This window comes from Papio anubis, chromosome 1 (assembly GCF_008728515.1).
Source record: "Papio anubis isolate 15944 chromosome 1, Panubis1.0, whole genome shotgun sequence".
NCBI classification, from domain to species: domain Eukaryota; kingdom Metazoa; phylum Chordata; class Mammalia; order Primates; family Cercopithecidae; genus Papio; species Papio anubis.
In genome coordinates this window covers 36,947,608-37,234,555 of record NC_044976.1, presented here as the reverse complement: position 1 = coordinate 37,234,555, position 286,948 = coordinate 36,947,608, and the positions used below count along the sequence as shown (strand labels likewise).

Genomic DNA, 286,948 nt, shown 5'->3' with positions numbered 1-286,948 from the left:
CTCAACTTTAGTTTTTCAGTCAGAATCATGTAAGCCAAACCAAGTGAGATGCCTATTGTGTTGGTTATTATTCTGCTGGTGTCAACCCACTTCAGTTAGGACACATATTTTTCTCATAAATTGATGTGGATGGTCTGCCACTGTGGTTTTCATCTTCAACATCATTTCATCCCTTCTTTATTTTGTTTCTTTTTTGAGATGGAATCTTGCTTCGTTGCCCAGGCTGGAGTGCAATGGCATGGTCTTGGCTCACTGCAACCTCTGCCTCTCGGGTTCAAACAATTCTCCTGCCTCAGCCTTCCTGGGTAGCTGGGATTATAGGCGCCCACCACCATGCCCAGCTAATTTTTGTATTTTTAGTAGAGATGGGGTTTCGCCATGTTGGCCAGGCTGGTCTTGAACTCCTGACCTCCGGTGATTCACCTGCCTCGGTATCTCAAAGTGCTGAGATTACAGGCATGAGCCACCACACCTGGCCAAGTATTCTTAAAGAAAATAAATACTATGAGTCTGTAGTAGAGCGACAGTCCAGCCTAATCTCATCCCTTCTTAAAAAAAATTATCTGGCCGGGTGCGGTGGCTCATGCTTGTAATCCCAGCACTTTGGGAGGCCGAGCAGGTGTATCACCTGAGGTCAGGAGTTCAAAATCAGCCTGTCCAACATGGCAAAACCCCGTCTCTACTAAAAATACAAAAATTAGCCAGGCGTAGCTGGGTGCAGTGGCTCATGACTGTAATCCTAGCACTTTGGGAGGCCGAGGCGGGTGGATCACCTGAGACCTCAAGTTATCTATTTGTAAACTGCTGATTTCTTTGAGGCATTGTCCCCATAAGCTTTTCATAAAGCATCAATGATCTCACCATTCTTCCACCCAAGCTTAACCATAAACTTGATATTTATTCTTGCTTCAATTTTAGCAGAATTCATGTTGCTCTTACAGGGGCTTGTTTCAAACTAATGTCTTATCCTTCATAGTGCCTCAAAGTAGATCCTGCTCAGACATGTTATAACAAGTTAGTACAAATTTATTGTGGTGCAAAAAGTTTTTGAAATCTATGCATAGTTTTTTCATAATACACATTTTTCATAAACTTTGTGAAGACCTCTTGTATGTCCAGCTGAATACTGCAGGACTATATAACTGGTAGCTCATGGCCTTTGCTCACGAAGTGCTAGTGGCAAGTTATCACTACATTTTCCAGTCCCCTGTCCCCTTTCTTGTTTGTTGATGGTGACATCTTCCCAGCCACTTAGGCAGCAAACCCTGGAGTTGTATTCTGCCTTTTCCTTTTCTTTCATTCAGTATTTAATTACAGCACAATTTCTGTCAAATATTCCTTCAACAAATTGCTAATTTATCTCTTCCTTCTTGTCTCCCAACTCCTCACTTCAATCTGTTCTGCATGACTGATCATCCTAAAACACAGATCTCATCATATCATTCCTCAGAAATACCATGCAGGGTTGGACATGATGGCTCATGTCTGTAATCCCAGCACTTTAGGAGGCCAAAGTGGATTGCTTGAGCCCAGGAGTTCAAGACCAGCCTGAGCAACATAGTGAGACCTCGTCTATATAAAAATAAAAATAAAAAAAAAAATTAGCTGGGCATGGTGATGTGTTGCTTGTAGTGCCAGCTACTCAGGAGGCTGAGGCAGGAGGATCACTTGAGCCCAAAAGGTTGAGGCTGCAGTGAGCTATGATTGAGTTACTGAACTCCAGTCTGGGTGACAGAGCAAGACCCTGTCAAAAAGAGAGAGAGAGATGGGCGCAGTGGCTCACGCCTGTAATCCCAGCACTTTGGGAGGCCAAGGTGGGCGGATCATGAGGTCAGGAGATCGAGACCATCCTGACTAACATGGTGAAACCCCGTCTCTACTAAAAATACAAAAAATTAGCCGGGTGTGGTGGCGGGCGCCTGTAGTCCCAGCTACTCCGTAGGCTGAGGCAGGAGAATGGCATGAACCCGGGAGGCGGAGCTTGCAGTGAGCCGAGATGGTGCCACTGCACTCCAGTCTCGGCGACAGAGTGAGACTCCGTCTCAAAAAAAAAAAAAGAGAGAGAGAGAGAGAGAGACAGAGACAGAGAGAGGGAGAGAAGGAGAGAAAGGGAGAGAGGGAGAGAGAGAGGGAGAGAAGAGAAAGGAAGGAAAAAGGAAAGGGAAGGAAGGAGAGAGGGAAGAAGGGAGGGGGAGGGGGAGGGGGAGGGAGGGAGGGAGGAAAGTAGGGAGGGAGGGAAGAAGACCATGCAGGATTAGTATGAAGATGGGCAACTCCAATGCCTCCAAGGGCTCACTATCAGGAAATGACAACTACATCAGGATAAATGGCAACAGATAGCCTCAGTTTGAGGGCTGGGAGTGGTGGGAAATGTGACAAACTGGAGAGTGTATGTTCTGCCTAAAGGCAGCAGCATCTACTCAGGTCCATCTTATTGTTATTATAAGAGAATTGGGGCCCCAAACTGTCAAATCTGAAGATTTTTCAAGAGAAGCTAGAAATCTGTTGTTATTGTTTAAATGTGAACCCTCCCACTTTAAAATGTGAGGTGACTAATTTTTTTTTTTGTGTGTGTGTGTGTGCTGGCCAAACAGAACCCCGATTAGAAGTGGCCTTTGAGCTGCCAGATGCCAACCCTTAGATTCCGGTAAAATGGAGGCAGGCAAAGGAATTGAAACTCTGATGGCTTTTTGTACACAGTCTTGCTCCTTTCTTACTCACTCCCCTATTGTTGCTGGCTACTTTTCTAAAACTCAAATCTGATCATTCAAAAACACTTCTAACAACAATAATGACACAACCTACCAAAATCTCTGGGATACAGCAAAAGTGCTACTAAGAGGAAAGTTCATAGCCCTAAATGCCTACATCGAAAAGATGGAAAGAGCACAAATTGATATTCTAAGGTCACACCTCAAGGAACTAGAGAAACAAGAACAGACCAAACCCAAACCCAGCAGGAGAAAGGAAATAACAAAGGTCAGAGCAGAACTAAATGAAACTAAAACAAACAAAATACAAAAGATAAATGAAACAAAAAGCTGGTTCTTTGAAAGATAAATAAAATTGATAGACCATTAGCAAGATTAACCAAGAAAAGAAGAGAGAAAATCCAAACAACCTCATTAAGAAACAAAACAGTCCAAGCACGGTGGCTAGCACCTGTAATCCCAGCACTTTGGGAGGTCAAGGTGGGCAGATCACCTGAGGTTGGGAGTTCGAGACCAGCATGACCAACATGGAGAAACTCTGTCTCTACTAAAAATACAAAATTGGCCAGGTGTGGTGGCTCATGCCTGTAATCCTAGCTACTTGGGAGGCTGAGGCAGGAGAATCGCTTGAACCCAGGAGGCAGAGATTGCACACCATGCCATTGCATTCCAGCCTGGGCAACAAGAGTGAAATTCCATCTCAAAAATAAATAAAAAGAAATGAAATAGGAGACACTACAACTGACATCACTGAAATATAAAAGATCATTCAAGGCTACTATGAACACCTTTACGCACATAAACTAGAAAACCTAAAAGAGACGGATAAATTCCTGGAAAAATACAACCCTCCTAACTTAAATTGGATATCCTGAACAGAACAATAACAAGCAGTGAGATTGAAACGGTAATTTAAAAATTACCAACAAAAAAAGTCCAGGACCAGATGGATTCACAGCAGAATTCTACCAGACATTCAAAGAAGAATTGGTACCAATCCTTTTGACACTATTCCACAAGATAAAGAAGGAACCCTCCCTAATTCATTATATGAAGCCAGCATCACCCTAATGCCAAAACCAGGGAAGGACATAACCAAAAAAGAAAACTACAGACCAATATCCTCGATGAACACAGATTCTAAAATCCTTAACAAAATACTAACTGACTGAATCCAATTACATATCAAAAAGATAATCCACCATAATCAAGTGGGTTTCACGCCAAAGATCCAAAGATGCAGGGATGGTTTAACATACGCAAGTCAATAAATGTGACATACCACATAAACAAGAATTAAAAACAAAAATCGCATGATCATCTCAATAGATGCAGAAAAAGCATTCAATAAAATCCAGCATCACTTTATGATTAAAACTCTCAGCAAAATTGGGTCGGGCACGGTGGCTCATGCCTGTAATCCCAGCACTTTGGGAGGCTGAGGTGGGCGGATCCCGAGATCAGGAGTTTGAGACCAGCCTGACCAACATGATGAAACCCCGTCTCTACTAAAAATACAAAAATTAGCCAGGTGTGGTGACATGCGCCTGTAATCCCAGCTACTCAGGAGGCTGGGGCAGGAGAATCACTTGAACCAGGGAGGCAGAGGTTGCAGTGAGCCAAGATTGCACTACTGCACTCCAGCCCAGGTGACAGAGTGAGACTCTGTCTCAGAAGAAGAAAAAAAAAAAACCTGTCAGCAAAATTGGCATACAAGGGACAGGGACATACCTCAATGTAATAAAAGCCATCTATGGCAAACCCACAGCCAACATAATACTGAATGGGGAAAAGTTGAAAGCATTCCCTCTGAGAATGGGAACAAGACAGATTGCCCACTCTCACCACTCCTTCTCAACATAGTACTGGAAGTCCTAGCCAGAGCAATCAGACAAGATAAAGAAATAAAGGGCACCCAAACTGGTAAAGAGGAAGTCAAACTGTCACTGTTTGCTGACGATATGATTGCTTACTTTGAAAACCCTAAAGACTCCTCCAGAAAGCTCCTCGAACTGATAAAAGAATTCAACAAAGTTTCTGGATACAAGATTAATGTACACAGATCAGTAGCTCTTCTATACACCAACAGCGACCAAGCGGAGAATCAAATGAAGAACTCAACCCTGCTGGGCATGGTGCCTCACACCTGTAATCCCAGCACTTTGGGAAGCCAAGGCCGGTGGATCACCTAAGGTCAAGAGTTTGAGACCAACCTGGCCAACTTGGTGAAGCCCTGTCTCTGCTAAAAATATAAAAATTTGACTGGGCGCAGCAGCTCATACCTGTAATCCCTGCACTTTGGGAGGCTGAGAAGGGCAGATCACAAGGTCAGGAGTTTGAGACCAGCCTGACCAACATGGTGAAACCCTGTCTCTACTAAAAAAAAAAATAAAAATCAGGTGGGCATGGTAGCGGGTGCCTGTAATCCTAGCTACTCTGGAGGTTGAGGCAGGAGAATCACTTGAACCTGGGAGGCGGAAGTTGCAGTGAGCCAAGATCGCACCACTGCACTCCAGTCTGGGTAATGGAGTGGGACTCTGTCTCAAAACAAACAAACAAACAAACACAAAAAAATTCAGCCCCTTTTACAATAGCTGCAAAAAATAATAATAAAATATTTAGGAATATACCTAACCAAGGAGGCAAAAGACCTCTACAAGGAAAACTACAAAACACTGCTGAAAGAAATGATAGATGACACAAACAAATGGAAACACATCCCATGTTCATGGATGGGTAGAATCAATATTGTGAAAATGACCATACTGGCCAAAAGCAATCTATAAATTCAGTGCAATTCCCATCAAAATACCACTGCCATTTTTCACAGAATTAGAAAAAACAATTCTAAAAAAAAAAATATAAAATTTATATGGAACCCAAAAAGAGCTTGCATAGCCAAAGCAAGACTAAGCAGAAAGAACAAATCTGGAGGCATCACATTACCTGATTTTAAACTATACTATAAGGCTATAGTCACAAAACAGCATGGTACTGGTATAAAAATAGGCATGTAGGCCGGGTGTGGTGGCTCACACCTGTAATTCTACCACTTTGGGAGGCCAAGACAGGTGGATCACCTGAGGTCAGGAGTTTGACACCAGCCTGGCCAATATGGCCAAACCCCATCTCTACTAAAAATACAAAAATTAGCCCAGCGTGGTGGCACACGCCTGTAATCCCAGCTACTCAGGAGGTGAGGAAGGAGAATTGCTTGAACCTGGAAGGTGGAGGTTGCAGCGAGCCAAGATTGCACCACTGCACTCCAGCCTGCTCGACGGGAGCGAGACTCCATCTCAAAAAGAAAATAATAATAATAATAATAAAAATAGGCACAGAGACTAATGGAACAGAATAGAGAACCCAGAAATAAACCCAAATATTTACACACAACTAATGTTTGACAAAGCAAACAAAAACATAAAGTGAGGAAATAATACCTTTTCAACAAATAGTGCCTAGACAATTGGCTAGCCACGTTTAGGAGAATGAAACTGGATCCTTATCTCTCACCTTATATAAAAATCAACTCAAGATGGATTAAGGACTTAAATCTAAGACCTGAAACTATAAAAAGTCTAGAAAATAACTTAGACATTGGCTGAGGCAAGAATTTCATGACCAAGAACCCAAAAGCAAATGCAATAAAAACAAAGACAAATAGTTGGGACTTAATTAAACTAAAGAGATTTTGCATGGCAAAAGGAACAGCCAGCAGAGTAAACAGACAACCCACAGAGTGGGAGAAAATCTTCACAATCTATATCTGACAAAGGATTAATATCGAGAATCTACAACAAACTCAAACAAATCAGTAAGAAAAAACAAATCCCATCAAAAAGTGGGCTAAGGACATGAATAGACAATTATCAAAAGAAGATACACAAATGACCGACAAACATATGAAAAAAAGCTTAACATCACTAATAATCAGGGAAATGCAAATCAAAACCATAATGTGATACCAACACACTCCTGCAAGAATGGCCGTAATAAAAAAAATTCAAAAACCAGGCATGGCGGCTCATGCCTGTAATCTTAGCACTTTGGGAGGCCAAAGCAGGTAGATCACCTGAGGCCAGGAGTTTGAGACCAGGCTGGCCAACATGGTGAAAGCCTGTCTCTACTAAAAGTACAAAAATTAGCTGTGCATGGTGACAGGCGCCTGTAATCCCAGCTACTCGGGAAGCTAAAGCATGAGAATCGCTTAAACCTGGGAGTCAGAGGTTGTAGTCAGCTGAGATCACACCACTGCACTCCAGCCTGGGGGATAGTGCAAGACTCTTGTCTCTAAAAAATGAAATGAAATGAAATGAAATAAAACAAAATAAAAAGCAGTAGATGTTGGCATGGATGCGGTGATTAGGGAACACTTCTTCACTGCTGGTGGGAATGTAAACTAGTACAACCACTATGGAAAACTGTGTGGAGATTCCTTAAAGAATTAAAAGTAGAACTACAATTTGATCCAGCAATCTCACTACTGGGTATCTATCCAGAGGAAAAGAAGTCATTATATGAAAAAGATACTTGCACACACGTTTATAGCAGCACAATTCACAGTTGCAAAAATGTGGAACCAACCCAAATGCCCATCAATCAACGAGTGGATAAAGAAACTGTGGGCTGGGTGCAGTGGCTCATGCCTGTAATCCCAGCACTTTGGGAAGCCAAGGTGGGCGGATCATGAGGTCAGGAGATGGAGACCATCCTGGCTAACACGGTGAAATCCCGTCTCTACTAAAAATACAAAAAATTAGCCGAGCGTGGTGGCACGTGCCTGTAGTCCCAGCTACTCAGGAGGCTGAGGTAGGAGAATCGCTTCAATCCAGGAGGCGGAGGTTGCAGTGAGCTGAGTTCGCACCACTGCACTCCAGCCTGGGCAACAGAGCAAGACTCCGTCTCAAAAAAAAAAAAAAAAAAAAGAAACTGTAGTGTGTATATATATACGATGGAATACTACTCAGCCATAAAAAGGAATGAATTAATGGCATTTGCAGCGACCTGGATGAGATTGGAGACTAATATTCTAAGTGAAGTAACTCAGGAATGGAAAATCAAAAATCGTATGTTCTGACTGACATGTGGGAGTTAAGCTAGAGGATGCAAAGACTTAAGGATAATACAGTGGACTTTGGGGACTTGGGGAAAAGGGCGGGAGGGGGGTGAGGGATAAAAGACTACAAATAGGGTCTGGTGTATACTGCTTGGGTGATAGGTGCATCAAAATCTCACAGATCACCACTAAAGAACTTACTCATGTAACCAAATACCACCCGTACCCTAATAACTTATGAAAACAACAACACTTTCATGGCCCTTGGGTTCTTGGGATGAAGAAACAGTCAAAATGTTGTAGCCAGTGATCTTCTGTTACAGAAAGATGAATGAAACACAACAGAGGGAGCCGTTCATTCTGCTCTGGCTGTGTGAGGTGTCAATGCTTCAAGAAAAGGTAAAAATTCTTGGGTTTGGCATTCAAGATTATTCACCCATTTCTAAATCCTCAGATCCCATTGCTTACTGCCCCCACTCAAACTCGTGTTCTCAGCCATCCACAATTGCTTTCACATTCCAAGCTCATAGGAGCAGTTTATTCGCCTGGAATGATCCCGCCCACTTGCCGCCACCTTCCCACTGTCTCCCTGGTGAATACCTAATCCATCCAGATATGGTTTATCATGTCATTTTCTGGTGAAAACTTCCTGAATTCCTCAGGCATTTACTAGGCCTTTTTGAGATCCCACCAGCCCTGTAAACATCTATTATAGATATTGTTAAATGATGATGCCCCAGCCTCCTCCACTGGGCCATGCATACAGTCTTGCTGTATGCATGACAGGGGTGCAAGGATGTAGGTGTCAGTCTTCCTTGGCCGCAAAGGCTAAGAAACTACAACTCCCAGAGTACCCTCTGCCAGAACTGAGCCTGTGTGTTGCCACTGGCGGTTGCCTGCATTTTGTTGCTCCCTACGTCACAAGCGAGGTAATATTGCTGTCCACTCCCCGCTTCCCCACCTTTACCTTTTCTTTGCCTGATCTGCATATCCATTGCTTCACGGGTGTTTTTATGCTGAAAAAAAGGAGGCCTTCATGCATAGAGAGGCAAGCCAAGGCTATTACTGTTTTCCGTTTCATGGATCCCCGCCGCCCCGACACCCAGTGGAATAGGACTAGGTATTCTTCCCAACATAGCTTTGCTCCCAGCGTAACAAAGTGGGGCTGGAAGTCCTAATGCAAGGCCCTCAGTCCCACCCCTCTGAACAAGCCTCAGCTGCACAGGGTGTCTGTAAGGTTGTAGGCAGAGCCGTCTATAGGATCCCTGGGTCTGCATTCACGGGATTTCTGTCCTTGACCTGTAAGGTTCCCTCATGTTTACACACCTCCTAGTCATAACCTGAGAAAAGCTCTCACAGTACCCTTCTACAGATAGGCCATCTATAATGTAGCACATTGGGAACTTTATTGAGGTCTGTATCCTGGTACCACTGCCACATAGATTTGAATAAGCTGGGTAGCACATTTGGGGAAGACGGTGTTTGGAAAGTCTCCCTACTCCTAACCTGGTAATTCGGCTGTAGGACAGACACAACAGAGCAGAGAAGCAAAGTAATGTGAAAAACAAATGGGTCCTAAGGGCTGGAATATAATGGAAACCAGAGTGATCATCTAAGTGACATCTAAGACTGTGCCATTTGGGGGTGTAGGAAGTATCAAGTTGAACAGGTGAAACAATCAGGAATCACTGAGGCAAAATGAATCGGGGAGAGACTGTGCCAGGCTCATGGTGGGAGGGGCAACTTGATTTTGGTAAATATCCCATCCCTAGAACAACTAACTTCTCTCATTTTGATTTATAGAGCTGCCTCTTAACTTTAACTAGACTTCCCAAGTAGCATGATTACACGAAGAAAACAAACTAGTATGGCCAAAGGACCAGTCTACCTGACATATATTCTCATCATAAATTAACACACTGGAGTCTGGTTTTATAGACTAACATAGCTTTATTAGTGAGTCAGCATTCCTGAACACAGATGAGGGTAATTACACTACCTGGAGGGAACCTGCCAGAGCAGCTGAATAACCTTCCCCAGGAAACACCCTGCTCTTTCTCTGTCCAGACCCAAAGAACACTTGCCAAAGTAAAGAGTTCTCTGCCCACTAGATTGTGAGCTTCTCTACGATGAGGACTGCTGAATCACTGATTTTGGCTGCAGAGAGACAGCCTACAGAAGGTTTAAATTTATTTGATCTGGGAGTTAACAGTCAAGAGTTTCAGTAGAATACTGAAAACTGGGGAAGAGGAAGAGTAGCCACATAATTCATTAGTTACTATTTTTTTTTAAATTATCCAATTTAGAACTTTTAATTAAAAAGTAAACTTTAATGTCGAAAATGCAAACTTGGGGAGGGCAGAAAGATCACACACAAGGCTGTCACTTCACACTTGGAGGGTTGCACAGCAGCCGGGCAGAGGCGCTCCTCACTTCCCAGATGGGGTGGCAGCTGGGCAGAGGCGCTCCTCACTTCACTTCCCAGACGGGGCGGTGGCCGGGCAGAGGCGCTCCTCACTTCCCAGACTTTGCGGCAGTGGGACTCCATTGCTGGACATGTGACTTGGGTTTAAACCTCTCCCTTCTGCCCTCATCTGGAGATGCTGACAGCCTGGGAGCTCCCACCTTTGGCACTGGATGGAGACTGAAGCCTGGCAAGGCCCTGCCCTCAGCAGGAACTCCCCTGGGCCCCGCTCTGTGACCCTGAGCGCAGGCCAGGATTTTTCCCTTACCTTCTCAAGTCACTTTGGGCCTGCCTGGCTCTCTCAGAGCCCTGTTAAGTAGGTGACAACCCTGTTCCCAGTGTTTTGTTTTTTGAGACAGAGTCTCACTCTGTCACCAGGCTGAAGTACGGTGGCGTTATCTCTGCTCACCGCGATCTCCACCTACTGGGTTCAAGCGATTCTCCTGCCTCAGCCTCCCAAGTAGCTGGGACTACAGGTGCCCACCACCAAGTCCGGCAAGTTTTTGTATTTTTAGTAGAGACAGAGTTTCACCGTGTTGACCACGATGGTCTCAATCTCTTGACCTCGTGATCCACCCGCCTCGACCTCCCAAAGTGCTGGGATTACAGACGTGAGCCACCACGCCCAGCCCCCACTGTTTTATTTAAATCGAATTTTAAGTAGACACGGGGTGTCATGACATTACCCAGGCTGGTCTCGAACTCCTGACCTCAGGTGATCCACTCGCCTCGGCCTCCCAGTGCTAGGATTACAGGCATGAGCCACCATGCCCAGCCCCCGGTTCCCACCTTCTGAGTGTATATGCTGTCATCACATTCCACCCCAACCAAACCTTGGGTGGGCAGCCTCCGCAGGGGACTACTCACAACTGGCCCGTAGTCACGGTTCCCTGCAGAGTCCTTGCAGGTGGTCCGGATGTGCCCACTGGCCCTGCCCCAGTGTCTTCCCTGCCCCTGGCCTGCTCTGCCTGATGTGCGCTGTATGCTTGGCTCTGCTGACTCTGGGGGGCCTATGTCACACACCGAGCCAGCCTCATCAGCTGTCTCGGTAGCTGGTGTTCAGGGACAGGATAAGGGGATCCAGCCCTTCCTAAGGTGTACCTGGGCTTCGACTCAGAATGGACATGCAGAACAAAGAGACTGAGCTGTGAAGTCACTATTTAAAAGACATAATAGATATTAATAACATATTAATAGATACATATACTATATATTATATATATAATAATATTAACATATTAATAGATATAATAGGTCAAGGCCGGGCACGGTGGCTCATGCCTGTAATCCCTGTACTTTGGGAGGCCAAGGCGGGTAGATCACTTGAGGTCAAGAGTTCCAGATCAGCTTGGCTAACATGGAGAACCCCCGTCTCTGCTAAAAATACAAATTAGCTGGGTGTGGTGGCATAATCCCAGCTATCTGGGAGGCTGAGACAAGAGAATCGCTCGAACCTGGGAGGCAGAGGTTGCAGTGAGCTGAGACCATGCCACTGCCTCCGGCCTGGAGTTTCTTCTTGAAACTCCATCTCAAGAAAAAAAAAAAAAAAATTATGGGTTGAGTCAATGCTAGGGACAGAGTTTGAGAGGAAAAAGTTGCTGTTGTTGTTGTTGTTGTTGTTGTTTTTAAGAAGACAGGGTCGGCCGGGCGCGGTGGCTCAAGCCTGTAATCCCAGCACTTTGGGAGGCTGAGACAGGTGGATCACGAGGTCAGGAGATCGAGACCATCCTGGCTAACATGGTGAAACCCCGTCTCTACTAAAAAATACAAAAAAAAACTAGCCGGGCGAGGTGGCAGGCGCCTGTAGTCCCAGCTACTCGGGAGGCTGAGGCCGGAGAATGGCGTGAACCCGGGAGGCGGAGCTTGCAGTGAGCTGAGATCCGGCCACTGCACTCCAGCCTGGGCGACAGAGCTAGACTCCGTCTCAAAAAAAAAAAAAAAAAAAAAAAGAAGAAGACAGGGTCTCGCTCTGTCGTCTCAGCTGGACTGCATGGCGAAATCATAGTTCACCGTAACCCTGAACTCCTGGACTCAAAACAATTGAGAGGAAAATTTTAAAGTAGTGCATGTAAAAGCTAATTAATGCCTTTAAATAGGTAGGTTTAAGAGAATCTATGTCACCCCACTCCCCTCCGCTGTTAAAGGAACCAGTAGCAGCTATGGAATTGGGCTGGATTAAGTAAAGTTAGGGGGAAAGACAAGCCAAAGCAAAATAAAAAGGATCTTTGAAGGTGTGTCTAAGGAGACAGGGAAGATGAGACTAGAAAGATTCAAGAGCCACATTCCTCTTTCTTTTTTTTTTTTTGAGACAGAGTTTTGCTCTTGTTGCCCAGGCTGGAGTGCAATGGCGTGATCTCGGCTCACTGCAACCTCTGCCTCCCAGGTTCAAGCGATTCTCCTGCCTCAGTCTCCCGAGTAACTGGGATTACAGCCATGCACCATCATGCCCGGCTAGTTTTGTATTTTTAGTAGAGACGGGGTTTCTCCATGTTGGTCAGGCTGGTCTCGAACTCCTGACCTCAGGTGATCTGCCCACCTTGACCTCCCAAAGTGCTGGGATTACAGGCATGAGCCACTGTGCCCGGCCTAAGAGCCACGTTCCTCTTAGGTGAAGCTACAGCCATGGTTAATCATCCTTTATAATAAATATATAACCCTCATAACTTCTGACTGGACACATACACATACAAAAAAAGGCTCTTAGTGGCTGTCTTAGTCTGGTATTTGCCCTTCTGTCTTGCACCTAGCCCTGAATTCATTTTCCCAAAACCCTTCAGATTTCCACAGGATAAGGGCCAAACTCCTATTAGTCAAAGCCCTCTATTATCTAGCCCCTACTACCTAGCTCCAGACTTTTCCTGGGATGCACAACAGTTTTGTACTCTGGCTAAGAAGAACGTCCTCTCTGCATACCACCATTCATTCTTTGAACCTTGTTTCAACCCTACCTCCTCCAATGAAGCTTTCCCTGATCAGAACCGCCCTCTCCTCAGTCTACTACCTGTACCAGTCACACAACACTTGCCAACTTTTACCTTGCCTGCTTATTATCTCTTGCTAGACTGAGTCCTTTCTCACTAGATTCAGTTGACTATTTATTTATGTTAAACTCTAAATTGGGTACCAGGGTTGTAAGACAGAAAGGCTAGGGCCATTTATAGAACTTGTCAGGCTTTAAAAACTCAAATATCATTCCTCCATAAAGAAAGAACACAGAAGACAGCAGTAATATTTGCTGAATGATTAACACTCAAAGCCAAATAAACATGTATTTTCCTTACGTTTAACTAACAAGAAGGCATGTTGTATAGCAAGGCAGGTTAATAGCCTTCATCAACTAATCAAAGCTCTGATGAGACAAGAAATACATAGGTACTTTCACTCCTAGAAATGGAGCATTAGAAAATCTGGATCCACCTGGGGCACATGACCTCTTAAAGGCTATGCCATGGGCGATGGTCACCCTAAATTTAAAAAAAGAAAATATGGGAGATCATACCTGTAATCTCAGCTCTTTGGGAGGCCGAGGGTGGGGGGATCGCTTGAGCTGCAGTGAGCTATGACTGCACCACTGCACTCCAACACGGGTAACAGAGCGAGACCATCTCTAAAAAATAAATTGAAAAACCTACTGACAAAGCCAACTAAAAAGCAATGAAAATGGCTGGGTGCAGTGGCTCACACCTGTAATCCCAGCACTTTGGGGAGCCAAGGCAGGTGGATCACCTGAGGTCATGAGTTCGAGACCAGCCTGGCCAACATGGTGAAACCCCGTCTCTACTAAAAAATACAAAAATTAGCCAGGTATGGTGGCAGATGCCTGTAATCCCAGCTATCTGGGGAGGCTGAGGCAGGAGAATCACTTGAACTGGGGAGGCAGAGTTTGCAATGAGCAGAGATCATGCCACTGCACTCCAGCCTGGGCGACAGCAGCAAAACTCCACCTCAAAAAATAAGCAGTTAAAAAAAAATTATATGTATATAGTTTTTTGAGACAGAGTCTTGCTCTGGCACCCAAGCTGGACTGCTATGGCACAATCATGGCTCACAGCAGCTTAAACCTCCCAGGCTCGTGATTCTTCCATCTCAGCCTCCAAAGAAGCTGAGACCACAGGTGTGTGCCACCATACCTGGCTAATTGTTTTAGTTTATTTTTTGCAGAGACAGGTTCTCCTTAAGTTGCCCCGGCTGGTCTCAAATGATCCTCCCACCTCAGCCTCCCAAAGTGCTGGGATTACAGGCATGAGCCACCACGCCCAGCCTGTCATTCTCTTAAAAGCATCAAAAAGCTAACCAGGTAATAAGGAATAACTGAACCAAAGTCTAAGCGAGGAGAAAACAGAGCTAGGCCTAGCAGTCAGAGCTGCTTTTTCCTTTAAGGCATTTGCCAATCTGTAAGTTCTTGGACGCCTGAGCTGCGCTTTTAGAAGTCTTTCAGCAGCCTTGAGGACTGCACAAAAGTCAAAACCTAAGGCTAGATAATGGTGGGAATTCTCACCACAGACACCTTAATTTGGGATCCCAAAGAATTACACCTTTAAGATAAAGGTGAATAGAAAGTAAACAATTTCTTGGCCAGGCGTGGTGGCTTACACCTATAATCTTAGTATTTTGGGAGGCCAAGGTGGGCACGTGATCTGATGCCAGGAGTTCAAGACCAGCCTGGCCAACATGGTGAAACCCTGTCTCTACTAAAAACACAAAATTAGCTGTGCTTGGTGGTATGTGCCTGTACTCCTAGCTATTCAGGAGGCCGAGGCAGGGGAATCCCTTGAACCCGGGAGGCAGAGATTGTAGTGAACCGAGATTGTGCCACTGTACTCCAGCCTGGGTGACAGAGCGAGACTCTGTCTCAAAAAATGCCACCACCACAAACAAACAAAAAAAGTAAACCAGTTCTCAAGTGGATGTGCCACCAGGTTATATTTCATCTGGATGACTTGAGGTGCTTTCAGTCTTCTGAAACCTGCATCAGATGATTTGGTAGTATTCCCAGCCACAGGAAACATAAATCCTTCTTAGAGGTAGATACCCTCACTCTTGTCCTGTTTACTCCTGCAAATAATTTTTTTTTTTTTTTTTTTTTGAGACAGAGTTTTGCTCGTTGCCTAGGCTGGAGTGCAATGGTATGCGATCTTGGATCACTGCAACCTCAGCCTCCTGGGTTCAAGTGATTCTCCCAGCTCAGCCTCCCTAGTAACTGGGATTACAGGCACACGCTACCACGCCTGGCTAATTTTTTGTATTTTTAGTAGAGATGAGGTTTCATTATATAGGCCAGGCTGGTCTCAAACTTCTGACCTTGTGATCCGCCCGCCTCGGCCTCCGAAAGTGCTGGGATTACAGGCGTGAGCTAGCGCACACAGCCTGAGCCACCATGCCCAGCCATAATTTTTCAAATATACTGTCCAGCTCACAGATAACCAGGCACAAAATGAGGTACTATGAAGGGCGCGGTGGCTCATGCTTGTAATCCCAGCACTTTCAGAGGCTGAGGCGGGCGAATCACGAGGTCAGAAGTTCGAGACCAGTCTAGTCAATATGATGAAACCCGGTCTCTATTGAAAAATACAAAAATTAGCCAGGTGTGGTGGCAGGCACCTGTAATCCAAGCTATTCAAGAGACTGAGGCAGAATAATCGCTTGAACCTGGGAGGCGGAGGATGCAGTAAGCCAAGATGGCGCCACTGCACTCCAGCCTGGGTGACAGACTGAAACTGTCTCAAAAAAGGAAAAAAAAAAAAAAAAAGGAGATATTAGATATAGCAGTAAACAAAGACCCATGAAGACCAGAACTTTAAATTCTCAAAATACCACACCTTCAGTACAAGAAAGTGCTACTTACTTACTTGAAAGTATGGTTTGGTGGCCAGGTGCAGTGGCTCACACCTGTAATCCCAGCACTTTGGGAGGCTAAGACGGGTAGATCACAAGGTGAGGAGTTCGAGACCCACCCGACCAACATGGTGAAACCCTGTCTCTACTAAAAATACAAAATTAGCTGGGCGTGGTGGTGCATGCCTGTAATCCCAGTTACTCAGAAGGCTGAGGCAGGAGAATTGCTTGAACCCGGGAGAGAGAAGTTGCAGTGAGCCAAGATCGCACCAATGCACTCCAGCCTGGGAAACAGGAACGAAACTCCATCTCAAAAAAAAGAAGAAAAAAAAGGTGTGGTTTAGGGTGGGTAAACGTACGCTTTTTTCCAAGTGTCCAACCTCATCCAGTTTAACTGTAGCTCTGGAAGACTACAGCACTCCCTCAATCTGTTTTTAACAAAGGACTCCAGAGTAGCAGAGAAGTTTCTGTTCTTTTTTAATAGCCCATGGGCACTATTAAACTCTGTTTCTTAAGAACAGTATTTTACAAACAATCTTTAGAGCTGTGCTATCTTCTATTAAACAAAATTCACATCCATTTTTGTACCTAAAATTCCAAAATTAAAAATGCTTGAAATAAAATTGGTCATTTCAAATCTTTTCCCCTCCCAAAATAGTATTGCTTCCTGTCCCCATCCTTGAGAATCAGTGCTCCAAACAGTTGTTCAGTAGCTTTTTCTGTAACATACTTACTTTGGCAATCAGTTTTTATTTCTAAGCAAAAAGGATATTTTCATCACACCTCAACTTAAGGTGTAACATAATTAAGAATGACATATTAGGGGAAGTGTTCACCAACTCATGATGCAACAAGGATTATAAATGAAGTAACTTTGCCTTGTTTGTTGCTTTTTCTTTTTTTAAAATTGAGACAAAATTTTGCTCTTGTTGCCCAGGCGGGTGTGCAATGGTACGATCTTGGCTCACCTCAACTTCCACCTCCCAGGTTCAAGCAATTCTCCTGCCTCAGCCTTCCTAGTAGCTGGGATTACTAATAGGTATGCACCACCACGCCTGGCTAATTTTCCATTTTTAGTAGAGATGGGATTTCTCCATGTTGGCCAGGCTGGTCTTGAACTTCCATCCTCAAGTAATCTGCCCGCCTTGGCCTCCCAAAGTGCTGGGATTACAGACGTGAGCCACTGTGCCCAGCCTGTATGCTTTCTTCCAAATGTTTCTTCATGCTGTAGTGCAAAGGCCAGCACACTTTTCTGTAAAAGGACATAGAGTAAGTATTTTCAGCTCTGTGGCCCACGCTTCGGTCTTTGTAGCACCTACTCAAGTCGAGTTGCAGTGTGAAAGCTGCCACAGAGAAATGAATAGGTGCAGCAGTTTTTCTACAAAACTTTACAAAAATAGGCCAGTTTTTGTATGACCCTGCTATATTAACATACAAAACATACATAGTGAATACAGAGTCACAGGAAGGCATTACCAAATTCAGTTGTCATTCATCTTTTATTTCCTTAACCAAACACTTAAAGGTACAAATTCTAATAAGAAAAAGTGAGATCTTTATGTTAACAAGGAGCTATTCATATTGGAAAGCTGAGAATCACTACTTGGGACACTGAAGTTTGGGTCTCCAGGTCTGACAAAGACTACTATAAAGAAACCTGCTCTAACATTTTAAAGTGCACAGTCTATGTCCTAAACTGTACTATAATACTTTCTTTACGTGGATTATTTCTTGCATTTGAAAACAAAACCCAGTATGTACCTACTATAACCTCAATTTTACAGGTAAGGAAGCCATGGTTCAGCAAGTGTATTAACCTGGCAAGGCTGACATAAGCAAATTAGTGGCAGAGAAGAAACTAAACTACAGAGCCACAAACACCCAGTCAGTCCTTTAACTACTACGCTAGCCAACCAATCCTCCATGGTAAGCAGAAAATTCACCAGGTCTGAAAGGTTGGCTTAAATTCTTTTTTTTTTTTTTGTGATAGAGTCTTGCTCTGTTGCCAGGCTGGAGTGCAATGGCACGATCTTGGCTCACTGCAACCTCTGCCTCCTGGTTTCAGGCAATTCTCCCGCCTCAGCCTCCCAAGTAGCTGAGATTACAGGTGCCGCCACCTGCCCAGCTAATTTTTGTATTTTAATAGAGATGGGGTTTCACCATGTTGGTCAGGCTGGTCTCGAACGCCTGACCTCAGGTGATCCGCCCACCTCAGCCTTCCAAACTGCCGGGATTACAGGTGTGTGCCACTGCGCTCCACTGGCTTAAATTATTGTACTCCCTGATGGTCTTCCCCTTTGGAAGATCTTAACAATTATCACTGCCTTAGGAGTTCTGATCTTCCTTTTAACTTCTGACCCAAGGATGGACACTTACTCCTTTTTTTCCCCTTACGCTTAAGACTTTATCAAGAGGATAATAACTGGAATTAAAATAGAGAAAAAAATTAACTAGCTCACCAGATATTCTGAAAACACTGGTCCTGGGAGACCCTTACAGGTTTTTGTAGGTTGATGTCTTCCTTGGTCTATAATTTCCATGTGACAAAGACATTTCTCTACCTAGGAATGCCCTTAAATTCAAGCTCTGGAAATCAAGGTCTAGAGAAAAATTATTTCATTCACCAGTCTAAGATCCACTTTCCAGGCCCCCATTTTCTGTCCCAGGAATTCTTTTCTCTAGTATAAACACTAAACAAACATGTGTGGTCTATTTAGAGCGGATCCCAAAGCCCAGCCCTGGCGGTTTGGTCTTACCTTGTGGCCTCAGAGGGCAACCTTATCATTATACGATAGCCTAACAACAACGGGTATAGTGAGAGGGTGGGGTGAGCAGGTGTCATTTTCCTTAGAGAAACCTACTCTACTTCCCAGCCAGGAGTCACTTAGTTGGAATGGGGGCTGACATTCTATAGTTAAGTGAGCACATCACACTGATCTCCAGTAAGACTTCAGTGGGGCAGCATTCCCCATTACTGGTCCAGCCTCCACAGCTTTTGATGGCCCCCACAGCTGCTCTTTCCTTATTTTGGTGTGACTTAACCACTACAGAGTCATTCCCATTACAGCCACTGCTATGTTCCTCTTTTAGGAACAAGTGACTACCCTGAAAAAAGAAGAGATGAAACAAATCCCCTTCAAATACAAAGTAAAATCATTCTTTAATTACTTAAAAAAAAAAAAATCACTGTTGGGCTTTTTTTTTAAAGGTCCATAAATCTTCAATGCAATGTTTAACTGGGGAAATGGTTATAGCAGCTCTCACATAAGTTATGTGAATTAATAAACATTATCACAGTATTAAGAAGGCAAGGTAAACAAATAGCTTAAGTATTTTATTTGTTTGCAACTAAGCTTGTTAACACTATATAATGAAAATGTACAAAGAATAATGTTGCAGTTTTTGGTTAGATTTAAGTCAAAGACATTCATTAATAAGGAATCTTCGAATGTGAATATTCCAGAAATTTCTCTAAGCCATCTGATCAGAACAACTGTCTCTGAATATTACCTTACTTTGGAAGGTATTGGCATACATTTGAATTAAACTCAGAATTTTTCAAAATAAGCCCTAATTAAAAAAACTATCCTATATTCAAAGTAAAACAATATTAATAGAACTTTCCTTTCCAGAAACAATAAAGGAAACAAGGCATTTTGTAAAATGTGGTCCTGAACAAGTCACAGTAAAAAATAAATGTATACTTAACTTCCACCTCCTCAAAACAGAGGCTACTTTCTGTTCCTCAGCCTTGGAAACAAGGTGAAGAACAGCCTATGTGCGACTTTGGGCAGGGGGTTGCCAAAACAAAGCTGAAGCAGTTGACCATGGACACCTCAAAAGAATTTGGGAGAATCTGACCAAAGGATCCAAATTCTATGGTTTTTTTGAGAAGAAGTCTCATTTTGTCACCCGGGTTGGAGTGCAGTGGGGCGATCTGTGCTCACTGCAACCTCCACCTCCAAGGTTCAAGCGATTCTCCTGCCTCAGCCTCCCAAGCAGCTGGGATTACAGGCGCCTGCCACCACGCCCAGCTTATTTTGTTGTATTTTTAGTAGAGACGAGGTTTCACCGTATTGGCCAGGGTGGTCTCAAACTCCTGACCTCAAGTGATCCGCATGCCTCCGACTCCCAAAGTGCTGGGATTATAGGCGTGAGCCACTGCGTCCAGCCCAAATTATATTTTTAATAACTAATACAAAGGTGAAGTGGCTCCTCCCAAGTAGCAGTGCTGCCGGGGCCTGGCCCAGGCCTAGCCCTGAGCTCACCTCTCATGCTCCCAAGCAAACCCTGATGCTCCTGGCTCCAGGGTAGACCTCTTCCCTTTAGAGGTTCAGTGTCCAGGGAGCTCTATGATTGTGTGAATGAGGTGAGCGCCGACTCCATGTGAGTATTTTAAGGCTTGGAGTCAAAGTATTTTCCTAACATGCCCAGGCAGAGTCCATGTGTCAATGGCCCATCTCCAGTTTGTTCTAATTTCTCACCACGCATCTGTAGATGTAGGACCGCACACCTTCGCTTTATCATCATAATCACATCTAATGTCCATCCTAACTTACGATTCATGTTCTGTGCCTGGAAACAGTCCCTGTATTTAACAATACCTACACATAAAAACAATCCACTGTTACAACTTATATGGTCACAAAACATTAATGATCTCCTGTAGACCAAGCAAATGTTTTTTTACCATAATTGTCGTGCACCAAATTCACAGCCAGAATCCCCAAGATAAAAAATTTTTTTTTTGCACAATACAAATAATAACTTAAAATACACATACACACATATACACACACTCTCACACACACTTCTTACAGAACTGTGCTTGGGGAAACTCCATTTGTTGAGTGCCACTGAAGGCATATTTTGCTAAACTGCTGCTCCAGGTATTTTTGTTTGGAAAATCTATCACAGTAGGGCACAGCTGTTTATTGGATGAGCAGAAAAGAAAGATATGCTTGTGGCAACCAGAAAGTTTTACGGTCTTTCAAGTTGTATAAAATGGACCTGCAGAAACGTTTAAGTGTTCTCAGGATGCAAAGTTGGAGCTGAAATGTGATATCAAACCAGTTGCAAAAAGTGTACAGCAGCCATCTCTTGAGGTCAAACCTGGTACCCAGATATGTGACAAAGCTTCAGGACACATCTGTAAATTAGGAATAAAAAACAAAAAGGTAAGAATACTAAAAATTGGAGTGTCATGCTTTAAAAATTTTCACTAATAGTAAAAGTGAGAAATAGCATGAACGATGAGTCACCACTTAAAAGATACTAAAAATCAAGAATTTAAGGAACCTGACTCAAATTCAGTTAGACATACAGCTGTTTATATTTTATGCTTTGACTATCTGGTAGTTGCAAATTATTTAGGATAAGAAATCCTGACCACACTTGATAAACTAACTTAAGGAATCAACTTTCATAAATTAACAACTGAAACTATCTTTCTGGAGAAAAGACAGGTAACAAATTGGTGCTTGAGTCAGACTACCTAGATTTTAATCCTAGCTGAACCACTAGCTATATAAGCTTGGGCAAATTATTTAACCTCTGTAAGTGCTATCTTTACCGGTAAAATGCAGCTAATAATAGTACTCCCTCATAGGGTCACTGTGAGGATTATATAAGCTTTGGTGTGGATTTAATGTGCTTAGCACACTGGCAGGCACATTTTATTTCACAGGGACTTTTTACTCTCAGGAGTTAAGATTCAGTGTAGAAATTTTGCTCTTGAAACAGAAAATTCAAAGAAAATGTAGCAATACTTACAGCTTGTTGGCCTTGTCCCATACCGTCGCATAATCTGATCATGTGTGAATTTCACAAAAGATTCATATTGTTCTGTGAGAAGACGGTACATACTTATCCTCAGCAACTCTCCCTCAATTTTTAAGAATCAAGTGTCAGGATGACAAATAGCTTCCCAATATGAATTCTCCACCCTTCCTCTTAGAACCCAGAGCCTGCCCTAGCCTTGCTTTCACTCTACTGTTCCTCCCAAATCACACCCAACTCTCCACATCCGTAACTATGACTTCTACTAGGAAGTTTGACTATGTTGACAATACTGCACTCTTCCATAACACCTGTTGAGAGTTTAGTACAGTATCACAACCATCTGTTTACCAGCCAGCTAGCCCAAATGGCCTACTCAATGCCTTTACTGACACACAAAATTATTGCAAGAGCTTGGTTTGTTTCTTTTTAGAAATGCAAATGAAAAATCCCTTCCACTGGACAAAGTGTAGCACTCCTGTAATGCCAGCACTCTGGGAAGCTGAGGTGGAGTATTTCTTGAGGCCTAGAGCTGGAGACTCCTGGAGCTGGGCTCATAGCAAAACCTTGTCTCTATTTAAAAAACAAAGTCCTGGCCGGGCGCAGTGGCTCACACCTGTAATCCCAGCAGTTTGGGAGGCCAAGGTGGGCGGATCACCTGAGGTTAGGAGTTCCAGACCAGCCTGACCAACATGCAGACACCCCCGTCTCCACTAAAAATACAAAAAAAATTAGCTAGGCATGGTGGCGCATGTAATCCCAGCTACTCAGGAGGCTGAGGCAGGAGAATTGCTTGAACCTGGGAGGCGGAGGTTGTGGCGAGCCGAGATCGCACCATTGCACTCCAGCCTGGGCAACAACAGCGAAACTCCATCTCAAAAAACAAACAAACAAAACAACAAAGTCCTTCCATATAATGTATAAATGACGTGTTTGCAACTACCAAAGAGTAACTTCAATACCCTCAACTCAATAAACTCCCTTGCATGAAGTCCTACTCTTTTTCTAAGTTATTTAACTGGCGTTAATTCTTAACTGAACCCTGTTCAGGACAATGGCATAGTTACTGCCTCGGCCTACCTGCTAGTTTGGTATTGAGGATTTGCTCATACTCCTCCCGAATTTTATCTTCATAGTCTTTTAAGAGACGCTCACATATTATTCCAACTTGTCGGAGGGTAAAGGTGGGCTGGTCCTTCTTCATCCATGAGGAACCTGGCCAAAAAAAAAAGTGAGTATGGGTCAGGTGCGGTGGTTCACACCTATAATCCCAGCACTTTAGGAGGCCAAGGCAGGCGGATCATCTGAGGTGGAGAGTTCGAGACCAGACTGACCAACGTGGAGACACCCTGTCCCTACTAAAAATACAAAATTAGCCAGGCGTGGTGGGGCATGCACATAATCCCAGCTACTCAGGAGGCTGAGCCAGGAGAATTGCTTGAGGTGGAGGTTGCGGTGAGTTGAGATTGTGTCACTGCACTCCAGACTGGGCAACAGTAAAACGCCATCTCAAAAAAAAAAAAAAAAAAAAAAAAAAGGCCGGGCGCAGTGGCCATGCCTATAATCCCAGCACTTTTGGAGGTCGAGGTGGGCGGATTACCTGAGGTCAGGAGTTCGAGACCAGCCTGACCAACATGAAGAAACCCCCATCTCTACTAAAAATACCAAAAAATTAGCTGGGCAAGGTGGCGGGCACCTGTAATCCCAGCTACTCGGGAGGCTGAGATAGGAGAATCGCTTGAACCTGAGAGGCAGAGGTTGCAGTGAGCCGAGATCACACCACTGCACTCCAAACTGGTAACAAGAATGAAACTCTGTCTCAAAAAAAAAAAAAAGAAAAAAACGTTGTCCTAATCAGGTTCACTCACAGAAGATTTGAATTCAGTACAGAGATAAGTCACAGGGATAAGCCTCTACTAGCCTGGTTCTGGAGCTGGCAAGTGAACAGATCCCACAAGTGGCTTTCTGATCATGATAAAAGCAGCAGCCCTGGCCAGGCATGGTGGCTCTCACCTGTAATTCCAGCACTTTGGAGGCCAAGACAGGTGGATCACTTGAGGTCAGGAGTTTGAGACCAGCCTGGCCAACATGGTGAAACCCCGTGTCTACTAAAAATACAAAAAATAGCCGGGCATGCTGGTGGGCGCCTGTAGTCCCAGCTACTCAGGAGGCTGAGACAGCAGAATTGCTTGAACCTAGGAGGTGAAGGTTCCAGCGAGCTGAGATCATGCCACTGCTCTCCAGCCTGGGCGACAGAGAAAGATTCCATCTCAAAAAACAAAAAACAAACAAACAAAAAAAGCGGGGGGGCGGGGGTGGGGGCAGCCCAGTTCTGAGTTTTTCTTCAAAGCTCAGGCTAAAATCTGTTTCTTTGGCCATTTGTTAGCCTGTAAGCCATTTAACACCCTGGAACAAATAATTGTTTGCTTAAACTAACTAAAGGATATATTTTTTCTCTACAAATAAAATTTAACCAAAACATCTCACTAGTCATTATTTGTAATTGTTTTGTTAACCATAACATATCCTATTACTTTAAAATTATATTACTGAAATCTCAAGAGAATAGTGCTTGTTGTAACCACTGACAGGTTTATCATGTATGTGCAAGAGCAATTAGAAAGGGTGCAGTTCCAGAGCCAGGAACTCTGGATTTAAAAAAATAATAATTTGTTAAGGTAAACGTCACATAACATAGAAGCAATCACTTTAAAGCAAACAAGACAGTGGCATTTAGCATAATCAGAATGTTGCGCTACTACCACCACTTCTAGTTCCAGAACACTTCCAACACTACAAAAACTAAAACCCCTTACCCATCAAGCAGTATCTCATTCTCCCCTAACCCTAATTCCAGCCAAACCCCAGTTCATATTTTGTAAGGAGACAATTTTTAATCAAGGTAACTTTTAACCTTTAGAACTGTTAAGTAGAATACTTTATGAGGAAATAGACTCTTCTGCTGTTAAAGGAGACAGATTTCACCACCACTGGAGATGGTCAAACACTGGGCTGTTGAACCCCAACAAGAGGCAATATGGCAGGCAAAACTGAGTCACTACATGACCATAAAGATCGTCTCCAACCTTGAGATTCTATTTTTTAGCACATCCTCTTTGACCACTTGTCAATAATGAGCAGTCCCTGTTGAACAGAGCTTTTTGCAATTATGGAAATATCTTGTAATTGTAGGTACAATACAACAACCATATGTGGCTACCAAGTACCTGAAATGTGACTACTGAAAAAAAAAACTTTTTCTTTTTTTGAGACAGAGACTCACTCTGTCACCCAGACTGGAGTACAGTGGTGTGACCTCAGCTCACTGTAACCTCAGCCTCCTGAGTAGCTGGGATTACAGGTGCGAGCCACCATGCCTGGCTAATTTTTTTGTATTTTTAGTAGAGACGAGGTTTTGCCATGTTGGCCAGGCTGGTCTTGAACTCTTGCCCTCAGGAGATCCGCCTGCCTCAGTCTCCCAAAGTGCTAGGATTACAGGCATGAGCCACCTCGCCCAGCCAAAATTTTATCTAATTTTAATTAGTTTAAAATTAAATAGCCCGTATGTGGCTATTTATTACATACTGGCTACAACATTACACATTGCAGTTATACAGGAAGATAGTCTTGTATTGATTGGGTGGATGGAAGCACATCAAATCAATGTGAGGTTTCTTCCAATTTCATGACTGTATAGTTTTAAAAACATCTTTAAGTATTAATATACCCACTTTAGCAACTGTATTACATTAGAGGCCAATTCTGGATTCATCATTATAAGCACCATTTACAAACTCTTACGTGGATTTTGCAGATCAAAGCGGGCTTACCTGGAGAGCTAGGTGCTGTGAGTGCTGAGGAGTGAGGTTGACTTTCCGAAGCACAAGCTTCACTCTGATTAAGAACAACTTCTAAATGTCTCCACCTCTGATAACGACTATATTCTTGTTTTATGTTCTGAAAAATTTGCTCTAACAAAAAAGAAACAAACTTGAGCTTTCACTTTATTGTCTCGTTTCTTCAAACTTTCTTCAGAAGTGGGAAGAGACAAAGATCTTCTGACTAGACTTCAGATACTCCCTTTGGCATGTAGGTCTCAATCTTTCCCTCTCCCCACATAAACAAGCAAAATGTTGATACTGTACAAAGCAGTCCCCAGTGTCTTCAAAGACAGTATGTTCTTATTGCCACTATTTCAACAATGCATAAAAGAACAGCTACTTTGGCATAAACCAGCCAGAGTTCCCTTTACTCGTTCTCCTGTGGCAATGAACACAAGATCTGCAGTTAGCTGGATGGTTAACTAGTACAATCTACAGTAAAAGAAACCTCTGTTTACCTAACAGGGACTATTTTTTAATCTCCTTTAAATTTTACAGTTTCACAAACTAGGGTATTAAGGGGTGAGTCTCATACTGCCCAAGGCCTTCTAACAAGGAAGCTCTTGTCCCATATGGGACTTTAAAAAAGCATCTTTGGAACTGGAAGTGGTGGCTCCAAAGCTGGGTGTAATCCCAGCTACTCTGCAGGCTGAGGCAGGAGGATCCCTTGAGCCCAGGAGACTAGCCTGAACAACACAGCAAAATCTCATCTCAACAAAAAACCACAGGGGAGCCTGGATGATTTATCTAAAAAACAAATCAAAACAAACTTTGGGAAAGACGGCAGCAGAAACCATTATGTTTGCAGTGTGGACACTGACCAAGGAAATAACTGAGATTTAATGTCTAGAAGTGATGGCCAGGGCTTAGAAAATAATTTTCTGATCCTAAGAGGCAACACAGTGTGTGGGGAGATTCTAAGTCAAGGTAATCACAAAGCAAATTTGCTAACACTATTAAAGGGAGCCCAGGAAACACAAATTACTAACCACCTTGAAATACACTCCTAGAAACAACAAAGAATCTGAAAGGATGTGGTTTTCAAGTTCTTTGTTTGTACCTACTAATTTAAAAAAAATAGATAACTGTACCCATCTCAAACAACTCAAATTATTCTAGTGTATACTTTGCTATATAACCACCTTTTTTTTAAAGGAGGTATTAACAATGCCACTTTGCTTCTTACTAGCTGTGTGACTATAACCTTGAGAAGTTATTCAAGATCTTTACTTCTTCAATATAAACATCAAATACCTACCTGATAAGGTGATAAAAATAAAAACCAAAGATAACAATAATGTCATAACAAGTGACAGTACAGTCCAGGAACTGACATGAATTCAAGTGGTTCCACACATAGTCACACTCCCTAAATACTGGAACAATGTTCAGCCTAAATACTGGAATTGTTCAGCCTAAATACTGGAACAATGTAGGAGATGCTTTAAGAGTGCTATGGGCTGGCTGGGTATGGTGGCTCACGCCTGTAATCCCAGCACTTTGGGAGGCTGAGGCAGGCAGATCACGAGGTCATGAGATCGACACTATCTTGGCTAACATGGTAAAACACTGTCTCTACTAAAAATACAAAAAATTAGCCGGGTGTGGTGGCGGGTGCCTGTAGTCCCAGCTACTCAGGAAGCTGAGGCAGGAGAATTACTTGAACCCGGGAGGCGGAGGTTGCATTGAGCAGAGATTGCGCCACTGCACTCCACCCTGGGAAACACAATGAGACTCTGTCTCAAAAAACAAACAAACAAACAAACAAAAAGAGTGCCATGGGCCAGGCACAGTGGCTCAAGCCTGCAATCTAGCACTTTGGAAGGCCTAGATGGGAGGATCACTTGAGGCCAGCCTGGGCAACATAACAAGACCCAGTATCCAAAAAAAAAAAAAAGGCTGCGCATGGTGGCTCACGCCTGTAATCCCAGCCCTTTGGGAGGCCTAGGCAGGCGGATCACCTAAGATCAGGAGTTAGAGACCAGCCTGGCCAACATGGCAAAATTGTCTCTACTAAAAACACAAAAATTAGCTGGGCATGCTGGCATGCACCTGTAATCCCAGCTACTTGGGAGGCTGAGGCAGGAGAATTGCTTCAACCCGGGAGGCGGAGGTTGCAGCGAGCTGAGATCACGCTTTTGGACTCCAGTCTGGATGACAGAGTAAGACTCGGCCTCAAAAAAAAAAAAAAGGAAGAGGAAGACAGTGCTATGAAGCTCATATTTTAGATTCCTGAATTTATTAAGTTTTCACTTCATTTTATTTTTTGAGAGAGTCTTACTCTGTTGTCCAGGCTGTAGTGCAAATAGCACAATCTCAGCTCACTGCAACCTCTACCCCCCAGGTTCAAGTGATTCTCCTGCCTCAGCCTCCAGAGTAGTTGAGATTACAGGCACCCGCCACCATACCCAGCTAAATTTTTGTATTTTTAGTAGAGACAGGGTTTCGCCATGTTGGCCAGACTGGTCTCAAACTCCTGATCTCGGCTGATCCACCCGCCTCAGCCTCCCAAAGTGCTGGGAATACAGGCGAGAGCCACCGCTGCCCCGCTTCATTTTAAAATGTCTTATTCCTCAAGCCAGAGCCAATACAAGGATAAGAACTAGAAATACTTGAAACAAGAAAGGACAAGTAAGAGGAAAATGCTCAAGAGAACAGAAGGTCTTTGATAAACCTCTGCCTCCTGTATCGCAATGTTAACAAATGGAAAGATACTATTTTGAGGGTGGTAGGACTAAGAAGTCCAGAAATCTAAACACGGTATCCATGGGAGAAAAATAAGAAAGTAGATATGATTTTCTTCTGAAGAAGGCCATATAAAACACAAAATTTTTTTTAAAAAGAAAAACCCAAATTTCATTTTAACAGTGGATAATTTTAATCCTTGCCTCCATTACTTGAGATGGTGCTGCCAGATTCTTTCAGGTCTAAGCCCATCCTCCACACTCTACAGTGTTCCTACCTGCTGCAAACCAAAAATCAAACTCTTGAACATGGCAGTCAACACTTTCCAAGATCTGGCCTCAATTTATTTTCCTGGTTCCATCTGGATTCCACTACAATTCATTTACATTATTCTTTCCTTAAATTGTGGATTTTTTGGACTTTGCTCTCACAGTTTCCCTGTGCTCGAAATGGGACTATTGCTCAAACTTTATCAAGACTCAGCTAGCCGGGCGCAGTGGCCCACGCCTGTAATCCCAGCACTTTGGGAGCCCGAGGTGGGCAGATCACTTGAGGTCAGGAGTTCGAGACCAGCTTGGCCAACATAGTGAAACCCTGTCTCGATTAAAAATACAAAAATTAGCAGGCTGGGTGCAGTGGCTCATGCCTGTAACCCCAGGACTTTGGGAGGCTGAGGCGGGCAGATCACCTGAGGTCAGGTGTTTGAGACCAGCCTGACCAATATGATGAAACCCCATTTCTATTAAAAATACAAAAATTAGCTGGGCATGGTGGTATGCACCTCTAATCCCAGTGATTTGGGAGGTTGAGGCAGAAGAATCGCTTGCACCTGGGAGGTGGAGGTTGCAGTGAGCTGAGATCACACTACTGCACTCCAGTCTGGGAAACAAGAATGAAATGCCATCTCAAAAAAAAAAAAAAATTAGCCAAGCGTGGTGACGCATGCCTGTAATCCCAGCTACTGGGGAGGCTGAGGCAGGAGAATCGCTTTAACACAGGCAACGGGGGTGGCAGTGAGCCGAGATTGCGCCACTACACTCCAGCCTGGGTAACAGAGCCTGGGCAACAGAGTGACTCTGTCTCAAAAAAAAAAAAAAAAAAAAAAGACTCAGCTAAAACGCTACTGTGGTCAGCAACCCCTTCCTCCATGCCTGGAATCCACCTACCACTCAATAAAGATTTAAGCAATAAAAGCCTTAGTTCTACAGGACCTTTCCACAAAAAGTACCATACAGATTGAGCATCCCTCATCCAACATGCCTGAGACAGAAGTTTTGGATTGCGGAATAGTTCCATTATACTTACCAATTGAACATCCCTTACCCCAAATCAGAAAAACTCCAATGAATAAGTATTTCCTTTAAGTGTCATATTGACACTCAGTTTTTGGAACAGTTCAGACTTTGCAGCATTTTGGATTCCAGAAAAATTACCCTGCTAATTTTTGAGTTGTTTTATTTTTGAGATGGAGTTTTGCTCTTGTTGCCCAGGCTGGAGTGCAATGGCGCCATCTCGGCTCACCACAATCTCCGCCTCCCAGGTTCAAACGAGTCTCCTGCCTCAACCTTTCAAGTAGCTGGGATTACAGGCATGCACCACCACTCCCGGCTAATTTTGTATTTTTAGTAGAGACGGGATTTCTCCATGTTGGTCAGGGTGGTCTCAGACTCCCGACCTCAAGTAATCCGCCTGCCTCTGCCTCCCAAAGTGCTGGGATTACAGGAGTGAGCCACTGTGCCCGGCCTTAGAATTCTTTTGTGGAAACAAGGTCTCATTATGTTGCATAGACTTGTCTCGAACTCCTGGGCTCAAGCAATCCGCCTGCCTTAGCCTCCCAAAGTGCAGGGATTGCAAGTGTGAGCCACCACACCCTGCCCACTTTTTTTTTTTTGAGATGGAGTTTTGCTCTTGTTGCCCAAGGCTGGAGTGCAATAGTGTGATCTCCGCTCACAGCAACCTCTGCCTCCCGAGTTCAAAGGATTCTCCTGCCTCAGCTTCCCTAGTAGCTGGGATTACAGGCCCACGCCACCACTCCCCCCACAACAAAAACCACTTTTTTTAAGATGGAGTCTCGCTCTGTCGCCAGGCTGGAGTGCAGTGGCATGAGCTTGGCTCAATGCAACCTCCGCCCGCCGAGTTTGAGTGATCTCTTGCCTCAGCCTCCTGCGTAGCTGGGACGGCGCCCGCCACCACGACCGGCTATTTTTAGTAGAAACGGGGTTTCACCATGTTGGCCAGGATGTCACCCGCCATGGCCTCCTAAAGTGCTGGGATTACAGGCGTAAGCCACCTCGCCTGGCCCAAAAATCACTTACGAAGCAGCTACTGTAATGTGAACTACAACCGAATTAGTCTAGAGGGTAGTATTGAAAAAATAAAACATTTACATTAAACCCATCACTTTATACTTTTCAAAATATTTTCTGCAACTATCTTGAGGGTTCTTCAACAAAAGATAGGGCAAATATTAACTCCAATTTGCAGAAGTGAGACCCAAAAAGATTATGGACTATCTTTAGGTATCTGCAGGAGCCAAGGAAGAACAAAACATCCCTGCAAGTGGCCATCTGTGGCGCCTGTCTTTGAGGGTTCTTTAAAATGGACTTTTGCAAACATTATCTCATTCTGTACATAAGGTTATACAACAATGAATGGCCAGGGAATTTAAAGTAGAACAGCGTTTTTATGGGCAGGTTAGTCAGGTAATGGATAAGAGACGAAGTAATTACTCTTTTGGGATTAGCAAACAGAAGGGAAAAACATGATAAGGGCACAGACCGGTGGGTCTGGAGGAAAGAGCAGAGGCACAGTTTGAAAAAAATGCGTAAGAGACTGACTAGGTAAGATATGGTCACAGTGCATAAGTACTTGGAATTCTAGAATAAAAAAGTGAACTCGAGTTAAGGATATTAAGTCTGGGAGAGCTTTAGCGGGGTGCAGGAATCTTGGCGTGAGGCAGAAGGCCTGCAATTTGCATTGCGGATCGATATGCAGAGAAAGGAGGAAATGAAACCTGAAGGCACTGCTACTGAAAAGGGGTGAAGAAACGATGATTTTAGGGTGAGCCTAAGGTTTTGCTTAAGCTTGAGGAATAGAAGAAGACACAAAGAAACGACTTGCCCTAATCCATTATTGAGACGTCCCCCTCATTTCCGGAAGTCCTTTAAAATCGCAGAATATTAATGCTGAAGCACCCTCCCCTCTACTCCTGCGCTATGAGCTGTCTACTGTAATGCCAGTCCTTCCTTTTCCTTGGACAAAGTGGAATGCATTACTGGAGAGTCCCTGTTAAGGACAGTTACATTCTTAGTTCTGTAGAACCTCCGTACGTCGTAGGATTCTCAAATTCTAGCTAATGATCTACCGATTTCAAGCCATATATGGTGCAAGGCAATACCCACATAATAAAAGAACGTGGCCAGTCCCTTAGAAATGATCAGGTTGAAATTGGATTCCGTGACTCTTCCGGCGGCCTCTGAGTCCCTAAAGACTTCTGGAAATCATGTCTCCCTACAAGCTACACAGTACAGCGCTAAACAGCACGCACTCGCGCCCCTTCCCGGTAACCCGCCCCCAACCCACCCCCGCCCTCTAGGCCAGGTTCGTGAGCAGAATCCAATTCTCCATGGCCCAGTGGATCTGCAGGATGGCTCGGTGTAGACCCGGCCAGCGGAGGCAGGAGGGGCTTCAGCGACAAGGAGGGCCCTGAGCGGCCAGAGGTATTCCCATCTTCCTCTTTGGTGTCCACCCCTCCAGGCTCTCCTGCTCCAGAAAACCGAAAACCGACCCTGTGGCCCCACAACCCCTCCCGGATGCCTCCCATCCCCGGAAGCAACCAGACCCAGCGGCATCCCAGTTCCCTTTTCTCAAGGCAAAGAAGGGGTCCCTGGGTAAACTGGCCTGGTATTCCCAACCCTCCCCCAACGCCCCCAAAAAAATGCCTGGGCCTGGCTTCCTGCCAAGCCCGCAGCAGCGCAGGTTACCCGGAGTTGGAAGGCGCCGCTCGCTGCCGGGCGGGGCGGGCTGCTGCAGACTCTGCGGTGGGGTCTGCGTCTGAAACGGCGGCGGCGGCGGCTCGGCGTCCGGGGGCCTGAGGCCCGGAGTGGGGCCGGGCAGAGGGGCGCAGCGCCGCCGCTTCGGGGAGCCGGGGCTCAGCAGCGCCGCCTCGAACTCCATGGGCCGCTTCAGCGTCGCCCCGCACGCCATGCTGCTGAGGGACCAGGAACCGGGAGCGGACGCGGCGGTAACTGCGGCCCAAGCTCCGGCTCCTCAGCGGGGCTCGCCAGCCAAGCCGGCTCCAATGGCGCCTCCAGCACCCGGCAGCGGCGCTGGCCCCGCCTTCTGTGACGTCACGGGCGCACGCCATCGCCCGACAGAGGGGGGCAGGCCGGAAGAGGGTGGCTCTGCGAGGCTGGTCAGCGCCGGCCCGGCCCGGGGCACCCCCTGTTGAAGAAATGGAACGGTCTGGGCGGAGAGCGTGGTCACCAAGCAACACCGGGAAGGCCCCCACCCCCACCCCCGCCCCTCCCAGGGTCCCATCCCCCCCCGCTTTGGGGCTGTAGCGCCCGGGTGGCCCCTAAGGTTTTCGCACCTGCGCTGCGCGGGCGTGGGGGAGGGGAGAGCTTGAAGGGGTCTGGTGAGGGGCCATGGGGGTCTGGTGACTCCAAAAACAACGTTCTAGGCCCCTCTCGTCCCCATGATAAAAGGGTGATTGTTAAAGGTCATCAAGGGCATTCCGCTGAGTCCTGGGAAGTCTGCACTTAAACAGAAACGAGTATTGGAGGATGGGCTTTAGCAAGTCCATGAACCCCATGAAATTATTTGCAGATTTGTGGGGTGGGAGCGAGGGTGAGGGTGTTTGTGGGAGTATTTTTGAGATAGCTGACCCATACCTTAAGCACCTCACCGAAGGGATATGTTACTTTAAAAAGTTGAGAATACACAAAAAGCACCCACTGGCTTAAACCGTGTTAGAATGGCTTCAGAGTGTTAAGAACTTCAGCTAGTAGCTGATTTGCCATTCTTCCCATCTGACTTGGCAGCTCAGGTTCTTCCTCGTCTTTCTGAATTCTTTACAGCAATACCAACTGTAAAGTGCTTTTGATATTCTGGAAAAATAAATAGGTAACAGGAGGGTTCTGCTTTCTGAAACTCTACGCTTCTGTATTTTTCTGGGGAGCAGTTCCGATGTTTTCAACAGATCATCAAAGGAATCTGTGATCCAAAGAAAGGATGAAGCCTTTCTGTAACTTCTTGTATATGCTGAATAATGACCATGACTCCTGAGATCTGTCTTCAACATATCTCCAGGATTTTTCAGGACAGTCCGAATTTCAGATATTCACTTCTATTAGTCCATATGCTATATCAATGTGCCACAATATTTGAGTTGGAGAATATGGGCATACTATCCCAGTCCCCATTCATTGTTCTTTTTCCATTGCTTTCCTCTGGATCATCTTCAGTTACTACAAATTCTTCTTTTTTTTTTTCCCCCCTGCTCCTTGTGAACAGGGCTACCCCATAGGCAATGTGCCCGGAGTAACCTCTACACATTCTTTAAATATCATAACATAGGACATGTATTTTTGCATTTATCTTTGTAAAACTGCAGAAATAATTCTAAAATCAGCATACCAAATGTTAATTTTATCTCCTCTCTTGTCCAAAAGAGCATAAAGGGACTTTACAATAGGCTAGAAAACTAGAAATAGAATATTAGGGCCAGAGAAAAAGGAGATCACAATCATCATAGTTTTAAACAAGACTGTAACTGAATTTGAAATGTAGTTCTTGGCTGGGTGCGGTGGCTCACGCCTGTAATCTCAGCACTTTGGAGGCTGACGCGGGTGGATCACTTGAAGATAGGAGTTCGAGACCAGTCTGGACAACATGGTAAAACCCTGTCTCTGTCTCTACTAAAAATACAAAAACTAGGCAGGCGTAGTGGTGCACACTTTTAATCTCAGCCACTGGGGAGTTTGAGGTGGGAGAATTGCTTGGACTCGCCACCTTGAGATTGTGCCACTGCGCTCCAGCCTGGGAGACAGAGTGAGACCCTGTCTCAAAAAAGAAAAAGAAAGAAAGAGAGAGAGAGGGAGGGAGAGAAAGAGAGAAAAAGAGAGGGAGGGAAGGAGAGAGAGAGAGGAAGGGAGGGAGGGAGGGAGGAAGGAAGGAAGAATGTAGTTCTGAGTTTCCTGGATGCTAGGGTAAAAATGAAAACACAGTACATGTTGAATTTATTTTGTTATCTGAAAGGAATGAATTAATCATAGGAGACATCACAGATTTTTTTTTTTTCCTGTATAACCAAATTCTAAAGGTAGTTTCTCATGTGATTTTATTAGGAAACAGTTAATGATTTAATAAAGCAATCAAGAAGATTTTAACAACAAATGCTAAAGCAAAATTGACATGGATACTTTTTGTTATGTCTAATGAAAGCCAAGGACATAAAAAGCAACCTAGTGGCCGGGCGCGGTTGCTCAAGCCTGTAATCCCAGCACTTTGGGAGGCCGAGACGTGCGGATCACGAGGTCAGGAGATGGAGACCATCCTGGCTAACACGGTGAAACCCGCCTCTACTAAAAATAGAAAAAAACTAAAGGCTGGGCTGCAGGTGGCGGGCGCCTGTAGTCCCAGCTACTCGGGAGGCTGAGGCAGGAGAATGGCATAAAACCCGGGAGGGGCGGAGCTTGCAGTGAGCTGAGATCCGCCACTGCAGTCCAGCCCGGTGACAGAGCCAGACCAAAGATCAAAATAGAATGGATGCCAGAAATTAAGCCTGTAATCCCAGCATGGGAGGTGGAACGTGACGCAGGCCAGATCATAATCATCCTGGCTAACACGGTGAAACCCCGCCTCCTACTAAAATATACAACACAGGGAGCATCCAGTTGCCGAGGCAGGAGACGCGGGAGGCGGAGCTTGCAGTGAGCTGAAGATCCGCCACCATCTCCAGCCTGGTGCAGACGAGACTGCCTCAAGCGAGTTTGTTTGTTTGTTTGAGACAGAGTTTTGCTCTGTCATCCAGGCTGCAGTGCAGTGGTGTAATCTCAGCTGACTGCAACCTCCACATCCCGGGTTCAAACAATTCTACTGCCTCAGCCTCCCCAGTAGCTGGGACTACAGGCGCGTGCCACCATTCCCGGTTAATTTTTGTATTTTTACTACAGACGGGTTTCTCAAACTGCTGATCTCAAATTCCTGACCTCAAGTGATCCCCGCCTTGGCCTCCCAAAGTGCTGGGATTACAGGCGTGAGCCACTGCGTCCAGCATAGTGATGGTTATTTTTTAAGGGGCTTGTTGTCTAATGTGGGCCAAGTAAATTGCATTCTTATGGTGTAAACAGGTCCAAAGTGAGAGCTTAGAAGGTTTGAAAAGTATGCCACCTTGGGTAGTTATTCTAAATAGCACTTTTTTTTTTCTCTTTTACAGACAGGGTCTTACTCTGTCATCCAGGCTGGAGTGTAGTGGTGTAATCATAGCTCACTGCAGCCCCGAAAACTCCTGGGCTTAGCCTCCCAAGTAGTTAGGACTATAGGTGTGCAGCACCACACCAGGTTTTTTTTTTTTTTTTTTTTTTTTTTTTTTGAGCGAAATTTTTTCTTTTTTTCCCGGCTGGGGTGCACAGTTGCAATCTTGGCTCACTGCAACCTCTGCCTCCCAGGTTCAAGCAATTCTCCTGCCTCAGCCTCCTGAGTATCTGGGATTACAGGCATGTGCCACCACGCCTGGCTAATTTTGTATTTTTAGTAGAGATGGGGTTTCTCCATGTTGGTCAGGCTGGTCTCGAACTCCCGACCTCAGGTGATCTGCCTGCCTCAGCCTCCCAAAGTGCTGGGATTACAGGCGTGAGCCACCGCACCCAGCCCCACCTGGCTAATTTTTAAACTTAAATTTAAATTTGCTAAATTTGTTGTAGAGACAGAGGTCTCACTATATTATTGCCCATGCTGGTCTCAGCCTCCTGGCCTCCTGGGATTACAGACATGAACCACCTCGACCAAGACTTCTATAAGCTAGGGATTTTTTTTTTGTGGTTTTGTTTTGTTTTTTTGAGACGGAGTCTTGCTCTGTCACCCGGGCTAGAGTGCAATGGCGTGATCTCGTCTTACTGAAACCTCCCATTCTCCCGCCTCAGTCTCCTGAGTAGCTGGGATTACAGGCACATGCCACCATGCCTGGCTAATTTTTTGTTTTTGTATTTTTAGTAGAGGAGGGGTTTCACCGTGTTAGCCAGGATGGTCTCAATCTCCTGACCTCATAATCCACCTCCTTGGCCTCTCAAAGTGCTGGGATTACAGGTGTGAGCCACCACATCCGGCTAAGCTAGGGTTTTACGAAATGCTTTGATAGTCACTGTCTTCTCTGAGATTCTTTAAAACTTTTGAGTATGGACTGGGCATGGTGGCTCATGCCTGTAATCACAGCACTTTGGGAGTCCAAGGCAGGCTGATCACATGAGGTCAGGAGATTGAAACCATCCTGGCCAACATGGTGAAACCCCGTCTCTACTAAAACTACAAAAATCAGCTGGGTGTGGTGGCACACACCTGTAGTCGCAGCTACTCAGGAGGCTGAGGTAGGAGAATCGCTTGACCCGAGGAGGCAGAGGTTGCAGTGAGCTGAGATCGTGCCACTGCACTCCAGCCTGGGTAACAGAGCAAGACTCCATCTCCAAATAAATAAATAAATAAATAAATAAATAAATAAATAAGAGAGGAAGTTATAATTTGTGTATCTGACTATGCTTCCAAACTATAAATTCCTTGAGAATAATAGCCAGGCCTCATTCATCTGTGTTTTTCCACCCCCAATACAGTGTTTGAATACAGCAGGGATAGGTTCAGAATAAATATTGGTCAAATGAAGAAATGGGGCTGGGCATGGTGGCTCACACCTGTAATCCCAGCACTTTGGGAGGTCGAGGCAGGTGAATCACGAGGGCAGGAGTTCAAGACCATCCCGGCTAACATGGTGAAAACCCGTCTCTACTAAAAATACAAAAATTAGCAGGCCTGGTGGTGCACGCACGTAATCCCAGCTACTCGGGAGGCTGAGGCATGAGAATCGATTGAATCCAGGATGTGGAGTTTGTAGCGAGCCAAGATTACACTGCTGCACTCCAGCTTGGGTGACAGAGCAAGGCTCTGTCTCAAAAAAAGAAAAAGAAAAGAAAGAAATGGCAATTATCTCAAGGTTGGTCTCTCTCTGAAAGCTGAGAGTCCACATTGCTGAGTGTGGGTGGATTCAGAAACCAAACAAGTAGATGGTATATCCTATTATATGCTGCCGATGACAAAGGCCTAACCATAGAGATGTTCTTCAGGGAGCCCTGAAATAGCCACTCAGTTTAGTGTCTCCTTATAAGATCACCACAGTCCATGATTGCTTTGCTTTGCATATCCAGGCCCTTGGCCAGTATACACATACGCACACATTATTGAGTATCTTCAGTGTGCTAGGCTTTATACTAACTTAATGTCATGGTTGAGGATACCATGGTATGAAAAGAGGCTCTTTCCCCCTTCACAGGGGTCCCAGCTGTTAGAAATGACAGATGTTAATGAAATAATCACAACAAATATGTAACTGCAAACTATGACAAGTACTATGAAGGAACAGGACAGGATGTGATTAAAGTCAGGAGTCCTAGCCTGTCCTGAAGGGCAATGAAAACTTCCCTGAAGAAATGACATTTGAGCTAAAAGCTGATGAATCAGTCGGAGTTAATCAAACAACGAAAGGGTGGAGACAGCAGAGGGGACAGCACATATGAAGGCCTGTGATAGAAGAGAACATAGTGTGAGGAATCCAAATACGTCTCTAGTGACTGTGGTCCAGAGTATGAATCTGGAGTCGGGGAGAAAAAACTAGTGAGGAAAGCAAAGGAAGGAATTTAAATATGATCAGAAATTACATTTGAAGTTCATGGCTGCCCCGTGGAAAACAGTTTGGAGGAGAGCAGGGATGGATGAAGGAAATCAATAAAGAGGTTACTGTATCTGTCCAGATGCACGTCTTGCAGTATTCCTTTTGTAATATTACAGGTACCTCCCACCTCCAAGCACACACAAATTCTTTCATATCCTCACAGAGCGGAGGGGGTGTTTTTATGCTGGTTTACCTTGTAAAGCCTAGCAAGAGATCTGAGGCTCTGCCTATTTACTGGTGCCAGGGAACAGTGTTGTTTGGATTGAAGGAATGAAAGATACCATCTTCCAAAATCTTCTAGGATTCTTTGTCCAAAGTTTCCAAAGGAATTGTCTGTATTTATGTCCTCCTTTTTTGTGCCTCCTACTCACTACTCATTAACCCATGTCTATCTGACCTGTGCCCTTCCCATTCCACTAAAACAAGTAAGGTCACCAGTAACCTCCACCTCCACACTACGAGGAAAGTAGACGGAAATGAACAAAGTTTAGGAGATTAAATCAACAGACCTTGGTGAGGATTAGATATGAAGGTGAGGGAGATGGACTAGGCTACTGGCTTTCCCAGCACCATATTCTGAGAAAGTTTTCATTGGAAAATGATCAGACTGAGGAGGAAAATGAGTTTTGTTTTGGACATGTTGTGTTAGAGGTTCCTTTAAAGCCTCACTTGGGCGTCCAGTGGAGGTATTTGTATGTAAATATGTGGGTCTAGAATTCAAGAAAGATCTGAATTGGAGAAAACAATTCAGGTGAGTAATTGGTGGAAAAATGGTTACTGAAGTTGTAGGGGCAGGTGGGATTGTTAAAGGTAGGAGTTCTTAGCTTTTCCTTGTGTGTCGTACACCCCTTATCTGAACGTTTTTAAGTGCATAAAATAAAATACATATGATTACAGAGGAACACAGCTATAATACAATATATGTGTCTATATATTCATTTATATATTTTATGCTTATATAATTATATATTTATGTATTAATATATGTTATATATAACAAATTTCAGATAGTCCATTAATATCCATTGGAGGCCGAGTTCAGTGGCTCATGCCTGTAATCCCAGCAGTTTGGGAGGCCAAGGTGGGCAGATCACCTGAGGTCAGGAGTTTGAGATCAGCCTGGCCAACATGGTGAAACCCCATCTCTACTAAAAATACAAAAATTAGCCTGGTGTGGTGGCGCGCACCTGTAATCCCAGCTACTCCAGAGGCTGAGGCAGGAGAATCGCTTGAACCCGGGAGGCAGAGGTTGCAGTGAGCTGAGATTGCACCACTGCACTGCAGCCTGGGTGACAGAGCGAGACTCTGTCTCAAACAAACAAACAAACAAAAATCCATTGGATATCTATTGTATACTGATAGACTATGGAAATACATATATTTCTCATTGGATGTTGATAGACTATCTGGAGATACACAATAAAAAGGTTAAAAAAAATTGAAATGGAAGAGACATCTGGGCACCCACCGTAACCTCAAACTCCTGGGCTCAAGTGATCCACCAGCCTTGGCCTCCCGAAGCACTGGGATTACAGGTGTTAGCCACTTACCTGGTCAACACATGTTTTAAAAAGCAAGTTTAGGGCCAGGCGCGGTGGCTCACGCCTGTAATCCCAGCACTTTGGGAGGCCGAGGCAGGTGGATCACGAGGTCAGGAGTTCGAGACCATCCTGGCCAACATGGTGAAACCTCGTCTCTACTAAAAATACAAACAATTAGCTGGGTGTGTTGGCACATGCCTGTAATCCCAGCTACTCGGGAGGCTGAGGCACGAGAATCGCTTGAACCCGTAGGCAGAAGTTGCAGTGAGTTGAGATCGCGCCTCTGCACTCCAGCCTGGCAACAGAGTAAGACTCTGTTTCAAAAAAAAAAAAAAAAAAAAAAAGGCAAGTTTAGGCAGGGCATTGTGGTTCACACCTGTAATCCTATTACTTTGGGATGCCAAGGCAGGCGGATCACTTGAGGCCAGGAGTTCAAGACCAGCCTGGCCAACATGGCAGAAACTCTGTCTTTACTAAAAATACAAAAATTAGCCGGGTGTAATTTCAACTACTCAGGAGACTGAGCCTTGAGAATCGCTTGACCTGGGAGTCAGAGGTTTCAATGAGCCACGATTGCCCCATTGCACCCCATCATGGGTGACAGAGCAAGACTCCATCTCAAAAAAAAAAAAAAAAGCAAGTTTACAAAACACATGCTCTGATCATAATTTAATAAAACTAGAAATATGTAGTGAAAAGGTGACAAGAAAACCTATGAATGAATGCCTGTAAATTAATAAACATACTCCTAGATAACATTGAGATCAAAGATGAAATAAAAGCTGAAGTTGTGAACTATCTAGAAAGCAATGAAAAACAGAACACTTCAGATTGAAACCTATAGGACAAAACAAAAACTATATTCAATTAGAATGTTGTCGCTTTAATGCCTTTATTATTAAAAATGAAACATTAGGCCAGGCACGGTGGCTTACGCCAGTATTCTAGCACTTTGGGAGGCTGAGGCAGGAAGATCACTTGAGCTCAGAAATTCAAGACCAGCCTGGGCGACATGGTGAGACCCCATCTGTACAAAAACTACAAAAATTAGCTGGGCATGGTGGCGTACACCTGTAGTGTTAGCCACTTGGAAAGCTGAGGTGGGAAGATTCACCTGCAGGAGGCAGAGGCTGCAGTGAGCTGAGATCACGTGACTGGACTACAGCCTGGGTGACAGAGTGAGGCCGTGTCTCAAAAAAAAAAAAAAGAAAAAAAATATACAAATACATGACCTAAAACTCATCTTAAGAAATTAAAAAAATAATAAAATAAAAGATAGCTAAAAGAGATAAAGCTGAAATTAGTAAACTAGGACATAAAAATAGTAAAAAGGATGAATAAATCTGAACGTTAGTTTTTTTTTTTTTTTCTTTTAAGACAGTCTCCCTCTGTCGCCCAGGCTGGAGTACAGTGGCGCGATCTCGGCTCACTGCAAGCTCCACCTCCCGGGTTCGCGCCATTCTCCTGCCTCAGCCTCCTGAGTAGCTGGGACCACAGGCGCCTGCCGCCTCGCCCGGCTAGTTTTTGTGTGTGTTTTTTTAGTAGAGACGGGGTTTCACCGTGTTTGCCAGGATGGTCTCGATCTCCTGACCTCGTGATCCGCCCGTCTCAGCCTCCCAAAGTGCTGGGATTACAGGCTTGAGCCACCGCGCCCGGCGAAAATTAGTTTTTTTTAAAAGGATAATAAACTCCTTAAAAATCTCACTAAGGAGACAGGAAAAAAGTGTTTAAGCTTGGGAATAAGAAAGGAGCCAATCATAAATAAATTAGAAATGAAAAAGAATTATAAGAGAATACTGTGTACAACTTGATGGCAACACATTTTTTATTTTACTTCTTTTGAGACAGTCTCACTCTGTCACCCAATCTGTAGTACAGTGATGTGATCTTGGCTCACTTCAAGCACTGCTTCCTGGGCTCAAGTTATTCTTGTGCCTCAGCCTCCCAAGTAACTGAGATTATAGGCACACACCACTATGCCTGGCTAACTTTTTTATTTTTAGTAGAGATGGGGTTTCACCGTGTTAGCCTGGCTGGTCTTGAACTCCTGGCCTCAAATGATCCACCTGCCTTGGCCTCCCAAAGTGTTCTGATTATAGGCATGAGCCACCGTGGCCAGCCAAACCTCTTTTCTTTTTTCTTTTTTCTTTTTTTTTTTGGTGAGGAGAGGCAGGGAACAGAGTCCCGCTTTGTCACACAGGTTGGAGTGCAGTGGCATGATCTCGGCTCACTGCAACCTCCACCTCCCGGGTTTAAGCGATTCTCCTGCCTCAGCCTCCCAAGTAGCTGGGACTACCGGGGCATGCCACCACACCTGGCTAATTTTTGTATTTTTAGTAGAGATGGGATTTCGCCATGTTGGCCAGGCTGGTCTTGAACTCCTGACCTCAGGTGATCCACCCACCTCGGCCTCCCAAAGTGCTGGGATTACAGGTGTGAACCACCACGCCCGGCCCAAACCTCTTTTCTGTTTAAATTAGCCGATCTCAGGTATTTCTTTATAGCAATGTGAGAATGAACACATCACAAAAGAGATCTGAAAGGTGATTAAAGATCCACTTTTAGATAATAAAAAGAACAGAACCTAATAGCTTTCCAACTAAGTTCCATTTAACCTTTAAAGAACACACAGGTCTATAGTTATTTGACCTATTACAGTTATTTAATCCAATCGAAAATTGAGAAGCTCCCCAATTCATTTTATGCTGCTGACATCATTTTAAAACCAAACCTTGAAAAATATAGTACCAAGAAAGAACTATAGACCAACTTTACTAATGAACAGAGGCAAACATTCCAAATAAAATATTAGCAATTGGAATCCAGTACACAAGAGTTGTTCCCGAAACACCAGGAGTTCGGTCTAGGTGCTACTGTTGGCAGCACAGAAAGCCAATAACGGAGGCTATGAGTATTGCTAGAAGAAGGCTTTAATCGGGTGCTGCAGCTAAGGAGACAGCAGCTTGGTCTCAAATCCATCTCCCTGACCAGCTAAAATCTGGGATTTATATAACGGGGAAGAAATGTAACTATGTATGAGAAAGCAGAAGTTCAGAAGGATAAGGAAGCAATCATGATGAATGAGGGGCCTGGAGTCTCATTGTCTGGACGAGATGATCTGGCGAGTTTCAGTTCTTTGACACATTTTGAGAGGACTGGAGATCTTTTCTTTCTTTCTTTTTTTTTTTTTTTTGAGACGGAGTCTCACTCTGCTGCCCAGGCTGGAGTACATACAGTGGCCGGATCTCAGCTCACTGCAAGCTCCACCTCCCGGGTTTATGCCATTCTCCTGCCTCAGCCTCCTGAGTAGCTGGGACTACAGGCGCCCGCCACCTTGCCCGGCTAGTTTTGCTTTTTTTTTTTTTGTATTTTTAGTAGAGACAAGGTTTCACCGTGTTAGCCAGGATGGTCTCGATCTCCTGACCTCGTGATCCGCCTATCTCGGCCTCCTAAAGTGCTGGGATTACAGGCTTGAGCCACCGCGCTTGGCCTGGAGATCCTTTCTTGAGGAATGAACTCAGATAAAACAAATGTAAGTTTCAAGCTTTAGGATCAGAAGGGTTAATTTCTATGTTTATCCAAAAACAACTGTCTATGGGACTATTGGGTTGGTTTCAGAGTCACACCAGCTTACCATATCATTTAGGGGCCCAGGCAGATTCAAGTCCACATGACCAAACTAGCTCATTCCAAATGTATGAGGGTGGCTAGACTATCAAGAAGCATATCAACGTAATTCATAAATTCCTTGAATTGGCTGGGTGCTGTAATCCCAGCACTTTGGGAGGCCAAGGAGGGTGGATCGCCTGAGGTCAAGAGTTCAAGACCAGCCTGTCCAACATGGTGAAACCCCATCTCTACTAAAAATACAAAAATTAGTCAGGCATGGTGGTGGGTGCCTGTAATCCCAGCTACTTGGGAGGCTGAGGCAGGAGAATCGCTTGAACCTGGGAGGCAGAGGTTGCAATCAGCCAAGATCGCGCCATTGCACTCCAGTCTGGGCAACAAGAGCAAAACTCTGCCTCAAAAATAAATAAATGAATAAATACATTCCGTGAATTAAAGAAGAAAAACCTTAAGATTGTATCAATAGATGCTGAAAAGGCTTTAATAATATTCAGTAGCCTTTCCTCTTCTTTGTCTTTTTCTGTTTTTTTCAGGGATCGGGTCTTCTCTATTGCCAGGCTGGACTGCAATGGTAGAATCGTAGCTCATGGCAGCCTCTAACTCCTGGGCTCAAGTGATTCTCCCTCCTCGGCCTCATGAGTAGCTGGGACTACAGGAGCTAAGCCTGGCTAATTTAAAAAAAAAAAAAGTGTTTTTATAGAGACAGTCTCGCTATATTTCCCAGGCTGGTCTCAAACTCCTGGTCTCAAGGGGTTGTCCCACCTCAGCCTCCCAAAGCATTGAGATTCCAGATGTGAGCCACTGCACCCAGCTGTACCAGTCTTAAGAATGTTCAGTTTAATCACATGTCAAAAGCACGTTTACCCTATTATTTAGGGGAACAGGCAAATTCAAGTCCTCTAATGTACTTGAGAACCACAGTTATGAAAAAATATAATGAAAAGAAAAAAAAATTTAATGTTAAAAAATTAAGGGCAGGTGTGGTGGCTGACACCTGTAATCCCAGCACTTTGGGAGACCAAAGCGGGCAGATCACCTGATGTCAGGAGTTTTAGACCAGCCTGTCCAATATGGCCAAACCCTGTCTCTACTAAAAATTCAAATATTAGCCAGGTGTAGTGGTGTGTGTCTGTAGTCCCATCTATTCAGGAGGCTGAGGCAGGAGAATCACTTGAATCAGGAGGTGGAGGTTGCAGCGATTGAAGATGGCACCAGCTGCTCCTCTCCAGCCTGGGCGACACTCTATCCCCCCTCCAAAAAAAAAGAAGTTAAGAGAAGTGGGGTGCAGTGGTTCACACCTGTAATCCCAGCACTTTTGGGAGGTCAAGGCAGGAGGATCACTTGAGCCCAGGAGTTTTTTGTTTTGTTTTGTTTTTGTTTTTTTAGATGGAGTCTTGCTCTGTGGCCCAGGCTAGAGTGCAGTGGCACTGATCTCAGCTCACTGCAAGCTCTGCCTCCCAGGTTCACGCCATTCTCCTGCCTCAGCCTCCCAAGTAGCTGGGACTACAGGTGCCCACCACCAAGCCTGGCTAATTTTTTGTGTTTTTAGTAGAGACAGGGTTTCACCGTGTTAGCCAGGATGGTCTCGATCTCCTGATCTCGTGATCCGCCCACCTCGGCCTCCCAAAGTGCTGGGATTACAGGTTTGAGCCACCACTCCTGGCCTGAGCCCAGGAGTTTGACGCCAGCCTGGGCAACATAGGGAGACCCCAAGAGACAGAGACAAAGAGGGAGTCAAACAGAGAGAGGAAGAGACAGACAAAGAGGGAGTCAGAAAGAGAGAGACAAAGAATTCAAAGAGAAAGAAAGAGAGATGGAAGTAGTAAAGAAAAAACTGTGTACTCTATTCCTTTAAAAGCCAGGCTAAATTTAAAACCTATAATTGATAATTGAAGGTCTTCTCTGAGACCCTGTAATACTCCAATACCACCTTGTTGTCAGTGCAAACAAGGGCATAACCCGAAAGCACTGAGGCCACTGACAACCCATAGCCTTCCTATCAAAAATCCTTAACCCAGCAGGTTTCCTAACGGGGGATCTAAATCTTAATTAATTACCATACAAAGGTCTGACCAGATCTAGGAAGAACTCCCTTCAGGACAGGAGGAGAGATGGTTCCTCCCAGGGGATTAAGGAAAAAAAAAAAAAAAGACACAATGGGTATTCAGTAAGCATAAGGGAACTCTTACAGAAGCAGTTAGGAAAATTTCCTAATAATTGGTCTGCTCAAACGTGTGAGTTGTTTGCACTCAGCCAAATCTTAAAGTACTTACAGAATCAGGAAGGAGCCATCTATACCAACTCTAAGTTAATATGGACTGAACGAGGTTTTTATTACTAGCAAAGAAAAATTAAAACCAAACTTACAAGGTTTTCAACTAAAGTAAAGTTTGCTAAAAGTTAACAGTGTAACATGCATTATCCTACTACCACATACTCTCAAAGGATTTCTCAGACAGTTTGCAAGAAATAACAAAATCTATCCAGTAAGGATAGTAACTACAATCCAAAATAGACTCTTTGGTAGCAGTGACTCTCCAAAACTGCCGAGGCCTAGACCTCCTCACTACTGAGAAAGGATGACTTTGCACCTTCTTAGGGGAAGAGTGTTGCTTTTACACTAACCAGTCAGGGATAGTACTAGATGCCACCCAGCATTTACAGGAAAAGGTTTCTGAAATCAGACAACCCCTTTCAAACTCTTATACCAACCTCTGGAGTTGGGCAACCTGGCTACTCCCCTTTCTAGGTCCCATGACAGCCATTTTGCTATTACCCGTCTTTGGGCCTTGTATTTTTAACCTCTTTGTCAAATTTGTTTCCTCTAGGATCGAGGCCATCAAGCTACAGATGGTCTTATAAAGAGAACCTCAAATGAGCTCAACAAACAACTTCTATCGAGGACCCCTGGACTGACCCACTGGCCCTTTGGCCTAAAGTGTTCCCCTCTGGAGGACACTATAACTGCAGGGCCCCTTCTTCACCCTTATCCAGCAGGAAGTAGCTAGAACAGTCATCGCCCAATTCCCAACAGCAGCTGGGGTGTCCTCTTTAGAGGTGGGGGATTGAGAGGTGAAGCCAACTGGGCTTCTGGGTCGTGTAGGGACTTGGAGAACTTTTCTGTCTAGCTAGAGGATTGTAAACACACCAATCAGCGCTCTGTGTCTAGCTAAAGGTTTGTAAATGCACCAATCAGCACTCTGTAAAAACAGGCCAATCAGCACTCTGTAAAATAGACCAATCAATGCTCTGTAAAATGGACCAATCAGCAGGATGTGGGTGGGGCTAAGTAAGGGACTAAAAGCTGGCCACCCAAGCCAGCAGGGGCAACCCACTGGGGTCTCCTTCCATGCTGTGGAAGCTTTGTTCTTTCACTCTTCACAGTAAATCTTGCGCTGCTCACTGTTTGGGTCTGCACCACCTTTAAGGGCTGTAACACTCACTGCGAAGATCTGTGGCTTCAATCCTGAAGTCAGCAAGACCATGAACCCACTGGAAGGAACCAATTCCAGACACACCTGTCTCTAAAAAAAAAAAAAAAATCATTCTCAATAATATAAAATACCCAGGGCCCGGTGTGGTGGGACTTCCTGTAGTCCTAGCTACTTAGGAAGCAGATGCAGGATTGTTTGAGCATAGAAGTTCAAGGCCAGCCTGGGTAACACAGTGAGACTCTGTCTCTAAAAAAAGATCTTTAAATTTTTTATCCTAAAAATTTTTTTGTAGGCCAAGCACAGTGGCTCACGTCTGTAATCCCAGCACTTTGGGAGGTGGAGGTGGGTGGATCATGCGGTCAAGAAACCGAGACCATCCTGGCCAACATGGTGAAACCCTGTCTCTACTAAAAATTAGCTGGGCGTGGTGGGGCGTGCCGGTAGTCCCAGATATTCAGGAGGCTGAGACAGGAGAATCACTTGAACCCAGGAGGCGGAGGTTGCAGTGAGCTGAAATTGCGCCACTGCACTCCAGCCTAGAGTGAGACTCAGTCTCAAAAAAAAAATTTTTTTTTTTGTAGAGACAGGACCTCCCTCTCTCACCCAGGCTGAAGTGCTGTGGTGCAATCTGGACTCCCTGAAGCCTTAAACTGCAGAGCTCAAGTTTTCCTCCCACTTCAGCCTCCTGAGTAGCTGAGACTACAGGCGAGTGTCACCATGACTGGCTAATTAAAACAATTTTTTGTTTGTTTGTTTGTTTGCTGTAATTCCAACACTTTGGGAGTCCAAGGTGGGCAAATCACTTGAGCCCAGGAGTTCATGACCAGCCTGGGCAACATGGTGAAACTTGGGCAACATGGTGAAACTTCATCTCTATAAAAAATACAAAAATAAGCCAGGTGTGGTGGCATGCACCTATAGTGCTAGCTACTTGGGAGGCTAAGGTGGGAGGATCACTTGAGCCCCAGAGGCAGATTGCAGCAAGCCGAGATCTCGCGACTGCATTCCAGCCTGGGCGACAGAGCAAAAAAAAAAAAAAAAAAAAAAAAAAAAAAAAAAAAAGATAAATAAATAAATAAATAAATAAATAAAGATAAAACTGTAGAGACAGGATCTGGCTATGTTGCCCAGGCTGGTCTCCAACTCCTGACTCCTGTCCTTGCCTCAGTGTTCTTTTAAAAAGTCCTGGGATTACAAGTGTTAGCCACCATGCCTGGTGAACAGTTTTTTCCAACTACCTATAAATGAGCTGAACAAAGTCACAGGATGTATATGAAGAATAAAATAAAAATGTTACTGAACAACATAAAGTTCAAAGCTAGACAAGTAGAAAGTTATTTGTTTTTAGATAAGAAAACTTAACGTTGTAACAACAAAAGTATTTTAAAATATTTATATTTAATGCAATTCCAATGAGAATTCCGGCAGGCAGGTTTTTTGTTTGTTTGTTTGAGACGGAGTCTTGCTTTGTCACCTAGGCTGGAGTGCAGTGATGCAATCTCAGCTCACGGCAACCTCTGCCTCTGTTCAAGCAATTCTCCTGCCTCAGCCTCCCAAGTAGCTGGGATTGCAGGCATCTACCACCATGGCAGGCTAATTTTTGTATTTTTAGTAGAGATGGGGTTTCTCCATGTTGGCCAGGCTAGTCTCGAGCTCCTGACCTTGAACTCCTGACCTCAAGTGATTCACATGCCTCAGCTTACCAAAGTGCTGGAATTACAGGCGTGAGTCGTGGCACCTGGCCAGGCAGGCAGTTTTTAAGAAATCGTTAAAATAATCTTAAATTCATATGGAAGAATTTATATCCTAGAATAAACTAGGTAAGTATGAACATGGAGTACAGTGAAGGGGAGCTACTTGCTTAACCAGATATCAGAACATTCATAAACCTACTTTAATCAAATTAGTATAACATTGGCATAGGAATAGAATATTGGAAAAATAATAGAAAATCGAGAGACTGGGCACAGTGGCTCATGCCTGTAATCCCAGCACTTTGGGAGGCTAAGGCAGGCAGATCACTTGAGATCAGGAGTTTGAGACCAGCCTGGCCAACAGGGTGAAACGCTGTCTCTACCAAAAAATACAAAAATTAGCCGGGCGTGGTGGCATGTCTGTAGTCCCAGCTACTTGGGAGGCTGAGGCAGAAGAATCCCTTGAATCTGGGAGGCAGAGGTTTCAGTGAGCCGAGATCCTGCCACTGAACTCCAGCCCGGGCAACAGAATGAGACCCTGTCTCAAAAAAAAAAAAAAAAAGAAAAGAAAATCTAGAACTAGATCCTGGTATGGAAGAAAGTTCAGCATGTGACAATAGTGTTATTTGTTATAAGCCAGGCGAAAAAGTGGTTCATTTAGTAAATGATATTGAACTGTTTCTCCATACGAAAGAAAAATAATTGTGAAAGATAATTTGACCCCTATGTCATACCATTTCAAAAGATGGTTTAGGCCGGGTGCGGTGACTAATGCTTGTAATCCCAGCACTTTGGGAGGCCAAGGTGGGCAGATTACCTGAGGTCAGGAGTTCGAGACCAGCCTGACCAACATGGTGAAATCCCGTCTCTAATAAAAATACAAAAATTAGCTGGATATGGTGGCGCACACCTATAGTTCCAGCTACTTGGGAGGCTGAGGACCGAGAATGGCTTGAACCGGGAGACGGAGGTTGCAGTGAGCGAGTTCATGCCATTGCACTCCGGCCTGGGCAACAGAGGGAGACTCAGTTTCAAAACAATAAAAAAAGATGGTTTAAACGTTTACATTTAAATGAAAACATAAAATTAAAGAACAAAAATATTAGAATAAAATAGAAGAGACCACATGTACAATGTAGGTATGAGGTAGACCTTCCTAACTGCAGCAGCAAACCCAGCTGTTATAAAAGAAAGAACCTCAGGGCCAGTAGTGGTGGCTCAAGCCTATAATCCCAGCACTTTGGGAGGCCGAGGTCAGTAGATTACCTTTGGTCAGGAGTTTGAGACCAGCCTGGCCAACATGAGGAAACCCCGTCTCTACTAAAATTACAAAGATTAGCCCGGAATGGTGGTGCGTGCCTGTACTCCCAGCTACTCGGGAGGCTGAGGACCGAGAATGGCTTGAACCCAGGAGGTGGAGGTTGTGGTGAGCTGAGATCATGACACTGCCCTCCAGCCTGGGTAACAGAGCGAGACTCCGCCTCAAGAAAAAAAAAAAAAAGAAAAGAAAGAACTTCAGTTAACTCTTGAGCAACACAGGTTTCAACTGCATGGATCAACTTATTTGAGATTTTTAAAAAATAAACATATTGGAAAAATTTTTAGACATTTGTGACAATTTGAGAAAACTTACAGATGAACAAGTTTTGAAATACCAAAAAAAAAAGAAAACGTTGGGTATGTCATGAATGCATAAAATGTGTCAAAACTAGCCTATGTTTTCATTTACTATCATAAAATATACAAAAATCTATTATAAAAAGTTAAAGTGTATCAAAACTTACAGATACAAATTAATCGGGAAACTTCCCTTGTCCCGTTTCATAGGGCGTGTGATGGGGGTGTGGCTCACTTCTTCAATGCCCGGCTGTTCAGACCTCTAGGGGAGCATACAGATGGGGAGGCTGCGGAGCTCCGACCCCACCGCGGTGTCTAGGGGTGAATGTTTACAGCTGAAGCCCCAGTGGGCTTGTGTTACAGGGTGCTCTTTTAGTCTTTTAGTCTATAGGTGGCTTGTGCTAACCAGCTCAATTAGACCCTCTACTTGGTTGCAAGGACAGAGGGCTTTCTGTATCCCAGAGTTTGTTGCCTTTGTGTACCAAAGGAATCAGATCACACATGGGCTTAGAGAACGAGTGCAAGGTTTTACTGAGTGGAACTAGCTCTTAACAGATGTGGGAGACAGAAGGGTGATTGGGTTTCCCCTGGAGTGGGGCCACTCGTCCCGGGCTCTCCTCTGACTGCCCCAGCCAAACTCCACAATGTTCCACTGGTCAGTGGCCTGCCGGCATGTTAGTGCCAGTGCGTTCCTCTCGAAGTCTAGATGCCTGTGTATTCCTACACCGATGTGCTCCTCTCAATGTCCAGCCCCTTCTGTGCCTTGCTGGGGGTCTTGTTTTTTTTTTTTTTTTTTTTGAGATGGAATCTCGCTCTGTTGCCCAGTCTGGAGTGCAGTGGTGCGATCTCAGTTCACTGCAACCTCTGCCTCTTGGGTTCAAGCAATTCTCCTGCCTCAGCCTCCCGAGTAGCTGGGACTACTGGCGAGCGCCACTACGCCCAGCTAATTTTTGTAATTTTAGCAGGGCAAAAATTACAGCCAGGCTGGTCTCGAACTCCTGACCTCAAGTGATCCACCCGCCTCGGCCTCCCAGAGTGCTGGGATTACAGGGATGAGCCACTGCGCCCAGCTTGGGTCTCCGGATTTTATAGGCACAGGATGCGGGTGTGGCGGGCCAGGGTGGTCTTCGGAAATGCAATATTTGGGCGCAAAGCTAGGAGTGCCTGCTCTCACCTAGGTCTGTGGGAGTGGAGCCCTAGTCAGGGACCATGCCCTCCCTTATTTCTGTATCATTTAAAGGGACCACGCTCTTCCCTTCCCAGCGTTAACATATCACAAACACAGACCATACATGGTGCCATTCACAGTGGAGAGAAATGTAAAAAATGTAAAGATGCAGCATTAAATCATAACTTCATAAAATTAACTGTAGTAATACTGTACTATGGTAATAATTTCATAGCCACCTTGCTTAAGTGTTGCAAGTGTCTATTTAAAATGCTGTGTGATCAGTGAAACACCGTCTCTATTAAAAATACAAAAAAATTAGCCGGGCGTGGTGGCAGATGCCTGTAGTCCCAGCTACTCGGGAGACTGAGGCAGGAGAATGGCGTGAACCCGGGAGGCAGAGCTTGTAGTGAGCCGAGATCACGCTATTCCATTCCAGCCTGGGCGACAGAGAGAGACTCCATCTCAAAAAAAAAAAAAGAAAAAGAAAAAAGAAAAAAAAATGCTGTGTGGTACTAAGCATCTCTGCGTGAGCAGTTCATCTCTTCAGTAGATGGCATATCACAGTAAAAAGTGATCTCTGTTGTGGTGGCTCATGCCTGTAATCCCAGCACTTTGGGAGGCTGAGGTGGGAGGATTGCTTGAGGCCAGGAGTTGGAGCCAGCATGGGCAACATAGTGAGACCCCATTCCTCTCTCTATTAAAATAATAGTTTTTAAAAAGGGATGTCTTTTTAATTTACTTTTATTTTTTATTCTTATTTATTTTATTTTTTTGAGACGGAGTTTCACTCTTGTTGCCCAGGCTGGAGTGCAATGGCGCGATCTCAGCTTACTGCAACCTGTGCCTCCCAGGTTCAAGCAATTCTCCTGCCTCAGCCTCCCAAGTAGCTAGGATTACAGGCATGCACCACTATGCCTGGCTAATTTTGTATTTTTAGTAGAGACGGTGTTTCTCCACGTTGGTCAGGCTGGTCTCAAACTCCCAACCTCAGGTGATTCACCTGCCTTGGTCTCCCAAAGTGCTGGGCTTACAGGTGTGAGCCACCTCACTGGCCTTTTTTTTTTTTTTTTAACTGAACGAGAACACGTAGTTCTCATGTATTTTTCATGGTGCTAACATGAAAGTATAAACGAGTAACACCATCAGAACCACATTAAGTGTGACTTGTAATGCTGGAAGTGCTCCCAGGAAGCAGAGAAAAGTCAGGACATTACAACAAAAAGTTGAATTGCTTGATAGGTACCACAGATTGAGTACCAACCTCAATGTACCAACCACACCTGCAGATGTAGTTGGTAACCACCTCAAGATAAATGAATCCAGTGTGAGGATGATTGTTAAAAAAAGAAAAGAAAAGGAAATTTGGGAAACTATTGCTGCCACTCTGCCAGCAAGGGCAAAACCTTATACTTTTCTTTCTTTTCCTTTTTCTTTCTTTTTTTTTTTTTTAGATAGAGTCTCGCTCTGTCACCCAGGCTGGAGTGCAGTGGCGCGGTCTTGGTTCATTGCAAGCTCCACCTCCCAGGTTCACACCATTCTCCTGCCTCAGCCTCCTGGTAGCTGGGACTACAGGTGACCGCCACCATGCCCGGCTAATTTTTTGTATTTTTAGTTGAGACAGGGTTTCACCGTGTTAGCCAGGATGGTGTCGATCTCCTGACCTCGTGATCCGCCTGCCTTGGCTTCCCAAAGTGCTGGGATTACAGTCGTGAGCCACCGTGCCCGGCCTCCTTTTTGTTTTGTTTTGTTTTCTTTTTTTCCTTTTTTTTTTTTTTTGAGACAGAGTCTCGCTCTGTTGCCCAGGCTGGAGTGCGGTGGCGCGATCTAGTTCACTGCAACCTCAGCCCCCCAGCTTCAAGTGATTCTCCTGCCTCAGCTTCCCCAGTAGCTGGGACTACAGGTACGTGACACCACGCCCAGCTAATTTTTGTATTGTTAGTAGAGACTACATTTCACTGTGCTAGCCAGGCTGGTCTCAAACTCCTGACTTCAGGTGATCTGCCCGCTTTGGTCTCCCAAAGTGCTGGGATTATAGGCGTGAGCCACCACGCACAGCCCCTTATACTTTTTGTGAAATATCTTTTTTTAAAAAATTTATTTTAAAAATTTTATAGAGGCAGCCGGGAGCAGTGGCTCACGCCTGTAATCCCAGCACTTTGAGAGGCCGAGGCGGGCAGATCATGAGGTCAGGAAATCGAGACCATCCTGGCTAACATGGTGAAACCCCATCTCTACTAAAAAATACAAAAAAATTAGCCTGGCATGGCGGCTGCACCTGTAGTCCCAGCTGCTGGGGAAATGAGTGTGAGAATATGCGAACCTGGGAGGCGGAGCTTGCAGTGAGCCGAGATCATGCCACTGCACTCCAGCCTGGTGACAGAGAGAGAGCAAGGTCTCACACCTCAAAAAAAAAAAAAAAAAAAAAAATGTATAGAGACAAAGTCCCCCTGTGTTGCCTAGGCTGGTCTTGAACTCCGGCTCACGACTCTTCCACCGCCTCCCCAAAGTGTTGGGATTACAGGTGTAAGCCAGTGTGCCTGTCTGATTTAAGGCAGGAAGAGATAGGCTAACTCTACTGTTTTGTGCAAACACTTCTGGGTTTATAATCAGGACCGCCCTTATCTATAAAGCTGCTAATCCCCATGCCTTGAAGGGAAAAAGTAAACACCAGCTGCCGGTCTTTTGGTTATACAAGAACACTTTTTCTAGATTAATTCCATTGATACTTTGTCCCTGAAGTCAGGAAGTAATTTACCAGCAAGGGACTGCCTTTTAAAATTCTTTTCATGTTGGACAATGCTCATGGCCACCCAGAATCCCATGAGTTCAACATCAAAGGGGTCCAGGCGGTCTACTTACCCTAAAGCATAATGTCTGTAATTCAGCTTTTAGATCAGGGGGTCATGAGGACCCTGAGGGCTCATTACGAGTAGTACTCTATGGAAAGCATTGCCAATGCTGTGGAAGAGAACACGGCTAGAGAGAACATCATGAAAGTCTGGAAGGATCCCACCATTGAAGATACCATCATTATTACAGAATAAAACATGGAAGTCATCATGAAACAACAAATTCCTGCTGGAAAAGAACTGTCTCAAGATGTTCTACTTGACTTTACGGGATTTATAACAGAAACAATCAAGGAAATAATGAAAGAAATTGTGCATATGGCAATAAAAGGTGAAAGGTAAAGGATTTCAAGATATAGATCTTGGAGAAATTCAAAAGCTAATAGACACCATACCAGAGGAATTAACAGGAGAATTGATGCAGATGAGTGCTTCTGAACCAGTGCTAGATAATGAGAAAGAAGACAAAGAAGGCCAGGCACAGTGGCTCATGCCTGTAACCCCAGCACTTCGGGAGGCCGAGGCAGGTGGATCACAAGGTCAGGAGTTGGAGACTAGCCTGGTCAATATGGTGAAACCCCGGCTTTACCAAAAAAAAAAAAAAAATACAAAAATCAGCTGGGTGTGGTGGTGGGTGCCTGTAGTCCCAGCTACTCAGGAGGCTGAGGCAGGAGAATCACTTAAACCTGGGATGCGGAGGTTGCAGTGAGCCGAGATCGCACCACTGCACTCCAGCCTGAGCAACAGAGCGAGACTCCATCTCAAAATAAAAATAATAAAAAAAAGAAGAAGACATAGAAGAAGTAATTCCAGGGCCGGGCATGGTGACTCACACCTGTAATCCCAGCACTTTGGGAGGCCGAGGAGGGCAGATCACCTGAGGTCAGGAGTTCGAGACCAGCCTGACCAACATGGTGAAAACCCATCTCTACTAAAAATACAAAAATTAGCCAGGCGTGGTGGTGGGCGCCTGTAATCCCAGCTACTCGGGAGGTTGAGGCAGGAGAATCACTTGAACCCAGAAGGTGGAGGTTGCAGTGAGCTGAGATCATGCCATTGTACTCCAGCCTGGGCAATAAGAGTGAATCTCCATCTCAAAAAACAAAAAAAAGCAATAATAGCAGAAAACAAGTTGACATTAGACAGTCTGGAAGAAGGGAGACTGCCTTTGGCTTCTGGGTTTGTTTGTTTCTGTGTGTATGTATTTTTTTTTACTTTTAGAAACAGGACCTTACTCTATCATGGAGTGCAGTGGCACAATCAGAGCTCACTGCAATCTCAAACTCCTGGCCTCCTGAAGGGATTCTCTGGCCCCAGCCTCCTGAATAGCTAGAACTTTTATGACATGGACTCTTCCATAATATGGTCACTGAAATGAAAGCAAATGGTGGGAAAAAAATTGGTATCATATAGAAACAATGTCAGAGAAATGAAAAGCAAAAAACTAAGACAGACATATATTAAAATGTATTTCCAGAAACTTACAATGGGTGCGCTTGCATCTCCTGCCTCCCCTTCTACCTCCTCCATCTCTTCTCCCTCTGCCACCCTTGAATAGTAATACCAACTCCTCCTCTTTCTCTTCAGTTCAGCCTGTCAACATGAAAATGATGAAGATGAAAATCTTTATGATGATCCACTTCCACTTAATGTATAGTAAATGTATTTCTTTTCCCAGCCATTTTCCTCTCTTTCTTAGTTCGTGGCTTGATCTCGGCCTCGAACCCCACCCTCCTGCCTCAGCCCTCCTGCTGGATTGCACATGTACCACTCACGCCTGCCACTTTATGGCATGCTGGTTGCTGGTTCTCAACTCCTGACCTCAGGGCGATCTGCCTGCCTCGGCTCTCCCTATTTAGGCATGGAACTTACTGTTCCCTGTCCGCAATTTCTTACTTCTTCTCCCTCCCTTCCTCCCTCCCTCCCTCCTTCCTTCCCTTTTCCTTCCTTCCTCTTCCTTCCTTCCTTCCTTCCTTCCTTCCTCCTCCCTCCCTCTCTCTCTCTTTTCTTTCATGGAGTCTTGCCTTGCTGCCCAGGCTGGAGGCAATGGCGTGATCTCAGCTCACCAAAACCCGCGGCTTCCTGGATTCCAGCTGCATTCTCCTGCCTCAGCCTACTGAGTGCTGGGATTACAGGCATGTGCCACCATGCCTGGCTAATTTTTGTATTTTTAGTAGACAGGTTTCGTGTGCCAGCCTGGGGCTGGTCTCAAACTCCCCTGACCTCAGGTGACCCTACTCTGCCTCTCGGCTCTCCCAGTGCTGGGACAGGGCCTGAGCCACTGTGAGCCTGGCCTACACTCTTTTAATACATTTCTTTTCTCTAGCTTACTTTATTGTAAGAATACAGTAGATAGGCCAGGCGTGGTGGCTCATGCCTGTAATCCCAGCACTTTGGGAGGCCAAGGTGGGCGGATCACAAGGTCAGGAGTTTGAGACCAGCCTGACCAACATGGTGAAACCCCATCTCTATTAAAAATACAAAAATTAGCCAGACGTAGTGGTGCACACCTGGAATCCCAGCTACTCAGGAGGCTGCGGCAGGCGAATCGCTTGAACCCCGGAGGCGGAGGTTGCAGTGAGCCAGAGATTGCGCCATTGCACCAGCCTGGGCAACAAGAGTGGAACTCCATCTCAGAAAAGAAAAAAAAAGAATGCAGTATACATATAACATACAAAATACGTATTAATATGTATTAATCAGCATTTAAGATATTGGTAAGGCTTCCATCAACTGTAGGCTAATAGCAGTTAAGGCTTTGGACAGTCAGAAGTTAAATGTGGATTTTCCACTGCATGGGGGATTGGCACTCCTAATGTTCTTGTTTTTTAAGCACCAACTGTACTTGATGAAATAAAACCTTTTAAATAAGTTTGTAAACAAACAACATATCCGAGGAAAAATGCAATAGAGGCCAGGCCCGGTGGCTCACGCTTGTAATCCCAGCACTTTGGGAGGCTGAGGCAGGCGGATCACGAGGTCAGGAGATCGAGACCATCCTGGCCAACATGGTGAAACCTCATCTCCACTAAAAATACAAAAATTAGCTGGGTGCAGTGGCAGGTGCCTGTAATCCCAGCTACTCAGGAGGCTGAGGAACAAGAATCCCCTGAACCCAGGAGGCAGAGGTTGCAGTGATCCAAGATCGCGCCACTGCACTCCAGCCTGATGACAGAGCGAGACTCCATCTCAAAAAAAAAAAAAAAAAAAAAAATAGCAATAGAGAGAACAGACTGTTAACATTTATCACAGAAGGAATGCCTACAAACTGACAAGAAGGGGACTAAATGCAAGTTAAAGTAACAATGAAACATCGCTTTTACTTATCAGCCTGTGAAAGTTTAAAAGTTCAGATAACATTTATTGCTGGTGAAATTGCACAAAAAGAGATGTTATTATATATTGCTGTAAACTGTTACAGCCTTTTGGGAGTACATTCCAGCATCAGTTAGTAAAAATAAAAATATATCCTTTCATCTACGAATCCCACTTCAGGGCAGGCATCCTATAAAAGAAAAGCACTGGAATATATCTATGAGCATGTTTATTAGCTATCGTTCGCGGAAGCTAAACACTGAGATTAAAGAGAATATTCATTATTCAAGTAGTGATTTCATGAATTATGGTATATTTTATGCAGCTATTAAAAAGAATGGATCGGAGTCATGCAGATTTGCATGTAGAATTTAAAAGAGGAAACTAAGGAATACGGAGTTTCTGTAATTCATCCAAGACTATACAGTAGTAAGGAATGGGGTGAGGATTCAAAAAGTCCAAGTTTGGGCCGGGCACGGTGGCTCACGCCTGTAATCCCAGCACTTTGGGAGGCCAAGGTGGACGGATCACGGGAGGTCAGGAGTTCGAGACCAGCTTGGCCAATATGGTGAAACCCCGTCTCTACTAAAAATAAAAAATTAACCGGGTGTGGTGGCGCGTGCCTCTAGTCCCAGGTACTAGGGAGGCTGAAGCAGGAGAATCGTTTGAACCCGGGAGGTGGAGGGAGGTTGCAGTGAGCCGAGATTGCGCTATTGCACTCCAGGTTAGGTGACAGAGTGAGACTCTGTTTCAAAAAAAAAAAAAAAAAAAAAAAAGTCCAAGTTTGGAGTCCATGAACTTAGCCAATATACTGTGTTACTTTTGAGGGAGAGTGAATAGAAAGTTGGCAGAGGATGACAAATTAAAGGTAGGAAAAGAGAGGTATAGCTGAATGCCATGAGTGTCAAAGGATCACAGAGCAAAGGCAGAACAATGAGGTAGTAGCAACTGTTCCCCCTGCCAGCCACCTTTTCCTGACAATCCACGATTGTACCCACTAAGACAGGACAAGACAGTAGAGACCTCCCTTCCTAGCTCTCCACATGGTACGGGCATGGTGGCTTTTCTTAGGCCACCAGAGGTCACTCCATCTTCCTCTGATACAGGTTACAGAATCTGAGTGTTGACAACAGGTACCACAGTGCCTTGGGTCTTCTTGCCATCACTCCAGAGCTATTGCTCAGCCTGCTCTCTGCTGGTGTGGATCTGCCTGCTGCCGCTGCTGGCTGCCACTGGTGCGGTCACTGCCAGTCCCAGAGATGAGAGACAGGGAGGCCTCTCTTCTGTCTGCCAAACAGCACAATGATACAGTTAAAACACAGACATGGGATCAGGCAGATGCAGGTTCAAATTCCAGCTCTGTTATGGCCAACATTGTATAACCCTAGTCTAGTCACAACCTCTCTAAGCCTCAGTTTCCTCACCTGTAAAATGAACCTGCATCACAGGTTGTCAGAATTAACCAAGATACTGCATTTCAAATGTTTAGCATAACTCTTCTTATGAATAAAGTCAGAATGTTTCCCCCAGTGCTGGTGCTTGTATTCAGTTAGTTTTCCTTTACCTTTTTTTTTTTGTTTTTGAGATGGAGTCTCACTCACTCTGTCACCCAGACTGGAGTGCAATGGTGCGATCTCGACTCACTGCAACCTCTGCCTCCCAGGTTCAAGTGATTCTCCTGCCTTAGCCTCCCAAGTAGCTGGGATTACAGGCACATACCACCACACCCAGCTAATTTTTGTATTTTTAGTAGAGTTGGGGTTTTGCCATGTTGGCCAAGCTGGTCTTGAACTCCTGACCTCAGGTGACCCACCCACCTCAGCCTCCGAAAGTGCTGGAATTACAGGCGTGAGCCACCTCACCCAGGCTAGTTTTATTTTGCTTTGCAGCTCAAAGTATTTCTTTTTTTTTTTTTTTTTTTTGAGACTGAGTCTGGCTCTGTCGCCCAGGCTGGAGTGCGGTGGCCGGATCTCAGCTCACTGCAAGCTCCGCCTCCCGGGTTCACACCATTCTCCTGCCTCAGCCTCCCGAGTAGCTGGGACCACAGGCGCCCGCCACTTCGCCCGGCTAGTTTTTTGTATTTTTTAGTAGAGACGGGGTTTCACCGTGTTAGCCAGGATGGTCTCGATCTCCTGACCTCGTGATCCGCCCGTCTCGGCCTCCCAAAGTGCTGGGATTACAGGCTTGAGCCACCGCGCCCGGCCAGCTCAAAGTATTTCTGTCCCCATTATTTGCTGTAATATTTGCTCCTCATTTTTTTTTTTTTTTTGAGACGGAGTCTTGCTCTGTCACCCAGGCTGGAGTGCAGTGAGTGGCACAATCTTGGCTCACTGCAACCTCTACCTACGGGGTTCAAGCAATTCTCCTGCCTCAGCCTCCCAAGTAGCTGAGATTATAGGCATGCACCACCACACTTGGCTAATCTGTTTTTTTTATTTTTATTTATTTATTTTTTATTTTATTTTAATTTTTTTTGAGACAGAGTCTTGCTCTGTCGCCCAGGCTGGAGTACAGTGGCGCGATCTTGGCTCACTGCAAGCTCCGCCTCCCAGGTTCATGCTATTCTCCTGCCTCAGCCTCCTGAGTAGCTGGGACTACAGGTGCTCACCACCACGCCCGGCTAATTTTTTGTATTTTTTAGTAGAGACGAGGTTTCACCGAGTAGCCAGGATGGTCTCGATCTCCTGACCTCATGATCTGCCCGCCTCGGCCTCTCAAAGTCCTGGGATTACAGGCGGGAGCCACCGTGCCCAACCAGTTTTTGTATTTTTAGTAGAGACAGGGTTTCGCCATGTTGGCCAGGCTCTTCATGAACTCCTGATCTCAAGTGATCCACCCGCCTCGGCCCCAAAAAGTGCTGGGATTACAGGTATGCGCCACTGCACCTGGCCTGCTCCTCATTTTTCACTCTAGCAAAGAAAGAGGTTGGGCCAGGAGCCAACTGTTTTAGTTGCATATCCTCTAAAACAATTCTGAAAAATTGTGTACTCCCTTGCATATTTTTAAGTTGACATTTAAATTTTTCTTTTTCTTTTTTTTGTTTGTTTTTTGTTTTTTTGAGACAGAGTCTCACTCTGTCGCTCAGGCTGGAGTGCAGTGGGGCAATCTCGGCTCACTGCAAGCTCTGTCTCCCGGGTTCACGCCGTTCTCCTGCCTCAGCCTCCCAAGTAGCTGGGACTACAGGTGCCTGCCACCACGCCTGGCTAATTTTTAAATTTTTTGTATTTTCAGTAGAGACGGGGTTTCACCATGTTAGCCAGGATGGTCTCGATCTCCTGACCGCGTGATCCGCCCGCCTCGGCTTCCCAAAGTGCTGCGATTACAGGTGTGAGCCACCGCGCCCGGCCGACATTTAAATTTTTCAACCTTAAGATTAAATATTACAAAGGATGGAATTTCCAGCATATTGTAAACATCAACATTTTAAAATAAGTAACTATTACATAACTCTTTTGAATTCATTAAAGGGAATCTAAACACCATAAGGTGGTCTAGAATGAGTGCTCTAACCAACAAGGACACCATATCAGAAAGTACTTGAGAGGCTGGGTGTGGTGGCTCACGACCACAATCCCAGCACTTTGGGAGGCTGAGGTGGGCGGGTCGCTTGGGCCCAGGAGTTCAAGACCAGCCTGGGCAACATGGTTCCACCAAGAGCCCAGGAGGCAGAGGTTGCAGTGAATTGTGATTGCGACTCTGCACTCCAGCCTGGGTGACGGAGTGAGACCTCATCTCAAAAAACAAAAGAAAGTGCTTGACCAAACTAAACATTTTTAAGGTATTGACTGTGAATGAAATAGCAGTAGAGACACAGAAAGAAAAGGTAGTAAGCAGAAGCTGTGCGATAGTTGCATCTAGACGAAAGAAGAGATCAAGAGGAATTTAGAAGGAGAATAGAGAGAGAAGCTACCAGTAGATGCAAGAGGAAAAAGTAGAGGGAAGGACAGAGATGAACTGTGTCAGGACGCCGAAGGAGTGGTTTTGGCAGGGAGTAATGGATAAGCAACTATGGGTGGGGGTGGGGAATGATGATAGCAATTGCTATTCAGACACTAGAGCTGTTACTCTATCCTGATTGGCAAGGATCCAGCATTGAGTTCCACACAACTTAGTTGTTCAGCCACAGATGGTAGTCACGTTGCCTCTTTCTCAGTGCCTCTGTGATCACGTTGCCTCTTCCTCCTCTGTCTGTATCAAATCTCCCTCTGCCTCCCTTATAAGCAAATTTTGATTGTATTTAAGACTCACTCGGATAATTCAGGATGAACTCTCCACCTCAAGATCCTTAACTAAATTACATCTTTTGCCACAGAAGTTAATATTCTGATACCAACTGGTGTACTACAGTAGAATTCTATCACTAACCACTTGAAGTTAGCACAGAACCCACAAATTGTAGGTCAGGGTCCCCAGTAAGACTGCCCTCATTTTGAATGCCAGGCACACATCAGGCATCCCCAGGCCACCCACATTTCTGACCAACTGGCTACAAATCTGGGGGTTCCTAGACCCACTCAGGTTTGATAATTCACTAGAATGACTCACAGAACTCAGGAAAGTGATATACTTACAATCACAGCTTTATTATAAAGAATACAAGTCAGGACTAGCCAAATGAGGAGACAAGGTAAGATCTGGGAGAGTTTCAAGAGCAGAACTTCGAGGAATGCCTTCTCCCTGTGGAATCAGGGAATATCAGCCTCGTGACACATTGATCTGTTTACCAACCAGGAAATTCCACCATGGTTTATTGTCCAGAGTTTTTTTTGTGTGTGTGTGTTTTCGTTTTTTTGTGTTTTTTTTGAGACAGTCTTGCTCTGTCACCAGGCTGCAGTGCAGTGGTGCAATCTTGGCCCACTGCAACCTCCACCTCCTGGGTTCAAGTGATTCCCCTGCCTCAGCTTTCCGAGTAGCTGGGACTACAGGCGCTTGCCACCACACCTGGCTATTTTTTTTTTTTTTTAATTTTTTTGTTTTAGTAGAGACAGGGTTTCACCATGCTGGCCAGGATGGTCTCAATCTCCTGACCTCGTGATCTGCCCCCCTCGGCCTCCCAAAGTGCTGGAGTTACAGGCATGAGCCACCATGCCCAGCCTGTCCAGAGTTTTTACTGGGGCTTCATTATGTAAGCATGATTGATTGAATCATTGGCTGTTGGCTGGGTATCAATCATTGGTTGAACTCAATGTCCTATACCCTCTTCCTTCCCCAGAAGTCAGTGGTGTGAAGTGGCATCTCATTGTGGTTTTGATTTGCATTTCTCTAATAACCAATGATGAATGATGTTGAACATCTTTTCATGTGCTTATTGGCCATTGACATATTTTCTTTGTACAAATGTCTGTTCAAATTCTTTGCCTTTTTTTTTTTTTTTTTGAGATGGCCTCTTGCTCTGTTTCCCAGGATGGAGTGCAATGGCCCGAACTTGGCTCACTGCAACCTCTGCCTCCTGGGTTCAAGCAATTCTCCCACCTCAGCCTCCCAAGTAGCTGGGATTACCGGCATGCACCACCACACCCGGCTAATTTTTTTGTATTTTTAGTAGAGACAGGGTTTTTCCTTTTTGGCCAGGTTGGTCTTGAACTCCTGACATCAGATGATCCACCTGCCTCAACCTCCCAAAGTGCTGGGATTATAGACGTGAGCCACCTGCCCGGCCATTTTTTTTTTTTTTTAGAGATACAGTCTCATCGTGTTACCCAGGCTGCAGTGTAGCAGCGTGATCATAGCCCACTGTAACTTTGAACTCCTGAGCTCAAGGTATCCTCCTGTCTCAGCTTCCCAACTAGCTAAGGCTAGGGGCACATGTCACCATGTCTAGCTAATTTTTAAATTTTTTGTAGAGATGAGGTCTTGCTATGTTGCCCAGGCTCGTCTCAAACTCCTGGACTCAAGCAATCCTCCCACCTTGGCCTCCCAAAGCCCTTCCCCAATTTTTAATTGAGCTATATGTCTTTTTATCATTGTGTTTTAAAAGTACTTTCCGTATTCTGAACAAGTCCATTCTTGGATATATGATTTTGCAACTATTATCTCCCATTTGGTGAGTTTTCTTCTTTTTGCTTTCTTGTGGTATCATGTATAGCAAAAAATTGTTAATTGTGAGACACCCCAACTTACTTACTTTTTCTTTTTTTTCCTTTTCTGCCCTGCCACCCTGCCACCGCCCTTTTTTTTTTAGACAAAATCTTGCTCTGTTACACAGGCTGAAGTGCAGTGTTGTGATCATGGCTCACTGCAGCTTCAACCTCCTGGCCTCAAGTCATTCTCCCACCTCAGCCTCCCAAGTAGCCGGAACTACAGATGTGGGCCACCACACTCAGATTCCTTTTAAATTTTTGCAGAGAAGGGATCTCATTATGTTGCCTAGGCTACCTATGTTTTCTTCTAGGAGTTTTGTAGTTTTAGTTTTACATCCAGGTCTGTTATCCATTTTGAGTTAATTTTCGTGTATGATGTAAGGTAGAATAGACAAAGTCTCACTCTATCGCCCAGGCTGGAGTGCAGTGGCACGATTTTGGTTCATTGCAACCTTGGCCTTCCAGGTTCAAGAGATTCTCATGCCTCAGCCTCCCGAATAGCTGGGACTACAGGCCCATGCCACCATGCCTAATTTTTTTTTTTTTTTTGTATTTTTGTAGAGACGGGGTTTTGCCATGTTGGCCAGGTTGGTCTCTAACTTCTGACCTTAGGTGATCCACCCACCTTGGCCTCCCAGGATGCTGGATTTATAAGCATGAGACACTGTGTCTGGCCTGGAGGTCCAACTTCCTTCTTCTTCTTCTTCTTCTTCTTTTTTTTTTTTTTTTTTTGAGACGGAGTCTCACTCTGTCTCCCAGGCTGGAGTGCAGTGGCACTATCTCGGCTCACTGCAAGCTCCGCCTCCCAGGTTCACGCCATTCTCCTGCCTCAGCCTCCCAAGTAGCTGGGTCTACAGGCACCTGCCACCACACCTGGCTAATTTTATTTTGTGTTTTTTTAGTAGAGATGGAGTTTCACCGTGTTAGCCAGGATGGTCTTGATCTCTTGACCTCGTTATCCACCTGCCTCGGCCTCCCAAAGTGCTGGGATTACAGGCGTGAGCCACCGCGCCCAGCCCAAACTTCATTCTTTTATGTGTGGCTATCCAGTTGTCCCTGCACCGTTTGTTGAAATTAATACATGTCTGAATCTGGTGTTCTGCAGTGCCAGATTGCTGGATACAGGCAGAATGGCTTTCTGCCACATTTCACAATAGTTCTCAATTTTAAAATTTGCTTTGAACTGGAAAATCTAAACCGGAATTTTTGGTTTCTTACTGTAAGTGACATAATCATTTAACTCTTTCTTGCATTTTTCAATGGCATGAAATTGTTCTAATCAAGTCCACGAAGTCTTACTTTCAGGACACATCATCCAAAAGTCAAACAGCAATAGTTAATTAATGGCTACAAACAGCAGACCAATAGAATCCCAATAGAATGCCAACCAGGATTGTTGGCTGCAGCATTAGAAGCCAAAAGTGGATAACTAAGGTAGAAAGGAATTTATCAGAGGAAGATTATGTAACTCACAGAAAGGAAGGGAAAAACAGGAAAGGCAGCCTTGGGAAATGAATTGAAAGCAATTTTTCTGGCCAAAAGAAGCTAGATAGCCTTCCTTGATCACACCTCACCATAAGAAAAGTATGATCACGACACCTCCAGTAGACATTTGTTGCTGTCAAACTCTTGACATCATTGTTACAGTCCTTAATAATCTCACACTGAGTCCAATAAGACTCCAGTGTCCCAGGCATGAGCAATTTATTGACCAACCCCTGTTCATTGGCTCATGGCCTACATGAGAGGGGACAGAAGGAAATACATTCTCTCTTCAACTTTAGTAATTACACTTGAGTAATTCAAACGGGGCTTCTACATCCTGTTGAGATCCGTATAATAGGGCCTTCCCCAAAGAAAGAAGGGTGCTCCGACATGAGATGGCTAAAAACAAGGTGCATTATAGAAATGAATAATAAAAACAATAGCCAACATTTATTTATCGAGGGCTATCTATATAGAAGGTTTTTTGTTTTTTTTCTTTTTTTTTTGAGACGGAGCCTTGCTCTGTCGCCCAGGCTAGAGTGGAGTGGCATGATCTTGACTCGTTGCAACCTACGCCTCCTGGGTTCAAGCAATTCTCCTGCCTCAGCCTCCCAAGTAGTTGGGATTACAGACGCATGCTGCCATGCCCGGCTAATTTTTATATTTTTAGTAGAGACGGGGTTTCACCATATTGGTCAGTCTGGTCTTGAACATCTGACCTTGTGAGAAGCCTGCCTTGGCCTCCCAAAGTGCTGGGATTACTGGCGTGAGCCACCGCACCCGGCCTATATACAAGTTTTATATGTGTTAATTCATCTAATGCTCACAATAGCCCGATGGGGTATGTTCCATTATCATCCTAAGTGGTAGGCTAAATAATGGGCCCCAAAGAGATCTACTTCCTATCCTTGAAACCTGTGAATATTACCTTATATGGCAAAAGGATGAATCCTATGTGTTATATAAAAAAGAATTTGATTGGCCTTTCTTCCTAGTATGTGAATTATATGTCAACAAGCTGTTAGAAAAGCTTATTTATACCTAGTGAAATTGCTTTGGAGGATAAATCTGACTTCATCATGAAGGTGGATCTGTGACCATCAGCAGTTTCAGATTCACATAATCACTTTTTTTTTGAGATGGAGACTCACTTTGTTGCCCAGGCTGGAGTGCAGTGGTGTGATCTTGGCTCACTGCAAACACCTCCCGGATTCAAGTAATTCTCCTGCCTTAGCCTCCCGAGTACCTGGGATTACAGGCGTGTGCTGCCACACCCGGCTAATTTTTGTATTTTTAGTGGAGATGGAGTTTCACCATGTTAGCCAGGTTGGTCTTGAACTCCTGACCTCAAATGATCCACCTGCCTCGGCCTCCCAAAGTGCTGGGATTACAGGTGTGAAAGGACTTTTCTTTTTTGTCTGTGTGGCTCTTTTCAGTTTATTACATGAAGGAGTTACACTAGTCCAAGCTAAGAGCAGACCCCAAATAGTTACTTCATACACACTGTGGGGTTTTTAAACTTGTGACAAAGACAGAAGGGAAATTCTACTCATTGCGGCCGGGCGCGGTGGCTCAAGCCTGTAATCCCAGCACTTTGGGAGGCCGAGACGGGCGGATCACGAGCTCAGGAGATCGAGACCATCCTGGCTAACACGGTGAAACCCTGTCTCTACTAAAAAATACAAAAAAACTAGCCGGGCGAGGTGGTGGGCGCCTGTAGTCCCAGCTATTCGGGAGGCTGAGGCAGGAGAATGGTGTAAACCCGGGAGGCGGAGCTTGCAGTGAGCTGAGATCCAGCCACTGCACTCCAGCTTGGGCGACAGAGCGAGACTCCATCTCAAAAAAAAAAAAAAAAAGAAATTCTACTCATTGCAAGGAAAATCCTCACTTAAGCTTCAGTGAGCCACAGACAGTTAGAACCCATGAACCTTCAGCTGACTGTCGTTGGCCAGTGCAGTCTCTGCAAGGAACTGGCATAGGTTCTTGCACGAGTCACTCTGTAGCTTAATTAGTTCTGCATTTTCTGGATGCTCAATTCAGACAAATTTCTTCTTGAGTGCCATCACTAGTTTCTTTCTTTCTTTCCTTCTTTTTGTTTCAGAGTCTTGCTCTGTTGCCCAGGCTGGAGTACAGTGACATGATAATCTCGGCTCACTGCAACCTCCTTCTCCCAGGTTCAAGGGATTCTCCTGCCTCAGCCTACCAAGTAGCCAGGACTACAGACATGCACCACCACAACCAACCAGTTTTTGTGTTTTTAGTAAAGATGGGGTTTCAGCATGTTGCCCAGGCTGGTCTCGAACTCCTGACCTCATGTGATCCACCCACCTAGGCCTCCCAAAGTGCTGGGATTACAGACATGAGCCACTGTGCCTGGCCTAGTTTTTTTTTTTATGGTAGTCATCATCAATTCCTTGGACAGTAGTAAGGGTCTTCCTGCCATTTCTTTGTTAAATTCTTATATGGATACAATCCTCGGTGCCAGCAGGAAGCAGGTTATTGCCCTTAGTTGCATCTAGCAAAGAGGTTAAAAGAGTAGCGGTTCTGAATAGTAAACATACTATACAATTCGTTTTCCTCAGCAGAAACTGCCTACAGAGGTAGCAGTGGAAGAAGTGGGGGGAAGTGGGCAAAGGTGGGGTATGGAGCATCAGGAAGCAAGGGGGCTCAAAGCGAAAGTTGCTGAGTCCTCATCGGTGGCTCAGTGACTGGGTTCATGAAAAGACTTGAGGTTTTGAATTCAATTTCTTACTGTCCCATACTCTCTTGCCCTTCCACATTCCACCATGAACAACTCAGCAAGAAGGCCTTCAACAGACACCAGCACCTGGATATTGGACTCATCTGCCTCCAGAACTGTGAAAAATATATTTCTTTTCTTTGAAACTACCCAGTCAGTGGTGTTCTGTTACAGCAACACAAAATGGACTAAGAATATGTTGCTAGTAAATATATAATTTTAGCCATGGGTTTTAAGATCTGGAGTGATTGGAAATATTGGGCATCCCCTAGAGATTCTGTACTCAGAGCTGGATGCAGTAACTAGAGGTAATTTTCGATGTGAATGTGCTTGAAGTTGTATGTAGTATAATCCTAACAACAGAGCAAGACCCTATCTCAAAAAAACAACAAGAGGGGATATTATGTAGCCTATAAAATAAACGGGTGGGCTAAAGAACCACATTCTGAGCTACATAATGAGAAAGAGCCAAAACCAAATTGCAGAACTGGTCTGATGACAAGGCACTACTGCCATGATTGAAGAGCTCCAGATATGCTGCTTGTGCCAATGATCCCATGACCATCAGATACTGGACTGATCACTACTCCGCAGTCACTGCTTTTCCAGGAAGTGATCCTCCTGAAACCAACTTTTCTAGCAAGCTTCGAGGCAGATGTGGCTGACTGGCAGAGCCCAGTCCACATGCCAGTGCTCTAGCTGCAAGGCAGGTGGAAAAAAGAGTACCTAGCACTTTCAGCTTCTGTAGGGGATGGTAGGCCCTGCATCTCTGACTCATCACCTGATGAAATTTCCTAAAGGAAGGAAAGAGGGTTAGAGTGCTATGGACCCAGCATACATGTCGTGTCCCCACACCCATAACCGTCAAGACCACCCCTGTAAGGGACATTAATTTTGGATTAGTGCCAGTGTATCTCATAAAGCCTACTGCAAACAAGGCTTACACATTTTAACAATCTATACTTAGTTGGGATTATTGAATGAAGGTTGGTTTAAGATAGACATAAATTCTTACCAAGAAAACTGTTGCCTGTGCCACATCGGAAAACTGGGACATTAGGAAGCCATTGTTCCAACTGTTGGCTCCAGGAACACAGTACCCCAGGACCTGGGGAACAGGAAGCCACTGCCAGAGCTGTTGGTACCAGAGCTGTGACTTACTGAATCCCCCCATGCGACTTCATTTTATTCCCTACTTTAGCTTAGTTCCAGATCAAGCCCCTTAGGCATGAATCTGATTGGGAAACTCAAAACACATCCAGAGACTAAGCTTCAAGACAGTCTAAGGTCAGGGGCAGTGGCTTATACCTGTAAACCCAGTACTTTGGGAGCCCAAGTTGGGCGGATCACCTGAGGTCAGGAGTTCGAGACGAACCTGACCAACATGACAAGACCTCATCTCTACTAAAAATACAAAAATTAGCCAGGCTTAGTGCCCGGCACCTGTAATCCCAGCTATTCGGGAGGCTGAAGCAGGAGAGTCACTTGAACCCGGGAGGCAGAGGTTATAGTAGCTGGGATTACAGGCGTGCGTCACCACACCTATCTAATTTTTGTATTTTTAGTAGAGTCAGGGTTTTGCCATGTTGACCACGCTGGTCTCAAATTCCTGGCCTCAAGTGATCCGCCACCTCAGCCTCCCAAAGTGCTGGAATTACAGGCATGAGCCACCGCACCCAGCTATTTTTTTTGAGACGGAGTCTCGCTCTGTCGCCTATGGGCTGGAGTGCAGTGGCCGGATCTCGCTCACTGCAAGCCCGGCCCCTCCTGGCTTTACGCCATTCTTTCCTGCCTCAGCCTCCCTAGTAGCTGGGACTGCTGGTGGCTCACCACCTCAGCCTGGCTAGTTTTTTTGTATTTTAGTAGAGACGGGTTTCACCCCAGAGTAGCCAGGATGGTCTCATCTCTTTTGAGTTGTGATCCCGGGCCTGCCTCGCCTCCCAAAGTGTTAATAGCAGGCTTGAGCCACCGCGCCCGGCCAACCCAGCTATTTTTAATAGTTAATACATTCATATGGTAAAAAAAAAAAAAAAAAATCAAACACTATCAACAGTATACAGTGAGAATTAAAATTCCTTACCCACCTCTATTCTCTAATCCACCAGTTTTCATCCCAAGAATCATTGACTTTTACCAGTTTCTTTTTCTTTTTCTTTTCTTTTCTTTTCTTTTCTTTTTTTTTTTTTTTTGAGATGGAATCTTGCTCTGTCACCCAGGCAGGAGTGCAGTGGCCCGATCTCAGCTCACTGCAAACTCTGCCTCCCGGGTTCACGCCATTCACTCTCCTTAGCCTCCCAAGTGGCCCGGCTAATTTTTTGTATTTTTAGTAGAGACGGGGTTTCACCGTATTAGCCAGGATGGTCCTGATCTCCTGACCTTGTGATCTGCCTGCCTCGGCCTCCCAAAGTGCTGGGATTTCAGGCGTAAGCCACCACGCCCGGCCCAACTTTTCTTTTTTATCCTTCCAAAAAATAAAAAATAAAAAAAACTATACCTATGTGTCTATAAATCCCTCCCTTTTGTTTTACTTGTATAGTGTATAAAATACCCACTGTTTACACCAATCTACTTTTTTTTTTTTTGAGACAGAGTCTTACTCTATCTCCCAGGCTAAAGTGCAGTGGCACAATCTTGGATCCCTGTAACCTCCGCCTCCTGGGTTTAAGCAATTCTCCTGCCTCAGCCTCTCAGGTAGCTGGGATTACAGGTGCCCACCACCATACCTGGCTAATTTTTGTATTTCTTTTTTTAGTAGAGACAGGGTTTCGCCATGTTGGCCAGGCTGGTCTTGAACTCCTGACCTCAGGTGATCCAGCCGCCTCAGCCTCCCAAAGTGCTGGGATAACAGGCGTGAGCCACCACACCCGGCTTACACCAACCTACTTTTGATAGCCAGTGAGAAAGATGAGTCCTAGGGAACCTAACTCCAGAACTGTCGGACAACAATAAGAAATCCATTTCTTCTTCACACAATCTTTGTTTTTAGAAAACCTTTATTTTTTAATTTACAAAATATTGCAAAATATTTAAACAATACAAACATACAGAAAGTAAAAAATGAAAGCGTCCTTTAAGTTCATTTCTCAAAAGTAACTACTGTAAATAGTTTGTGTATTTATCTATCAAACATGATCTATCTATCCAACTTCTTTTCTTTTTTTTTTTTGAGACAGATTCTTGCTCTGTCACCCAGGCTGGAGTGCAGTGGTGCGATCTTGGCTCACTGCAAGCTCTGTCTCCTGGGTTCACGTCATTCTCCTGCCTCAGCCTCCTGAGTAACTGGGACTACAGGGCACAGTGGCTCACACTGTCCCTTCATAACTGGCATTAATCCATTCACGAGGATGGAGCATTCATGACATAAACATCTTCTATTAGGCCCCATTTTCCAAAACTATTGCACTAGGGAATAAGTTTTCAATACATGTTCTTTGGGGAACATATTTAAACCATAGCATGTATCATATGGACAACAGTAGAGGAAGAAGAGGATAATCTTTTCATGAGCTTAGTTGTGTCCCTCCAAAATTTATATGTTGCAATCCTAACCCTTAGTGTCTCAGAATGTGACTACATTTGAACGTATGGCCTTTAAGGGGATAATTAAGGCAAAATGAGTTCATTAGGGTGGGCCATAGCTCAGTATGACTAGTGTCTTTTTTTCTGAGACTGAGTCTAGCTTTGTCGCCCAGGCTGGAGTGTAGTGGCATGATACTTCGGCTCACTGCAACCTCTGCCTCCTGGGTTCAAGCGATTCTCCTGCCTCAGCCTCACAAGTAGCTAGGATTACAGGCGTCTGCCACCACACCCAGCTAATTTTTGTATTTTTAGTAGAGATGGAGTTTCACTGTGTTGGCCAGGCTGTTCTTGAACCCCTGACTTCAGGTGATCTGCCTGCCTTGGCCTCCCAAAGTGCTGGGATTACAAGCATGAGCCAATGTGCATGGACTTGACTGGTATCTTTATAAGAAGAGCACAAGGCCAGGCTCAGTGGCTCAATCTTGTAATCCCAGCACTTTGGGAGGCTGAGGTGAGCATATCACCTGACGTCAGGAGTTCGAGACCAGCCTGGCCAACATGGTGAAACCCCATTCCTACTAAAAATACAAAAATTAGACGGGCATGGTGGCGGGTGCCTGTAATTCCAGCTACTCAGGAGGCTGAGGCACAAGAATCTCTTGAACCTGTGAGGTGGAGGTTGCAAGGAGCCGAGATTGCGCCATTGCACTCCACCTCTGGGCGACAGAGTAAGACTCCGTCTTGAGGGGGGAAAAAAGAGAAAGCTGTACCTAGCCTGGGCAACATGGTGAAACCCAGTCTCTTAAAAAAAAAAAAAAAAAAAAAAAAAAAAAAAAAGAAAAGAAAAAATCAGCTGGGCATGGTGGTGGGCGCCTGTAGTCCCAGTTACTCAGGAGGCCGAGGCACGAGAATGGTGTGAATCCGGGAGGTGGATCTTGCAGTGAGCCGAGATTGTGCCACTGCACTCCAGCCTGGGTGACATAGCGAGGCTAGGTCTCAAAAAACAAACAAACAAACAAAAAAATAGCCACGTGGTGGCACACGCCTGTAGTCCCAGCTACTTGTGAGGCTATGCAGGAAGATCCCTTGAGCCTGGGAGGTGGAGGCTGCAGTGAGCTGAGATCATGCTACTGCGCTCCAGCCTGGGTGACAGAGAGGAGAGGCAGAATCTGGTGCCAGATTACCTGAGTTCAAAGTGAAACTCTGCACCCATTAGCTAGAATTACTTAATCTCTCTATATGTTAGGATTCATAAATTAATATATATGTAAAACACTTGGTACAGCCACCGCCACAAACTATATACTGTGTGAGTCCTTGCTATTGTGCTTTTTTTTGTTTTATTTTGTTTTGTTTTGTTTTTTTTAGACAGAGTCTGGTGCTGTCACCCAGGCTGGAGAGCAATGGCGCGATCTCGGCTCACTGCAACCTCTACCTACTGCGTTCAAGCGATTCTCCTGCCTCAGCCTTCCGAGTAGTTGGGATTACAGGCACCCGCCATTATGCCTGGTTAATTTTCGTATTTTTGTAGAGATGGGGTTTCACCATGTTGGGTCTTGAACTCCTGACCTCAGGTGATCCGCCTGCCTCAGCCTCCCAAAGTGCTGGGATTACAGGAGTGAGCCACCGCGCCTGGCCTAGTGCTTGTTATTGTTCAGGGGGAAGCTAAATGACCTTTAGGTGGAAAAAAATATCAGAGAAGCAGGTCTATGGTCTGGAAAAAGAAACTTCTCTTTTTGAAGGTGAGATAGATTAAATTTCAAGTTCATTCAGATGAGAGAATATCTATGGAATTAAAGTGAATAGGTGGACAAAAATGAGAGTACATCAGGCAGAACAATATGAATGTTCTGCAGCTAAATGTTCCTTACTTCTTTAATTAAAATGTTTAAACAAATGAACAGAAATTATCAATCTCTTCTTCAGAGAATATGGAATTCGCAGTTAACAAAAATCATTGCAATTTAGCTGGGTGTGGGGACACATGCTTGTAGTCACAGGTAGTCAGCAGGATGAGGCAGGAGGATCCCTTGAGTCCAGGAATTCAAGTCCATCCTAGGCAACATAGTATGACCCCGTCTTTACAGTAAATGAAAAATAAAACAAGGCCAGGCATGGTGGCTCACGCCTGTAATCCTAGCACTTGGGGAGGCCAAGGCAGGAGGATTGCTTGAGCCCAGGAGTTCTAGACCAGCCTGGGCAACACAGGGAGGCCCTGTCTCTACCAAAAAAAAAAAAAAAAAAAAGCCAGGTGTATGGTGGAGTGCACATGTGGTTTCAGCTACCCAGGAGGCTGACGTGGGAGGATCACTTCGAGCCTGGGAGGTCAAGGCTGCAGTAAGCTATGATTGTACCACTGCACTCCAGCCTGGGTGACAGAGCAAGACCTTATCTCAAAAAATAAATAAAATAAAATAATTGCAATTGAACCTGACACACATTCATTTTTTAAAAACACACAAGCCCAGAGTCTCATGCAAAGAAAAATTATTGGATTATTAGGCTTAATTTATTTGATGACACTAAGATGCTGACAAGTTTTATTTATTTATTTATTATTATTATTTTTTATACAGACAGGTTCTCGCCATGTTGCCCAGACTGGTCTTGAACTCCCAGCCTCAGGTAATTCTCCTGCCTCAGCCTCCCAAAGTGCTGGGATTACTGGAGCTTCTTTTGTGTTCTATTTTGCATGTAACTTGCATGCAATGACTCTAGTAGAGTTGTTTTTTTTTTTTTTTTTGAGACAGAGTTTCGCTCCTGCCTCAGCCTCTCGAGTAGCTGGGATTACAGGCATGTGCCACCATGCCTGGCTAATTTAGCATTTTTAGTAGAGACGGGGTTTCTCCATGTTGGTCAGGCTGGTCTCGAACTCCCCACCGAAGGTGATCCCCCCACCAAAGTGCTGGGATTACAGGCATGAGCCACCACTACCGGCCAGTAGAGTTTTTGTTGTTGTTTTGGTTTGTTTGTTTGTTTTTTTTGCTTCTTCAAACACAAGCTTGAAAAACAGTTTACACTTGCCCAAATACAGAATAGAACTCATTTAATTTGAACAATCTGTTGATAGAAGATAAGAGCAATGTCTCCTTTCAAGATATAATCAAGACAGAGTTTCAGGTTGGGTGTGGTGGCTTATACCTGTAATCCCAGCACTTTGGGAGTTTTGCTTGAGGCCAGGAGTTAGAGACCAGCCCGGCCAACATAGCAAGACTCCTTCTCTTCTCTTATTAAATAAAAATGTTATTAACAACAGCAAAAAAAGACAGAGCGTCAACAAATTCTTAGAGGCCACGCACCATGGCTTATGCCTGTAATCTCAGCACTTTGGGAGACAGAGTTTCACTCTCGTTGCCCAGGCAGGAGTGCAATGGCACGATCTCAGCTCACTGCAACCTCCGCCTCCTGGGTTCAAGCAATTCTCCTGCCTCAGTCTCCCTATTAGCTGGGATTACAGGCGCCCACGACCATGCCCAGCTAAGTTTTTGTATTTTTAGTAGATATGGGGTCTCATCATGTTGGCCAGGCTGGTCTCAAACTCCTGACCTCAGACGATCCACCTGCCTCAGCCTCCCAAAGTGCTGAGATTACAGGTGTGAGCCACCGCACCAGGTCTCTTTTTTTTAAATTTTTAAAAAATTTTTTTGACATGGAATCTCTCTCTGTTGCCCAAGGGAGTGCAGTGGCGCAATCTCGGCTCACTGCAAGCTCTGCCTCCTGGGTTCACACCATTCTCCTGCCTCAGCCTCCTGAGTAGCTGGTACTGCAGGTGCCCACCACCGTATCTGGCTAATTTTTTGTATTTTTAGTAGATACGGGGTTTCACCCTGTTAGCCAGGATGGTCTCGATCTCCTGACCTCGTGATCTACCTGCCTCGGCCTCCCAAAGTGCTGGGATTACAGGCCTGAGCCACCGAACCCAGCCTCTTTTTTGAGACAGGAATCTCGCACTGTCGCCTGAGCTGGAGTGCAGTGGCGTGATTTTGGCTCACTGCAACCTCTGCCTCCCAGGTTCAAGCGATTCTCCTGCCTCAGCCTCCTGAGTAGCTGGGATTACAGGCACCCGCCACCACGCCCAGCTAATTTTTTGTATTTTTAGTAGAGACAGGGTTTCACTATGTTGGCCAGGCTGGTCTTGAACTCCTGACCTCGTGATCCACCCACCTTAGCCTCCCAAAGGGCTGGGATTATAGCTGTGAGCCACCGCGCTGGCCTGGTATGATTTTCTTAAACAACGGTACATTTGTTTTTAAAGTAAATTTGGCAAGAAATATCCTATTTCGTTTACAAAGCTATTGTGAGAAGGCACTCCTAATTCTGTGGGATGAACCAGTCAAAAGGCATTACAGCAAGTGTGCATGAAAGAAGCCGGCCAGGCGTGGTGGCTCACGCCTGTAATCCCAGCATTTTGGGAGGCTGAGGCGGGCAGATCACGAGGTCAGGAGATCGTGACCATCCTGGCTAACATGGTGAAACCCCACCTCTACTAAAATTATAAAGAAATTAGCTGGGCTTGGTGGCGGGCGCCTATAGTCCCTGCTACTTGGGAGACTGAGGCAGGAGAATGACGTGAACCCGGGAGGTGAAGCTTGTAGTGAGCCGAGATCGCACCACTGCACTCCAGCCTGGGCGACAAGACAGAGTGAGACTCCGTCTCAAAAAAAAAAAAAAAAAAGAAGTCAGACAAGTTTGGGAAGTGCTAGGTGAAGCAACATTGAACAGACTTGTTTGTTGAAAGACTTCTTAGAAGCTTAGAGGCCTCATGACGCTGACATGTGCTGTGATTTTATAAGGCAGGGTTATGATATACAGCATTTTCTATACTTACTCAAACAAGAAACTTGCTTTCAAAGATTAGCCAATGAGACTAGAATTTGTGGAATACACTTGGACTACCTGAACTAAGGTAAATGACCCATGGAGTAAAATCTTCCCAATGCAGAATAATTCCCTAGTACCCCGTCAGTCTTACCACTCAGTGACAATAATCTCTGCTCCCCACTTAGAGCAAACAGAATAAAACGTTGTATCAAATTGAGGCTGGTCTGTGTGAAGTGGTGTTTACAACTAATTGATCACAACCAGTTACAGATTTATTTGTCCTTCTCCACTCCCACTGCTTCACTTCACTAGCCTTACACAAATTTCAAAAATCAAGTTGTAAATTAAAGGCAGGTATAAACATAAAATTGTAAAAAACTTGTAATGGCTTGCAACCATTTGAGAAGGTGTTCAAACTCTCACATTAGTCAGAGAAATGTAAATTAAAATTTGATGAGGCAAGGCGCAGTGGCTCACGCCTATAATCGCGGCACATCGAGAGGCCCATGGGGAGGATTCCTTGAAGTCAGGAGTTTGAGACCAGCCTGGGCAACAAAGTGAGACCCCATCTCTAAAAACAAAATTATGTATTTATTTATATTTTTGAGACAGAATCTCACTCTGTTGCCCAGGCTGAAGTGCTTTAGTGCTATCTCAGCTCGCTGCAGACTCTACCTCCCAGGTTCAAGCGGTTCTCTTGCCTCAGCATCCCAAGTAGCTGGGATTACAGGCGTGTGCTACCACACTTGGCTAACTTTTTTTTTTTTTTTTCGAGATGGAGTCTCGCTATGTTGCCCAGGCAGGAGTGCGGTGGCCCGATCTCAGCTCACTGCAATCTCTGCCTCCCGGGTTCAAGTGGTTCTCTTGCCTCAGCCTCCTGAGTAGCTGGGATTACAGGTGCACACCACCACACCTAACTAATGTTTGTAGTTTTAGTAGAGACAGGGTTTCACCATGTTGGCCAGGCTGGTCTTGAGCTCCTGACCTTGTGATCCACCCACCTCGGCCTCCCAAAGTGCTGGAATTATAGGCGTGAGCCACCACATCCAGCCTGCCTAATTTTTATGTTTTTGGTAAAGACGGCATTTCACCATGTTGGGTAGGCTGATCTCGAACTTCTGGCCTCAAGTGATCTTGAATTTTTTTTTTTTTTTAATTAGCCAGGCATGGTGCCATAAGTATTTAGTCCCAGGTACTCAGGAGAATCACTTGAGCCCTGCAGGAGATTGAGTCTGCAGTGATCTATGATGGTATACTGCCCTTCAGCCTGGGTGATAGAGCAAGATCTCAATTCTAAAACAACAACAACAACAACAACCCCACAAAAAAACAAAAAACTTCAATGAGATACTACTTTACATCCATCAGACCTTCAGATTTTATTTATTTATTTATTTATTTATTTTTTTGAGACAGTCTTGCTCTGTCGGCTAGGCTGGCGCGATCTCAGCTCACTGCAAGCTCCATCTCCCAGGTTCATGCCATTCTCCTGCCTCAGCCTCCTGAGTAGCTGGGCCTACAGGCGCCCTCCATCGTGCCTGGCTAATTTTTTTTTTGTATTTTTAGTAGAGACAGGATTTCACCATGTTAGCCAGGATGGTCTCCGTCTCCCGACCTCATGATCCACCTGCCTCAGCCTCCCAAAGTGCTGGGATTACAGGCGTGAAGCACCGCGCCCGCCCAGTTTTTTTTTAAATGTTTTATTTACATAGGTTAATGAGGAACAAGTGTTTGGTTACATGAGTAAGTTCTTTAGTGGTGACTTGTGAGATTTCAACGCACCCATTACCTGAGCAGTAAACACTGCACACAATTTGTAGTCTTTTATCCCTTACCCCCTGCCCAGCCTTTTCCCCGAGTCCCCAAAGTCCTTTGTGTCATTCTTATGCTTTTGCATCCTCATAGCTTAGCTCCCACTTATAAGTGACAACATACGGTGTTTGATTTTCCATTCCTGAATTACTTCACTTAGAATAATAGTCTCCAGTCTCCTCCAGGTCGCTGTGAATGCCATTAATTCATTCATTTTTACGGTTGAGTAGTATTCCATCATATCTATATCTATATATTCCACAATTTCTTTATCCACTTGTTGATTGATGGACATTTGGGTAGCCCTGCCTTAGAAGATTTGTAGTATCTATCACTGGAGGGGCTGTGGAGAAAAAGGAAGCTCTCATATTGCTGATTAAAGGCAAATTTTTTTAGCTTTTTTGGAAAGCAACCTGGCAGCATCTTTTTTTCCTCCCCCCCTCGTTTCCTTCTTTCTTTTTTTTTTTTTTTTTAAACAGCGTCTTACTTTGTCACCCAGGCTGGAGTGCAGTGGTGTGATCTTGGCTCACCGCAGGCTCTGCCTCCTGGGTTCAAGCGATTCTCTTGCCTCAGCCTCCCAAGCAGATGGGATTACAGGTGTGCCACCATGACTAGCTAATTTTTTTTTTTTTTTTTTTTGAGACAGAGTCTGTCTCTGTCACCCAAGCTGGAGTGCAATGGCGTAATCTTGGCACACTGCAAACTCTGCCTCCCAGGTTCAGGCAATTCTCCTGCCTCAGCCTCCTGAGTAGCTGGGATTACAGGCGCCCACAACCATGCCTGGCTAATTTTTGTATTTTTAGTAGAGACGGTTTCACCATGTTGACCAGACTGGTCTTGAACTCCTGACATCAAGGTGATCCACCTGCCTCCCATGTGCTGGGATTCCTTCTTCCCTGTTCTTCATTCCTTCCCTTCCTTCCTTCCTCCCTCCCTCCCTTCTTTCCTTCCTTCCTTCCTTCCCTTCCCTCCCTCCTTCCTTCCCTTCCTTCCTTCCTTCCTTCCTTCCTTCCTTCCTTCCTTCCTTCCTTCCTTCCTTCCTCCCTCCCTCCCTCCCTTCCTTCTTTCCTTCCTTCCTTCCTTCCCTCGTTCCTTTCAGACAGAGTCTCACTCTGTCACCAGGCTGGAGAGCAGTGGCATGATCTCGGCTCACTGCAACCTCCGCCTCCCAAGTCAAGCAATACTCCTGCCTCAGCCTCCCGAGTAGCTGGGACTACAGGCGCATGCTGCCATGCCCGGTTAATTTTTTCTGTATTTTAGTAGAGACGGGGTTTCACCATGTTGCCCAGGCTGGTCTTAAACTCCTGAGCTGAGGCAATCTGCCCGCCTTGTCCTCTTAAAGTGCTGGCATTACAGGCATGAGCCACCGCGCCTGGCCTAATTACTTCTTTAAAGGCCCTATCTTTGGCCAGATGTAGTGGCTGAAGAAATAAATAAAAGAAAATAAAAGACGGGAATTGCAATAGGGAAAGAGTTTAATACACATAGAGCTGACTAAATGGAAGTCTGGAGTTTTATTATTACTCAAATCAATCTCCCTGAAAAGTCATAGGCTAGAGTTTTTCAAGGATAATTTGGCAGGCAGGGAGTTAGGGAATGGGTTCTGCTGATTGTTTGGGGATGCAATCATAACTGTGTGGAAACCGGTCTTCTTGTGCCGAATTCGCTTCCAGGTGGAGGCCACAGAGGGTCTGATCTAGCTAGAATCATCTGCTGGTCAGAAATACAGAAGTCTGAAAAGCATCTTAAAAGGCCAATCCTAGGTTCTACAATAGTGACGTTATTTACAAGAGTAATTGGGGAGGTTGTAAATCTTGGGACCTCTGGAACAGTAACTAGTAATCCTTTAAGGAAGCCTATATCTTAGTGGAATTCAGGCCCCCTCATCCTCCTAAACTGGTGGCCTTTCATTTTAGCTTTGGGAAGAGATGTTAACATTTAAACTATACATTTCTCCCAAAGTTAGTTTGGCCCATGTCCAGGAATGACCAAGGGCAGTTTGGAGGTTAAAGGCAAGATGGAATTGTTTCGGTCAGTTCTCTTTTACTGTCATAATTTTCTCACTGTTATAATTTTTGCAAAAGCAGTTTCAGAACTGTATGTAGTTCCCAGGTTTACTACTTTTAGTTTCACCAAAACGAAGAGACAGAGCAGGGTTTTTCTGCCCCAGTTGCAAATTTTTAGGAAAGGGAAACTAACTGGCCCAACCTGGGTCAAATGTCCTGCTTTGGTCCAATCACTGTGACCAATGCTGGTCATTGAATATATATATATGGCAGCTAAAGTCCTGAGGGATGGTATGGAGTCGGGAGGCTTTCCAAGAGAGGGGGTTGTGATGAGCTGGAAATGTACCTGATCCTTGTCTTTCTGTGGCACCCAAACCTAAGTCAATCCTACCACCGTCCTGTTCTTTGCCTGAGCAGCCAAGAGCTGCTGGAGGGGTGGGGGAAAGTCAAACAACCATCTACAGAATTTTCAAATGGAAATTTTAAAAGAGAAAAATCATGATGTTGGTTGGATGGACAGGGATGGTGCTGGGTGGGGTAGCATTGCAAAGGACTGGGCTGGGTGCGGTGGCTCACGCCTGGAATCTCAGCACTCTGGGAGGCAGAGGTGGGCAGATCACCTGAGGTCAGGAGTTGGAGACCAGCCTGATCAACACAGCAAAACCCCGTCTCTATTAAAAAATACAAAAATTAGCTGGGTGTGGTGGCATGTGCCTGTAATCCCAGCTACTCGGGAGGCTGAGGCTGGTGAATTGCTTGAACCTGGGAGGTGGAGGTTGCAGTGAGCCGAGATCATGCTACTGTACTCCAGCCTGGGTGACAGAGTGAGACTCCGTCCAAAAAAAAAAAAAAAAAAAAAAAGGGAGAAGACTGGTTCTCTGGCCCCAAAGACTCATGATCTCGGTGAATTCACCACAGTTCAGGGTCAAGCTCCAAATTTTGCATGCTTAGAAATGTGAACTTGTGGCTGGTCATAGTGGCTCAAATCCCAGCACTTTGGGAGGCCAAGGCAGGTGTATCACCTGAGGTCAGGAGTTCGAGACCAGCCTGGCCAACATGGTGAAACCTTATCTCTACTAAAAATACACAAATTAGCCAGATGTGGTGGTGGGTGCCTCTAATCCCAGCTACTCGGGAGGCTGAGGCAGGAGAATCGCTTGAACCTGGGAGGTAGAGGTTATGGTGAGCCAAGATTGTGCCACTGAACCCCAGCCTGGGCTGCAGAGTGAGACTCCGTCTCAAAGGAAAAAAAAAAAAAAAAGAAATGTGAACTTGTCAATATCTCAGAACTGATACAATTTGTGGATAGTGATTCACATTAATGAAATTTACACGGAACTGGTGTACAAATTCTAAATGAAAATTTATTAATTTTTATTTATTTATTTTTGAGATGAAATTTCGCTCTTGTTGCTAGGTTGGAGTGCAATGGCGGGATCTCAGCTCACCAAAACCTCCACCTCCCGGGTTCAAGTGATTCTCCTACCTCAGCCTCCCAACTAGCTGGGATTATAGGCATGCACCACCATGCCTGGCTAATTTTTTTGTATTTTTAGTAGAGACGAGGTTTCACCATGTTGGTCACGCTGGTCTTGAACTCCTGACCTTGGGTGATCTGCCCACCTCGGCTTCCCAAAGTGCTGGGATTACAGGTGTGAGCCATTGTGCCTGGTCATTAAATGAAAATTTATTCATTTACAAATATTTAAGGGCATATCAACCTTCTCCAGATATGTTTTGCAAACACCTTTTTGAACCAAACTCAATGCCAACCCCTGTTCTGGGTGCTGGAGATACCGAGGTAAATAAAATATAGGGTTTGTTTTCTTTTTTATTTTCCTGTTTCTGAATAGATCACAAGGCTTTGTTTTCTGAGAGCTCCCTAACTTGTGAGTACACTGGATGTGGGCAGACACCTTTTCTCTCTGAAATCACAGAGCACAGAAAGCAGCTTGTTGAGCCTCAAATCACAACAAGGGAGGCTAGCTGGAGGGCTGGAACAGTCAGTAGTGTCTTTGACGCCAGGGATAACTAGATGTTAGAGTTGAGGTGACCCAACCACAACCCCAGTACAGGTCTGCGACTAAGCACTGCCTCCTGATACTCTTTGCACTTCCATAGCTGAGCAGGACCTTTATTCTGTAGACATTTTTCATCTTTTTTTTTTTTTTTTTTTTTTTGAGACGGAGTCTCGCTCTGTCACCCAGGCTGGAGTGCAGTGGCGGGATCTCGGCTCACTGCAACCTCCACCTCCTGGGTTCAAGTGATTCTTCTGCCTCAGCCTCCTGAGTAGTTGGGACTACAGGTGCCTGCCACCATGCCCAGCTAATTTTTTTTATATTTTTAGTAGAGATGGGATTTCACCATGTTGGCCAGGCTTGTCTCGATCTTTTGACCTCGTGATCCGCCCGCCTTGGCCTCCCATAGTGCTAGGATTACAGGTGTGAGCCACTGTGCCCAGTCAACATTTTTCATTTTACATGAAAGCTGTCTCCAGTCTTGGGTGCTGAATCATTGCTGGCGGCATTCGCTCAGCTCTCACCCATGCCGCATTGATCTTACTAACATATCACTCAGGACAGGACCTGGTTTCCCCAGTTTCTCACTCCTTGAGGGTCCCTCATTCTTGCCTGCTTGTTGATCTGTGCCATTCTGATTTGATTCTTGGAATCCCTCTGTGAGCTTCTGCCTTGCTTTGGTCCCTTTTCTCTCCTCTCAGCTGTTTTTTTTTTTTTTTTTTTTTAAGCAGTTGTCAATTTCCTTCAAGCTTCCACCCAGTCTTTCTCCTCCTAACTCGTAGCAGGTAACCTTGCCACCCGCTGCAGCTAGAAAATGTGGGTGAGGTGTAACTTCCTTATGCATGTGTCGGTATAAGCTCCCTACAGAAAGCCTCAGTGCCTGACACGAGTGCCCCAGGCATCTCCCAGGTTCCTCCTTCTACTACTCTGTCCATTCCAGGGCTTGGTTGCTTTTGTGCCGTCTGAGTCCTTTCTCTCTGCTCTGTCCCTGTGGTGGACAGTGTGCTTGACTCTCAGTTCTGGCGTTTCCTCTTAGTTTCCCTTGTTGTATACTCTGCATGGCCCTTGTTGGTGTGAAAAGAAAGCAAAAATATTTCATCCCAAAATATACTTCTTTGACTTATTTTGATATGGCTATTCAGAGAGCCTGTAGACAGGAATAGCCCTGAAAAGCTGCTTTTTGTGGAGGAGATTTACATCTGTAGAGAAAAAGTCACTTCTGTGAAATACACAGCCAGGATCTCCCTGAGCCCTGCTTCCTTTCTCCAGATCTAGGAAAGAGTAACTCAACCACAGGCTGCCATCTCTTCTTTCTGAGATGACCTGAGATATTTTCTTTTCTTTTCTTTTCTTTTCTTTTTTGAGACAGAGTCTCACTCTGTCACCCAGGCTGGAGTGCAGTGGTGCAATCTCGGCTCACTGCAACCTCAGCCTCCCAGGTTCAGGCAATTCTTGTGCCTCAGCCTCCCGAGTAGCTGGGACTACAGGTGTGTGCCACCAAGTCTGGCTAACTTTTTTTGTATTTTTAGTAGAGACGGAATTTCCCCATGTTGCCCAGGCTGGTCTTGAACTCTTGAGCTCAGGCAATCCGCCTGCCTTGGCCTCCCAAATTGCTGGAATCACAGGTATGAGCCACCGCGCCTGGCTGACCTGAGATATTTTCATCTGCAGAATAAGATGTAACCTTTTCTTGTTTTCTTCTTTCACCCTCCCGTTAACCTGCGTGGCCACCTCCCTCAGAGCCTGGAGAAACTTGGTCCTAGGCCATTGTTCTTTGGGCTTACTCATTTATCCTGAAAATAATTGACTCCAACAACCAGCCCTCCATCCATCTTTTCCCCAGTGAAGAGAATATTTAAGCATCAACCACCTGGCCCTCCTTCGAGTTAATATCTTGTATGACTCCCTCGCACAGGTGTGCATGTAATGAATCTGTTATGCTTTTCTCTGTGACCCTTTATAATGGGGAGGGAAGAGCTCACTCTTTCTGTCCCTACAGCATTCCCTTGAGTCTTGTCTTAGGTCCTCTTCTTTGTCTCTAATTTATCTCCCTGAATGACCTCACCCACTCCCATGGCTTGAGTTGTCATCTCTGTGCAACTCCTGAATCTCTTTTTTCCAGCTGTTTGCTGACTCCTCCCCCCACCTCCCCATCCATTCTCTGCCTTGTTCTGTGCCTTGGGGCACCTTGCCCTCTGGCTTCTGGTTGAGTTTAGCTAAGGAGAGGAATCAGGAATAGGAAGCCGGAGACTAAAGTGATCGGGATATTCCTTATTCTGTTTCCATTCTGTTCCAGTGGGGGCTGCCTTCTCCACAACCGCGGCTCTGCCAGGGGTCCTTGTCCACAGCTCCAGCTCCCGCTGGACTCAGTGAATGTTGCATCTCCTTGTCCCTTCAGGCCTAAGGTTTCCCACTGTTGTTCATCCCGGGATGTTAAACATCTCTTAATGACTTCCTTTACCCTTCCCAGATCTTCAAATCTAGCTGAAGACGCCTTCTGCATCCTGCTGGTACCCTGACTGATACATAACTCCTATCTATCCCTGGAGCAACTGCTCCTTGAAATCTCCGCAGGTGCCCCTGACTCAACAGGTCCAGAACAGAATTCATTTCCCCCCAAATTGCTTTTCTTCCTGATCCTGATTTTTTTTTTTTTTTGAGATGGAGTCTCACTCTGTTGCCCAGGCTGTAGCGTAGTGGTGCCATCTCAGCTCACTGCAACCTCCGCCTTCCAGGTTCAAGCAATTCTCGTGCCTCAGCCTCCTCTGAGTATTGGGACTATAGGCACGTGCCACCGTGCCTGGCTAATTTTTTTGTATTTTTAGTAGAGATGGGGTTTCACCGTGTTAGCCAAGATGGTCTCGATCTCCTGAGCTCGTGATCCGCCCACCTTGGCCTCCCAAAGTGCTGGGATTACAAGCATGAGTCACTGCACCCAACCCTTTTTCTTTTGAGACAGAGTCTCGCTCTGTTGCCCAGACTGGAGTGCAATGGCGTGATCTCTGCTCACTGCAACCCCCGCCTCCTGGGTTCAAGCGATTCTCCTGCCTCAACCTCCTGAGTAGCTGGGATTACAGGCAGGCACCACCATGCCCAGCTAACTTTTGTGTTTTTAGCAGAGACAGGGTTTCACCATGTTGGCCAGGCTGGTCTCAAACTCCTGACCTCAAGTGGTCCACCCACCTCAGCCTCCCAAATTATTGGAATTACAGGTGTGAGCCACCGTGCCTGGCCATTCTTTCTGATTTCTCCATCTTATTTGTGGGCACCACTATCCACCTAGTTAGTTATTCCAGTTGGAAATCTTAGAGTCATCCTAGACTCCTCCCTTACTCATTAAGTCCCATCAATGGTACCCCCTTAGCATCTCTTGAATCTATTTCTTTCTCTCACTCCCACCCCCACTCCCTAGCCAATGCCTTGATAAGGCCTACATTATCACTTGCCCCGACTCATGCAAGCCTGACTGGTCTTCTTGCCTCTAGTCTTGCCCCCTTCAAACCCTTCTTTACATTGCAGGTCCCAGTGATTTTTATTTTTATTTTTTTAAGACAGGGTCTCACTCTGTCATCCAGGCTAGAGTGCTGTGGTGTAATCATAGCTCATTGCAGCCTCAACCTCTTGGGCTCAAGCTATCCTCTCACTGCAGCCTCTGGAATATAGCTGGGACTACATGTGCACACCACCATTGCCCGGATAATTAACAAAAAAATTTTTTTTGTAGAGACAGGTGCCACTATGTTGCTCAGGCTGGTCTCGAACTCCTGGGCTTAAGCAATCCTCCAGCCTTAACCTCCCGAAGTGCTGGGATTACAGGTGTGAGCCACCACACTTGGCCCCAGTGTTCTATTTTAAATGCAGTCTAATAGTTTGTGTCCCTTGTTTAAAGCTATCTGTGAGTAGCAGGGTGTGGTGTAGCACCTGTAATCCCAGTGTTTTGGGAGGTTGGGGCGGGAGGATCTCTTGAGGCCAGGAGTTCGTGATCACCGTGGGCAACATAGTGAAATTCCATCTCTACAAAAAATTTAAAAACTGGCTAGCCATGGTGTGCGTGCCTGTAGTCCCAGCTACACAGGATGCTGAAGTGGGAGGATCACTTGAGCCCAGCAGTTCAAGGCTGTTTCTTTTTCTTTTTCTTTTTTTTTTTTTGAGAGGGAGTCTGGCTCTGTCGCCCAGGCTGGAGTGCAGTGGCCGGATCTCAGATCACTGCAAGCTCCGCCTCCCGGGTTTACGCCATTCTCCTGCCTCAGCCTCCCCAGTAGCTGGGATTACAGGCGCCCGCCACCTCGCCCGGCTAGTTTTTTTTGTATTTTTTAGTAGAGATGGGGTTTCACCGTGTTAACCAGGATGGTCTTGATCTCCTGACCTCGTGATCCGCCCGTCTCGGCCTCCCAAAGTGCTGGGATTACAGTCTTGAGCCACCGCGCCCGGCCAAGGCTGTTTCAAGCTATGACTGCACCACCGCACTCTAGCCTGTGTAACTGAGAGAGATCCCATTTTTTTTTTTTTGAGATGTAATCTCACTCTGTCGCCCAGGCTGGAGTGCAGTGGTACAATCTCGGCTCACTGCAACCTCTGCCTCCCAGAGAGACCCTGTATTCCAACAAACAAACGAATGAACGAACAAACAAACAAATAAACACCTTTCTGTGACTCCCCAGAACCTATAGGACACAGTCCAAACCGTTTACCAAGGCACACAAGGCCCTTCCTGATCTGACACTCCCTACTTACAATTCTGAACGTTGAGTAGTTCCTGCTGAATTCCGTCCCTTCCCATGGCCTCTTCTGTCATCCTGTGCTCCCCTTCCCTGCTCACAATTCTGGAAAACCCCTGTTCATCTTTCAAAAGCCATCTTAACACTTCCACACAGCGGGAGTCCTCCCTGGTCCCTTCTGCCTGAATTTTTTTTTTTTTTTTGAGATGGAGTTTCGCTCTTGTTGCCCAGGCTGGAGTGCAATGGCGCGATCTTGGCTCACCGCAACCTCCACCTCCCGGGTTCAAGCGATTCTCCTGCCTCAGCCTCCTGAGTGGCTGGGATTACAGGCATGCACCACCATGCCTGGCTAATTTTGGATTTTTAGTAGAGACGGGGTTTCTCCGTGTTGATCAGGCTGGTCTTGAACTCCCACCTTCAGGTGATCCACCCGCCTCAACCTCCCAAAGCGCTGGGATTACAGGTGTGGGCCACTGCGCCTGGCCACCTTCTGCCCGAATCTTGAGCAGCGTCTACTTAGAGCTTCATTCTTTGTCTTCCTCGTAGAGTAGGAGGTCAGGGATCCCGTTAGTCTACCTCTTCATCCTCAGGGCCTCGCACAAGGCCAGTTATTCTCAAAATGCTTTGAATGAATAATCAGAGCTGGCAAAGCTATTTCACCAGGGGCCATGGCATCATCAATTCTTCCGTGGACTAAATCTCTGCTGAGGATCATCAAGTCACCCACCCTAGTGCCCAATACAGGCCTGGCTTCACACTGAAGCATAACCAAATGCAGAGTGATAGAGACCACCCAGTTGAGGTGTCAGAGAGCTGAGAGTGGAGAGCAGGCGACCCAGGCCTGAAGCAGGAGGGCAGGACTTGGAGGACGAATGGAGCTCAGTGCCCTGGAGAAAGAGTAGAGGCTGCCACCAGCTCCCTGGCTAAGACCCAAGCAGACGAAGGGGAGGGCTCATTCATCCAGGGCCAGCCCAGAAGCAAGACTGCCAAGCAGGCTGGCCCAGCCCGGCTGGGAGGGGATTTCCTCAGGCTCCCTCTTCCTGGGCTGGGCAGCTTTGGAACCTGTCTGGAGGATTTTTGTTTGGGGAGGGACTGAGGAGCACCTGGCAGAGAGGGAGCTTCAGGGCAGCGGGCAACCCCTTGGCCCAGGAAGCCTGGAACACAAGGACCGGCGGGCGTGGCCTGGGACGCCCCTACCTTGGTCTTTCAGGGTAAGATATGGGAGCTGGTGGGGAGTGGAGGGAGTCCCGTGTTAGGACAAGGGGGCAGCAGCAGGAAGTGCAGGGCCGAGGGTGCTGTGCAGGAAGGAGGAGGGACGTGTGGGGTGCTCCCTTGGTAACCCCTCTTCTGGAGTGACCTCCTGGTGTGGCCGCTTTGGATCCTACTACTTCCATTTTAAAAGCTGGCAGCATGTTGGGCCAAGAGTCAGGGGCTACCTTCCCGAGGGAAATGGCAGGGAAGGGCTGAGGATGGGGACAGGGTAATTTCATTCTTCTTCCCTGCCCTTCACACTGGCTTTCTCTCCAGCCATCACGTTCTCCCCAGCATCCCCTACCCTCCTAAGTTTTTCTAACTCCAACTAAGCCAGTTCCTAGCCCTTTGCTGACCTGGACACTGGAGACCACAGCCACGGAGACAGTCTCCACGTCTTCCTGCAAGGCGGCTCCTCCAGGGTTATTTGTTTCCTTCTTCCTGGTGTGGGTATCAGAGAGATTTCACTCAATGTTTCATTTATTCATTAGTGTTCATTTGTTTGTTCATCACTGTTTAAGCATACACCTGGATACTCTGGAGGGAGGGCTGCACAATTTCTGCTCCTCTTGGGAATAAGAAAACTGAAATTTATTCCTCAAACATTTGATGATTATCTACAAGCTGGTGGGCAGCATGGTAGAGTAGAAAATTATTTTGGAGTCACGGGGAGACTGGCTTTATATCCCATATTTTCTGTTTACCTCCCAAGCCTCGGTTTCCTCAGCTATAATTTTTTTTTTTTTAAAGAGACAGGGTCTTACTACATTGCCCAGCTATGTACAGTGGCTGATCATAGCTTACTACAACTTCAAACTCCCGTGCTCGAGCAGTCCTCTTGCCTCAGCTTCCTGAGTTAACTGAGCCACGGGGGCCAGCTCAAAATGATATATATATTTTTTTTTGAGATGGAGTCTTGCTCGTCGCCCAGGCTGTAGTGCAGTGGTGAGATCTCGGCTCACTGCAAGCTCCTCCTCGCGGGTTCATGCCATTCTCCTGCCTCAGCCTCCCGAGTAGCTGGGACTATAGGCGCCCGCCACCACACTCAGCTAATTTTTTGTATTTTTAGTAGAGACAGGGTTTCACCGTGTTAGCCAGGATGGTCTCGATCACCTGACCTCATGATCCGCTCACCTCGGCCTCCCAAAGTGCTGGGATTACAGGTGTGAGCCACCGCGCCCAGTCTCAAAATGATATTTTTATGAAGATGACAGGGAACAATGCATGTTGAATACCAAGCCTGGTGCCAGGCTCATTGTGGAGCCTTCCTAAACACCTGTGCTTTTCCCTTCCTCTTTGACCGCCTTCTTGCCATGCCTCTCCCTAACGAGCAACTCCCTCACCTTAGGCTTGTAAAGATATGCTAGACAACCCCTGGCCTTGAAAGCACGTAGGCAGAATGTAAACAGAACTGGCCAGTGACGGGGGAGTGGTGAAGGGAGAGGGAAGGCTGGGTTCCATGGCTCACTCCTGTAATCCCAGCATTTTGGGAGGCCAAGGCGGGAGGATTGCTTGAGTCCAGGAGTTCGAGACCAGCCTGGGCAACAAAATGAGGCCTTGTCTTTAAAAAATAAAATAAAAAGGAAGGGAAAGTCACATAGGCATGGGAGTAGGGAAGGTGTCAGGTGCTGGTTTGTGGTAAAAATACTGGACCAGGACTGAGTCCAGACATGCTGTGTTTCTGAATTTGCACACGCAACACTGAGCAAGTGATGGGAACCACCAATTCCTAAACTATGGATGCAGGCTAAGGGCTTTAAATGCATTCTCTTATTTAATCATAATCTTCTTATATTATTATTAACACCATTTCATAGATGGGGCAATGAAGATACAAACAGGTTAAGGGATTTGCCTAAGGTCACATGGCTAATAAGAAATGGATCCAGAATTCAAGTCTAGGTCAGACTCTAAACTCCATGCTTTTTGCTGTGGTGCTTGCTGTCTTTCAAGTTTCTCTGTATTAGAAAGACCGGGCTGGGGGCGGTGGCTCATGCCTAGTAGTCCGAACATTTTGGGAGGCTGAGGGAGGAGGATTGCTTGAAGCCAGGAGTTCAAAGCCAGCCTGGGCAACAAGTGAGACCCTATCTCAAAAAAAGAAGGCCTGGCATGGTGGCTCACACCTGTAATCCCAGCACTTTAGGAGGCCAAGGTAGGAGAATTGCTTGAGTCCAGTAGTTTGAGACTGGCCTGGGCAACACAGTGAGACCTCTTCTCTACAAAAAAAAAAAAAAAAACAAAATTAGCCTGGCGTGGTGGTGTGCGCCTGTAGTCTCAGCTACTTTGTTTTTTGAGACAGAGTCTCACTCTGTGGCCCAGGCTGGAGTGCAGTGGCGGCATCCCCAACTCAGTTGATTCTCTCACCTCAGCCTCCTGAATAGCTGGGACTATAGGTGCACACCATCATGCCCGGCTAACTTTTGTTGTTGTTGTATTTTTGGTAAAGACAAGGTTTCATCATGTTGCCCAGGATGGTCTCAAACTCCTGGACTCAAGGGATCCACCTGCCTTGGCCTCTCAAAGTGTGGGGATTACAGGCATGAGCCACTATGCTCGGCCTGTCTCAGCTACTTTGTAGGCTGAAATGGGAGGATCACTTGAGCCTGAGACGTCAAGGTTGCCGTGAGCTGAGATCAGGCCACTGCACTCCAGCCCGGGTGACAGAGCAAGACTATCTCCTCTCAAGGAAAAGAAAAAAAGAAAGATCAAAAGGGCATCAGCATTCCCCAACTACCTCCCTAGACACTGGTCGTTGACTTCCTGTAGATCTCCTGCTCTGGGCTGCTGCATCCAGACTCCTTCCCTGATTCGTTAACTCATTCACTCATTCCTACATCATTCATTAAATCAAGTGCTCTGTTTATCCCCTGAGACTGCAAGGTTTCAAAAGGACAGAGATCATGGGCATGATCCTGTTCATTCAGTTTTATAATCCTGTTCGTTCAGCACCTCATTCATTCCTGATACAAAAATTTTCAATGAATTCTTTGTGAGTAAATAAATTTGACAAATGTTTACTGATGCATTCCATGGACTAGGTAATAGGGAGTCAAAGATGAGTAACGTGGAAGTCCTGTCCTCAGAATGCTCACAGCCTTGTAGAGGAGACAGTTATTATACAAAGAAGACAATGATGCTCTAGACACAAGCAGAGGTTGCTGACGGAACTAAGAAAAGCATTTAATTCTACCATGCATCCGCAGTACCTAACACAATGCTAAGTACATATTAGATGGTCAATAAGGCTTTGCAGAGAAGTTGTAAAGGACAGAGTCTTTTAGTTTTGTTTTTTTATTAAAATTTTTTCTTTTTCTTTTCTTTAACTTGATCCTAAATGTGATAGTAAGGAACAGAGTCTTAAAGGGGGTGTTAATACTTCCCTGAGACAACAAATGGGGCGGGGGGGAAGATGTTCTAGCAGAGGGAGGAGCTCATGAAAAGACCTCGTGGAGAGTGGGAGCTGGAACTGCTAGGGGCTCAGTGTGGCTGGGGCATAGGGTGTATTTGGGGAAATGGAAAGAAATGAAGGTGGAAAAATAGGAAGGGTTCAGGTCATGAGGCCTTTCTGTGCCTCATTAAGGAACCTAGGCTTTAAACTAAGGACATTGGATACCCATTGAAAAGATTTTGGCCAGGTATGGTGGCTCACGCCTCTAATCCCAGCACTTTGGGAGACTGAGGCGGGTGGATCACAAGGTCAGGAGTTCGAGACCAGTCTGGCCAATGTGGTGAAACCCAGTCTCTACTAAAAAACAACAACAACAACAACAAAAACCCCCCAAAATTAGCTGGGTATGGTGGTGTGTACCTGTAGTCTCAGTCACTTGGGAGGTTGAGGGAAGAGAATCGCTTGAATGCAGGAGGCAGAGGTTGCAGTGAGCCAAGATCACGCCACCGTACTCCAGCCTGGGCAACAGAGCGAGACACTGTCTCAAAAAAAAAAATTTAGCAATGAGAGTGACACCACCTGATTTGCATTTCAGAAGTGAGGCTGATGTGTGGGGGCCGAGGATATGATGACGCCAAGGTTTTCAGACCTGATGGGTCCCCACCTATCTATGGAAATTAATCTTCCTTTTTAAGACTTCATCATGGTTTGTTCATGAAGGGTCTCTTGAGTTGGCCTGTTCCTGAGGACTGGTACTTTATCCTCAGCTCTATACTGGGTCACAGCGAATCTGTTCCTTCTAATAAAAGTCTTGAAATTTATGAATACTTTACTTTTGTATAATCTGGAATAAGTTCAAGGATATTACTTGCAGTACCTTGTGCTATCCTACGCCAGAGAGCTACAGATGGAGTTGTAGAAGGGTTTCCAGGAATTATATCTCGCTCCAAATGTGTCCAGGGAGGGTGTGTCAAACTAGCCAGTGGTCCTGGAATTGGGGATGCAGGGGGCACGGTATAACATTAAAGGAATCCATTTCCAGATTCTCAACTTCTGCAGGGACTTTTGCCTAAAAGTCATCTGCTTGTCTGGATTCTTTTAAGTTCTGCTTTTCAACTCTGTTTTCATTGTTTCTCTTCTTTGGCTTTATAAGAAAGTTACACCTCTGTCCATCCCAAATTCATTGAACAAGGTCTATTGTTCAAAATGACAGTTAGAGAATGCTCTGTTCCTGAGAGATAGCAAGTAAAGAGAGATCAGGCAGGAGAAACTAAAGGGTGCTGTGTTTCTACTACAGACTCGTAGTATTTGTTTTATTTAAGAATATTCGGCCAGGCTCAGTGGCTCTTGCCTGTAATCCCAGCACTTTGGGAGGCCAAGGCGGGCTGATCACCTGAGGTCAGGAGTTTGAGACCAGCCTGACCAACATGGAGAAACCCCGTCTCTACTAAAAATACAAAACTAGCTGGGTCTAGTGCTGGGTGCCTGTAATCCCAGCTACTCAGGAGGCTGAGGCAGGAGGATTGCTTGAACCCGGGAGGTGGGCGTTGCAGTGAGCCAAGATCACGCCATTGCACTCCAGCCTGGGTGATAAGAGCAAAACTTCATCTCAAAAAAAAAAAAAGAAAAGAAAAGAAAAGAAAAGAATCCTTGTTCACCAGGTGCGGTGGCTCACGCCTATAATTCTAGCACTTTGGGAGGCCGAGTTGGGTGGATGACTTGAGGTCAGGAGTTCGAGACCAGCCTGGCCAACATGGTGAAACCTCGTCTCTACTAAAAATACAAAAATTGCCAGGTGCAGTGGCTCACGCTTGTAATCCCAGCACTTTGGGAGGCCAAGGTGGGTGGATCACGAGTCAGGAGCTCAAGACTAGCCTGGCCAACATGGTGAAATCCCATCTCTACTAAAAATACAAAAATTAGCTGGGTGTGGTGGTGGGTGCCTGTAATCCCAGCTATTTGGGAGGCTGAGGCAGGAGAATCGCTTGAACCCAGGAAGTGGAGGTGGCAGTGAGCTGAGATCGCACCATTGCACTCCAGCCTGGGCAATAGAGCAAGACTGTGTCAAAAAAAAAAAAAAAAAGAAAAAAGAAAAAGAAAAAAAAAGAAAAGAAAAGAAAAGAAAAGAAAAAAAAAATCAATTACTTTGGCATCCTTTGTTGAAAATCAATTGATCTATCAATCAATTTCGGCAATCTCTGTTCTGTTCTATTGATATATATGTCTATTCTTAGGCCAATACCATTGTTACTTTATAGTAAGTCTTGCCACCGGGTAGTATAAGTCTTTCAACTTGGTTCTTCTTTTTTAAAATTGTTTTTACTATTGAAGGTCTTTTGTATTTCCAAATACATTTTAGTATCAGCATGTCAATTTCTACAAAAAGCCTGCTGAGATTTTTATGAAAAGTGCATTGTATCAGCCTGGGTGACAAGAGCAAAACTCCGTCTCAAAAAAAAAAAAACAAAAAACCCAAAAAAACAAAAATTAGCTGGGCGTGGTGGCACGCGCCTATAATCCCAGCTACTCAGGAGGCTGAGGCAGGAGAATCGCTTGACCCCAGGAGATGGAGGTTGGAGTGAGCCAAGGTCATGCTGCTGCACTCCAGCCTGGGCAACAGAGTGAGACTCCATCTCAAAAAAACCCCAAAAAACCAACAAACCAAAAGAAATTCTTGTTTATTCAACCTGAGGAAGCTGATTAAGTAAAGCCAGAAAATAAAAAATAAAAATAAATAAAAATACTTGTTTAGACTGGGCACAGTGGCTCATTCCTGCAATCCCAGCACTTAGGAAGGTCGAAGTGAGAGGATCACTTGAGCCCAGGAGTTTGAATCCAGCCTGGGTAATGTGACGAGACCTCGTCTCTATAAGATTTGCCGGGCATGGTGGCAGGTGCCTGTGGTCCTAGCTATTTGGGAGGCTGAGGTGGGAGGATATCTTGAGCTCAAGAGGTCGAAGCTTCAGTGAGCTGGGTTTGCATCACTGCACTTCAGCCTGGGCAATAAAGCAAGACCCTGTCTCAAAACAAAACAAAACAAAACCCAAATAGGGCCAGGTGTGGTGGCTCATGTAACCTCAATACTAAGGGAGACCGTGGCGGGCAGATCGCTTGAGCTCAGTTTGAGAGTTTGAGACCAGCATGGGAAACATGGCTAAACTCTATCTCTACCAAAAAATACAGAAGTTAGCCAGGTGTGGTGGTGCACACCTGTAATCTCAGCTACTTGAGAGGCTAAAGTGGGAGTATCGCTTGAACCCGGGAGACAGAGGTTATAGTGAGCTGAGATCATGCCACTGTGCTCCAGCCTGGGTAACAGAATGAGACCCTGTCTCAAAACAAAACAAAATGAAAAATTTGCTCAATGCTAATTATGTGCCAGACACTGTTCTAAGGGTTTTACAGATAATAAACTAATTCAATACTCATACTGAATCTATAAAGTAGACATTTACCACCCTCCTTTTACAGATGATGCTCCCAAGGCACAAAGAGGTTTAATAAGTTGCCCAAGGTCACAGAGGTGTTAAGTGGTGAAATCAGAATTTGAATTCCAGACACCTTTGAATTCCTCTAGAAATTGTGCTTTTAGTCATTATGCTATATTAAACTTAAGTGCTTTAGCTCTTTATTTATGTATTATAAAATTAGAATTGAGACATGAGCCAGTTGTCATGGGGATGCAAATTAATGCATTTATGGAACCTTTTAAAAATAAAGGTAGATTTTCTTATGGACAGAAAATCTGTTTGATTTGGCTAATTGGTTTGACAGTGAGGACAGACTTTGCCAACTGGATTATGTGGTAGACATTTTCTATAAACTGAACAAATAAAATCTGTAGCTCTAAGGTTTGGATGAAAATATATTTAAAACATGTCTCTAACAAAGAGTATGACAAAAGATTTGATCTTGGAGCTGATTTTAACTTGTAAAAAATAATTGTAGTTATTAACCTTTAAAATGTATGAGAGAGAACAGAGCTTCTTAAATTTTTTTTTTTTTTTTTGAGACTGAGCCTAGCTCTGTCACCCAGGCTGGAGTGCAGTGGTGTGATCTCAGCTCACTGCAACCTCCGCCTCCTGGGTTCCAGTGATTCTCCTGCCTCAGCTTCCTGAGCAGCTGGGATTACAGGTGCCCACCACCACGCCTGGCTAATTTTTTTGTATTTTTAGTACAGACGGGGTTTCACTATGTTGGCCAGGCTGGTCTTGAACTCCTGACCTCATGATCTTCCGGCCTCTTCCTCCCAAAGTGCTGGGATTACAAGTGTGAACCACCACGCCTGGCCATTTTATTTTTATTTATTTATTTATTTTTGAGACAGTCTTGCTCTGTCATCCAGGCTAGAGTGCAGTGGCACAATCTCTACTCACTGCAACCTCTGCCTCCTAAGTTCAAGTGATTCTCTTGCCTCAGCCTCCTGAGTAGCTGGGATTACAGGCACCCTCCATAATACCTGGCTAATTTTTTGCGTTTTTCATAGAGACGGGGTTTTGCCACATTGGCAGGCTGGTCTCGAACTCCTGGCCTCAAGTGATCCACCAGCCTCGGTTTCCCAAAGTGCTGGGATTATATGCATAAGCCACCACACCTGACATTCTTAAAAATTTTATGGGGATTTATGAACAAAAGATTGTGAAGACTTGTGGGCCCAGCTCGGTGGCTCACTCCTGTAATCCCAGCACTGTTGGAGGCCAAAGGGGGTGGATCATTTGAGGTCAGGATTTTGAGACCAGCCCGGCCTACAAATGAAAACCCGTCTCTACTAAAAATACAAAAATCAGCCAGGCATAGTGATGGGCACTTGTAATCTCAGCTACTCGGGAGGCTAAGGCAGGAGAATCGCTTGAACCCAGAAGGCGGGGAGGTTGCAGTGAGCCGAGATCGCACCACTGCACTCCAGCCTGGGCAACAGAGCAAGACTCCATCTCTTAAAAAAAAAAAAAAAAAAAAATTGTGAAGACCTGTGGTGTATGACACCGATAAACATTGCCGGCCACGTGTTTGCTGGCGGGGATGAGGTTTCTGGTTAGGTGAGGGGAAGTGGTTTATCCGTAGGTAAGCAGGGGCAGAATTAGAGCAAGGACCAGGATTTTCTGACTCCTGCAATGTCGGAGCTCTTTCCATGATACTTCCCTTTTCCTTCCTTCTCCATTCGTGTGATTGTTAATTCAGCAAACACTTGCTGAGAAATATTTTCTGCTTTTGTGGAGCTCATATTCTAGCAGAAGGAGACAGACAATAAATAAACTAACTATTTTTAGATAATGGTAAGTGCTGGGAGCATAGAAGTGGGGAAATGTAGTAGAGTCTATAGGGGTGTGGGAAGGCAAGGGCAGGGGAGACTTCCTAGGGACGTGCTACGGGTTATGAAGGACCAAGACCAACCTTGTGTGTGTGCGTTGTAGGGAATGGGGAGGGCTAGGTAGAAGAAATAGCAAGTACAAAGACTTTGAGGCAGGAGAGGATTCGGTGTGTTCCAGGAACAGAAAGACGCCGCTGTGGCTGCAGCACTGAGTCGTCGGGAGAAAGAAGTAGAAAGGGAGTTCCACAAAGAAGGTAGGAGCTGGGTCATACAGGATCTTATCACTTGACGTCAGGATCCTATATTTATCCCAAAGACAATGGGAAACCATTGAAGGATTTTTAAGCTGAGAGTTGATACACTCTGATTCACGGTTTTGTTTTGTTTCATATTGGAGGGAGGCAGGAGTGGAAACAGAGTGAAGACTAATTTGGGAGGGCATTTTCGGGTCAGATATCAGTAATCTACTCAACGGAAGAATACAAAGATGAACAATGTGAATGGAAAGAAAGGCAGAATGGTACGAGATGTCATTCTGTCTTCTGGTTCTGATGAGGCATGCTGGTAGCTATTACTGTGTAACAGATCACCCCAAAATTTAGTGACTCAAAACAAGAATGGGTGTGGTGGCTCACGCCTATAATTCCAGCACTTTGGGAGGCCAAGGGGGGTGGATCGCCTGAGCTCAGGAGTTCAAGACCAGCTTGGGCAACATGGTGAAACCCCGTCTCTACAAAAAATACAAAAATTAGTCAGGCATGGTGGTGCTCACCTGTAGTCCCAGCTACTCAGGAGGCTGAGGCACAAGAGTCCCTTGAACCAGGGAAGTGGAGCTTACAGTGAGCTGTGTTTCTGCTACTGCACTCCATCCTGGGAGACAGAGTCAGACCTCGTCTCAAAACAAACAAATAACAGAAAAACCAAGACTCATTTTATTTTGTCATAATTCTGTAAGTCAGGGGTTTGAGCAGGGTTCCGCTGAGCAGTTCTCCATGTAGTCATAGCTAGGGTCATTCATAGCTGTATTCAACTGGTGGATGAGCTGGGCTGGTAGGTCAAGGAGGTTCCATTAATAGGTCTGGCACCTTGGTGCTTTTCTTTATTTTCACATGACTTTTTCTTTTTTTTAAATCAGGCAACCTCCTGAGCCGGAGCAGGCTCAGAGAGACTCCTACCTTCGTGCTCTTCTACATGGCCTCTCTCTCCATGTGGGCACCTTGGGCTTCCTCATAGTATGGTGGCCTCCAGATAGTCAACCTTCTTATATGGTGTTAGGCTTCAAAGCGGAAGCATTCCCAAAGGAGCAAAAGTGGAGACTGCATAGCTGTTAAGGCCTGGCGCTGCAAAGTACCCAGCACACCTTCTGCCACGTAGTAATGGTCAAAACCAGTCACAGGGCTGGCCCAGACTTAAGGAGAGGAGAAACAAACCCAAACCATATCTCTTGGTGAGAGGAATGGAAAATTATATGCTCCATCTTTAGTCTACCATACTTGGCTTCTGGGAACTGAATAGCCCTAACCATGCTGATGGCGCTGACCCACTTTTAAATCTAAACCACAGTATGCTATGTTGGAACAATTTATAGGTCTTTATTCCCCACTGAATAGAGAGGGCCTGGAGAACAGGAGGTGGTTTCTTTTTCTTTCCATTTTTTTTTTCCCCATGTGTTTTCAGAATGTAACACATACAAGGCATTCAGGGAATGCTACCATTGGATGCACACATCACATAAGCATTCACTGGTTGTCGAAACATGGTGTATATAAGAATCCCTGGGAGCTGTTAAAAATGCATGCAGATTTCTGAACAAGACCTGAGCCCAGGCCCTCTGAATCCAAATCTCTAGGGCAGAAGTTTTCAGTCTTGGCTGCACATGAAAAGACATGAGTGCCAGGCCTTCACCCCAGAGACCCAGTTTCTGTCGATCTGGGGTGAGCTCAAACACATTTAAGTCTCCTCAGATGATTCTAATGTGAGGCCAGGGTGAAGAACCAGTGCCCTAGGATTAGAACCAGCCATCTCTGCTAACCTCCCCAGATGATTCTGGTGCAGGTGGTCCATGACAGGGTGACCAACACCCTTGGCTTGCTCCGATTTTAGCACTAAAAGTCGCACATTCCGAGAAACTCCTAGTCCTGTGCAAGCCAGATGGTTGGTCATTATCAATGGACCACTATTGAAAAAAAATTCTAGATGAGGCAGTGAAAGCCTTTTTTGAAAAATGCTCACAAATATCTATTGAAAGCCATGATTTTGTCTCCTTACTTAAGGGCCTGAGCCAACTGTCCTTGAATTAAGGGGTAAGTGCCTCACGGTCACTGTTTTCCTTCAGCCTTGTGCTCTGGTGTGCTAGGTCTGTTAACTCATGCAAATAATGTGTCTGTCTTTGAGAATTCTTTCAGACTATATCCCTTAGTGCACACACCACAGCTTTGAAGGCCCAATCACAACCAACAAAGATGATGTGTTTAGGATAATACGAGATACAGGATGAAATTCCTATGTCTTCTACACCAGTGTGTATTATTATCACCATCACAAATACTTATAACAGGGTACACAAATATATGTAATATGTTACATAGCTGTGGGGTGGCCCAGACTCTGGTCTGAGGTTCCTGGGTTTGTGCTCCAGCTTTGCTGTCACTAGGTATGTAATCATGGATGCCTCTTTTTTGCCCTAGTTGTTCACCTACAAAATGGGAATAATAAAGATGTCTTCTTCACAGAGCAGATGGGAGGATCCAGAAAATAATATAAGCGAAAGTGGTTCTGTAGAGTGAGAAGGCTGAGGTATTGTGATGGTCTTTGAATGGGAGGGACTTGAAGAAATGATTCCGTGAGAGGCCCTGCACGTGACTGGGGTTCTCTCTGGTCCCCCTACCCTGAACCACAGCCCACCCGTGAAGTTTCAAGGAAGAAGCTTTTGACACGGAGTGGACCATGGAGAGAGCTCAGGAAGCAGAGTTGTCTACCTTAGTTGCCCTAACTGCTGAGGTCAAGTGTGCTTTGCTTCAGGAGAAAGCAAAGCTTTTGGAAATGGGCGTTTGTGAAGGCATTTTTTGTTTTTAAATCTTTTGCCTATTTATTCCAAGTGTATCCTCAGAAACGTAGCCAAAAGAAAACAACCACAACCACAAACCTGTAATATTGAAAAGCCAGTTCTTAATTTCTGTAGCTAAAAAAGCATCCTTTCAGGCTGTAACCTCAGAGAGATTGCTGCAGGCCTCTGACATAATGACGGTTTGCAGTGTGATGAAGGAGGCTGCTAAGCTCTGTGGCCCAGAGGCCCAATCCTGGCCTCTCCAATTACCCAGGCGCCTAGCAACACCACCAAAAGTCTCCATGCCAGGCCCAGCTGGGCAGCAATTGGCTACACCCAGCACAGCCCACTGCCCAGCCTCCTGAGCTTCCCAGCCACATCAAGGCTGGTCTCAGCCCCGGCAGGGGCCCGCCTGGTACCAACGAATGGGTGGGGCCAGCTGTTTAGAAAAAACAATTCAGATATTTAAAAGCTCCCTGTTTGAATGCAGCTAGGCAAGTGGCACAAGCTCACAACTAAAAGTGTCTGCCATGGAAAAGGAGTTGTTGTAAGGGTGTTGGCCTTGCCAGGGCCCTTCTGGGTGAGGCGAAGAAGGGAAGGTGAGCCTAATTTAGTCTTCCGGCTTCTCAAAGAGGCAAATGCTTTTCCCGTCTTGGACGCTTGTGTCCACCTAGAGTCCTCGTGGTAGCAGTGGGGATGGTGGGAATTCCCAGCCCCATCTTCCCCCAGGGGTCATGACCTGCCAAGTCCTCTACAGCTTCCGTTCGGGAATTCCCAGGGACTAGTCTGGGACTGTCTAGGCAGCTGGAGGAAAAAGAGGGAGATAAGAGTACAGGAAAGGATGGGATGACAATAACCAAAAAGAAGACTCACACTTCTTTTGTTTAATTTTTTTTTAAATTTTTATGTATTTAGTTTTTGGAGACAGGGTTTTGCTCTGTCACCCAGGCTAGAGTGCAAGTGGCACCATTGTAGCTCGCTGCAATCTTGAACTCCCTGTTTCAAGCGATCCTCCTGCCTCAGCCTCCCGAGTACCTGGAAGTGCAGCTGTGCACACCACTGCCCCTGGCAAACTTTAATTTTTAAATTTCTTTTTGTAGGGAAAGGCTTTCACTGTGTTGGCCAGGCTGGTCTCAAACTCCTGGCCTCAAGCAATCCTCCCGCCTCTGTCTCTCAAAGTGCTAGGATTACAGGCATGAGCCACCAGGCCTGGTCCATTCTTTCTTATTTAATTTTTTTTTTTAATGTGGCCAGGGCAGTGGCTCATGCCTGTAATCCCAGCATGCTGGGAGGCCGAGGTGGGCAGATCACCTGAGGTTGGGAGTTCGAGATCAGCCTGACCAACATGGAGAAACCCCGTCTCTACTTAAATACAAAATTAGCTAGGTGTGGTGGCACATGCCTGTAATCCCAGCTACTCAGGAGGGTGAGGCAGGAGAATCTCTTGAACTTGGGAGGCGGAGGTTTCGGTGAGCCGATATTATGCCATCGCACTCCAGCTTGAGCAACAAGAGCAAAACTCTGTCTCAAAAAAAAAAAAAAAAAGGGCGCGGTGGCTCATGCCTGTAATTCCAGCACTGTGGGAGGCCAAGGGGGGCGGATCATGAAGTCAGGAGATCGAGACCATCCTGGCTAACACGGTGAAACCCTGTCTCTACTAAAAATACAAAACAATTAGCTGGGCGTGGTGGCGGGCGTCTGTAGTCCCAGCTACTCGGGAGGCTGAGGCAGGAGAATGGCGTGAACCTGGGAGGCAGAGTTTGCAGTGAGCCGAGATCGCGCCACTGCACTCCAGCCTGGGTGACAGAGCGAGACTCCGTCTCAAAAAAAAGAAAAAAAACCAATTTTACGTTTTAAAATCTTAAATTTATTTATTTATTTTTGAGACAGGATCTTGCTCTGTTGCCAAGGCTGGAGTAAATTTTTATTTTTAACTCTAATCCCATGACAGATAAAGAAGTACCTTTCTATAACACTTGCTGCATAGAAATCACAGGGGCTGTGGAACATGCGGGGGCTTTGGAGTCAGGCGCCCGGACTCTTGTCCCAGCCTTCCCCTCATTAGCTGTGAGACCTTGAGCAAATTACTTTGGTAACCTGGGTTTCTTTATCCTTAAAATGGGAATGTTATTACCCTGCCTTACAAAGTGGTAAAAATTAATGAAAAGAATGCTCATAAAGTTTGGCCTGGAAGTTGGCACACAGTAAGTGTTTATTATTCTAGTAGCTCTTTATTATCTTATTTGATTTTTACCACAATTTTGTAAGATGCTCAGGGCAGAGGTGAGCTCTGTTTTACAGCTGAGGAAACTGAGGCCCAGTGAAAAACTAAATGTGGATGCCAGGAGTAGAATTCAGGTCTTTACAGTGTCAAACACAAGGCAGGCTATTCTTCAAAGGCAGATGGCAAGTCCTTTTTTTGGTAGCCATTGTGACACGGCGGCTTCACAGCGATGGTGCCCTGTGATGGTAGAATGATAATGGAAGGGGTGCGGCCGTGCAGAGGAAAAGTCGGTAGGAGGCTCTTTTCTTTCTTTCTTTTCTTTTTTTTTTTTTTTTGGAGATGGAGTCTCGCTCTGTTACCCAGGTTGGAGTACAGTGGTGGCGCGACCTCAGCTCACCGCAAGCTCCGCCTCCCAGGTTCACGCCATTCTCCTGCCTCAGCCTCCCGAGTAGCTGGGACTACAGGCACCCACCCTCCCACCACTCCCAGCTAATTTTTTGTATTTTTAGTAGAGACAGGGTTTCACCATGTTGGTGAGGCTGGTCTCGATCTCCCGACCTCATGATCCACCTGCCTTGGCCTCCCAAAGTGCTGGGATTACAGGTATGAGCCACCGCGCCTGGCCTGGTAGAAGGCTCTTTTCAACATAAAGTCACACGAAGACTTAGTCAATGTGTGGTTGGAATTCCTCCTTCCCCCTTTTGCCTCCCCTCTTTCTCTCCCTCCTCTCTTTCTCTCCCTCTCTCTTTCCCTCCCTTTCTTCCAGAAGCATTCCTTTTTAAAAAACTGTTTTTAAAATAACTCTGCTGTTTTGTATGGAATGCTTCATGAATTTGCGTGTCATCCTTGTGCAGGGGCCGTGCTCATCTTCCCGTGCGTATCGGTCCAGTTTTTAGTGTATGTGCTGCTGAAGCGAGCACCACAAGCATTCTTTTATTGATTGATTGATTGAGCTAAGGTCTTGCTCTATCACTCAGGATGGAGTGTAGTGCCATGATCTTGGCTCACTGCAACCTCCACCTCCCGGGTTCAAGTGATTCTCCTGCCTCAGCCTCCCTAGTAGCCGTGACTACAGTCACGCATCACCATGCCTGGCCAATTTTTTTTTTTTTTTTGTATTTTAGTAGAGACGTGGTTTTACCATGTTGGCCAGGCTGGTCTTGAACTCCTGACCTCAGGTGATCCACCCACCTTGGCCTCCCAAAGTGCTAGGATTACAGGCGTGAGCCCTGTACCTGGCCCTGGTTAATTTTTGCTAATTTTTTTGGCAAAGCCAGTCTGGGGAACTTCTGGTCTAGTTCACGGTGCAGCTGAGAGAGCTGTGGCTCAGAGCCAGGAAGGAACTTGCCCCGGGTCAAACAGCCAGGAAATGGCAGTCTAGACCAGAAAACACATCTCCTGATTCTGTGCTCCTCTCACTGTGTCTCCCAAACACAGAACAAGAACTGATTTTATTTTTATTTATTTATTTATTTTCTTGAGACGTAGTCTTGCTCTGTTGCCCAGGCTGGGGTGTAGCAGTATGATTTCAGCTCACTGCAACTTCTGCCTCCTAGGTTCAAATGATTCTCCTGCCTCAGCCTCCCCCAGTAGCTGGGATTAAAGGCATCCACCACCTCACCTGGCTAATTTTTGGGTACTTTTAGTAGAGATGGGGTTTTACCATGTGCTAGGCTGGTCTCGAATGCCTGACCTCAGGTGATCCACCCGCCTCGGCCTCTCAAAGTGCTGGGATTACAGACAGGCGTGAGCCACCATGCCCAGTCAAGAACTGAATTTAACTTGCAACAGGAACACTCCAGGTAGAGTTAAGAATTTCTTGGCTATTCATGTGTATTAGTTACGTTATTTTATTTTTTAAAATTTTCTATTTTTGAGACAGGGTCTCTTTCTGTTGCCCAGGCTGCAGTGCAGTGGTATAATCACAGCTCACTGTAGCCTCAACCTCCCAGGTTCAAGCAATCCTCCTACCTCAACCTCCCACGTAGTTGGGGACCACAGGTGCACGGTACTATGCCCAGCTAAATTTTAATTTTTTTTTAGAGACGGGGTTTCACTATGTTGCCCAGGCTGGTCTTGAATTCCTGGGCTCAAGTAATCCTCCCACCTTGGCCTCCCACTGTGCTAGGATTACAGGCATGAGCCACTGTGCCAGCCTAGTCAGCTTTTTTTTTTTTTTTTTTGAGACGGAGTTTCGCTGTTGTTGCCCGGGCTGGAGTGCGATGGCGCAATCTCGGCTCACTACAACCTCCGCCTCCTGGGTTCAAGTGATTCTCCTGTCTTCGCCTCCCAAGTAGCTGGGATTATAGGCACATGCCACCATGCCCAGCTAACTTTTGTATTTTTAGTAGAGACTGGGTTTCATCATATTGGTCAGGCTGGTCTCGAACTCCTGACCTCAGGTGATCCGCCCGCCTCAGCCTCTCAAAGTGCTGGGATTATAGGTGTGAGACACTGTGCCCGGCCCTAGTCAGGTTTTTTTATTGCAAAAGATGGGAACTGATTCTGTCTAAGTAAATCAGGAAATGAATTTTATTCAAAGCACATTGAGTAAGTTACAGAATCATTGGAAGGCTGTAGAAACAAGGCTTGGGAAATAAGCAAAAACACCGAGAGACCAGGTACCTAGAATTAAAACAAATCCCATCACAGAGCCAGGTAGGTGAGGACAGCCTCAATGCTGCTGCTGCTGAGTGCCCAGTGCTCCTGCCTTCATCACAGCCACAGCTGGCATTGGACACTGGATGCCATGCTGACCCCAATGGCAAGGCTGTCTGGACACTGGATACTGCTGCCACTGCTGCAACCACTGTAAAGAATTTTTTCCATCCCCACCTCCAGCCTCAGAAATCCTAAGCAAATGCAGCTGGTTGGTCAAGCGTAGGTGACTAGCTGCCTCGGGACATGTGAAAGTGAATATTGGGCATGGTTAATGTCTGTAATGGCAGCCGTTTCCTGCTGTCCACCAGGAGAAGATAAATTCCCCAAGAAAACTGACAAATGACGACTACATACATGTTGTCAAAGAATACACTGAAAGTCCTTGACATTTGCAGATTCAACACTTGCAATTTCGGTAATTTACTAGTTACTCCCAAAGGCCTATTATGAATGAATATGAGTTGAATGATTGGCTTTGCCTGTTAGTGAGCCAGGCCTACCGCTCTGCCTGGACATCTCACATGACTGTTATCCTTTATGTAGTTTGCATGCAGTGATTAAAATATTTGTTTCTTGTTTGCAGAGTAGAAAAGATTCATAAAATAAATCATCCATTGGTGCCAGTGATATAAACAAAGAGAAAGGAGGAGGTATAAGACAGTGACTTTGTTTTTTGGCTACAAATAGAAGTTTTGGATAAACTGGCATGGTGTGTCAAGTTCAGTCATGTCTAAGATCCCTGGTATCAGTTGTTTAGTGAGTGCATCAGCCAGTGCCAAAGCTACTCATCAAGAAAGAGATTAACCTTTTTTTTTTTCTTTTGAGTCAGAGTTTCTGTCGCCCAGGCTGGAGTGCAGTGTCAAAATCTCGGCTCACTGCAACCTCCGCCTCCTACTGCAACCTCCGCCTCCTGGGTTCAAGAGATTCTCCTGTCTCAGCCTCCCAAGTAGCTGGGATTACAGGCACATGACACCACGGCCGGCTAATTTTTGTATTTTTAGTAGAGGCAGGGTTTCACCATGTTGGCCAGGCTGGTCTTGAATGCCTGACCTCAAGTGATCTGCCCACCTCGGCCTCCCAAAGTGCTGGGATTACAGGTGTGAGCTACCATGCCCGGCCTGGCTATACTTTACAATGTAATTTTGAGAGGCACTGTGTGGTATGTAGTACATTAGAGCATCTGAAAGGTCTGGAAAAATCTTTTGCAAATGTCAGGAGTCTCCTATGTAAATCTCTTTATAGAAATCTCTTTTCGGCTGGGCATGTTGGTTTACGCCTATAATCCCAGCAGTTTATGAGGCCTAGGTGGATGGATCACTTGAGGTCAGGAGTTCGAGACCAGCCTGACCAACATGGTGAAACCCCATCTCTACTAAAAATACAAAGTTAGCCAGGCATGGTGGTGCACACCTGTAACTCCAGCTACTTGGGAGGCTGAGGCAGGAGAATTGCTTGAACCTGGGAGGTAGAGGTTGTGGTGAGCCGAGATTGCGCCATTGCACTCCAGCCTGGGCAACAAGAGCAAAACTCGATCTCAAAAAAAAAAAAAAAAAAAGAAAAAAGAAAAAAGAAATGTCTTTTCAACAGATTTTTTTTTTTAAAGGTAGTCAACTGTCCTGAGTAAATGAGCACAGTCCTGCCCTTTCAAGTCTTTGGTCAACACACTGGCTCTGTGATTGTTAACAAGTAATGCTTATTCCAGGCAAAGTCAGGAAGTAGGAAAGTTCTTTCTGTGTTTCCTTTTTTTTTTTGTTTTTGAGACAGTCTCGCTCTGTCACCCAGGCTGGAGTGCAGTGGCCAGATCTCAGCTCACTGCAAGCTCCGCCTCCTGGGTTCACGCCATTCTCCTGCCTCAGCCTCCCGAGTAGCTGGGACTACAGGCGCCTGCCACCAGCCTGGCTAATTTTTTTGTATTTTTAATAGAGACGGAGTTTCACTGTGTTAGCCAGGATGGTCTTGATCTCCTGACCTTGTGATCCACCCACCTTGGCCTCCCAAAGTGCTGGGATTACAGGCGTGAGCCACCGCACCTGGCCCTGTGTTTCCTTTTAAGAGTACTCGTGACCAGGTGGGATCATTCTGTTTCCTCTTGAGAATACTTGTGGATTACAGGCTCTCTCACACCTGTAATCTCAATGCTTTGAGAGGTCAAGCAGGGAGGATCCCTTGAATTCAAGGGTTTGAGACCAGCTGGACAACATGGGGAGGCCACCATCTCAAAATGATGATAATAATAATGATAATAAAGTTAAAAACTTTTTTTGTTTAAAAAAAGAATACTTGGCAACCACGAAGGAAAGGTTTTGCTTACCTTTTGGTTCTTTTTCCCCCCTCCCCAATTCTCAGAACCCATGAAAGGGTTTTGGTTCTTGGTGTGCATAAGGAACATTTCCATTTTTAAACAGAAGGCTAGAGACGTTCTAACAATCTACTTAGTTGTTCCCTACCTGTAGGATGAGAACTTTTCACAGCAGTGCCACCCAGTTTTGATCTGTGTATTTGAGGCCTTTCAAAAAACAGTGGGCAGCAACTTGCTGCAGATAAGAGGTAGGAGGTTTGCTTAGTGAGTAAGAAAGCAGAGTCAGCGCAGTAAATCTCCACCCAGTGAATGACACCCAATAAATGAGGACTCAAGTGCCAAGTAAAAGAATGGACAGCTGATGATGCTTGAATATTTATTTGAGACTAGAATGTGTTGTAATCCTTGTTTTGCTTTGAGACTCCTGCTCCATTCAATTGGGCTTCCAAAAATTCTGGTAATCTGAAGTGTGTTTCTAGACGCTGTATCCCAAGTTTGACCTATAGAGCCCATGGAGTTTATATACAGGCCACGCCCAAGGAAGGACAAAATTAATGACAACATGACCTTCGATTAGATTTGCTTTGTGAGGCCCCGGGGAGGGAAACCTTGGACACAGGAGCTGGTGAATAGATTCCAGCAGTGTAAGGAAGAACTACCCAAGAATTAGAACTGTTAGAAAATACAGCAACCCCACTGAAGTCCATCTAGGTTGTTTATAATCCTTCACTGCTGTGAATAGTTTTGCATGAATAGCCTTGTAATATACCTTTGTGTATGTGCTCAAATACCTTTGAAGGGTGGATTTCTAGAAGTTGGATGGTTCTGTTGAAAGGTATATGCTTTTAATAGTTTATACACATTGGCCAATTGCCTTCCAAAAGGCTGCATTAATTTATACCTCATACATTGCACCCATTGCCACACACCTCATAAATATGGGATATTATTAGTCTTTTTTCGTTTTCTTTTTTTGTGAGATGGAGTTTCACTCCTGTCACCCAGGGTTGAGTGCAATGGCACGATCTCAGCTCACTGAACCCTCTGCCTCCTGGTTTCAAGTGATTCTCCTGCCTCAGCCTCATGAGTAGCTGGGATTACGGATGCTTGCCACCATGCCCAGCTAATTTTTGTATTTTTAATGGAGACGGGTTTCACCATATTGGCCAGGCTGGTCTTGAACTCCTGACTTCAGGTGATCCACCTGAGGCCTCCCAAAGTGCTGGTATCACAGGCATGAGCCACTGTGCCCGGCCTAAGTCTTTTTCATTGTTACCAATATGATAGGTAATATTTCCTCAGAAATTCAGGAGTGGGGCAGAAGATAAATGTGAGTAGGAGAGATAGGGAAATGTCAGAGACTGGAAGGAGCACCTGTGAGCATTATAGCACCAGGTATTGGAGATAAGATAAATCAGAGAGAGGCCCCTGTTCTCAGGAAACAGGGTGGACAGGTATGGAAGTTGGAGGATGATAGTAATTGACTGAAAAGAGAGGTAAAACCAAAATGTTGGCTGGGTGCAGTGGGTCACACTTTTAATCCCAGCACTTTGGGAGGCTGAGGTGGGAGGATCGCTTGAGCCCAGGAGTTTGAGACTAACCTGGGTAACACAGGAAGATCCCATCTCAACAAAATAGAAAAAAATAGCTGGGTGTGGTGGCGTGTGTGCTTGTGGTCCCAGTTACTTGGGAGGCTGAGGTGGGAGGCTCACTTGAGCCTGGGAGGTAGAGGCTGCAATGAGCCGTGATCCTGCCACTGCAATACAGCCTGGGTGACAGAGAGAGACCTTGTCTCAAAAAAGTTAAATAAAAAAAACCCAAATGTTTCTAATTGCTACCAGTGTGCTTATTTAGTGCTAAAGCCTAAAGTAGCTAGAACTACATGTCTACTTTACGGCACAAGGCAAGGCAGAAAGCAGTCATGCAATGAGTTTTGGCTAAACCGATTGGGTCAACTATCTTTGCAGCACAGCAAATATGTTCAGGCACTAACATGCCTAAAATAGTGGTCCTGAAGTTGTAAAATTTCTGGAACTGTTGAAATCCCAAGATAAGGGTAAATGTAATCCTTATTTTTGTAGCTCCTTTTATACAGTTGTATTGTTAACAATGTGGAATTATATTTCCTCATAAAGTGATTATGTATGATATTTAGATTTACAATAAGGTTGATTTGTACAATGTGAACTGTCTCTAATTGAACTTATTTTTTAAATGCTTTAATATTTGTGGTTAAAAGCTGCTGATCTTAAATCCACATTGTAGTTTTGTCAACTATGAGATGTGGCAAAAACTAGAAAAAAATCATCAGTCTTCAAGGGAAATTAATAAAAGAGTTATATCTATGGACTGAATGTCTGACTCTGGGAGGCGGGTGAGTGGGTGGGTGAAAAGTGCAGGGGAGAGCAAAAGCCTTTATTTTCAGAAAAGTTGCTGGGGAAAAGAAAAATAAGATGTCTCTTCCTCAATTTATTGAATATAACCTATTCTAATGTGAAAAGTTGCCTAATGAGTTTCATTTGAAAATCAGTAGAATTTGATCTGATTCCCAGTAACAGGCAGTGTGAAAACAGGCCCCAGGCTCAGCTCCATCCCTTCCATCTATCCATCCATCCATCTAAAACTCATTCATCCATCTATAGCCAATAACAACTAATAATTATAGGGTGTTTACTACGTGCCAGATACTGTTCTTTTTTTTTTTTTTTTTTTTCGAGACAGAGTCTTACTCCGTGGCCCAGTCTAGAGTGCAGTGGTGTGAATTTGGCTCACTGCAACCTCCGCCTCCCAGGTGCAAGTTATTCTCCTGCTTCAGCCTCCCAAATAGTTGGAAGTACAGGCACGTGCCACTATGCCCAGCTGGTTTTTGTATTTTTAGTAGAGACGGGGTTTCACCATGTTGGCCAGGCTAGTCTGAAACTCCTGAGCTCAAGTGATGGGATCACAGGCTAAGCCACCATGCCTGGCCCAGATACTGCCCAGATACTGTTCTAAGTGCTTTATTGCATTATCTCAAGTAAGCTTCCCAGCGATGTTATGAGGCAAGTGCTATCATTATTCCCAGTTTAAAATGGAATCTGAGGGTTTCCCGATAAGTTAAACATAGAATTAATTACCATATGACCCAGCAATTCCACTCATAGGTATATGCTCCCCCTCAAACTGGAAACAGATGTTTAAAGAAAACTTGTGCCGGGCGCGGTGGCTCACGCCTGTAATCCCAGCACTTTGGGAGGCCGAGACGGGCGGATCACGAGGCCAGGAGATGGAGACCATCCTGGCTAATATGGTGAAACTCCGTCTCTACTAAAAAAAAAAAAAAAAAAAAAAAAAAATTAGCCGGGTGAGGTGGCGGGCGCCTGTAGTCCCAGCTACTCGGGAGGCTGAGGCAGGAGAATGGCGTGAACTCGGGAGGCGGAGCTTGCGGTGAACTGAGATGGCGCCACTGCACTCCAGCCTGGGTGACAGAGCGAGACTCCGTCTCAAAAAAAAAAAAAAAAAAAAGAAAGAAAGAAGGAAAGAAAACTTGTACAGGGATGTTCATTCACAATAGCCAAAAGGTGGAAACAACCCAAATGTCCATAAACAGATGAGTGGATAAACAAAATGTGGCATGTCTATATAACGCAACAGCATTCAGCCATAAAAAAAGGACATTCTGGGCCGGGTGTAGTGGCTCATGCCTGTAATCCCAGCACTTTGGGAGGCTGAGGCGGGTGGATCACTTCAGGTCAGGAGTTCAAGACCAGCCTGGCCAACATTGTGAAATCCTGTTTCTACTGAAAATACAAAAATTAGCCAGGGAGGGTGAAGCAGAAGAATTGCTTGAACCCAGGAGGCGGAGGTTGCAGTGAACTGAGATCTCGCCATTGCACTCCAGCCTGGGCCAAAGAGCAAAATGACTCAAAAAAAAAAAAAAAAAATTAAATGGCAAAAATGGTAAATTTTATGTTATGTGTATTTCACCACAATTTAAGAAATATGTAATTTGAGGCTTGGAGAATTTAATTAAGTGATTTATCTGATGTTAACTGACAGCTGATACGTGGTAGACCTGTGTTTTAATCTCAGTCATCTGGCTCTTTGGCTCATGCTTTTTAAAACAATTACAGGGAAAACTTTATTTTGGGCCATTTAGGAGGTTTAGATCATTTTGATCATCTTCAGCTGTCTTCTCTTTACATGCAGGAAAGGCCTTGGAAAGCAGTGGTTGTGCCAGACAGCCCAGGGAAGAGCCACAGCCTGAGGACCTAGGGCCACCTGCTGTTCCCTGGGATTCATGTCCTTCTGGGGTGGAGGGAGAACCCAGAACAATGGCTGCTGTTCATGATCTGGAGATGGAGAGCATGAATCTGAATATGGGGAGAGAGATGAAGGAAGAGCTGGAGGAAGAGGAGAAAATGAGAGAGAATGGGGGAGGTAAAGATCGTGCCAAGAGTAGAAAGGTCCACAGGATCGTCTCAAAATGGATGCTGCCCGAAAAGGCCCGAGGAACATACTTGGAGAGAGCTAACTGCTTCCCGCCCCCTGTGTTCATCATCTCCATCAGCCTGGCCGAGGTGAATGGGGAGCAGGGTGGGCAATGGGGTAAGTGGCACAGGGGAGTTGCAAACAAACTAGGGGTCAGATCTAGATCTAGAGAAGAGACTGGGAACGTGTGAGAGAGCTGGGCGGGGATGGGGACAGCACACACCTCACCTCTGCCTCCGCCCTCCCCACAGCTGCCTTTGAGGCTTTCCCTATACTCACGGTCACTGCCAACCCAGGTGGAGTTTCCTTTGTCAGACAAAGCTGCCCAGCTGTGGCTGCAGTTTCAGTGGCTTCCTTTCATTTTAGCCGTGAGGTCTTTAGGGACCAAATCATCCTGGGGTTGCACATAGGCTTTCTCTCATGAACCGATTGAGACTGGTTGGTAAGGCCTTTCTGGGACCCCAGGTTTAGAACTATTATAGAATGCTTCTGAATTTCAGTGGGAAAAAACCGGGATCCTTTAACAATGTCTACTTCAGGCAATATGTGATGTGTTTTCAGGCTCTGATCTAGCCAGTCCTCTTGTTTTCCAGAAAAGACTGCAAGTCTCAGAGAGGTGGGATGACTTTCCCAAGGTCACATCATAGTCACTGGGCCAGGATGAGGCTCCCCTGAACCTCATGGCACCTAGGTTTTTCCCCCACACTTGATGTCCTATAAAGGAACACGTGATGTCCTAACACTTGATGTCCCCACACTTGATGTCCTATAAAGGAATTGGCCAACCGTGGCTGCCTGTGGAGTGGGACTTCAGGGGCATTAGGCAGTTCCTAATGGAACCCTTTTAGTTCCCACTGATGCACTGATGCCTCAGCTTCCTTTTCACAAACCGTATTCGTCAAGAGTTCTTCAGAAAAACAGAATCAATAGGTGTGTGTGTCCTGGGGGAAGAGAGATTGATATTTATTTCAAGGAATTAGCTCAAATGATTATGGAGACTTGGCAGGTTCAAAATCTTCAGGGAAGGCCGGCAGGCTGGAGGCCCAGGGAAGACTTGCCATTCAAGTCCAAAGATAGAGTTCCGCTGGCAGAACTCCCTTTCCTAACAGAGGACAGTCTTTTCTCTAGCAAGGCCTTCAACTGACTAGACAAGGCTCACCCATTGTATGGTGGGAAATTGGCTTTACTCAAAGACTACTGATTTAAATATTAGTGTAAACCGTACCCTCACAAAAACACCTAGGATAATGTTTAAGCAAATGTCCGGGTAGCATAGCCTAGCTAAGTTGACACATAAAATTAACCATTGCAGGGACCAAGCCTCTTATGGCTCAGATAAAGGTAAGGCTAAGGTGTAAGCGTCCCAGGAGATGCTGTGGTCAAGTCTGTTTTGGTTGAAAGGGCACAGTTCTAATTGTTTTCACAGGATTTTATTGTGAGACTGCTTGCAACTGGGAAGTCTTCGGATCTGAGGCGTCTGTATCTGCTTTTTCTGCTTCTCCCTTCTGTTATCCTTCCGGCCTATGAGTTGTCTTGTGTTCCAATCAGCTGTGTGTGTGTCTGTTCCAGGTGAATGGGGAAGAAAGAGATAAGCTCTTGTGGTACAAATCACAATTGCCTAGATAGTGAGTGCTATGGAGGAGGTTGGTTTGCCATAGGAGGCTCATGGAGCAGGTGCTGAGACACCTGCCTCTCACAGAAAGACCAATTTTTAAATTAAACATTTTCAAATAAACTTTTAGATAAAATAGAAAGTTCCTGTATGCTCCTCACCCAGTTTCTCCCATTGTTTATATCCTACATTTCCATAGTACATTGCATTGTTTTTCTTTTTTTTTCAAACCCAAGATAATCTCTGTATATAGTACATTACATTTCCATAGTGTGTGTGTGTGTGTGTGTATATATATATATATATATATGTATTTTTTTTTTAATTTGAGACGGAGTTGCTCTGTCGCCCAGCCTGGAATGCCAGTGGCATGATCTCAGCTCACTGCAACCTCTGACTCTCAGGGTCAAGTAATTCTCCTGACTCAGCCTCCCAAGTAGCTGTGATTACAGGTGTGCACCACCACGCCTGGCTAGTTTTTTTTTTTTTTGTATTTTTAGTAGAGATGTGGTTTCGCCATGTTGGCCAGGCTGGTCTTGAACTCCTGACCTCAGATGATCCGCCTGCCTCAGCCTCCCAAAGGGCTGGGATTATAGGCATGAGCCACTGCACCTGGCCCCATAGTACATTTGTCAAAACTAAGAAAGTGCCATTGGCATATTCCTAACTAAACTCCAGATTTATCTGGATTTTTACCAGTTTCTCCATTAATGGCCTCTTTCTGTTCCTCTGGTACCCACTGCATTTAGCTGTCATGTCTCCCAGGCTCCTCTGATCTATGTATGGCAGCTTCTCAGTCTGTTTTTCATGACTCTGATAGTCTTGAGGGGGACTGGCTAGGGATCCTGTAGAATGTCCCCCAGCTGGGGTTTGACTGATGCTTTTCTCATGATTTAACTGGAGTTATGAGTTTGGGCGAAGAATACCATGGAGGTGAAGGGCTCTTCCCATCACATAGCCTCAGAAAGTTGAGGACATCACATGGCATCACTGGGACATTCACCTCCATCCCTTGGTTAAGGGAGGGTTTGCCAGGTCTCTCCCCTTGCAAGTGATTATTTTTCCCTTTCCCTGCTCTATTATTCGGAAGCCAGCATTGACCTACTTTCATAGGAAGTTGTAAATGAAAGATCAGTTGGTGTGACGATGAGGGCAGTGGGTATTTAAGAGTGAGAGGGTAGTAGAGAACGTAGTGCCAGAGAGCAGGGGGTCCAAGAGCAGGGCAAAAGGGGTTCAGAAAGTCTTCCTTACAATATGAGCTAGCACTGCTCCCAACCATCGGAGGAAGTGGGGTATGGTGGAAACCATCACAGCGGGGGATAGTGAAGAAGTGTATTTCATGTCATCTTCTGGCTCTGTGGTGTGGCCCACTTGAGAGCTGAATCATCTGAAACAGTTACTGCCCATGGGCCTGAATGGGGCCCCTCTCTGGAGACAGTGTGGTTAACACTCATGTCTGCTCCCTCCGTCAGCTGGCAGTGTTTATTTACTATGCTGTGTGGAAGCCTCAGAAACAGTGGATCACCTTGGACACAGGCATCTTGGAGAGTCCCTTTATCTACAGTCCTGAGAAGAGGGAGGAAGCCTGGAGGTTTATCTCATACATGCTGGTACATGCTGGGTAAGCAATGACAGTTAAGCCCCTGGTATCATAGTTGATTATATCATTGTAACCTCTAATATTTGTTGAGTGCTTTATTATTGATAAGGCACTTTCATGTCCGTAATCTTCACAGCAACCCTAAGGAGTAGGTATTGCTCCCGCTGTTTTATGTCTGAGACTTGGAAGATGTAGTCATGAAGGCTGAGGTGGGCAGATCACACGAGGTCAGGAATTCGCGACCAGCCTGGCTGATATAGTGAAACCCCATCTCTATTAAAAATAAAAAAATTATCCAGGCATGGTGGTGCATACCTGTAGTCCCAGGAGGCCGAGGTGGAAGAATTGCTTGAACCTGGGAGGCAGAGGTTGCAGTGAGCCAAGATCGTGCCACTGCACTCCAGGCTGGGGGACAAGAGCAAGACTCCATCTCAAAAAAAAAAAAAAAAAAAAAAAAAAGGGTGTAGTCACTTGCTCCAAGTCACACAGCTAAGTTGCAGAGCTAGGACCTCAGCTCACTAGTGCTAACTCTAAGGCCAGTATATCTTTTTTTTTTTTTTTTTTTGAGATGGAGTCTCACTCTTGTCGCCTTGCTGGAGTGCAGTGGGGCGATCTCTGCTCACTGCAACCTCTGCCTCCTGGGTTGAAGCGATTCTCCTGCCTCAGCCTCCTGAGTAGCTGGGATTACAGGCACCCACCACCAGGCCGGGCTAATTTTTATACTTTTAGTATAGACAGGGTTTCACCATGTTGGCTAGGCTAGTCTCGAACTCTGACCTCAGGTGATCCATCTGCCTCGGCCTCCCAAAGTGCTGGGATTACAGGTGTGAGCCACTGTGCCCATAAGGCCAGTATACTTTATATTGCATTATAACTGCCCAATATTAGTATTTATTTAGGAATATTAATGAGAAGAGACCAAATCATTGCAAAACCAAAAGCATGTTCCCCTAGTTGTCTAATGTTGTTAAATATACTCTTTAGGCTATGAAAATGGTGGTGCTGAGTCACCAGTCTCCTCCTCCACTACCATACATCAAACAAAATTTAGTTCATGACCGGGCACAGTGGCTCACGCCTGTAATCCCAGCACTTTGGGATGCCAAGGCGGGTAGATCACCTGAGGTCAGGAGTTCGAGACCAACCTGACCAATATGATAAAACCCCGTGTATACTAAAAATACAAAAACTAGCTGAGTGTGGTGGTGTGTGCCTGTAATCCCAGCTACTCAGGAGGCTGAGACAGGAAAATTGCTTGAACCCAGGAGGTGGAGGTTGCAGTAAGCTGAGATCACGCCACTGCACTCTAGAGTAGGTGATACAGCGAGACTCTCTCTCAAAAATAAAATAAAATAAATTTAGTTCATGAACATATTGATGAGTGTATGATACTGTTATTCATCTGGAATAATACTGGTAATAGGAGATGCAGTGACCACCATTTAGTTTTGCCTATAGTTTCTTTTCTTTTTTTTTTGAGACGGAGTCTAGCTTTGTCACCAGGCCGGAGTGCGGTGGTGCAATCTCAGCTCACTGCAACCTCTGGCTCCCTGGTTTAAGCCATTCTTAAACCAGGCTGGAGTGCAGTGGTGTGAACCGAGATCACGCCACTGCACTCCAGCCTGGGTGATAGCACGAGACTCCATCTCAAAAATAAATAAATAATAAAATAAAAATAAAATAAAGAAATAAACAAATAAAATAGAAAGGATGACACTTTTGCTTAGTGGTTAAATAGGCATCAGGACACATCACTCAGAGGCTTGACAAATCAGGGGCAAAATCACCAATTGCTCAGTTTCCATTTAACGAGTATATCCTGAGCCAACATGGCTCCTGCACACAAGGACTTTAAGATGATAAGAGGGAACATGTCAGTTAAATAGCTATGTAAGGCAGTGCAGTATTATAGTATATAGTAGGCTGGGTACAATATACCTCATAAGGTTGTTGTGATTAAATGAGACAATGGCTATAGTTTTCACTGTGCCTAACACATAGTAAGGCACTTAAAAAAAATTTGCGGCCAGGAGCAGTGACTCACACCAATAATCCCAGCACTTTTGGAGGCTGAGGTGGGTGGATTGCTTGAGCCCAGGAGTTCAAAACCAGCCTGGGTGACATGGTGAAACCCCCATCTCTCCAAAAAAAAAAAAAAAAAAAAAAAAAATTAGTTGGGCACAGGGTGTGTGCCTGTAGTCCCAGCTACTGGGGAGGCTGAGGTGGGACAATTAAGGAATCCTCAGGCCCAGGAGACGGAAATGTAGTGAGTCAAAGTCGAGACACTGCATTCTAGCTTAGGTGAAGGGAGTGAAACCCTGTCTCAAAAAAAAAAAAAAAAAAAAAAAGTCCAGGTGCGGTGGCTCACACCTGTAATCCCAGCACTTTGGGAGGCCGAGGCGGGTGGATCACGGGGTCAGGAGTTCGAGACCAGCCTGGCCAATATGGTGAAACTCTGTCTCCACTAAAAATACAAAAATTAGCTGGGCGTAGTGGCGCATGGGCAGAGGTTGCAGTGAGCTGGGATTGTGCCACTGCACTCCAGCGTGGGTGACAGAGCACACTCCGCCTCAAAAAAAAAATTTTCTTTTTTGCAAGGCTGTGTAGGACATACCATGTATAGAATTATATAAATTAGGAATGTTTTGGATGCAAGTACCAAAAATATCTAACAAGGCCTTAAACAGAGGTTATTTTTTTCCCATATAAGATGCCCAGAGAGGCCAGGCATGGTGGCTCATGCCTGTAATCCCAGCACTTTCCCAGGCCAAAGTGGGTGGATCACCCGAGGTCAGGAGTTCAAGACCAACTTGGCCAACATGGTGAAACACTGTCTCTACTTGAAATACAAAAATCAGCGAGGCACGGTGGCTCATGCCTGTAATCCCAGCACTGTGGGAGGCTGAGGCAGGTGGATCACTGAGGTCAGGAGTTCGAGACCAGCCTGACCAACATGGTGAAACCTCATCTCTACTAAAAATACAAAAATTAGGCCGGGCACGGTGGCTCACTACTGTAATCCCAGCCTTTGGGAGGCCAAGGCAGGCAGATCACCTGAGGTCAGGAGTTTGAGACCAGCCTGATCAACATGGAGAAACCCTGTCTCTATTAAAAATGCAAAATTAGCTGGGTGTGGTAGCGCATGCCTGTAATCACAGCTACTCAGGAGGCTGGGGCAGGAGAATCGCTTGAACTTGGGAGGCAGAGGTTGCAGTGAGCCGTGATCATACCATTGCACTTCAGCCTGGGCAACAAGAGATAAACTCCATCTCAAAAAAAAAAAGAAAAGAAAAGAAAAGAAAAAAATAAGCTGGGCGTGGTTGCAGCCACCTGTAATCTCAGCTACTAGGGAGACTGAAGCAGGAGAATCGCTTGAACCTGGGAGGTGGAGGTTGCAGTGAGCCAAGATCATGCCATTGCACTCCAGCTTGGGCAACAAGAGATAAACTCTATCTCAAAAAAAGAAAAGAAAAAAAAATTAGCCAGGAGTGGTGGCATATGCCTGTAATCCCAGCTACTTGGGAGGCTGAGGCATGAGAATTACTTAAACCCTTGAGGCAGAGGTTGTGGTGAGCAGAGATTGCACCACTGCACTCCTGGCTGGGAGACACAGCAAGACTGTCTCACACACACACACACACACACACACACACACAGAAAAAAGAAAAAGAAAAAAAGAGTTGTCTGCTAAGAAAAATTAGAAAATGGAATTCTAGTTAAGCAAATCCTTAACTAGAGAAAACACATGAAAGTCTGTTCATCTCCCAGGGAAATAACTGCTGGGTTTAGTCATAATATGTGACAACTGTTGTTTGTCTTTGCAGAGTTCAGCACATCTTGGGGAATCTTTGTATGCAGCTTGTTTTGGGTATTCCATTGGAAATGGTCCACAAAGGCCTCCGTGTGGGGCTGGTGTACCTGGCAGGAGTGATTGCAGGTCAGTGTTCTGAGGTAACACAGAATCAATACCTCTGGGCTCTCAGGATTACAAGCAAAGGACAACACACTTATAGTAGGCTTCTTTAAGTCAGGATTTATTGCACTCCTCATATGTGCTAGGAACACACTAAGCCTTAGAGATCATTGAATTAGAGATACTATCGGCAAGCAAAGACAAGTCAGGTATCTCACACTAAACACAGGGTTTTGCATAATTCAAATTGCAAGTAGGCCAGGCGCTCCCGCCTGTAATCCCAGCACTTTGGGAGGCTGAGGAGGGTGGATCACTTGAGGCCAGGAGTTCGAGACCAGCCTGGCCAATATGGTGAAACCCTGTCTCTACCAAAAATACAAAAATTAGCTGGGCATGGTGGCTCACTCCTGTAATCCCAGCTACTCACAGGGCTGAGGCACCAGAATCGCTTGAACCTAGCGGGTGAAGATTACAGTGAGCCAAGATTGTGCCACCGCACTCCACACTCCAGCCTGGGCAACAGAGCGAGACTCTGTCTCAAAAAGAAAAAATAAGAAAAAGAATAAAGAAAACTGCAAGTAGTTTGGTGTATAGGTACGTATTTGAGTAAAGGCCTAAAGCCAGATCATGAAGGCCCTTATATGTCAGACTAATGATTTTGAGAAGAAGCATGATCAGATTTGCATTTAAGAAAGACAACTTTAAGAGAATGTAGAGAATAACCAAAGGGGCTCTAAGACTGGGTAGGTACAAGCAGCATATGTTAGTGATCTCTAAAACTGGGTGCGCCTAAGATGATCCATTATGGCATGGGAAGAAAATATTAGAACTCCCATCCATCCATTTGTTTATTTATTGGAAGCATTTTTAAAATTAAACTTTTAATTTTGAGATAATTATAGATTTACATGCAGTTGTTAGAAATAATGCCTAGAGGTCTTATGTACCCTTTAAACCAGCGATCCTCAATGGTGACATCTTGCAAAACATTAGTACTGTATCACAACTAGGACACCCACGTTGATATAGTCAGGGTACAAAACATTTTCAAACCATATGGATCCCTCATGATGTCTTTTTATAGCTATACTGTTTTCTGTCCCACCCTCCTTTACCTCTGGCAACTACGAATCTGTTCTCCATTTCTATAATTTTGTCATCTGAAGAATATTGTATAAATGGAATAATCCAGTATATACCCTTGAGGGATTGATTTTCTTCACTCAGCATAATTCTCCAGGGATTCATCTAGGTTGTTGTATATGTCAATAGTTTATTGCTTTTTATTGCCCAGTATTTATTCCATAAAATGGGTATAGCATCGCTTGTTTAACCATTCACTCAATGAAGGTCATCTGCGTTGTTTTCAGCTTTTGGCTATTAGGAATGACACCACTCTAAACACCTGTGTATACGTTTTTATGAACACAAGTATGGGGTTTTGTGAACAGAGTTTTCATTCTCTAAGATAAATGTCCAAAGGCATAGTTGTTGGATCACATGATAGTGGCATATTTTATTTTTAAATTTTATTTTATTTTATTTATTTATTTTGAGATAAGAGTCTCGCCCTGTCACCCAGGCTGGAGTGCAATGGCGTGCTCTCAGCTCACTGCAACCTCCACTTCCCCGATTCAAACGATTCTCCCGCCTCAGCCTCCCGAGTAGATGGGATTACAGGTGCCCGCCACCACACCCAGCTAACTTTTGTATTTTTAGTAGAGATGGGGTTTCATCATGTTGGCCAGGCTAGTCTCGAACTCCTGACCTTGTGATCCACCCACCTCGGCCTCTCAAAGTGCTGGGATTACAGGTGAATTTTTAAAGAGAATTCTTTAGATAGTAAACATTTAAAGAATATTTTCTAGAATGTCTCTCCCATTTTACATTCACCCTAGCAATGCCTAAATTATTCACATTCAGCATTTGATGTTGTCATGATTTGCTATTTTACCTGTGTTCATGATCTGGAAGGGGGGAAGGGAAGTGCTGGGTAGAGGAGGGCATAGTGCCTGGCTAGGGCTCCACCTCCAGGCCTGTGCCCACGGACCTACATGAGGACAGACATTTTTGTTTTCCTGCCCAAATGTTGCATTCCCCAATACCACCCTGACTTGCCACGCACCTATCCTGTGCCTATAAAAACCCTGAGACCCTAGCTGGCAGACACACAAGTGGCTGGATGTGGAGAGGAACACATCGGCAGAAGATGACAGGACAGACGCCAGCAGGCCAGCAGGCTGCTGACCAGCAGAAGGATGCGGAGTTTGGCTGGGGCAGTCAGAGGAGATCCCGGGCTGCCAAGTGGCCTGACTCCAGGGGAAAACCATCTCCCTTCTGGCTCCCCCATCTGCTGAGAGCTGCTTCCACTCAATAAAACCTTGCACTCATTCTCCAAGCCCACGCGTGATCCATCCAATTCTTCCTGTACACCGAGGCAAGAACCCTGGGATTACGGAAAGCTCTCTGACCTGGAAATAAGGCAGAAGTAAACTGAGCTGACTAACAGAAGCCACCTACGGACGCCTAAACTAAAAGAGTACCCTGTAACATGTGCCCACTGGGGCTTCAGCTGTAAATTCAACCCTAGACACTGCCATGGGGTCAGAGCCCCACAGCCTGCCCATCTGAATACTCCCCCAGAGGTCTGAGCAGCGGGGCACTGAAGAAGCGAACCACACCCCCATCGCACACCCTGCAAGGAGAACGAGGGAACTTTTCCCATTTCACTCCTAAGTGGGTAGTGATATCTGATCATGGTCTTTTTTTGGTTTGTTTATTTTGAGACAGAGTTTCACTCTTGTTGCCCAGGCTGGAGTGCAGTGGTGCGATCTCAGCTCGCAGCAACCTCCACCTTCCGGGTTCAAGTGATTCTCCTGCCTCAGCCTCCCGAGTAGCTGGGATTACTCGTGCACCATCACACCTGGCTAATTTTGTATTTTTAGTAGAGACGAGGTTTGTCCATGTTGGTCAGGCTGGTCTCAAACTCCTGACCTCAGGTGATCCGCCTGCCTTGGCCTCCCAAAGTGCTGGGATTACAGGCGTGAGCCACTGCGCCCAGCTGATCATGGTCTTAATTTGCATTTCCTAATGGCTAATGATGTTGAATATCTTTTTTTTTTTTTTTTCAAATTTGGAGGGACATTCTGAGAGGCATTGTTGAATATCTTTTTATGTGCTTATCTGTCATCTGTCTATCTTCTTTAGTGAAATGTCTCTTCATGTTTTTTGCCCATTTTCTGACATTTTTTAACTGTTGAATTGTGAGGGTTGTGTGTATATTCTAGATGCTAGCCCTTAGCTGAATATGTAGTTTATAAATATTTTCACCCAGTCTGTAGCTTGTCTTTTTATCCTCTTACCAAGGTCTTTCAGAGAACATGAATTTTAAATTTTCATGAAGTCTAACATCAACTTTTCCATTTATGAATGGTGCTTTTGGGGTTATGTCTTACAAACTTTTCACTGAACCTTAAGTCCTGAAGATTTTTTCCAATGTTATCTTCTAAAAGTTATAGTTTTGTGCTTTACATTTATTTATTTGTGTGTTCACTTTTAGAGACAGGGTCTCACTTGGTTGCCTAGGCTGGAATGCAGTGGCACCATCGTAGGTTACTGCAGCCTGCGGCCTCGAACTCCTGTGCTCAAGTGATCCTCTGGCTTTGGCCTCCTAAAGTGTTGGGATTACAGGAATGAGCCATTGCACCAGGCCTTATGCTTTACTTTTTTTTTCTTTGATTTTATTTATTTATTTATTTTGAGACAGAGTTCCGCTCTTGTCACCCAGGCTGGAGTGCAATAGCGTGATCTCGGCTCACTGCAACCTTCACCTCCCAGGTTCAAGCAATTCTCCAGCCTCAGCCTCCTGAGTAGCTGGGATTACAGGCGCCCACCAATACGCCTGGCTAATTTTTGTATTTTTAGTGGAGACGGGGTTTTGCCATGTTGGCCAGGCTAGTCTCGAACTCCTGACCTCAGGTAATCTGCCCGCCTTGGCCTCCCAAAGTGCTGGGATTATAGGCGTGAGCAACCATGCCTGGCCTTTACTTTTAAATATGCAACCCATTTTGAGTTTGAGGTCTGTTTTGTTTGTTTGGCCTGAAGATATCCAGTTACGCTAGAACAATTCCTTGAAAGGACTTTTTCCTCCTTCATTGAATTGCTTTTGCACCATTATAAAAAAATCAGTTGCCTGTAGTTATGTGGGGGCTATTCTGGGTTCTTTTTATTCTATCAATCTCTATGTCTATCCCTCCACCAAAACTACATAGGCTTGCTTACTGTAGCTATATAATAAGTTTTGAAATGAGAATGATTCCTCCCACTTTATTCTTTAATTCCTTTGCCTTTCCATATAAGCATTAGAATAATTCTGTTTATAGCTATAGAAATTCTTGTTGGAATTTTGATAGGAGTTGCCTTAAATCTGTACATCAATTTGGGGAGAACTGATATATTTTCTATATTGAGTGTTTCAATCTATGAAGAGTGTCTTTTATTTATATCTCCTAAATGGTGTTGTATTTTAAATTTCAGTGTCCATATGTTCATTGCTAGTATACAGAAACACAATTGATTTGTGCATATTATTCTTTTTTTTTTTTTGAGATGGAGTCTCACTCTGTTGGCCAGGCTGGAGTGCAGTGGCGCGATCTCCGCTCACTGCAAGCTCTGCCTCCCAGGATCACGCCATTCTCCTGCCTCAGCCTCCCGAGTAGCTGGGACTACAGGCACCTGCCACCACGCCTGGCTAATTTTTTGTAGTTTTAGTAGAGACAGGGTTTCACTGTGTTAGCCAGGATGGTCTTGATCTCCTGACCCATGATCCGCCCACCTCGGCCTCCCAAAGTGTTGGGATTATAGGCATGAGCCACCACACCCGGCCTGTGCATGTTATTTCTTATACCTTGCAACCTTGCTGAACTCACTTAGTAGTAGGGTTTTTGTTTTGTTTTAGATTCCTTGGGATTTTTCATGTCATCTGCAAATCATCATGTCATCTATAAATAGGGACAGTTTATATCTTCCTTTTCAATCTGTATGCCTTTTGTTTCTTTTTCTTGCCTTATTGTATTGGCTAGCACTTCAAGCACTATGCTGATTAAGAGTGAAGAGAACAGATGTTCTTGCCTTGTTTCCAAACTTAGGCAGAAAGCAATTAGTCTTTTGCCACAAAGTGTAATGTTAGCTGTAAGTTTTTTTTTTGGGGGGGGTTGGAGTCTAACACTGTTGCCCGAGCTGGAGTGCAATGGAGTGATCTCGGCTCACTGCAACCTTTGCCTCCTGGATTCAAGCAATTCTCCTGCTCCAGACTCCCAAGTAGCTGGGATTACAGGTGCCCGCCACCATGCCTGGCTATTTTTTTGTATTTTTAGTAGAGACAGGGTTTCATTATGTTCGCCAGGCTGGTCTCGAACTCCTGACCTCATGATCCACCTGTCTTGGCCTCCCAAAGTGCTGGGATTAGAGGCGTGAGCAACCATGCCCAGCCTGAGCCACTGTGCCCAGTCATTTTTGTTTCTTTTATCTTGAGACAGAGTCTCTGTCACCCAGGCTGGAGTGAAATGGCATGCTCTCGGCTCACTGCAACCTCCACCTCCCAGGTTCAAGCAATTCTTGTGCCTCAGCCTCCGAGTACTTGGGATTACAGGCATGCAGTACCACACCCAGTTAATGTTTTTTGTATTTTTAGTAGAGACGGAGTTTCACTATGTTGGTCAGACTGGTCTTAAACTCCTGACCTCGTGATTCACCCACCTTGGCCTCCCAAAGTGCTGGGATTACAGGCATGAGCCACCACACCCAGCCCGTATCAAATAATTTTTACCTAACACAAAATCACCAAGATTTCTTCTATGTTCTTTCCTAGAAGTTTTATTATTTTAGGCTTTCCATTTAGGTGTATCGTCTGGTTTTTTGTTTTGCAAGGAAAGGACTGAAGTCATGTGGATGTCTGTTCTAACATCATTTGTTGAAAAGACAGTCCTTTCTCCATTGAATTGCTTTTGTATCTTTGTTGAAGTCATTTGTATATATGAGTGTGTTAATCTCTGGAGGTTCTATTCTGTTCCACTTATGTATTTGTATATCTTTACACCAATACCACATATCTTGGTTACTGTAGTTTTCATGACTTGTTAGTCATGAAATCAGGAAGGGCTACCACTCCAACTTTACTCTTTTTCACAATTTTTGTGGTTATTCTAAATCCTTTGCATTTCCATATAACTTAGTTTGTCAGTTTCTGAAAAAAAAAAAAATCTGCTGGGATTTGGATTGCATTGAATCTATAGACCAACTTGGGGAAAACTGACATTTTAACAGTATTGAATCTTCCAACCCATGTTGAACAAGGTATACCTTTCTATTTATTTCAGTCTTTCAAAATTCCTCTCAGCATGTTTTTTAGTTTTCAGTGTTTATGTCTTGCAGAGCTTTTGGTCAGATTTATCTCTATATATGTCATATTTTTGACATATTAGAAATGATAATGTTTTTAAAATTTCTATTTCTCAGCCAGGCATGGTGGCTCATGCCTGTAATCCCAGCACTTTGGGAGGCCGAGGCAGGTGGATCGCCTGAGGTCAGGAGTTCGAGACCAGCCTGGCCAACATAGTGAAACCCCATCTCTACTAAAAAGACAAAAATTAGCTGGGCGTGGTGGCGGGGGCCTGTAATCCCAGCTACTTAGGAGGCTGAGGTAGGAGAATGACTTGAACCTAGGAGGCGGAGGTTGCAGTGAGCTGAGATAGTGCCATTGCACTCTAGCCTGGGTGACAAGAGCGAAACTCTATCTCAAAAAAAAAAAAAAATTTCTGTTTCTCATTCTTCATTGTACCACATGAAAATATAATTTTTTTTGATATATTTTGTATATAGATCTTGTGTCTTCCAACCTTGCTAAACTCACTTATTACTTCTAGAAGCTTTTTGTAGATTCCATTAGATTTTCTACATAGATTATTATGTTGTCTGTACTTGCTAATTTCCCTTTTGATGTTTTCTTTGACACATGGGTTATTTAAAATGTGTTATTTAGTTTTCAAATATTTGTGTATTTTTCCAAAGATGTTCTATAGTTAATATCTAGTTTAACTGTGTTTAGAGGCTGGGCATGGTGGCTCACGCCTGTAATCCTAGCACTTTGGGAGGCTGAGGTGGGCAGATCACTTGAGCCCAGGAGTTCAAGACCAGCCTGGGCAACATGGTTAAACCCCATCTTTAAAAAAAAACAAAGGTCAGGTGCGGTGGCTCACGCCTGTAATCCCAGCACTTTGGGAGGCTGAAGTGGGCGGATCATCAGGTCAGAAGTTCGAGACCAGCCTGACCAACATGGTGAAACCCCGTCTCTATTAAAAATACAAAAAAATTAGCAAGGTGGTGGTGCGCACCTGTAATCCAAGCTACTCAGGAGTCTAAGGCAGGAGAATCGCTTGAACCTGGGAGGCAGAGGTTACAGTGAGCTGAGATTGTGCCACTGTACTCCAGCTTGGGTAAAAGAGTGAGATTCCATCTCAATAATAATAATAATAATTTAAAAAATAAAAAAATTAAAAAAAACAAAAACAAAAATTAGCTTGGTGGTGCACACCTGTAGTCCCAGCTATTCAGGAGGCTGAAGTAGGAAAATCACCTGAGCCTGGGAAGTCGAGGCTTCAGTGAGCTGTGATCACGCCACTGCACTCCAGCCTGGGCTTCAGAGCAAGATTCCGTCTAAAAAAAAAAAAAGGAAAAAAACTGTGGTTAGAGAACAAACTTTGTATGACTTGAATCCTTTTAAATGTTTTAAGATTTGTTTTATGGTCCAGAATATGGCCTATGTTGGTAAGTGTTCTTTGTACATTTGAAAATAATGTGTGATCTGTTGTTGGGTAGAACATTGTATAAATGTCAATTAGGTCCATTTGGTTGACTATGTTGTCTTCTGATTTTCTGTCTACTTTTTCTATAGATTATTGAGAGAGGATTATTGAAATCTCTGATTATAGTAATGCATTTGTCTGTTTCTCCTGTGGTTCTATCAGTTTTTGCTTTATTTATTTATTTATTTTTGTTTTTTGAGATGGAGTCTCGCTCTGTCACCCAGGCTGGAGTGCAGTGGTGTGATCTCGGCTCACTGCAACCTCCACTGGGTTCAAGCTATTCTCCTGCCTCAGTCTCCCGAGTAGCTGGGACTACAGGCATGTGCCACCATACCCGGCTAATTTTTGTATTTTTAGTAGAGACAGCGTTTTATCATGCTGGCCAGGCTGGTCTCAAACTCCTGACCTCAGGTGATCCACTGGCCTCGGCCTCCCAAAGTGCTGGGATTATAAGCATGAGCCACCATGCCCGGTCCATTTATTTATTTATTTATTTTTAAATTTCTCCTCTCTTCTCCTCTCCTCTCCCCTGTCCTCTCCTCTCCTCTCTTCTCCTCTCCTCTCCTCTCCTCTCCTCTCCTCTCCTCTCCTCTCCTCTCTTCTCTCTCTCTCTCTCTACCCCCACCCCTCTTTCTTTCTTTTGACAGAGTCTTGCTCTGTTGTCCAGGCTGGAGTGCAATGGCATGATCTTGGTTCACTGCAACCTCCGCCTCCTGGGTTCAAGCATTTCTCCTGTCTCAGCCTCCAGAGTAGCTGGGATTACAGGTGCCCGCCAGCAAGCCCAGCTAATTTTTGTATTTTTAGTAGGGACGGGGTTGCACCATGTTGGCGAGGCCTGACCTCAGGAGATCGGCCTGCCTTGGCCTCCCAAAGTGCTGGGATTACAGGTGTGAGCCACTGTACCTGACAATATACCTGATAATTTTTGATTGGATGCTAGACATTTTACCTAGTTGGATGGTGCGTATTTCTGTGTTCCTATAAATACTTTTTAAATTTTTAAATATTTATTTATTTATTTATTTAGAGATGGAGTCTTGCTCTGTCACCCAGATTGGAGTGCAGTGGTGTGATCTTGGCTCACTGCAGCCTCTGCCTCCTAGGTTCAAGCGATTCTCTTGCCTTAGCCTCCCAAGTAGCTGGGACTACAGATATGTGCCACCACTGCCTGGTTAAATTTTGTATTTTTAGTAGAGACAGGGTTTGCTATGTTGGTCAGGCTGGTCTTGAACTCCTGACCTCAAGTGATCTGCCTGCCTTTACCTCCCAAAGTGCTGGGATTACAGGCATGAGCCACTGTGCACGGCCAATACTTTTTATTTTTTATTTTTGTTTATTTACTTATTTTTTTTGAGATAGAGTCTTATTCTGTCATCCAGGCTGGAGTGCTGTGGCACAGTCTTGGCTCACTGCAACCTCCGTCTTCCAGGTTCAAGTGATTCTTTTATTTATTTTTTGAGACAGAGTCTAACTCTTGTCACCCGGGCTGGAGTGCAGTGGTGGATCTCGGCTCACTGCAACCTCCGCCTCCCAGGCTCAAGCAATTCTCCCGCTTCAGTCTTCCAAGTAACTGGGATTACAGGCGTGTGCCACCATGCCCAGCTAATTTTTGTGTTTTTAGTGGAGATGGGGTTTCACCATGTTGGCCAGGCTGGTCTCAAACTCCTGACCTTAATGATCCATCTGCTTTGGCCTACCAAAGTGCTGGGATTACAGGCGTGAGCCACTGCACTTGGCCCAAGGGGTTCTTGTGTCTCAGCCTCCCGAGTAGCTAGGATTACAGGTGCACACCACCATGCCCGGCTGATTTTTGTATTTTTAGTAGAGAAGGGGTTTCACCATGTTGGTCAGGCTGCTTTTGAACTCCTGACCTCAAGTGATCTACCCGCCTTGGCCTTCCAAAGTGCTGAGATTACAGGCATGAACCACCGTGCCAGGCCATAAATACTTTTTAGATTTGTTCTGTAACTCAGTTATGTTACTTGGAAGCAGTTTGATTCTTTTTGGTAAGAAGGTAATTATTCCTACCACTGGACCCTTTTGTGTACTCTATGCAACATCCATTAATTATGGCATTTTCCGGTACACATCCCCACATTGCTTGGAGGAAAGGACCTAGAGAAAAGTCGCAGGGCAGAAAAGCAGTGGAGGGCAGCCCTGGATTTGGCTTATCAGTCCTTGGGGCCCTCCTGCCCCAGGAAGAGCAGCGAGGACCATGGTGTTGCCGCCATCATTATCACCCTGGCCATGAGCTTGCAGGACTGGGGCAGACCCAGAGGAGGACTGGAAGGGCCAGAGTCAGCCAGGAACACAGCAGCTCAGCTCTCGGCTGTTGGCAGGTGGCCTTGATGGCTTTTCAAAGGCAATCACTCCACCCAGGACAAAGCTCATTTTTCTTTGGGGCAAAACATCGGTTCATTTGTTCAGTTCATTAATTCAACCAGTCTGTTTCTAAGGGAAACCTGGCTGTGGCCAGTCCTGCCCTCATGTCCCTAGGTGCCCAGTGTTCCCAAGGGACCTGAATTCCAATCCCAGTTAGGAGTTCAAGGGTCAGCATCCCTGTGCCCCAGATGCCTGTTAGGGAGGACAGTAAAGGCTGAGCACTCTTGGGCTCACCAAACACCAGCATTGAGAAACCGCCCCCCATCTTCCCTAGGTATGGTGACCTTGTAGGACAGTTCATGCTATTGGGGTGGCCTGGGTAAGGTGGCCACGGGGGCAGGGGACCAAGGTCTGCCCCACCTTTGACCTTAGTGACATGCCCCTGATTGCCTGGCCCCCCTCTGGCTGTCGCCTGAGTCCCTTCTCAGCGGGTGCCTGGGCCTTGCTGCACTTCCTTTGTATGCTAACTTCATACTGATCACACTTGATTTTCTTACTCTGATTTCCCTTCTTTCCAATTTTTTCATCAAGTTAAAAATTCTGTATTGAGAGCAGTTTCCTACATTACCTCAAATCCTGTTCAGAACAAGGATCATTCCTAGAAGTCAGAAAGGAGGGAAAACAAGCTTAGCCACAGAACACTACTCATACTTGAGCTTCTGTTTCAAGGGAAGTGAGTAACTGGTGGTGGAGCCCTGCCCCTCTGCAGTGTGTGGTTTTGTCCTGACACATTTTAAGATTGAGGTGTAACTTACGTGTCATACAACGCCCAGACTTATGATGCGTGGAAACAAGAGTTTTCCATTACAGAAAGTTACTTAGCCTCTCTGGTGCTGTGTAAGCAACAGGTAGTCTTCCCACTTCATTTTTGGTGGTTCTTTCCTTGGCTTGGGTAATTTCCTTGCAAGCTCCTTTCTGGAGTTTTCTGTATGCAGCTTTCTGCTCTGTGGTACCCTGTCTTATAAACTCTAGCAGTCCAGATCTATCTGGACTCTAAACTTCATCTCATCAACTTAAAATTTGCTGAGATCTGCCTGGGTTCCTGCTTCATGCACTGTATTCTGTAATTTCCCTCAAGGTAGTACCTGGGCAATCAGATAACTCATCTATTAATAACTGATTCCCTGTCTCTAAGGGTTTATTGGTTTTGTTTTCTGAGGTGTAGTATCTTGAAGACCATTCTTTCATATATGTTGTCCAGTGCTTTTGGCTTTTTCAAGTGAGACAGCAAATCCTATTCTTGTTACATGGTCAGAAGTAGACATTTGTATCTATTTTAAAAATAAATTTCTCATATGATTATGATACAATCACCCCAGCCCTAGTCTATAGGTTAGCATTTGAGAATCATTGCTCTAAGTTGCTCTGGACTACTTCTTCTTTTTTTTTTTTTTGAAACAGAGTCTCATTCTGTCACCAGGTTGGAGTGCAGTGGTGTGCTCTCGGCTCCCTGCAACCTCTACCTTCTGGGTTCAAGTGATTCTCGTGCCTCAGACTCTCCAGTAGTTGGAATTACAGGCACGTGCCACCACAACCAGCTAACTTTTTTTTTTTTTAGATGGAGTCTCACTCTGTTGCCCAGGCTGGAGTGCAGTGGCATGTTCTTGGCTCACTGCAAGCTCCGCCTCCTGGGTTCATGCCATTCTCCTGCCTCAGCCTCCCGAATAGCTGGGACTACAGGCGCCCGCCACCACGCCCAGCTAATTTTTTGTATTTTTAGTAGAGATGGGGTTTCACTGTTAGCCAGGATGGTCTCCATCTCCTGACCTTGTGATCCGCCTGCCTCGGCCTCCCAAAGTGCTGGGATTACAGGCACGAGCCACCGTGCATGGCCCTGTATATAGATATATTTTTCCAATTTTTTTGAGACGGAGTCTAACTCTTGTTGCCCAGGCTGGAGTGCAGTGGCGTGATCTCAGCTCACTGCAACCTCCACCTCCAGGGTTCATGCTATTCTCCTGCCTCAGCCTCCCAAATAGCTGGGATTACAGGTGCCTGCCATCACACCCGGCTAATTTTTTGTATTTTTAGTAGAGACGGGATTTCACCATGTTGCCCATGCTGGTCTCGAACTCCTGAGCTCAGGCGATCCACCTGCCATGGCCTCCCAAAGTGCTGGGATTACAGGCGTGAGCCACCACGCCCGGCCTACTGGACTACTTCTCACTGATCTTCAGTCTTCCATATACCTGTTTCTATGCCATTGCTTGTACAGTTCTCCAAGTCCTGAATACCTTCTTCTCTTTTGTTTTTCTGATCCAATCCTTTTGTATGTGGGAATGAGCAGGGAGGTCTTCCTCCGTCACCCAGGCTGGAGTGCAGTGGCATGATCATAGCTCACTGCAGCCTCAATCTCCTGGGCTCAAGTGATCCTATCAGCTCAGCCTCTTGAGTAGCAAGGACCACAGGCGTGTACCACCATGCTTGGCTAATATTTTTCTTATATTTTTGGAGACGGGTCTCACTCTGTAGCCCAGGTTGGTCTCAGACTCCTGACTTCTTGGCCTCAAGCAATCCTCCTGCCTGAGCCTCCCAAAGCACTGAGATTACAGGAGTGAGCCGCCATGTCTGGCCAAATTTTAAAGATTCTTCAAAGTTTAATCAAAATGTTATCTCCTCCTCCTCAGAGTAGCAAGGACTCCAGCCTTCTGCCTAGAAAATCACTCCTTCCTAAGTGCTCCTACAATAAATTTATTTTCGTCATAGTAGTTGTTATATTTTGCACTTTATAATAGTCATTTGTTCACCTTTTTGTAAAGTTACTAAGGACAGACACTTTTTCTTGCACAAAGTAGGTATTGTATTGTATTATATACTAAGGAAATGAAAGACGGCCTTGAAAGGAATAGACCAAGTAATAGAACTAAGCAGTGTAGAGAGAATATTTTAGTCTTTGCATAAGGTGGTTTGTAAAGCTTTGTTTTGGTCCAGCAAATCTAGGATGAGTTTAGCAAATAGGATTCATCTTGCTTGGGGAATCTGATTGGACGGTATGTTGAGAAGGATTCTGAGGGCACATTATGGCTCATTGAGAAAGATAGCCATTAGATAGTAACGTGTTGGATTGTCTCAGGTGTTTTGACTAAACATAGGATATTTTGCAATAATATTAGGTTGAGGCAAAAATAATTGCAGTTTTTGCCCTTAAAAGTGATGGCAAAACCGCAATTACTTTTGCACCAACTGAATAGCTAACAAATATATAATACACATCAGTCAGTATTCTAAGCACGAAACATACATCAACTCATTTACTTACCCTGACAATCCATTGAGGTAAGTTCTGTTAATAGCCCCATTTTGCAGGTAGGGAAACTGAGATACAGAAAAGTTAACTAACTTCCACAAATCACACTGGTGGTAATTCTGGCTCCAGACAATTCTCCATTGTTACTGTTATGTTGCTGTTCTAATGAACATTCAATGTTTTCAGAAACACTGTGGTGGTTAGCATATACAGCTATGCTTCTATGGTATGAAAGGGACAAAATAGATTTGTTGCTTGCTAATATAATAGGCCAAATTTCCTAAATGTCTACCTTAGATTAGAAAGATTTATCTTTCCTGATCCATATAGTCATGTCTGATCCTTTGTGTTTTATTTCTTTAGGGTCCCTTGCCAGCTCCATCTTTGACCCACTCAGATATCTTGTGGGAGCTTCAGGAGGAGTCTATGCTCTGATGGGAGGCTATTTTATGAATGTTCTGGTGGTAAGAACCACGGGGATGGAGTCCACGGGTCTCTTAAAAAAACAGAAAACAGTAACTGTTCTTTCGTTTAATGAATCTTCATTTATCAATATTTACTGAGCACTAATTTTTCTGAGAATTGTATGGCAATGCCATTTTGTTTCCTTCCTTTTCTTTCATTTTTTTCTGAGATAGAGTCTTGTGCCATTGCCCAGGCTGGAATGTAGTAGTGTGATACTGGCTCACTGCACTTCTGCCTCCTGGGGTCAAGCAATCCTCCCACCTCAGCCTCCTGAATAGCTGGGACTACAGGTGTGGGCCACCATGCCTGACTAATGTTTTTATTGTTTGTAGAGCCAGGGTTTCGGCATGTTGCCCAGGCTGGTTTCGAACTCCTAGGCTCAAGTGATCCGCCCACGTTGGCCTCCCAAAGTGCTGGGATTACAGGCGTGAGCCGCCACACCTAGTTTCCTTTCATATTTTATCATTTTTTTTTTTCTGATTTCAAAAGTAATGATTACTACATAAAATTTTAAATAAAAAAGTAGAAAGTTAAGGTCCTCAATATAGTATCTGTTAACAGTTGGGTGGGTAGTGAAAGACATTGTTGACAGTTTCATATTTTTTTTCAGCCTGTTTTATTTTTATTTTTTTAAAGGAAACCAAGTTTATTAAGAAAGTAAAGGAATAAAAGAACAACTACTTCATAGGCAGAGCAGCCCAGACCTTTTTCTACATGTATTAAAAATCCTACCAATGTTAATCTTATAACAGTGACATCACCCTTATATTGTTCTGCATTTTATCACAGAGCATCCTGACTGTCTACCCATGTCAGTGCTTAGAAATCCTCCCAGCTTAGCAGCTGCTCCCTAGCATCCTCTATATAGATGCACCATGATTTATTTAATGAATTGCTCATTGAAAAAAATTTGGGGTGATTCTTGCTTTTCATGTTTACAAGTAACACTATAAGAAATGCTCTTGGCCAGGTGTGGTGGCTGACACCTGTAATCCCAACACTGTGGGAGGCCGAGGTGGGTGGATCATGAGGTCAAGAGATCGAGGCCATCCTGGCCAACATGGTGAAACCCCGTCTCTACTAAAAATACAAAAATTAGCTGGGTGTGGTGGCGTGTGCCTGTAGTCCCAGCTACTTGAGAGGCTGAGGCAGAAGAATGGCTTGAACCTGGGAGGCGGAGGTTGCAGTGAGCTGAGATCACGCTACTGCCCTCCAGCCTGGCAACAAAACGAGACTCTGTCTCAAAAAAAAAAAAAAAAAAGCTCTTTTGCATTTATCTGTTTGCATTTGTGTGAATTTTTTTTTTTTTTTCGGTAGGATAAATTTCTAAGCCGGGCGTGGTGGCTCATGCCTGTAATCCCAGCACTTTGGGAGGCTGAGGTGGGCGGATCACAAGGTCAAGAGATTGAGACCATCCTGGCCAACATGGTGAAACCCCATCTCTACTAAAAATACAAAAATTAGCTGGGTGTGCTGGCACGCGCCTGTAGTCCCAGCTACTCTGGAGGCTGAGGCAGGAGAATTGCTTGAACCTGGGAAGTGGAGGTTGCAGTGAGCCAAGATTGTGCCACTGCACTGCAGCCTGGACGACAGAGTGAGATTCCATCTCAAAAAAAAATTAAAAAAAAAAGTATACGTAGAAAAGTGTAAAGCAATTATAAAACTGTTCCAAATATAGAAATCACTAAGTAAAGTGGTTTTTTCAACTTTAGATTGCAACCCATTAGTGGTTGTAGACTCACTTTAAGGAATTGTGGCCAAAAGTTAAGCCCCAGAAAAAAAAAGTCAGTGTTACTGTTTGATTTATGTGTGTACTGGGTTGTTAGGTAAAGTACTTCTTACTGTAGTTCGTGGTCACAAGAGTTTGAAAATAATTGATTTAGAATAAACGTGCCTATTTCAGCATCTTTACTCCCTGGGAAGAGAGTTACTAATTTGAAAGGGAAGGGACAAGTAATTCAATAAATTATATTAGAAATGTCTCACTCAGCAGTTCGCCAGTGACATGCAAGGGACCCAAAGCTGAAATCCCACAGTGAGCCAGGTGTGCTGCCGTGCACCTGTAGTCCCAGCTACTCAGGAGTCAGACAGGAGGAAGGCTTGAGTCTAGGAGTTCGAGGCTGCAGTGAGCTATAGATTGCACTGCTGCACTCCAACCTGGGTGACAGAGTGAGACCCTCCCTGTCTTCTACCTCCCCTCACAGAACCCCCCCGCTGCAAGAGCCCCCCCACAAAAATCCCTGCAATAATTTTTGATGAATATTTTCAATGTTTTTGAAATTATCTCAAAAAATTAAGGTAATACTCAAATCTCAGTTAAGTCTTTGCTAAATACTACTGGGAAAGAGGATGAAGAAATATCAAATGAATATTAATGAAAAATCTTAGGAATATTTCATCAATCTTAGTTTAACAGCATTTATTTATCTATTTATTTATTGACAAGTGTTGATTTTATATTACTTTTATTGAGATTATTTCTGGCTAGCAAAATTGTGTCATTTATATCATTAAATTAAATATCTTGTCATTTTATTCCCCAAAGTGCATTGTACTTCCTAAATACATTTAAAAACTTGGCCGTGACACTCATGCTTTGATTTGCAAGTATTTGACACTGGAAGATTATTTCAAATGACGAGCAGATGAAGAGGGAATAGAGTTGAGGTTTCATTTGTCCATAGATAGCTTATATAATTATTATTTATCTCTTTGCAAGAATTTTCAAGAAATGATTCCTGCCTTTGGAATTTTCAGACTGCTGGTCATCATCCTGATAAGTAAGTGTGTTTTGTGAACACTTCATACTGTCGAAGTGCAACTAAAATATAGAGACAAATCTCTAAACATTTTATTTGGGAATCACAGAATTGCAATTTGGGGCATGCACACAGACCTGGGAGGTCTATGGTATGTCAGAAGTACAAAAGAAAAGGCTGGAGGGTTTATTAGAAAGATAAATTTTACATATTATATTGAAAGAAAGCTCATTGGCACTAGAGCAGCCTTTGGGAGCTGGTTGGTGAGTGATGATAGCGGGGAGAACTAGTCTTAGACTTGTGTTGTTTAGACCTGATTCTTAGACTCAATTTGTTTCAGCAGCTATTAGGTAAAACTAGTCTTATGGTTAGAGCAGGTAGTTTTAGCAGCTGGGCTTGTGGAGAATTCAATTGTTGGAGCAGTGCCGTGTGCTCTGAGTGCTTTTGTCCCCAGCCCCTCAACTCTGATTTAGTTGGGTTTGACAAGAATGACCTATTTTGCATAATCAACTCACACAATATTTTCACAATGTTATTGGTTTAGCCTTCAGAAGGCCTTTCCACATTTTCCAAACACTAATATGGAGAATAACTGCAAACCTACAGTTAGAAAAAAATTGTCCACTTTATAGCACTAAGCAGAAAGAATTAAACAAAGGAGTTTTACAGGCTCTCGTGGGTGGTTCTTAGACATGCCTACATGACGTATTTTTGCTTTTTGTATCTTTATGGAGTGGGGGAAGCCAAGAGAATAGAGACCTAGGCACCCCCTCTACTTGAACCACAATAGCTTCACTTATGTTTTATATACTGGACTTTTTCATATATTGGAAGCTGTATGTGATTTTGTCTGCAAAAGGAAAACTTGGAAACCACTGATATAATCTCTTTTCTTCCTCAATTTCTAAATTTTCAGATTAAAAAAAAAAAAAAACTGATCCAGAATATAAGTATTGAGTGATAGCTGATAGTTGAGGATTAATGATAGAGAGCTGGGCGGGGCGGGGGTGGCGGGCAACTGTTCAAGAAGCCCAGACCAAGAGGGTGACTAATGTGGCTTTTGACATCTCCAAGAATTCTCACATGCTAAAGGAGGTTAGGAAGAATGCTGTCTGGAGAGGTGATGGAAGTGCAGCTGAGTCTGAGAGTAAAGGTAGATTCCAGATGACAGCAGGCCATAGAGCATGGAAGAAAACAAGATCAAAGGTGGGGGTGGTAACTGGTGTTGACGGACCTGCTCCAGTTGAAGTTTTCTCTACCTGGAGGGCTGTGGAAGAATGACAGACCCTGGGGTCAGACCTGAAAGCCAAGGCAGAGGTTATACCTGATAAAGCCTAAGATGTTGGCTGTCCACATAGTAAGAAAACAGGATTTTGCAATTTCTATCAAGGGTTCAATTATCCCCATTACAGGAACAGAGGCAACTATGTCTGTGGGAAGGGACTCTTTAGTTTATTGATGATTTAATTGTAAGAACATTAATATTTCACTCTGAGATAAAATAATTCACTTGTTTGTAGTTTATACTATTCTTAATTTTTTTCTTCATAACAAATTCAAAACCTAAGAGAAGGGAAAGTGAGTATCTGGGAGACAGCAGAGCCACTGCAGGAGCTGAGCTGCTTCCTCAGTTGTTCAGGGTCACACCCAGAATCAGAGGACACATTGTTTGGGCACAGAAAGGTTGTCACTCAAGATACGGGGTCTTCAGTCAGTCTGCTTCATTTCCAAAAGTTCTTTGGCCTGGTTTACCTACTATTGAAAATGGGAAGAGTTACAACATATACCAGATTAATAAAATATAAATGCATTTGTATTTGAAACATGTTTCTTTGGAAATGTATACAATTTTGTTTTAAGTTGTAAATATTCTTTTTTTTTTTGAGACAGAGTCTCGCTCTGTTGCCCAGGCTGGAGTGTAGTGGCGTGATCTTGGCTCACTGCAACCTCCGCCTCCCGGTTCAAGCAATTCTCCTGTCTCAGCCTCTCCTGTCTACAGGTGCATGCCACCACGCCCGGCTTATTTTTGTATTTTTACTAGAGATGGGGTTTCACCATATTGGTCAGGCTGGTCTCGAACTCCTGACCTCAGGTGATCTACTCGCCTCAGCCTCCCAGAGTTATGGGATTATAGCTGTGAGTCACCGTGCCCAGCCAAGTTATAAATATTCTTAATTGTGAATGGCAGTTGGCCAAAAAACATTCCTTCATCAAGCACTATGTTCAAGACCAGTCTGTGCAACATAGGGAAACTGTCTCTACAAAAAAATTGGTCGGGTGTTGCGGTGTGGGCCTGTGGTTCCAGCTCCTCAGGAGGCTGAGGTGGGAGAATTCGCCTGAGCCTGGGAGGTCGAGGCTGCAGTGAGCCGTGATCATGCCACTGTACTCTAGTCTGTTTGTTTGTTTGTTTGTTTTTGAGACGGAATCTCGCTCTGTCGCCCAGGCTGGAGTGCAGTGGCTGGATCTCAGCTCACTGCAAGCTCCGCCTCCCGGGTTCATGCCATTCTCCTGCCTCAGCCTCCCGAGTAGCTGGAACTACAGGCCCCCGCCACCTCACCCGGCTAGTTTTTTGTATTTTTTAGTAGAGACGGGGTTTCACCGTGTTAGCCAGGATGGTCTCGATCTCCTGACCTCGTGATCTGCCCGTCTTGGCCGCCCAAAGTGCTGGGATTACAGGCTTGAGCCACCGCGCCCGGCCTGTACTCTAGTCTGGGCGGCAGACTTCATATGAAGGCAACTCTTTTAAAGTAAATGTCAAATTTTTAATGAGGACAATGGTTTGGCTTCTTGGAGTAAGGGCTTATTTTCAGGTTGGAAGACATGTCTCAGTGTAGAGGCAGCAGCAACCCAGAAGAAAAGTCCCCTAGGAAGCAGAAAGAGGAAAGAGCCAGACTCAGATATAGGAAGGGGCAAGATGGAGAGACACTGGTTGGAGAAATTGACATACTAATGGTTACAAAGACTTTCTGAGAGGAGGTCTCCTATCCTAGAAGACTAAACCAAAGTAACTGTTTCCAGTTATGTGGCAGTGTTTTTAAAAATACTTTCCTAGACCCATGGGCATGTTATTATGTGGACCAGGAAATGCAAATGATGATTGAAAATATGGGCTAGGCACAGTAGCTCATTCCTATAATCCCAGCACTTTGGGAAGCTGAGGTGGGTGGATCATGAGGTCAGGAGATTAAGACCATCCTGGTCTCATGGTGAAACCCTGTCTCTACTAAAAATACAAAAATTAGCCAGGCGTGGTGACATGGCCTGTAATTCCAGCTGCTCCAGAGGCTCAGGCAGGAGAATCACTTAAACTCAGGAGGCGGAGGTTGCAGTGAGCTGAGAATGCACCACTGCACTCCAGCCTGGGTGACAGTGAGACTGTGTCTCAAAACAAAACAAAACAAAACAAAAAGACAATATGATACAGCCTCATTAATCTAGCACTTTGTAATAGTCATTTACAATTAAATGAATATTGAATACTTCCTCGACCTCAATTTCTGTCCAGTGACTTCAACATCAATCAATACAGTATTGAAAGGGAATCTAGTCAGAACACATGTCCTGATGCTATTTTCCCAAAGGCAAGGACTAGGTCTTTTCATCTCCTAGGACACAGTGGCTCACTAAGTAGAGCACAGGGAATTAGGGGGTGGATGTGGAATGTAATAGCTGCAAGAGATGTTTCCTAGCACTACACATATAGGGCAGAGTTCTTCTAGGCCAAGAAATCGGAAGCTCCTTTTGCAGCACAGATCTGACTTACTGGAAGACTGCCTAACTTCTGGCTCTCACAGTTTTATTGGAGAATATGGAATCATTTGCTTTCATGGCCTGACACCTTCAGAACTCCCGATGGTAATTACAGGCAATTACCATGATGACTGAGAGTGGAGCCTTGGTGTCTTGGTTTCTTTATGTATAAAATGCCACCATCCTTCTTCACTTTGATTGCTACAATAGTATTTTTCCAGCTGGTCTTCCAGTTCCTGTTCTTGCTCCCTTATAGTCTGCTTCCTATATGGCAGCTAGAAGAATCTTTGTAAAACCACCAGTGTAGTCACTTAAGCCTGTAATCCCAGCACTTTGGGAGGCCGAGGTGGGTGGATCACCTGAGGTCAGAAGTTCAAGAGTTGGAGACCACCCTGGTCAACACGGTGAAACCTTGTCTCTACTAAAAATACAAAAATTAACTGGGCATGGTGGCAGGCGCCTGTAATCCCAGCACTTTGTGGGGCTCAGGCAGGTGGAGCAGCTGAGGTCAGGAGTTCAAGAGCTCAAGACCAACCTGACCAACATGGTGAAGCCCCGTCTCTACTACATATACAAAGATTAGCCAGGTGTGGTGGCACATGTCTATAATCCCAGCTAATCAGGAGGCTGAGGCATGAAAATTGCTTCAACCTGGGAGGTGGAGGTTGCAGTGAGCCAAGATTTTACTACTGCACTCCAGCCTGGGCAACAGAGTTGAGACTCTGTCACAAACAAACAAACAAAATGTACCATGCCACTCCTGTGCTCAAGAGCTTTCAAAGACTTCCTATCACTCAGTAAAAGTTAAGAGTCCTTACAATGGCCCACATAGACCCTACATAATCTGTCCCCTGCTACCTGTTTGATGTCATCACCCACAACCTTATCCCTAACTCTAGTCCAGAATCACCTGGAGGTCTCGTTAAAACAAAATTGTTGGAAACAACAACTTGACCACAGTTGGTAGTTGGAAAACACAGCCATGGAAGTTGGAATCTGCTAAGGAGTGTACAACTTACCTTCTAAAAACAAAACAGAAAGCTGAGTCCCACCCTCAAGGTTTCTGGTTCAGTAGGTCTGGGGTGGGTTTAGGAGTTTTCATTTCTAGTAAGTTTCCAGGTGAAGCTGATACTGCTGGTCTTGGTAAAAACCACTTTGAAAACCACTGATCCAGCCAGCTCAACTGCTTTGGTATTTTTCAAACACACCAGGCATATTCCTGCTTAGGGACTTTGTACTTGGTCTTCCCTCTCTCTGAAACACTCTTGTGTCAAATAGCAGCATGACTTGGACCCTTACCTCTATCCAGCGTCATATTCTCAGAGAGATCTTCCTTGATACCCCTATTGGAAATCACACTTGACATCTGGTATTCCTAGTTCTTGTTCCTCTCTTTGTATTTTCTCCATAGCTCTTAGCACTATTTGACATACTGTATGTTTTACTTATTTGTTTGCCTCCCTGCCAATCACTCCCCGCCACACCCGCCAACAGTTTGTCAGCTACATGAGGCAGGTCTGCTAGATCTGCCCACTGCTGCCCATCTACCAGCTAGAATGATGCCTGACACATAGAGGACAATGAATGCTTGTTGGATGAATAAATCTGTAAAATGGGATAATGATAGTTCCTACTTCATAGGGTTGTGATGAAGATTAATGAGTTAAAAAATCTCGTAGAAAAGCACCTGTCACAGAGTTAAGTCTCAATAAATGATAGCTAGTATTATTATTATTGGAGGGGAACCAAAAACATTTGGTGTACTATTGTGGAGATTCTGAGCCTTTATCAGGGTGTTTTTCCTTCTAGTTGTGTTAGACATGGGATTTGCTCTCTACAGAAGGTTCTTTGTTCCTGAAGATGGGTCTCCGGTGAGTTCAGTTTCTTTCTTTTATAAAATAGAAATTTGTTTACTGTCAAAAAGGGTTATCAAATAGGGGTTACAACGCTGTGATTTAGGGCAGCCAAATTTCCATTTGGAAGTTAAGAAAATTTTTAAGGAAATCAGACGTTTGAATTGTTCTTCCTACTTAACTCTCTCATAGCCCTAATCACTGGGTCTACTTCACTGCACCTGCCATATTGGTAGCTATTCCAAAACAGGAGAGAATGGCCGGGCGCGGTGGCTCACGCCTGTAATTCCAGCACTTTGGGAGGCCGAGACTGGTGGATCACAAGGTCAGGAGTTCGAGGCCAGCCTGGCCAATATGGTGAAACCCTGTCTCTACTACAAATACAAAAACTATCCGGGCTTGGTGGCAGGCACCTGTAATCTCAGCTACTCGGGAGGCTGAGGTAGGAGAATCGCTTGAATCCGGGAGGCGGAGGTTGCAGTGAACCGAGATCGCGTCACTGCATTCCAACCTGGGCGACAGAGTGAGACTCCATCTCAACAAAACAGAACAACAACAACAACAAAACCCAGTAAACAGCAGAGAATGGATTTTCCTGTCCACATAGAATAAAAAGCAGATTGGTTTAGCCAGGCATGGTGGCATGTGCCTGTAGTCCCAGCTACTTGGGAAGCTGAGATGGGAGGATTGCTTGAGTCTCAGAGGTTGAGTCTGCAGTGAGCTGTGATCATGCCACTGCACTCCAGCCTGGGTGACAGAGTTGAGACCCCATTTCAAAAAACAAAACAAAACGAAAAAGCAGATTGGAAAACAGCAATGAAAATTTGAGTTCTATAAACTGACAATAAAGAAAATTGACAAAAATTTCCAGTTTTGCTGGGATTTATCTTTGAATTTGGTAGTTTCTGTTTGGGTATTTGTTGTGTACGTTATTACTTGTGTTTTAAATGTGACACCCCATGTATGTGCAATCAGATTATGCTGCTATAGAGATCCCTCATGGCAACTCAACCATTCTCTTAGTTGGCATCATATAGAATTATTTTAAATGCAATGATGATCAAGAACGAGAAACAATTTCTCTTGTCTTTTGTACTCTAAGAATGGGTGAAAATGACATTTCTTAGCTTTGTATGTTTCAGAGTATCTCCTTCTCTCTGTGCACATGGAGTTTTGTGTCTCTTTTGTCTTACCCCTAGTTCTCTAGACTTTTAAGACTCTTGTTTGACTGTGATGGTATTTGTGTTTGAATAAGAGAGATGCAACTGAAATACACAATTAGCATTGTCTTCACTTATTTCCATTTTCTCCTTTTCTCCCAAGGTGTCTTTTGCAGCTCACGTTGCAGGTGGATTTGCTGGAATGTCCATCGGCTACACGGTGTTTAGCTGCTTTGATAAAGCACTGCTGAAAGATCCAAGGTTTTGGATAGCAATCGCTGCTTATTTAGCTTGTGTCTTATTTGCTGTGTTTTTCAACATTTTCCTATCTCCGGCAAACTGACCTGCTCCTATTATTAGCCAATTAATAAAAAGAGCCATCTGGATGGGGGGAAACAAAGGAAGACTCTATGAAGAAACAGAAGTCTCAGCAAAGGTTAACAACTTTATATAGAGGAAAAAACAGCATTAAACTCATCAGTTGCAAAGATTGCCTACAAAAGGACCTTAGGATTTAAGGAAGGGGCTTCTTAATGTAGAAAGGGAAGAAGAAGAGAGAAAAGAAGGGTAGTAAAAACTGGAGATTGGGGCCAGGAGCACTGGCTCATGCCTGTAATCCCAGCACTTTGGGAGGCTGAGGTGGGTGAAATCACCTGAGGTCAGGAGTTCAAGACCAGCCTGACCAATATGGTGAAACCCTGTCTCTACTAAAGAAAATACAAAAATTAGCTGGGTGTGGTACTGCGTGCCTGTAGTCCCAACTACTTGGGAGACTGAGGCAGGAGAATTGCTTGAACCTGGGAGGCGAAGGTTGCAGTGAGCTGAGATCACACCACTGCAGTCCAGCGTGGGTGATAGAGTGACACTCCGTTTCAAAAAACAAAACAAAACTAGAGATTGGGTCTTTCTTTCCCAGGCATATGGTATTCTATAAACCAGACTTCTCCTTGGAGGATATATTTTGGAGAATGCTTCATAAAATCTATGAATACTGTACAATGCTGATAATAACTTTTTATACCTGTGTCAGACTCCTGATAATCACTTTAAAATAGATTACTGTTTCAGAAGATAGATCACTACTGTTTGAGGTGTTTTACGTACTTTATTGATAATGTTATCAACAACCCAGAGAGGTAGTTATTACTCTGCATCTTAGAGTAATTGTAAAGAATCCCTTAAATAAACCCTTAAAGAATTACGTACTTGTCTGAGGGGAGCAGCATTTAAACATAGGTAATGACCTGGAAACCTGTAGTCTCTCCTAGAGGTCCAACAGTGCTGTGTTCCCCCAATACTGAAGAGTATCATAGGAGTACAGGAACAAACATCTATGCGGGGTACACCATGAATGGTGGAAATATCTCATAGAAGAAGACTGAGGATTTTCTGGACTGCTAGTTTAAGATTCTGATACCGTGTCTAAGATCCCAAGGAACCTGGTACTGGCTTTCTGGTGCACACTATATACCTAGACTTCAGATTCTCATCTGTGATCAGACTGTCATCCTTTGTGTGGCTCATGGCTCTCCTAGGAGTGGGTAGGATTTATTTACAAAAGGTAAAATGTCATACCTGAAAGCTGAGAAGCATGTGTCCTTTTTCTGTGTAGAATTCAGACTGTGATTTATGATGTTTTTGGAAATGGTAGTTTTAGGTCCTCGGAATACAGGAAATATAATTTTTTCTTTTATCATCAACGTATTTATTAAACACCCATCTAAACATGTTACTGTATTAGGAAGGGCATATATACTTAGATATAGTGAGAAAAGCTAATACTTTAGTATATTGAGAAAAACTGATAAGAAATTTGTTTCAAAAGTTAAATTTAAGTATGAACATGGGAATATGAGTGTGTTCTTTTTTTTTCTTTTTTTTGAGATGGAGTCTTGCTCTGTCACCCAGGCTGGAGTGCAGTGGCCCAATCTTGGCTCACTGAAACCTCCGCCTCCCAGGTTCAAGCAATTCTCCTGTCTCAGCTTCCTGAGTAGCTGGAATTACAGGTGGCCGCCACCAAGCCCAGCTAATTTTTGTATTTTTTTTTTTTTTTTAGTAGAGATGTGGTTTCACCATGCTGGCCAGGCTGGTCTCGAACTCCCGACCTCACGACCTCAGGCGATCTGGCTACCTTGGCCTCCCAAAGTGTTGGGATTACAGGCATGAGCCACCACGCCTGGCCCCTAATTTTTTATTTTTTTTTGAGACTGAGTTTCGCTCTTGTTGCCTAGGCTGGAGTGCAATGGCAAAATCTCGGCTCCCTGCAACCTCCACCACCTGGGTTCAAATGATTCTCCTGCCTCAGCCTCCTGAGTAGCTGGGATTATAAGCACCCACCACCATGCCTGGCTAATTTTTGTATTTTTAGTAGAGATAAGGTTTCTCCATGTTGGCTAGGCTGGTCTTGAACTTCTGACCTCAGGTGATCCACCCACCTCCGCCTCCCAAAGTGCTGGGATTACAGGCGTGAGCCACTGCGCTCGGCTAATTTTTGTAGTTTCAGTAGAGACAGTGTTTCACCATGTTGGCCAGGCTGGTCTCAAACTCCTGACCTCAAGTGATCCACCCGCCTCAGCCTCCCAAAGTGCTGGGATTACAGGTGTGAGCCACCATGCCTGGCCTTATGAGTATGTTCTTGGTTAAACAAAGATTCAAACAAGAAGTTAAAAGATAAAATCTCAGCCAGGTGCAGTGGCTCATGCCTATTATCTCAGCACTTTGGGAGGCTAAGGTGGGAGGACTGCTTGAGCCCAGGAGTTTGAGAACAGCCTGGGTAACATTCAATAACTCTATAAATTATAAAAATAAAAAATAGCCAGGTGTGGTGGTGCTTGCCTGTAGTTCTAGCTACTCTGGAGGCTGAAGTGGGAGGATTACTGGAACCCAGGAGTTCACTGGCACCCAGGAGTTCGAGGTTACAGTGAGCTAGATCATGCCACTGCCCTCCAGCCTGGGTGACAGAGTGAGACCCTGTCTTAAATAAACAAACAAACAAAATCTCCTTTTACCTTCTCACTTCAAACCTGCTGTTTTTCCCTAGTGATGACTATCATCAGTGGTCACAACAGTATGGTATGTATCCTTGCAGACTTTTTTCTATGTAGGATAAGCAGAAAGGAAAATGGGTTTAAGTTAATGGCCAATTCATCCACTGTACTGAACTTCACTGAATCTGCTCTACACCCTCAAAGGGACAAATTCAAAGAACAAATTAGAGGTGTCCATGGTATCACTTCCCCTAAACATCATTTGCTTCTCAGATTTACCTCAACTAGGAAAAGTTTTTGTTAATCAATTGTAGCTAAATATATATATATATGCATATATATTATATATATGTATATGTGTGTGTGTGTGTATGTGTATTTTTTTTCTTGAGACAGGGTCTTTCTCTGTTGCCCAGGCTGGAGTGCAGTGGCACCATCTCAGCTCACTGCAACCTCCGCCTCCCAGGTTCAAGCAATTCTCCTGCCTCAGCCTCCCAGGTAGCTGGGATTATAAGAATGCATCACCATGCCTGGCTAATTTTTGGTATTTTTAATAGAGACTGGGTTTCACCACGTTGGCCAGGCTGGTCTTGAACTCCTGACTTCAGGTGATCCGCCTGTCTCGGCCTCCCAATGTGCTAGGATTACAGATGTGAGCCACCACGCCCGGCCTCTCGTTAGATATTTTTGTAAAATGTAGGTTTTAGCAGGATAAATGTGATACATGTATTGTTCTATAACTTGCTTTACAACATGACCTAGGGACCTTTCTCTATTAGTTCATAGAGATCTTTATTCTCTCAATTGCTGAATGATATAGATGTACCATAGCTAACCATTCCTCTGTCGGACATGTAAATTGTTGCTGCTTTTGTATAATTACCAACAGTGCCATGTGAACATCCTAGCATGTGCGGTGTGTCTCTGAGTGTGTATGCTGAATGAATATTTCAAGTATCCAGAAGCAGAAAGGCTATGCTAATTTTGATAGATTTAAATTGCCTTTTAAATAGCTGTATCCATTTATATTCTTACCTACAGGATATGAGAGTAACAGTGCCTCCCTACCTTGCCAAAAGAAGGTATTATAAATCTTGAAAATTTTGCATTTTGATAGTTAAAAATAATATTTCACTTAAATGTGTATTTTCTAGTGAGGTTGAGCAATTTTCAAGTTTATTAATAATTTATGTGTTACACATATGTAATTCAGATAACACAATATAGAAACATGAATATATTGTGTCTATATATAAATATAAAAATATATTAAATATATTTATATAAAATATAGAAATATAAATATAAAATATAAAAATATAAAAATATATATATATATGTGTCCCTGGTGAAATGTTTGTATTTAATCTGAGAAGTAGCTATTGTTGGCAAAGAAGCCCAGAGAAGAAATATCTATCTGTTACGCCCAACCTGTCAGATCACTAGCTCTGAAGAGATCTCTAATGACCTAAAATACAATGTAATTGTTAATAACAGGACATGGGAGAAAGAATCAGGATCTATCTATGAAATCGGACATGACCCATTTATTAAGGCAGATGACCAAGACGTTATTATCTAGTAAGAAAGACTTTTTTGATTCTAGAAACATGGTTTATTGCACAAAAAACAATGACATTTTATTGGGTTCCCCCAGTGGCAAAAATTACAGTACAAACAGCACACAAATATCTCCTGTCATTTTAAATTTGACATCTCTGAGTTATGGAGGAATCATTTACTCAGCTTAATTTGGGGCTCATGACTTTAGTCTTCTAGACTGCAGTGTGTTATCAGGACTATTATAAGCATTCTTTATCTGTGCTGTCCAATAAGGCAGCCATTAGGTAGCTGTAGCTCTTTACATTTTTATTAAAATTATTTGAAATTAAAAATTCAATCGCAAGTGAATTTTTGCACCATATTGCAAGTGTTCAATAGCTACATTTGGCTACTGGCTGCCTTATTGGCTAGCACAGATAGAATATTTCCATTGTTGCAGAAAGTTCTATTGGACGGTGCTGTTTTAGAAGCAAGGATAAGCAGAAAGGGAAATGGATTTTAGTTGATGGATGACTCACTCACTACATTGAACTGAACTGAATCTGCTCTATACCTGCAAAGGGACAAATTCAGAAAATAAATTGAAGATGGCCATGCTAAATATGGTTTGCTTCTCAGATTTACCTAAACTAAGAAAGGTTTGTGTTAATCTCTCTGTTTTAGCTTATTAAGAAAGAGTTGTTTCAAATGTTTTTATCTTCTTCTTTTGAATTCTATGGGACTGTATCTATGTATACTAGTTTTTATGTCATTTGCTAAGAAAGCTTTAATTTGTAGCTAAATAATACTGTTCCTTCTTTCAGGAAATACTGTGTGTTGTCCTTTATGAAAAAAAAATCCTTTATTTCTTTTTATGATTATAAAAGTAAAATGCTCATAGTAAAAAATTGAAATACATATAATTACAATATATTAAGTATATAATTTATAATCCCAACATCCAGAGCTAATCACAGTTAATATTTTCATGAAAATCCTTCTAGACTTTTTTGTATACATTTGTAAATGTAACTAAATTTATAATAATGGGGCCATATTATTTTATTTTATAACATCAATTTCACTGAAATGAAGTATCAAATGCCTTTTTATGTATGTTTAACATTTCTACTGGTTGCATAGTATCACACCGTGGATGTGGTCCATTATTTAACCAGTTTTTCTTGTATTGATAATTACTTAATGTTTTTAGCTTATGATTATTATAAACATGAATTACATCTTTGCTTATATTATTATTATTATTTATGAACCATAAATTAGACTTAACTTGCTTACTTTTTTTTTTTTTTTTGAGACAGAGTCTCACTCTGTTGCCCAGGCTAGAATGCAGTGGCCAGATCTCGGCTCACTACAACCTTCGCCTCCCGGGTTCAAGTGATTCTCCTGCCTCAGCCTCCTGCGTAGCTGGGATTACAGGCATGCGCCACCATGCCTGGCTAATTTTTATATTTTTAGTAGAGATGGGGTTTCACCATGTTGGTCAGGCTGGTCTCGAACTCCTGACCTCGTGATCCGCCCGCCTCTGTCTCCCAAAGTGTTGGGATTACAGGTGTGAGCCACGACGCCTGGCCAACTTGCTTACGTTTTAAAGTGCTTTGAGTTGTTGAGTCAGAGTATGCTATTATTATTATTTTTTCGAGACAGTCTTGCTCTGTCGCCCAGGCTGGAGTGCAATGGTGTGATCTTGGTTCACTGCAACCTCTGCCTCTGGGTTCAAGTGATTCTCCTGCCTCAGCTTCCTGAGTAGCTGGGACTACAGGTGCCTGCCACCATGCCCGACTAATTTTTGTATTTTTAATAGAGAAAGGGTTTCAACCATGTTGGCCAGGCTGGTCTCAAACTCCTGACCTCAAGTGATCCGTTGGCCTCGGCCTCCTAAAGTGATGGGATTACAGGCGTGAGCCACCTCGCCTGGCCAGAGTATGCTATTATTAACATAATAAAGTCAATGGAAAGTTTCTCTGTCTCAGGAATACAACTATATTTTAGAAGGTTGATGCTTTTGCAAATCATATTAACAGAACAATGGCTGAAGAAAGGAACTAAAGACTCTAGAACTAGTTATTTAAAAAGCCAAAGCTATCACTATTTGACATTCCTAAATTTAAATGATTAAACTTAAAACAGATGATCTCTTAATGTTTCTTTCCGGCAAATCTGAAGTTTGCTCACAGAGGAAAAATAATAGTTTAGTAAAAAATTTAAAGAACTGACTCTAGAGCCACAATGATTGGGTTTGAACGTCAGCTCCAGCTGTGTGACCTCAGGTAAATTAAAGTGTGCTTCTGTTTCCTCATCTGTAAGATGGGGGAAACAACATACTCACCACACAGGATTTTAGTGATGAACACATTTTGTATCTTAGTAGTTTGTTTGATTGTGTAACAGTTCCCTTTATATAAAGGGGACAGGAAAAATAGAAAATATTTATATTTTAAATGAAAAATAATGAAAACATTCACTTTTAAAAAATCTTTCTTTTGGGGTATATTTCCTCTGAGATAACCTGGGATACCAACCTTAATATGGAATCTACTGGCAAATAATCCAAGCAGCTAAATTATAACTTGCCCCACTGTTTCCTTCAAGAGAGCAGCTATATGTCTTCAATAGGTCAAATACTGCTACAGCGAAAAGTTTCCATAATACTACCACCATACCAGTGAACAATCTCTTTCAAGTAGTATCTATAATGAGATTCTGGTACCACAGGGCTGGGCACTGTGGCTCACACCTGTAATCCCAGCACTTTGGGAGGCCGAGGCGGGCAGATCACCTGAGGTCAGGAGTTCGAAACCAGCCTGACCAATATGGAGGAACCCCATCTCTACTAAAAATCCAAAATTAGCTGTGTGTGGTGGCGCATGTCTGTAATCCCAGCTACTCCGCAGCCTGGGGCAGGCGAATCACTTGAACCTGGGAGGTGGAGGTTGCGGTGAGCAGAGATTGTGCCATTGCACTCCAGCCCGGGTGATAAGAGGGAAACTTTGTCTCAAAAAAAAAAAAAAAAGATTCTGGTACCATAAAATAGTTGAGAATTTTTGGAGTTTTTTTTTTTTTTTTTTTTTTGAGACAGAGTTTCCGCTCTTGTCACCAAGGCTGGAGTGCAATGGCATGATCTCAGCTCACTGCAACCTTCACCTCCCAGGTTCAAGCAATTCTCCTGCCTCAGCCTCCTGAGTAGCTGGGGTTACAGATGCCTGCTACCACACCCAGCTAATTTTTTGTATTTTTGTAGGGACAGTGTTTCACCAGGTTGGCCAGGCTGGTCTCGAACTCCTGACCTCAGGTGACCCGCATCAGCCTCCCAAAGTGCTGGGATTACAGGTGTGAGCCACTGTGCCGGGCTTGAAGTTCATTTCAACATGATAAGAATTTACAAAATTTGGGCCAGGCGTGGTGGCTCACTTTGGGAGGCTGAGGCGGGTGGATCACTCAAGGTCAGGAGTTCGAGGCCAGCCTGGCCAACATGGTGAAACCCCGTCTCTACTAACAACACAAAAATTAGCCGAGCGTGGTGGCGCTTGCCTGTAGTCTACTTGGGAGGCTGAGGCATAAGAATCACTTGAACCTGGGAAGTGGAGGTTGCGTGGGCCAAGATCCTGCCACTGCACTCTAGTATGGGCAACAGAGTGAGACTGTCTCCCCCGCCAAAAAAAAAAAAAAAAAAAAAAAAAAAGAAAAAAGTGTACTTTTTCATAGTAAAGTATAATAAGTACTTTATTCATATTCATAAATATTACTGAGATGAATATCTGAAAATGTTCACCAACTGCCAGGAAGAAACCAGAATTTATTTCAAATTTATTCAATTTGTATTAAAAAAAACTAATCTAAATTCCTGTGAGAGCCAGATCTATTTCCTTTGGCTTCATTAAATGCTATATCTTACTGAATTCTCAAATGAAGCATATTCATTTTCCTGTGTGTATAAATGAGATTTAAAAATCACTGACTTTTTGGCTGGGCGCGGTGGCTCACGCCTGTAATCCTGGCACTTTGGGAGGCCGAGGCGGGTGGATCACGAGGTCAGGAGATCGAGATCATCCTGGCCAACATGGTGAAACCCCGTGTCTACTAAAATACAGAAAATGATCTGGGGGTGCTGGCAGGCGCCTGTAGTCCCAGCTACTCAAGAGGTTGAGGCAGGGGAATCGCTTGAACCCATGACACGGAGGCTGCAGTAAGCTGCGATCGCGCCACTGCACTCCAGCCTGGTGACAGAGCAAGACTCCGTCCCAAAAAAAAAGAAAGAAAGGAAAAAAAATTACTGACTTTTCAAGCCAATAATGGCATGTTGGGGAAAAAAAATTGACTTTGTTATAACTTTTATATCAAATAATCTTAATAAATAAGGTTAAGGTCAAGTTAGTAGTTTTAGAAACCTTTCCAAAAGTTCTCAGTTGAAAAACAGTAACAGGCCGGGTGTGGTGGCTCACGCCTGTAATCCCAGCACTTTGGGAGGCCAGGGCAGGCAGATCACCTGAGGCCAAGAGTTCCAGACCAGCCTGGCCAACATGGGGAAACACTGTCTGTACTAAAAATCCAAAATTAGCCGGGCATGGTGGCGCATGCCTGTAATCACAGCTACTCGGGAGGCTGAGGCAGGAGAATTGCTTGAACCCAGGAGGCGAAGGTTGTGGTGAGCTGAGATTGTGCCATTGCACTCCAGCCTGGGCAATAAGAGCGAAACTCTGTCTCAAAACAAACAAACAAACAAACCCCAACAACAACAATAATAAACTTCAGCTAAGTAAGATGACTCCTCTCTGATGAGAAATCCTACAATTATATTATTATTTTTTTAATTAAAATTTTTTTTTTAAGAGACAGGGTCTCTCTAATGTCGACCAGGTTGGTCTTGAACTCTTGGCCTCAAGCAATCCTCTCATCTCAGCCTGTGAAAATGCTAGGAGTATAGGCATGAGCCACCATGCCCAGCATACAATTTTATACATATATATGTGTGTGTATATGTGTGTGTGTGCGTACATATATATATATATATATATATTTTTTTTTTTTATATGGAGTCTTGCTCTTTTGCCCAGGCTGGGGTGCAGTGGCATAATCTCCACTCACTGCAACCTCTGCTTCCCAGGTTCAAGTGATTCTCCTGCCTCAGCCTCCCGAGTAGCTGGGATTACAGGCACCTGCCACCACACCTGGTTAATTTTTGTATTTTTAGTAGAAACGGGGTTTCACCATGTTGGCCAGGCTGGTCTCAAACCCTTGACCTCAGATGATCTGCCCACCCCGGCCTCCCAAAGTGCTGGGATTACAGGCATGAGCCAATGCACATGGCCTAAAATTATACTTTTTTAAAATTTTTTTGAGATGGAGTCTCACTCTGTCGCCCAGGCTGGAGTGCAGTGGCATGATCTTGGCTCATTGCAACCTCTGCCTTCCAGGTTCAAGTGATTCTCCTGCCTCAGCCTCCTGAGTAGCTGGGACTACAAGCGCCCGCCACCATGCCTAGCTAATTTTTGTATTTTTAGTAGAGGCGGGCTTTCAACATGTTGGCCAGGCTGGTCTTGAACTCCTGATCTCAAATGATCCACCCACCTCGGCCTCCCAAAGTGTTGGGATTATAGGTGTGAGCCACCCCGCCCAGCCTATATTCCTAATAGAGAATATATACACTCCTCCTCCAGGTATCATGTTTTTTCATTACATTGTGATGTCTAAATATAAGTGATTTTAAATTCCTGACAATTTAAACATATTATTGGTAACACATTAACACTTTGGCCAGGTGTGGTGACCCACACCTGTAATCCCCACACTTTGGGAGGCCAAGGCAAGAGTATCACTTGAGTCTAGGAGTTTGAGACTAGCTGCAGCAATATAGTGAGACCCTGTCTCTACAAAAAATAAAAAAATTATCTGGGTGTAGTGGCACACACCTGTAGTCCCAGCTACTCAGGAGGCTGAGAGGGGAGATGATTGCTTGAGCCTGGGAGGTTGAGGCTGCAGTGAGTTGTGGCTGCAACACTGTACTCGAGCCTGGGCAACAGAGGGAGACTCTGTCTCAACAAACAAACAAATAAAAAACCCCACAGCTATCTAGGGAAAAAGTAAAGCAACCAGCATATAGAAGTGACATATTGTTATATTTTCACCATAGGTTTGCTTTAAGAAATAGTGCTCCCTTCACAATGGAAGAATTTAACTGCTTCTTATTTGATGGGGATCAGAGCTAAGATGGCTGACTAAATAAACATGGGGGACTGGAATCTCCTTGGAGATACTCTGGAGGAAGTTCACATCCACTCCACCACGATTGGAAAGATCTGGCTCACCATCCTATTCATATTTCGAATGCTTGTTCTGGGTGTAGCAGCTGAAGATGTCTGGAATGATGAGCAGTCCGGCTTCGTCTGCAATACAGAACAACCAGGCTGCAGAAATGTATGCTACGACCAGGCCTTTCCTATCTCCCTCATTAGATACTGGGTTCTGCAGGTGATATTTGTGTCTTCACCATCCCTGGTCTACATGGGCCATGCATTGTACCGACTGAGAGTTCTAGAGGAAGAGAGGCAAAGGATGAAAGCTCAGTTAAGAGTAGAACTGGAGGGGGTAGAGTTTGAAATGCCTAGGGATCGGAGGAGATTGGAGCAAGAGCTTTGTCAGCTGGAGAAAAGGAAACTAAATAAAGCTCCACTCAGAGGAACCTTGCTTTGCACTTATGTGATACACATTTTCACTCGCTCTGTGGTTGAAGTTGGATTCATGATTGGACAGTACCTTTTATATGGATTTCACTTAGAGCCTCTATTTAAGTGTCATGGCCACCCGTGTCCAAATATAATCGACTGTTTTGTCTCAAGACCAACAGAAAAGACAATATTCCTATTATTTATGCAATCTATAGCCACTATTTCACTTTTCTTAAACATTCTAGAAATTTTCCACCTAGGTTTTAAAAAGATTAAAAGAGGGATTTGGGGAAAATACAAGTTGAAGAAGGAACATAATGAATTCCATGCAAACAAGGCAAAACAAAACGTAGCCAAATATCAGAGCACATCTGCAAATTCACTGAAGCGACTCCCTTCTGCCCCTGATTATAATCTGTTAGTGGAAAAGCAAACACACACTGTGGTGTACCCTAGTTTAAATTCATCTTCTGTATTCCAGCCAAATCCTGACAATCACAGTGTAAATGATGAGAAATGCATTTTGAATGAACAGGAAACTGTACTTTCTAATGAGATTTCCACACTTAGTACTAGCTGTACTCATTTTCAACACATCGGTTCAAATAATAACAAAGACACTCATAAAATATTTGGAAAAGAAGTTAATGGTAACCAGTTAAGGGAAAAAAGAGAAACTGAAGGCAAAGACCGCAAAAGGAACTACTACTCTAGAGGTCACCGTTCTATTCCAGGTGTTGCTATAGATGGAGAGAACAACATGAGGCAGTCACCCCAAACAGCTTTCTCCTTGCCAGCTAACTGCGATTGGAAACCGCGGTGGCTTAGAGCTACATGGGGTTCCTCTACAGAACATGAAAACCGGGGGTCACCTCCTAAAGGTAACCTCAAAGGCCAGTTCAGAAAGGGCATAGTCAGAACCTTTCCTTCTTCACAAGGAAAGTCTCAATCACTTGACATTCCAAACACAGCTGATTCTTTGGGAGGGCTGTCCTTTGCGCTAGGGTTGGTCAGAACCTGTAATAATCCTGTTTGTCCTCCAAATCACGTAGTGTCCCTAACGAACAATCTCATTGGTAGGCGGGTTCCCACAGATCTTCAGATCTAAATAGCGGTTGGCTTTTAGACATTGTATATATTATCAGAGAAGTAGCCTAGTGGTGGTGGGGCACGGACAAAATAGATATGGGCAGCTCTAAAGACCAGCTGTTAAGACTGACGGCAAACTCATTTCAGCAAGGGAAAAACAGCTCTAATTCTAGATTGTGAAAGAACACTTCTAAATCCAAAGACATAAGGTTGTCAAATCAGGATTTTTTTTTAAATGATATTCTTTCGAATGTGTGTAACTGATTTTGGGAATATCACATGTTCAGAACTGGGGCTAAATGGTTTGATCAGGTTTTCTCTTTGAAGAGACCACAGCCTTAGGACACGGTTCTTCATCTACATAATTGCACCTTGGACACTGGGTTAATTTTGTTTGTCCCTGAAACACAATCACGTAGTTTCCTTCTAGACTGCATCCTGATATGTCTCGAGTATAATCACATGTTGCTACCTAGTAAATAAAATCTTAAAAAGATCCGTGGCTTTCTTTCACCAGTTCATAGCATCGTGATTCATTGCCCGGATTGGACTCGGCTCTACTCACTGGACATCTAACCTCTCCACTTAATTAACAGTACGCACCCTACAGGGGTGTTGTGAGGATTAAAATTTAAAATACCCGTGTTTTCTACAGTGCCTGGCGCACAGCGCCCAAAAGCTATTGCAAGCTCGTTACTGCTCATCCTCCAGAAGCCCACATCAAGTCAGCCACGACTCAAGGAGACTCCAAAGATAAAAGCTGGAACCAAAATACATGATTCTAAACACCCTCCTCAGCTACTGCAAAGTCGTGAGCACCTTCTCAGGAAGAGAGCCAAAAAGTCCAGCACCTATGGGTCACCACAGTTTCCAAGGTCCCAGATGAGAAAAATGAGCTCGCTACCACGGTGCGGCGATCCTTCCTCTCGCAATAGTCCCAGTGCTCCCGGGCCCTGCCTCCGGACGCCAGTACAGAGTTACCAAAATCTCACCTCTTGCAAAGAAAACGAACCGCTACGGGGACCGGAAGAGGAAGAGGTGCGGCTCCAACAGCCAGAGGGGCGGGCATACGCAGCCTCCCTCGGCTCAGCCTGCAACGGGGGATGCAGAGCGTCCTCGTCGCCATGAAAACAGGCCACACCCCGGCGATCCCTGCCCGTGGTTCGCAAGTGCGCAGGCGCGCGCCCCCTTCCGCGCATGAGCAGTTCTGCTCCCAACCCGCCAGTCGCGGTCTCCGGCGCCAGCTACGCCGCTGCCGCTGTCACTATGGCCCATTACAAAGTGAGGGGGGCGCGGCGTGGCTGGGGGCATGCGGGCGGTAGCAAGCCGTTGGTCGGCTCTGGGTGGGAGTGGGGTCGCGCGCGCAGGTTTGGGCGGGAGGGCCCCGAGGTAGCGAGGCGGAGGCGGGGTTGCCAGACTCCCAGCACCTTCTTCCTGCTCGGCTCCCGGGCTCTGGCCACTGACCCCCGGTGTCTCTTCAGGCCGCCGACTCGAAGCGTGAGCAGTTCCGGAGGTACTTGGAGAAGTCGGGGGTGCTGGACACGCTGACCAAGGGTGAGCCTGGGCTAGGAGAGGGTACCTCGTGCCCTCGTCGTGCTCCCTGGCGCTGCCCCTTTCCCCAGCGGGCCGTAGCGTGGGGAAGGAGGGGAAACAGATGGGGCCCGTCCGGGGTCCAGCGAGGTGGGCCTCGGGGTTCGGTAGGGACCTGGCTGCTGGAGGCCGCCCGGGTGAGGTAGCCTAGCTACGCTACCCTTCTCTGCACTGGGAGTGAAACTCTTGCAGCTGTTGCAAAGTCTCTTCAACTTCCGTTGCTTTGCCTCGAGCAGCCGCAGTGGACATGTTTGCCAAAGACCTTCAGATCCCAATTCCTCCCACCTTACGGTTTTTGTGGAGTCCTCAGAATCTTGTTAAGAAACAGTTTCCCTCCAACAAAGAGCAACTGGAAAAATGACCGAATTTCAAAGTGGGCTATGAAGTAGTTGAGTGAGCCTAATCCCCGAAGTAGGAGATGCATGGCCAATTTGGCTGTGGCTTTTCAGCCCCCATTCCTTAGTCTGTGTCAATTTTTATTTTGTGTATATTTCACAGTTTAAAGAGCTCGAGGGCATATCAAGATGGTTACATTGTTTTCACTTTTTAAAATGAAAACTTACTGTTAACGCTGTATCTCTTCATTCGTGGCTTCGAGATCTAAGTAAGTAGATGAGTAAAGTGTCGGAAACAGGAGGATTCCAAGGGGGGTAGGGTACAGTTTACTTTATTAGCTTAACAGTAATTTAAATGCCTGCTATGTCACTTAACTCACTGGGATTTTCAAGGGTGTAGAATGGAATTGTTGGCAGGGATCAGGACTTGGGTCAAACTAGGAAGTTTGGGAAGTGTGGGAAATAAGTAGGTAACTGCTCTTTGGACAGAAGCAAAGTTCAGAGGAAAATTCTAGGAGCATAACTCCTGGGTCTTAGCAGAAAGCAGGCGAGTAATTTTGAATTGTTACCTATTTGGGGTTCAGATAATAGTTTACCTCTTTGCAAATAAACTTCAGCAAGTATTAAGGGACTACTCTGAAAGTACTGTGCTATGTTGTCTCTGGAAGTGTCACAGATGCTTTGAATGTCATTCCCTCTAAAAACTCCATAAGTTCATTTCTTTCATTTAATCATTTTACTCAGGCATCTGTTCTGCACACTGGAGATAAGCAGAGGAGGATAAAAGTCTCGGCTCTCATAAGCTTATGTCCTAGTTGAGGGAGACAAATACATAAATACCTAGTGTCAGCTAGAGGTAAGTGTTACAGATAAAAATACAGCGAAGTTAGGGATAAAGAGTAACAGGTGAGGCCAGGCACGTGGCTCATGCCTGTAGTCTTAGCACTTTGGGAGGCTTGAGGTGGGTGGACTGCTAGAGCCCAGGAGTTCAAGAGCAGTCTGGGCAACATGGCAAAACTCCCGTCTCTTAAAAGAAAAAATTGCTGGGCATGGTGTGTGCCTGTAATTTAGCTACTCTGGAGGCTGAGGTGAGAGAATCACTTGAACCGAAGAGGTCAAGGGTCCAGTGAGTTGTGATTGTGCCCCTGGGCAACAGTGACACTCTTTCTCAAAAAAAACAAGTGACAGGTGGGATGTGTGTGTCATTTTATATAGGGTGGTGGGGGGAAGGCCTTTCTTAAGTACTTTTGAGCAGAAACCTGAAAGAAACAATATCTGTCAAGAGTTTCAGGAAGTATAAGGAGGCCAGAGTGGTTGGATGGAGCAAGCGAAAGATTGAATGGTAAAAGGCAGAAAAATGACAGTTGTAGGAGGTAACTGACTACACAGAAGATGTTGCCCAAGCTGGAGTGCAGCGGCATGATCTCAGCTGACTGCAACCTCCACCTCCGGGTTCAAGCGATTGTCCTGCCTCAGCCTCCCAAGTAGCTGGGACTACAGGCATGCGCCACCATGCTCAGCTAATTTTTTGTATTTTTAGTAGAGACGAGGTTTCACCAGGTGGGCCAGGCTGGTCTTGAACTCCTTACCTCAGGTGATCCTCTCGCCTCAGCCCCTCAAAGTGCTGGGATTACAAGTGTGAGCCACCGCGCCTGGCCGCCACTAGAATTTAACCTTTTAATCTCCTTAGATTTCCAGGCTCCTAAATAACATCAGCCAACACAGTATTGACGTGATTTATTAGAAATTTGATTTTCAGCTTCAAACACAGGTGCTTTACACAATTCTATTTGTTTTTACTTTTTATTTTTTTTGAGACAGAGTCTCACTCTGTCACCTAGGAATGCCTGGCCTCAAGTGATCCTCCTGTCTTAGCTTCCCCAAGTGTTGATGTTATAGGCATGACCCACTGTGCCCAGCCTCACAAATTTAATTTACATATATATATATTTTTTGGAGACAAGGTCTCTGTCGCCCAGACTGGAGTGCAGTGGTGCAGTCACGTCTCACTGCAGTCTTAATCTCCCAGGTTCAAGCAGTTCTTCCACCTCAGACACCCAAGTAGCTAGGACTACAGGCATGCACCACCATGCCCAGCTAATTTTTAATTTTTTTTTTTTTTGAGACGGAGTCTCGCTCTGTCACCCAGGCCGGAGTGCAGTGGTTCTGTCTCGGCTCACTGCAAGCTCCGCCTCCCGGGTTCATGCCATTCTCCTGCCTCAACCTCCCAAGTAGCTGGGACTACAGGTGCCCGCCACCACGCCCAGCTAATTTTTTGTATATTTAGTAGAGACAGGGTTTCACCATGTTAGCCAGGATGGTCTTGATCTCTTGACCTCATGATCCGCCTGCCTAGGCCTCCCAAAGTGCTGGGATTACAGGCGTGAGCCACCATGCTCGACCAATTTTTTTTTTTTTTTTTTTTGGTAGAGTCAGGGTGTTGCCCAGGTTGATCTCAAAAACTCCTAGGCTCAAGCAATCCTCCTGCCTTGGCCTCTCAAAGTGCTGGAATTTCAGGCATAAGCCACTGTGTCTGGCCTAAATTTTTTACAGCTTATTTCCAAGATGATTTGAAATAGTTTATAACATTAAAACACTATGAAGGGATGGCTAAAGATAAAGATGATAAATCATTTGGAAGCGGAAGCATTTTAGCTATTTTGAGCAGTATATCAACCTCTAAAAATCCTGGCTGCGAAGGCAAAAAGGGGTGCACAATTGGGTATAGAGTTCTTGTCTGATTAGAAGGAAGTGCATTTCATTTATAGAAAAACACAGGAAACTTAGTATTTACAGTATCTTCTGCAATGATCAACCTTGTAAGTACCACTGACAGAAATTAGAAGCCGAAAGAAATGAGGTGGGGGAATAAGAGGAGAGAGAAGAGTATTAATATTCGTGTCTTATAAAATTAGGATTTGGCTGGGTGCGGTGGCTCATGCCTGTAATTCCAGAACTTTGGGAGGCTGAGGAGGGCGGATCACCTGAGGTCAGGAGTTTGAGACTAGCCTGACCAACATGGAGAAACCCCATCTCTACTAAAAATACAAAATTAGCCGGGCATGGTGGTGCATGCCTGTAATCCCAGCTACTAGAGAGGCTGAGGCAGGAGAATCGCTTGAACCTGGGAGGCGGAGGTTGTGGTGAGCGGAGATTGCATGCCTTTGCACTCCAGCCAGGGCAACAAGAGCGAAACTCCGTCTCAAAAACAAACAAAAACAACGAATTTCTCAAAAAATAGTGCTGTTAAGTGTATTTAGATGAAGAGTAACTATCACAACTCAATGTAAATTGTTAAAAATAGTTGCCCATTTGATTTTTTCATACTGTATATTATTTTGGTAAGTTATTAAAACTCTAAAAAGAAGTACGTAAGATGGTTTACAACAGGACTTAACTTGGGGTCTAGATATCTATCACTGTTTTTTTTTCTTTTAGACACAGTCTTGCTCTGTTGCCCAGGCTGTAGTGCAGTGGCATGATCTCAGCTCACTGTAAGCTCCACCTCCCAGGTTCACGCCATTTTCCTGCCTCAGCCTCCCGAGTAGCTGGGACTACAGCTGCTGGCCACCATGCCCAGCTAATTTTTTGTATTTTTAGTAGAGACGGGGTTTCACTGTGTTAGCCAGGATGGTCTTGATCTCCTGACCAGGTGATTTGCCCGCCTCGGTCTCCCAAAGTGATGGGATTACAGGCGTGAGCCACTGTGCCCAGCCACATTTTTTTGTGTGTGGTTACTTTTTTTGCTTTTATTAAATTTTTCAAAGGGTTCCATGCACAAAAAGGCCAACCACTAATTTAGAGTTTTTTTATCGAAGTAGTAAATTCTAGGAAGAATTTGTTCCATAGATGAAGAGCAAGGCAGTGCTCATATGAGTGATTAGATATGAAACTACTCAAGTATATCTTATTTTAATGTTGATTTGAGCATGTTGACTACAGGTAAAATTTTTGGATAGTGGTTATTTAGCAAAACAAACTTCACTTTTAAGACCATGTTTGAATTCAGAGCGTCTTCCAGTAATTACCATAGTCCTGTTGATTCTTTCCTAAATTCTCGAATTTCTTTCTTCTCACTGTTCTATCACTCCCATCACTCTACTGCAGGTTGCTGTCTTTTTAAACTGGATTACCACATCAGCCTTTTAACTGTTCTTCCTGTCTTTATCCTCATCCCACTCCAGCTGGTTCGCATAGCAGTTAAGAGTGGATCCTGTCACTCCCTTCCTTAAAACTGTTTAATTATATGCCAACCAAATTTGCATGACCCTCCATAATGTGGCCATGACCACCTTTCCAGCTTCCTTTCCTGCCAAATTACATCTCCAGCCATACTTGAATTTTCAGTTCCTCAATACATTGTTTTCTTGCTCCTGGGCCTTCCCATTTTAAAACACTCATCCCCTAGGTATCAGGTCTTTGCCTTCCTTTAGGAATCCTTCCCTGATGTCCTAGGCTTGCTTAGGTGTTCTTCCAGTGTGCTATTGTAACCCATTATCCAGTATTACTGCTTGATACCCTCTGTCTAGTTCCTTGCATATCTTTTACGCTTGACTGTAAATTTGTTGAGAACAGGGACCTTGTCTGTCTTGTTCAGCATTGTATAGTCTTTGCAACGTGCTCAGCACATAGTTGGCACCTAATACTTACTGGGTAATGGAATATAATTTCAGCCATTCAAATTGAATACGTCAATTGTTGCTTTTTCTGCTTTTTGATTTGCAGTGTTGGTAGCCTTATATGAAGAACCAGAGAAACCTAACAGTGCTTTGGAGTATCCTTTCATCTTTCAAGTCAGAAAAAGGCTTTATTTTGAAACTCTTATTTTTTTTAGATAGATAATAACCTTTAAAATACTTCTGAATATTGAGAAAGTTACTTTTTTTTTTTTTTTTTTGAGACGGAGTCTTGCACTGTTGCCTGGTGGGGAGTGCAGTGGTGTGATCTTGGCTCACTGCAACCTCCGCCTCCCGGCTTCAAGTGATTCTCCTGCCTCAGCCTCCCAAGTAGCTGGGATTACAGGTACCCGCCACCACGCCCAGCTAATTTTTCATATTTTTAGTAGAGACAGCGTTTCACTATGTTGGTCAGGCTAGTCTCAAACTCCTGACCTCGTGATCTGCCCACCTTGGCCTCATAAAGTGCTGGGATTACAGGTGTGAGCCACCATGCCCGGCCGACAAAGTTACTTTCACTTGAGTTTTTGGATGGTGATCTCTGGGTAGATATTGGTGGTAAAGTGGGTGACTCTGGTCAGGGGTATTGATACTACTCTGTGCTATTTCATTAGTTTCATTCATGTCTAATAAGTAAGTTCTTAACATTGATAATAGTTTTTTAAAGCATCACTTAGGAGCTGCTACCCCAGAGAATCCAGAAATAGAGCTGCTTCGCCTAGAACTGGCTGAAATGAAAGAGAAATATGAAGCTATTGTAGAAGAAAATAAAAAACTGAAAGCAAAGGTAAATTTTTAAAAATAAGTCATGTGAAGATAATTTTACCTGTAATAATTATATGATGAAAACCTCACTAAAATGGACAGGAGGGGAGGAAGGTGGGTGAATATCAATTTGAATTAATTGCAAAGGCCAAAGTTACGCTCTGTCTAGAAGACCACAAGACAGGCTGGGCGTGGTGGCTCATGCCTGTAATTCCAGCACTTTGGGAGGCCAAGGTGGGCAGATCATGAGGTCAAGAGCTCGAGACCAGCCTAGCCAACATGGTGAAACCCTGTCTCTACTAAGAATACAAAAATTAGCCAGGCATGGTGGCATGTGCCTGTAATCCCAGCTACTCTGGAGGCTGAGGCAGGAGAATCACTTGAACCTGGGAGGTGTAAGTTCCAGTGAGCCGAGATTGGGCCACTGCATTCCAGCCTGGGTGACAGAACAAGACTTCATCTCGCGGAGGGGGAAAGAAAAGAAAAAAAGAAAACCACAAGACATACTGGAAATAGGACAAGCAAAGAAGCAAAGTGTGGTCAAAAAGAGGTCTGGCCAGGTGTGGTGGCTCACGCCTATAATCCCAGCACTTTAGGAGGCCGAGGTGGGCAGATCACCTGAGGTCAGGTGTTCGAGATCAGCCTGGCCAACATGGAGACACCCTGTCTCTACTGAAAATACAAAATTAGCCGGGCTTGGTGGTGCATGCCTATAATCCCAGCTACTTGGGAGGCTGAGGCGGGAGAATTGCTTGAACCCGGGAGGTGGAAGTTGCAGTGAGCCAAGACCGTGCCACTGCACTCCAGCCTAGGCAACAAGAATGAAACTCCATCTCAAAAAAAAAAAAAAAAGGTTCTTAGGAACCTGCATCAATCAACAAAAGGATGAGAATATTGGTTAACGCTCTTTGTAAGTAAATGGTCAGTTCTGAAGTTCTTAAGCAGTTGATTTTAAGTAGGCCAATATGGGGCCACTGCTTTGTAAATGGTACCTCTTAGAATGTGTACAGTTCATAGTCTGCAAGGCCATATGTGGTGGCCCTCTGTAAATTTGTTAGGAGTTAATTTTATCTAGTGCTAAAGTTTTTTCTTTCTTTTTTTGAGACAGGGTCTCTATTACCCAGGCTGGTGTGCAGTGGTGCAGTCATGTCTCACTGCAGCCTTGACTTCCCAGGCTCAAGCAATCCCCCGACTTCTGCCTCCTGAGTAGCTGGGACTGCAGGCATTTGCCACCATGCTCGGCTAATTTTTAAATTTTTTTAGAAATGGGGTCCCGCTATGTTGCCCAGGTTGGTCTCAAACTCATGGGCTCAAACGTTCCTCCTAGCTTGGCCTCCCAAAGTGTTGGGATTATAGACATGAGCCACCGCACCCAGCCAGTTTTTTCTTTTTTCAAAGTCCTGTGAGAATTTTCATGAACTTCAAGTTAATCAACTCTTAAGTCTTTGAGGTCTTAACACGTTCTTAATCACATAATGTATTTTACCTTACTCTGAGTATTTCTCATAATTTATCTTCTCAACAACTTTGTGAGATAAGTGAAACAAGTACACAAGCCACTTTGTAGGCAAGGAAACGAAAGCACAGTGAAGTCTAATAAGCTTCTCAACTCCAACAGGTAGTTGGCAGAAGCCTAATGTTAGCCTGGTGTTCTTGCAAGGAACCACACTTAGCATAAAATAAAATGCATTTATTTTAAATTATCCAAGGTTCCACAATGTGTAATGCTAGTTAACTCTTTGGAACCTTTTAACTCAAAGACATTAGTAGTTGTTTATTGGCTAAGTTAAGACATGTCACATAACTCTTTATTTACTTTTCAGTGGGTATTTTCAGTAAACTTTTGGTGGAGAGGAAGAAAGTTCCTTATAAGCAAATGAATCTTTGGGAAGATACAGTTTATTGCATATCAAGTATTTGAACAGTACAGTCATGATCTGGAATGAAATTTTAGTTTCAAAGCAATTTTAAAGGTTTATGTGAAAAGGGCTTTCATTAGATTCGATTGTATTAAATATTAAATCACTGAAGGATTTAAAATGGATAGTTATAGAAACTGATATAAATACCATTTACTGGCTTGATAACTAGTTGAATATAATAGTTACCTTGTTTTTCTATTTTTTACCCAATTTAGAATGAAATTCACCTAAATTCCTCTGTCTTTGCCCCATAGCTTGCTCAGTATGAACCACCTCAGGAGGAGAAGCGTGCTGAATAGGATTCTTCTCAGTTGAAAAGACAATGAAAAATGGTTTTGTATGACTTGAATAGTTTGTATAGTATATAATCTTTTCTGAACAGATGCTATAGAACTCTTTTAATATGTTTAATTCACCTATCACACCCTGTTAAAAACACATAGAATCATCAATAAAAACTCAATATAACTTCCTTTGGGTCTTAAAGCAGGAGAATCCAAAGTAAATCCTGAAAAAAACCTAAACACAGCCATCTAACTCATTACCTTAAAAGACATTCTGTTTATTAGTCTGATTAGGAATGATGGCACTGGTTGTATTTTAGCCAAGACAGTTTAGCATGGAGCTATTCCTTGGTGTAATTCAGGATATAAACACAGGTACAGTCATTCTTTGAAGGTGACACTGTTGTGTATATTCCCTATAGGCAGCTGGAGAGATCTGTGTGACACAAGATGCTTTTGTACAGGTTCCCATGAATCTTTTGCTCTTGTTTGTGTAACATGGAACAAATAACTTCTTTGCCACCACTTTGCCTTAGATAACTGTGTGTGTGTGCCAGTTTGAACTCTGACACCACATTTTCCTTCTATGCAATCATGCCTTGTCTGATAATCTTGCATTGCTTTGCTCTAAGCTTTAGTGGGTCCTAGTTGCACACTGGCCTTTCTGTGCTGTTTTTCAATTTGCCTAATAATAGCAGTTACCCTTATTGTAATTTATGTAACTTTAAACAGGATCACACTGTACCCCCTGCCTGCCTTATTTGCTTACTGAGCACAGGACAGAGGCAATATACAACTCTGGGTTCACACACAAGCTGAGATGAGAAGAGGAATGAGCCATATATTGTGGAAAATCATAGTTTGTAGGTATAATTATATAGTGCTTTTGTCCCTCAAAGTATTTTTCTAGTCTTGAATTCATTTTATCTTCATTATATAATCCCTGTGAAGTAGGTGGGACAAGTATGAGGGGAAGAGGGGTGCTGAATTTTTAGGCCAAAGACTGATATTAATACAAATCACTCACTAACTGTAGAGCCTTGGGCATATCAGTGAACTGCTCTAAGATTTACTGTCTTCATCTGTTTAATGAGTAGAATATCCGTGATGCCTACCTCACAGGGTTGTTGTGAGGGTCAAATGAGAATGTATGTGAAAGATTTGTAAATGGTAAAGCACTATATTCTTGTTTGTTAGTCCTTTTTCCTTTCTTTGGGTAGACCTACAGTCAGATGTTTTGTTTTATTGATCACTTATTTTCCTTACTGATAGACTGTCATTTTATAGACATATTCCTATTTCATATATTCTCTCTCTCTTGTTAGAGAACCTTTCTTTGTTTTTGGTCAAAACACATAGAAAACAAAATGATCCAATGAAAACTGGTTTAACTAGCAAAAGCCTTGGCACCTGTTGGAGACTATGGCCAAGCCAATTATAAGGGCATTTAAATCAGCCCTGTTAGTAGGAATGTGGCTATGGCTGGTGCCTCTTCAAGTCACAAGTTTGTTTTTGGAGTGGGCCCAGAAGATCATTCGCTTGAATAGATTTCTCTTTTACCAATTTGAGTACCTCCTACATGGGCAGCAGTGGACTCAGTGCTGGGTGTGATAAAGAGGAATGACTTAATTATGAGACTATATAATCAAATACAGTGTGGGTTAGGACCTGTGACAGACCATTATAATAAAGCATGGCTCCATGAGGGTTTTGGAAGAGAGGGAGACTTGGCTTCTTTAGTTGGTGTGACAGTTTTTTGGTAGATACAGGTTGAAATTTTTTTGTGGCAGCCAATCCTCATGTGCTTTTTACTCATTGGGTTAGTATTAATATTTGTCAGTAAGCCAGGTGACTGTGACTGTCTTTGGTACTATCCTTTTTGAACAGAAAGGCAACATGTGGGTTCGATAATCACACTTTTAGGTGAAACTGACTTGCTTAAACTGCTGTAACAGTCAGTGCTATTTAAGAATTCAGGATCAGCCTAGACTCTAGAGGTCCTCTTCAACATTTCTGTCAAGGATTTGGATGAAGACAATATACAACAAGATGCTCGATGGAAGAGAGAATGGATCCCACCAGTTAAGCTCCTGTTATGCTTCTGTTGCTTTGTCTATAAAATATCAACTTCACATCTTGCCTACCTCACAAGGTGGTTGTAAGAATCAAATTAAATATAACGGATGTAAAAGTGCCTTGCAAACTGTAAAGGATTACATACAGACCAGATGGTAGTGCCAAATCTGTGACACAAATTGGAAAGTCTGGTTGGAAGACTATATTGAAACAAGCTTTAAAATGATTAACCACGTGGAATACCCAAACTGCTGGGCCTAAACCAAAAAGTTGAAGTATCAAGTCTTAACGTTTAGGTTCAGAAATGCAGCTATAGACATTTAGGCACTAGGATTGCTGACAAAGTGTTAGTTCCAGTGATTATCAATGTGAACCACTCTATGGATCCTTAAAAAAAAAAAATTCCATTCTGGAAAGTACAAATAGAAATATTGTCTAGGTGTTAAATGGTCATTCTGAAAGTTGTACTGTTTAGTATTGCTTTGTAGGAGTCAGATGGTTGATGAAATTGACAAGATTGAATGCAGGACAAGAGACAGGGACCATCCTGGCCAACATGGTGAAACCCCGTCTCTACTAAAAATACAACAATTAGCTGGGCGTGGTGGTGGGCGCGTGTGGTCCCAGCTACTCAGGAGGCTGAGGCAGGAGAATCGCTTGAACCCGGGAGGCAGAGGTTGCAGTGAGCTGCGATCGTGCCACTGCACTCCAGCCTAGCGACAGACAGACCGAGACTCCGTCTCAAAAAAAAAAAAAGTTCCTCAGTTACACTAGCAACATTTCAAGTGCTCATTCCTCATAGGACTAGCGGCTACATGTTTGACTGCAGAAAAATAACATGTCTATCATGTATATCAGTTGTATTGAACAGTTGAAATAGGATGTTCAGCAAGGAACAGAGAAGACTTAGTGGGTAATGAATACTGCAATTTGGTATTTGAAGTGCTGTCATGAAAAAGATGAAGACTATTCCTATTAGGCTTCAGGGAGTGTGGTTTGACTTTAATACTTTTTTTGAGACAGAGTCTCGCTCTGTCGTCCAGGCTGGAGTGCAGTGGCGCGATCTCGGCTCACTGCAAGCTCCGCCTCCTGGTTTCACGCGATTCTCCTGCCTCAGCCTCCCGAGTAGCTGGGACTACAGGCGACCGCCACCACGCCCGGCTAATTTTTTTCGTATTTTTAGTAGAGACGGGGTTTCACCGTGTTAGCTAGGATGGTCTCGATTTCCTGACCTCGTGATCCACCCGCCTCTGCCTCCTAAAGTGCTGGGATTACAGGCGTGAGCCACCGCGCCCGGCCGACTTCAAGAAATTTTTAAACAAAAGTTTACCACGGTGGAGTTGGCTGCCTTTCGAGATGGTGAGCTCTTTTCCCTTCGAACTGTTTAAGTGCATTCTGCATGTCTATTAGACACTATAGAGTTGGTTCGTTTTGGGTCAGAGGTTGGGCTAGATGACCTCTAAGGGTGTATCCTACCTCTAACTTACGGGTTTAGACAAAACCAAAGTCCTATACCTTCCCGCATGTGCGTATAGGGCTGTGCTTTAAGAGGATCCTCTTGTCAAAGTTCCAGTTCTAGAGCCTGATTGTCAAAGATAAAAATTCCTCTAGATTTCTCGGACATACTTGGTGACAAGCATTTGCTTTTGTTTGCTTTCATTATTCAATACTTTGATCTCTAATCTGAACGAGGTCATAGAAGAGGCACTGTTCTATGGGGGATGGAATTCCTGGAGTAGACTTTGACAAGGCGGGAAGGAGGGCAAATTGAGTCCCGTTGGGTTTGAAGTGGCAGCAGTATCCACTATCGGAGACTTACTGAAGAAAGAAGGTAAGATGTTTTAGCTTGGCTGCATCTGCTTTCCTATCAGGGTCCAGCTACCTGCTAGAACAAAGTCACGGTGACCCGTGACTCTGCCTTGGTTGAGGTTTGCCCTCAGTGTGGCTGGCTCCCCCATACCTTTCTTTGCACATCCCAATCCATCCATCCACCTAGATCTGCTCAGACGCTTTCTCATCCAACTCCCGAGCATTATTTATCCGTGACCTTCCCACATAATATTTCGTAGCGAGGTTACTTACGCAGAGGTCCGATCTCTCTGTTAATCTTCAAGCAACCTGAGGGCAGGCAGGGTCCGAGTCGGATCCAGTTCTGTGCCCCTTGGTAGGTACCCAGGACACTGCAGGCATCAACAAATATCGGTTGGGAAAGTACAGTTGCAGGATGAGGATAATCAATTCTTCCCTCAAATGCCGGGAGAGCATCTCCATAGCGGTGCTCTGGGAGCCCGGAAGAAGGCAGGGGAGCAGTGCGGACAGCGGTGCATGCGGGCCGGGGCGGAGGGCTGAGGGCCGGAGCACAGGCAAGAGGCGCGGCCGAGCCGCCCTCCTCGTGACTCCTCCTCCCCCCTCCGCGGCTGCTAGTCAGGTGATTCCGGCACGTGACGGGGCACCACCTACCCTGCTGCTCTCGAGTGGCAGCTCGGACGGCCAATGAGCGGCTGGACTTCGGCTCGGGCCCTATGAGAGCCAGGCTCTGGGGGGCGGGCCGGACGGTGGCGGCTGCCGGGGGCGGCGGCGGTGGCAGTGGCGGCGGCGGCGGAGGCGGACTGGGGGCCTGGCTCGGCCTGGCCTGGCCTGTCAGGGCGCGGGCGGCGGCGGCTCCAGCACCATGTCCCTGCAGTACGGGGCGGAGGAGACGCCCCTCGCCGGCAGTTACGGCGCGGCCGATTCGTTTCCAAAGGACTTCGGCTACGGCGTGGAGGAGGAGGAAGAGGAGGCGGCGGCGGCGGGTGGCGGGGTTGGGGCAGGGGCAGGCGGAGGCTGTGGCCCGGGGGGCGCTGACAGCTCTAAGCCGAGGATTCTGCTCATGGGACTCCGGCGCAGCGGCAAGTCCTCCATCCAGAAGGTGAGCGGGGCTGCGTCCTGTCCCCCGCCCCCTCTCCGGAGCTCAGGTGGCCGGTAGCGGGGACGCCCGGGAGGGCGGCGGCCGGGGCCCGCCTGCGCTCCGTCCCTCCGCACTTTCTCTTCCACTCTTGCGAGTGCACAGGCGCGGCCCGTGCGGGGACCCCGACCTCTGCGTCCACGCCCAAGTCAGCTGAGGCCAAGTGGAGCGCTGAAGGCGAAACTGGCTGCAGGGAGGCAGGTGCCCGGTGGCACCGCCCAAGACCTCCGCCCCCTGGGACCCAGCTCCTGTGTCATTTACGAAACTGAGACGCACTCTCCAGTTCTCACTTGGAGAACTTCGTGGACTCCCTCCCCTGGCCCGTTTTGATTTGCTCTCACTTCAGGTGACCTGAGTGTGCAGGGATTCCCAGCAGAGCCCCAGGGAGCAGCGTCAGAAAGAGTTGTGACTAAGACACTGGGCGTTGTAATTCTCGCTACTGATGTGAAGGAGAGACTTCGCTGTAACATTACTGGGAGTTGGGTAGTGAGATTGCACCCATTTCAGTAGTTGTGGCCTGGTGAATGTAATTATTGGTGATATTACCCTCTGTAGGGGTGTGTTTATAAAAATCTGACACTTTGAGAATATTTTGCAGACCTAGTTTGCTTGTTTTCACTTTTGGGCTTTCGTGAACAAATGAAGGGCTGTACACGTTTGTTTGTTTATGTTTTTGAGACGGAGTCTCGCTTCGTCGCCCAGGCTGGAGAATGCAGTGGCGCAATGTCGGTTAAGTGCAACCTCCACCTCCTGGATTCAAGCGATTATCCCGGCCTCAGCCTCCCGAGTAGCTGGGATTTCAGGCGCGCGCCACCACACCCTGCTAATTGTATTTTTAGTAGAGACGGGGTTTCACCATGTTGGCCAGGGTCGTCTCGAACTGCTGACCTCAAGTGATCGTCCTCAGCCTCCCAAAGTGCTGGGATCACAGGCGTGAGCCACCATGCCGGCCTACACTGTTTAGTAAGGGTTAAATAAAGGCAAGATTGACTTCGTGCATCAGCCAAACCCATTACACGCGGAGTGAGCTGGTAATGAAACTAGTATCAGCAGGCATCTGGTCTTTTCACCTCTCCACGCCTATCCGCAATAAATCTGTGATTTTCTTTCTTTCTTTCTGAATCTGTGATATTTTGTAGATGGGATCTTTTTAAAGAGCAGCGTTCTTCCAGATTTCTTGGAGTACTGTGTTTTATTTACCTTGATTTTCACCTCTACAGCAAAACTTGGGTACGTTGACTGTAGGTTTTTAGCAAACTAATTTTAGTTATTCACATTTGTTACTGAGAAAACCTTGAGAGTAGTTGTTCATTTTTCTCTTCTAGAAAGTAAGTTAGAGGCAAAGTAGTTTTATGTTAGAACTGTGTAGGTTGTGATTATTGTGAATTTTTTTTTTTTAATTTTTTTGTTATGGAGTCTTGCTCGTCGCCCAGGCTGGAGGGCAGTGGTGTGATTTCCACTCACTGCAACCTCCACCTCCTGGGTTCAAGCGGTTCTCCTGCCTCAGCTTCCCGAGTAGCTGGGACTACAGGCTTGCACCACCACCCCCGACTACTTTTGGTATATTTAGTGGAGATGGGGTTTCACCACCTTGGTCGGGCTGGTCTGGAACTCCTGACCTCAAGTGATCCGCCCGCCTCGGCCTCCTAAAGTGCTGGGATTACAGGTGTGAACCACCAAACTGGGCCGATTATTGTGATTCTTAACAAATGCCTTTATGTTTCTTTTCTCATGGGAGCTATCTTTTCCCTGTCAGTCCCCGTGGCCTCCCCCTGGACGTTTTCACTTTCTTCTTGGTATAGTCACTGCCCTTCTTAGACTGCAAAGTCAGTGAGGGCAGAGTCCAGTCTGTTTCACTTTTTAAATTACTCCTCAGAGCCTGAGGTAGACATTTAAGTAATGTTTGAATAAAACAGACTTCTTAAGCTTTAGCTATAAGGCTTTCATAATCTTAAAGCAGATTTTGACAGAATTAATGTTAACTTTCTCCCAGAAAAGCTAATGGAGGTGATAAAGATTCCTGCTATTAGAACTGAGTACAGTGCATAGAACATAGAAAAGATTCAGCTCCAAAATAGATTTAATTGAAATTAATTTGGTGTCTTCTTTTGTCAAAAATAAAGGGATAGTGAATACCAGTGGATTCACCCTTCAGTTTCTACTTTTGAATTTTTTTTTTTTTGCTATGGGATCAGATGTTTAAATGTTAAACCAGGGTGGAATTTTAAATTTAAAGTCTGAAGTTTAAGAGTCATAAAATTGCCTGTTTTCTTTTAACAGGTGGTGTTTCATAAGATGTCACCCAATGAGACCCTGTTTTTGGAAAGTACCAACAAGATTTATAAGGATGACATTTCCAATAGCTCCTTTGTGAATTTCCAGATATGGGATTTTCCTGGGCAAATGGACTTTTTTGACCCAACCTTTGACTATGAGATGATCTTCAGGGGAACAGGAGCATTGATATACGTCATTGACGCACAGGTAGTTAGTAATGTGTTTACTTCTCTTCCCTGGTGGGAAAAAGATGTAGAAACAAAGGAAAGTTGTTTATCTTCTTTGTCATGTGCTTGCAGCTTATTTCTTTGGCAGTAGATTCCCTAACAGTGTAAGAGATGCCGTTGCAGAGGTGCTTTGGGAGCAGACATGCCATTGTGCAGGTACAGAGTATCAGATGATTAGGAGATGTGGTTTACATCCTTGAGTCCTAGTTCATGAGGAGCTAACATTGGCTTTCCACTTTTATTGGTTAATGGTAGATGTTGCTGTATTTTATAATAGTGGTGTCATTCCCTGAAAAGATCCCATCCCATAACATAAAGAAGAATATGAGAACTGAGTCAGTAGGTATTAGAGTGAATAGTTATACTTAATTGTCAGAACTGAGCTTAGCTCATCAAGCATTTATGGAGGGCCTAGCATGTGGCAGTCAGTGAGATGAATGGGGCAAGTCCCTATCCTTTAAGAAGCTTACTTTTTATAAGCTTAAGCATTAGTTAAGAATGCTTTCTGAGTGATAGGCTGTACAGAGGGTGCCTTCACATACAGGATCTAATTAATTTAATCTTTACAATATTGTTAGGTATTGTAATTCTGATCTTACAGATGAGTAAACTGAGATCAGAGTTTAATCAACTTGCTTAGAGTGACACACTAAATAAATGGCAGAGCTGGGATTACTTAAAAAATTATGTTGGAAAGAAATGTTCATTTCCTTTTTCCTTTCTTAAATTAGTATTAAAAATTACAAACATTAACTTGGTAATTGAATTTTTTTATGTTGAGACAATTGAAGAGTTATTTAGTAGTATAGTTAATATATTTGTATGTTTGAATATGGATGATAATTAGGGTAGTATTTTTCTGTGGTTGGGGAAAGAGGTGGTTTGAGGCTTTAACTCATTACTTGACTTTTGTAAGATTTCTTTTAAAAAAATATTTTGTTCTGACTTACAGGATGACTACATGGAGGCTTTAACAAGACTTCACATTACTGTTTCTAAAGCCTACAAAGTTAACCCAGACATGAATTTTGAGGTTTTTATTCACAAAGTTGATGGTCTGTCTGATGATCACAAAATAGAAACACAGAGGGATATTCATCAAAGGGCCAATGATGACCTTGCAGATGCTGGGCTAGAAAAACTCCATCTTAGGTAACAACATGTGTGTTTGATATGAGAGCCCTGAACAATGTGTAAATGTATTCCCATCTCTGTCATTACAAACACCATAGGTTTCTGCTACCTGTGTGCCCTTTGCCACATCTTTTATGTTTTTGATCTCTTTGTTGAATTCCAAGCTGTCTGGGGAGCCTGATATTGAGAAATTACTTTACCCACTTTTTGCATTTTCCTGGAGATTGAAGTCATGTGAAGTGTTTCCACTGGTGCTTTTCCAAATTCATCTCAAGAGACTGGAGTCAGGCTGTTTCTTCATGGCATAAACCTGCTTTGGGACTCCTTCCTCTTGGTTTCATTACTTCTCCCCGCCTTGCATCAGTGAAGTGAATCTGTCACATTTGTTGTAGAAGTCTTTAGCTTGAGTGTTAGACAGTATCTTTCTTAGTAGGAATAGCCTTATAAAGAGAGTGCACTTTCAAATCTGGACTGACTCTTTATTTTTCATTTTTTTTTTTCCTGCTGGCTCCCTTCCACCTCCCCGCTGGACTGACTCTAATATATCTTAGCTTTTAAAACACTTTATACTTTTATGAATCTCTAAAGTTTGGCTTAGGTGGGTTTATCTTATAAATGTGCATAAGGCTGCTATTAAATTTAGAGGACTATTGGTTTGTAACTACTATTACAAATCATTAAATAATACCTACTAGATAGGATTGATTTGTTCTATATGCATTCTACAAGTGTATGAGGAATATTTTTGTACATCTTATTTTATTTGGTGATATAGGTAGAAATGAGTATTAAAAAGTACCCAAGAAAATGTTCTCTTGATGATAGAAGTAGCTTAAAGGGGGAGCAGGGGAGAGAGAGACAGCAAGTTATTTCTCTGTCCCTCTTCTATTGTTGTGACTTCCTTATGGGCTCAAGCTAACCGCTGTCCCTTCCTTTAATATTCCCTGGGTCTCAGGCTCCAAGATCTTTCAGTTATTCTTCTAGGAAACCATGTAGAAAAGTCTCATTGACCTCTAGTTTGCCTGGATTAAATTTCTAAAAAATTTGAATGTAATTCATGGTTAAAAAAATAAAAATTCAGCAGTGTTTGTAGGAGAAAATGAAAGTGGCTCTCCATAAAAATTCCGTCTTATTTTTCTGGGAATCCACTGCTAATAGTTTTTACCTGGATTTTGAGCTGTTCTTGTCCTGTGTTCCCCAGTGCTCCATGGGGATCCTTCTGATTCTCTTTACTCCTTGTCTGTGTTCCTTTCCAGGGCATCCCACCTCAGTGGTACATGCCATTCCTTTCCTCAGTACCATGTAGGGTCCTAGACCTTGTTAACTTCAGTAGAGTTGCATCAGGCTTTTATTTAGGCCAGGCACAGTGGCTCATGCCTATAATCCCAGCACTTTGGGAGGCCAAGGCAGGTGGATCACTTGAGGCCAGGAGTTTGAGACCAGCCTGGCCAACATGGTGAAACCCCGTCTCTACTAAAAATACAAAAAATTAGCTGGGCATTGTGATGTGTGCCTGTCATCCCAGCTACTGGAGAGGCTGAGGGAGGAGAATTGCTTGAACCCAGGAGGTGGAGGTTGCAGTGAACCAAGATCACGCCACTGGATTCCAGCCTGGGCGACAGAGCAAGACTCTGCCTCAAAAAAAAAAAAAAGGCTTTTAGTTAGTACTAGCAGTCCTATGGATGAAGCTCTTTTTCATTTCCAGTTTCTAGAAACTCAGCTTACTAAAATGCCCTGTGACTTGCAGGTTCTCCCTGTCCCCATCTACCTCAAGCCTCAAAGGTGTAGGACATTCTTACTTTGCTCGCCTTTTGGCCTACAGGAAACACTAAAATATTCCTTTCTCCCTAGTACCTATAGGGTCATCTTGGCCTTACCTGTTCCAGTGCTCTTACATCTAGATTAGACCCCTGTCTTGCTAGATTACATTCTTAGGTCAGCTCCTTGAAAGTAATTTTTTTTTTTTTGAGATGGAGTTTCGCTCTTGTTGCCCAGGCGGGAGTGCAATGGTGCTATCTCGGCTCACCACAACCTCTGCCTCCCTGGTTCAAGCAATTCTCCTGCCTCAGCCTCCCAAGTAACTGGGATTACAGGCATGCGCCACCACGCCTGGCTAATTTTTTGCATTTTTACTAGAGACGGGGTTTCTCCATGTTGGTCCGGCTGATGTCGAACTTCCAACCTCAAGTGATCCGCCGGCCTCGGCCTCCCAAAGTGCTGAGATTACAGGCATGAGCCACCGCGCCCGGCTGAAAGTATCTTTAAATTATCTATAAAGTAGTATACACAGTTCTGTGTCTCTGATGTTGTAATATATGTACGTATAAATGTGTGGTGGATGCGACTATATAATGAAGATTATACTCCCTGAGCTATAAAGCAGGTAGAATTGTCGACAGTGTTTAAATTGTTAAAGGCTTCCCTCTCAAATACATGTTTTATTGAATCTACATGTGTTACTTTTCCGCCGTAAGTCCTTTTAAGCCTCCAGACTCCTGTAGATTCCTCCATTCGCTGTAGAGTCCTGACTCCTATCCTCTTTAATAGGTTCTTTACATAAATTCTAAACACCAGTTGTGCTCATTTGTTTATTCAACAGATACTTATGAGCACTGTTCAGGGAAGTGGGCTTTCTGCTAGGAGCAAGACTGATAAAGTCTCTTTCCCCTGGAACTTACATTTTCAGTGACACAGCTCAAAAGCACCTAAATGAATGTGTAGTATCGTTTTAAGTACTTACCAATGGTGTGAAGAAAAACAAATTAGGGGAAAGGGGTTGAAAGCATTGGGTACAGGAGTGCTATTTTAGGTAGGCTGGTCTGGAAAGAATTTTTTGAGGTGACGTTTTAGTAGAAACCTGAATTATGTTCTTATTTAATATATGTCACATAACTCTTCTAGCTTTCTCGGTTTTTAATCTTATTTTTGGTCTCAGTTATGTGCTTAAAAAAAGCTTTTTGGATCAGATTGCAAAGACTTCAGTGAATACTGGAGTTTATGTACCTGAAAATCCTTTTGTCAGTACTACTTCAGTTGCCCTCTGTGTAAATCCAGTAGAGAGATGAAGCCAGGTGGGAAAGTGTATTTGTCATCTTGAGTAATGGGCATGGTAGACAAGATAAAGAGGCTTTATTGAACTTACTGAAATCAAATGTTAAGAAACTTAAAATTTTATGTATTATAATAGTTGTCACAGAACATAAGGTATTTTTCAAATTAATCAAGCTATGTTGTGTTTTTCAGCTTTTATCTGACTAGTATCTATGACCATTCAATATTTGAAGCCTTTAGTAAGGTGGTACAGAAACTCATTCCACAACTGCCGACCTTGGAAAACCTATTAAATATCTTTATATCAGTAAGTGAGCAATTTATATTTAATTCACTGCAGCTTCTGTTTCCATTTTTGTGAATATATTTGTGTTTTCAAATTTTCCAAAAAAGTCTTGAATTAATCTGAATCAAGTACAAAGATTAATGACCTGCTTAACATGTAAAATAAATAACATAAAGTATTACTCAAGTTATTTTCTGAATTCTTAAATAGATGTTGATGTCAAAGTGTAATTCTTTTATGGTTTGTAAATTCCCACATAATGCCTTTCTTGATAGCAAGGTGATTCAAATCAGAGATGGGTTATATTAATAAGAGGATTATTGAAAATGTAGCATTGCTTGATTTTTAGAGATTTTTGTTAAATTTTTTATGATGTCTTAGAAAATAATTCATTTGAGTAAAGAGGAAGAAGAAGAACATTTGACTCATGAAATTATGTCAGTAAATCAGAGTAGAGAAATAATTTCACTTTCATTCTTTGGATAATAGAAGAGTCTCTCAAGCAAGTGCTATTTGTTTTTTGGTATGGGTTATATAATTAAAAGTGGCCTTGGATGTTATGCAGTAATTCAAGATCTTCGATCCGTTGTAAATTGTGATTCTTAAAAAATACTGAACAGTTTCCCATTTGTTTTTCCAAGAATTCAGGTATTGAAAAAGCTTTTCTCTTTGATGTTGTCAGCAAAATCTACATTGCAACAGACAGTTCCCCTGTGGATATGCAGTCTTACGAACTTTGCTGTGACATGATCGATGTTGTAATTGATGTTTCTTGTATATATGGGTAAGTTATATACATATTCCTGCAATATCTCAGACAGGCAGAAAACTGTTAACTTGATTTGTCCAGAAGACTAATTTCTGAGGCCTTTGGCAAATAGTACTACATGAACTGGGATTGTTCTGACCATAGTGCTTTAACTTGGAGCATGATTTCTCTGGAAGTGGGCTGCTGGGTCTTACTTCTTCAGAGAATGGCTAAGAAAAGTTGGAAAGCATGACTAGAACTGGACTTGTTTATCACTGCAAGTTTCTCCCGCTGTTGTGGGAATGGGGGAGGGTTGCACGGTGTCTTCTCACTGCTGGAACTTAGCTAGATTGAAAAGCTAGATTAATTTATTTAAAATGGTGTGAATAACAAAGTAAGTTCTAGTTCCTGATTTAACCTCAGGCTTTGTGGAATTAGGGATTCTTAATATTTCAGAGAGCAAAGAAAGTAATTAGAATTTTGGACGCTGGAAGAACTTTTAAAAATCTGACCCATATATACAAGTTTCCAAAATAAATCTCTAAAATTTGAGCTCTTCCTTTATGTAAATTTGCCAAACTCTATATAGAAATTTATGAAAGCCAGCCAGCAAGTGATTTTATAGGATAGGCCAGAGGACTAGTGAAAACTTTGGAGAATTACTGGCTTTTCAAAAGCTGATAATGGCCAGGTGTGGTGGCTTATGCCCATAATCCCAGATGTTTGAAAGGCTGGCGTGAGAGGATCATTTGAGGCCGGGAGTTGGAGACCAGTCTGGGCAACACAGACCCCAGCCTTACCAAAAAAAAAAAAAAAAAAAAAGAGCTAATAACATTCTGTGCACTCTCTGACTTCCTAGATTCCCCTGGTATGTTAACATCGGCACTCTCAAGTTGCTTTTCAGATGCTTTAGCATTATCTTTACTTTCTGCTACCTGTGTCTTCTCTCTGCTCCATCTAGTCTAAATGTCTCTTTCACCTCTGACTCTGCCCTTTATTTTGGTCTTTTGCCTAATTTTTCCGTGTCCTTCTCCAGCTGCCTCTGAGTAGGAGAGTACATTTGTCTTACCTATTCTATATCTGTCCATCTATTCCTTTAACTTTTGTGATTATATGCTCTCTTTTGTTATTTATTTATGAGATGGAGTCTTGCTCTGTTGCCCAGGTTGGAGTGTGGTGGCGCGGTATCAGCTCACTGCAAGCTCTGCCTCCCAGGTTCACACCATTCTCCTGCCTCAGCCTCCTGAGTAGCTGGGACTACAGGTGCCCGCCACAGTGCCCAGCTAATTTTTTGTATTTTTAGTAGAGACGGGGTTTCACCATGTTAACCAGGATAGTCTCTGTCTCCTGACCTTGTGATCTGCCCACCTTGGCCTCCCAAAGTGCTGGGATTACAGGCGTGAGCCACTGTGCCTGGCCCTTTTTTTTTTTTTTTTTTTGAGAGAAACAGAGTCTTGCTCTGTTGCCCAGGATGGAGTGTAATGGTGAGATCTTAGCTCACTGCAATCTCCTCCTCCTGGGTTCAAACGATTCTCCTGCGTCAGCTTCCTGAGTAGCTGGGATTATAGGTGCCTGCCACCACACCTGGCTAATTTTTTATATTTTTGGTAGAGATGGGGTTTCACCATGTTGGCCAGGCTGGTCTTGAACTCCTGACCTCGTGATCCACCTGCCTTGGCCTCCCAAAGTGCTGGAATTACTGGCGTGAGCCACCGTGCCCGGCTTATTTTAATTCTTTACATAATGAAAATGAGGCATTGTCCATTTATTATATTTTTTAGGAAAGTTTCATATTTCCCATTTCTGATTTAAAAAATGGATGAGTAGAACGTTTGGTTTTTATTTAAAACAAATCAAAATTTCGTAAACCAACTTTTTTATAATACAAAAATCAAATTTAGCTGTGAAATTTATTTTCAGTGTTAGATACATTTTATTTATTTTATTTATTTTTTTGAGACAGTCTCGCTCTTGTCGTCCAGGCTGGAGTGCAGCGGTGCGATCTCGGCTCACTGCAACCTCTGCCTCCCAGATTCAAGCAGTTCGCCTCAGCCTCCCGAGTAGCTGGGATTACAGGGTGCACCACCACGCCCGGATGATTTTGTATTTTTAGTAGAGACAGGGTTTTACCCTGTTGGCCAGGCTGGTCTCGAACTCCTGGCCTCAGGTGATCCACCTGCCTCAGCCTCCGAAAGTGCTGGGATTATAGGCATGAGCCACCGCTCCCAGCCAATACATTTTAAAATACCTTATACATAATAAAGTACATTATATTAGCTGGGTGTGGTAGTGTGCACCTGTAGTCCTAGCTAAACTTGGGGGATTAAGCAGGAGAATGAGGCAGGAGAATTGCTTGATCCCAGGAGTTCCAGGCTGCAATGAGCTATGATTACATCACTGCAGTCCAGCCACAGGTCACTGCAGCCTCTACCTCCTGGACTCAAGTGATCCTCGCACCTCAGCCTCCTGAGTAGCTGGGACTAGAGCCACACACCACACCACACCCACCTAACTTTTTTTTTTTTTTGAGACATGGTCTGTCACTAAGGCTGAATTGTAGTGGCACAATCACGGCTCATTGCAGCCTCCGCCTCCCAGGCTCAAGTGATCCTCCTGACTACAGGCGTGTGCCATCATGCCTGGCTGATTTTTGATTTTTGTAGAGATGGGGTCTCACTATGTTGCCCAGGCTGGTCTTGAATTCCGGGACTCAAGTGAATCTCCTGCCTTGGTCTCCCAAAGTGCTGGGATTACAAGTGTGAACCCTTGCACCTGGCCTTTTTTTTTTTTTTTTTCTAAGTTTAATATTTTGTAGAGACAGGGTCTCATAGTGTTGCCCAGGCTGGTATTGAACTCCTGGCCTCAAGCAGTATTCCGCCTTGGTCTCCCAAAATGCTGGGATTATAGGCATGAGCCACCACTCTTGGCCTGTCTTGGCATTATTTTGACTAAGATTCAGATAAGCATATTTTCCTAATAGTCTTAAAAACTTAAAACAGATAAATGTAGAAAGCAGATCTTTTGCTTTACAGATTCTGAGTAAGCATTTTATGGTCATTAACATATTTTTATTCTTAATTTTATTAATCACAGCCAAATCAAGTCGCGCTAATCTCCAGACTTTGAATAGAATGTGCCTTTCTTATTTCTTTCTCATGTTAGTGTGTGATTCAAGATCGTATGCTGGCTTGACATTAGGAACTTTATAGTTTCTTACAGTTGCTGGCTGTGGGTACTGGTTTAGGGAATCATCTTCAGGGTTGTCTGTGTTGGAACCTGTTGTCAGAGTTAGTTCTTGTTCTCACTTTCCATGTGGCACAGAAAAAGATCTGCATGGGACATCTTAACTATAAGCTGAGAACATGTAGCACTTATAACTTCCTCTTCTCCAATTAGAAGGAAGTAGTTTTCTTCTATACTCTTAAAAGCAAATGACACTAATTTCCCCTCCACTCTGCCTTCCCAGATTAACTTTATGTTGGTTAAGGTACTGGAAACTGCATGGAATTGAGTTAAAAACCCTAAGTTTGAGTCTTGACTTTGCCAGGAGATCACTTTATTTTTAATGAACTTCAGTTTCTACCCTTTTTTTTTTTTTTTGAGATAGGGTCTCACTCTGTTGCCCAAGCTGGAGTGCAGTAGTGTGAACACAGCTCACTGCAGCCTCGACCTCCTGGGCTCAAGCTGTCCTCCAGCCTCCTGTGTAGCCGGGAGCACAGGCGTGTGCCGCCATACCTGGCTAACTTTTGGATATTCTTGTAGAGATGGAGTCTCACTTTGTTGCCCAGACTGGTTTTGAACTCCAGGGCCAAAGTGATCCTCCTTGGCCTCCCAAAGTGTTGGGATTACAGGCGTACGCCATGTGCCTGGCCTCTGTATCTTTTCAATGGGCATAGTCCTCTTTGTATTTATGTAGTTTACTTTCGCTTGTTGCAGAAAGGACATAATGTGGTTAAATAGGGCTATAGTAATAATTTGTGTCCTCAGGGTTGTTGTGAGGATCAAAGAAATGTATAAGAAGGTAAACTGCAAGGTTCAGAATAGTAAAAATAAGCCCCCACTTCGTGAAAAAAAAAATACACTGAAAATATAGAGAAATGAAAATAGGAGTAAAGAGCCACTATTCAGGTCAACTACTAACAACTGTTTTAGTGTTATTTCTGTCACCTTAAAATTGTGTGTGTGTGTATGTGTGTTCTTGTGTTGCCCAGGCTGGTCTCGAACTCCAAAGCTCAAGTGTTCCTCCCACCTCAGCCTCTCAAAGTGCTGGGATTACAGGCATGACCCACCATGCAGACCCCAAATTTTGTTTGACATTATGCTCATGCTACCATATGAGAACATAAATTGTGAGGCTTGGAATAGTTTAAAAAATAAGCCTCACCCCTATTCATTAAAAATTGCATGGAAAATATAGAAAAGTGAAAATAGGAGAAAAAAGATACATTGTTTTGCTATCAAAGAAAATTACCAATTACTCCTGACATTTTCTTTTCCTTTTTTTTTTTTTTCCTTGAGACAGAGTTTCACTCTTGTTGCCCAGGTTGGAGTGCGTGGCACAGTCTCGGCTCACTGCAACCTCTGCCTCTTGGGTTCAAGTGATTCTCCTGCCTTAGCCTCCTGAGTCGCTGGGACTACAGGTGTGCGCCACCATGCCTGGCTAATGGATTTTTTTTTTTTTTTGTATTTTTTAGTAGAGATGGGGTTTCACCATGTTGGCCAGGCAAGTCTTGAACTCCTGACCTCAGATGATCGGCCCACCTCAACCTCCCAAAGTGCTGGGATTACAGGCGTGAGCCATTGTGCCCAGCTGACATTTTCTTTTTAGTGTTATTTCCCTCACCTTTTTTGTTTTTGAAGGCAAATACTTTTAAAAAAGCACTTTTGACAACTCTTAATTCCTAACAATAGCTAGATAACCTTAGATTTTTATAGGCAAGTACGTCAGAAAAGACTCTGAGTCCATATCTTTTTTAAAAAGTTGTTAATTTCAGCATAGTCCCTACTAGTCTCTAGCTGAGACTCTTCTTGTTTAGTCTTAAGTATTTTCTTGCTTTTGTGAGGAAGCAAAAAATATGTGTTCTGTGAAAATGTGATTGACCTGGCATATAGAATGTGCCTTGAAGGAGCTCATCTAAGTGAGGCGGCAGGTCCCAGAGGGGCCCTGTGACCTGAGGGCAGTGAAGAGAGGAGACACCTCAGCTGGGTTTACGGAACACAGTGTAGGGGGTGAGTAGCTCTACTTAGTGAGATGTTGGTAGTGTTGTCATTTCCCTGGTTAAGATATACATATGTTTGCACCTTTTTCTCCAAATGTCTGATTATCTATATTAAAGGATGTGTATGGAGTTGTTGTTTTTAATAGGAATCCCTGAGATTCTGTGTTTAGGAACACTATACCTTAACAACACTCTCTCCCAATATATTTAAGCCAGTATTATTTCCCAGAGACATTTGGGAAACTGGCGGATGTCATTGTGCAAAGTAAATGTGGCATATGCCTAGATGGGAAACCTGTAATGAATAGTACTTTCTTTTAAAATAGGTTAAAGGAAGATGGAAGTGGAAGTGCTTATGACAAAGAATCTATGGCAATTATCAAGCTGAATAATACAACTGTCCTTTATTTAAAGGAGGTGACTAAATTTTTGGCACTGGTCTGCATTCTAAGGGAAGAAAGCTTTGAACGAAAAGGTAATAACATTTTAAAAAGCTGTTTTTTATGTTAATTTATTTGCCATAACTCTTCAGGTTCTTGAAAACAAGAGAAAATAATAATTGCAGTGTTAGACAAATAGCTATTAGAAAAAAAAAAGCTCAAACTGCTTTTGTCCCTTCCCTTCCATATATAGATCAGATTTTCTCTTTTCTTTTTTTGATCTTTCATTTTAAATCTAGCCTTTCTGCCTTCAGATGCTTTCATTACCTGTTTAACTGAATGCAGTTTGGCTTCCATCTGAACAAGTCTACTGAAACTAGACTTTTATTTATTGTTCATAGTTTAAGTTCTGGGATACATGTGCAGAATGCACGGGTTTGCTACATAGGTGTATACATGCCATGGTGGTTTGCTGCACTCATTGACCCGTCATCTACGTTAGGTATTTCTCCTAATGTTATCCCTCCCCCAGCCACCCACCCGCTGACAGGCCCTGGTGTGTGATGTCCTCCTTGCTATGTCCATGTGTTCTCATTGTTCAGCTCCCCACTTATGAGTGAGAACATGCAGTATTTGGTTTTTTTGTTCCTGTATTAGTTTGCTGAGAATGATGGTTTCCAGCTTCATCCATGTCCCTGCAAAGGACATGAACTCATCCTTTTTTATGGCTGCATAATATTCCGTGGTGTATATGTGCCACATTTTCTTTATCCAGTTTATCGTTGATGGGCATTTGGGTTGGTTCCAAGTCTTTGCTATTGTGAAGAGTGCTGCAATAAACGTATGTGTGCATGTGTCTTTATAGTAGGATGGTTTATAATTCTTTGGGATGGCTGGGTCAAATGGTATTTCTGGTTCTAGATCCTTGAGGAATTGCCACATTGTGTCTTCCACAATGGTTGAAATAATTTACACTGCTACCAACAGTGTAAAAGCGTTCCTGTTTCTCCACATCCTCTCCAGCATCTGTTGTTTTGTGATTTTTTAATAATCGCCATTCTAACTGGCGTGAGATGGTATCTCATGGTGGTTTTGATTTGGATTTCTCTAATGACCAGTGATGATGGGCTTTTTTTCATATATTTGTTGGCTGCATAAGTGTCTTCTTTAGAGAAGTGGCTGTTCATATCCTTCGCCCACTTTTTAATGGGGCTGTTTTTTTTTCTTGTGAATTTGTTTAAGTTCCTTGTAGATTCTGGATATTAGCCCTTTGTCAGATGGATAGATTGTAAAAATATTCTCCCATTCTATATGTTGCCTGTTCACTCTGATGGTAGAAACTAGACTTTTAGAAGTTACCAGGTTACCTCCTTGCTGCATTCAGTGGCCTTTTCTTACTCTGCAGCCTTTTCATCCTTCTAAGCATGTGATCTTGTCACTCCCTCCTTTCTGAAAACTTTCTTCTCTCTTTGCTTCTCTGAAGCTGAATTCTTGGGATATTTTGTGTGTTTGTTTTCCCGACCACCTCTCCTGTTTCTTCTGGCTGTTTTTTTTTTTTCCCTCAGTCTTGTTTGTCAGAGCCAAGTCTTTCTGCTTGCTTATTTTCTAGGTCAGCTCATCAAATACATGGCTTCAGTTAATCTTCTCTATGTGATTGAAAAATTCACATCTCCAGCTATGACTTTGGCTCATGCTCTTGTCCCATGTTTGGAGCTATTAGTAAGACGTTCTTTCTTAAATATTGTGAATGTTACCTTCAATGTCACGTCAATCATTGGTTGACGAGTATTTCTCCTGTTTTGTGACTTTCTTGGCTGCCGTACTTCTGTCAGTGGTCGCGCGAGTTTCTCCTGTCCGAGCGTAGATATCATGTAGTTAGGTAATTGTGTGGTGTGATTGCTGAAGGGGCGCTTGCAGATTGCTTCACAGAGGAGATTTTGTGATCTCCTTTTTCTATTCTTCTGTGTTGTTTATATTGAATTTTCACCAAATCTGATCATTTGTTTCTTGGAACTGTTTCTTGGGTTTCCTTTCCATTGTCACTGTCAGTGATTCCACTCCAGGTTCTCATTGCTTCAGGCCAGTGGTGCTGCAGTAGTCTCTTACTTGATAATATTCATGTAGTTGACATATATATGGAGGGGGTAGTATGTATCATCTTTTATCCCAAAGACAGACTAGTTTTCAGAAAATTTATATTATTTAACTACTCAAGGATCTACAGTAGCTCTGTTATTTACTGCAACAAGTCCTCCCTCTTCTACCTGAGTTTTTAATGGGATAGTTCAGATGTACACAAACTTTTGGGTAAAACAAAACATGTATATTCACCTTTCAACTTAAGAACTAAAATAACAAATACAATTAAAGCCTTTTTTTTTTTTTTTTTTTTGGAGACAGAATCTCACTCCATTGCCCCCACATGATCATAATTCACTGTAGCCTCAAACTCCTGGGCTGAAGAGATCCTCCCACCTCAGCCTCCTGAGTAGCTGGGAGTATAGGCTCATGCTACCATGCTGGCTAATTAAAAAAAAAATTTTTAGAGATAGGATCTCTCTATGTTGCCCAGACTGGTCTTGAACTCGTTGCCTCAAGCAATCCTCTTCCCTCAGTCTCCCAAAGTGCTGGGATTACAGATGAGAGCCAATGGCCTGGCCAGTTGAAGTCTTCTGTGTGTTTTTCTCAATTGAAATCCCTTCCTTTGAGCTATATGTATTTTATTTTTCCTATTTTTTTTTTTACTTCATGTCTATCCTTAAACAATAGAGTATTGTATGAATGATATAAAAATATAAGTAGTCTTCTGCAATTTGCTTGATTCTTTTCATTCAGGTGGTTTTTGAGATGTGTTCACATTGATGACACATAGTTCTAGTTCATTCCTTTTCACTGCCGTATAGTATTCTATGGGTTGACTATACCACATTTTATTTTCTTGTTGCTGGACATTTGGATTATTTTAAAAATTACAAATCTGTAACAAATGCTCATGAACAAGTTTGCCTTTGCACATGTGGAGAATTTCTCTAGGGTATGCATTTAGGAGTGGAATTTATAAGAGTACATATGTCTGTGACTAATAAAGATATTGCCAAACAGCTCTCCAAAGTGACTTTACCATTTTTACCCCTGGCTGGCACTGGTCTATGGAAGTTCTTATGGCTTCTTATCCTTAGTAATGCTTGGTATTGTCAGACTGTTTAATTATTATCAATCTGGTAGGTGTGAAAGGGTATCTTATTTGATTCTCATTTTTACTTTTTAAATTACTGGTTAGAGCAAGTGTCTTTTCATGGCAAGTACCTTTTCATGGCTATTCAGGTTTCTTCTTTCACATTTTACCTATTCAATGTATATTTATCTTTTTTTGCACTGATTGTTAGCAGTTCCTTATTTTTCTCTATGTTAGTTTATTTTTTTATTTGTGTTTTTATTTTGAGATGGGAGTCTTGGCTGTGTTGCTCAGGCTGGTCTTGAACTCCTGAGCTCAAGCAGTCTTCACACCTCAGCCTCTCAAGTAGCTGGGATTACATGTGTGCATCACTTGTGGCCTGCTCCTAACCATTTTAATCTTAAAAAAATTTTTTTTAGACCGGGTGTGGTGACTCACACCTGTAATCTCAGTGCTTTGGAAGGCTGAGGTAGGAGGACGCTTGAGCTCAGGAGTTCCAGACCAGCTTGGGCAAGATAGCAAGACTCTGTCTCTACCAAAAAATTAAAAAGTTAGTTGGGTGTGGTGGCTCGCACCTGTAGTCCCATCTACTCAGGAGGCTGAGGCATGAGGATTACTTGAGCACAGGAGTTTGAGGTTACAGTGAGGTATGGTTGCACCACTGCACTCCAGCCTGGGTGTCAAAGTGAGACCCTATCTCTAAAAAAAAAAAAATTAACTTTTGTTTATGGGAATTTTCAGGTGTACACAAAGGTAGGACAGCACAAGGAATCTCTATGCATTCAGCTCCTTGGTTCAGCCCTCATCCACACTTCAATCATGTTTCCTGGACAGCTTCTCAGTTATTATAGATTATTAAGCTTTTTAATTTTATTGTGGAAACTGTCAAATATGTAAAAAAGTAGAGAAAACAGTATAATAAAAGCCTTTTAATCATTTGCCCAGATTCAGTAGTTATCAAAATTATAGCTAATTGTGTTTCATATTTATACCACTTTCCCTACTAGATTATTTTGAAGCAAAGGCCTGACATGAAATCATTTTGTCTCTACAGGTTTCAGTAGGTATCTCTAAAAGGTAGTGGTTTTTAAAACAATAAACGACAAAATTAACAGTGATTAAATGATATCATCAACTATCTGGCCAGTGTTCAAATTTCCTTGATTGTCTATTTTACATTTGGCACAGAAATAAATTTTAATGTAGTTGAATTGATCAAAACTTGTCTTTTGTAGTTTGTTTCTTTTCTGAGGCTGAAAGTCCACCTTAATTTGGTTGTAACCTACTCATTCAGACCTGATTCTTAGTATTTCCTACCAAGAGTTCTCTGATGTCCCACTCTCCAGTCAGACCGTTTTTTTTCCTGTCTTCCGCCTGTGCTGTGCTCTCATTGCCAGGTCCCTGCAGTTTTCTTGTGATTTTGTTCCCCCTTTCTGCCTAATTAAATCGTGTCTGTGTTCCCAAAGTTCTTTCTTGTCCCTGAAGTTTTCAGTTGATTACTTTGCCCTGCACTTGGCTTTTCCTTTGGATTTCCTTCACAGTTGTAGTCAATTTGACACCAGATTGTTTTGGTTTGTTTCTTGTAGTTTGGCTTTATGCCCCAGCTAGCATATCCTGTCTGGAAGGCATGGACCATATCTGCTGTTTCCTTTGACATATTGTACCCTCTATCGTGCTGTTCAATAAGTATTTAATGACTTTCATCAAATCAAATATAAATTATTGAAAGATCACACTATGTTCAAGCAGGCCACACAGTATATTTGAATATTTTACTTTTCTTGAATGTGAATTGAGTGATTTGAAACTTGGATGCCAGAGATATTCATTTGGCCAAGGTAATGGTCTAATTGCATTTGTTGTCTAGCAGAATGTTATGATGGTGGATATATGTGATGACTAGCTGTTCTTACGATTGAAAAGGTTGCTATCTAGTTTGGAGGCTTAAGAATTTCCAACCAGTGTTTATCCGAGTTATTTTTGGCTGCAAACCCAAATATAAAATTTCACAATTGACAGTTCAGGAGGCGTTCTTTTCTTTTTCCTTCCTGCAGGTTTAATAGACTACAACTTCCACTGTTTCCGAAAAGCTATTCATGAGGTTTTTGAGGTGGGTGTGACTTCTCACAGGAGCTGTGGTCACCAGACTAGTGCCTCCAGTCTGAAAGCGCTGACACACAATGGCACACCACGAAACGCCATCTAGTCTGAATCCCAGCGTTGGGGCTCTGTGCCAGCTTACTCTTCACTCCAGGGTCGGATGCCACGTGCTACAGGACATGAGAGCTGCCGCTTGTGGGAATCTGGTGCCTGTTCCACTAGAGACAAGGGGTAGAGTTTCTCATTTGGATGAAAACCCCTTCAACTGGTGGTGTACAACTGAAGCTACTATTTCTTTTTTGAAAATGGCAAAAAAAAAAAAAAAAAAAAATTTCTGGAGACCACAGAACTCAAGTGTGTATTTCTCCTCTTTTGGGTCCACTTTACGTAGTTGGGATATTTTGGACCTGGAGTTATATGACACCAGTTACCCATCCTTACCAGGGAATGTTGCCATCAATTCCAGTTGAAAATAATAGAAAAGACTGAATTTTTATATGCTTCACTTAGGCTTTCATTTGAGTAGACTCTAAAAATTCTGCCTTGCTTAAGTTCTAACACTGCCTCTCAGATTTCAGTTTTGGACATTGCACAACTAAGACCTTTTAAATGCATTTGCTTGCTAACTCAGAAGACACATAGTCTGCAGCAAGACATTCCTGTATTGAAGAAATGAGAGAAAATTTTATGCTGCATCAGGTGGAGAGCAAGGCTCAACAGTGGTTGCATTAGTTCCCTCGGAAGTGTTGAAAAAACTTCGAAATGGAAGAAAATTTTTGCACCTATGTTCTGGGTACCAGATATCTGGGTTCTTTCTTCTGCATTAGATAAATGATCATGCTCAGTGTAACAAAGGGAATTAAAAGTTTTTCCCACAGTCCCCTTCTAGGGGAGAAACTCATTATGTCACTGAAATGTTTAGCTTACTTTAATCTTGATATCAGCCTTTACAGACCTTTTATTCTAAGCTATCGAGCTTCTTCATTGCATTTTGTTGACCACAAGTGACCCTAAGGCACTGGGGGACTGTCCACTGGGAGTTGGAGTGAGCACGTGGTGCTGCAACAGGCATTGTTTTACATACTTTGTCTCCAGTATTCTGACACCAAGTGTCAACTGTGGTACTTTCTTTGCCTAGGATATTAATTCATAATTGTTGCTTTTGTTGATGGTTGATACCCTTTCCATTGATTTAAACCTGACACATTATTTCTATTCCACATGCCCAGTAGTCATATTTTCCAAAGCCACTGGACCACTTGAGTACATAAGTGCCACTGTTTAATGCAATATGTATATTCAGGTCTGTAAACCTAACAGTGTGACTTGGAGTGCTTCCTGCAGATGATTCTGACTGTTGAGTATTTACATGGACCATGGTGATATCCAAAAGAAAAATGCTTTTTATATTTATAGATTATTTCATTGAACTATATATGAAATGGGTATCAATAAATGTATTTACTCCAAAATCAGTTTTTCTCCTTGCCTGAGGTATGAGAGGGTGGTGGCAGAACGTTGGGTTGTCCCACTTTGCCATTTTTTCATCCATTTCTTTTGCTGCTTCATGTGGTTAACGTTTTCTTATGTGTCAGAGCTTCAAGTTCTATCCCGATGTGGGAATTTCATGGCCTTGTGTTCAGATATCTCCCCTGGCCCATTTCTGCTTTAGGGTAGTAAATCTAAGCTCAGGTGAACATGTTTTTGGTTGGGCGTTTCATATCTGCAAATCTCACACATGGTGGGGAGTATCCTGGTCCTGGCATCATTAATGCATTTTATCCAAGCTAGGAAGGAGTGAGGAGGTGAGTGAAGTAACACACACTTAAACAATTCTACCGATTCCAGCTTGTTTTCCTCCAGTTGCTGACATGCTCATGGACTCTTAAATATCTGTTAAATCATTGTTTGTCTATACAAACATTTAGTTAGGTTGGGTCTAAACTAATCAGAGAAAAATAGACATTAATTTATCAGTGGGAAGAAGACAGATTGAAAGAGCTTTACATTTCATAATTGGACTACTTTAGAAGCTGTTGTAATTCCGAAATGGAAATCACAGAAACAGCTTGAAAAAACTCTTGTGAAACTATCTAATCCTGTCTCCTTTTTCAGATTTTGGAAACAGGTGCAGAGGGATAAGGAGCCGTGTTGAGGCTATAGCTAGGAGGACTGTATAACTTCAATTCCAGATACTGTTTAGAGTGGAAGGGATGCCACTAGTAAGGATGCCTGAGCAGCAGGTGTGAACTGGCACTGTCAAGGGTGCACTAAGGGTGGCCAGCCTCATCATAGATCTAGTTAGTGGCAAAACAGGGCTTGTCCTCCAGGCCTGGCAGCCCAGCGTTGCGTGCCTCTACTTGCAGCCTCCAGCCTTAGGCTCCCATTGGTTAAACGGAGAGAATGCTTCAAGATGTATGTGGTACGTAGATGCCCAATAAATGTTAGGTTTTCCTATTACTGAAAATTATAAATTCAGTTAGTGATTAAGGAGAAATCCTTAATTGTGAAATAGAAAGTAAATGTGAAAGGAGACAACTCAGGATGAAGAAAACGGGAGAATAAAATGATCAAGGTTTTGCTTGAAATGTTTTGCATCCCAGTGGATGTTGATCTCTACCAGTCTACTTCAAAGAGAACTAGGACAGATGGTTAAAAAAAAACCTTAAAGTCTTAAGCAGCAAGGTATTTTAGCTATTTCCCATACCACCACCTCTCCCATTCACATTCATATATACACATACATATATGCGTGTATATAGTGTCTCAATATCGAATGCTGGAGGTATTTGGGAGTTTTGTTAATTTACCTTCTACATCTTGAGTTCTGTGTGGAGAAATGATTTAAAAGGTAAATTCAAGCATTGTTGGAGAAAGCACTGTGTGTGAATTTTGGACTTTGGTAAGGATCTCTGTCCTTTTTTTTGCAAATGCTGAAAGCCCTTCCAGTTATTCAAAAGAGATGATTAGTATCATTGTTTTCTGTCTAAGCTAGTAAGTGAGCTAGTAAGTAAGCTAGTTAGTTTAAATGCTCCCGCTGTCCCTCTCATGAGTCCCAAAGGAACATAGTCTGTAAAGGGAATGCGGACAGCAGTTGGGCATAACTGGAGTGTTGTTTATTTTTTGAGACAAAGTTTCGCTCTTGTCGCCCAGGCTGGAGTGCAATGGTGCGATCTTGGCTCGCCGCAACCTTCACCTCCTGGATTCAAGAGATTCTCCTGCCTCAGGCTCCTGAGGAACTGAGATTACAGGCATGCGCCCGGCTAATTTTGTACTTTTTTGGTAGAGACAGGGTTTCTCCATGTTGGCCAGGCTGGTCTCGAACTCCCGAGCTCAGGTGATCCACCCGCCTCGGCCTCCCAAAGTGCTGGGATTACAGGCATGAGCCACCGTGCCAGGTGAGTGTTGTTTGTTAATAGCAGCTTTCCGGAACTGTACATTAGGAGACTTTGGATACAAATAACATCCAAGAAGGACATGAGGGGGGATAGCCAACCACCACTAATTATTTTAGGTGGTTTACATGTATTACCTTGTAATCTTCGCAACTCTTTGGGAAGTAGGTGTTACATTCCTGTGCTACAGATGGGGAAATAGATACAGAACAGCTCATTTGTAAAGTGGTGGAGTTAGAATGGGAACCCATGCGGGTTGATTCCATAACCTGCAGCTGCACACTACCGCTCGACCTTCCTTTCCTAGTAGGATGGGGGAGTTTGCTCACTGGTGTGTTTTGAAAAAAAAAAAAAAAGAAAAAAAAGGATTCCTTAGTTAAGTTTTGGAAACTTGCATTCTGCAGTCTCTCTTTGGAGATTCACTACCTACAGTCAGATATGAAAGGTTGTGAGAAGACCTGCAATAAGGAAGCCTGTTTACCTTGGTTTATATATCCCATGTTCCTAGGTTTATTTGACACATTAAATGCATATTCAATCAGTGTGTAATAAATTCACACTGTTTTGAAATGTTTTCATGGGATTGGAAGTATGATTTTTACACTGTTTTCCAAATATCTTAATACAACCATCACCAAACTGGTTCCTTGTCTTTGTAGGTAGTGAGCGGGAAGCATATTTACTCTGTAACATTTCCTCAGTATCTCTACTCATTTAAGCCAGCTGTGCTGCGAAGCACAGGTAGCTTGTCTACGTTTTCAGCCTGTTTGGTGATGGTGTCTAAGTCCTTAGTGTGAGGCCTCTAGGTGGCGGTGTTGTATTATTTAAACAAGCTTCTTGCTTTCTGGCTTCTGCATGTATGCTCTGTCCTGAAAGTATGTATTGCCCGTATCACCCAAGTGCACACCTAACTTACAGATCCAAAGAATTCCTGAAGTATTTTCCGTGGGATAATATTCAGGACTGATTTGAGACATTTTATTGGAAGTGGAACAGTTGATGATTTTCACTTTTTAGTGAGGGGTTTGGGTAAAACGAAGGTCATTAACATCATTTGCTTTATGGATTATGAGTTACAAAAAGGCCTTAAGACAGCTCTAGCCACATTCCTATAGCAGAACTTCTTGCTTCCTCTTCTAATCCATCTGTTGTAAATGTGTGTGCTCTTCAAGACTCCCATGGAAGGAAATGCCACATATTTGAATTAAAATATCTGTTTTCACCACTTTTCTTTGTGTCAAATGAGGTTTGTTGAAATTATTTCACACTTATGGTTGAGAGAGAAAATATGGCAAAGGAAAAGGCTGCAGAACCTTATCCTTCCATGGATACTTATTTTTTCTTTTCTTTTTTTTTGAGACAGGGTCTTACTCTGTCATACAGGCTGCAGTGCAGTGGCACGATCATAGCCTCCTGCAGCCTCAACCTCCCAGGCTCAAGTGATCCTCCTGCCTCAGCCTCCTGAATAGCTGGCACTAGAGGCATGCACCACCATGCCTGACTAATTTTCTGTTTTAAATGTAGAGATGAAGGTCTCTCCATGTTGCCCAGGCTGGTCTCAAACTCCTGGGATCAGGCAGTCCTCCCCTGCCTCAGCTTCCCAAAGTGCTGGGATTACAGGTGTGAGGCATTGCTCCCAGCTTGTTTTTCTTTCTTCTAGAGCCATGTAATCTCTTCACGAGCCCCAGCTGTGACTTTGCTAAGACAAATTTTAATGTAAAAAGAACTAGATACACCAGTGCATCTTCAGACCTGTTTAAAATATAATTGAGAAAATTGCAAAGGACAGTTACAATGAGGAACTGAATGGCAGGAAACTAGTTGTTCCTCCCCACACTTGAAAGTGCCAGTTACTACCAACGTGTTGCCCACAAAGTGCTGCAACTTCCACGTTAAGATTCTTACACTTTAAAACGCATCTTTTGAACTGAAGTGATCAATAACTATATATATATAGAGAGTTGTTGTTTGTGTGTTTTGTTTTGAGATGGAGTCTCACTCTGTAGCCCAGGATGGAGTGCAGTGATGTGATCTCAGCTCACTGCACCTCCACCTCCTGGATTCAAGCAGTTCTCCTGCCTCAGCCTTCCGAGTAGCTGGGATTACAGGTGTGCACCACCACGCCTGGCTAATGTTTTGTGCTTTTAGTAGAGATGGGGTTTCACCATGTTGGCCAGGCTGGTCTCGAACTCTTAACTTCAAGTGATCTGCCCGCCTCGGCCTCCCAGAATGCCGTGAGCCACCACGCCCAGCCTGGAGTGATAAACTATGAGAAGTCACGTGGGAGACAATTAATTTGGTTTATTACAACATAACCTGCAGAACAGACAGAAACTTGAAATATAAAAATGGAATATTAATTTTCTACAATATTCTTTTCGCTTTTCTTTAAAAAAAGAGGTGCTAGCACACACATTTTAGTAAATTGTGAATATTCCTTCCTTTCTTTCCATGTCCTCTCTCTTATCTCCATGCAAATTGGCATGCAGACTTTGTGTCCCAGGTAATGCACCTGCAGACGGGGCCTATCTTTCTCTGAAAAGCAGTGCTGGCATGCTCTGTACTCAGGCTTTTTCCCAGAAAAAGTACTGCCTCTACAGCTTTGGAAGATGAACTGAGAAATACGCTTATAACTCTACCAAACATTTCTCGAATACCTGTCTTGACTTTGGAAAGGGAGCTGTTGGCCATTTCCATGCTTGGAGGATTCTTTTCTTCTGCTGCACTGTAGCTCTTCCTGGCTAGATGTCTAGCACGGAGGCTTCTTGGACTATTTCCTCACATGACCCCTGTGGCATTCTATTGATGGGAATGGGACAATTGAGAAAGGCAGGCTGTCTGGCAAAAAGAAACTCATTAGGGTCAGGGGCCACAGGATCTCCATGGAAATGTTTTCTGGACTACTAGAGTGTTGAGGCTGGATGAAAGGCAAGAGGACTGAGTTAGACATCGCTTTGGCATACTGAGTGGGAGCAGGGTGGGGTGGGAGGCAGAACTGGGCCTTAGGGAGGGCCTTGGTCAGTCAATGGAAGAAAGACAGCTGGAACAGAAGTTAGAATGATTCATGCAATGAGAAGGAAACCAGGTAGAGAGGGAGGAATGCTCACCACTGAAATGTCTCTTATTTGTTGAAATGAAGTTAAGGTCTCTAATTTGTTTTTATCCTTCAGGTTTCTGTGCCTGGAATCTGGAAAAGGAGACAGATGCTCCTAGATTTTGCCTGGGATGTTAGTGACCTTGAAAGGCCTTCCAGATGGAGATCTGGGCCACACAGTGGAGATCTGGACCTGCCTCTATAGGTCCTTGACTCTCCTCTTCCAAAGTATCAAGTCCTTCATTTATTCTTGATTTCTTTCAGATCCAAAATAATGGTCAAAAAAGTGCTGTTTAACTAGTATTATTTTCATGTTACCCCTTACCATATTTTATCTCAATTCTCACAGGAGCCTCAATGCTTATCTCTTAGATCCTTTTCTTCTTTTAAAAAATTTGGGCTAGCCTATACTAATAATTGTACTAGTTTAATTAAAATTATGATTAGCAGTAGCATGAGTATCTTAATATTTGAGAGCTTAGACCTTGCCAGCCATTGTGCTAAGAGCCTTACTTGTGCCTTCTCATCTAATCCATCCTCTGTAATGAGGTTGGAGCTATTGTTGTGGTCCATTTTACAGATGAGAAAACTGAGGCACAGAGAACCTGCAGGAACATATTGCTAGTTTTATTGGCATAGTTTGGAATTGAAGTCCCATATGTCTGATGCTAGAGCAAAGATCTGCCTTCCTGATAGTAACAGAACTTCTTAGAGGCTGCCAGGAAGGAAGGAAGAAGGAAGGAGGGAAAATGCTACATTGGGACTCTGAGCAGCTTATCCCAGAACTTTCTAAGAGTAGCTGTACACACCCGTTGTGGCAGAGGCAGAATAAGCTTTCTTCTCCTTGGGCATAGGGATATTTCCAGTCACCCTTGCAATTAGGGATGGCTATGTGAGTTCTACCAATGGAATGTGAGTGGAAGTGATGTATTCTATTTCTAGGCGTAGCCCATATAATCATCTCAGGTATGATCCTCCATGTTTTTTTCCCTTCTACTAGATCACTGCAGATGAGCACAGAAACACTTGAAAATGCAGAGCCTTGACATGGAAGGAACCTGGATTCCTGGATCACACAGTGGAAGGTTCACCTGCTGACCAGACAGAAACACTTGCATTGGACTGATAAGCAGTGCATAGATGTCTCTGGTGTTAAGCCTTTGAGATTATGGGCTTTATTTATTATAATGGCTAGTGTTACCCTAAGTTACACACTAACATACTCTATGGGTCATGATTCTTGGCTAGGAGCTCAGGCAGGTACTGGATGAATGAACCAGAAAGATCCAGTTTTTGTGACCAGTTGTAAAATACTAGAAAGAAATAATGTTTCTTAGGCAAAAGAGATTTATAGTGATTACAGAATTTGAAGTCGGGTTTATTGGATACTCGTCAGAGTGAACTTCTCATGCGAGGAGATCACTGAACTATCTTAGGAGTCCGTGGGCGGGTTACAGAGGTTTTAAGAGCCCTTGAATTTGTGTGCAAAATTACATGTACCAACTGGACAGAGAGAACCTGGCCTTTTCAGTCTCCAAAAAGGTGAGGAACCAGTTGTGAATCCGAGCATAAGCCACTCAGGAGGCTTATTTAGAACAGAAATGCAAAATTGGACTTGGCTGCATGTTCTGGATTTCACATTTTTTTCCCCTAGGATTTCCAATTCTGCCCCTTATATATGTAAAAACTATAAAAGGAGAGCTTTTCTTGAAACCGATACATTGGCATATGGTACAAGTGTCAATGAGCAAGTAAAATAGTCTGGGTGAGGGAAATCATGAATATAAAACGTAATTGTCTTGTGGTCAAGTAGAACATGAAGCCAATGGTTTTGGGAGGAAAAATAAGCCTATCTCATTAGTTTCCCCCTTCTAGCCTACCAGCTTCCTCTTCTCTGTGTGTCTGAGGGTCGCTGTCCTTCGAGTCCCCTGGCGGGTCCCTTCTGTAACGAGCATTCCCCGACTCGGCATCTCCCTTCTTAATGGCATTCCTCAGTGGAGGGGAGGGAAAGTTTCCTCAGCCCTCTGAGGGTTCCTGGCCAGGTCTAGTGAAACTGACAAAGACAGGTTAACAGGTTCAGCACTATACAGCAAGACAAGAAAGAAAAAAAAGACAGGTTAACAGGAGAAAAGCCTAATAGATTTATTTAAAGTTTTACATGACATGGGCTGGGCGTGATGGCTCATGTCTGTAATCCCAACACTTTGGGAGGCCGAAGAGGGTGGATCACCTGAGGTCAGGAGTTCGAGACCAGCCTGATCAACATGGTGAAACCCTGTCTCTACGAAAAATACAAAAAATTAGCCAGGCTTGATGGTGGGCGCCTGTAATTGCAGCTACTAGGGAGGCTGAGGCAGGAGAATTGCTTGAACCCAGGAGGCGGAGGTTGCAGTGAGCCGAGATTGCACCGTTGCACACAAGTCTAGGTGACAAGAGTGAAACTTTGTCTCAAAAAAAAAAAAAAAGAAAGAAAGAAATAATGTTTTACATGACATGGGAGCCTTTAGAAACGAAAACCAGAGACCCAGGGAAAACTGTCCATTTTTATGCTTCAAGTAGATGAAGAATGGACAGCCGTGTAGAAATGGGATTGGACATGGAGGGTAAGACCTCATGGTAACAGACTGAAGGGGGAGACCCTGCAAGTTCTGCCCAGATTCTTCTTGACCTTTCTATGCAGCACTCCTTCCTCCAGAGTATAGGGCAGGACATCTTCTGGAATGAGGTCTTAAGACCTACTATGAGACAAGGTAGGTCAGAGAATTTCCTTCTGGTTAGCTCTTAGAAAGGGGGAAAAGGTTAGAGTAATATCACAGGTTTTGTGACTGGCTTTGGGAGAGTGGGGTTCTAGTTGCTGTGACCTCACTCGGGGAAGAGGAATTCCAGTTTTTTGTTTCTTGGCTCTTTTTTTTTTTTTTAGACAGAGCCTTGCTCTGTCACCCAGGCTGGAGTGCAGCAGCGTGATCTCGGTTCATTGTGACCTCTGCCTCCCGTGCTCAAGGGAGCCTCCCACCTCAGCCTCCTGAGTAGCTGGAACACAGGCAGCGCCACGACGCCCAGCTAATTTTGTTTTGTGTTTTTAGTAGAGACGGGGTTTTGCCTTGTTGCCCAGGCTGGTCTCAAAACTCCTGGGATGAGAATGCTAGGATTACAGACATGAGCTACCATGCCCAGCCAGAATTTCAGTTTTATGGCCTGCCTTTAGGTAAAAATGGGAGCAGGAGAAGGAAGAGCAGGAGAAGATCAGAAAGAGAATTCTGAGCCTCTTTCCTTCAGTTCAAAGTATTCAGCATGTCCAGGCACCATACTTCAGGGTATCGTGCTCTGAGCCCCAACATTTTGAAGATTCCTGGCCCACATTTTGGCCCATTCATTTCTTTTTCAATTATTCTGTATATTTAATGAAATTCTGCCAGTCAGTCACTAGGCTGAAGGGCAGGGTCTGTGTATTTGCTGGACCTCTTTTTATCCACTAGGGGTGCCCAGCACAGGGCTGACTTCATACTATACACTCAGTACAGGCTTCGCTGTGCTGGGGAAGAATGGGGAAAATGTAAACAACATGACTGGGAGACACAGCTTGTGATCCGTTTAAGGCTGCTCACGGGCAGTGGTTGCCGGGCTTGCTGTGGATGACAGTGAGGCTAGGGTCCAAGCCAGATGCTTATTCATTCATTCAACAAATACTTATTGAGTGCTTGCTGGACACAAGGCTGTGTTCTAGGTTCCCGGGATCTATCAGTGAACAAAAGAGCAAAGTCCTTGCCATTATAGTGCTGACTGAATTTCCACCTGACAGAAGTTAGGATGCAGATGAGGGAGAATGGAGGCTCAGAGACGTGAAGTGGCTTGCCCTAAATCACACAGCTGGTAAGCTGATGAGTGCTGACCTTCTGACTCCAAGCCCTACACATATCAACACATCAAGAGGATAAAGAGGATAAACATTAGAGGCAATTTAACAACAAATTCTGGTGTGTGTATGACTTTACACACCTAGAATGAACAGATTTTTTCTGTCGAAATGTACTATTAAATGAAACAAGAGAAACTAGGAAACATGCTTATTATGTATAACAGAGAAATTTATTTATTCGTTTATTTATTTTCGAGACAGAGTTTCCCTCTCGTTGCCCAGGTTGGGGTGGAATGGTGTGATCTCAGCTCAGTGCAACCTCCACCTCCCAGGTTCAAGTGATTCTTCTTCCTCAGCCTCCCAAGTACCTGGGATTACAGGCATCCGCCACCACACTTTGCTAATTTTTTGTATTTTTAGTAGAGATGGGGTTTCACCACGTTGGCCAGGCTGGTCTCAAACTCCTGACCTCAGGTGATCCACCCACCTTGGCCTCCCAAAGTGACGGGATTACAGGCGTAAGCCCCGGCGCCCAGTCTGAAAGTTAATATTTTTTATGCAATTTTACAAACCAGTAAAAAATACATTCTAAAACGAAATGAGGGAAAGATATTAGTGTGTGACACGAACAAAGTAGAAGAGGCCAAAACCATGAAAACCGATAAAACCTCACTAATAATAGAAGAAATGAACATTAAAATAATAAGCTTCCCTTTCTCTTTATCAAATGGGCATTTGTTTCAAAGGATGATATTCGATGTTGATGAGAATACAAGAACAGGATCTTTCATACATGCTTTAACAATCAATTTTAGGACATTCTTAAATAGATTGATTCTTGTACGTCTTTAAAATAATATGGATTTGAAACATCTCATTACTTTTTTTAAACCGTATTAACAGTGTTTTCCAATTTTTCTACAGTGAATGAATATGTATCCTTTTTATAATTAACAATATACATATTTGCATTTTTAAAAATCCTATAAAAATTGAAGGGGATAGGAGGAGGAGATGTTTATTGGTTTTAATATGTCGTAGAAAACGGTCTTGGACTGAGAGCAAGGACCCAAGTTTATTGACTGCAGTCTGCAAAATATCCAAGTGCCCTTTTGTGCACTCTCATCTGGCCTGGCTGTGGCTCTCCGTCAGAACCTGATCAGCTCTTCCAATCCTCTGAGCGTGGTCTGTGCAGTTTCTGGTGTTGTTTTATTACATGTCTGTAGTGGTTCTTAACCATAGTTGCACATTAGAACCACTTGGGGTAAGTAAAAAAAAATAGTGATACCAGACCCATCCCAAACTACAGTCACGTGTTGCTTAATGACGGGGATACATTCTGAGAAATGTGTCGTTAGGCAATTTCAGCATGGTGTGAACATCACAGGGTGTGCTTGCACAAACTGAAATGGTAAAGCTTCCTACATACCTAGGCTATAGGGGGTAGCCTATTGCTCCTAGGTTACAAACCTGTACAGCATGTTACTTACTGAATACCGTGGGCAATTACAACACCATGGTTAAATATTTGAGTATCTAAACATAGAAAAGGTACAGTAAAAATAAAATCATATGGTACCACTGTAGTATGTGTGGTCCATGGTTGAGCAAATTGTCATTATGAGGTGCATGATTATAAGTAAATAAGGCTGTTCCCATGTGGCTTAATGTCAGTTAGGGTTGAGAACCACAAGCTTCCAGGCTGGATCAAACTACCTCTGGCTATTCTGTGTGCCTATGCCTGGGTCATGTGACATATTTTGCAGGCTTGTTGAATTGACTTAAATAGGTTTGGTTTCTCTGCTCCTCAAACACGAAGAATTGTTTTTGCTGCTGCCTTTTTTTGTGCGTGTGCTAACCCACAGTGTCAAAGAGAGACACACAAGAGGTGAAGAGGTGGCAGATGTATATCTGTTTGTCAGTACATTGTTCTTCTTTCTTCTAAATTCCTGGGTTGTGACAGCTCAAAGTATCTGTGGTTAGTACAAATTTAAATTTAGTTATTGTTAAAATTTCAAAGCCAAATGAATTTTGATTCATCGGTTAAACAGAGAAATATGTTGCATTACACTATTTGACAGAAGCAGTAATTAGTCACCACAGGTTATAGTATTTAACCATCCCTGGCACTCTGTAGATAACCCAGCACATGGAGGAGGAATGAATGAATGAATGAATGAGTGAATGACAAAATGGAAATCAGGACAGTACAGCATCTCTCACTTTATACTTGCCTCTTATAGGGGTCTCTAGCTACTTCAACTACTTCCCATTCTACTTTTCACCACTAAAATTTTATTTGGGACTTAGATTGAGTATCACTGTTTTGATGATGCTCTATTCAAAACAACTTCCAAGTATGAAACAATCTTCCAAGTACACCAATTTATGGGCTGGGACAATGTTCAACCAATGTCACTGTAGAAATTAGGCACCTGTGGATGGTCTGTCATTTCCTCGCAGTGGCTTAATGCCAGCATTTACTCTCATATAAACTCCCCTCTTCCTTTCTCCTCTGACTGCAGACCCTAAAACACAGGTATGAGCCTAACCACACTTCTCCTGTTGCATCTGCTCTGGAGGCAGGCATGGTTCTGTGAAAGCAAATGTCACTGCAGCAGCCATAATTTAAGACGTCCTTTTAAAAAATTCCAATTTCATCATTTCACAGAAGAATAGATCAATATTTCTACAGTTAAGAGTTTAGTTAAAAACCCTGCTGTGCAATGAAATAATGCATCTGCTATTGGCGTAGAGCGACTGGGATGTTAATTCCCTGGTTTTGTGTCAGTTAAGGGCAAATTAGCCTTCCAGCACCAGTCATGACTCATTATGTCATTATGTAGAAGGCACTTACTGTACCTCCACTACTATGCAATTTAGATCCAATAAAAATTGTGACAGCGTTTTTATCCACTTCATTAAGCTACTAATTTCTTGTAAAAAATGTACATTAATCTTTTTATAGCTTCATGCAGAGTGGCATATTTTTAGACTCTAACATTGATTAGGTCCTGGTTAAGAATAATTTTCACAGTACTTTTAAGAAATGTAAATAAAGTTACAATAATTTAATTTTTCAACATAGTTATGACAGTATTGATCTTAAAATGAACATGTTGGCTGAATTAAATGTGTAGCCCAAATGAAATACAGACTGAATATTTAAGCATGCACCAAATTATAAAGCACCGCTTAACAATACCCTGCAAACAGAATGAAGAGAGGGAGCATGAACCTTCATGGAAAATATTAATTGCTCATATTTTAAAACAGGTAAATGGGGATTTTTTTTGACATCTGACTTTCCCTACCCAAATGTTTAAAAAATACAGCAAAAAAGTCTTCCCCTTTTGATTTTTCATTGCTTGTGAAGTATTAATGACTCTTCCGCCTGAATGAGTTAGGAAAAAGTAGAAAAGAAGAGTTTCCTCTGCCCGCTAATTGTGACATTAGTGGGTTGGAGTCAGAGAAGACAGTGCCCAGGGTTTTCAGAGGGCACTGTGGGCGGCTGAGGGCAGAGTGTTGGCACCTGTGTACTCAGTGACAGAAGCTGCCCCCTACACTCTAAACCTTCATCAACCCAGAGCTTTTGGAACAGGGCTGAGGAAGCCGTGAGTCACGTCCTCATTGGCCATAAAGGTGAGCTCTAAATGCTGGCTGGCATTTCATGCAGTTACTCAGGCTTCCCATTAGATCCTGACCTGCTTCGCTGGACCTTGTCTCCTTGCTCTGGACTCTTTGAGCTGTGCTCTGACTTTGCTCCCCTCTGGCAGTGGTGTCTTTTGCTTTCCCAGGTGAACGAACCCTAGCTCTGTCCTGGCCTCCAAACCTACCCCGTTCTAGTCACTCCACAAGTATCTACCACATCAGCCCCAAGAGGCATGCAGGGAGCTGGAGGCCATGACGGATGATTAGGCTTTATCATAGGAGACACACAGAGTGTGAACCATGTTGGAGTCGAAGACTTAGATTCTTCCAGACAATATCTGTGTCCCCTCGCCAAGCCTGTCTCTGTCTCCTGTTAGAAGGCTTTGTGCTGGATGATTGAAAAAAGTTCTAGGATATGAAGACCCCCTTCTCACTGCAGGAATTTCTCCCTGGAGAAAGGCTGTGCGTGGATCCTCATTTCCCTGTATTTTTTGAATTTGTTGAGCCCTGTATCTTTCCAGAAGGGATTAAAGTGGAGGTAGAGTTTCCTGCCTTACAGCATCTTCACTTCCACAGAGACAGTGCAAGTCAGATCTGTTCTAAGTGCTGCGAGCAGCCAGCTATGTCTCAGTACAAATGATTCTGCAGCTGATGTTAAGAGTAATTGTGATCTCATTATCAATGTCCAGGTCCCTGGCTCTGGAAGTGTGGTTGTCCACCAGCAGGATTGTATGGGACCAAAGGCCTATTCTTAGCCCGTAGCCCAAGCAGCATCTCTCCAGTCCCTGGGTGCTCCCTAAAGAGCCGAGAGCAGCTGGAAACATCTGCTCTGTAGTTGTCCCAGAGCGTGGGCTCAAATAGAGCCTGCTTCCCTGGCATTTCCCAAAAGCCATTCCTCTTTGCACTTGCTGCTGCCGCTTCCCAGATGTTAACTGCTGTGCCATCCTGTTCCTGATAGTAAAGCTCATTTTGATTGCCATTTCCATTTGTACAGTTTCATTTACTCATTAGGAAAAGCAGTCTCAGCCTTTACCTCTGAGAGTGTCACCACCACTCTGTGAGGCAGGCAGATGACCCAGAGAAGCAAAGTGACCAACCCAAGGTCACACAACTGCTCTGCAGCGAGCAGTAGAGCCAGAAGTTAACATCCCGTGTTCAGTATATCGGAGATTCCAAAATGCCTTTGGTCACGGAACAGAATCGTGGTTAAGAGCTTGGGCACTGGAGTTAAGGTAGATTTGGACTCAAACTCCAGCTCTTCCACTTACTGAATTCCTTAGCTCGAGTACATTACCCAATTTCTCTGACCCTCTGCTTCATCTTGTCATCTTTACCAGTGGGGAAAAATGCTTTTTAACCTCACATGGTGATACTGAGGATTTTTCTTTTCCTTTTTTTTTGAAGCACAGTCTCGCTCTGTCACCCAGGCTGCAGTGCAATGGCACGATCTTGGCTCACTGCAACCTCCGCCTCCTGAGTTCAAGCTATTCTCCTGGCTCAGCCTCCCAAGTAGCTGGGATTACAGGTGCCCGCCACCGTGCCTGGCTCATTTTTGTATTTTTAGTAGAGACAAAGTTTCACCATGTTGGCCAGGCTGATCTCCAACTCCAGACCTCAAGTGATCCATCCACCTAGGCCTCCCAAAGTGCTGGGATTACAGGTGAGAAACCACGGCACCTGGCCAGTGGTGAGGATTAAATGATATAAAATGTGAGTCACTCAGCTTCATACCTGGTACATATCAAACCCAATAAATGGTAGCTTTTATTATTTTTATTATTGTTACTATGAATTCATTTGACTCTCACTGTAACCCCATAAGCAGGTCGCTTATTCACCTGTGGACACTTATAATCATAATAGCTAAAACTGACAGAAGGGAAGGATGAGGCTTGGCACGGTTTGTTAGGATCTCCCCAAAACCTGCTCCTGTATTTCTTCCTGCCTTTGCCCAGCACCACTTTGTCAAGCTCCAGACCCATGAGGCTCCTGCCTTTTTCTTTTTTTGCACATGCCCAGGCTCAGTGATGCTGGGCCTCATGCCTGGGTGACCTCCGGTTCTCAGGCCACATGCCTGACACCGATGCAGTGGCCTGAAAGCAGGATCCAGCCCAGAGGAGGAGTTGAGCTGTGCCCCAAGCACCCAGCCTCTCTCTCTCCAGGAAGAACTAGTGTTCTGGGGTCACATAATTACTCCCCACAGAAAGCTCTTTCAACTTAAGTATAGGGTTCTGCATGTGACGCTGTCTGCAAGGCAACCCTGGGGACGGGCGGGAGGTTAAGTTCTGTTTCTCTTCAAAACAATGATTCCTCCCAGGTTTATACAAATACTCAATCAGTTTCCTATTATGACATTGTGAAGGAGCAGTTGGTTGCATCTTTGTAATTAGGACTTGAAGAGAAGTCAATGACAGTGAATAAATTAGACTTAGATGCTTTTCACCCGCCCTGTCCTTCTTTTCCCTTATACCTTAGCATTCTCTCCGGGTGGGTCTGCTGCTCTGGATTCTCAGGCAGGCCTGGCCCCCTCATGCCATTAGGTGAGGAAGGAGGCGGCTGTGGGCTGCCCCCTCCCCACCAGGCTGGGAAGCCCCAGAGCTTTGGTTTGCAGGCTCCTTTGCCAGATGGTATTTGATACGCATATTGATGTTAATGGCGTTTGGATAATGACATTGTCTGTGGCAGGGGCTTTATTACTGTTATGAACGGCACCGTCCTGGGGGGAACCATTCTGTTTAGTTACCTTTGTGTGTGTGTTGCAAATGTTTAACAGATAATTATCAAGAGACAGTGTTCTAGGGGATTTGGGTTATTCCTGGATTCCCAGGCAGGTCCTGAAATCAGTCTGTGCCACAGAGTGGTGATGCACGCCTTGCTGGAGTCAGTGGAACTGCCTGAGATGATTCCCTTCCCTTCCTGCAGAGCTTGGTCACCCCAACCTTTCCTGCCTGTCCTTCCACAAGACATTCCCGTTCTCGGAGGGTCTGCTTTGTTGCAACCTCTCCATAACCAGATACATCAAAACCTACCTTTTACACTTCCTGGGGGAGTTTGAGCTTCTTCCTGTGAAAAATGAATAATAAAATCCTCCGCTTTCATCCTAATGGGGTTAGTAGGAGGTGTTTAGCTTTTTATAGCTACCTAGATGATCGAAAGAGGCAGATGAAGCCATCACAAAATTAAGGAAGAGGTCATCATTAGAAGACCAGAGACCAGAGTCTTTTAAAAGCATTTCTGGTCTTAATTCAAAGTGCCTCTCTGGAGAGCTTTAGCAAGCTGAGCCCTTGGGTTTTCTCTGTTGGAACCAAAGCTTTGGTAAGGTGAGGACTGTAGCAGGCTTCTCTGCAAGGCCTGTGGAAGGACCAGTCCCTTCAGAGCAAATATGACATTTTCAAGATGGATTATCTGGTAGATAGTTAGGCCTGTTTCCCTACATCAGGCAAAAGCCTTCTGCCCTTGTGAGAAATGAATAAACGAATGAATGGGACCTCAGGTGTTTTCGTAGCCCTGCAAAATGGCTTCAGAGGTTGGGCTGGCAGTTGCTATGGACCAAAATGCTCCTGGGATCTCAGTGATCAGGGAAAGTGAGAAATCAGGAGGCCGAGCTGAACTCCTGGAAACGGCATACAAATGGATTGTTGTGTGTGCTCCTGGCTTGGACAGTGCAGCTCTAAATCTGAATACAAAACAGAGAAGATGCTCTTTTGCTCCTTTCAGACTAATGATTTTGTCCTTTTTCCCTCTCCTCCTCATTTTATTTCTTCATCTATAACATCTGCAAGAGGGCAGCCAGACTAATAAAACTGCGCTAAGCTCCTCTAATGCCAGCCATTGATCCAAGGGTGGGACCCGATTAATCAATGGGATTTTAGCGGTATTCACATCCCCGAGGGACATCAGGCCCAAAGACATTTCTTGTCTCTGCAGAGGGGAGGAATCTGAGAACTGATGGAGTGATTCTCTAGCTGTAGATTCTGGGAGGTAGTGAAAGGCAGGGTGCCAGTCCCCAGGAACAGTCTGTGGCAGTGTCAGAGGGCTACCTTGGGTGTTTGATGACTTGACTTTGGGGATGTTCACTTGTTCTGGCAGTGACATCACTGCAAGATGTGTGGGATCTGAGGCACCTGTCACATGACTACAGGCCTGAAAAGTCATCTCCTGTAACCCCTGCCATTGTGCAGTAGAGGAAACTGAGGCCTAGAGAGGGAAGGTCATACAATGAATTAGTAATACTGTAGAACTAGAGCGCAAGTCTCCTGGGCTCAGCTCTCTGCCTTCCCAGTGTCTATAAGGCTAAGTCAGGATCAGAACGTGTTGCAACAGGTTATGTTGCAAGAACCTATCAAATGGTTGATACAAGCAGTGACAGGGAATTCAGGCAGGATACAGACACCCAAACTGAAGAATTCAGTTTGAGACAATTATAATGCATTTAAAAAATAGATTGGATGTTCTTTTCCTTCCTTTATCTTTTTATTAACATTTTTAAAATTTGGGCTATTACATATATAAAAATGCATAAAACATAGATACAATCTGACAAATAATTTATAAGCAAATACCTTTGTAACCACCACCCAGGTAAAAAACGGAGTATTGCCAGCCCCACAGAAGCCCACCATATGAGCTAAGTGTCCTTTATCTCAACCCTCTCCCTCCTAGAAGTACTCACGATCTTAATTTTTGTGATGATCATTTCCTTGCCTTTCTTCATAATTTTACACCCAAATAGCATATTGCTGCCTGCTTTAAACTTTACGTAAATAGAGTCATACTGTGTGTGCTCTTTTGTGTCTTATTTCTTTGATCCAACATTGTGCAACTCCAACACTGAATTATTTTAATAGAAATCTACTAGAACACTGCCCTGTGAAGTAAAGTGTGATCCTTAACATAGCTCAGCCTAGGGTATGGGTATTACAACAAGGGTGCCCCAAAGAGGTTGTTTTTGGACTTTGTTTCTGGTTGCTCTGACCAAATATCACTTTTTTTTTTTTTTAAGCTTCAGGGACCTGATTGTTTCATGAATTCCCTCAAAATATACACTAATTTAAGGGACACATAATTGTGTGTGTGGAGGTGGTGGGAGGTCCAAGGGGCAAAGGGTGGCAATCCCAGAATTCCTTACTTTGAAAAGAAGGCACCTGACTCAGGCTGTGAGCCCACCGGGAGCAGGAGTTGTTTTATCTGTCTTAAATCCCCAAGGCCCAGGATGGAGTCAGTCTATAGGCGGAGATCAATAAACATTTGTCCAGTGAACACAAGAATAAAGGTCACTCAGCCTAGGCCTCTGCAGGACGCCTGAATTTCCTCCACAGTACAGTCTATGACTGTTGCCTTGGTGGTCTGATGGAGGCCCACCAAATGCAAAAAATCAGCTTGCTGGCGGAGGTAGGAATCTTGATCATCCTTGATACATTTGTGTCTTACATTCAAAAGGACCTTAGGAAGGTCAGTATTAACCAGACGTGCTATTTCTCTAGAAACTATATAAAGGGAGTGTGGGAAAGAGAAGCTTTTATTAAAAACAAACAAAGCCTGCAATGTGTTTTTGCAGGGAGTTGCGCCAGACCTGGGTGGGGCCACTCCAGGTCTCCTGGCCCTGAGGTGGAGGCCCTGTGGCCACGGAAGCTTCTCTAGGTAGCTCTGAGTCCGCTTCTGGGGTCTCTTGCGCACCTCCTGCCAACTCAGGAGAAGCAGCTGAAAACGGAGCCATCTCTGCTGCTCTGGTCAGCTGGGCAGGCTGCATAGTTTGAAGGAAAGTCCTTGTTTTCCACCTCCTCTTGCCTATGATCAGTGACCCCGCCACCCCCTTCCCCTACCATGGCAGTCGCAGATGCAAATGCATATTGCTTGAATTATTTTTGTTTTTATTTTTATTTTTTTTTAAGCTTACCCTTTAGTGAAATACCTTAAATATGTAGGGTAGTCAAGACTCACAAGAGAAGGTTAAAACTCGATCCCTTCAGTGCCCCTTCAGGCTCTCAGAACTTTGATGGAATCCATCCCGGAAGTTAAAAAAACTGTATTTACCTTCCCCAGCCGCACCCCTACCCCAGGCACTGTAACTTAGAAGCACGCGTTTATTTGTAGGATTGCTCATCAAGTCAATCTTCCCTACCAGATGTGATTCCCACGACTGTTTTTTGACTACCAATGGTCAGCTAAGGGTTTAGTAGGTATTTGGCGACGGGGAAGCATTGGTTGAAGGCATGATGGGTGAATGCTGAGGAGGCTGACTCGGCTGTGGATGGAAGGAAAAAGACCTCCTCCACCACCACCCGGGTCTCAGTGAAGGACGGGTTGGGAGCGCTCCACCAAGAACCACTGCCTGTCCCCCAGCCGGGACCCGCGGCCAGGGAGGAGGCCCCGGGGAGCCCTGGAAGCCGCCGCGGGGAGGCCTGCCTTCCTGGAAAGCCACGCTCGGAGCTGTCTTCAAAAGCGGCGACGCAGCCCCCGGCGTTTGAGCACGAATAAATCATTAGCATTTTATTTACAATTCTGGGTTTACAATTCCTAGAATAAAGGATCCTGCTGTTCAGTGCGGATTCCTGCTTTGCGGGATTTCCCCAGCGCCTCCTTCCACCTCCCGTCTAGGGGACTGGGTTCCTCAAGACTTCCCTGGACGGGAGTGCGGTGCGGAGTGCATGGGGCGAGTGGTCTCGGGAACGAGGAGGCGTCGTCTCTCGGTCCCGCGTCTCCCGATGACCCCGAGCGGAGGAGTTGTATCCTCTCCGTTTTACCGAGAAAGGACGGTTGATCCAGAGGGCTGGGCGTGCCCAGGGTCACACAGCTCACGCTGAAGCTTGCGCCCAAGTCCTGGTCCTGGGAACCCCGCCGCGCAGCCGCGGACTCGGGAGCCCCCGGCGCTCCGCCCGGCTCCGGTCCCCGACGGCGCCCGCGTGGCCGCTAGATGGCAGCCTTGGTCTCCGAGGCGGGCGTGCAGCCGCGCTGCCAGGGTCTGGAGGGGCCCGCGCCTGGCTCCGCTGGAGGCGCTGTCCCTGGCACCCTAGCCCAGGTTTCCGGGGCCGGAGTGACCAAAGGAAGGAAAGAGTTGCCGAAAGCAGCCCAGGCTCCCCTGGCCGGAACGGAGCGGGGTCTTGCTCCGGGCTTCCCTGGCGCGGGGTCCGAGGCGTGGCGCTCTGGGCTCCGCGCTGGGGTGGGCTTTGCCAGGCGGGGGCGCCTTCAGCCCCTCTTGGGCAATGCCGGTCGCACCCACAGGGCCCGGGGACTGCGTGGGGTGAAATCCGCGGCAGGAGGCCGCCTGACTATGTCCTGATGTGCTCCCTTTAGACGTGACCCATGGTCAAGCCTTCTCCCTCTCTCCCCTCTACTGCTCCAGACCTGGGCATGTGGAATATTTCTCTAGCTGGCAGAGGCCGCGGGCCGGTCCCTGCCTGCCTCAGCCCCAGCGACCTCCACCAAGAACCCACAATGGCAGGTGGAGGCACCGGCCCATCCCCGCGGCGGCACCTGTGGGCGAGCAGAGATTGGCATGTCTCGGAGGCTGGCACATGGGTGATTTGGGCCCAGTCACCGGAGAGAGACATCTGTGTGGGCAGAAGACGTGGTGGTGCTGGGCAAACCCTGCCTTCCCTACATCAGAGGGGAGGTGGGACTCAGGGGACTGGGGTCAGTCCTGTTGTCTCTGGAGTGTGCACCGATATGAATTCATGGGTTCGTTTCATTGGCCCCTTTCTTTGGGCCTCAGGATCGTAGGTTCTCTGACTTTAAGGTCTGACATTACAGTGCTGGGATCTGCCTGACGTGCAGGTGAGGTCTACAAAGGACCCAGTCACCTCCCTTCTCTGTTCACGCTTCTCAGGATGTGGCTTCTTTCTTTTCTAGGAGGAAGGGGCTCAATCTTGTGAATGTGACCTGGCCTACAAGTCATCTTTGTGCATTGGGCAGCAACAGACCTGAATAGTGCTTCAGATTCGGAGAAATTGGGCCTCGTCCTGGCCCTTGGAGGTGGGGACACTGAGGCCTAGAGGGGGAAGGCCTTTGCCAAGGTCACTTGGGGCATCCAGCTTTCCCAGTCCAGGACTCTTGTTGCTGCCAGGCCTGCTCGAAAGACATCCTCTAGATCCCAAAGTCCTTGCAAAGTTCTATACTTTGCATTGCTTTTGAGAACCATCTGAAGCTTTGTCCCTGAGTGCATGGGCCATTAGTTCCTAGGAGCAGAGTTGGGCACTGAAGACTGGCTCTCCAGGCCTTGCCTTCCCCAATTTGGGCCTTACAGGTCAGCTCAGATGAAGGCAGTTGGGGACTGGTGGTGTGAACATCCCTTGATCCCATCAGTAGCCCCCTGGGAGAGCCACATAGTACAAGGATGTGAGTGGAATTGGTATCTGCCACATGCCCCTCTGTTAAGATCACAATTTCCATGACAGAGTCGCTCTCTAATGGAGCCTGTCAACTCGGCTTAGGCCCCAGTGGCTCAGAGCACACTTCTAGGAGAAGGGCAGTGTGGGATCTGAGGCATTAACTGTGCCTTGTACTGGGAGGAGGCATAGGGCGGCAGAATACCTTTTCGAAGTCTCCTTCGAAACCAGTACCCAGCACCTATCAGGCCTGCCATCAAATTACCCGGTAATTATTCCACACAGCCATGCAATTGGCCAGGGTGGCAGGGAGCTCACCAACAGCCCAAGGGGGAAGGTGGCTCTCTCTAGGGGCCTGCAGCTCCAGCTCTGGGCGAACAAGCCGTCTCTGAAGCCTCTGCAGAAGTACCCCTTTGACAGCAGGCAAGGGCCTAGAGCAGCCGTCTTTATTGGCAGCCGGAGAGGCTGTTTGGGGAAATGGAAAAACTTGTGTCGGCGGCGTCAGTCTTGTAAAGGGGTAGCCAAGCAGTTTGCAGCGTGTTCTGTTCCTCGCGCTGCTGCCACCGCCTCGGCTCCTCAGAGCCTGCCGGGGAGGAGCGAGGGGGAGGAGGTGACCGAGTTCACGTCCCCACCGCTGCCTCTCCTGGAGTGATGGATGGCTGTCTGCTCAGGCGGGGGAGCGCCTGCACAGCTCTGCAGGGTGCGCACTCAGCCTCCCACACCTGGCGCAGAGGCTTCAGCAAACTCCCATGTCCCCCAGTGCTCAGAGACTAGGGGCTCTGGGTCAGTTAGCTTGGCTGGTTATTTCGGGTTAATGAGACTGTCCTTTTCAGTTTCACCCCGGTCTGTGACAATCTCGCACACACATCTGTCGCCTCCTCTGGGCTCCACTCCACCCTTTTACAGCAAACCCAAGTGTGTCTCCGTGAGGCTCAGGAGGTACCAGGACTCACCTGAGTCTTCTGAGGGTGGCAGTTGGGTTAGGGAACAATTTACCCATGGCGAAGACAGAGATCAGAGCGTAGGTATTGGGTCATTTCTTCTTTAAAAGATGGTACATTTTAGAATTCCATTAATTGAGGACTGTAGTGAATCCGTTAAGTACTGGAATAAGGTTCTATTTTGTCTTTCTTTTCTTTCTACTCCAAAATGTTCTAAGTCTTCCGTAGCTAGCTGGGAATTCTGCAACCAAAACCTGGGGGTGGGGAGTGAGGGTTGGGGAGGAGAACCCACCTGCCCCCCACCAGAAGGGGCCTTGATTTTGCAGTTTGCCTCATGTCAGGGGATCATTGAGTTGAGTTCATGATGAAAACCACGTCCCAGCTGTGGCTTCAGTGCAGGACATGTGGATGCTTCTCCTTCTAGGGGCCAAGGTGCTTAAAAATGACCTCACCAACGATGACAGTGATGAAAATAATAACGTACAGCAGTTTACATTTTTCTTGGGCACCTAGTATATGTCAGATACTGTGCATTTATCTCCATTATTTCGTTTAATCTTCAGATCAGTCTCGTAAAATAGGTGTTATTGTTATTCCCATTTTACAGTGGAAGAAACTGAGGGCCAGAGAGATTAATTAACTGGCTTAAGGTGACACAGCTGGAAAGAGACAGAGGCAAAAGCCCAAGTCCTTTTGATTCAAAGCCTTGCAATTAATCACTCTGCTCTATTGCTACAGACACCTGCAGTTATCTTGTTGAAAAGCACATTTGTATTTTTGGGAAACACCCTTTTAAACTGTGTTACAGTTTTACAATGAGTTGATGTTTGGTTTGGTTTTGCTGCTTCTTTCTCTCTCGCTCTTTTTTTCTAAAACAGAGAAAAACAGAAACAAAACCCCCAAATCTTTTGCTTTCCAATGGGTCAGTTAGCTTGGGTCAGCCAGATCAGAGGAAGAAGAAACTGCTGAGTTTTCACTGCTGACTTACGTGAAAAAGAAGTTGCCTTGGAATTATTTGCCTTAAAAATTATTCATTAATTTAACCAATATTTGATGCACTTGTTGTGAAGCCATTTTGAGGATCTTCCTTATGTTTCTGTGCTTTGTTTCTGGTGTGCCCCAGGGTCCAGATGGACCTGGAGAAGTCTGGAGTCCTCCTTTGGTACTCAACCACACTTGCTTTTCAGCTTCCATAAGGATGGAAAGAGGGGTACCTGATGGGAAACCCTTACACAGACTGCTCAGCCAAGTCAGCTGAGAGTTGGCTCAGAGCCAGAGAGTGTGAGAAACTTTCAAATTTCAAAACTGCCCTGGGCCAATTTAATAAACTTCTGCCACCTCCATCCTCTCCACATTTTTGAATTCTCAAATATTCACTCCTATCTAAGACAGATACAAGAGTGGAAGGATTTTGGAATGTTAATAATGCAGAATTTTACAGCACAGCAAGGTGAATTCTCAAGGGGTGATGGTTAACATCTGCTTTCTCTTTTCCCAAGATAACAATAGGGAAACCTGTGCACACATGCACACACCAAGCCAGGATTGCGAGGGCTGAGTCTGTCTCTCTGTCTTTCTCTCTCACTCTCTCAGCAAAGAGGTAAATTGTTCGCAGATCCGGCACTAGGCACAATAACCAGAAAACTTGGATGAAGCAGGCGTGACAGTGATAGGAAAAAAAACCAAAGCCAGTGTCTCGGGGGCACTTTCTGCTCTGTGAACAAGACCTTTTCTTCCAGGGGGCCTGAAAGATGGCACGAAGCACTCTCCTTCCTCCCAGTGGGGCACATTCTTAGCAATCAGCATCAGAGCTGTGGTTCTGACATGTTCCCTGGCAAGCGGCGGAGGCTTTGTATCAGAAGGAGACAAACGGAAGGGGCCGTCTCAGGTTCTAGGTGCAGGCTCTGGAGCACCTAGGGAGTCTCAGGCTGGTCCTCTTTGGGGATGTCTGTGTTTCCACCATTGTAGCTGCTCTCCAGGGTAAAGGGTAGTGGCTACTAGTGAGCATCAGAAGCAGAGCAACCTGGGTCCCAGCCCCAGATCTGCTGGAGGGAACCTGGGTACACAACCTCTCCCATCCTTAGTCTTCTTGTACATAAAATGGAGAGAGTAATACTGGCCTTGTGGGTTGCTTAGCACAGAGTCTGACTCGATACACAATAACACTTTCAAAAAACCACACATAAATAACCATAGTCCACACTTGTTTTCTAAGACCTGTTTCACACCCTTCAAGCTGTGCATCTTAGGGAATAAATTATTCTGTGACTTGGAACCAGGTGACCCGGAATCTAATTTTTGACCTAGCCCAGCCCTATGGATTCACTTGAATAGGCCTATGGAAAATGATCCAGATTCAAATCTCGGAGCAGCAGACATCCTTTTAAGGGAATCTCTTCGTTAGTTCTATGGTAAAAAATGACCCAGAAGTTATTTTTAAAAGCGAAAGGTGCCAACCTTATGTTTGTAGCCACCCTCATGGGGTTTTTGTGCTGAAACAAATGTTCCTCTGTGTTGCAGCAACGTCTTCAGCTCAGAGAAATGTGAGGAAATGGCCAGGCCTTACTGTATAGATGCCGTCCTAGCTGAATATTGGAAGCCCTGAACCAGTGCACTGGCTTCTCTCTTTCGTGTGCATAATGCAATTTAAATCCCTTGTTAATTTCCAGGTCGAGTTTCATTCATGAGGATAATCTTTAATTGATGTTAAATATAGGGATCAAGTTAAGTGCATTATTTCTTTTTTACAAAGTGCTAATTGTTCATGTTCTCATAAATTATTTTCTCTTCTCATGTAGCAGATTTTATGAAAGAACTTTTCAGCCAGTGCTTTTAACCTCATTGTATGAATATTATCCTGTAATCAGCAGGTCGTTCAGATCCTTCCTGTGCTGATGATCTCCATGTCACCCTTCAGAGCAGTAAGGAGAAGAAAAATGAGCTCGCTTGCTTTGGGTGGATGTATATATGAGTAGTCTCACAGTCGTTAAAAACAATATTTATTCCTGGCTAACATGGTGAAACCCCGTCTCTACTAAAAATACAAAAATTAGCTGGGCGTGGTGTGCCTGTAATCCTAGCTACTCAGGAGGCCAAGGCAGGAGAATCGCTTGAATCCTGGAGGTGGAGAGTGCAGTGAGCCGAGATCGCGCCACTGCACTCCAGCCTGGGCCACAGAACGAGACTCTGTCTCAAAAACAAACAAACAAACAAACAAAAAACCCAACAAAAACAAACAATATTTATATCCAAACATTTTAAAACTTTAAGCATATTTTTTTTCTCAGCTGCTTCTGTTCCTGCTAAGACCCTTGAGGGGTTCAGCCTGAAATTCGTTTTTTTTAAAGGTTCATTAGTGTTAAGCATATTCGCATTGTCGTGCAACTCTCACCACCAACCGTCTCCAGGACTCTTCACCTTGCAAAACTGAAACTCTGCACCCATTCGACAACTCCCCATTTCTACCTCCCCACAACCCCTGGCAACCACCATTCTACTTTCTATGAATTTGACTACTAATTTGGTCCTTCATATAAGTAGAATCATACAGTACTTGTCTGTTCATGACTGACATTTCATTTAGCGTCATGTCCTCAAGTTTCATCCATGTTGTGGCATGTGTCAGAATTGCTTTCCTTTTAAAGGCTGAATACTATTCCCTTGTATGCATAGACTGCACTGTGTTGATCCCTTCGTCTGTGAATGGGGAGTTGGATTGCTTCCATCTTTTGCCTATTATGAATAATGCTGCTGTGAACATTTGTGTACGGTCTGAAATCAAAATGGGAGAGTTCCCTGACTCCCCTTGCAGGACATGCGACAGGGGTGTGGCTCACCTGTTTGGTCACCAGTGGCTGCTCAAATCCCTGAGGAGACGGGGAGCATGCAGACGGACAGGTGCAGGAGCCCAAGTGGGCATGTGTTACAGTGTACCCTTTTAGCCCTGCCGTGGATGGCTTGAGTGTTAACCAGCTCAATGGACCATCTGCCTTTTTGCAAGGGCGGAAGGCTATGTGACAGCTTTCTGTATCCCAAGCTCTTGCCCAGAGGACCCGGAAGAATTAGGTCACACATGGGCTTGTAGGATGATGTGGGGTTTTATGGAGTGGTGGAGGTGGCTCTCAGAGGGATGGATGGGGAGGCAGAAGTGGGGATGGAGTGGGAAGATGATCTTCCCCTGGACCCTGGCCATCCAGCGGCCAAACTCCTCCCTGACCACCTTCAGTCAAACTCCTGTCAGCATTCAGGCGTTCCTTCTCTTCTCTCTTTCCCTGCTGTATCGTTCCACCATTCATCTGCTTGTCTCCTCGTCCTTTCACCTGCTCGTCTGCTTCTGGAGCAGGCGGGATAAACCTCGAACAGGATTTAACCTCAAACAGGTATGGGATAGGATGCATGGTGGGCCAAAAGGCAACTTTTTGGGCACGAAAACAGGAACGGCTGTCCCCATTTAGGGATAAGGGTCTCCAGGGTTGAGGGTGGGGCCTTTGCTGGGGAACTACCCTCTTTTACCCTGTGTTTTGCTGTCTCCTCTCTGTATCAAAATGACTTTTGATTATTTATTCTAAAATGCTTAGCCATGCTCAGGATGGACCCTGTGCTGAGCTTCTGTAAGGAGATGAGAAAGAAGCTTTGTCTGCCCTCCAGGAGCTTGCATAAAAAGAAAGACAATAGAGGGCCAGGCACAGAGGCTCACATCTGTAGTCCCAGCTACTCAGGAGGCAGAGGTGTGAGGATCACCTGAGCCCATGAGCTGGAGGCTGCAATGAGCCATGATTGTGCCACTGGACTCCAACCTGGGTGACAGAGCAAGACCCTGTCACACACACGAAAAAGAAAAATTTTAAATGCATTGTTCTATTTAATTAAGACCTCTGAAGGAGACGCTGTGTTATTCCCATTTACACCTGAGTAAAGTGAAATTCAGAACTGTTAAGTCACTTGCCCCAGATTATCACAGTCAGGGCAACTTGGATTTGAACCTCAGTCTACTTGATTCACAACCTGCACCCTTAACCCAAACAATACAATACAGTGCCTCTTGCAAGGACACAAACTGCCATAAAAACAAGGGTAGGGAGCTGTGTTCCTTGGGACAGTCACAGATACTGTGCTAGGAGAGTTCAGAGGAGGATGAGATGGCTTTCTTCTTGGGATCAGAGATGACTTCTTGGGGGAAGTGATGTTTGGGCTGGAGCTGGGAGAATGAATAAGTAGGATTTGGATGGGCAGAGATGAGGGTAGGGGAGGCAGAAGATTGTGCACGAAGGGGTATCACGAACAAAGGTCCAGGGAGAAAAGGTATGAGAGGAGTCCAGGGCAAGGCAAGCAGTCTGGGTGGAGTTTGAAAGGCCGTGCTAGGAGCTAAAGCTCCAGAGATATTCATGAAGTCAAACCATCTGAGCTGGAAGGAATGAGAGGGGCAGACTTTCATTTTACAGAAGAAGCAGCCAAGCAGTAGGGAGGCCGAGCCACATGCCACGGTCCCAGGAAAACAAGGCTCAGCTCTCCAGACTCCAGTCCAGGGCTTTCTCGGCAGCAGGTCAGAAGAGGCTGAGGATCTGGTTGTGTGGATGATCAGAAAGTCCTGAAGATGTTGCACCAGAGGGATGGTGCAGTTTGGATCTTGTATTCTGAGCCTCGGACCCACGGGGCAGTCATAGAAGTGAAGGTGGTGGTTGGGCACAATCACAGACAAACAAGGGCTGCTACGACTCAGGAGCCCTGCTGGTTCTGGCCATGGGCCTGTGCTGAGAAGAGAGGGCAGCCCCTCCCCACAAACTCCTGCTAGAAGCCAAGAATTGTGTCCTTACAAAGCTACTGGGTTTGCTTCTTCCATAGTGGGCAAATTTCCAGATTTTTTTTTTTTTTTTCCTGAGAAAGAGTTTTGCCCTGCTTCCCAGGCTGGAGTGCAGTGATGAGATCTCAGCTCACTGCAACCTCTGTCTCCCGGGTTCGAGCAATTCTCTGCCTCAGCCTTCTGAGTAGCTGGGGCTACAGGCATGCACCACCATGCCCAGCTGATTTTTGTATTTTTTGTAGAGACGGAATTTCTCCATGTTGGCTAGGCTGGTCTTGAACTCCTGGCCTCAAGTGATCCACCTGCTTTGGCCTACCAAACTGCTGGAATTATAGGCATAAACCACTGCAACTAGCCCAGACTTTTTTTTTTTTTTTTTTTTTTAGTAAAACAAAAATGAGTGGCCATGTGTGGTGGCTTACAATGTAATCCCAGGACTTTGGGAGGCCGAAGTGGTAGGTTCACTTAAGCCCAGGAGTTTGAGATGGGCCTAGGCAACATAGAAAGACCCTGTCTCTACAAAAAATAAAAAAATTAGCAAGGTATGGGTGGTGCATACCTGTAGCCTCAGTTACTCAGGAAGTAGAGGTAGGAGGATCGATTGAGCCCAGGAGGTTGAGGCTGCAGGGAGCTGTGATTGCACCACTGCACTTCAGCCTGGGTGACAGAGCAAGACTCTGTCTTAGGAAAAAAAAAAAAAAAAGAGCTCGTTTTGAGTGTTTGGATGTATGTGTAGGCATAACGGAGGCAGTGTGTACCAGGATGGTTAGGAACACATGCTCTGGAGTCAGACGATGTAGGCTGGAGCCCACCTCTGTACCATAGTTTTCTCGGTGTAAAAAGAGAAATGTAATAGGGCTCTCATGCAGATTAATTGAAATATTGCATTGAAGACAGGAGGGTGCCTGGCACTAGAAAACACCAGTGTTCAATGTTACTGGTCATTTTCCATGTGGTTATTTCCAAGATGGCTTGGGAAGATATTTTGTCCTGAGGAACAGCCCAGGGCAGTCACACAGCACTGGCTCTTAGACTGCAGAGCCTGCCCTGGGTTGAGAACAACAGAGAAATCAAAGGGCCCAAGGGCTAATGCCAGGTATCAAGCCTTTGATGTGTGGATTTTGATGGCCATGGTTAAGTTTGAAAAGCTTGCTGCTTGGGACTGAAGTCAGACCTTTCTGTTCTTTCATCCATTCCACAAATTTTTGTTAATGGCTTGCTATGGCCAGGCATTATCCAAATGATGTTGTTTGCACGTGGAAGTAACTGAACCTCTGCACAGGCTGGACTTGGCATTGTGTAACTCCTGCCCAAGGCACGGCCCTTCACGATCTATGCAAGCTTTGTGGTGCATGCCTGTGGCAGGATCTGTTTTTGATGTATGAATGCATTTTGCTTTGTCTCTATTCCTCAATCCCTGTGCTCCAAGCCAATAGCCTGGCCCTTCTACTTCCTCTGCCTCAGGGATTCTTACAGGAGGCAAAACAGGAGTTGATTGATGCGCTCTCTTCTGTAAAAGTCAAAGCCCCTTGCTTAAATGCTGCTGAGTGTCTTAGAGAGTGGGAAGCACCTTGGAAAACATTGAGAGAGAGAGAAGATAGAGCCTCATGGTCCCTCCAAGGGAGTCACAGGGATCTATGTCCAGGAGAGATGACATGCCCTCAGAGGGCAGGCTGAGTCCTGTGGAAGTAGCAGAGCCGACTGGCTGGCTAGGAGTATAAGGCTGGGATCCCCAGGCATCTCTGCAGGAACAAGTAGGGCAGATGACTGATGGGTGACCAGAAGCCCTCTCTGAGGCTTGATGTGGCAGAAGACCCCAGAATCCTGGAGCAACCCCAAGGCAGAGAAGACCCCTACTAATGACAGATTAATTTTCCCATGGTTTAGAGGACTGGGTCCTCAGAGCTGGACTTACGCTTCACAAACATAAAAGTATTCCTTGGACACTTGAGTTTGAAGATTGCAACTTAATACCTGCTGCACTGTCTCTCCATTTTAGCCACACAATCCCGAGAGGGAAGTAGGGCAGGCACTGATAACCACCTGACAGGTGAATAAGCGTGCTCAGAGGAGAAGTACAAGCCAGAGATGTGTCCCAGAGACCCAGGAGGAATGTGGATGGCATTGTTGCGAAGGGCTGGCAGGTCAGGACACAGGCCAGGGCTGTAGCTGAAACACCCGTGAGCAGTCAGCCTTTCCGAGGACAGCTGGGGCGGAGGATGGGAAGTGCAGTCACTCATTCAACACAGATAGGATGCATGGGGACAGTGCTGGGTCCTCAACATGGAGCATGGTAGCTCTCCTCTGCCGCCCTCCAGAAACACCCTCCCCCACATCGATGGGGGTGCTCTGGGGGCTCTGGGAGCCCAGAGGAGGGGAAGGAGTGGAATTCTCCTAGGCTGGAGGCTGGTGGGAGCTGGAGACGGGAGGTTGGAGGAGTGGTTTCCAGAGGCTGTGATATCTGAGCTGCAGCTTGGAGGACAGGTAAGTGTTAGCCAGGTGGATGAAGGATGATAGGGGCTCCAGACAGGAGGAAAGGTGTAAAGGTAAGACAGCGGTAGGTTGAGGGATCCCAGGAGACTGGGTGAAGGCAGCCTTGTAGGTGGAAGACAGCAGGATGGGACAAGGCATGGCAGGCTGTGAATCTGGATCTGTGCAGGTGTGAGTGTGTGTGTGTGTGTCAGGGAGAAGGACGATGTGGCTGACCATTGTCTTGGGAAAAAGTTCCAATTCATGACCATGGCCGACAAGACCCTTCCTGATCTGGCCCTGTAATCTGCCCTCTGACCCCATTGCATGACCCTGTCCCCTCACTCTATTCTCCAGCCTTCTGACCTTCTCCAGTTCCCCCATAATGCTTCTTCTCTTGTCAGATCTTTGATTCACACATGCTGTTCCCTCTGCCTGGAATTCAATTCTTCCTTGCCCCTAACCTGCCTAACATTTTGTTTTGTTTTTTTGAGATGGAGTCTCACTCTGTCGCCCAGGCTGGAGTGCAGTGGTGCAGTCTCGACTCACTGCAAACTCTGCCTTCCGGGTTCACGCCTCAGCCTCAGGAGTAGCTGGGACTACAGGCGCCCGCCACCATGCCTGGCTAATTTTTGTTTTTTTTTGTATTTTTAGTAGAGACAGGGTTTCACCTCGTTAGCCAGGATGGTCTTGATCTCCTGACCTCGTGATCCGCCCCCCCTCAGCCTCCCAAAGTGCTGGGATTACAGGCCTGAGCCACTGTGCCCGGCCTAACTTTTAAAATAATTTTCACTTGCACAAGTAATGCATGATCTCATTCTCTTTTTAAAAAAGTTTTATTTACACATCATTTACATACCATAAAATTCACCTGTTAACAGTGCACAATGCAATAAATAGTATTTAGTTATTCACAAAGTTGTACAACTATTACCACTACCTAATTTCAGAACAATTTCATCATCTCCAAACGAAGCTGTGTATCCGTGAGCAGTACCTCCCCATTCCCCTCAGCCCTTGACAACCACACATCTACTTTTCATCTCTATGGATTTGCCTATTCTGGACATTTTACATAAATAGAGTCATATAATTTGTAGCCTTTTATGACTGGCTTCTTTCATTTAGTGTAATGTTTTCAAGGTTCATCATGTTGTAGCATGTATCAGTACTTCATTCCTCTTTATGGATGAGTAATATTCCATTGTATATTCCATATTTTACTTATCCATTCATCACTGATGGACATTTGGATTTCTACATTTTGACTATTATGAATAATGCTGCTATGAAACTTATGTACAAGTTTTTGTGTGAATATGTTTTCATTTCACACCTAGGAGTGGAATTGCTGGGTCAGATGATAACACTGTTTAACTTTCGAAGGAACTTCCAACCTGTTTCCCAATGGTTGCATCATTTTGCATCCCCACCAGCAGTGTACAAGGGCTCCAGTTTTTCCACATCCTGTCTCTTTGCTTATAGCTCTCCTAATGATTACAAAGTGGTTTTGATTTGCATTTCTCTAACGGTTAATGATGTTGAGCATCTTTTCATGTGTTTATTGGCCATTTATGGTATCTTTCAGAGAAATAGCTATTCAAAATTTTTCCCCATGTAAAAATTTAGTTATTTGTCTTATTATTGAGTTGTAAGGATTCTTTATATATTATGGATATAAGCCACTTACTAGATATATGATTTGCAAGGTTTTTTTTCATCATTTTGGAGGTGATCTTTTTGCTTAAACATTTTTTGCAGCACAAAAATTTTAAATTTTGATGTAGTTTTTCTTGTCTTCTTTTGTGTGTGTGTGTGTGTGAGTGCTTTTGCTGTCACATCTAAGAAACCATTGCCTAACCAAAGGTCACAAAGATTTATTCTTGTGTTTTCTTCCAAGAGATCTATAGTTCTAGCTCTTACATTTAGGTCTTTGATCCATTTTGAGTTAATTGTATAGGATGATATGGCTGTCCTGTTGTCGCAGCACCATTTGTTTAAAAGAATAGTCTTTCCCCATTGAATTATCTTAGCACCTCTGTCAAAATTAATTGACCATACACGTTAAGGATTTACTTATGGACTCTCAGATCTATTCCATTGATCTATGTGTCTGTCCTTATGCTAGTGCCACACTGTCTGACCACTGCACTTTGTAGTAGGTTTTTGCAGGTGCTTGGCACATGAATGACGGGTGTGAGGGTTTGTGGGATGGAAAGAGGCAGCGGCTCCCTTTGGCTGATGCTGGGACAGCAAGTTTGTGCACACACACGGGAACCCCAGAGCTTCTCAGCTCCTTAACAGGTGCCTCCCCAGGTACAGGCGTCTTCTCCAGTCTCCTCCTTTGAATCCATTTGTCCCTGAGATCCTTCCAGGGCCAGGAAACTGTACTCACATACAAAGTGCATGCCTTAGTCTACAGTAGAGATGAAGACCGCTGCTCTTGGCTGCTCCCCCCAGCAGTGGAATAGCTTCCTGGCTGTCAAGGTCTCTGCCACGTCACTTCACCCCCTGAACCCCATTTACTTTGACAGTATTAATACCCACCTCTCAGAGTTGGTGAAGAATAAATTAGATAATGTGTCAAGCACTTAGATATGTGCTTTACAAGGGTTTAATCCTGAGCTATGTAGCCTCAGCCTCATTTATAAAGGCGGGGAAACTGAGGCACACACAGATGAGGTTGTGGATAGGACCTCACACCATTCCGTGGCAGAGCCAGCATTCAAGGCCACCTCTTCCTGGCTCCGCGAAGGGCCTGTGCGCTCGGGTCAGAGTTGCAGGGACGGAGGGGGCCTCTCTGGGTTCTAGAAGATCCCGCTCGGTGCAAAATTTGGGGCGAAGCCTGCCCTGTCCCCTTCCCTTCCCAGGCTCTTCTTTCTTCCTGGCACGCCCTCCCCGCCCCTCCGCAGTCCCCCATCCCACCCCAACAAGCCCCGAGAGATCTAGCTGGGCAGGGCGGGAGGCAGAGGTCTAGGGGACAGCCGGGCCCGCAGCCCGCAGCCTAAAACCAGGGCAGCTGCGTTCGACCTCGTTGGCTCCCGCGGCTCCGTCCGTGGCCCAGGATGTGCCGAGCATTCGGGCTGGAAAACGAGCACAAAAGAACATACAGGAAGGCCTCGGAGATGCTAATGCGGCTGGCGGCGGCGCAGCCGAGGGCCGCGGTCACGGCGCTGTGCCTCATTATTACCGCCGGGGGCCCGCGGCCGCGAGCAGCGGGGCGCGGAGCCGCACGCCGCGCGGCTGATGGCGGCGCTGACGGCGCGGCGGAGAGGTTCGCGGGCTCAGCGGCACCCGGGCGCACCGGGCTGCGCGCGCTCGGGCCCGCGCCCGCTGCCACAGCGGGAGGGTGGGGGCATGGGCGCCTCGCCCCGAGCCCGGATGCCGCTGAGGCCTGCCCCTGACTCCGCATTTCTATTAACTTTCGAATTAAAAAGTATTTCTTTTTTTTTTTTTTTTTGAGACGGAGTCTTGCTCTGTGCCCCAGGCTGGAGTGCAGTGGCGCGATCTCGGCTCACTGCAAGCTCCGCCCCCCCGGGTTCCCGCCATTCTCCTGCCTCAGCCTCCCAAGTAGCTGGGACTACAGGCGCCCACCACCTCGCCCGGCTAATTTTCTTGTATTTTTAGTAGAGACGGGGTTTCACCGTGTTAGCCAGGATGGTCTCGATCTCCTGACCTCGTGATCCGCCCGTCTCGGCCTCCCAAAGTGCTGGGATTACAGGCTTGAGCCACCGCGCCCGGCCAAAAAGTATTTCTTTTAAGATCCAAAAGTGATCAATGCTAGTCGGAAAAAGTTCAAACAATACCACCACCTTTCCTTTTCCAAACCTCTCCAGAGGAAACCACTGTTTACAGATTGGTATGTAGCCTTCCAGACTTTTACATACTGATAGCGATTTGATTTTTTTAAAAATTCAAAATCGAAACAATACAGCTTTGTTTTTATTTTTCCACTCCTAAATGGAATTCTGGTATACATTGTGGCTTCTTACTCACTTTGTTCATAAAAGAATGTCTGGAGATCTTACCACATTAGCAGGCATAGACCTACCCAATTCTTTCCAAAAGCCATATTTGAGAGTACTAGGGGACAGTGATGAGTTTAACCTTTTTCCAGCGGCTACGAATTGAACACTTGCTGCATGCCAGGCCTTTAAGCACCTTACCTATATCATGTCTTTTTTTTTTTTTTTTTCTCTTGAGACAGAGTCTTGCTCTGTCGCCTAGGCTGGAGTGCAGTGGCGTGATTCTGGCTCACTGCAACATCCGCCTCCTCAGTTCAAGCAATTCTCTTGTCAGCCTCCCAAGTAGCTGGGACTACAGGCGCGCGCCCAACTAATTTTTGTATTTTTAGTAGAGATGGGGGTTTTGCCATGTTGGCCAATCTGGTCTTGAACTCCTGACTTCAGGTGATCTGTCTGCCTGGGTCTCCTAAAGTGCTGGAATTACAGCCATGAGCCACCGTGCCCGACTTGTATCATGCCATTTAATCATCACGACAGTTCCAGAGGGCGAGTATGAGAATTCCCTTTTTAAGGAGTGGAAAAACAGGCACAGAGAGGTGAAGGAACTTGTCTGAGGTCACACAACTAGTAAACTGTAAAGGTGGGATTTAAGAACCAGGTGGACTTTGAAGTCTTGCTCTTTTCTCAAAGCTCAGTGCCCAGCTAAATGTGTCGTTCAGGTCACTGAACATTAGCAGGCAGGCACTTTCCCTATCCCGCAAGCTCCTTACTCCCCAGAGGAGCCCTACAACTGTGTTTCTATGGGATTCTTTGTGAGTCTGCTGATTTCATCTTGCTGATTCTAGCCCAATGATATTGATCTAGGGATTAAATAATTGACATTGTTCTGTATTTTGCTTGGTAGAAAACAAGTATTAAGGGGTATAAAATGAGAAATAATTCTTTCATTCTGGATTTCCAGTTTCCTTTTCAGAGGAAACTGTCATTAGCAGTTTCTTATGGATCTGTCAAGATATTTTCATGCTTTTCATGTACAAGATATGTACATGCTTTTCATATAAGTGGTAGCATTCCCACCTTGCTTTTTCCAATTAACAATGTATTTAATGATCATTCTCTCAGCACATATAGCTCAATTCCATTCTTTTTCTTCTTGTTAGTTTTAAGTTCAGTTTTGTTTTGGGGATAGGTCCTAGAGGCATACTGTTACAGGATCCTTGGGGTGTCACTTTTCTAGCTGGAAACCTTTGCAGCTGGTGGCACCTTTGCCTGAGTTTTGCTCAGGCCCACTGGGCTCTCTCTGCCCACTTGTCCTGGCAGGCTGTACTGACCTCAGGTGATCTGCCTGCCACCTCATGCTACTGGCCTGGATCCCACACTTACCAAGGGTGGGTCGGTGTGGAGTGGCGAGGGGTTTGTGAGTGAGCATGGGGTCTGGCCACTGTGCAGTCAGGCATGCCGGCTGCTGCAGTGGGGTGGGCAGCTCCAGGTGCCAGCATGGGCACCAGCTCTCTGTGAGGCTATGGCTGGGCCAGGCACACTGCAAGCAGCTTCCATGGCTGGCACTGGGGAAGGTGGTGGTACCTGGAAGCTTGGAGATGCCAGGAACCACAGGTCCCCAAAGAGGGAGTCACAGCCCTGGCTTAGGGAGCTTCCAGGTCTGGGCTCCCCAAAGGGCCATAGCTCCTCTCTACTTCTCTTTGTCCGCAATGTGGTGAGCAAGGGGCATATTTCAGCCCTGTTTGTGTTACAGCTGTTTTAGCCTTGCCATTCAATGGGTCCCGAGTTCTTGTCCTGTGACCAGGAAGAATGAGGTACACAGACAAGTAGAGGGTGAGTAAGATGAAGAGGAGCTTTATTGAGTGATAGAACAGCTCAGAGGAGACCTGTAGTGGGTAGCTCTTTTCCACAGCCAGGGTGTCCCAACGAGTATTCAGCTCCTAGCAGAAAGGAGACCCTGGAGTGGGAAGCACCTCTCTGCAGGCAGGTCATCCTGTCATCTCCGCAGCTCTCAGCAGAGAGGAGGCCCTAGAGTGGGTTGTTCTTCTCTGTAGGCAGATACTCCCCACGTCTCCCCAACTCTCAGCAGAGAGGAGGCCCTGGCGTGGGTTGCTCCATTCTGCAACTGGTAGTCCTGATAATCTGCCCAGCTCTCAGCAGAGAGGAGGCCATGGAATGGGTAGCTCCTCTCTGCAGCTGGTGGTCAGGAAGTCTGCTCAGCTCTGGCTGAGCCTAGGGCTTTGAAGAGCCTCAGAGGGAAGGAAGTGCGTGCCGATTGGTCCATGGGTCACCATGGGCAGGCCCAGAAAAGGCACCACAAGTTTCCAGTCTGTTTCCCTGGTCCCCGGGACTGGTAGCCCAGCTCCCAGCCTTCAGGCCTTCCCTGGCCTGAAGGTGGAGCCTCACCGGGGACCCATCCCTTCCACCCAGGAAGCTGTCTGCCTCCTACTGCCATTCATGCACATGTATGTGATCGTATCTGTAGGAAATATTATCAGTAAAACTGCTGTGTTGAAGGACATGTAAGTTGAAAACTTGAAACTTACTGCCAATTTGTCCTTCAAAGAAGCTGCAGCAGGCTGGGTGCGGTGGCTCACGCCTGCAATCCCACCACTTTGAGAGGCCAAAGCAGGTGGATCACCTGAGGTCAGGCGTGTGAGACCAGCCTGGCCAGCATGGTGAAACCGCATCTCTACTAAAAATACAAAAAATTAGCTGGGCATGGTGGCACATGCCTGTAACCCCAGCTACTTGGGAGGCTGAGACAAGAGAGTAGCTTGAACCTGGGAGGCAGAGGTTGCAGTGAGCCAAGATCGCGCCACTGCACTCCAGCCTGGGCAACAAGAAGGAAACTCCATCTGAAAATAAACACAAACACAAAAACAAACAAACAAACAACAAAAAAGAAGTTGTACCTTTTTTACTCCTGTTGATGGCACATGAGTGTGCCAGTGTCTCCATACCTTCACCTACACTGGGTATTAGTACATTTTTACATCTTTGCTAATCAAATGGATGAAAAATAACAATCCCTTGTTTTAATTATAACTGCTGATGAACCCTTTTTTGAATGTTTATAAGTCACTTGTTTTCTTTTTTGTCTCTTACCATTTTTTCTACTGGGTTGTTGGACTTTTTCTTGATTCTGGAAACTTCTTACATAACATTACGGATGTTGGTCTTTTCCTAGTTTGCAGCCGTCTTGATTTTGTTTTTATCTGGCAGATATTTCTAATTTTTTGGGTAATGAGATTTGTTAGTTTAAAAATAATTCCTAGGATATGTATCTTACTTAGAAAGACCTTCAAAAGCCTTGTTATGGTGTCAGCACATTACCTGTCTGATATGAAAAAAAATTTAATAATTTCAAAAAATATTTTCATGTTTTCTTTTGTAGTTTTATAATTTTATTTTTCAATGCTTATATCTTTTATCTATCCAGAATATATTTTAGTATAACAAGTGAGGTAGGAGTTTAGCTCCCCCCACCAAAATGACTAAGCCAATTGTCCCAACACATTTATTAAATAATAAAAAATGTCATCTTTGTTTTGAAATGCCATTTCTATTTTATATCAAATTTGTATACATGTTTGTGTCTCTTTCTAGACCTTCCATTCTTTCCCTTGATTGGTCTGTCAATTCATGTTTCAGGACCAAATTGCTTTAATTATTGATGCTTTGTAATGTGTTTTAAAAGGTGGTAGGGCTAGTCTCCATGCCCAACTCTTCTCTTTTCCAGAATGTTTCTGGCTATACTTATATCTATACTTATATTTATTTTTGCATGTTAGGGAAAATTGGTATCTTTATTGAGTCTTAATCAAGATTACAACATGACTTTAATTGCCTCTGAGACAGAGGCAGTAAATTCTCACCAAATATTTTATTTGTTCCCCTACATTTTGCAGTTTCTTGCACTTAGGCAGATCTGTGTAACTGGTTCTGGCCAGTAAAATGTGGGCAAAAGTGACATGTGACACTTTGTGATAGAGGCAATGACAAGCCCAAGGGTGATTCTTTAGGTTTTCTTGCCATATTGTGGTAATCATGGAAACACAAGATCAAAGCAAGACTATTGCTAAGACACATGCTGAGGCTGGCTGCCATGAGGAGTGGTCCAGATACACAGCTGACTTCGGGTGAGAATAAATAATCTTTTATTGCATTAAGCCACTGAGATTTTGGTGCTAGTTATTTCTGCAACATCCTTTAGCCTATACTGCCTGATATACCCTAAGTAACATTTAAAAGTTGTACTCATATAGTTCCTGCACATCCTTAATAGGTTTTTTCTTTTTTGTGCTATTATAAATGGGATTTAAAAACTGCCTACACATTTTCTAATGGCTTATAATTTATATATAAGAAACATATTAATTTTTATATATTAAATGTATAATCAGTCATCTTACTGAAACTGTTAGATTTTCTAATAGAATTTCAGTTGGTTATCTTGAGTTTAACCTTTCTTTTTTTCGTTGTTTTTCTTATCTATTTGCTAGTATGGACATTGAAAATGAATTGCTCTTGGGCCAGGTGTATTGTCGGTATTTTCAAAACAATTAAACAATCTTTTAAAAAAAATTGATTTCAGCAGAAAAGTAGGAAAGAAAAAAATTGAGTTTTAACACATATACTAAAGCTGAAATCCTAGCTTATCTGGCAATTTTAGCTGATTTGACAACGCTGGGGTAGTATTCCTGCAGGAGAGAATACACTGGAGCTCATGAACTCTAGACTCTAGAGTTTAACCAGTCCTTATTTTTTTAAACCCAATTTTCTTCACTTTTTTTTTTTAACCTTACTGCGTAGTCCCTAAAGGCATTTGAGTATGAAATCTTGCTGGTACTTTCAGAATGACATTAAATGATATTGGTGATAGTAGGTATCTCTGACTTATTTTGACTTTAATGGAAATGCTTCTAGTATTTTACTGTTAAGAATGAAGTGGACTCTTCCCCCTAACATTTCATTATGAAAAATTTCAAACATACAAGTTGAAAAAATTGTACAGCGAATACTCCTATACTCAGTACCTAGTTGCTATAATTAACATTTTACTTTCCTTGTTTTTATTACTTTCTGTCCATCTATCCTTCTCTTCATTCATCCCTCAATTTATCTTAGTTTTTTGATGCATTTCAAAGTGAATTGAAGACAACAGTATACTTTATCTCTAAAAAAGTTTAGCATGCCTATTATTAACCAGAATTCAATATTTGTTTAAAGTTCTTTTTTCCTTTGAGGTTAAAATTTACACACAATTCAATGCCCAGATCTCAAGTATACTAATCTATGAGTTTTGACAAATTAATACACTTGTGTAACCCAAACTCCTATCAGGACATAAACTATTACTATGATTCCAGAAAGTTCTGTTGTGCTCCTTCCCAGTTCAGTTTCCATTTCCTCACCACCAGCAACCAGACTTCTGATTTTTTCCCCTGCCACAGATTAGTTTGACCTATTCTAGAACTTTCTATAAAAGGAATCATACTCTATTAATCCACATTGCTGCAGAATCCTTTTTAATGGCTGAGTAGTGTTTCATTGTTATGGCCTGCATGTTTGTGTCTCTTCCAAATTAATATGTTGAAGCCCTAACCCCCAGCGTGATGGTATTTGGAAATGGGGCCTTTGGAAGGTAATTAGGGTTAAAAAGGTCATGAGGGTGGAGTCCTGGTCAGATAGGATTAGTGCTTCTATAAGAAGAACACCAGAGACCTTGCTCTCTCTTTCCTTGCCATGTGAGTACATAGCAAGAAGGTGGCCTCCAGCAGCCCAAAGAGAGAGCTCTCACCAGAACCTGACCATGCTGGCACTTCGATATTGGGCTTCTCAGTCTCCAGAATGGTGAGAAAATAAATTTTGGTTGTTTAAGCCATCTAATCAATGTTACTAATCAATGCATTTTGTTATGGCAGCCTGAGCAGATGAAAACAGTCATTGTGTGAATATACTGTGTTTAACCATTATTCTGTTGCCGGATACATGAATTCTTTCCAGTTTTTGGCTAATGTGAATAAGGGTGTTGTGAACATTTGTGTATGAATCTTTTTAGGAACATATTTATTCATTTCTGTTGGGAGAATAGCTAGGAGTATAACTGCAAGTTGCAGGGTAGGTATACTTTAGTTTTATAAGAAAGTACAAGAACTTTCCCCAAAGTGCTTGCCATGTTCACAACAATGTATGAGAGCTCTGGTAGCTCTATATCCTTGAGAGAACTCAGTGTTGTCTGGCTTTTATGTTTTTTTAATTTTTAATTTTAATTTTTAAAAATATATTTATACATAAATAGAGACAAGGTCTCACTAAGTTGCCCAGGCTTGTTTTGAACTCCTGAGCTCAAGAGATTCTCCTGCCTTGGCCTCCTGAAGTACTAGGATTACAGGCATAAGCCACCACACTTGGCCCTGGCTTTTGTTTTGATGCTTAATATGTATAATCATGTTAAGAAAGTACCAATCTATTCCTATTTTATTAAGATTTTTTGTTTCTGTTTTTAAAGTCTGGAATTAATGTTAAAATTTATGAATTATTTTCCAGCATCTGTATGATGATCATATGGTCCCCATGCTTTGATTTGTAATTTTAATGACTGATGGTAATAGATATCCTAAAATTGAACCATCCTTGCATTCCTAGGGGGAAACTCTATTTTATCACGGGATATTAGTCTTTTAACATGTAGCAAGATTCTGGTTGCTAATAGTCTATTTATATTATTATTTGCTATTCATAAATAAGTCAAACCAGTTTCATTTTGAGTTCTTTCTTTGTAAGGTTTTGGTATTAGTGTTATACTGGCTTTGAAAAATCAGAATTTTTTGGAAGCTTTTTAGCTTCTGCTCTGACCCAGTGATTTTGGACATGTGGTTTCTGTATGACTTTTTCAGCTTATTGATTAGATGATTTTGTCCTCATAACACAGTTACTGGCAGATCCATGCTAGCTGTTGCTGTTTGAGCACCATGTCTGTAGCCACAGCATACTGAGACAATATAGCTAATGGTTAAGGGAACAGGCTCTGAAACCCAGTGGGGTCAAATTCCAGCCTTGCCACTTTCTAGCAGTATGGTGTAACTGATACTCAAAGAGGCAAATGTCTGGGTCAGAATATAGAGATAAAAAGGAGGCTTCCAAATCCTCATGTATAAAACAGGGACAATAAGAGTGTCTGCCTTCCAGAGTAGTTGAGAGATGCAGTGATAGGTAAAGATACTTAGCACAGAGCCTGGCGCACAATAGGCATGCAGGAGGCCTTACAGCAAAGCTGGTTCCAACCCTTCAGTCAAGTCAAACCAGTCAAACTGTCACAGCCGTCTGCCAATTCACAAAATTGGTATCCTTTTCCTGGTGACAGCATTTATTTCCAAGAGAATATAAGGATGTGAGAAATGTCACCCCAAGTTTCCCTGGGAGTTCAGCTAGGCTGGTGATAGAAGCCACATCTCATGTAGGTCCAGCCCAACCCACTGGGACCCACAGAGATTGGTCACCAGGAGTGATGTCTCCTCTATCCCCCATTCCCTTCACCTGCTCCTGTTTTTGTTAAAGAAGTGAAATAGATGAGTGATGGGAGCAGGCTAGGTTCCTGGCTGTTGCTGGATTTTGTTTCTCTTTTTCTTGTTTTGAATAATTTTTTCTAATTTTCATTTTTTAAAGAAGCTAGCTCTAAGGCTAAACTCTTATCTAAGTTTATCTTATCTAAGCTGTTATCATCCTGCCTCAGTGGGAGTGGAATTTTCCCCAGCTCTCTCCAGTGGAGAGATAAGAAAGGGTAGGGGCACTGATGGGAGACAGAAGTTGCATAAGTGGGGAATAAGTCCCCTGTTCCTGTAGGTGTTTGAGCAGAGACAGGATGGTCAGTATGTATAGATGCTGCAGCAGGGATTCAGGCATTGGATGGTGGAGGTGGGCATGGGAGACCAGGTCAGGTGAGTGTGGACCATGAATAACCATTGGGAAGAGCTTTAAAGGTAGACAGACCTGAGTATGAATCCTACCTCTGCAAATCCCTAGCAGTGTGAGCTCTAGCAAGTTACTGCTTTTCAGAGCCTCAGTTTTCCTATCTATGAAATGGCACAATAATACCTGCCCACTAAGTGGTTGTGAAGAGCAATTGGGATAATGGAGATAAAATGCTGTTTCTTGTTACCTGGAGATTCTGTGAAACAGAGAAGATTTTCCCTAATGTTTAGTAAGTTGTTTTTAGCATCTGCCCCTTTGCTTAGCCTAACCCCATCCTTTCCACAAGCACAGATTGTGCCTGGGTTTAGAGGTTTCCACATTAGAGGGTTTATATTTCATGGAGACTGTATCTACAGGGTCAGGGACAGATGTCAATATCAGTAGATACTGCTGTGTACTTGGATGGTTCCTGTTATATTTGGTCTCATTGGCTACCTTCCCCAAATTTTGTAAATTAGATATGTTGGCATCATTTGGATGTCCACTTTGGCAAAATGACTTTCCTTAGACTAGATTTGTGATGCCTTGTGGCCTCCCATGGACCTGTGGAAAGTCAGGCTTGATTGTGAATTCCATTGTGCTGAGAGGGTGGGTGGGGAGAGGGACAATATAGTTGAATGCCAGTGCAAACCATTACGTTTTTGAGTGTTTGGCTAACAATTTATGATGCAGAAATTTCCAAGAGAGGAAAGATTTGGAGTTTAAAGCACAAGCCTGTCTTGAGGTTTGATGGTTAAACATTATATTCTAAAACTACAAGATGTAATAATAAAAAAATTTGGGAAAATTTCCCTATAATGGCAGATGGAGATTAAAATGCATTTGGGGAAATTTCCAACATACATGAACATAATGGATGAAAGCAAGTCCTAAATGAACTAACCTGTGGGAACTGAGCTCTGCCTTCACATCTCCAACTGAAGCGGGGATTCAAGAGACTGACGGCTGCCTCTAGGGTCTTTGGATGATCAGATTGTAAGGGGAGGGGCAAGAGTTAAACAGCTACAGCAGCAGGTTAGTGAGATAAAGCGAATCTGGAACAGGAAGGTAGTTTGGGTTTGGAGTTTCAAATTATAAAACATGCCAGGACCAGTGAAGATCTAATCAGGGCATTAGGGACATAGAATGATGCCCATTCTGCAGTGAGAGCAAACTGAGGCTTGGAAACACAAGATTTCTAGAGGCTACCAAACAAGTCAGGTATGCTTGAGACAATAATGCACATCTTCTTCTTGGTCTTCTATATGGATTTCTCCATCTGGGGACCAGACATACCCTAGTGTTTTGTCTGTGCAGGCATGAACACTACCAGGATTACAGATTCACCTTCTGCAGGTGCTAATTAGCAATGTGGAGGAGCGAAACTTCAAATCCTAGCCAGAGCGAAACTTCAAATCCTAGCCAAAGGCTATATCCCATGAATTGCATGTGAGAGAGGTCATCTGTCCTGATGCCTGCAGCTGGCCCTCCTAGGAGACTGACTATAGATGACTCAGGGTGCTCCATCCTCCCTCATTGCAGAAACAATTCAAAGACAAGGTCACCTGATAGGGGAAACGTCCCTGGGGTGGTGGAACGCCCATTGCTACTTATCAGCTGTGGGATCCTCAGTAAGCTGGGGCTGAGGGACAAGTTGGTGGCATGCTTTATACTGTTTGATGTGGCCTCTGTCCTCTCCCCATGCCTCTCCCACATGTTTCTAAGTTCTACTGGAACTCATCAAACACTTGGTGTGAATGAATTTCCAGTGGACGCTGGTTCAAGAGGCCGAGCTCTGCACTTGGGGGATGTGGTACAGGACAGAGACATTGAGGGGTGCAGAAGAGCAGAATCTGGATCACAGGTGTGAGGCTGGGGTCTCAACCCACATCTTGGGAAGGCTTGAACAGCCCCTATTTCTGTCTCCCAGGCTGCGATTACATCTGGATCACATTATCAGTACTTCCAATTTACAGTGGAGGAATCTGAGCCCCGTTCTTTTCCCATCTGGAGCTTTAGATTCTGACAGCCACACTCTAGGCTTCTTCTCCTGAAATCTCTCATGCCCAGGGAGAGAAGTGGTTTGCTGTTGGGAGCTAAGTGGTGGCCTGTGGAGAGATAAGCTGTAAAGACAAGGACAAGGCAGGCAGGAAGCAGGACTTTGCCATGCTCAAGACCTCTCAATCCAAAATCTATGTGGGTTTTGGAGGCTGCTTTCTAGACCTCTTTGTTCCTGCTTGGCCAAAGGCCAGACCACTCCCTGCAGCAGCTCTTGGCTCCTCTCCAGCGCCTTGTGCCCCGGGCCCTGGAGGACTGACAGCTTCCCATCCCAGCATCCTCACTGGCATTAAATGCATGCATTTCAGCACCAACAACAAAAGCACTAGAGTAAAGGAAGCTCTTTTCTCTAGAGCATTTATTATAAGGGGCCAATGGTACCCGGGGAAAAAAACACTGACTTCCAAATTCTGCTCTGGAAACCAAACCTAATTTAGGGAAGTACGATACGCTGAAGAAAGATTGCCTCTTAATTTTAGATTCATGTGGAATGCAGGCAGGAAGGCAGAATCCCTTAACATAACACAGGCTTTTTGGTGGTGTAACAGAATAATAAATCCTTAAGGAATTCCCCAAGCAAGGTAAAGTAGGATAATATACATTTCTTAATATTGCAGAAGTTTCCTTAATCTTATTGTTTAAACTTTTCAATAAACTGTAATGTTTATTAGTAGTTTTTCATTTCCAACTGTCAGATAATTCTTTTTGCTAAGTTGGGATAAACAAGGTCCCCTCAGTGCCTCTGGTTTCAGTTTTGTGTGATATATATCTGACCAGACACTTGATGTAATAGAGAAGTATTGTGTTTTCCACTGTGTTCAACTTAGAGGTTCAAACGTGTTAATGCAATTGAATTGATTGTAATATTTTATAAAAGTTTCTCCAACAGAAATATTGTTAGCGACTCAAGTTGTCAGGGTTATAAGAGGACACACAGAGGCTTGCTGGCAGCTTCTGTCCAAATATGTTCCTCCAGGGGCAGGCAAGGGGGCATGGTGTAGAGGAGTTCATTTCTCCGTTTGCTAGGAGAAATCAGAAGGAAGCACAGCTAGTTTTTCCCCAGAAAGGTCTGCAGAGGAAACAAAATGCATTTGTGTTTTATAAAGGGTATCCACTCATCCTCTGTGAGTGTGTGGCCCAACTGGTTCCACCGGGACCTCCTTTGCCAAGCACCCCAAATTTTGAGTTGGTAGGGAAGTAGGGAAAGCCACACAAAGCTGGGCATTGAATGGAATTCCAAGCTCCTTTTGCAGGAAAGGGATGGGAGATGGCAACGTTAATCACCACTGAGAGAGAACTGTTTCTTTATCAAATGCCCTAGAACTACTGTTATTCTGTGCAGTATTCCCGCAGGGGAAAATCCCATCTTAAATGATCAGCACAAGTGATAAAGAAATTCATTTTTACCTTCTCCCCGACTCTCTTTTTAATTGATTTTTTTCCCTCTCGGAAATGGCAAATAATTTAACATTGTTACAAAATTCCTTCTTCTCAATAGCAGAGGGGGGAAATTAACAACCACAATAAGGAAAAGGGTAAAATCCCACTCGGCTAATGAGGTATGTAACTGAGCCATTAGTTCTGCTTGAAGCCCCTGTCAGCCCCAGATTAAGTTGATGGCCGTTCCTGGTGTTTTCAAATTTCTTCAGGAGCATACTCTGCATACACTTTTACCACCTGCAGCGTGGCTTCGTTGCTGGTCTTTCAGAATTAAAAGAAAAAAATTGGCCCAGGATGTTTTCTGCCCTCTACGAGGTGCTGGGCTGATGGAGAGGATGCTCAGGGCACAAGGCTGGTGGTTTTCTGATGCTGGATCCTAGTTTCCTGGCATTCTAATATTTAGTGAGAAGAGTCGTCTGAATATAATTTTCAGAAAAAATTGGATTGAATGGAGCAATCAGTAGACAAGGGTTCTGAACCCACCTTTTGTAATTTCTTCTTTCCTCTTTAAGTGATGCTCTAAGCTGGTCAGGACCCATGGGGGCTCGAGGCACAGAAGCAAGCCTGTCTTCCATAGGGTTGTCCTTAAACGAAGTTTCTTTTTTGCCTTAGGATTTAGAACTGCTCTTAGGCCTTGAGAATGGAATCTGTGCTCTCTCATATGGTAGCCACTAGCCACATGTATCTATTTAAATTTAAAGTAATTAAATAAAACTATAATTAAAACAATCTATTTATTTATTTATTTATTTATTTATTTATTTATTTATTTATTTGAGACGGAGTCTCGCTCTGTCGCCCAGGCTGGAGTGCAGTGGCCGGATCTCAGCTCACCGCATGCTCCGCCTCCCGGGTTTACGCCATTCTCCTGCCTCAGCCTCCCGAGTAGCTGGGACTACAGGCGCCCACCACCATGCCCGGCTAGTTTTTTTTGGTATATTTTTAGTAGAGACAGGGTTTCACCATGTTAGCCAGGATGGTCTCGATCTCCTGACCTCGTGATCCGCCCGTCTCGGCCTCCCAAAGTGCTGGGATTACAGGCTTGAGCCACCGCGCCCGGCCTTAAAACAATGTTTTTTTGGAGACAGAGTCTTGCTCTGTGCTAGTCTCACTCTTTTTTTGAGACAGGGTCTCGCTCTGTCACACAGGCTGGAGTACAGTGGTGTGATCTTGGCTCACTGCAACCTCCACCTCCTGGGTTCAAGCGATTCTCCTGCCTCAGCCTCCTGAGTAGCTGGGATTACAGGCATGTGCCACCACACCCTGCTAATTTTTGCATTTTTAGTAGAGGTGGGGTTTCGTGATGTTGTCCAGGCCGGTCTCCAACTCCTGGCCTTAAGGGGTCCACCCGCCCTGGCCTTCCAAAGTGCTGGGGTTACAGGTTTGAGCCACCGCACCCGGCTGGAATTACACTCTTATCACATTTATCATGTTTTAAATTTTCTGTATTTTATGCTGCTTTGACATCTTGGGGGCCTTGTGAATCCTAGAGAAGACTGCCCCTTCCAGGGCCAGCTAATTCCTAGTGGTAGCAAAAACTTGCCTGAGAGCACATCTTTCATAGGCACACCAAGCAATCCAAATCTTATGTCCCCAACCACCTCCTCTATCTAACTCTCACACATCAAGCCAGTATTTCTCTTGCCTGAAATCCCCCCAAGGCCAGGGACTGGACAATTAGAGAGCACCCCTATAGCCCAAAGCCCACCCAAATTATTCAAACTATCCAGTCCCAAATTTGCTCCAGCTGGCCTGCCTTCCCTTGCCCGTTCCTTCCTGTGGAAACCACAGTGAAGGCCCTGGGGCTGCACTACCCTGGCTTCCCCTGCCGCCTGACTCAACCTGGTGCCTCACTGGGTGGCCCTGTGTGCTGTGGTGTGCCCTCTTCCTCAAGAGCTATAAGTAATAAATCCTTCTTTCAAGGTAGCTGTCTCTACGTTTGTTATCTTGCCATATCTGATTATAACAAAATTTTGGATACATTATAAAACAATTATTAATATTATTACTATTATTATTATTGTTTTTTGAGACGGAGTCTCGCTCTGTCACCTAGGCTGGAGGGCAGTGGCACCATCTTGGCTCACTGCAATCTCGGCCTCCTGGGTTTACGCCATTCTCCTGTCTCAGCCTCCCAAGTAGCTCGGACTACAGGCGCCCACCACCATGCCCGGCTAATTTTTTGTATTTTTTAGTGGGGGCGGGGTTTCACTGTGTTAGCCAGGATGGTCTCAATCTCCTGACCTCGTGATCCGCCGGCCTCGGCCTCCCAAAGTGCTGGGATTACAGGCATGAGCCACCGTGCCTGGCCATAAAACAATTATTTAATGACAATTGTGGGAAGTGCTACAAGAGAGAAATACAGGGTGCTAGGAGAGTGCATAGCTGGGGATATGACCTAAACTTGGGAGGGAGTATAGTCAGGAAAGGATTCCCTAAAGAAGTGGTAATGAGTTTGAGACCTCAGGAATACGGGGAAGGGGACAGAGGATATTCCCAGCAGAGGGAATGAAATATTCTCATGTCTCCAGGTAGGAAGAAGAACAGTATATTCCAGGAACTGGAAACCATCTGTCATCCTAAGGAATTGGCAGGGTAAATGCCAGGCAAAGGCATTGGCTGTGATTGCACCTGCTGAGTGCGGAGGTTGAGCGTGATGTTATCGTAGCACCCTCCAGAATTCCTTCAGCTCAGAGCTTCAGAGGGTCTGTTCTACGTGTGAACTTCAAGTGAGGCCCCAGGTATCTCACCCTCTCCTGCAGCTGGAGTCACAAGCGTTTCCTGGAAATGATGTCAGTTTGGCTTCCAGTTTCCAGGGGAGTGTCTGGGTAGGGTGTGGCAGACTGTAATTTCTGAAGATGGCCGCACTATTATAAATCCGACTCATGCTCTTCTTGCAACGTGAGGTTGACCCTCTCCTTGAACCTGGGCACACCTCTCTAATGGCTTTAGCCGAGAGAATATGGAGGAAGTGAGGTTGCATGACTTTGGAAGTTAGGACATGAAATATGAGAGGTGGCATCTCTTTCCCCACTCTTCGCCTCCCCTCCCTTTCGTCTCCATTCCCGTTGGGATCCCTGGGCTGCCGTGTGAGAAATCTGACGACCTGGAAGCTGACATGCTGGAGAGATCATGTGAAGAGCTTGTGTAGAGCAAGAGGGAGATGCCTGAGGAGCCCCAGCTGGTTCCAGCTTCTAGCAGAGGCCCCAGAGATCATGGAACAGAGATAAGCCACTGCTGTTGTGTGCCCTGTCCCAGTTCCCATGAGCATAATAAGTGAATGTTTCATGCCACTAAGTTTTGAGATAATTTGTTACACAGCCATCATCACTGCAACAGTGAGTCTGGTGGGATCCTTGGAGCTTAGGGGAAGTACCAGCTTTTCATCTTGGGTGGCCCAGAGCATCCCTGGCATGTGCTGGAAGCAGCAGCGTGCTTTTTCAAATGCAGTCAGACCTTGCAATTTTAGAATTTGGAATTTGGTTTAGTTTCTAATCAGGCTTGGGCTAGAACTCCCCAGAGCACTTTCCATCAAGAAGGGATTTTTAAAAGCAAATAGGAATGGCAACTTGAGTGAGGGGGAGGGCTTTAGTTACCTAAGAGGACGACTGATATTGAAGAGACCCAGCCAAGTGTGCGTCACTATTTACACATAAACGATTGATATGCTTACCACAAATCCTTGTCTATTCACCAAAGCAGGCCCCTAAGGACCTAGTTATGGAAACTACAACTAGGTTTGTTAGACTTAGAGCTTGGCTAACGTCAATCTCGTCACTTGTACTTTAAAAAGTAATAATTGATGAGTATTCCCCAGTGGCTCTTAAAATCCAATTTTTATTTTTTGAGATAAGACCAACACTTTTGCTGGTCTCATGTGGACAATCATTTCTACCTTTTTTTTTTTTTTTTTTTTTTTTAAAGAGATGGAGACTCATTCTGTCACCCAGGCTGGAGTGTAGTGGCACAATCATAGCTTACTGCAGGCTTGAGTTCCTGGGCTCAAGCACTCCTCCTGCCTCAGCCTCCCAAGTAGCTGAGACTACAGGTGTGCACCACCATACCCAACTAATTTTTAAATTTTTTGTAGACATGGGGTCTCACTATGTTGCTCAGGCTGGTCTGGAACTCCTGAGCTCAAGTGAATCTGTCGCTTCTGCCACCCAAAGTGGTTGGATTATAGACGTGAGTCACCATGCCTGACCCATTTCTATTGTTTATTGAGAGCTTCAGATGTGCCAGGCGAGTGCTGTGCTAGATGTTTGCACCTGGAACATTCTCATTTAACCTTTGAGGGAGGTTCTGTAATTATCCTTGTTTTGCAGATGAGATCACAGGTCAGAGGCATAAAGTGACTTGTTCAAGGTCACCCAGCAGTCTGACTCCAGTGCCTGAGTGGGACTGGGTCATCACGCTGATTTAGCCTCTCCAAGGGAACCAATCTTTCCAAACTATCTGGTGGAGGACAGATGGCACAGCACCCAGGAGCTCCCGAGCTGCCCAGCCTCAAAGATGCTCCATGTATGTACATGGGTGGGAGGAGGCCCTGAGGTGCCAGAGCAGTGAGGTGTGTGGCCTTGGATAAGTCATGTCTATCTCTGTGGGTGGCTGGGTTTGAAGATCTGTAAACCCTCTTTCTAGTCTTGTCACAGAGAGGCTCTCAGAGTCTGTGGTAGCAAATATCCCTTTAGGTTGCAGCTCCTGTTTGCAAAGCATGTTACAGATGCCTTAATTAATTATTCAGGCTGACATCTCCACCTCCAAAATCAAAGGGTTGAGAAGAGATCATAGGAATAAAATGAATGTGAATTTGGCCGATAACGGCTGGTCCCAGGGTGGTGAGAAGAGAAGAAAACCCTCCAAATTGGTCTTCCCTTACACTTTGGCCCCGGTTCCGCCAAAGGCCAAGATAGAACTGTCCTCCTTCAATAATTAATGAGCAGGATCCTGTGCCCCTGGCCTGGATCCTCCAAAGGAGGCCCCTTGCGGTGGCTGCACTTCCGGAAGCTTGCGCGCGTGTGCACACCCACGTGTGCCAGCCCAGTCGGGGGTGCGAACACTGAGTCACGGCGGCTGACCCAGCAAAGTGCTGGGAGTGTGACCGGAATGAAGGGTTGCTCTGTCTGTCTCCGAGGTGGCGTGGCAGATCAAATCACAGCGGATCAGGCGCCGAGATGTTGCCTTGCTCTGAGTGACAGAAGTTAATAATTAGTGACAATGATTGACAGATACACTCCATCTGCTGCTCTGACGCCTAGGAGCAGTTATTCCACAACTGTCTGCGGGCACAATGAACTCCCCGGGGAGCGCGGGCTGGCCCGTGATTGACAGCTGCCTCCAAGAGAGACAGGCCACTGACGGGAAAGTCGCTGTCAGCAGAAGCGCTCTGGTCCCCCCCCAACCACCCGTGTTCCCGAGGAGGCTCACTCGCTGTATACATTTATTCTGTTTCATTTATCATGTCAGCCGTGGCTTTAAATAGATTACTAGCTAGCCTGTTTTTTTTAACTGGAGAGTTTTCTATCGGTAAATTAGAAATATCCACCTATGTCGGACTACTTCCTGGGATGCAAGCCTTCCTCTTGTTTGTTCTCTAGATAGATCCGGGATAGGAGGCAGGAGCTTGCTTGGGGTTGCAGGTTTAACTGATCTTTCCATTAAAATCAAAATGGAATCTTTAACCAGAAGCCCTGTAAAATGGGACTGAGCATTACTTGGTAAACTTGGGCTCAAAAGTCCAAACTGAACTATGAACGCTTCCTGTTTATTCCTTAAGAAAATAGCATATCTCTGAGTGTGCCTTTGGATGACATAAGATATTTGTATATTTAGACAATGAGAAGGATTCCTGGACAATTCAGAACCCCAGCTTTCTCAGGATGAACTGTTTATTCTCTTGTGGGTTCATAGTCAAAATGTGGTACTAACTAGCTGGAAACTCTTAAGTGTGGGTTCTATCTAGACCAAAGTCTTTGCCCCCATTTCTTTCCTGAATATTTTTATCCTAAATTAAGGCTTAGCTTCAAACCAGTAACTGGAGGACTCTGACACCTTCTAGCTCCATTATAAATAGGAAAACAGAAACATATATTTCTACTAGAGGAATTGTCGTCACCTAATTGTTCCTACTTACAATTTGTTTGACTTTCTGGAAAAATGCATTTTAATTTTGCTTCATTTAGGATCCCACAGATATGCTTTCCAGGCTATCACTTACTCCCCTCTCTCTTTTTGTCCCCTGATGCCTCAGCATAATTTAGAGGACTGTCCATCTCTGTTATGAATAAAAGCCCACTTAAATCCTGCTATTTAAAATACAATGAACCCTGTTTATATTGATCTCATTCAGAATGTTTTCCCGCATATGATGTCCATCTTTTAAAGTATGGGTCATGTTTCCTCTTAAGATGTTTTCTTATCTTATTCCCCTAAAGTGGTATAAACAGTTTCAGGATTCTTGATAATTAGGTATGTGGGTAAATAAAAGACATCCTGTTCTTTTTCAAGTTTTTAAATGATCAGGATACCAGAAAATGAAGTCACAGGGACTACAAATGCTTGTTTCTCATCCGGGGACCTGCTTTCCCTCTTGTTTCTATAGCAAGGAAATTTACAAGGACATACGATGTTAGCGCAACTTAGCCCACCCCTCCAGGGTGAGTCAGCCTCAGTGTTACCCCAGAATGTTTCAATTGTCCTGTCCCCCAGTGTTAAATGTGCACTGCTGTGTCCTGCAATAAACAAGAGGACGTGAAATACATGTGCAAGTGTGTGTGGCTGTTATCGCTCATATCTTTTCTAGAGAGACTTTGAAGAAGGTGTGTGGATGCAGCTCATTTGTTTATTTTTTGGACCATCAGGTTGAAGATCACCACCCTCCATTTTCTTACTTAGGACCTGCCCCAGTTAGTGTTACAATGACCCAAATAGCCAGCCAGGCACTGTGCCAGTCCCACCGACAAATTGGGGGAGCAGAGACCCTCAATAGTATACCATCTGTTGGGAAATTGGATCAGCAACCAAGAAGCATACCGTCTCATGACTAATGCTGAGATGGGGGAAGAATGGGGCTGAGGAAGCCCACAGGAGAGGCTCTCAGCTGGTCCAGAAGTATTTCTAAGAGGAAACCCGATGAAAGGGACTGGGGTGCAGGGAAGAGCAAGGGTGTTTCAAGCATCAAAAATGGCCCGTGGGAAGGACCTAGCCAAAGTTCAGGTGGCTGCTGTGGAGGGCTGGAGAAGAAGCTGAAGTCACATCACTGAGGCCTTTTCTGCCATGCCAAGGAGCCTGGACTTAAGAATCTGTACTTTAGGAGGATCCCTCTGGCTGCATTGTGGAAAATGGTTTGGAGTGGATGTGAGACAGGAGGCAGGGTGTGGTTAGGAGGCTGTTACAGGAATGACCTGGGTTGGGGGAGCAAACGACGTCAAGGAGAGGCGCAGGCTTTAGTAATCGCAACCGAGTGAAGTCCTGCTCTCTAACTTGAGTAACTGGATGGATGGGGAGGCTGTTCTTTAAGATGAGGAACTTATGAGGAGGAGCATATTGGGGTGGGAGGAAGATGAAAATTTCAGACGCGTTGAGTGTGAAGTGCCTGTAGTCCAGGCCAGCTTCATAGGCGTGTGACCTGGGTGGTCGCCCTGTGCTCAGGAGGGCTCTGCGTGTTGTTTGTATGCTTTTCTATCACCATCTTGAAATCGTCTGTCGCCCAGGTTGGAGTGCAGTGGCGCGATCTCTGCTCACTGCAAGCTCCGCCTCCTGGGTTCATGCCATTCTCCTGCCTCAGCCTCCCAAGTAGCTGGGGCTATAGGCATCCGCCACTAGGCCTGGCCTTTTTTTTTTTTTTTTTTGTATTTTTAGTAGAGACGGGGTTTCACCGTGTTAGCCAGGATGATCTCAATCTCCTGACCTTGTGATCTGCCTGCCTCGGCCTCCCAAAGTTCTGGGATTACAGGCGTGAGCCACCGTGCCCGGACACCATCTTGAAGTTCTTAATACATTTTGGATCAGGGGCCCTATGTTCTCATTTTCCTCTGGGTTTGTGTGCAGTTCAGCCACATGGAAAAGTCAGGCAAGCAGCTTGGGCTCTGGTTCTGGCAGTCAAGGCTGGAGAAAGAAGCCCGAGATGCTTCAGCATAAGGAGAGGTACTTAAAACCCTTGAAGAGGTCGGGCTTACTGCGGGAGAGCATGAGGAATGAGAAGGGAAGACAGTCACGGGTAAGATCCTGAGATCCCCAGCATTTTAGGATCAGCCTCTAAGAGGGTGGGACCTCCAGATGCAAAGATCCAGTTACCCGTTGCCATGTTTTGCCTTTTGAGATGAGGCACTGAAGGTTAGCCACTGTCTTAGGTCTGAGGAGTATCTGGATTGGTCTCGGGTAATCAGCTAAATAGCAAATCCAAACAGCAAACGAAAAAAATTATGAGAAACTATCTATAGCTATTGTTAAAGACATTTGCAACACTCTCCAGGTTTCAAAGTATCTTTATCCATTCATTCAGCAGATATTTATTGAGGCTGGGCATGGTGGCTCACGCCTGTAATTCCAGCAGGAGGAGGCTGAGGCAGGAGGATTGCTTTAGGAGGCTGAGGCAGGAGGATTGCTTGAGCCCAGGGGTTCAAGACCAACCTGGGCAACATAGCGAGACCCAGTCTCTAAAAAAATAACAAAAACACATACAAACAGATATTTATTATCTACTATGTGCCAGGCACTGTGTTGGCTGCTAGGGATATATCAGTGAACAAAAGGGACAAAAATCTCTACTCTCGGCCGGGAGCGGTGGCTCATACCTGTAATCCCAGCACTTTGGAAGGCTGAGACGGGCGGATCACGAGGTCAGGAGATCGAGACCATCCTGGCTAACATGGTGAAACCCTGTATCTATTACAAATACAAAAAAAATTAGCCAGGTGTGGTGGCAGGCGCCTGTAGTCCCAGCTATTCGGGAGGCTGAGACAGGAGAATGGCGTGAACCCAGAAGGCAGAGATTGCAGTGAGCAGAGATCGCGCCACTGTGCTCCAGCCTGGGGGACAGAGCGAGACTCCATCTCAAAACAAACCAAACAAACAAACAAAACCTCTACTCTCATGAAGCTTATATTGTAATGAAGAGAGATAGACAGTGAGCAATAAACATGATAAATTCATAAATTTATTATGAATTTATATTAGAAGGTGATAACTATGTTGGGAAAAATAAAATCTCAACTTTTCTTTGTGAAGAAGAAAAAAGAATTTTGTCTTAGGTGATATGAGACGTCATGCATGAGCCCTGGGGCTCCATCATTGTCCTCAGGTTTGGTTTCATTCTCTGCTTCCTCTATGCTGATTCTATTATCAGGCAGATCCTACCCTCGTGGGTGGTCAGAGATGCTGAGCAAACACCCAAGTGCATATCCAGTAGAGCGGAGTGAGTGTCTGCTCCCACTTTGCTGGCAAAAGCCCTGAGAGACACTTCAAGTGGACTGGCTTAGGTCCTTTGCCCTCCTCTGAGCCAGTCTTCTCCCCTGTAATCTTTGCAATTACTCAGTGGGGGAAGCTGCCATTTTCATTTCCCAGGAGGGGAAGACTGAGGCCAGGAGAGGAAGACTGAGCTTCCCAGGGCTGTATGTTTAGAAAGTGGCAGACCTGGGAGCTGGCCCAGGTTGTCTGTCCCTAAGCTTGTGTTGTGTCCACAAGAAGTTCCAAGGCAGAGTATAAATAAATTTGAAGACATCATTTCTCCCCAAACCTACTTTAAGGTTTAAAGGTGGCTAATTAAAATAACTACGAAAGACTTAATTAGGGACATGGTTAGGCAACAATTGCTTACAAATTCATGGGAATCCTAAAAGTATAGAGATTTAGACATTTAAAGGCTCTCCAGTCTAATCCTTGCCTCTGTTAGGCAAGGAAATTGATGTCTAGAGAAGGGAAGGAACTTGAATGGTCACTCAGCAAGTGGACAAAGGGCAGGGCTGGGAGGAGGCTAAGATTCTGTCAATCCTGACCAGTGTGAATGGATCAAACCTCTCTGTGGTGTGTCTGAGCCATTCAGCAACCACTTAGGTTGTCTATGCTGGGCTAACATCTACCAACTGGATAAACACTGGATTGTCCGATGAATATTCACAGCCTCTTAACAACTTGATTGTTTGCCAATTTAACTCCTAGTTTTCCTTGGTGATAATAATAAAATAATAATCATATCGCACCCTTATCGAGTAGTTACTGTATGCTAGATACTGTGCCAAGAGCTTTACCTGTATCAATATAATTAACTGCACCAGCAGCCCCAAGAGACAGGAACTATTTCTAATCCCCATTTTACAAAGGATACAACTGAGCTTTAGAGGATGAAAAAAAAACTCACCCTTGGTCTTGGATAGTGAGCGCTGGGGAGCCCAGATGTAAATCCACGTCTGTTTGATTCTCTAGCCCAGGATTTTAACCACTGGAAGAGCAATAGTTTTTTTTTTTTTTTTTTTTAAAGAAACTTAAAAATTAGAATTGGATACAAAGTACAGCTTGTTACTTTCCCAAACACTACCCACCAGCACATTTCTTTCTTTCTGAGGTTAAGTCAGCCCCTGCTGGGGATAGAAACCATCAGTTACATAACAAAGTGCACTTAACACCACTGAGGTTTAGAGCTAAAGGCCTTGGTAAGGTGCTTGACTGGTTCAAAGAGATTTTGAAGCAGAATGAAGCAGAACGTCATCAAGCCCTGGGACAGAAGCCCTCACCTTCTTCTGCATGGTGACTTGCCTGTTTGGAAGGATTTATGCATCTCTGTCAAATGTATGGTCTGTGTGGGCTTTCCCCAGGTGTCACTGCCATCAACAATGCCAAGAAAATTTTCGAATCAAAATAAGCACAACTACCACTTCTTGAGTGCTCCTGTGCTGAACCGGTTAAGAGCTTTGCGTAATCCTGGCTAACATAGTGAAACCCCGTCTCTACTAAAAATACAAAAAAATTGGCCAGGCGTGGTGGCGGGCGCCTGTAGTCCTAGCTACTTGGGAGGCTGAGGCAGGAGAATGGCATCAACCCGGGAGGCGGAGCTTGCAGTGAGCCGAGATCGCGCCACTGCACTCCAGCCTGGGTGACAGAGCAAGACTCTGTCTCATAAAGAAAAAAAAAAGAGCTTTGTGTAATTACCTCCTTTAATCCTCAGAAGAGCTGGTGGGAGAACAGAGGTAGGTAGGTCCTGTGAAGTAAGTATGATTAATTAGAATCTCCAATTCATGTAAAATAAACTCTAGTCTTGCTTAGAGGGGGTTAAAGGACTTGCAGAGGGTAATAGTTTCTAAGTAATAGAGCTGGAACTTGAACTCAGGTCTTTGGGGTCTAAAGGCTGCCATCCAGCCACCATGTTATACAACCTGCCGCAGAGGCTAAGAGGCACTTCAGAGATGACTGGGGCAGAGGTTAGAACAGGGCAGGGATGTGTTCAAGGTCCTGAAGCAAGCTGCTGGCAGGTCCAGGACAAGAATCCAAGTGTCCTCACTCTTAGCCTAGCACCCTTTCAAACACACTTAAGAGCGATTGAGCAGTTTATTCTTCAGTGATTCCTAAAACCGTCCTAGAAGAAAAATTGATGAAAGTTTTTTTTTTTTTTTTCCCTAAAACACTTCCTCAACTCAATATGCATTTAGCCATTAATACTCGGAGAGTTTGGCTTCAGTCTTGCCCACTGCTCTGCATTTTTCAGTGGCTGTCGATGACCTCATCTCTGTCTTCATTAGTTCATCTTTGTTGAGGGACAGTAGCGTGCTCAGCCAATGAACCTTCCACCCTTGGCGCATCATGCAATTCCCAACAGCGAGCCTCTCTGGGCTCCAGAGACTAAGCCTGGAGATATGGTTATAAAAGAGGTCGCCACTTCTGTGCAGTTTTGTCACTGTGAATGTACACACTGATAAGGGGAGCCAACATTTACTGGAGGGTTTACTATGTGCTTGGCTTTCTATATCACTTGTCTTATTTAATCTTTACAATCACTCTCTGGAGGAAGTATTGTTTTTAACCCCATTTTACAGATGAAGAAAACAAGGTCCAGGGAGATGATGAGATGTGCTCAGGAACATGGGCAGGAAGTGGCAGAGCAAGAACTTAAGCCTCTAGAGTTTGTATGACTCAAGATTCTGTGTTTCCCTCATGACTTTTTTTTTTTTTTTTTTAAGACAGGGTCTCACTCTGTCACTCAGGCTGCAGTGGTGTGATCACAGCTCACTGCAACCTGTGCCTCCCAGGCTCTAGCGATTCTCCCACCTCAGCCTCCCAAGTAGCTGGTACCACAGGTGTGTACCACCACACTCAGCTAATTTTTGTATTTTTTGTAGAGACAGAGCTTCACCATGTTGCCTAGGCTGGTCTCAAACTCCTGGGCTCAAGGGATCCACCCGCCTGAGCCTTCCAAAGTCCTGGAATTACAGACATGAGCCACAACACCTGGCCTCCCCATGACTCTTGACTGCATCTTTTGGAGGATTATCCCAGATTGTGGGGAAAACCTAAGGAGATATTTTCCCTGCATTTAGTTCATGTGGCTTTTGGGGCATGGTGGCCAAGGCTCCCCCAGGTCTCTGAACAAAGACTAGCTGATGTGCCTGAGAATTGTCCACCTTAAGGCCTAAAGATTATCTAATTGAACTGTCAAGCCCTTGCTACAATGCCTTAGTTACATGACCTTTGTATTCTGCTTGAACATCTAGCAGATATTTTTTAAGCCCCTTCTATGTGTTGGGTACTGCACCAGTTATCGGGATGCCATGGTGACAAGACAGGTGCTTCCTGCCTTTTCTCAGCTCACATTCTAGTGTGGAAGACAGACAATGAAACAAGTAATTACAATATTGTGGAGAGTATACAACAACGGGGGCAAGTACAGACTACTCAGGGGCACACAGCAAGGCATTGAAACTAGCCTGGGTGGGGGCCATCAGGGAAGGCTTCCTGGAGGAGGTGAGGTTGGAGATGATTTCTAAAGAAAGAATAGGTGTGTGTTAGGCAAAGAAGGGATAGAGGACTGTTCTAGGCAAAACCTGAAGTGAGAGACAATGGAGAGCTCCTTTCAAGACAGCTCATTCTATGTTTGCTGTATCTTTGCATACATTTGACTTGCGTAGGGTCATACACTAGGAAGTAAGGTGGTCTGGTTCCATAGATGATGCTCTTAGCTTCCACTCTGTTCCCTTTCTTCCCTTGTACATTATGTCTGGAAGTGAAGCCTGGAACTGCTGCCACTGTCTTTGCACCATGAGGACAGCCAGCCTGAGGGCAGAGCTAATTTCTTGAGGATGCAGGGTGGAGAGACAGAAAGAGTCTGAGTTCTTGATGACATTGTGCAGCTTCTGAATCAACCAGCCCTAAAGTCAAGCGCACCTCTACTGCTCTTTTTTTTTTTTTTTTTGAGACGGAGTCTTGCTCTGTTACCCAGGCTGGAGTGCAATGGTACAATCTCGGCTCACTGAAAGCTCCGCCTCCCGGGTTGATGCCGTTCTCCTGCCTCAGCCTCCCAAGTAGCTGGGACTACAGGTGCCCGCCACCACACCCAGCTAATTTTTTGTATGTTTTAGTATGTTTTGGTAGAGACAGGGTTTCACCATGTTAGCCAGGATGGTCTCGATCTCCTGACCTCATGATCCACCCGCCTTGGCCTCCCAAAGTGCTGGGATTTCAGGCATGAGCCACCGTGCCCGGCCACCTCTACTGCTCTTAAGTGTTGCAATATAGTGTTTGAAGACGTAGGATTGAATCCTGCCTCTGCCATACAATGCTCGTGTGACTTTAGGCATGGTAACCTGTCTGAGTTTCAGCTTCCTCATCTATAAAATAGAAATAATAAGAATTGATAATTGTCGTTATTTACCCAGTGAGTAAGCTTTTGAGGATGACATGCGTTGATGCACGTTGAGAGCTTACAATAATGCCTGGCCTTAGGAAGTGCCGACAGATGGAAGCTATTAGTATTGCCAACACACATTGCCTTGATCGGCTTATACTCCCAGCCCTCTGAAACTCTCAATTAATAATGGAGAGGCTCGGGCTAGTCACAGCACAGGTTGATCCATTCTGCGATAGAGCCTTGAGCAGGGAGCAGTCAGCTTTTGCGGAGGGAGCAGGTGAAGGTTCCACAGAAGCAATGACTTTGAGCAAGGGCTCCGAACATGAGTGGAAGTTTTAGGGTGAAGAAGAGGAGGAAGGGCATTTCCAGCAGTGAGAGCAGCCAGTTAAGCATCGTAAGTGCCTTGTGAAGGGCAAATAGCTGGTGTGCTTAGAACTTCAGGTGTGGGTGCATGTGTGCGGGATGAGGGAGAGCCTGGGAATATGGGCTGGGGCTAGGTAGGGAAGGCCTTGCATGCTAGACTAAGGGGCTTGCTGTGAGTCCCAGTGGTGTTCCATGAAACTATAGACCTGAGGGATGCTCCCTGAAGCAGAGGTTCAGTGGTGGTCAAATCAGGGATGGAAACGCTGCACAGATATTCCAGGCCCCAAAATGGCTAATGAACCTTAGCACGACAAGGGCCCTGCCAAGTCCTATAGGAACAAAACCTGCTTGACTTGGCCTAACCCAGTGTTTTATAAATGTATTCAACCACAAGACACCCGTTATTCCCCCAACAGCTATTATTGCCGGTTACAGTTTGGGAGCTACTGTTACGGGCGTTAGGGAGCTGTCAAAAGGTTTGAAGCATGGAAGTGAGGGGTCAATTCTGTGTTTTCAAAAGATTCCCTCTAATTATTTAAACAATAAGGGACCAAATTCAATCACCAGTAAGCTGTGGTAAGGGTCTAGCTTGTTCAGCCAAGGCTGTTTGATTCGAAATGGGTGACTTCTCTTGGCTATGCCCCTCTCTGAAAGTCTTCTACCTGTCAAGTACCTGAAGGAGAGAAACTTCCCGCAACACACTGCGGTTGTCCTGCTGACCTTTTAAATGTGGCTCTTTAAAGCCGAAGGTTAGGTAATTCAGGCTCAGCTCTTAGATTGACACTTGAAAGCTGCAGTGGGGTTTTTGGAGGGTTAAAGGTTATAGTCACTGGAGCCGCAGTTTGACTTGAAACAATTTTTGAAGTCTTTTTCTTTCATTACTTTCTCTTCCTTTCCTTCTCTTCCTCCTCCTCCATCTCTCTCTTTCTCTTAACAGAAGGGCCAGTCGAAAATAATGCTTTTCAACTTGCAAATCCTGCTGAAGACAGCACATAGGAAAAGCGGGGCCTTGTGAAAGATTCTGGCAAAGGCTGGGATTTCTCATCCCCTGGAAGTTGTGGTGTGGGGAGGGTGGAGTTTATTAAAAATACAGATTTTGGCCGGGCATAGTGGCTCATGCCTGTAATCCCAGCTCTTTGGGAGGCCAAGGATCACTTGAAGTCAGGAGTTCGAGACAAGCTTGGCCAACATGGCGAAAGCCTATCTCTACCAAAAATACAAAAATTAGCTGGGCATGGTGGCATACACCTTTAGTCCCAGCTACTTGGGAGGCCTGAGGCAGGAGAATCGCTTGAACCCAGGAGGTGGAGGTTGTAGTGAGCCGAGATCATGCCATTGCACTCCAGTCTGGGCGACAGAGCAAGACTCTGTCTCAAAAAATAAATAAATAAATAAATAAATAAAATAAAATAAAAATAAAAATAAAAAGACATAAAAATCTGCTTCTTGGATGATTTGAACTCACAATAAAGTTTGAAAACTACGGGCCTAGGTACCTGCAGCTTTACGCACCAACTCATGAATCCTCTGTAAGTAGGAACATCTCCATACCTACCTCCTTCACTGCTACCCATCCCTGCCCAGCCCCCACCTTAGCGTGCTGCCCCCAGGGTTTGCCCTATCCCGGCCTGCACAGACTCCGGCCCCAGCACCTGGATCTCCACTCCCTTTTCCTGCTCTTGCTTCCCTGCTACAGCCAGGGCTCTTGCTTCTGGGGTGGTAAGGAATGTGGCCCAGGTGCAGGAGCAAGGACTTGTGGGTAGCAGGAAGGTGGTTGTGAGCGTTCTCAGGGACTGAAGTCATCAGTGCTGGCTGGGCCTACAGTGCTGTTACTGGTCCCTACTTTGTGGTTATCTGACTCCCATTTGGCTCTTGCTACCAGTGCAGTTGCTCTGGCAGGGGTTTCGGGGGCTCCTCTTTCTTTTGGCTGTGCCCATCTTCCCTTCCTGTTTTTTTTTTTTTTTTAAACTGCTTCATTTGTTTATTAAGCAATAATAGTAGCTAATATTTACACAATGCCGACTCTGTGTCAGGTGCTCTTCTAAGTGATTGAGATACACTACTTCATTTAATTCCCATAATAACTCTATGAGGGATGTGTAATTATGAACTTCAGCCCCATTTATAGAGGAGGAAATTGAGGCACAGAGAAGTTTAGCAGCTTGTTCAAGACCATTCAGCAAATGGGTAGTGGACCCAAAATTGAAAACCAGATTGGTTGTGTTTTTCATTATGGCGTCATGTGTAATTGTCAGGCACTGTACTAAGCACTCGGTATACTTTTATTATATTATCCTATCTCTGCAGACGAGGAGCTGAGCTACAGAGAGATGGTGTCATTCACCCAAACTCACTTGGTTTGCAAGTAAGAAGTCAGGTTTGAACGCAGATTCGAACCCAGGTGATGTCAGCATCTTTGCTGTTAACCACTGTACTGTCTCGTGATATTTGTGTATATTTATTTATGGTCAAGATGTAACATCCAAACAATTGAGAAGAACACAGGGTCAAAAGAGACCCTTTTCCTTCTCCTTTTCCTCCTGTCCATTCTCAATCACTGTCAGATTCCTGGTGGGAGCCTGGCCAGGCAAGCCGGCATTGCCACCTCAGCCTGGCACAGCTGGGGTTAGGGCTTAGGCTGGAGGCTGGGGTCAGAGTGGACCTGGTTGGTCCTGGAAGGACTTTCTGCTGGTGGCTGCCCACAGTGGGAGGGGGCCTCATCTGTGTGACTGGAGCATTAGGGGACCAGCCAGGGCGTGCAGGTGGCAGCGTGCCCACAAAAACGCAGTGTGATCCCAGGTAGTGGGTGGCCTAGACCCAAGTGCTGGGGTGCTGAATGGACCTCGCTGTGTTCTGCAGGTGCTCTGAGTTCAGGGGTCCCAGGACATAAGCATGTCAGGTGAGGCTGTAGAGGGGTCTCCAGGGAGACTAGCAAAGGTAGCCATGTCTCTTGCTCAGCAGACATCTGGGACAAGAGCCATGGCTTCTGACCCTGCCTCATGAAGATTTCTACAAGTATTGCAGGACAAGAAGGATTTGTATGTGGAAGTTTGTACACATCAGCTAGATTTGCCTCTAGAAACACAAAGTGATCCCCCAGGCTTCCAGGGGAAGGGAGAGAAGGGAGTCAGGCACAGTCCCTCCCCAGCCATGGCTGCTTGAAGTCTGGTGTCTAAGTCAGGGTCACCCAGCGGAGGGTCCCTTAGCATGGGATCAGCGGAGAGCGAAATGCATTTGAATGGCTTCCACAAGGGCTCTGCAGCCCAGACAGCCGGGGTGGAATCCTGGTTCTGCCACTTCCTGGCTGTGTAATGCTGGGGAGGCTACTTTACCTCCTGAGCCTCCGTTTCCTTCTCTGTAAAACAGAGACGCTGATAATGATACCTTCTCATAGGGCTGTGGTGCAGAATAAGAAGTGAGATAATGAAGCTATGTTGCCCAGGCTGGATTCGAACTCCTGGGCTCAAGCGATCCTCCCGCGTCAGCCTCCCGAGCAGCTGGGACTACAGGCACATGCCACTGTGCCCGGCTATTATTTATTGATGATTCAGGTCACTGTCTGTTTCTCAGCAGTTTCTGTGTTTTGCATTCCCTTCTTGATCCTTTGCAGTGTGGCTTTTGGCTCCTCTGTGACCCCCAAACTGCTCTCTTTCTGGAGACACCACTCACTTGCTGATGGCCACATCCAACAGCCACTCTTCTGCTTTCATCTTTGCTTCTCATCTCTACTGCCTGGGACACTGGGAGCGACTCCCCTCACCTTGAACATTCCCGTGGTGTCCGTGACTCTGCAGCCCCTTGGTTTTCCACCGGCGTCTCTGGCCGCTGCTTTGTGGTTTCCTCCATGGGTTCTGATCTCCTTCCCCTCAGGGCTCTGTGGTGGCCGCCGCCCTTCTTTACACATTCCCAACTCCCCCAGTCCACATTTCTGTCTTTTCTTTTTTAACTTCCAAAAAGACAGCGACTCTGTCTGTCATTTAGGTTGAAGTTCAGCGATGCAATCACAGCTAACTGTAACCTTGTCCTCCCAGGCTCAGGTGATCCTCTGGCCTCAGCCTCCTGACTAACTGGGACTACATCCACTCACCAGCACGCCCAGCTCCAGTTCGCATTTCTAAGCACCCTGTAAGTGTGGTGGTCTCCAGTCTCTGCGACCATTCCTGAAGGCTCCCCTGAGCTCTAGACCTGAATATCCACCTTGGGTGGCCTGCAGGACGCATCCAAAATTGGACCCCTCCTTTCTGCCCTCAGTGCTGGTTAATGGAGGCAGCACGGGTGGCAGCCCAAGCTGGAAACCATGAAGCCCTCCTGCGCATCTCCCTTCTTTTCAGCTTACCCAGTCTTATACGCTGCCAAATTCTGTCAGTGTGCTCCTGTGGTAGGCTGAGTAATGGCTCCCAAAGATATGTCTAAACCTCTGGAGCTGGTGGATGTTACTTTATACAGCAAAAAGGGACTTTGCAGATGTGATTGGAGTAAGGTTCTTAAAATGGAGAGATTATCCTGGATTATCTGAGTGGGTTCTAAATGTAACAAGTGTCTTCATAAAAGGGAGGCAGAGGGAGGCCGGGCACGGTGGTTCACGCCTGTAATCCCAGCACTTTGGGAGGCCAAGGCGGGTGGATCACCTGAGGTCAGGAGTTCGACACCAGCCTTGCCAATCTGGTGAAACCCTGTCTCTACTAAAAATTCAAAAATTAGCCGGGCATGGTGGCGGGTGCCTGTGCTCCCAGCTACTCCGGAGGCTGAGGCAGGAGAATTGCTGGAACCTGCCAGGCAGAGGTTGCAGTGAGCTGAGATCCCACCACTGCACTCCAGCCTGGGCAACAAGAGTGAAACTCGGTCTCAAGAAAATGAAAAAAAAAAAAAAAAGGAGGCAGAGGGAGATTTGACTACAGAAGAGGAAGTCGGACAAGTGAGGATTGAAGAAAGAGGTTAAAGTGATTTGAGGAAGGAGTCATGAGACAAGGAATGCAGGCAACCTCCAGGAACCAGAAAAGTCAAGGAAATGGACTCTCCTTGTGAGCCTCCAGAAGGAGCTGGCTCTATTCACACCTTGACGTTAGCCCTGTGAAATGGACTTTGGATTTCTGGCCTCCAGAACTGTGAGAGAATAAATCTGCATGGTTCTAAATCACCAGAGCTTGTGGTAATTTGTTACAGCAGCTGTAGAAAATGAATACACCCTCCCTTTCGATGTTGCTCCAATCTGTCCTTTTGTCTCCCCATCCCTGCTGCCCCCATCGTTTCTTGCTTGAAATAGCTTCCTAAATCTAGCTGCATCTCATAATGATTTCATTTTTATTTTTTATTTTTTGAGACGGGGTCTCGCTTTTGCTCAGGCTGGAGCGCAGTGGTACATCAAGACTCATTGCAGCCTTGACCTCCCTCAGTTGCTCATGCGATTCTCCTGCCTCAGCCTCCTGAGTAGCTGGGACTACAGGTGCCCGCCACCATGCCTGGCTAATTTTTTATTTTCAGTAGAGATGGGGGTCTCACTATGTTGCCCAGGCTGGTCTCAAACTCCTGGGCTCAAGTGATCCTCCCACTTTGGCCTCCCAAAGTGCTGGAATTGCAGGTGTGAGCCATCACACCCGGCCTTCATAATGATTTTGTAACACATATCAACAACCATCACACTCTGAACTAAGCTCAAGGCTGGGAGAGGCCTTGGTGGAGGCCGAGGTGGAAGGATCACTTCAGCCCAGGAGTTTGAGACCAGCCTGGGCAATATGGTGAAACCTCATCTCTACAAATATACAAAAATTAGCCCGGCATGGTGGCACGTGCCGATAGTCCCAGCAACTCAGGAGGCTGAGATGGGAGGATCCCTTGAGCCCTGGAGGCAGAGGTTGCAGTGAGCCGAGATCGCACCACTGCACTCTAGCCTGGGTGACAGAGTGAGACCCTGTCTCAAGGAAAAAAAAAAAAAAAGAAGAAAAGAACTAACCTCAAATTTGATGTGACAATCAAGGGTGACTGTGGCTGCACCTCTGCCTATAGTTTCAGCTGCATCTCCTTGCCTCTTCCCGCCCTGCTCTTTGTGCTTCACTACAGTGATTTGTAACTTGAGGTCCATGTACCGATTTGTTTCTTCCTCCCCAGACTTTTATGGACAGGTTTCAGAAGGCCTGGGAATCTCTTGAAATTCAGGGCAAAACTTGTTGTACATGCCTGTGCAACAATGTGTTCCTGAGGACAAGAGGCATGGGGGACCCTGAGCAGGCTTCTCGCCCCTGTGAAGGTTACACACGAATGACTGCTGTTCATTCCCCGTGAGCATCATGCCGTTGACATCAGCGTGCCTTCCTCCTGCTGTTCCAACAGCCTGGGACGCCTGTCCCCAGAGTTCCCTCATTTCATTCGTGTGTCTACTCCGGTGTCATGTCTCAGCACACCGAGGGAGGCAGTATCTGGAGGATCTCACCTGGTCTCTCTGGGAACAAAGATGAGAACCCAGCTTCGCTACCAGTGTCAGTAAACCCCAAGGGTGGGAATTGGGGACTGGAGTTTAAGGTATTTTCCCAAAGGACAACATTTTCCTCCCTAGGAGAAATTCTGTGCCAGCCGTTAGATAATAATTTTCCCACCTCATTACCTAAATCACGAACCTCGAAGAGGTAAATGTTACAATGCTGGGATTAGAGCTGTGCTTTGGAAGCAAAGAGAATTGGGTGATTAATTCCAACTTGGAGGATTATGGTAACTCCACAGCAGAAACTTCATGTGAGCTGTTTCTCACTGAAGAATGAGGGCGATTTTGATAAGGAGAAAAGAAAGCAAGAAATGGGCAAAGGAAGTCATGGAGTCAGGAGGGCGCTTGGGGTGGGAGTTGTCTTTTGCTCTTTGATCCCCAGGGTTTTTGGAGGAAGCTGTGGCCGAAAAGGTAAATTTGAGGCCTCATGATGGAAAGCCCTAACTAGTGTTCTAAGGAGAATGGACTCTATTCTGTAGGCAGTGGAGAGCTAGCTAAGGCTTTTGAACATGAGAATGATATACTCAGATCTTGTTTGTTTTCATATTCTCAGCATCAAAGTGCACGGTACATAATAGGTGCTTAAAAGGTGATTTTATACCAAGGAATGAATGTGTCTTAGGAGGATGGCCCTGGTGGGGTGAATTGAGTCGGGAAGAGGCTGACGAGGCACTTTTCCAATAGTTCAGATTGGAAATGAGGAGGCTGGCTGGTTGGGGTACCGAGGTGGCCTGCAAGGAGCATTTAGAGGGTAACTTGGGAAGGAGGATTGAGAGGGATTCTTGATCTTTGAGGTTGGGGAGTGAGGTGGAGAGTAAGAAAGAGTGGGGATTTAGGGAAGACTGAGGATTGTGGCTTATGAAGGGTTAGATGGCGGTGTCATTCACCAAGATGGGGACCTCAGGAGGAGGAGAAGGTGGGGGTGTGGAAGGATGGAGATAAGAGGGAGGCTATAGAAAGCCTGGTTTTGTACAAGCTGAGACTGAGATCTCTCAGGTGCCAGATTCATCAGCGGGTGGGGGGGATGTAAATTTCACAAGTGATCCAGATTATACCCCCCACCCGCTGGTCTCTCCCCAGAGAGAAATGCACAGCGCTTCCCCCAAGGGCCAGAATTTCATTTATTCTCTCTCAGAACTAACCAACATTGAAGCCCAGCACGAAGCAGCCATTTTTCATTCCTGTCCTCAGCGTCCAGCTCCTCCCAGGAGCCCTCACCTGTTATCTCTCCACTTGGCATGGCCATCAGTTTGGACTGGGACAAGGGACTGTATCTCATGGAGATTTCCCTGATATGCTGTCAGCAATGGGCTTTCACTTGAGTTACAGCATTTTTAAATGTCCATGAGAGGGCCAGGCCAGCCTGTTGGAATGTTAATTATTTGAAGAACTAAAGGATGCTTCTAGAACATAGTCAAACAGTGGGGTGCCCCCAATTCTTTAGCTTGAAGTTGCCCCCAGAGCCCTGAAGGAGGCATTGCACAGGGCTATTCTGGGGCATAGACAAGATATCCTGGGGGCCCCGTGAGGTTTGGGACTAGGGCTCCAAATATTCCCTGGAGTAAGTATGGACGTGTGGTGGTGATTTGGTTCTACTTCCTTCCACCCACCCACTCATCCACCCATCAGCCAGCTCACAAGTTGCCATACCAGGCCTATGTCAAGTTCTAGGAATATAAAGGTGAACAAAACAGATTTGTATATTTTGTTGCTCAGGCAGACACTAATAAGGCAATTACATACTGAGTGTGGACTTGGTAGAAGACTAAGAGGCGGATCACGAGGTCAGGAGATCGAGACCATCCTGACTAACACGGTGAAACCCCGTCTCTACTAAAAACTACAAAAAATTAGCCGGGCGAGGTGGCGGGCGCCTGTAGTGCCAGCTACTTGGGGGGCTGAGGCAGGAGAATGGCATGAACCCAGGAGGTGGAACTTGCAGTGAGCCGAGATCGTGCCACTGCATTCCAGCCTGGGCGACAGAGCGAGACTCCGTCTCAAAAAGAAAAAAAAAGGAAAAAAAAGACAAAGAGGCAGTGAATATAAAAGGTAAAGAGTAAAGGATGTTCTAGAAAGAGGCAGCAGCAAGTACAAAGACCTGGTGGGTGTTGGGGAGTATGCAGCAGAAGAAAACATGGTGAGTTCAGGAAGCAGTTCAGTTGTGCATACATGCATGTGTGTGTGTGTGTGTGTGTCAGGTGGGGGAACTAGAAAGAGATGACACTGGATAATGTGATCAGGGGAGATAATCATAAACTCTCTTCAAAGAGCTCAGTGCTTAAGAAATAAAGGCAGAAGCCAGAAAAGAAGCGTTTGGAAGGCAACCTCTACCCCCTTTCTGGATTTCTTGTTCTCGAACACACCTTCCCCCAAAACAGGGAGCACTGAAGGGCCTGGCACTTTCATGGCACTGGCCGGAGGGGAGAGCAAAGGGAGAAGGACTGTAAATGAATGACTCAATACATTCTCCTACCTCCCACCGCCATTAACGCAAGAGGAAAGGGTCAAAGCATTTCCAGTTCCCAATATCTGCCTTTCTAGTACATTTCACAAAGACTACATCAGGAGCAAAGGTGTCAAGTCTCAGCCCCAGGACAGTTCTCCCCCAAAACAGAGTGGTGTTTGCTAAATAAGAATTTTTCAGGCCAGTGGCTGGACAACCTGGTCATGCTTTTGGGCAAAGAAACACATGCAGACCAAGCTCCTGCCCTCCCCCAAGTGTGGCTCCTGGCACATACAGGTTAATCGTTCCTGTTGAACATTTCCTCCACCAGGAGACTGGCTTCTTAATGAGGGGGGCGGAGCAGGAGCTTCTCCAGCCCAGACCAGCGGATTGGCAGTGGCTAATCCTGGCTTCCCATGCAGGCTCAACAGGGCAGGGGACCCTCATGTCCTGAGAGTCAGAGCCTTAGGGTCTGCCCCCAACATGATGCCCACTCTCGTAAGGTGCCACCAGGGTCTGGCCTTTACTCAGTAGCCTTTCTGGGAACATGTCCTGGGGACCCACCTTATGCCAGGCCCTGTGTAAGGCCAGTGCTGCCTCGCTGTATGTCACTGTCCTTGAAGAAGGTGGGGGAAAAGACATGTAAACAAGTAACATCTAGTGTGACAAATGCCATAGCAGAGGAATGATGAGTCACAGTGCTGGGGAGGCTCAGTGACAATAACCACCACCACAACAATAATAATATCTAATATTTATCAAACGCTTACTTGCAGTTGGTACAGGGTGGATGTGGGGAACACAACAGTTTATATTTATTGAGTGCTGGATGTGGAGTTTAAGCTGTTTACATGCATTCTTTCTTTCTTTTTTTTTTTTTTTTTGAGATGGAGTCTCACTCTGTTGCCCAGAAAGAAGTGCAGTGATGTGATCTTGTCTCACTGCAACCTCTGTCTCCTGGGTTCAAGCGATTCTCTGGCCTCAGTCTCCCAAGTAGCTGGGATTATAGGCATGCACCACCATGCCCGGCTAATTTTTTTACTTTTGTAGAGATGAGGCTTTGCCATGTTGACCAGGCTGGTCTTGAACTCCTTACTTCAAGTGATCCACCTGCCTCAGCCTCCAAAGTGCTGGGATTACAGGCATAAGCCACTGTGCCCAGCCCATGTATGATTTCATCTCAACCTTAGAAACAATCCCACGAAGTAGGTGTAGTAGGCAGAATAGCTCCCCCTCTAGAGGGAACGCAACCCTACCAACTCCTTGATTTTGGCCCAGTGAGATCCCATGTTGAACTTCGGACTTTCAGAACTGTAACATCATACATTTTTAAGTCACTAAGTTTGTGGTGATCTATTAGAGTTGACATAGCAAATGAACACAGCAGGGATTATTATTATTATCCTAATTTACCAGTGTTAAGGGAAAAACTGAACCGACACTTATTAAAATGGCAAGGAAGACTTTATTCAAGACTATTGCAATAGGGGTATTGCAAAAAGGAGAGTGGTCAGTCTCAATTCTAAGTACAACAAGGAACCAGTCTCACAGTAGATGGAAAACCACTCAAGGTAGTGTAAGAAGATAGAAGTATGGTACTCTCTGTCTCAGTCTTAGCTTAGGCTCTAAGCCAACTGAGAAATTCTTTTTTCTTTTTCTTTCTTTCTGTTTTTTTTTTTTTTTTTTTTTTTTTTTAGACAGAGTCTCGCTCTGTGCCAGGCTGGAGTGCAGTGGCACAATCTCAGCTCACTGCAACCTCCACCTCCCAGGTTCAAGCAATTCTCCTGCCTCAGCCTCCCGAGTAGCTGGGACTACAGGCGGGTGCCACCACATTCAATTAATTTTTGTATTTTTAGTAGAGACGTGGTTTCACCATGTTGGCCAGGGTGGTCTCAATCTCCTGATGTCGTGATCTGCCCACTTCGGCCTCCCAAAGTGCTGGGATTACAGGTGCGAGCCACAGTGCCTGGCCAAGGGATTTATTTTTAAGGAATTGGTTCACACCATTAAAGAGGCTGGCAAGTCCAAAATCTGCAAGTGGGCTGCTGGACTGGAGATGTAGGAAGAGCTGAGGAGGCAGCTTTTCCTGGAAAAGTTGTTGAAGTGCTGTGGCATTTCTCTCCTGGGGCCCATCCATGCAGTGGGATAGGGGTCTTATCCCAAGCCTAATGAGAGAGCCTTACATTGCCACTGGAATGTGAGATACACAATGGAGTGGCGTCCAGGATGGGTTCGAGCACAGTTTACAGTTGAGAGGCTGCTGAAAGTGGCTATGGCCACATTGAACTTCTACAGGCCAGAGGGTGTGGACAGGGTCATTTAACACAGATACTGCCTGTGTTGGTTAATTTAATCTGTCAACTTGACTGGGCCGCGTGGTGCCCAGATAATTCATCAGGCATGACCTTGGATGTTTTGGCGAGGGTGTTTTTGGATGAGATTAACATTTACATTGGTAGGCTTTGAGTAAAGCAGGTTGCCCTTTATCATGTGGGCCTCATCCAAACAGTTGAAGGATTAAATAGAACAAAAGACTGACCTCCCCTGGGCAAGAGGACCTCCTCTGCAGTAGATGGTCTTTGGATTTGAACCGCCACGTTAGCTCTTCCTGCATCTCCAGCCTACCAGCCCACCTGCAGATTTTGGACTTGCCAGCCTCTTTAATAGTGTTAACCAATTCCTTAAAAATAAATCTCTTGGCCAGGCATGGTGGCTCATGCCTGTAATCCCAGCAGTTTGGGAGGCTGAGGCAGGTGGATCACTTGAGGTCAGGAGTTTGAGACCATACTGGCCAACATGGTGAGACCCCGTCTCTGCTAAAATTACAAAAAACTAGCCAGGCATGGTGGCAGGCACCTGTAATCCCAGTTACTCGGGAGGCTGAGGCAGGAGAATCATTTGAACCTAGGAGGCAGAGGTTGCAGTGAGCCGAGATTGCACCATTGCACTCCAGCCTGGGTGACAGAGCAAGACTCTGTCTTGAAAAACAAACAAACAAACAAACAAACTCTTTCTGTACATATCCTGTTGGTTTTGTTTCTCTGGAGAACCCTGACTAATACATCCCAAAGGGCTTCCTTCCTGGGGTGACACAGCCTTAGCAGAAAGAGGCTGGAGGGGTCCTGTTGGATGTGGATTTGGGGGGTCAGTCATATGGGCCATCCATATGGCATCTACTGGGGGGCCAGTTGGATGGCAGACATTGCCTGCATCAAGGGGGCTGCTGATGTGTGTTCCCAGTGGGGGTATTTCCAAGGAACCCACATGAGCTGCTCACTCATAGTGGTCTTTGTGAAAAAAAAAATAGCTCATCAGGATGTAGGAACATCTCACAGTCTGCAAGAACATTAAGTACAGCGAGGCATCTCAAGAGAGAGGCAGCAACTGGGAATGGGAGAGCTGGCAGCAACACAGGCCCATCCTCTCCCCATCTCCATCCTGTGGTCTCTTGTGTTGTCCTCTCTGTGTGGTGACTCTCTTTGCTTGCTCATCATTATGTATTGCCTCAAATGTCTTCTCCATTCATGGGCTCAAGACTATACCCATTACCATTTGCATCTTTAGTTCAAAATTTCAAGAGAAATCTGATTGGCTTGTGGCTAGAAATCTGATTGACTGCCTCCCCTGGGTCAGTTGCATCCTCTCTCAACAATGAGCTGGGGCTTGGAGGAGTGGGTTCCTTGGTAATGCATAGTATTTTGGACTTCTCCCTCCTAGGGCTGTAAGAGGTGCAGACTGAGCTAGGAGTGCAAGTTAAGTGTGGCAGGAAGGTTACCAGTGGTAATCAAAGGGCTGGTGAGCCTGCAGCCTGGAAAACATGGAGCGTTGTACCAAAAGATGAGGTTGTGAAGGGCATTGGAAGCTAGATTGTGGAGGATTTTGAATGCCACGTCAAGGAGTTTGAACTTTAACTCCTGTGTCCAGGACCTGGGAAGTAATATTAATTAACAGCTCCATCCCTGCAGGTCGCTGCCAAGAGGCTCACTTACCTGGCTGAGTGGTGCGATTTGAAGGCAGCAGCCAGCTGGGAATTGTGCTGAGGATATGCCTTTTTTGATGGACGCTTGAAGGGATGCTCAGGCTTTGGAATGATCCACTTCAAGGACTCTTGGCTTTTGTGTTTCAACTCTCGATTGCAACACTACACTAATGTGGTTTTTTGCATTGAATTAAAATTAATCTAATACTTGACAACTCTGGCTGGATGCCTGCCAAATATGGAGACTAGAGATGCTTCCTGTAAATTCTGCCACAGAGGATTCTTACGATTCAGGGAACATCTCATTTATCTCACTGCTATGCACTCCTGACCTAGATTCTCAAGAGATTCCTTCCGTAAGATCCTCTTGCATAAATGTGAGCATGTTCCATGGCAGTTACTTTTTCAAATCTGTATAATCTCTGGGGATCAGGATGATCTGGGGTGCAAGGAAAGGGTCATTTAGATGAACCAGCTCTGCTCAAAGTCAGTCTTGGATTTTTTCCAGTAATAATCTCTTTCGTCATTAATGGCCTGCTGGGTGAATCTTATTATATCTCTTTAAAATAATTTAGATGCTAATATCTCCCACTGACCATCATATGGAGAATGCAGGGCTGGAGGCAGTGGTGAGAAGGACTGAAAGCTGTCTTAATTCTATGCTCCTTTACACAGCTGGAGACCCTCATTCGATGGACTTGAAAAAGATGCCCTAGCAACTAGTATTTTCACATGTTTACACTCAAAATGCCTTTGACTGGTGTTCCAAAAGTTCTACTTTCTAAGATGAGGAGCCAGGAAAAAAAAAAAAAAATATATATATATATATATATATAAATAATATATAAATATATATAATATATATATGAATATATATAATATATAAAAATATATATAATATATAAATATATATAAATATATATAATATATATGAATATATATAATATATAAAAATATATATAATATATATAAATATATATATATAATATATATATATATTTTTTGGACAGAGTCTTACTCTGTCACCTAGGCTGGAGTGCAGTGGCTCAATCTCGGCTCACTGCAACCTCCACCTCCTGGGTTCAAGCAGTTCTCCTGCCTCAGCCTCCCGAGTAGCTGGGATTACAGGTATGCGCCTCCATGCCCAGCTAATTTTTGTATTTTTAGTAGAGACGGGGTTTCGCCATGTTGGCCAGGCTGGTCTCAAACTCCTGACCTCAGGTGATCTGCCAACCTTAGCCTCCCAAAGTGCTGGGATTACAGGCGTGAGCCACCATACCCGGCCTGGCAATTGTAGTTTTGATCAATTGTATGTTTGTTAACTGGAGGGGGGATTGGGGAGGGAAAAAGGAAGAGGTAAGATTCCAGTGGACTGGTAGTCAGGAGGTTTGGCTTCCAGTTGTAGGTTTATTACAGACAGCTGAATTCATTTATTCTTCCTTCCTCCATTTATTCAGCAGCTACTGATGCCCACTCTGTGTTGGGTCCTGGGCTGGTTCTGAGAACACAGAGATAAACAAGCCATCATTCTTGCTTCAAGGAGTTCATAGCTTGTGACTTTCTCCTTCCCGTACAGCCCTTTCCATATGGAGTAGAGGTTGGTGTAGAAGTTCCTGGGGTGATTTTCCAGTTAGTGTCTGGGACCGTAAGAGCCTCAATATCTGGGACCATTTATTTTATCTCATTCACTAAACTCTACCCAAGCACTGCCTTGTGGGTCAGGGATGAGTCTATTAGGATCTTGCTGTTAAGGAGCTCAGGATCATTTGGAGCAGAAATACACATGACCTGGTGGTAAATGGCCTATCAGTGGATGTTTGTTCAGAGTACTATGGGAAAGCAGAGGTGGGAACAAACAGCTTTGCTTAGGGATGGTGATCATAAAGCTGAAGAAGTCCCATACTTCATGGTTTCCAATCTCTTAGAATCCCCAGAGAATCCCAGCCTGATGCCAGCCTCCACTTAGCTCCTTTCATTGGACAAGGGCTGTGTGGCTCTTTTGTAACTCCTTGGAACTTGGTTTCTGATTCAACCCCAGGGAATCAAGTAGGAAAATAGGCTGAGCCTGCACCGAGGTTCTCAATTTTGAGCACCAGGGAATATGCCACCACTTAAACACAAAGTGATAATGTTGTTGACATTTTAACAGAAATATTTCTTGTTGCATGCTAGAGAGAACGCCAATGTTGTTTTCTTAGCACAGGAGGGAGTGTGGGGTGTGAGTATAAAGCTTCATTGTGAAGCATATGGGCCTCACCAGCGGCGGGGAGGGGGTCAAGGCGGGATCCCAGTGATCCTCCTCTGGATGCTATGCCCCTGGTCCTGTCTCAGTCTATCTGCGGAAGCTCCAACTCCAGCTGATTCATCCAAGTAGGTCCTGAGAGTTCATGGCTGGCTTGCTGTAGGTTCTTTCAGAAGAAAAATCTGAGTCTGAGTCAAGGGGTATCAATGAAGATTCAATCAGAGAAGTGCAACCACCACACAGAAGCAGTAAAGCTACCATATGATTCTTCTAGTGGGGGTTTGCCTGAACCCTGATGACTGTACTTTGATGTTTCTCCTGGGGGAATATATATCCACATATAAGGGATTTATTACCAGGATTTGACTTTACACCTTGTGGAGTCTCTGCAAGGCTGTGGTCATTGTGCCATCATGCCTGATATTGGAGTTGAGATCTGGAAGGCAGATGATTGTGAAGGAAAGATGGATGGAAAGTGAGGGAGAGCAAGGACAAGCTGGAACCCAGAGGCATGAGCTGGGACCCCACGAAAACTCTCTGAAACTTGTGTCTGTTCTTGTCTCCTCTGATAGTATGGGGTGTCCTGCTAAAGCCGGGGCCCTTGGCCACAGAGCTAAACACATATGCTTGAAGTAGAAGTCAGAGAAACTGAAGAAAGGTCCACAAGAAAGTAGAGCAGTCGTGGACCTCAGCCACAAGGTGTGTGAGCTACAAAATGACTGCTGCCTCCCTTCTGCCCTCCACATCTCCCACTGTAAGTTTGTGGCCAACCTTAACCAGAAAAATATAGGAAATGGAATTCTGGGAAATGTAGTTTAACCTAGCCAGGTTGACGCATCACAAAGTCATCAAAGAAGGATTCAAGTCCAAGGACTTTATTTGGGAGCCAATCCCAGGAAACACTGGTAGGCAAGTAGGGAAGTAGGACAGGGATGGAAAAGAAGTCAAGGGTGGGGCATAGTGGCTCATGCCTATAATCCCAGCACTTTGGGAGGCTGAGGCAGGTGGATCATTTGAGGCCAGGAGTTCGAGACCAGCCTAGCCAACAGGGAGAAACCCCATCTCTACAAAAAATGCAAAAAATTAGCTGGGAGGGTGGTACACTCGAGAGGCTGAGGTAGGAGAATCACTTGAACCTGGGAGGTGGAGATTGCAATGAGCCAAGATTGCACCACTGCACTCCAGCCTGGGTGACAGAGTGAGACTCCTTCTTAAAAGAAAAAAGAGGCTGGGTGCTGTGGCTCATGCCTGTAATCCCAGCACTTTGGGAAGCCAAGGCGGGAAGATCACCTGAGGTCAAGAGTTTGAGACCAGCCTGGTCAACGTGGCGAAAGCCTGTCTCTACTGAAAATACAAAAATTAGTTGGGCGTGGTGGCGCATGCCTGTGATCCCAGCTACTTGGGAGGCTGAGGCAGGGGAAATCGTTTGAACCTGGGAAGCGGAGGTTGCAGTGAGCCGAGACTGTACTACTACACTCCAGCCTGGGAGACAGAGTGAGACTCTGTCTTTAAAAAAAAAAAAAAAATGTCAGGGAAGGGAGGACACCAGCCAGGTCCACTGTGATCACCTGGAGCTTGATCCTCTAGGGAACTTTGGGGTACATTCTTAAGGAGTCTCAGAGTTACTTACCCAAGGCCTGAGCAAGATGGGGTGTTGTTTCTTCATCAATATTCCGTCTGTCATTGGTTGAAGGTTGTTTCCAGCCAGGGAGAGGCTTTTGGGCAGGAAGTCACAGGTGTTCATGATATGCAGCCTTTGGGGGTAGATGGGAAGACCATGGGGCAGTGTTCAAACGATTCTTTTTACTCCGGGGCACCACTCATATGCAGTGTCCTGCCATTCCCTTCTGCTTGTGCTGTGGCCACGGTAGTGACAGCGCCTCCTTTTCCCCTGCCACCTGGAGTGGAGAGTTCCTTCCATACCCATGCCTGCCGCTCTTCATTATGTGGTCCTCAGAGTGGGGTGGATCTGGGTTCACTCTCAGGCCTCCTAGAGATTTTAGGGAAAGGGTTACCTATGTATTCACTTTTCTTTTTCTGACTTTTCCTTGGATGTAGCTGATTGTGAGAGCTGAGCCTGGCGGTGTCTGCTGGCTGACACAAGTGTTTGCAGAACCAAATCTCTTTTCTGTGTCAGACCTACTGCCTGTGGGTTGGGGGCGTTCTCTGCTGGGTGGGCTCCAGCCTCTCTGCACACAGGTCCAGCAGGACCACCTCTCAGCCTCACCTTGAGTTCTCAGAGTCTCCGAGAATCTCAGTGTATCAGAGCTGGAGAGGACCTGCCGAATCACCCCACCCAACACGCTTACTTCACAGTTGAAGTTGAAGCCTGTCTAGAAAGGAAGATTTTTCTGGGGTCATATGACCACTTAAAGGGATGCGAGATGGTCTGAATCCAAGGTCCATTGATTTCCCATTATGCCATGCTCTGTATCAGGACAAAATGTCTGAGTGGCTGATCCATTAATATGGATCTAATCACAAGCAGTTTTGGAAAACTTTATGGCTGCCTTTGAGCCTGTTTCAAATCCTTGCAAGACCTTTCTTTCCCTCTCCCAGGCAGGTTCATAGATACGCCCTTCAAGGCAGTCCCTCCAGATGAGAAGAGCATGAACTATGTGGTTGTACAGCTTGGGTGTGAATTCCAGCTTGGCCACTATGTGACTTTGGAAAACTTACTTAACTTTATGTGCCTTATTTCCTCATGGGAAAAGCAAAGATAATAAAACATACCTCTCGGGGTTGTAGTACGGATTAAATGTGCTCATGTATACAAAACCCCTAACACGGTTTCTCAGATGTTGTAACTGTTTAACAAGTAGTGATGTGATTATTGTTGATAATTTTGATGGTAAGGCCATTTACCCCCACCATGGGTTCAATTTTAGGAAGCTCATTGCTGCTGCACGTCTGAGCCCTGTCTCCAACACTGCTAGTATCAGTAATAAAATGGGTACTTTGATCTCTACCTCTCTTGCTCTTTTGTATTTTCTTCAGTTAGTTCAGAGCCTGGATGGGGGAAAAGAAGGTGTATTAGTCTGTTTTGTGTTGGTATAAAGAAATACCCGAGACTGGGTAAATTATAAAGAAAAGAGATTTATTTGACTCGTGGTTCTGCAGGCTGTACAAGCATGGCGCCAGCATCTGCTCAGCTTCCGGTGAGGCCTCAGGAAGCTTTTACTTGCAGTGGGAGGAAGGCGAAGGGGGTGTAGGTGGGCCACATGGCCAGAGAGGGATTGAGAGAGAGGGAGAGGAGGAGGTGCCAGGCTCTTTTAAACAACTAGATCTTGTGTAAACTAACAGAGTGAGAACCCATTCATCACCAGTGAGGGATCGGCCGCCATGATCCAAACGACCCCTACTAGGCTCCACCTCCAACACTGGGGGTGACATTTCAACATAAAATTTAGGAGCGACTACTATCCAAATCATATCAGAAGTCTATTTATTGGGTCTGCTCGAATCCCAACAGCGTTCTGTGAGATCATTTTTTGAAAATTTAGAGAGGCAAAAAGAAGAAAATAAAAATTACCTAGTGTTGTGCCACCCAGAAATAACCTTCTTAAGCTTTTTCTATGTGTCTGTATAGTTTAAATCAAAGTTGTATTATGTGTTTTATAGCTACCTTTCTTTGAAAGAAGGAATTCATGTCATTACATATTTTTTCTCAGCATGATTTTTAATGGCTGAATGTTATTCAATTGTATGAGGATCTTATGATCTATTTGTCCAGTCTCCTACTGGGGATGTACCAGATCTTTTCTGTTTGCCCCTTAAATATACTCTTCACCCTTTCTACCCTTTCTCCACATCCAGGGACCCATCCGCTGGCTCCTATACCTTACCTAGAGCACTGAGGTCCCTGGTCTGGTACGGCAGACAGCAAAGCCGAATGTGTGCTCTCCGTGCTGGCAGATGCTGATGAGGAAGAGAGGGAGAGACAGGGATGCATGCAGCAGTTCTTCTCCTAAACTCACCTGTCAGGGTGAGGAGGGAAAAAAGCCAGGCAAGAAGACAGGAATATTTAGACAAACTTCCTCATTGTAGATCCAAGAGGAGTGGGAAAGAAAAAAAATATCAGGTAAAAAAGTCAAAATACTGTCATATACCTTATCTTATTTAATTCTCACAACCAGCCTGTGAGGTAGGTAATGTCATCAATTCCTACTTTACAGGTAAGACCGAAGCTTAGACATGCTACCCACAGTCACACAGCCAGTGGGTGACAACCCCTGGGCTAGATACCGTGGCTCCTGACCCCAAGTGCCCGGTCTCTGTATCAGTTAGAAAGGCTTTTTAATAACTGAAGTAAGGTTGGCAGGGTGTGGTGGGCCGGGCTCTTGGCATTTCTAATACCAGGCTGCCTTAGAACCCCAGGTGAGAGGGAAAAGTAATGGTTGTGAGCAGAACTGCAAATCATGTTCAGAATCTGAGAAGGTGCCCCCAGGTCCACCCAGATTCAAGGGGAGGGAAAATAGTCTTCACCTCTTGAAATGAAGAGCAGGTCATGTGTAGAGATATGGGAGGAATTGTGGGCGGTCATAGCTAGAGACTATCTACCCTCACATCTGCCTCAGGTCCAGCTTTATTGTGGCACAGCCTCCTAACAGTTCCACTGCTTCCTGTGTCTTCTCTTCAGCCAGAAGGATCACTGAGGGATGCAAATCTGACCATGTAACTATCTTATTATCCTCCTGTGGCTCCCATTGTCCATAGACAAGTCTAAGATCCTCAGCCTAACATATGTATCTCCTGAAGCACCCTTCAAGCCTCATATTTTGTTAATTTCCTCCTGCTTAAGCCTCAGTAAAGTACTGACTGTTGCCAAATGTGCCCTGATTATTCATTCTTCCACGTGAAGGACAGGCTCTTCTCTCAACCTAGAACACGATCTTCTGATTTTCTGGTACATTCCTCTTTACGCTTCAGGGTCCTGCTCAAAGGTCACCAGTATTGCAAAACTGCAGAAGTCAATTCTTCCTATAGCTTCTAGTACTGTGCAATTCTAGTTAGCCCAGACCACACTAAAGTACAATGACCAAACTACTGTATTTCACCACTTCTAAGATTTTTTGCATGTTCATTTCTCTGAAATTGGGGTGCACTTTTACAAAGCATGCTATTGCCGTAATTACTGTTGGATAGATAACAAGTGACCATAGCCTATGCATGCTGAAAGTGGATTGTTATTTCTGGTGGCTTGACCTGACAACTGCAGCCCCTCAGTGTTTCAGTCGCAAACCAGGTAAGAGCCGTTCAAGGAAGGAAGATGAGCCTGGGTTTTTGTCTGTAAGTTTTCTGTTGACACCCTCTGATGTCAACAGAAGAGCAGGAAAGTCTAGAATCAAAACCTGCAAATGCATGTCAGCAGCTGGGAGGAAAACCCCAAGAGATGCTAATGAAACCCTTTGTGAAGAAATGTAGTATCACTATGCTCTTGTCACAGAGGACAATGTTGGGTAAAAAAAAACCCAACCATAAGCCTCTCTGAGTAGAAAAGTGAATCAGAAGACTTGGATTCAGAATGTGAAGGAGTTTTAGAGACCTTAAGAAATTAATTTTGCTTATTATTTTTTAATGTGAATGCCCAAGAATGATATGATAAATAAAAAGCCCAAGTTTAATTGTGTCAAATAGAGCTTTTTGGATAAGAATAAAATAAAAAACTCATGATAAAAAGCATTGTATCTTAGTTTCATTTGCGGCTTTTTTTTTTTTTTGAGATAGGGTCTTACTCTGTTGCCTGGGCTGGAGTACAGTGGCATGATCATGGCTCACTGCAGGCTCCCAGTGAGGCTCGAGCTCCCAGGCTCAGGTGATCCTCCTGCCTCAGTCTCCTGAGTAGCTAGCACCACAGGTGCATGCCTGTGGAGACAGGGTTTCATCATGTTGCCCAGCCTGGTCTTAAACTCCCGGACTCAAGCGATTCACCCACTTTGACCTCCCAAAGTGTTGAGGTTACAGGCATGAGCCACTGTGCCTGGTGTGTTTTTTATTCAGTAGTACAAAAAATAATAATGTAGCTATTAAATAATAATCAATGCCATCATATACTAAAGGAAACATAATTATCTGTGCAAGCATCAGAATTCTCTCACCAAATTGAGCTCCCACCCCAGGGAAGGAATCATGCCATTCATCTTTATTGCTTTCAAATTGTTCTTATCCAAAAACATTCGTCATGTAAATGAGTTTAATTCCACTTCCAGAGGAAAAGATGAAAAAGGCAAGGCCCAGAGAGGTAATGCTACTTGCCTAAGATCACACTGCAGAACTGGAATTTAAACTTGTATCTATTTGAACTCCAAGATCAGTGCTTTTTCCACAGTATGTATCAATTAGGATGCTTTTGGTTATGAGAAACAGAAGATCCAACTCAAAGAAGTTTAGACAAAATGCACAATTCAATGCTCACGTAATAAGAAACCTGGAGTTAGGACAATTCCAGGGTCAGCTGTTTTTTTTTTTTTTTTGAGACGGAGTCTCGCTCTGTCGCCCAGGCTGGAGTGCGGTGGCGCGATCTCGGCTCACTGCAAGCTCCACCTCCCGGGTTCACGCCATTCTCCCGCCTCAGCCTCCGAGTAGCTGGGACTACAGGCGCCCGCCACCTCGCCCGGCTAGTTTTTTGTATTTTTAGTAGAGATGGGGTTTCACCATGTTAGCCAGGATGGTCTCGATCTCCTGACCTCGTGATCCACCCGCCTCGGCCTCCCAAAGTGCTGGGATTACAGGCGTGAGCCACCGCGCCCGGCCGGGTCAGCTGTTTTCACGATCCAGTGACCTCATCAGGGACGCAGGTTGTTTCCGTTTTTCCTCTCTAACATCCTCTGTATGTTAACTGTTTCCCTCATGGTCACAAGATGGCTGCAGCACCTCCAGACACCTCTCTTTAAGATCAAAGATCAAAGATCTTAAAGATCCCAGAAATTTCCCGGCAGGCCCCCTTGGCTCATTGGCTAGAATCACATCCTATGCCCATCCCTAAACAATCATTAGCCAGAGGGGTAGAATGACCTCAACTGGCTTAGACCAAACAAAATACAGTTGTATGAGCTTGTGACCTCCTGATACCAGAACAAAATCGGGAATCTGTAAGCCAGGGAGAAGGGAAATGACATCAGGTAGTTAACCCATAGAGAATGCCCAGACTTGTTATGTACCCTAAGAGAACTTGCATCTTGGAGAAAGAATAGGAAATAGCCCCACAGTTAGAGCCCATTTCCTACTTCTCCACTTTCCTTCTGTGTTCAGGGAGGCCTGGTTTGGCCCGGCCAAGGGGACTGAGCTGCCACTCCTTCGTGCATGCCTCCTGGGTATGGAGAGAGGAAGCACTTCCCTCTCTCCCGCCCAAACATTTTAGAGTGAAAATTTCATTCCCCCTTACTCTTCCTGGCAGTCTGGAAGGTCACACTTGTCTCTCACCTCCCTTATCTTCCTAGCTTACACACTTGTCAAGGGAAGATTTTACTTTCCTTCTGTGGCTCAGATATCAGGTGATATGTGAGGCTCAGCTTCTTTAAGAGTGACTGATTGGGGCTTTATGTGAATATATTTTAAGGGCTTCAAGATTAAGCTTTTCCTCCTCCATGTAATTCTCGTTGGAGATGCAACTTCATGCTTATTTTATTTCATAGCAAACTCGGTCTTGCACATGGAAGATCCTTACAGCCTATGACCATTTTAGATCTTCCCAGGAAGCACTGTACTGTATTGGTTAAAAGTCCAGCCTTTGGACTCAGACTGGAATGCAAATCCCATCACTGTCACTTATTAGCTGTGTGAACATGGACATATTACTTCAGCCCTCTGACTCTCAGATTCCTCAAATGGGGCAAAAGGTGGGCTCTACCTGACAGCGTAGTTGTGAGGATTGAATGAGTTGCTGGAAAGTGCCTGGCATGTGGACTGCTCTGTAAATGCTATTCCTCCTTAGGGTTACTGAAGGCAATTTTCACATTGGCTCAGTAGGGAAAGGGGTGACAGCTCTTACAGGAGAAACACCTCCTCCTTCACTCCTTCTCTCCTTCTTTTCCTTCTTTCTTCATCAAGTATTTAATGACCTCTCTTGTGAATGAGATATTCATAAGTGTCTTAATTAGGCTTGTTTTAAAATAAAATATTCTTAAGTCTTTTAGGCATCTTTAAAATAAAATATTTCTGATTCTTTGGAGTTAGGAATACAATACAGGGAAGAACAAGACACACATGGGCTCTGGCCTCTTGGGGCTTACAGTCTAGCAAGGAAGATGGCTAGATCTACAGATCCATATATAAAGGTCAAGAACAAGGGTAGTAAGGGCTCCACGAGGGAAATGTAGGTGCCGTGCTATGATGAGGTAAAACAGAGAGCTCACCTGGGACCCAGGGTGGGTGGGTGATGGTAAGGGAAGATCTCTTAGTGGTAGTGATGTTTAAGCTGAGTCCTAAAGGGTTACAAACGTTATTCAAGTTGGGAAGGGTGTTCTGGGAAGAAGGAACAGCACGTGCAAAGTTCCAGAGACGAAAGAGTGGGGCATGCTTAGACCAACTGGAAGAAATCCAATACGGCAGTATGAGAGAGGCGGGAGACTCAATCATGGAGGACCTTGGGTCATATGAAGGAGTTCAATTATATTTTTAAATGATGAGGAACTTAATGTTTCTAAGGATTTTAAGCAGGCAGATGATCAGATATGTATTCATTCAACACACTTACTCTGGTTGCCTCATGGAGAATAGATGAAGCGAGTGGTGATAGGAGGAAGGGAGAGAAGCTACGTGGTTGTTGCAGTGGTTCCAGTGAGAAATGATAGGCATGTGGCTTAGCACTGGGGCAGCTAAAATGCCACCTGATTTCAGGTGGGTTATGGTGAGACTGGTCTGCTAATTGGGGAACTGGAATGAGAGATCGCTTTTGAAGCATTCTCTCTTTGGCCTGCAGTTTGCAGGTCTGGCTGAATGGTTGGGCCTAGAAACCCTTGTTGGATTCTGGAACCCATTCACTGCATTAGGGTCCCCCAGGTCTTCCTGCAGAGTGAAGGGGTTAACGTGACTTCTCAGAGGCCATATTTACCATTAAGGTTGAACTAAGTGGACATGGTGCCAATTGGTAATTCCAGAGTGTGTTTCTTTGTAAGCGTTCTTATTCAGAGACAGCTATATTCAGAGACAGCTCAGCCACCCTGAGCCTTATTTCCCTCATCTGGAAAGTGGGAGTCATAACACTTCTGAGACATAGGCGTACCATGAGAATGGCATGAGGTAGTACCTGTAATGGGCTGGCGCAGTGCTTGGTACCCAGCAGGGGCTATGATAATTTTTGCTGTTACAATGGTGGATGCTGCAGTCCAGTATGTGTGTCTGTACTAGGGGAACTAGAATGACACCCCTTCCTTTAATAACTATATTGTAAACAAATTGTGTTCTGGGAATCTGTCATGGTCAAAAGATAGACTCCAACCCATAGTACTTAGGGGATATAGAGCGGGTTAGTGGGAGTCCGTCAACCAGGAGTTGGAGTCCTGGGTTCCAGTCTCAGATCTGCCCCCAGGCCATCATGTGACGCAGAGTAAAGCCTTTCCCTGTCTGGCTTCAGTTCTCCCATCTGAATCATGGCACTGATAGCTGCGGCCTTGCTGTGTGGGCTCTGTATTTGTCTTCACCTTTTCCTCTTCTTTGGGGACTGTAGATTACACTGGGGGAGTGGTGCCCTATACTGTGGGGCAGGTTCGAAAGGAAGGAGAAGCAACGCCATGAAGCTCTGTCCTGCTCTCAGACCCAGAGCATCTCTTATCTTCCTTGAAACTCCTCAGCAGGCTCACAACAGGTCACCTGGGGCCCCTGCCCTATGTGGCATCTTTCCTGCTGTGGAATATAGCTGTGAGAAGTTGAGGTATCTTTCCAAGGTGTCCACTGCAAAGAGAGGGAGAAGGGGAGGCCCTGACAGCATCATGCATTTGGGTTCTGAGTGTGGATAAAATGCAAGTGCCTGGCACAGCCTCATGCTCTTCGCAACCTGTTGTTGGTCTTTGTTTCTTCTGCTCCCCTTCTCCGGTGTGCTGTCAGTGTTCCAGCTCCACTGGAACTCCTCAAGTGTCCTCCCACCTCCAGACCTTTGCTTTGGTTCTTCTTACTGCCCGCCTTGTTCTTCCTCCAGCTTCACCTCATGAACGCCTACTCACCCTTCAATACCCATGTCAAATGCCACTTCCTCTCAGAAGCCTTCTTAGACTTACCCAGAGAGCATGCTCTGCTTCCTTCTCTGCTCTCCATGGTACTTTAGGCAACAACTAAGGAGCGTTTATTATAATTTTTGGTTCATCTGTCTACTTCCACTAGGTTGGGAGCTCCTTCAGTGCAGAAGTGCTGGCACTCTGTATTCCCTGGAGTGGCATCCCTGTATTCCCTGGAGACAAGGAGCAGGTCCACAAGAGGTATCAATTAGCACGCGTTGTGTAACGTAAATGTCTCCTGGGGTCTCACAGCCTTTGGGTGCAAATGAGGTGCCCTTGCTATGTAGCCCTGGCTCTCTCGTGCCCAGTAGTCCTTGTCTACAGAACTACCTGAACTCAGATCCTGGCTTTTCTGATCCACATCCCCACCCACTCACCCACCCTAGGGTCTTCAGCAGATACTAGGGGTGTCCTGCTGCATCCTAGGATGCCAATCTATTAAAAGTTTTCCCTAGACTCCATGCTGCAGCAGCCACTCCATCTGCCCATGAGCCGTGCAGTGTGTAGCTCTGGCTGTGTCACTGCCTTCCCCCATCCCGATGTGCCCCCATGGCTGGGGGACGGGAATGTCTGCTGCAGGGTGCGGCTCTGAGCTCTGCTGTCCCCCTCTTCTCTGGAGACCACCATTATTGCCCCCTCGGGACTATACCTGCCACTCTGCTGCAAAATGTGTGGGGAATTGATCCCCCTCACTGTGTTCTGCTTTTTGGAAGGGACTCCCAAGCAGGGTTGCTTGTGCCCCAAGGTGCTATAACTCTTTTGGTTTTATGTTGCCCAGTCTTTCTCTCTCCCCCAGTTTGCTGAGTAGAAGCAGGCTGGAGAAGCAGCTGCTTAGAAGTACCACTTCTCCCTGGTCCTCAGACCCTTGACGAGCCAGACTCTGCCTTCAGGTTTCTCTCAAACCTCCTTGGGATCTGACCTCTTTATGCACTTGACTCATAGGCATGCCTGTATATAGCCTGCATACATCCATACCCCAGTTGCTGACATTCTTTGAGTTCTTTTTCCAGACATCTCCTTAGCTGCATTGTAAATCAGCTGATGCAAAAGGGATGCGTGTATGTGGAGGATCCCTGGATCGCACACCCAGGTTCTGCTTAGGATCTGCTGGAAAATCCTGGCACTGCCGAGTGAATGAACACACTGGTCCCTGCCCTGGCTTCTTGGGGATGCTTAGTGATCCTCTGGTATGAATGGGGTTGGCGGGTGAAGGAGATGTTACTGGGTTTAACTGACACCTCTAAGGCAGGCTCGGTTTACATTCTTTCTCCCACTTACGATCTGGGTAAACTTGGGCAAATTGCAAATTGCATAACCTCTCTGAGCCTTGGTTTCCTCTTAGGGAAAACAAATGAACAAAAGGTGTGGTGTATAGTCTTTGTGAATGCTTATTTGTAGGCTTCTGGTGGGGTGAAAAAGGGGTACTGTGGGACAGAGGTTTCCCAGGGAAACACAAGCCTTTCATGAAAACGCCCGGCTCTGGGAGAGCATCAGGAATGTGGAACCAGGAAGACAGGATTGGGGGAGGAGGCTAAAGAGGGTAGGCCTTCGCAGGATAGTGCTGAATCAGTCTTAGAGACGTGTCCTTTCTACAGCTCCCTATGACTGGCACCTGAGTCCCAAGCAGAGGAGAGGTGGAAGCAGAAACGGAAGGCTGCTTTCTTCTGGAGAGGGTGGGAGAGCCAGGAAGCCTCAGGCTGTTCCGTGGCACCTCCACCTCAGTCCTTCTGGTGGCTGCTATGTTTCCTGAGTCATCCTGGGGAGGGGTCTCCTCTGCTCCCACCTTCTGCCCCTCCCAAACTGAAGTCTTCACCTAAGAGAGAACTGCGTTCTTGTCAGTGACTGGGGAAAATAGCGCAGATTACTTTGGGGGTGTTTGGTCTAACTCTGCCCATTGATCGTAAACAATTTTTCCTAATTTAGTCAGATGATTTCCTCAAGAATGTTTGTGTTTATACAAATGAATGCGTTCGCACAATCTATTCCATTGTGGCCTCCCCAGCCTCTCTGCACCTGCCCCACTTGCTCCCACCCCTCTCCACCTCCAAGAAGCCAGACAGCTTCCGGGCTAATTTGATCAAGATGAGTAAAAGCAAAACCATCTGGTATTCTTCGACAGCTGAGTCCAGAATGGTTGTTGTAAAAGACCTGTCTTCCAGGTGAGCCGGTGATATTAGGGGGGTGTCTCTCTTTGCCGAGATGAAAGGGCTCAGCCTGCTACAGAATCTGCCCCCGCACCAGCATCAAGCTTCCAGTGAATCACATCAAAGGCCTCTCTGCCGCGGCCAGCCCCTTCCAGCTGGGGGAAAATGGGCTCATTAGAAGCAGGAAGAGTATGTTGTTTACATTAGGTGGTGCTGATTTACAAGCGTGGAGCTGCCATTTTTCCCTCACCTTGAGCTCCGGGCTCCGGAGAGCTCTCCACTTGCAGGGAATGGCTCCTTTGAACGTGCACGGCAGGCTCCAGAAAAGGAGCCACGATGTCCCCTCCTTCGCTGCTCTCCTTCCTCTAATTAGGCACTTACCAATTGAGCAATATCTGGGGTTGGGTAGAGACTAGCAGGGGGACTATTGGCAAAGGCCTCTGCATAATTGCGTTGATTAAGAGGTACAAGGCTGGAAATGTTGTCTTCCTTCAAGATCAAGTCCCTGCGCTTGTGGGAGCCTTGATTTTCTGGGCCAAATTGTTTGTGTTGCCCTAATTGCTCAGGAAGCATTTTTCAGAGTTTTCAGCCTAGATGGTTTGGCGTAATTCTGCAGCCCAATCCCCAGGGCTCCCAGACAGTAGGCAGGGGGAGGCCCGAGGTCTGGTTGTCTATCCTGGGGTGTCTCAGTGTGGGACAACTTTGGTGCCCAGCTGGGGTTTGTCTGGAGGGCTCTGTCAGGCAGGACAGCTTTAGGGCAGGACAAAGAAAGTGGTTCTCATTCTCCTGGGTTCTGGGCTTCCCTCCAAAAGCCATGGCTCTTTGGGGCCCTGGAGAAAACTCAAAGAAAGTGAGAACTCTGGCTCAAATAATATTTAGAGATTTTAAAAAAATGTCATTTGGCTTATGGCGGTTGGTACTCACCCAGTATCTATACATACTCTTATGTTTCCCAGTGTCCCCTGTGGTTGGGTTGGGAGTCACGTGACTAGTTCAGGCCAACAAACTTTGAGAGGAGCCAAATCTTCAAGACAGAGAGGGCCAGCCTGACCCACATCTGACTTTTTCTAAGAAATAAACCTTTATTGTGTTAAGCCTCTAAGATTTCATGGTTTAGTTTTTCCTGCAACCTAGTGTAGCCTGTGCTGACTAATTAATGGCCGCAGTGAATGTCATCAACACTAGGAAAATGACTATCTTAGATTTGCACTCAGAGACACTGGACAAAGCTAATGTCAGAAAGATAAACCTTCTTCCTCAACTTACTGCTTTCATCTGCACCTTGGAGATATCAGTTCTGGATCAACATGTGGTTGTGTCTTGAGCCATTGGGACAGTCTGCTGGCTTGGGTCATGTGCCTATGCCTTGGCCAATCACTCTGAGTCCAGTACCATTGGGGTATCTTGATTGGCCAGCTTGGGCTGGGGAGGTAGGGCCATATGATTGACAGTCCCCACTAGTAGGGATGGATTTGTTTTGGAAAAGAAAAGGTTCTAAGAAGCTGAAAATGTCTATTACAACTACTGTTCCTTGGGCCAATGTGAGCCAGCAGGCTAGAATGGCTCGGATATCTCAAGAAGACCTTACTGCCAAGTCCCAGGAAGGCTGTCCGTCTGGCCAGGTAAGAAGGTGTGTGTATGCATTGGGGAGGGTCATGACCTAATTGACTCACCCTATCTGCTTGAGACTAGAGGTGTGGGAGGAATGTTTGCTTTGATGGTTGCACGGTTTGGAACTGAGGGGCAGCGACACTGGAATTGAAGGCATGTCCACAGTGCTCATGGGTGCTGGGAACCAGACAGGGTTTGAGGTGTTGCCTATCGCTTTTGAATACAGTTGTCCTGACCAGCTTCACCCCAGGAGAGGGGCCTCATGACCTCCCGTCTCCTCAGCACTTTGTCATTCTCCTCTTTCTAGCCTGACTTCTGTTCACATTGTGGTCCTTTGAAAAATGGTGGGAGGGCTGGGCATGGTGGCTCGCACCTGTAATGCCAGCACTTTGGGAGGCCAAGGCAGGTGGATCACCTGAGGTCAGGAGTTCAAGACCAGCCTGGCCAATATGGTGAAACCCCATCTCTACTAAAAATACAAAAAATTAGCCAGGCGTGATCATGGGTGTCTGTGATCCCACCTATCTGGGAGGCTGAGGCAGGAGAATCTCTTGGACCTGGAGGCAGAGGTGGCAGTGAGTTGATATTGCACCACTGCACTCCAGCCTGAGCAACAAGAGTGAAACTCTGTCTAAAAAACAAAACAAAACAAAACATCGGTGGGAGCATCAGCCTGTGAGTATCCTGACCTCATAGCTCCATGCCCCAGGGTGAACCACCACAGGCTCATCCCAACATCACAGAAGAAGATAATCTCATTGGTTCAGCTGGGGTCAGATGTCCATCACTGGCCAATCAGCTGTGGATTTGGTGCAGGAAACATGGCCCTTCTGGGCTATGAGTGTGGCCATTTCTTGAAAAGGAGGCTCTGGGGCAGGCAGACATTTATTGCTGTCACTTGTATGGACCCAAAGGTAGGCCTCTGGGCTCTGTCTTAGTCAGTTTGGGCTGCTATAACAAAAGACCACAGACAGGTAATTTACAAACAACAGGAATTTATTCCTCACAGTTCAGGAGTCTGGGAAGTCCAAGATAAAGGTGCTGGTAGATTTGGTATCTGGGGAGGGCTGGCTCTTTCTGCTTCCAAGATGGCACCTTGTTACTGCATCCTCTGGAGTGGAGAGACACTGTGTCCATATGTGGCCGGTGGAAGGGTGGAAGGTGGCCATGTATGGCCTGAGGGTGGAAGGTGGAAGGGTGGAAGGGCCAATTTCCTCCAGCCCTTTTAGAAAAGCAATAATTCCATTCACATGGCTCTGCCCTCATAACTTCTAAAGTCAGCACCTTCTAAAGGCCCCACCTCTGGGGAACATGTTCAGGCCATAGTGGACTTCAAATCCTGGGCTTCAAAAAATGGAGTGAGAGAGGCAAGACCTGGACTCTGAAAGCAGGAGCACGAGAGGCAGGCTTCCAGGTCCAGCCGTGCCTCACGCCAGGACACACAGCAGCTTTTCCGAGTCCACTGCAGCTTTTGGGACCCTCTCATAGGTCACCACTGGACTTTCAGTGCAGGAGAGTTCCTGAAGTAATGTCCTGTGTTAGTCTATTCTTGTGCTGCTAGAGTGAAATACCTGAGACTGGGTAATTTATAAAGAAGAGAGGTTTAATTGGCTCACAGTTCTGCAGGCTAGACGGAAAGCATAGTGGCATCTGCTTCTGATGATTGTAAACCTCAAGGAGCTTCCAATCATGGTGGAAGGTGGAGGGGAGCAGGCAGGTCACATGGCAAGAGCAGACACAAGAAAGAGACAGGGGAGGCTCCAGGCTTTTTAAGCAACCAGCTAACAGAGACATAACTCACTTATTACCCTTGGGGAGGGCACCAAGCCGTTCATGAGGGATCTACCCCCATGATCCAAACCTCCCTCCCGGCTCCACCTCCAACCTTGGGGATTCTATTTCAACATGAGATATGGATGGAACAGACATCCAAACTGTATCACATCCCTCTCGTCCCAGGGTATTACCGAGCCGACAGAGTTGAACACTTTTCTTAACTCAGCATAAGGTTGGACAACAGTTACTCTGTCTGAAGTCTTAGGATAATCCTCCAGAGACTGGGGGCCACTGTCATTGGCCACATATTCTTTCCTTACCTTGCAAGCATTGTAGTGATAGATAGGGAAGATGAAGCCCTAAGCTAGTGAGCCTGGAGACCCCTAGGCATTGCCTCTAGTTCACTGTGTGACCTCAACAAGCCCAGTTCTCTCTCTGAGCCTCAGTTTTCTCATCTATACAATGAAGGGCCAAATGGCATCATCTCTGGGGTGATGTCTGGTATCTCTGATGATGGGAGGGCAGTGTGGTGTAGTGGTCAAGCATGCTCATTTGAAGTCAGACAGCTCTGGGATTACTGAATCTCATCTTCCCATTTATTAGCTGTGTGGTCTTGAGAAAGTTGCTTGACCTCTCTGAGTTGCAGTTTCCTCATCCATAAAATGAGAATAATAGAGGATAATAGTGATGCCTACTTCAGAGATTAAAAAAAAATTCACTGAAATGATGCTTGTAAACCATTTAAGTTGTAGCTGATGAATAGCAAATGCTCCACAAATTTAGCTACCAAAAAAAAAATGCCTATCGTTTTAAAGGCTTTTCCCCAGGAGTCTATCTACATTTTTGGGATTATGTTTTGACAGTGATGTCCTTTGGAGGGTGAGACTTAGACTTGCATAGAGAGCTGGGAGAATGGGAGGATGGCAGTGGAGAAATCCATCGTGTGCTTCTAACTCAACTGGGCTCAAGGATGACTTGTGGGGACTGCACGTGGGCAAAGGCATAGCTAGTGATGAGGCCACTAGGGCTAGGCTGAGTACCCAGGGTGGACCCAAAGCCCTGGGTCTGAAGTGTGGCACGTTTGACAGGACACTGGCCCTTGTCCTAAAAGGGCCCAGTGGATTAGCTGGCAGGCAGGCAGGTGATGGGGGCCCTTGGGACTCCCATGGGTGACTTTTGGCCTTGGAAGTTCTATCTAAATGGGACTGCGCGGAGGCCCATGGGCAACACTGCCTCTCCTAGGCAGGAGGCAAGCAGGAGTGACTTAAGCAGGGGACAGGCCCAGGCCCACAGGATGTAATCACAGTGCCAGGGGCAGGAAACTCTAGAGTCCCCGCGCAGGGAAGAGTCAGGTTTGTGAGGCCGGAGAGCCGGGCCAGCCTGGTTGGGCTCCATGGGTCCCAGGAGCTGTTCCTGGAACTCTTAGCGGTAGTGAAGCGCAGTGATGATAGCTGAGACCAGGGCCGGCGGTTTCAACTTCATTCCAGCTCCTAGAAGGGCTGGGGCTGCCTGAAGCGCCTGTCCCAGCCAGGACTGCCACAGTGCCTGAGAGCAAGATCGGGCTGATGTGGAAGTGGGAGCCCCCGTGGGTCCATCTGTGAGGCAGACGGAGAGGAAATGAACGGAACACTGACAGCTGCAGAAGAATTAAAGGTGATAGTTTCCATCAAAGACACAGGGCTTGTGTGAGGGCTGCCAGAGTGAGCAATGAAAAGTTACACCAGGGCGGTGGCACTGGGGGAAGAATGGTTAGACCACATCATTGTGGCCCTTCCCAGACCACCAGGTGGTCTCAACAACAACACTAACTTTCATCCATTGAACATTTACTATGATCCTTTATTGTGCCAAGAGGGTACTGTGTGTGTGTGTGTGTGTGTGTGTGATACCACTTAACCCTGGCCTTGACTCTGTAACAGAGGGAGAGGATTACTATCCCTTCTTCTTCTCCTTTTTTTTTTTTTTTTTTTTTTGAGACAGAGTCTTGTTCTGTCGCCCAGGCTGGAGTGCAGTGGTGGGATCTCGGCTCACTGCATTCTCCGCCTCCCGGGTTCCAGCAATTCTCCTGCCTCAGCCTCCTGAGTAGCTGAGACTACAGGCACCCACCACCATGCCTAGCTAATTTTTGTATTTTTAGTAGATACAGGATTTCACCATGTTGGCCAGGCTGGTCTTGAACTCCTGACCCTGTGATCCACCTGCCTCGGCCTCCCAAGTGCTGGGATTACAGGCGTTAGCCACTGCAGCCCGGCCTACTATCCCTTCTTTTGTGTGTTTGAAGAGATGGGCTCTGAGAGGTTGAGTCACTTACTGAAGATCAGACAGTTAGTAACTGGTGGAGCCAGGATTTCAACCCAAGTCTAGCCGCTCCAAAGCACAGGCCCTTTTCTGCTGTTGTCTGTGCAGCCTCCCTGGCCCCACCTGCGTGGTTCTTGCCCTTGTTCACAGCTCTCCAATCCTACTGCTTTCCTTTCCACTCCCTAATGGTCTGCAGGGCTTTTCCATCCCAGGGCCTTGATGCATGCCATTCCTTAGGCCTGCAACACTGGATTCTTCACCATTCCGCAGGCTCCAGCCTAATGTCATTTCCCAGAGTCTTGCAGACCCCCAATCTGAACAGGGTCTGCTGCTGTGACTTGTCAGAACATCCTCTCTTTCCCTCAGAGCTGTTATCACATATGTTTGTTTGCAGCAATTTGCATCAGGTCGGTCTCCCCCATGGCATTCTGTGAGGTCTGGGAGGGCAGGGACAGACGGGTTTATTCATAGCTGTATTCAGTGCTTAGGACAGGAGGCACCACGTATTTTACCCATTTGTCCCTGGCACCTGGTTCTGTCCTTGCTGGCTCTGGGGTCCTCTTTGTGGCCTTTGTGTCTTAGCTTCTTGCCCACAGCTTGGGCTCTGGAGGTGGCTCTTGTGCTGACAGGTAGATAGGGTAGTATCCCTACATCCCCAGGCCTCTTTGTCTCTGCCAGAGGAGGGTGGGGCAGGCCCCTGACTTGCTCAGACAGCTGGCCTTTCCCCTGGACCCCCTCCCGGGGGGCCTGGAGGGGAGGCCTGGGGCTTGACACATGTTTAGGAGGTTCGCCATCTCCTTTGGCCAGCAAAGACTTCTTGTGCGACTTGGGGACAAAGATGCCTTGACCAGGTGTGAGAAATTGTGTGTTGACATTTTGCACCACGAAGGTCTCTGCCAAGCTCAGGCAGGAGATGCTAATGTTATTAAGTCAGTTTCTAAACTGGACAACATTCTTGACATTTCAGCCGAGATGCCTGAGCACGCAAGGCTTCTCCCCTCCTGTTGTGCATCTCCAAACAGTAACTCTAGCAATATGACTTGACTTAAAAGCCCCGGGCAGTTTGCTCATAATTCTAATAACCATCTAGAATTAGATCACTTCACATTCACCTTATTTCTTCCCTCATTCATCTTCTGGTCAGGTCATTAGAAACTCCCCGATGCTTCCCCCAACCTCAGCATTCTATTATTTATATATTATACACATTTCTCTACAGAGTCCCTGGAAAATGGTGAAATGGCCACAGAGGATGGGCTTTCTCCCCTGATGACAGCTTGTGAAATGTTCTTTTCTTTATCCACTGATCCATTTAATGCATTGGGGTTTTAAAACTTCCAACTCTAAATATTTGCCAAAAGGCATGTTCTTGGGGTCCCAGTGAGTTTGGGATGGGTCAATGGGATGGGCCAGCGGGTATAGCTTAGAGGGAGGGTGGGAAGAGGCAGAATGTTTGTTAGCTCCTTTTGGGGGCCCTAAGCAGGATTTTTGAATGCTGCCATGTTGATGTGGCCATTTTTTGTGGCAAGAGATGTTTTAATGTGGCCGTATCAGTGTGATACGGATTAGAAAACCATCATTTAAAGATGTCATTTGTCTTTGTTTTTCCTGATGACAAAATAAGTATTTGCTTATTGAAAAAAATTCAAGCTTTACAAAAATTATATATTTTGTAGAAAGTGATGTCCCTTATTATCCTATCACTCCCCTAGAGATGACAATAGTGTAGGTTATAGCCTAGATTTTTTCTACACAGATATACACGTGAGTAAGAATACATAATTATATATAGTTATTTTGTTATAAAATAATGTGAACCACAGACACCTAGGATCCACACTTTATTTCTGACCACTCAGTTTCACTGAACTTAAGGGATGACCACTCAGTTTCACTAAACTCACTAAACTCAAGGGAACTGGGCAGGATGTTCTCCCACTTATAAATGGGAGCTGAAGGATGAGAACACACGGACATGTGTTGGGGAACAGCACACGCTAGGGCCTGTCGTGGGGGAGGGGGAGAGAGCATCAGGAAGAATAGTGAATGGATGCTGGGCTGACCTAGGTGATGGGTTGATCTGTGCAGCAAACCACAATAACACATGTTTACCTATATAGCAAACCTGCACATGTACCTCACAACTTAAAATAAAAGTTGATGAAAGAAAAAGAAAAGAATTGGGCAGGGATGCTCACCACCCACTGTGCTGATAATAAAAATGATGACATATTAATGGCTTGGGTTTCAGTCCATGTCAAAATATCCTTTTGTCCAGAGGCCAAGTCAGGAATGTCCCCCTCACCCCGTCTTGCCTCATCTCCTGTGGGCTCCCTCTGTCTCCTGTGGGCATCAACCTTAGTACATGCTTTTTTCTCCATATGGCCTCATGTGACTTTCCATCTCAAGGCCCATCTGTCTCAATTGTCACCTCTTCCAGAGCGGTCCCCTGGATCTCCCCACCCCAGACTCTTCCCACTTGGCTTCCAAAGCTCAGAAGAAGGCAAAGCAGAAAGAAGCAAGGTGCCTCTCAGATTTAGCAAAATTGTAAAATTTCACCAGGTCCAACTTTTTTCTTTGAAATTTAGTCCTCCAGACGATGCAACATATACCTTCGTTTCCATGAACTTCAAAGTTGCCTTTTCAGACAGTCTCCTAATATGCAAGGTTAAGATAAATGATATTTGGTCTTGGCTGCAAGGACTAGATTTTTCACCTCTAAGTTTTAGTCCATGCATTGAGGTGTTAATTTAATACATTGAATGGCAGAACAGATGAGCTCACCGCTCAGAGTCTTTTCTCTGGGGGCGAAAAGTATTAACAGCAACAAAAATAAGACAAATGATGTGCAGATCAGTAAGTTTATGAAGTACAGTATCTAACGATTGTGATAGCTGATCCTCTTCCAATAACTCATTGCTTAAATGAGAGACATTTGTTGTCAAGCGTTCACAGGATTAGACCACAAACAGTTCTGAGAGGCAGAAAGGGCTCATGTCTACCTCTCTTCCCTGACATTGGTCTGGGCAGTCAGTTACTCTCACTGAGCCTCAGTTTCCTCATGGGTAAGATGGGGAATGACTGCTGCTCTGCTACCATCCTAGGGTTCTTGTAAAAGTTGAATGAATAGAGGCCAATCAGGTGCACAGCAGATATTTGTCTCTTGGGATTGCCTAGTATCCAAATACTCTTCTTATGTGGGGAGTAGGTAGGAGTGAAAGCTCTGCCTCTCATACAGAAATGGAATGGGGTCAGGTACCCATATGCATGGACATGCAGTGATGCTCAGCCAATCAGGTGCTCTTGCCCTGTGCAGTGGCTCTTGACTGAGTGACACACAGAGTAGGGGACATATGAGAATTCATCCCAGTGGTTGTGGAGCCAGCAGCTGGAGGTGGTATCCTACCCAGACCCCTCCTAACTTCCCGAGTTTCTACCTGCTTTGGAGCCAGGTTCTCCTCTCGGTGCTGCGAGCTGAAGGATCATCTTCCCTTTGCTGCGTATGCCACCTACAATTAGCTTTAGCTGTTTGCAATGAGGAACCCTGGTCCATAGATTCCTTTGTAGGCTGTGCACCTGTGAGGGGGGATTTCTGTGTGTGGGATGTGACACAGTGGTTCCTTCCCTGGAGAGCTTCAGATACAAATACCTGGGCCCTAATACTGTCCTGAGATTCTGAAGCTGCCAATCATGGGGGAATTTTGGCCTGTGTGGTTCTTCAAGCTGGAAGGCACTCAGAAGTCATAGTCTTGGTTCTGCCTTTTAATCTGTCCAGGGCACAAAGGCAATGTTTTCTTTTAGGAAATGTACGCAGAGGTGTGCACCATCCCTCTCAATTGCGCATCCCAGCCTTTCTCCGAGCTGGTTAACTTGACACATGGAAACCACTCTACGCACAGGGAATATTCCTTACAGCACTGTGTATAATGTAACGATATGGAGACAGGTCTGATTGCCCAAAATGAGGCTAATGGTTAAGTAAGCCACAGCTCAGCTACTTGAAGGAATGTTACACAACTGCTAAAAGTGTGTTTGGGCAGAGGTTTTTAGAAACACGAGAAAATATTTATAAGTTAAACGTGTATAACCAAAAAGATATACTAAAACCTACCAAAATAGGTTTTGGTACAGGTTTTTTTGCAGTGTAGTTTTTTGTTTTTGTTTTGAGACGGAGTCTCACGCTCTGTCACCCAGGCTGGAGTGCAGTGGTGCAATCTCAGCTCACTGCAAGCTCTGCCTCCCGGGTTCACGTCATTGTCCCGCCTCAGCCTCCGAGTAGCTGGGACTACAGGCGCTCGCCACCACACCCAGCTAATTTTTTGTTTTTGTATTTTTAGTAGAGACGGGGTTTCACCATGTTAGCCAGGATGGTCTCGATCTCCTGACCTTGTGATCTGCCCACCTTGGCCTCCCAAAGTGCTGGAATTACAGGTGTGAGCCACCGCGCCTGGCCTGCAGTGTAGTTTTGTTTTTCACAAAGTTCAGCATTCATCTTTTTTCCTTCTTCTTTGTGATACTTGATTCAGTAAAACTGGTTTGTGTGTACAGAAAATTTCCATCAAGGTAATTATGGGGAGATATCGACTGATAGGACAGCGACAATTTTAAGGCCAACCAAAAGACTTGAACTCATCGTGGGCTAATTACTCCCCCATGGGCTTTTTGCCCCTCTTCGGGTAGCTGCCACTAGTGAATGTGCAGGTGAAATAATTGTTTGCTGTGAGAGTTGAAAGGCCAGGCTTGCCCTGTGTGGGAGACCATCAGACTATACAACATGCTCCACTTACTTTATGATTTCTGTATAGGACCTTTTATTGAAATGAAACAAATGTTTGAATCAAATTCTGTTTTCAAGATAATAGAGGCCCCTAGGTAAAACGTAATATCTCTATTTATTAAAAATTATGTATTTCCAGTCTTAGCTCTTTTTTAAAAAAAATTGTTGTAAATAGGTAGAAAACATTTGCTTATTAATTTGTTCATTCGCTTGTTCATTCATTCACCATGTTACTGAGAACAGAGCTAGGAACACTTTTAATTCACTTGCATCATTTTCTAAGGTCAGAAGCTTCTGGTATTTGTTCAG

General features: G+C 44.9%; 5 protein-coding genes, 1 long non-coding RNA gene, 1 other non-coding gene and 1 pseudogene across 12 annotated transcripts; 4 read left to right on the top strand and 4 right to left on the bottom strand.

Annotated features, from left to right (window-relative positions):
- Positions 1 to 19,381: 19,381 nt before the first annotated feature.
- On the bottom strand, positions 19,382 to 32,777 carry AKIRIN1 (akirin 1). Of its 2 annotated transcripts, XM_003919096.3 has the most exons (5): positions 32,394 to 32,777; positions 25,675 to 25,815; positions 22,925 to 23,059; positions 21,839 to 21,910; positions 19,382 to 21,215 (listed from the first exon to the last, which is right to left on the bottom strand). In XM_003919096.3, the coding sequence occupies exons 1-5, from the start codon at positions 32,614 to 32,616 to the stop codon at positions 21,205 to 21,207; spliced, it is 582 nt and encodes a 193-aa protein (XP_003919145.1). In that variant the 5' UTR covers positions 32,617 to 32,777; the 3' UTR covers positions 19,382 to 21,204. The 2 variants fall into 2 exon arrangements, with proteins under 2 accessions (XP_003919145.1, XP_021789271.1); XM_021933579.1 differs by lacking the exon at positions 19,382 to 21,215 and having other exon boundaries at positions 21,840 to 21,950; positions 32,394 to 32,756.
- A 34,180-nt stretch (positions 32,778 to 66,957) lies between these two features.
- LOC116273716 lies at positions 66,958 to 69,277 on the bottom strand (annotated as a pseudogene).
- An 18,284-nt stretch (positions 69,278 to 87,561) lies between these two features.
- Positions 87,562 to 143,963, top strand: RHBDL2 (rhomboid like 2). 2 transcript variants are annotated; one of them, XM_031667119.1, is made up of 8 exons: positions 87,562 to 88,005; positions 111,160 to 111,530; positions 114,526 to 114,674; positions 118,478 to 118,590; positions 132,421 to 132,521; positions 135,242 to 135,302; positions 140,841 to 140,902; positions 142,208 to 143,963. In XM_031667119.1, the coding sequence occupies exons 2-8, from the start codon at positions 111,285 to 111,287 to the stop codon at positions 142,385 to 142,387; spliced, it is 912 nt and encodes a 303-aa protein (XP_031522979.1). In that variant the 5' UTR covers positions 87,562 to 88,005; positions 111,160 to 111,284; the 3' UTR covers positions 142,388 to 143,963. The 2 variants fall into 2 exon arrangements, with proteins under 2 accessions (XP_031522979.1, XP_031522976.1); XM_031667116.1 differs by lacking the exon at positions 87,562 to 88,005 and adding an exon at positions 97,601 to 100,386.
- LOC116272052 lies at positions 102,821 to 102,931 on the bottom strand. Its single transcript, XR_004180784.1, has one exon. It is a non-coding gene; the product is annotated as a U6 spliceosomal RNA (small nuclear RNA).
- LOC110743532 lies at positions 136,714 to 168,376 on the bottom strand. 3 transcript variants are annotated; one of them, XR_002522735.2, is made up of 4 exons: positions 155,341 to 155,836; positions 152,900 to 152,977; positions 145,053 to 145,140; positions 136,714 to 137,036 (listed from the first exon to the last, which is right to left on the bottom strand). It is a non-coding gene; the product is annotated as an uncharacterized LOC110743532 (long non-coding RNA). The 3 variants fall into 3 exon arrangements; XR_004184302.1 differs by lacking the exon at positions 136,714 to 137,036 and adding an exon at positions 142,342 to 142,425; XR_004184300.1 differs by lacking the exons at positions 136,714 to 137,036; positions 145,053 to 145,140; positions 155,341 to 155,836 and adding an exon at positions 168,079 to 168,376 and having other exon boundaries at positions 152,692 to 152,977.
- GJA9 (gap junction protein alpha 9) lies at positions 146,370 to 154,861 on the top strand. The gene is made up of 2 exons (XM_021939664.2): positions 146,370 to 147,232; positions 152,725 to 154,861. The coding sequence occupies exon 2, from the start codon at positions 152,820 to 152,822 to the stop codon at positions 154,365 to 154,367; it is 1,548 nt and encodes a 515-aa protein (XP_021795356.2). The 5' UTR covers positions 146,370 to 147,232; positions 152,725 to 152,819; the 3' UTR covers positions 154,368 to 154,861.
- MYCBP (MYC binding protein) lies at positions 155,530 to 165,116 on the top strand. The gene is made up of 5 exons (XM_003919452.4): positions 155,530 to 155,629; positions 155,830 to 155,902; positions 160,999 to 161,047; positions 161,607 to 161,736; positions 163,891 to 165,116. Exons 1-5 carry the CDS (start codon positions 155,546 to 155,548, stop codon positions 163,933 to 163,935), a joined length of 381 nt encoding a protein of 126 aa, XP_003919501.3. The 5' UTR covers positions 155,530 to 155,545; the 3' UTR covers positions 163,936 to 165,116.
- Positions 168,377 to 168,496: 120 nt separating the features above from the next.
- On the top strand, positions 168,497 to 189,009 carry RRAGC (Ras related GTP binding C). Of its 2 annotated transcripts, XM_031667115.1 has the most exons (8): positions 168,808 to 168,904; positions 170,080 to 170,170; positions 171,221 to 171,424; positions 172,397 to 172,596; positions 175,822 to 175,936; positions 176,557 to 176,699; positions 182,209 to 182,357; positions 187,492 to 189,009. In XM_031667115.1, exons 3-8 carry the CDS (start codon positions 171,236 to 171,238, stop codon positions 187,641 to 187,643), a joined length of 948 nt encoding a protein of 315 aa, XP_031522975.1. In that variant the 5' UTR covers positions 168,808 to 168,904; positions 170,080 to 170,170; positions 171,221 to 171,235; the 3' UTR covers positions 187,644 to 189,009. The 2 variants fall into 2 exon arrangements, with proteins under 2 accessions (XP_003891678.1, XP_031522975.1); XM_003891629.3 differs by lacking the exon at positions 170,080 to 170,170 and having other exon boundaries at positions 168,497 to 168,904.
- The last annotated feature ends 97,939 nt before the right edge of the window (positions 189,010 to 286,948 follow it).

Coding starts and splice junctions, on each gene's coding strand:
- AKIRIN1 (XM_003919096.3), bottom strand. CDS start 32,616: ATGGCGTGCGGGGCGACGCTGAAGCGGCCCATGGAGTTCGAGGCGGCG. Junction 23,060..25,674: donor CACAGCACCTAGCTCTCCAG/GTAAGCCCGCTT, acceptor TTTTTTGGCCAG/GTTCCTCATGGATGAAGAAG. Junction 21,911..22,924: donor CCTCAATACCAAACTAGCAG/GTAGGCCGAGGC, acceptor GTCTTCTCACAG/AACAATATGAATCTTTTGTG.
- RHBDL2 (XM_031667116.1), top strand. CDS start 100,272: ATGCAGCTAGGCAAGTGGCACAAGCTCACAACTAAAAGTGTCTGCCAT. Junction 111,531..114,525: donor TCTCCATCAGCCTGGCCGAG/GTGAATGGGGAG, acceptor TCCCTCCGTCAG/CTGGCAGTGTTTATTTACTA. Junction 118,591..132,420: donor CCTGGCAGGAGTGATTGCAG/GTCAGTGTTCTG, acceptor TTATTTCTTTAG/GGTCCCTTGCCAGCTCCATC.
- GJA9 (XM_021939664.2), top strand. CDS start 152,820: ATGGGGGACTGGAATCTCCTTGGAGATACTCTGGAGGAAGTTCACATC.
- MYCBP (XM_003919452.4), top strand. CDS start 155,546: ATGAGCAGTTCTGCTCCCAACCCGCCAGTCGCGGTCTCCGGCGCCAGC. Junction 155,903..160,998: donor GCTGGACACGCTGACCAAGG/GTGAGCCTGGGC, acceptor TTTGATTTGCAG/TGTTGGTAGCCTTATATGAA. Junction 161,737..163,890: donor ATAAAAAACTGAAAGCAAAG/GTAAATTTTTAA, acceptor TTTGCCCCATAG/CTTGCTCAGTATGAACCACC.
- RRAGC (XM_003891629.3), top strand. CDS start 168,668: ATGTCCCTGCAGTACGGGGCGGAGGAGACGCCCCTCGCCGGCAGTTAC. Junction 168,905..171,220: donor GCAAGTCCTCCATCCAGAAG/GTGAGCGGGGCT, acceptor TTCTTTTAACAG/GTGGTGTTTCATAAGATGTC. Junction 182,358..187,491: donor AGAAAGCTTTGAACGAAAAG/GTAATAACATTT, acceptor TCCTTCCTGCAG/GTTTAATAGACTACAACTTC.